The 232,354-nt window shown below is 46.9% G+C and overlaps 11 protein-coding genes and 3 non-coding genes across 42 annotated transcripts in view; 4 read left to right on the forward strand and 10 right to left on the reverse strand.

The window, feature by feature from the left end:
- The first annotated feature begins 3,413 nt into the window (after nucleotides 1–3,413).
- SLC16A5 (solute carrier family 16 member 5) lies at nucleotides 3,414–19,578 on the forward strand. Of its 9 annotated transcripts, none has more exons than XM_042966835.1 (6): nucleotides 4,763–4,845; nucleotides 8,247–8,505; nucleotides 10,890–11,033; nucleotides 15,937–16,553; nucleotides 16,647–16,746; nucleotides 17,979–19,578. In XM_042966835.1, the coding sequence occupies exons 2-6, from the start codon at nucleotides 8,307–8,309 to the stop codon at nucleotides 18,224–18,226; spliced, it is 1,308 nt and encodes a 435-aa protein (XP_042822769.1). In that variant the 5' UTR covers nucleotides 4,763–4,845; nucleotides 8,247–8,306; the 3' UTR covers nucleotides 18,227–19,578. The 9 variants fall into 9 exon arrangements, with proteins under 9 accessions (XP_042822768.1, XP_042822767.1, XP_042822771.1 ...); XM_042966830.1 differs by adding an exon at nucleotides 7,814–7,987 and having other exon boundaries at nucleotides 4,773–4,845; nucleotides 15,937–16,746; XM_042966831.1 differs by lacking the exon at nucleotides 4,763–4,845 and adding exons at nucleotides 6,515–7,089; nucleotides 7,814–7,987 and having other exon boundaries at nucleotides 15,937–16,746.
- Nucleotides 19,579–21,295: 1,717 nt separating this feature from the next.
- On the forward strand, nucleotides 21,296–59,800 carry ARMC7 (armadillo repeat containing 7). Of its 5 annotated transcripts, none has more exons than XR_001511247.2 (4): nucleotides 21,296–21,614; nucleotides 21,709–21,852; nucleotides 27,790–27,943; nucleotides 38,781–38,864. XR_001511247.2 is itself a non-coding variant. In XM_042966593.1 (4 exons), exons 1-4 carry the CDS (start codon nucleotides 21,524–21,526, stop codon nucleotides 59,411–59,413), a joined length of 354 nt encoding a protein of 117 aa, XP_042822527.1. In that variant the 5' UTR covers nucleotides 21,296–21,523; the 3' UTR covers nucleotides 59,414–59,800. The 5 variants fall into 5 exon arrangements, 4 of the variants coding, with proteins under 4 accessions (XP_042822527.1, XP_015397125.1, XP_007091300.1 ...); XM_042966593.1 differs by lacking the exons at nucleotides 27,790–27,943; nucleotides 38,781–38,864 and adding exons at nucleotides 57,293–57,391; nucleotides 59,394–59,800; XM_015541639.2 differs by lacking the exons at nucleotides 27,790–27,943; nucleotides 38,781–38,864 and adding exons at nucleotides 23,817–23,821; nucleotides 26,026–27,783.
- TRNAP-UGG lies at nucleotides 36,676–36,760 on the reverse strand. Its single transcript has one exon. It is a non-coding gene; the product is annotated as a tRNA-Pro (tRNA).
- Nucleotides 40,419–42,199, reverse strand: NT5C (5', 3'-nucleotidase, cytosolic). Its single transcript, XM_007091307.3, has 5 exons — nucleotides 41,999–42,199; nucleotides 41,506–41,606; nucleotides 41,362–41,422; nucleotides 40,907–41,021; nucleotides 40,419–40,789 (listed from the first exon to the last, which is right to left on the reverse strand). The coding sequence occupies exons 1-5, from the start codon at nucleotides 42,182–42,184 to the stop codon at nucleotides 40,635–40,637; spliced, it is 618 nt and encodes a 205-aa protein (XP_007091369.2). The 5' UTR covers nucleotides 42,185–42,199; the 3' UTR covers nucleotides 40,419–40,634.
- Nucleotides 45,069–61,575, reverse strand: JPT1 (Jupiter microtubule associated homolog 1). The gene is made up of 5 exons (XM_042966594.1): nucleotides 61,375–61,575; nucleotides 52,085–52,227; nucleotides 51,658–51,755; nucleotides 50,728–50,746; nucleotides 45,069–45,336 (listed from the first exon to the last, which is right to left on the reverse strand). Exons 1-5 carry the CDS (start codon nucleotides 61,428–61,430, stop codon nucleotides 45,188–45,190), a joined length of 465 nt encoding a protein of 154 aa, XP_042822528.1. The 5' UTR covers nucleotides 61,431–61,575; the 3' UTR covers nucleotides 45,069–45,187.
- NUP85 (nucleoporin 85) lies at nucleotides 61,353–131,838 on the forward strand. 4 transcript variants are annotated; one of them, XM_042966585.1, is made up of 21 exons: nucleotides 61,353–61,446; nucleotides 65,277–65,361; nucleotides 84,692–84,819; nucleotides 99,261–99,354; nucleotides 102,115–102,277; nucleotides 108,970–109,040; nucleotides 109,575–109,618; nucleotides 110,631–110,700; nucleotides 111,870–111,991; nucleotides 116,552–116,686; nucleotides 116,792–116,914; nucleotides 117,115–117,246; nucleotides 117,900–118,006; nucleotides 128,063–128,146; nucleotides 128,286–128,351; nucleotides 128,521–128,672; nucleotides 129,417–129,534; nucleotides 129,642–129,742; nucleotides 130,649–130,800; nucleotides 131,199–131,300; nucleotides 131,664–131,838. In XM_042966585.1, exons 4-21 carry the CDS (start codon nucleotides 99,294–99,296, stop codon nucleotides 131,760–131,762), a joined length of 1,902 nt encoding a protein of 633 aa, XP_042822519.1. In that variant the 5' UTR covers nucleotides 61,353–61,446; nucleotides 65,277–65,361; nucleotides 84,692–84,819; nucleotides 99,261–99,293; the 3' UTR covers nucleotides 131,763–131,838. The 4 variants fall into 4 exon arrangements, with proteins under 4 accessions (XP_042822519.1, XP_042822518.1, XP_007091314.1 ...); XM_042966584.1 differs by having other exon boundaries at nucleotides 84,695–84,819; XM_042966586.1 differs by lacking the exons at nucleotides 61,353–61,446; nucleotides 65,277–65,361; nucleotides 84,692–84,819 and adding exons at nucleotides 95,044–95,058; nucleotides 98,473–98,589.
- On the reverse strand, nucleotides 70,104–80,897 carry SUMO2 (small ubiquitin like modifier 2). Of its 2 annotated transcripts, none has more exons than XM_042966596.1 (4): nucleotides 80,721–80,897; nucleotides 78,975–79,106; nucleotides 73,271–73,342; nucleotides 70,104–70,760 (listed from the first exon to the last, which is right to left on the reverse strand). In XM_042966596.1, the coding sequence occupies exons 1-4, from the start codon at nucleotides 80,739–80,741 to the stop codon at nucleotides 70,698–70,700; spliced, it is 288 nt and encodes a 95-aa protein (XP_042822530.1). In that variant the 5' UTR covers nucleotides 80,742–80,897; the 3' UTR covers nucleotides 70,104–70,697. The 2 variants fall into 2 exon arrangements, with proteins under 2 accessions (XP_042822530.1, XP_007091307.1); XM_007091245.3 differs by lacking the exon at nucleotides 80,721–80,897 and adding an exon at nucleotides 80,000–80,338.
- On the reverse strand, nucleotides 100,970–101,075 carry LOC122233813. Its single transcript, XR_006211545.1, has one exon. It is a non-coding gene; the product is annotated as a U6 spliceosomal RNA (small nuclear RNA).
- LOC122233818 lies at nucleotides 106,915–107,020 on the reverse strand. Its single transcript, XR_006211550.1, has one exon. It is a non-coding gene; the product is annotated as a U6 spliceosomal RNA (small nuclear RNA).
- On the reverse strand, nucleotides 131,411–148,406 carry GGA3 (golgi associated, gamma adaptin ear containing, ARF binding protein 3). Of its 3 annotated transcripts, none has more exons than XM_042966581.1 (17): nucleotides 148,268–148,406; nucleotides 141,570–141,654; nucleotides 141,368–141,443; nucleotides 139,877–139,975; nucleotides 139,024–139,147; nucleotides 138,665–138,768; nucleotides 138,450–138,530; nucleotides 137,923–138,060; nucleotides 137,298–137,379; nucleotides 137,069–137,185; nucleotides 136,529–136,771; nucleotides 136,072–136,142; nucleotides 135,455–135,768; nucleotides 135,001–135,209; nucleotides 134,528–134,697; nucleotides 134,244–134,354; nucleotides 131,411–134,027 (listed from the first exon to the last, which is right to left on the reverse strand). In XM_042966581.1, exons 1-17 carry the CDS (start codon nucleotides 148,305–148,307, stop codon nucleotides 133,917–133,919), a joined length of 2,175 nt encoding a protein of 724 aa, XP_042822515.1. In that variant the 5' UTR covers nucleotides 148,308–148,406; the 3' UTR covers nucleotides 131,411–133,916. The 3 variants fall into 3 exon arrangements, with proteins under 3 accessions (XP_042822515.1, XP_042822517.1, XP_042822516.1); XM_042966583.1 differs by lacking the exon at nucleotides 148,268–148,406 and adding an exon at nucleotides 147,870–147,981; XM_042966582.1 differs by lacking the exons at nucleotides 139,877–139,975; nucleotides 141,368–141,443; nucleotides 141,570–141,654; nucleotides 148,268–148,406 and adding an exon at nucleotides 139,656–139,862.
- On the forward strand, nucleotides 148,351–151,857 carry MRPS7 (mitochondrial ribosomal protein S7). 2 transcript variants are annotated; one of them, XM_007091250.3, is made up of 5 exons: nucleotides 148,351–148,486; nucleotides 149,230–149,421; nucleotides 149,543–149,606; nucleotides 149,978–150,145; nucleotides 151,248–151,857. In XM_007091250.3, exons 1-5 carry the CDS (start codon nucleotides 148,440–148,442, stop codon nucleotides 151,467–151,469), a joined length of 693 nt encoding a protein of 230 aa, XP_007091312.1. In that variant the 5' UTR covers nucleotides 148,351–148,439; the 3' UTR covers nucleotides 151,470–151,857. The 2 variants fall into 2 exon arrangements, with proteins under 2 accessions (XP_007091312.1, XP_007091311.1); XM_007091249.3 differs by lacking the exon at nucleotides 148,351–148,486 and adding an exon at nucleotides 148,524–148,703.
- MIF4GD (MIF4G domain containing) lies at nucleotides 151,763–155,733 on the reverse strand. Of its 5 annotated transcripts, none has more exons than XM_042966588.1 (6): nucleotides 155,606–155,733; nucleotides 154,562–154,693; nucleotides 153,585–153,694; nucleotides 153,231–153,386; nucleotides 153,047–153,139; nucleotides 151,763–152,505 (listed from the first exon to the last, which is right to left on the reverse strand). In XM_042966588.1, the coding sequence occupies exons 2-6, from the start codon at nucleotides 154,647–154,649 to the stop codon at nucleotides 152,278–152,280; spliced, it is 675 nt and encodes a 224-aa protein (XP_042822522.1). In that variant the 5' UTR covers nucleotides 154,650–154,693; nucleotides 155,606–155,733; the 3' UTR covers nucleotides 151,763–152,277. The 5 variants fall into 5 exon arrangements, with proteins under 5 accessions (XP_042822522.1, XP_042822523.1, XP_042822521.1 ...); XM_042966589.1 differs by lacking the exon at nucleotides 155,606–155,733 and adding an exon at nucleotides 155,389–155,584; XM_042966587.1 differs by lacking the exon at nucleotides 155,606–155,733 and adding an exon at nucleotides 155,063–155,584.
- A 2,198-nt stretch (nucleotides 155,734–157,931) lies between these two features.
- On the reverse strand, nucleotides 157,932–170,964 carry SLC25A19 (solute carrier family 25 member 19). 6 transcript variants are annotated; one of them, XM_007091246.3, is made up of 8 exons: nucleotides 170,890–170,939; nucleotides 170,335–170,390; nucleotides 167,486–167,655; nucleotides 167,162–167,317; nucleotides 165,640–165,810; nucleotides 160,773–160,956; nucleotides 160,058–160,188; nucleotides 157,932–158,500 (listed from the first exon to the last, which is right to left on the reverse strand). In XM_007091246.3, exons 3-8 carry the CDS (start codon nucleotides 167,615–167,617, stop codon nucleotides 158,318–158,320), a joined length of 957 nt encoding a protein of 318 aa, XP_007091308.1. In that variant the 5' UTR covers nucleotides 167,618–167,655; nucleotides 170,335–170,390; nucleotides 170,890–170,939; the 3' UTR covers nucleotides 157,932–158,317. The 6 variants fall into 6 exon arrangements, with proteins under 6 accessions (XP_007091308.1, XP_015397121.1, XP_042822658.1 ...); XM_015541635.2 differs by having other exon boundaries at nucleotides 170,340–170,390; nucleotides 170,890–170,931; XM_042966724.1 differs by having other exon boundaries at nucleotides 170,298–170,390; nucleotides 170,890–170,926.
- Nucleotides 170,965–192,221: 21,257 nt separating this feature from the next.
- GRB2 (growth factor receptor bound protein 2) overlaps nucleotides 192,222–232,354 on the reverse strand; it is a 73,898-nt gene continuing 33,765 nt past the window's right edge. The window contains exons 3-6 of the mRNA XM_042966898.1: nucleotides 205,180–205,277; nucleotides 199,016–199,138; nucleotides 195,559–195,727; nucleotides 192,222–194,381 (exon numbers count right to left, since the gene is read on the reverse strand). Coding sequence (XP_042822832.1) covers nucleotides 194,196–194,381; nucleotides 195,559–195,727; nucleotides 199,016–199,138; nucleotides 205,180–205,277 — 576 coding nt within the window. The 3' untranslated portion in view covers nucleotides 192,222–194,195. The remainder of the gene's footprint in view (nucleotides 194,382–195,558; nucleotides 195,728–199,015; nucleotides 199,139–205,179; nucleotides 205,278–232,354) is intronic.

Genomic DNA, 232,354 nt, shown 5'->3' on the forward strand with positions numbered 1-232,354 from the left:
GTGGACATCCCTGTCTTGTTCCTGACCTTGGGGGGAAAGCTCTCAGTTTTTCCCTATTGAGGATGATATTACCATTGGGTCTTTCATATATGGCTTTTATGAGCTCAAGGTATGCTGCTTCTATCCCTATTTTCTTGAGGGTTTTTATCAAGAAAGGATGCTGCATTTTGTCAAATGCTTTCTCTGCATCTATTGAGAGGATCATGTGGTTCTTGTCCTTTCTTTTATTGATGTGATGAATCACTTTGATTGTTTTGCAGATATTGAACCAGCCCTCCATCCCAGGTATAAATCCCACTTGGTCGTGGTGAATAATTTTTTTAATGTATTGTTGGATGGAGGAAAGAGCTTCTAAGCTGACACTTAAAGACCAACCGGGAACCAATCAGTTAAAGACAAGGCTCCTTGAGACAGTGTTCCAGGGAGATTGAACAACCATGCACATGCAAAGATCTCAGGGGGTTTGGCCAACCAGCGACAAAATGTGGTGGTGGTTGCTATCATTACTGATATATGGCAGTGGTGCTATTAACTGATTACTTACTATTAATTCCTGAAGATTTATGATTTTGAGCAAGTGCTTCCCTCTCTCTTTGAGCAGGTGCCTCAGTTCCCTTATCTGTAGGATGATGACCCTTCCAACTCTGTCCTTGGTCACCCACTCCTTATTGACAGCTGTCATAGGCCCTAACAACACAGGACCTGAAACTAGGCTGTGCACTTAGACCAGCACTTAGGGGACAGTCACAGAGGAAGGCTGGGGAAGGTGTAGAGAATGTCTGAGAGCCCCAGACACTGGCTCTGAGCTCTGCAGCCACTGTGACCATGCCCCAGCCTGGAGGAAACCTCACCGTGGAAAGACACTCAGGATCCAGGGTGGTGGAAGGAGTGTGCCCACAGCTATATAAATTTTATCTTGATGAAGCAGAGGTCAAATGTAAGGGTGGAGGTCCCCAGAGGACAGTGAGATCCTGGGGCAAAGAGAGGGTAGGAGCTTCCAGGAAATCCCTGGGTATTGAGACCCTGGATCCCACCAGAGTACCCAGGAATGGGGTGGAGGGCTGTATCCTGCCTGTTCTGAGTACCCAGGGGCAGGAACTGCCACTGACAGGACTAAGCCAGGCTGAGATGAAGGGTGTTGAGATGGTGCAGACCCCTGAGTATGATCCCCTCAGTCTCCCACACCAGACCCCCCCAAGGCTTGAGACCATCCCTAGAGGACCAAGGATGCACTTTAATGGATCCCATCCCCTCCTCCCAGTGTTTGTATCTAAGGAAATTCAGGCTAAGCTAAATGACCCTTCATGTAAGAGTCAATTCCAGCACTGAGACCGCTGGCAAGAAATGAGACATAGGCACAGTGATGATATGTGTCCAAGATGTACCTTATAATTAATACAGGCATCTCCTACACAATTCACCCAGAAGTTAAGGCACCTTAGCGTGGGTGAAGTGGTATCTCATTGTGGTTTCGATTTGTGTTTCCTTGATGACTAATGCTGTTGAGCATCTTTTCATGTGCTTGTTGACCATTTGTATGTCTTCTTTGGAGAAATGTCTACTCAGACCTTTTATCCATTTTTTAATGAGGTTATTTGTCTTTTGGTTGTTATAGGTGTTCTTTGCATATTCTAGATACAAGTTCTTTCTCAGCTATATTATTGCAAATATTTTCTCCCATTCTGAGGGGTATCTTTTTACTTTCCTGATAGTGTTTTGGCACACAAAAGTGTTTAATTATTTTTTTAAGTTTGTTTATTTATTTATTTACTTATTTATTTTTGAGAGAAAGAGAGAAAGTTGGGGAGAGGCAGAGAGAGGGAGACCGAGGATCTGAAGCCGGCTCCAGGCTGACAGCCGAGAGCCCCACTGGAGGGCTCAAACTTGAGAACTGAGAAATCATGACCTAAGTCAGAGGCAGATGCTTAACCACTGAGTCACCCAGGCGCCCCGATGATCCTTTTTTAAAAATTATATGTGTATGTGTGTGTGTGTGTATATATATATATATATATACACACATATATATAAACATATATATATATATATATATACACACATATATATAAACATATATATATATATATACATATATATATATTTTTTTTTTTTTTTTTTAAGAGAGACAGATTGTGAGTGAGGGAGGAGCAGAGAGAAAGGGAGACACAGAATCCCAAGCAGGTTCCAGGCTCCCAGCTGTCAGCACAGAGCCCGATGCTGGGCTGGAACTCACCAACCATGAGATCATGACCTGAGCCAAAGTCCGAGGCTTTAACCAACTGAGCCACCCCACCCAGGAGTCCCTTATTTTTTATATATTTTAGAGAGAGAGACAGAGTGTGAGTGGGGGGAGGAACAGAGAGAGAGGAAGACACAGAATCCAAAGCAGGCTCCAGACTCTGAGCTGTCCGCACAGAGCCTGATTCGGGGCTCAAACTCACTAACGGAGAGTTCATGACCTGAGCCAAAGTCGGACGCTGAACCAAAGTTGGACGCTTAAACGACTGAGCCACCCAGGCGCTCTCCCCTCCCCCCCCCCCCCTTTTAAAATGGTGTGTGGTGAGAATCCGAGCTCATCTTTTTGCATGTGCATTTTCAGTTGTTCCAGCACCATTTGCCGAAAAGACCATTCTTTCCACACTGGGTTGTCTCAGCATCTTTGTGGAAAATCAGCTCATCAGAAATATGAGGGCTTATTCTCAATTCTCTTCTATTTGACCTATGTCAATCCTGACGCCCGCACCAAACTGTCTTGATTACCATAACTTTGTAGTAACTGAATAAGCTTTAAATAATACATATTAAGGGCTGGCTAGTGGGGAAGAAGATGGAAAAGAGCCCGCAGCTCTGAAGAGCGCATGCGGAAGTGGTGGGCGTCCTCTGATCTGCCTCCAAAGGTCTGAGGGTGGCCCTCTTCGCTCGACCGCGGGTATCTGCCTGCGTTCTCCTGGTGCGGCCCTCAAGCTCCAGGCTTTCAACGCAAGGACCACTGGGGAGCTAAAGCCGCCAAAGAACGCTCCACCCTGGCCTCCCACCCGACTCCCGCTGGGAGGTGGAGCCCCTTAATGGCACGCTTTCTCCCTCCCTCCCATTCCTGGAGGCTCTAGCGCGCAGAGGCAGCGGGAAAATCCACAAGTGGAAAAGAGTCTGCGACCTATGCAAATCACAAGCTAATGATATGCTAATCGTGTCGCGGAGCCGGCATCTCAAGCCCCGCCCGGCTACTGGAAGGTCCAGGCCACTCGGAGCACTGGGCCAGGCTGAGGTTGGAGGTGCAGGACCCAGTCACGCCCAGCCACGCCCCCCCACCACGAGGCCCCGCCTCCTTCCCCACTGGACGGGGACTCGGAGGTGGACCCGCCCACCGGCGCCCTGTGCCCGCCCCTCGAGGGCGCGGTTCTCCGCCTGTCGGCGTCCTGCCTCCTCCATCGCCCGCTGGCGGGGCCGCAGGAAGCCGGGCGCGGCGGGAGTGGAGCCGCTTTTCTGCCGGGCCGCGCGAGCCGGTGAGCGGGCCCCCCGGGACCCCCCTCCCCCGCACTGTCCCAAAGGTGCCCTCCCGCCGAGGTCCTCGTCAGCGCCGTCGCAGACCCGCCTCGCCGTGGGCGTCCCGGGCCCCTTCCCGCTTGTGACGGGCTCTGGGTTGAGGATCCAGGAAAGTCTTGTCCCATTCCTGAGCTGCCCCAGCCTGGGATGGCTGGGGACCCCCATGCCTGAGGGGTCTCTCCCAAGCCGTTCCCATCCTCCAGGGTCTAGGGGGCTGGGGGAGGCACCGGCACCGGCACCGGCACCGCGCAAGGCCTGGCCTGAAATCACGCGGGCGCTGCCTGGGCGTCCCAGACGCCCCACCCAGAGGAGATCCGTCCTGGGGAGGGTGGGAAAGCAGAATGGAAACGAGAGCCAGGACGGCAGGGACGGGGCCAGGCTGGGAAGAGCTCATGAAGTCCCTGTGGCCTACCTATCCCATCCCCCACCCAGGCTGAGGTCAGCCGGCCCCTGAATGTGGGGGAACCTTTGGAGGCAGAGAGAGGAGGAGGGTGACCTGCCCCAGTTCGAGGAGATCTGGAACGCCCTGTTCCTTCCATAGCCCCTGCCAAGTGCAGAGGTTTGAAGACTTGTCAGTCCCAACCTCAAGCTGGTTCTGGCAGCTCTTCTGTCCAGAGGAAGCCCTACCACTGCCACCCTGTGTCCTGGGCCCTGCCTCATATGGGGTCTGGGGAGGGAGGGATCTTCAGGGACTGCTCTGGGGCTGGTGGTTCTTCCTTTAACCCTCACCGTGGGAAAGGAGCCATCCCCTCCACTCAGCACACCAAGACCCTGCAAGAGAGCTTTGGCTCACTCCTGTGACCATGCCTGCAAGCTTAGCGGGGCAGAGAGGGGATTCTGAGGGCCTAGGGAGGGCTCTGGCATCAGATGGGAAGCCCTAAAAACAAACCAAGGTGTGTGTGCAATGTGTGAAGGACAAGAAATGCTATTTGAATTTGTGCCCTGCCCATAAACCCAGCTCCCTGCCACTTGGGCGTGAAGGTAGTCTCACTCTGGGCTGGGGTTCCTGAGGGCTGAGGTGGGCAGCTCCTGTGAAAAGCTGCTCACTTCCAGTCCCAGGAAGTGAGAGTGAAGTGTCTCTAGCCGCATTTCTTTCTTTGCCTCAACCACAAGCCAGGCAGTGATCATGATTCATGGTGCCCAGTACAAAGGAAAGACCACTTCCCTGCTGGGACAGAATTGGAGCCAAAGCACCCAGCCCCATCTCTGCTCTGCTCTGCTTGACTCTCCTGGAATGGACCTGTCGGCCAGGAAGCCAGATCACCCCTGGTCCTGGCCTTGCCTGCCTCCCAGGGAACACAGGTGGGTCACTCACATTGATATTATCTTTCGTGCTCACCCAAGGCTGGGTGGGGGTGTGTGGAGGTCCCTTCTCATAGCGTGCGGGGTGGGGGAAGGAGGGTCGACAACGATAAACAAGGGAATAATCCACTCCAATGTGGTGTGAAAAGTACTATTTAGGAGAGAAATAGGGGTACCTGGGTGGCTCAGTAGGCTAAGCCTCTGACTTTAGCTCAGGTCCTGATCTCACAGTTTGTGAGTCTGAGCTCTGAATCAGGCTCTGTGCTGATAGTGCAGAGACTGCTTTGGATTCTCTCTCTCTCCCTGTCTCTGACTCCCCCCTCTCTCACTTGCTCTCTCTAAAAAATGAATAAAATGAAACCTTTTTTTATATTTAAATTTTTTTGTTTATTTTTGAGAGAGAGACAGAGCGTGAGTGGGGGAGGGGCAGAGAAAGAGGGAGACACAGAATCTGAAACCAGCTCCAGACTCTGAGCTATCAGCACAGGGCCCAATGCAGGGCTCGAACTCACTAACCGGGAGATTGTGACCTGAACTGAAACCAAGAGTCAGATGCATAACCGACTGAGCCACCCAGGTGCCCCCAAAATAAAACACTTTTTCAAAAAAGGGGAACAGGGGTACCTGGGTGGCTCAGTCAGTTAAACATCAACTTTGGCTCAGGTCATGGTCTCACTGCTCATGGGTTCTAGCCCCGCATTGGGCTCTGCTGACAGCTCAAGAGCCTGGAGCCTGCTTTGGATTCTGTGTCTCCCTCCCTCTCTGCACCTCCCCACCTCAAAAATAAATAAAACATTAAAAAAAAAAAAAAAAAAGGAGAGAAATAGAGGAAGAAGGCCTAGCCCAGCCTGGGGTGGGGGCCAGGGGAGCTTCCCAGGAGTGCTGTCAGGACTGAATCTTGAAGGACCAACAGGATTCCCTCTGGCTAGGATTTTGGAATGTCCACAGCTTAGTTCTTGAGGAGGGCCCAGTTTATTGGACGAAGGGGCTGGAGGACCAAAAGGACCAAAAAGCTGTGACCTAGGAGTCACTGGGGGTATGGAAGAGGACGCCCCCTTGTGGCAGGCAGAGTTTACAAGGGAACTCCCAGAGGGAGGCCAGGGGTCCTCAGACCTGGGAGGCAGGGCTCCCAGCCGGCAAAGAAAGAGCAAAGGTGCTTGGGGTTTCCTGGGCTCTGACTGTCCCTGGAGGCCTGGAGGAAGGAGAAACTGGGAAGAGTCAGCCCCATTGAAAGATTCAGAGTAAAGGTCAGAATCCTGGACAAAGTCCCCAAAGGGCTGCCCAGAGAAGTGGCTGCTGAGAAGGGTACTATAGAAACTTCTCTGTAGAGGGGCAGGACAAGCAGGAACAAGAAAGGACCAGAACTGGGAAATGGGGAGGGGCTGGGCTGAGATCCAGCCTCCAGCACCCCCTCCCCCACATGTCTCCCCTGTCACCCACCTCCTCCCTGCCACCTTGGGGTCAGTGACAGTGTGCTACTCTGAAGGGAACCGGCAGGGTCCCAGGGCTCAGATGGGACAGGAGTAGAGCAGTGGGGACGGAAAGGGCAGGAGGAGGTGAAGGTTGTGGAGGAAGCCTGGGCGTCCTGGGAAGAAGAGGGGAGAGCAGCGGGTCCGGGAAGGCTGGGCAGGGGCGGGGGGGGGGGGCGGGTACAAACTGTGGCGACGGTGTGGAGGGGACATTTGGGCCAGCACGGACAGGATCAGGTGGCGCTGGTGGCCTTTCCATTTGCTGTGGATACAGAAATCCTAGAAGGGACTGTGTCTGAGGTTTGCCCGAGCCCGGAACTGGGCCAGGAGGATTGGGGCTGAGGGATCTCTAGGGCCAGTATCACATGCAGGAGCCAGGATGGCAGGACGCCAGCGCTTACAGCATACGCACGCACACTCTCACTCACCCTGAGGTTGGGCTGAATGGGCCACTTACTTTGGCAGGGCTCCTGGGGGTCCTCTGGGGAGGGAGCAGACTTTGTGTCCAGAGAAGAGAGAGATTGGAGCGTGTGAAGGAGGCAGTTTAGGGCGGTTCCCATAGGTGCTATTTTAAAGCACCTGAGCCTGGGGCAGAAGGTGTGGAGCGCTCGGCATGTTGGGAAGATGGGGTTGCATATTTCTGATAGTTTCCTGAGTTTCCATGGATCTTCCCAGGACCTGGGCTAAAAGGAAGAAAACTGTGGGAACCGGAGCTCAGGGGATCCATTGGCTTCACTGGGGTGAAGGCTGCCAGAGCCCAGAGCTCTGAGTGCGGGTGAGGTCTGAAGGCCACGGGGAACCAGGAAGCAGGAGGAGAGCCCAGAGAGAGGGGACTGGAAAAGCACTCTGCATTTGAGGAGGGGGCCTTGGGGCTTTGAGGTCTGATTACGGCAGCTTCTGTGATGGGAGGGCGGCCCCTGGATGGGCGGTGTCGGGGGGGGGGGGGGTGGGGGCGGGGAAGGCGAGAAACTGAGATAAGACTGAGCCAGATATGGGGGTGGTACGGTTTCATCTGCATGGTGTGTGACCCCATGTGCATGTGGTGTGCCTGTATATTTGTGTAGCATTTGTTTATCTCTGGGCTTGTCTGCATGTGTCCGTCTAGGTGTGTATTTGTACATGTGATGTCTGCATGTGTGACTGTGTGTGTGTCTGTGTCTCTAGATTTTTCTGTGTGAGCGTGTATCGGTGTAAGTGTATCTGCATGTTTGGGGGTGGGTGGAGGGGTTGCTCAGAGAAGCCCTGGCAGGTGGTGGGTCATTATCCAGCATCACTGTAGAACTTGACTCTGTCATGGGCTCCCTGTGAAAGGAGTAAGTGCCAAGGGCCTTTGGATGAGACCTGAGCCTTTTCCCAAAAGCTGCTGGTTTGGTGCCCTTGGAGGACTATTCTGTGTGTGCTCCTTTGACTACACACAGCACCGGCTCACCCACCTAGGCAGTCTCAACAGCAATGACGGTAGAGCCGGCAGCGTTGTGAAAGTCTGTGTTTGTGTGCAGGAAGCCTGCTTATGGATGTTTGAAAATACATCTGTGTGTGCCTGCGGGGGCATTGGGACTAGGCTGGCTCTAGAGGTCTGTTCCATTCTACAAGCGACTACTGAGTGCTTGCTGTGTGCGGGAGGGGACCCCAAGACTGGGCCAGGAAGTACCACCCGCTGACCACCAAACGATGTAAGTCTAGGAAGAGTTCCACCCACCTGCCCTGTTGCATTGTTGGCTCACCTACCCGCCTCTCCTGACAGGCTGGCTCTGGGAAGTGGGTGAAAGGAAATGCCAAGGCCAGCGTGTTTGCCTCTGGCCACCTCCTAGGGGGCGGTACACTTGGTGATACCTAGTGCTGGGGCAAGAGGAAGGAATGGTTTCAGCCACCCAGGGAAAGTGGCAGGTGAACACGGGGAGGGTCGGCAGCTCCATTCTGTCCCCTCCACAGGTGGCCCAGGCAGTGGCAGCCGTGACAGTGAGGCGGTGACAGCAGAATTTGTGGCAAAGGATGCCCCAGGTCCTGGAGCGTGCAGAGGGCTGCTGGGCCTGGGTAGTGCTGCTGGCCTCCCTGGTGACCCAGGGCCTCACCCTGGGCTTCCCCACATGCACTGGCATCTTCTTCACTGAACTGCAGCATGAGTTCCAGGCCAGCAACAGTGAGACCTCCTGGTTCCCCTCCATCCTGACAGCCATGCTCCACGCTGGGGGTGAGCAGCCTGGGGAGGGCCCAAGGGAGGGTTGAGAAAGAGCAGGGGGTGAGAGAGGAAGCCACAGTCTCCCTGGCCTCCTGGATCCCTCTCTCTGCGACCACAGGCTTTGTCTCATGGGGTGAATTCCTAAGATGTCACCTGATTTCAGCAGGGCCAGCCCCCCTGGCTGGAATCCCGTAGGTCTGGGCTGGGCAGGTCTGAGCTAGGCTGGGCTGGGGAAGGGGAGAGGGCTAGAGGCACCTGGGATACAAAGCCAATCCTCTCAGTGGCTGGGGGATCAATGCGGACTGTAGGAATGTCAGGCACTCAGCAGACTTGAGGAAGAGACACTTGAGTGATCTCTCTGAACCTGTTGCTTCCTCTGCAATATAGAGGTAATGCCCAGCACCCTACCCACCTCCTACATGGGATCATAGGGAAGATCACATGACTCCCCGGAAAGTAGTATTTGGAGGCCCTCGTTAGAGTCTTCAGTATGGGAAAGGGGGCTTGAGGTACACACCAGGTGCAAGATCGGGGCAGGGCAAGAGCCCCATCTCTCACCCTGAGGCAGAAGGGCTGGGGAGGTGGCCGGGAAGGCAGTGCCCCACCTCATTTCCTGTTTGGCTCCTCCAGGAATGTGACCCCCTCACCTTGTGAAGGGGGAAGGCCAGGGCTGCCTGCGAGGCTCTCTACAATAGACTTGGGCTCAGGGGCCTGCCCCTGGCTCCTGAGAGCTCTATCACGGAGACTCCATAGACAGTGACCTCCTCCCGGTGTCAGGGTGGGGGCCGGTCAACTGCAGCCAGATCTCCCAGTCCTCAGGACTCTCCCCATGGGTGTGCTTGCTTGCCTCAGGTGACCCCATCTCCCTACCAACCTCCTGCCACTCCCTCCACCTGGTACCAGCAGCCTCCTTGTTATTCCAGGTCCTTCCTTCCAATTGGGCAGGAGGTCAGACTGCGATAGATGCCCTCACTGAGGTGATCCCTGCACCTGCCGCCCCAGGGCATGGGCTCGGGCCCTGGGAAAGGCTGGGACTGGCCCAGACCGCATGACCTTTTCACCTACAAGGCTGGAGCAGAAGTGGGAACTTCAGGCAGTTCCTTCCATGCTTCCAGAGAGGGGTCTGCGTCAGGTACTGGGAAACCGGCACCCAGTGGGGACCCCCACTTCTCCACCAGCTTTAGACTTACCGCCCCCTGGCAGGCACACCAGCCCCTCAGTCGGCCTGGGATTCCTGTCTGTCTCACATACATACACCTTTAGCCCATACTCATTCAGAGTATTGTAGACATTTTAAACTTGAATGTGTCCTTGATCCCAGGCACTCCCTGCCCCACCCATCTTAGAGATGAAGAAAACAAGCAAGCACAGAGTATAGGGCATGCTCAGGGTAGCAGAGTGGGTTTGGGGAGCAGTGCCCCTGCAGAGGAAACCCCCTGCCTCCCGGCACCCTCAGCTGGCACAGGTCCCAGCCCTACCCCGAACTCCATGACTCAGGACTTTTCCAAAGTCAGGCCAGAATTTGGGGTGGGGAAGATGGCAGAAGTGTGGGACAGCAGTCATGTTCACTGCAGAGGCTTGCCTCTCTATAGCGGCCTCTGCTTGATTATCTCTGAGTATGGGCCACTCGCTTCCTCTGTCACTCCCATACTCATACTGGCTCACAACCCCCTCTACCCCAGAGGCACACATGCGCACGTGCACACACACACTTCCCTTGTCCCTTTGGCTGCGCTCTGGGAGAGTAACTCTGGAGAAACTCCATTATGTGTCCTTGAGGGCAGGGCACCTGGTGAATGAGGCCCTGCCAGGTGAGGAGAAGCAGCCAGCCAGGACTGGCTGCTTTCTGCCCTGGCTCTGGAGTCGTGAGAAAGTAGCTCAGGATGGGGGTGGGGTGGAAGAGAACAGGCCCTTCTCCACCAGAAGCCAAACATCTGAGTGCAAGACTTTGTGTTGGCTGGATGTGATGGGGGTAGGGGGAGAGGGCACCCCACCCAGTTTTCTCCAGGGTCCCAGGCTGCCCACCCTGGACGTGATGGAGCATAGTGGGAGGACTGTGGCCAGTCCTCTTGAGAATGGGAGGTAGGCAAGAGCCTGAACACTCGTGGGACCTCCCCTCGCAGCTGGTCAGATGTCATCCAGTGTGACCTCCTGTAGGGGAGGAAACTGAGGCACTGAGAGGGATTGCGTTTGCCCCAGCCCAGAGCCAGCCTGTGGCAGGGTGGCAATCAAAATCTAGGCTTACAGGCCTCAGGGCTGTGCCCTTTAAGCTGCCACACTAGTTCCTGCTGGAAGCACCTCCCGACCCCCCTGTCTGCCTCCCTGCAGATCTCCTCACTCAGCTGCCACCTGCTGGCTGCCTCCTCACCCCTGCCCTTCCCTGCTCCTCCTCACAGGACCCCTATGCAGCATCCTGGTGGGACGCTTTGGCTGCAGAGTGACGGTGATGCTGGGGGGCGCACTGGCCAGCCTCGGCATGGTGGCCAGCTCCTTCTGCCACACCCTTAGCCAGCTCTACCTCACGGCAGGATTCATCACAGGTGACTGTATTCCCATTTCTAGAATTTCTGGGTGCCTCCAAAAAAGTGCCAGACGTAAGTGCAGGCAGTGTGCCTTATCTTCTGGGGCTGCTTCTAGTCACACGAGGGAGAAGGACAACGAACAGATAAATAAAGAAGGATTGTTGCTGATCATGACAAGCACCTGAGAAGACAGGACAGCTGATATGATCGTGTCCTGGCTCGGGATGGGGGTGGGCAGAGATTCAACAAGCGAAGAGGTAAAATATCTAGAACACCCCATGCAGAAGGTAAAGCAAGGGCGGGAGAGGTTACTACTTTCAACAGGGCAGTGAGGGAAAGCCTTGCAGAGAAGGGGACATTTGGGCAGAGAACTAATGGGGAGGTGAGGGAATCTGCAACCAGGCCCTTGGGGAAAGAGCATTCCAACAGCAAGGGCAAAGGCCCAGAAGCGCCCAGCAGGCAGTGAGGTGGCCAGTAGGGTAGAAGCACACGAGTAAGGGGGTCAAAAGGTGGGGTGGCGGCTGGATGGGGGGTTCAGTAACATCATCCAACTGCCATTTGTAGAGCACCACTCTGGCTCCTGTATTGAGCACTGGGGGGGGGGGGGGGGTGCGGTGCACCAGGTTGGAGCAGGAGAACAGGTACAGACAGGAAGTGGCTATGCCTTCAACCAGGGCAATGTGATGGAGACGATAAGTGGTCAGGTTCAGGACTGCAGGTGAGGTGCAGAAAAGAATTGGCACCTCTGCAATTGGCGGGACTCGAACCCACAGACTGTGAGATCATGACCTGAGCCGAAGTCGGACGCTTAACCGACTCAGCCACCCAGGCACCCTGAGCATCCAATTCTTGATTTCAGCTCAGATTAGGATTCCAGGGTCGTGGACTCCTGGTCCAAGCTTCTAGGACCCAAGAAGGGTGACACCAAGGTTTTTGCCCCAAACCACCAGAAGGATGAAGTAGCCTTTAACTACAATGGGGAAACTAGGGGAGGAGCAGGTTTGTGGGCGCTTGGGAAGCTCAGGTGTGGACACATCCAATCTGAGCTGCAATAGGCAGTTAGGGATCAAGACATGGCTGGCATTCAGGTCTTGAGGCGAAGTATCATCCTGCTCTCCCTGAGGGAACAAGGGTGGGTGGCTGAGGAGGCCTGAACACTGAGTCCCAGGACGCTGCAGTGCCCAGCATTCTGGGTGGGAAGAAGTGACAGAGGCAGGAAGAGACACAGGAGAGCAGGATTTCTCATGAAAGCAAGCAAAGAACGTGCACAGGGTCGTGGCGGGAGTGAGGGCTGCTGTGGATCAGATGGAGGGGACCAGCCTTGATCTTTGGATTTGGCAATATGGAGGTTGGTGACGTTGATAAGAGCAATTCTGGAGCAGAGGTGAGAGTGAAAGTCTGATTGGAATAGATTCAAAAGAGAATAGGAAGACAGGAATTGGAGACAGCCAAGATAAACAGTATTTCCAGGAAGTTACAGTGAAGGGGAATGGAGAAATGGGCCAGTATCCAGAAGAGGCTGGGGTCAAGAGAGGGGTTTTTTTTTTGTTTTGCTTTGCTTTGTTTTGCCTTTTTTTTTTTTTTCTAGAGAGTGAGAGAGAACGTGCGCACACATGAATAGGGGAGGGGTAGAGGAAGAGAGAGAGAGAGAGATTGAATCTCAAGCAGGGTCCATGCTCAGTGCAGAGCCCAGAACAGGCTGGATCTCATGACCTGAGCTGAAATCAAGAGTTGGACACTCAAGGGACTGAGCCACCCGGGCGCCCTTTCCTCCCCGCCTTTTTTAGATTGTGTTGTTTGTTCGTTTGTTTGAGAGAGAGAGAGGGAGAGAGAGACGCACTCACACACAGAGGAAGAGACAGAATCTTAAGTAGGCTCCACACTCATCACAGAGCCCGATGCAGGGCTCGATTCCACGACCCTGGAATCCTAATCTGAGCTGAAATCAAGAATTGGATGCTCGGGGTGCCTGGGTGGCTGAGTCGGTTAAGCGTCCGACTTCGGCTCAGGTCATGATCTCACAGTTTGTGGGTTCGAGTCCCGCGTCGGGCTCCGTGTTCACAGCTTGGAGCCTGGAGCCTGCTTTGGATTCTGTGTCTGCCTCTCTCTCTCTGCCCCTCCCCCACTCACACTCTGTCTCTCTCTCTCAAAAACAAATAAACATTAACAAAAATTTTAAAAATAAAAAAAAATTGGATGCTCAAAGGGGCTCCTGGGTGGCTCAGTTAGTTAAGCATCAAACTTCAGCTCAGGTCATGATCTCGCAGTCCATGAGTTCAAGCCCCACGTCGGGCTGTGTGCTGACAGCTCAGAGCCTGGAGCCTGCTTCCAATTCTGTGTCTCCCTCTCTCTCTGCCCCTCCCTCACTTGCACTCTATCTCTCTCTGTGTCTCAAAAATAAACATTAAAAAAAAAAAAAAAGAATTGGATGCTCAACAGATTGAGCCATCCAGGTGCCCTATGTTTTTTTTTTTTTTTAAGTTTATTTATTTTGAGAGAAAGGATAGAAAGCACATGTTTGCACAAGTGGGGGAGGGGCAGAGAGAGAGAGGGAGAGACAATCCCAAGCAGGCTTTAAGCCATCAGTGCAGTGCCAGATGCTGGGTTCAATCTCACGAACAGTGAGATCATGACCTGAGCCGAAAGCAAGAGTCAGACGCTTAACCGACTGAGCCACCCAGGCGCCCCACCCCCCATTTTTTGCTTTTTTAAACTGCTTTATTAACTTCACAATATATAATGAGTATCGTTCCATGCAATAGAGTAAAACTCCCCTGCTGACAGAATCTTACTGACTGGGTCAAAATATAACATTAAAAGTGTGCCTGGCTGGCTGTCGGTAGAGCATGTGACTCTTGATCTCAGAGTCGTGAGTTCAAGCCCCATGTTGGGCATGGAGCCTACTTAAAACAAAAGCAAAACCCACATTCAATTAGAAGCTGGTTGGGGCACCTGGTTGGCTCAGTTGGTTAAGTGTCCGACTTCAGCTCAGGTCGAGTTCTGTTTGTGAGTTTGAGCCCCACATTGGTCTCTCTGCTGTCAGCATGGAGCCCACTTTGGATATTCTGTCTCCCTCTCTCTGCCCCTTACCTGCTCGCTCTCTCTTTCAAGAATAGGGGTGCCTGGGTGGCTCAGTCGGTTAAGCATCAACTTCAGCTCAGGTCATGATCTCACAGTTTGTGGGTTCAAGCCCCGTGCCAGGCTCTGTGCTGACAGCTCAGAGCCTGCTTTGGATTCTGTGTCTCCCTCTCTCTCTTTGCCCCTCCTTCGCTTGTGCTCTGTCTCTCTTTCTCAAAAATAAATAAACGTTAAAAATTAAAAAAAAAAACAAAAATAAACATTAAAAAAAAAAAGCTGATAACAGGAGCCCCACAAGAAACAGGTAACACCAAAAGGTTTACAATCAAGGTACATCGTGAACATGTAAGTTTAGGAAGCAGGTGTGTCTTCTTATGGACTTGAGGGAAAACATCAGGATTCAAGGCATAAGGCAAAACTCATCATGATGGTCACAGTGAGGAGTGAGGAGGGTCAGTGCTAACTGCTCGCAGGCCATAAGTGAGTTGCTTTGCCCTCTGATGTCTCACTGCCTCCTCAATCCTTCTCAAATTCTCTTCTCTTACCCTTGCCCGTGGCTCTCCAAGCCTCTGACTCCTGTCTCACCTATACTGCAGGATAGAATGGCCTATGATTTACTCTAGGCTCATGATACTCACCAGCTTCCAAAGGGAGGGCTGGGGACCCTCAGGGCCACCAGGAGCAGGTACTGAGAAGGGAGTGATGGCAGGGTTTCTGTTTCGGTTTGGTTTTAATGGGAGAAATAACGATAAAGGAGAATGATCTGGCAAAGAGGAGAAAACGGTTGGTGCAGGAGAGGGAAATTGCTGGAGGGATACAAGATGCAGGCACAAGTGGAGGACTGGTCTCAGCTGGCAGTCTGGACCGTCCAGTGTCACAAGTGGGAGGCAGGTGATCAGTTGGGAGTGAGGATGGGGAACGGGTGGGGATGCATGGAGAAGGACTGGTGATCTTCCAGAAGGGCATCGCAGGTGGCCCGAGGGCCGTGGTCATGGTGTAGTTGTGAGCTTTCCCTCTAACATGTTCAGCTGTGCAGGGCAGACGTGGATTGGGTCGCGGGTGGCATCTGAACCGAGCCAGGAGAGGGAGGTCTAAGGGAAGCGTACTCTAGGCAGTGGGAACGGCACCGGCAAATGTCCAGCGGTGAGGGGCAGCTTGGTGTCCAGAGGAGGAGAAAGAAGCTGATGTCGCTCAATCATGGTGAGTGACAGGGACAATGGCCTGAGATGATCAGGGCCAGACTTGTGCAGAGCCTTCCAGGGCATAGTAAATTCTGTGGCATTTTTTTTTTTCTAGATGTGATGGGAAGTCTTTGGAAGGCTAAGCGGGGAAGGAACTTACCCCAATTTAGTTTTGTTTTTTTTTTTAATGTTTATTTACTCTTTTTTGAGAGAGAGAGACAGAGCATGAGTGGGTGAGGGGCAGAGAGGGAGACAGAATCTGAACCAGGCTCCAGGCTCTGAGCTATCAGCACAGAGCCTGATGCAGGGCTTGAACTCATGAACTATGAGATCATGGCCTGAGCCGAAGTCGGACGCTCAACCGACTGAGCCACCGGGTGCCCCTCAATTTAGGTCTTTAAAGATCACTCTGGTGCTGTGCCAAGGGGAACAGGTGTGACCCCGGCAGTCCTGGGAAGGCAGATCTGAGGGCAGGGGTGGGACGCTTCTAAGGAGGTGGTGAGGCAGGCTGCTTCCATCTTAAATCCATCCCTGGGGACCTGGACGTGGGTCTGGGCTAGAGCGGAAGGAGGGCAGACATGGGACACGACCCCATGACCCCGCTCTGAGTGCTGGTGGGAGGCCCCCCCAATGCCCTTGAGCCGGTCTCTCTCCCCCTGCAGGCCTGGGCATGTGCTTCAGCTTCCAGTCGAGCATCACGGTGCTGGGCTTCTACTTCTCCCGCCACCGGGCACTGGCCAACGCACTGGCTTCAGTGGGCGTCTCCCTGGGCATCACGCTCTGGCCACTGCTCTCCCGCTACCTCCTGGAGAACCTGGGCTGGAGAGGCACTTTCCTCATCTTCGGCGGGGTCCTTCTCCACTGCTGCGTCTGCGGGGCCATCCTGAGGCCTGTGGCCACCAGCACGGCCCCTGAGACCAAAGAAGGCCCCCCTCCACCTTCCAAGACATCTGCACCTGGCTGCCTGGCAGCGTGCGGTGCGGCCATCCAGCGCCACCTGGCCTTCGACATCCTGCGGCACAACGCGGGCTACCGAGTGTTCACGCTGGGCGTTATGTGGATGATCCTGGGCTTCCCGCTGCCTCACGTCTTCCTGGTGCCATACGCCACGCGGCATGGGGTGGACGAGCACAAGGCGGCCCTGCTCATCTCCATCATCGGCTTCAGCAACATCTTCCTACGGCCCGTGGCTGGGCTGCTGGCAGGCCGGCGGGACTTTGCTGGCCACCGGAAGTACCTGTTCAGCCTGGCAGCCCTGCTCAATGGCCTCACCAACCTGGTGTGTGCAGCGTCGGCGGACTTCCGGGTGTTGGTGGTCTACTGCTTGGTGTACAGCGTGTCCATGAGTGGCATTGGTGCCCTCCTCTTCCAGGTGCTCATGGACATTGTGCCCATGGATCGGTTCTCCAGCGCCCTGGGCCTCTTCACCATCCTGGAGAGCATCTCCATCCTTACCTCCCCGCCACTGGCTGGTGAGGCCCCGGGAGGGAGGGAGGGAGGGCGGGCGGCCAGGCGTACATGGGCGGGACCTGGGTGGCGGGATATGGAGACAGGGAGGAGAGGAACAGTCTGGACAGATTCGGGTGCCATCCAGCATCTCCAGGGCTAGGAACCTGGAATCCGATTTTTCCCAAACACCTTAGGGGCCTGGCCGCAGACTGTTCCCCAGCTGGCACCCAGGGTGTAAATAGTTAAAAATAAGGATTTTCGTACCAGCTGTACTGGAGCCCTTCCCCTTCTTCTCTGTGCCTCTGTTTTCTTATCAGTAAAGTGGGGGCGATAAGAGAATCTACCTTGTAGGCTTGTGAGGATCACCGTTACATAGCAAAGAGCTTACCAGAAAGCCTGGCACGTAATAAGTGCCACGCACGCACATGTTTCCTGTTATTAACATCCTGGCTCTCCCACTTCCTGCCTGTGGGACCCAGGCACGTCATTTTCCTTCTCTGAGCCACAGTGTCATCTACAGAATGCAGACAAGAACACCTGCCCTCGCCACCGATCAGCCTGTGCCAGGCATTGGTGGGCACGGCTGAATACGGAGGCCTAGTCCCCACCTCTCAGGGCTGACTTTCTGGTGGGAGAGTCCGGAATTAAAGCAGAGAGACATGATTTGCTCAGCACAGTGATTTGTGCCGGGAGGGAAACAAACCGATGTGGGAGCAGAGACCCCCATGAGCAGACTTGCCAGGCAGCTGAGAGTGTGACATTCAAAGTGACAGCGAAGGTATGTGAAGCCCTTGCTGCTGGGGGACAGTCAGTACATGGCAGGGGTTAGTACTGTAGTGCAGTGATGATGGGGACTCTTCCCAAGTGTGGCACTGAAGTCCCAGTTTCCGAGGGAGTTCTACAAGCCAACAAGTGGAGACAGCTCACCCAGGAGGAAGTACAGGAGGGCCCAGGCGTGGCTGGGCAGATATCCCAGACTGCTAGCTTCCTGCTACCAAGGGTAAGGGAGACAGGCCCTTAGGTGCTTTTCTGGCCCAGAGGTTCTTCCTGCCCCTGGGAGAGCAGGTTTCCTGTTTCCTCTCGTTTCATTCAACAGATCTCTATTGAGTGCCTTCTAGATGCCAGCCACAATAGCTGATACTGGGGATACGGCAGAGCCAAAAATCAAATCCCTGCTCTCTGAGAGCACACGAGTTAGTGGGAAGGAGGCCTGGCATCCCTGGGACGGTGGCCTAATTTGCTCTCTGTCCCCCAGGGCTCCTCCTCGACACCACCAACAACTTTAGCTACGTTTTCTACATGTCAAGCTTCTTCCTCATATCAGCTGCCCTCTTCATGGGTGGCAGCTTCTGTGTCCTGCAGAAGAAGGAGAGGCAAGGCAGGCCGGCCGAGGCCGAAGGAGCCGTCACAGAAGTTGCCTCAGAGCGAGGCCTCACAGTGGAGGACCCACGTGGTTCCGAGAAGCAGCTGTACACCGAGATCACATATGTGACCAGCGTCTGAGCCCTGGGATCGTGTGTGTGACCAGCGGCTGAACCCCAGGGTCTTGTGTGTGACCGGTGGCTGAGCCCTGAGGTCAGTGAGTGACCACTGCCTCAGCCTAGGGATGTGATGTCCAGCTGCCAGAGGCTGGGGTGAAGGGCTCACCAGGAAGCCTGAACCAAAAGCCATCCAGGCTCTGTACGTTGGGACTCAGCCAGGAGCTGGGACCTTGGAGGCTGGCCTCCAAAGACTCAGGGTTCCTTCCAACCAGCAGAATCCAGGAGCGGGTCCTCCTGACTTTTCCCCTTGGGTACCGGAGTGAGTCTAAACCCTCCTCGGCTCAGCTGGCTGCCCAGTATTGCTGTTGCAAGTCAGCACACTAGACCCTCCAGTCTAGCTCAATGTCTCTGATGTGATCTCTTTGTCCTTCTCCGGCCTCCAGACAGTTCCAAAGACCCCACCCCACCTCTGAGGCCCTCCTGCCCCATTTCTTCTCAAGTGCCCCAGCCTTTGCCTTAGGGCTGCCCACAGCACAGGTTGCTGGGCCTCATGCTTACTGGAACCTTGGGAAGAAGAACCTCGTGTGAGAATGAGTTATGGCCAGTGATGGTGGAGGGCCAGGCTGAGGGGTTGGCCTGGACGCAGGCTACGGACAGATGAAATGTTGGGTAGAAGAGCCATCCTGGCGTCCGAGCCAAGAACTGGAGGGGAGCCCTTCCTTGGCTTGAGTCCTAGAATCAGTGTGAGGAGTCCCTGCACACTGAGCAGGGCCTGCTCTAGGGTCTGCCTCCCTCCCTTGCCCTCCCCTCCCCCTGCCCCCCAATCTTAGCCATGAACATTAGTGCTGGGGTAGATGGAAACCTGACATTTGACTGAGCAGGGTGGGGAAGGATTGCTAGGCAGAGCCCAAGGACCTCTGTGAAGACAGGGCCGCTTTTGCAACAGAAGCCCTTTTACTCCTCCCTCCTGTCCTGCTCTCTTTACTGTGTCACAGGTGTCCACCCTGCTCCCTGTTGGCCTGTGCCTGTGACATGGAGGTCAGTGCTCCCCACATGCATACTCTTTTTGCTGGTACCGTGGTCATCACTTGGGGGCTAGCTGTCATCAGCCCAAACTTGTCCCAGCAGGATACCAACTGAGGCAATGGAAAAAGAGTTTGTTTGAATTACACACAAAAATGTTCCTGCCGCAGGTTATAAACCTGGTGACCTAATGAAACCGGAAAACAGGCGTAAGTCCTGCCCCTCCCCCTTCAGTTCTCCCTGCTCAGCAGGGGTCCGCTCTGACCCAAGTCCTTGTTTGTTGATTCAGGCTCAACCAGGCTCCAACAAGAAAGCCTTATCGGGAAAATAAATTTTATTTTCGTGACCTGACTTCAGCCTTCCTTCTTTTCCTGCCCAGCTGGCGTGAGTAAGCATCCTTGGGGATGTTCAGTTTTTTCCAGGACCCTGCCATGAGTGCCCCCTTATGGTCAAGGAAAGTAGTGCAGAGGTGAAGCTAAGGGCTGTGGGCTGTCATAATTTGCTGTGTAATTTTGGGCACCATCACTGGGCCTTAAAAAAAGGAGGGGGCGCCTGGGTGGCTCAGTCAGTTAAGCGGCCGACTTTGGCTCAGGTCATGATTTTGCAGTCCATGAGTTCGAGCCCCGCGTCGGGCTCTGTGCTGACAGCTCAGCCTGGAGCCTGTTTCAGATTCTGTGCCTCCCTCTCTCTGACCCTCCCCCATTCATGCTCTGTCTCTCTCTGTCTCAAAAAAAATAAATAAATAAACGTTAAAAAAAATTAAAAAAAAAAAAAAGGAGGAGGTTGGCCTGGATGAACTGGATGAATCAGAGTCTCTTCTTGTTTGAAAAATCTGATCCTGAAGACCCCCATTGCCTTCCTGCTCCTCACCCAGTCCTGTGCTTGGCCACCATCTACAGCCTGTGGACTGAAGGGGAAATGCTTGGACACATTTTACCAGGTCCTGTCTCCTCCATCTTAACTGAGTGGAAAAGGAGAGAGTTGGGACTGGTGGGAAGATGGATGCTTTTGGTGCTAGTAGCCACCAGGCTTTGAAGTGTGCAAACCCTATTAGGCCCACTTCCTAGAAACAGATTTCTTTTAAGGAAAAAAAATACCAGTGAACATTCAGCAGAGGGAAATTCAACCTCATCTGCCCCCAGCCAAGAGTGGCAATAATCTCTGGGCAGAATGCTTTCCACAAATATTGAGCATTTACTCCGTGCCAGAGCTGGGCAGAGAAGAGTAAGTCTTGGTGCTGCCCTCAGCACAAAACCAAGGACTGAGAATTGTTCCCCAAGGAGGAAAGCCCCTGAGTCTCTCGGAGGAGACAAATGAGGAAGGGGGAAATGAAGGAAGGCGGCCCATCTGATTCCAGAATCCACACTTAGCTGTTTTCCTGGGAATTCTCTAGAGAGGGTCTGGAGCAGTTCCTGACCAGTGGAGAGTAGAGCTCACGTACATCCTGTCCCTAAGCTCTGCGCCCCTTAGCGCCCAGGACTTTGCTACTCTGTCCAGCCAGAGGCAGAGAAGCCCCTGGCCACCTTGGGATGAGATGTACTTCCCCAGGTTGTATCAGCTCCCCACAGAAGTTGAAGGGCTTGATGAGGGGTCTTGGGGCCACTGTCCTAAGTAGAGCCGCTAGGGTACCCAAGAACCCAGATTCTAGTCATAACTCCTGTCCCAAGGGATGTGCATAGGGCAGGGGCTGACTACAGGCACCATGGTCAAAAGACGCATGTTGGGGTGCAAGGAACTGACGCCCTCATTCCAGAGTCGTCCCTTGGTCTGGGAGGTTGGGGTGCGCCCCTCATCAAGTGCAAAGGGGGTTTTGAGGTCCTTCTGCTTCGACGTTCCCCCCACATGGGCGCCCTCCGACTCCTCTGGGTTCCCAAGGGCCCTTAGAGACACCCCTCGATGCAACCTCGACCCTTCACCACCCTTCCGGTCGCGCGTCGCCTCCAGCCAGGGGCTCAAGGCACAGAACGCGCCGCTCACGCGCGCCGAGCGCAGGAACGACCCGGCCCCTTGTTTGCCTAGGCCCGCCCCTTCCGCCCTCTGGGGTGGGGCTAAGTGAGGCTTCCGCCGGAAACCTGGAATCGAGCAGAAAACCAAGCTCGGAAGCTAGGCTCTGGGTGTTGCTAGTCCCTCGTCCTCGTCTCCTGCGTCCAAATTTAGGTTTTCACGCCCAGTTTTTACAAGGTCCTGAGGCCCCACATTCCAACTTCGGCAGAACCTGAGGCCAGGAAAGGAACCTATTTCCGGCCTCACCTCCCACTCTCCTGTCCTTCCCCGGTCCCCCTCTGCCCCCCTGACCATGGCCCAGAAGCCGAAGGTTGACCCCCACGTCGGGCGCCTGGGATACCTGCAGGCACTGGTCACGGAATTCCAAGAGACGGAGAGCCAAGGTGAGAAGGGCAGGGTGGGGGGCAGAAGACGGGGCAGTGGTCCGGCCGCCACAGCCGTTCCGAACCTGGCCCCAATGCCGCTTTTCTACCGCAGACGCCAAGGAGCAAGTACTGGCCAACCTCGCCAACTTCGCCTATGACCCCAGTAACTACCAGTATCTGCGGCAGCTGCAGGTCCTTGATTTATTCCTCGATTCGCTGTCGGAGGAGAATGAAAACCTGGTGGAGTTTGCTATTGGTAAGGATGGGGCAGATCTCCCAGATGCCTGATTTGACTTGGTGAGATAAGTGAGTTATTGGGAAAGGAATCTTTTAAGCAGTCCCTCTGCTGAGAAGGCAGGTCGTCTCATTGTCTGTACCAGCGATGTCTGTGCCACCTCCTCGGTTAACACATTGTCCCGGGTCACAGCTAGCTTGAGTCAGGTCCGCAACTAATGCCCAGGACTTCCTCTGCATGCGTGCTTTCCCTCCCACTTAGAGATGAGATAATAATTGAGGGAATGGATTGAAGCCACTTGAAGGGAAAAACGTTTATAGAATGCCGTTTTTAAACATCTCTATTAGAAAAAAAAATTTTTTTTAATGTTTATTTTTAAGAGAGAAAGCGTGCACATGGGGGAGAGGCAGAGAGAGGGAGACACAGAATCCGAGGCAGGCTCCAGGCTGTCAGCACAGAGCCTGTCGCGGGGCTCGAACTCAGGAACCAAGAGATCATGACTCTAGCAGAAGTTGGATGCTTAACCAGCTGAGCCACCCAGGTGCCCCATAAACATCTGTGTCCTAATGTATTAATATCAGGAGACGTAGAGGTGATTTGGAATGGCTATGACTTCTGTAGTTGTTATGGTCTAAAACCTATGAATTATTCAGTGGATATACTTATTGGGCATGTACTGTGTGAGGAAGTTACTGTTCTTGTTTTGTTTTTTTCTTTAAGTTTATTTTGAGAGAGGGAGAAGGGGCGGGACAGAGTCGGGGGGGGGGGGGGAGAGAATCCTAAGCAGGTTCCGCACTGTCAGTGCAGAGCCCGACGTGGGACTTGATCTCAGGATCCATAAGATCATGACCTGAGTTGAAATCAAGAGTCAGATGCTTAGCCGCCTGAGCCACCCAGGGGCCCCTGCTGTTCTAAATGCTGGAGATATGGGGAACAAGTTGGGGAAAGGTCTTTGCCCTCAAGGAACTTACATTCTAGTAGGGGGAGACAGATGGTGAGCAAACAAACAAAAAAGCTGAGGCTCTGAAAGAAGCGAACAGGGTGATGATGGAGAGCATAGGTGGGAGCTGCTTCATTTCTGCCATCATGGGAAGTCAGTGTAGAAAGAGGCCCAGCATGGTCAGGAACCCTAAAGCAGGAGGAGCCAGAAAGAAGGCTGATGTGGCAGGCTATGGTGAATGAAGCAGATTGGTACAAAATGGGTTACAGAGGTGGGCGGCACCAGAATTTATAGGGACTTAGATCTAGGCCATGGGAAAGAGTTTGGATTTATTCTGAGGACAAATGTTCATTTTTCAATATGCATCTTAAAAAATAACGTTTTTCTACACAGCCAAAGGAATCTTATTTACATAGAGAAAGAAACCTTTTATTTATTTATTAGGTTTATTTATTTATTTTGAAAGAGAGAGAAAACCCACACGCCTGCCAGTTGGGGAGGGGCAGAGAGAGAGAGAGAGAGAGAATATCACAAGCAGGCTCCGAGCTGTCAGTGCAGAGCCCCATGTGGGGCTCGGTCTCACGAATCGTGAGATCATGACCTGAGCTGAAATCAGGAATCAGATGGTTAACCAACTGAGCCACCCAGGCGCCCCGAGAAAAAAACATTTTATAATAAATCCATTATCACTTAATACCTACTTATGCAAATTTTTCTAATAGTTCCCAAAAGGACATTTTCCTGTTGGTTTGTATAAACCAGGAACCAATCCAGAATTCATGCATTTAATCTGGTTGTGATGTTCCTTAGCTCTCTTTCTCTCTTTCCGTCTTTCTCTCTTTTTAAATGAACTTCGTGTTTTATTTCTTTAATTTTTTAAATGTTTATTCATTTTTTGAGAGAGAGAGAGAGAGACAGAGTATGAGCAGGGGAGAAGCAGAGAGAGAGGGAAACACAGAATCCATAGCAGGCTGCAGGCTACGAGCTGTCAGCACAGAGCCCACTGTGGGGCTTGAACCCACAAGCTGTGAGATCGTGACCTGAGCCAAAGTTGGCTGCTTAACCGACTGCACAACCCAGGCACCCTAAAAAAAAAAAAAATTTTTTTTTTTTTAAGTAAGCTCTATGCCCAATGAAGGGCTTGAACTCATGACTCTGAGATCCAAGAGTTGCATGCTCTATGAGCCAGCTAGATGCCCCATGAACTTTGTATTTTACAACAGTTTTAGAAAAATTGCAAGAATAATACAGAATAATACAGAGAGTTCCCATATATGCCACATCCAGCTTTTCTATTATTAACATCCTACATTAGTATGGTACATTTGTTGCAATTAATAAACCCAGTATTGATACATTATTAACTAAGTCCACACTATTCACATTTCCTTAGTGTTTGCGTAATAGCCTTTTACTGTTCCAGGATCCCATCCAGGATACTATATTACTTTTAGTTGTCACATCTTAGGTTCCTTTGGACTTGCCAGTCTCTTAGACACTCCCTTTTTTTTTTTGATGGCATTGATGGTTTCAAGGATTGCCAGTCAGGTATTTTGTAAACTCTGCCTTAACTGGGATTTGTCTGATGCCTTTTTCTTGATTAGACTGGGTTATGGGTTTGGGGAAGGACAGCCACAGAGGTTAAGTGCCATTTTCATCACATCGCACCATGTCACGGGGCCGTGCTCTCAGCATGACTTCTCACTGTGGGTGACGGCTTTGATCACCTGGCTGAGGTGGTGTTGGTCAAGTTCCTCCACCGTAAAGTTACTCTTTTTTTCTCCTCTTTCCATGTACTCTTTGGAAGGAAGTTACTACATAAATTGTCTCTTTTTGGGGAGCCTGGCTGGCTCAGTCAGTGGAGCATCGAACTCTTGATCTTGGAGTTGTGAGTTTGGGTGTAGGGATTACTTAAAAAATAAAATCTTTAAAAAATAATAAATAAAAAATTAAAAAATAAGTTATCTCTTTTAATCATTAGTAGACTCTTCTTTTGTAACACTAAATATTAAAGGATCCAGACCAGTTCTGCAGAATTTCCCACCTTTCTAATTGTCTGGTTGCCTCTTTCTGGTGTCATTTAGTTTGTTCCTCTTTCCCCTTTATCTTCTGTAGCCTAGAAGTTAGGCTGTAGGCCTTGATAGAATTAACTAACACTTTTTTTTTTTTTGCGCTGAATACATCATTGGTAGGTGTGATTTAAAATTTTGAAAGACCATCCAGGTTGGCCCCTTCTATTTGGGGTACCTGGGGCCAGAGTACAAATGGGGGTCGTCCCTCCTCTTGTCACCACAGTAGGTCTCACATCCTTATGTGTGGACATCCTGGCTCTGTCCATACCTGCTCTGTGGCCACTCCTTCGGACTTAGGAGTGTCCACACAACAGGGGTTGCACACGCCATCAGTCGAGTCCAACCCCCTGGGAGTCAGGATCCAGGAAAGAGGCCCATACAGTTGTGGGAGCAGGTTCAGGGCCTAGAGCTCCAGGTATGGGGCAGAGGAGGATGGGCTCTGGGTGGACTCCCTGGACTCTTCAACCTGTGGAGAAGGCTCTTAGAGTGAGGCCCTCTGAAGCAGGGCCAGGAGCCCCAGTTGCCCAGGTGTACCAGTGGTGCCGGCTCGTGTCTCTGTCCCTCTGGAAGATTATTATGCTAAGTAAATATTCTAAACAATCGGTCACTTTAAGATTTTCTTCTGTGTACGTCCTCCAGCCCCTCCCTCTGCTCCACAGCTTCTGCCATCAGAATGGTGACAGTGGCCCCTGCGGAGCATGTGGCTACACCTCCACCTGGGAGCAGTAGAGCTCCTCCAGCTCAAGCTTTTGACTGGAGAAAACTTGCATGAAAGGAGCAGTCAACCAAAAAAAGTTTTTGCAGGATCAGGAAGTAACTTTCCCAAGGCAGGAGCTCTCTGAGCCCCTGGTGTGCTGGGCCTGGCCTGGATTCTTGCTCTCCTGGGCAGCTTCCCAGAGTGGGTGATCAAGCCCTGGACCTGGAATCCCCAGTCCCAGCTGTTCCACTTCCTAGCTGATTCTTGTGGCTGAGTTCCATCTGTCCCTTCTTTGAGACTCATTCCCTCACCTGTGTTTGCCTTACTCTGCAGGACTGTCGGGGGGAACAGACGCACGGTGCGTGTGTCTGTCTCCGTGAAGGTACTTTGTCTAGCTGGTTACTCTGTTAGTATCATTATCACCAAGCTTTTCCCTGCCACTTTTCCTCCTTATTTTCTCTTCCTCTCCTTCCCACCAGCGCAAGATCCCTAATCCCCAGAATAGTAGCTTTCCCAGCCTTGAATCCCTCCATGGGGTTATCGGCAGAGTAGATTTCTCTTGTATTTATTGTGCGTGACAGAGAGTCCCCGTCGTACTTAGGTGCACGTTTTGCTATTGCTGTCATTTCCTTTTCTCTTAATGTCGCTGGCCCTAAATGGCCAGCTGTCGGGTGCTTATTCCACTAACAGGCTCTGTGCTGTGCTTTGTAGCTTTGAGTCTTTCGTGTCTTGTGGCAGGCCTGACATTGTGATCTCCACGAGGACAGAGCCCAGCTTTGCCTATCTCTGGGGAAGGGGAGGGAAGGGCCCAGAAGGTGCAGAGCACTAACCATGACGTGTTGCTGCAGCCCTGAGTGGGGTTGGCTCTGGAATAACTGGCAGAGAGAAGAGGTGGGTTAGATTGCCTGTGGCCCACAGAACCAAAACCAGTGTCCGTTGGTTGGCAAGGAGTGTAGTGAGTTTGGTAAGAGCTGGGCTTTGGGGTCAGGCAGGCCTGGGTTCAAGTCCTGGCTCTCCCGCTTAACTCCTGGCCTGTGATTTGCCTTCTCTCATCATGTCGGGCGGGGCGGCACCAGTACCTGCCTCACAGAGTTGTTGAGAGAATCAAATGAGATCAAGTGTCTGCAGCTGCGGGATCCCCTAGGCCTCCACCCCAAGGGCCTGGTGTCCAGGGCCCCCTCTGAGGATAAACAGTTCCCTCATCTCCCAAAGAGGAGGTGGGATGGCATGCTGTCCTTCACGAGGGGAACCACTTGTCTGCCTCAGGGGTTCTTTCCTTCTGGAAAAACACTGAATAATAGAAAAAATAATGAAAGTCGATCGTTGGCCTCCCAGCGAGTGTCTGGGCAGCATTAGGCAAAAGGCGCCTGGCCCTAATGCATGTGTTGGCGCTGTACCCAGGCCCCCCCTAGCTACAGAGCTGGTGCTCTCGCACTTCGGAGGACGTGGAGTGGTAGCTGGCACCCAGGGAGCACCCTCTGTGTGCCAGGCGCTGCCTTCTGTGCTTTGTCGCCTCTGACCCTGAGACACTGAAAGTGGCGCTCATAACTTCCATTTTCCATAAGGAGTCTGAGGCTTAGGAAGGATCAGTGGGTTGGCCCAAGGTTTAAAGAGTGCCAGCCTGGGACAGAAACCAAGGCTGTCAGATTCTAGAAGAGGGCAGAGGAGTTCCCAGTTCCCGGGTCTGTGGAAGGTTGAAAGGCACTTCCTCCACACCCTTCATGTTACTGATGAGGAACCAGGCGTGGAGAGAGCACTGCCCCTCGGCTGGTTCATGGCAGGGCAGGGTCCGAATGCAGGCTTCCTTCCGCCTGCCCTTGCAGCCCACCACAGTGGCAGGCATGCTTCTGGGGTGGTGCTGATGCGCTCAGCGCTGAGATGAGACCTCCTGTCAAGTGGCTCTGCCCGCCCTGGGGGCTGAGGGCCTGACCGCCAGCACTTTGGTTCAGCTGCAGTTGTTTTGGTGGGCTGTGGTGGCAGGTCTGAAAGCTGCACTGTGGCGAGTTGGGGTCCCCGACCATTGACTTGCCGGGGGGCCATCTTCCTGTGACCTGTGAAATACCCTGGGGAGGATGACTACAGCCTTAAAGAAGAATCTGGTTCCGGTGGTTGCCTGTAGCCCGCAGGGATTTTTGAGTCTCTGTACCTTCCCCTTTCTTGGCCTTTTCTTTTGTGGATTTGCCCATTTAGAACAACTGTAGAACTGTTTTACCTTTTGGTTGTAGTCCTGGCTGCCTTTTTCCCCTCAGGGTGAAGGGCTCTGGTTGGGAGCTGTTAGGATAAAAGCTGCCTTTCTGGATGCCTACTGTCTGCCCACGGTGTGCCCACTACTTGCCAGCACATGCCCACCTTGTACCAGCACCGCCTGCAAGGTCTCTGAATGTGTCACCAGCCGCAAGGCAGGTAGGACTCAGCCCTCTTTATGTATGAGGAAACAGCTCTTCAGTGAAGTTAGGTCCATTGCCTGGGGCTCACACTGTTAGTGATGACTGGAGCCAGGAATTTACCCAGTCTCCCTGGATCCAAATTCCATGCCCAGGGGACCCAGCTGGCAGACCCAATGCTGAAACTACAGAGCATCGTCTTCCTTTGTTCTTTGTTTCCACTGCACCTTGCCATTTCCACGCTCTCCGTGCACAGCCCGGGGCCTTGCTTGATCGCCCACTAAGAGGAGCTGCCACTGGGAGACAGCAGTGGTTCGGGCCAGAGCTGCCCTTGTTTGGGATGGGAGGTGGGAGTGGGTGAATTACAGAGAGCCAGATAAAAAGCCTGGATCTCAGTAAATACTCAAATGAATGAAAGAATTTGGAGCTCTTGCTCCAAATGAAGCCTTTGGCATTAATTTGGGAATGTTTGCCCAAAGCACTATTGGCTGAGTCTCACGCGTTCTAGATGCAGTGTGTGTTCACCACTGCATCAGCCTAGATGCTGTATGGAGACACAAAGGAACCAGGAGAGGGCGCCTGGGCCACTCAGTCAGTTGAGCAAGCATCTGACTCTTGATTTCAACTCAGGTCATCATCTCATGGTTCATGAGTTCGAGCCCCGAGTGGGGCTGCACACACACAGTGCAGAGCCTGCTTGGGATTCTCTCTCTCTCTCTCTGCCCTTCTTGTGCTCGCTCACGCTGTATCTCTCTCTCTCAAAATAAATAAACTTAAAAAAGTGCCAGAAAACTTACAAGAAAAAAAAAGAGAGAGAGATGCCAGAAGATAATTCTCTGCCTCCAAGAAAACTGGTTGAATCTTAGGATATCACAGAATACTTGGCAGTTTTGTTACTAAATCAGGGTTCCGGGGAGCACCTAAGTGGCTGCATTGGTTAAGAGTCTGACTCTTGATCTTAGCTCACGTCTTGAGTTCAGCGCTGGACATGGAGCCTACTTAAAAAATACATAAAAATAAATAAAACGGGGTTCAAGTAAGTGGCTTCCCAGAATTCATGTTAAATTACTTTCCCGGTTTCTATTTCCTGCAATACATGTAGTTGCCACCAGATGGTGGTGGTGCTCAGAAAAAGACCAGTATTTAAAAAATAAAAAAAAAGAAAAGAAAAAGACCAGTAGATAAATCCTCAGCAATCTCTGGGGAAAAAGTTTTTTTAATACTTACTTACTTTGAGAGACAGCGCACACACATGGAAGAGGGGCAGAGAGAGAGGGAGACAGAGAATTCCAAGCAGGCTTCCATTAGTGCAAAGCCCAACATGGGGCTCGATCCCACAAACCGTGAGATCATGACCTGAGCTGAAACCAGGAATCAGACACTTAACCAGGTGAGCTACCCAGGCGCCCCCCTGGAAATACTACTTAATAAAATTGAAGGCAGGCACTCCCCATGACCCAGAATTGTATTCATAGGGTTAGGGTACATGCACATGCAGACACATGCAAAAATGTCACCAGCAGCATGATCTGTAACAGTTCCAAACTTGAAACAGTCAATAATAGAGTGGATGCTGACATTATGGGATATTCATACTGCTCGCTTAGCAAGGTAAATTAACAATCTGTAGCTACCTGTAGTAATCTTACCTGACGTTAAGCAAATGGTGCTCCACACATAATACATACAGTGTAACTATATTTCCGTAAAATCCAAAAATAGGCGGAAGTGAGTTACAGTATTAGTATAGCAGGGGTATATATAGTAAAATTATTTTTTATTAAAAATTTAAAAGTTCCTGCTTGTTAATTAGAAATTATTAAACTATTACAAGTCAGGAAGGTGTTCACCTCTGATGGGAGAGAATTGGATCAGGAAGGGACATGCAGAGGCTTTTGGGTTGCTGACTATTTTCCTTCTTGACCTTTGTGCTGGTTACATGGGCACGTGCATTCTCATTGTTAAACTCTACCTGTATGTGTCATTTCTTTCTGTACATGTGGGTTGAAGGTATGGCCCTGTGCCAGCCTCTGGGGCTATAAACAGGTGCATGCTTGGTCCACATGTACTGCGTGCTGGGTGGTGGGGGCAGTGGTGGTACTTGATCACATTCTTTGAATTATCTTGAGCCATTTTGCTGATGAAGAAACTGAGGCTTAGAGAAACTGAGTTGCTTGCTCTGGTCACCTAGGTCCTCAGTGGCAGTGCCAGGAATCTAACTAGATCTGCCCACCTTTGCTTCATCTTCCATATTCTGGGGCTTCACTATACCTCCTTCTCTCACTGATGAGTCAGGTAGGCCCCTGGGGTCATACAACTTTCTGCTTAAAAAGGAATTCCTCGGGGCACCTTCTGCCTCAATAGGTAGAGCATGCAACTCAACTCATGATCTCGGAGGTCATGAGTTCAAGCCTCACGGGCTTAGAGTTCACGTAAAATAAAATGAAACAAAACAAAAAACAAGGAAGGGGTGCCTGGGTGGCTAGTCAGGTAAGCACCCAACTTCAGCTCGGGTCATGATCTCATGGTTCGTGGGTTTGAGCCCCATGTCAGGCTGTCTACTGTCAGTGTGGAGCCCCACGTCCACCTCTCTCTCTGCCCCTCCCCTGTTCTCTTTCAAGCTCATGCTCTCTTTCTCGGTCTCAAAAATGAATAAACATTAAAAAAAGAATTCCTCAGCCATCCGTCTGTGGCAGGATTCCCCTTACAGAAAGGGGGTGACGTCAGTGTTCTCACCCCATTGCTTCCTTCCACACTAGCTGGACCAGGGCAGTCTCTGCCCTCCCTCCTGGACTTGCAGAGACCAGTTTCCCTTCCACTTAGTTCTGGACCCAAGCAAGGTGTGTGTGTGTGTTTGTGTGTGTGTGTTAATTTATGTGAATACATGATTGATTCACATGGTACAGAATTCAAAAGGATATGTCGTCAACAGTAACACCTTCTGTAGCCTCTTCTGGAAGCAGCCATTTACTAGTTTCTTTTATATCCTCCCAGAGATTATTTTCAGGATTTATGAACAAATATGTGTATTTACACTTACACCTTTTTGCAAGTTCTACGCTTGTGGCAGCATATGATATGTATGTTCTGCTTTTTCTTTCTTTTCTCTCTCTCTCTCTCTTTTTTTTTTTTTTAGCTTAGCATCATGTCTCAGTGCACCTGCAGTATCAGCCCCTAAGGAGCTGCCTCATTCTTTGTGAATGCTGCCTGCTATTCTGTGCAACGGAGGCAGGGGCACATTTAGGGGTGGCCATTCAGGTTGTCTCCACTTCGCCCTCACAGGTGGTGCTGCAGTGGAATACCTTATTTGTATGTCATTTCTCCCCTGTATGGGGTATGCCTGTAGAGTAAATTTCCAGAAGTGAAATATAGGTCAGAAGTACGAAAAGCCTTGTTTTTTCTTCTTTTGATGTAATTTGACGTTTGTTATTATGGGAAACATTCATGAGTTTAGGTCAAAACTACATGCAAGGCATTTTCAGAGAAGCCTATCTTCCATCTCTAAACCTGTCACCTTGTTCCCCTCCTTTTTACACATAATGGTAGCTTTCTCTACTTACTGTTCTGTCTCTCCACATTTAAATTTCAGAAAGAACTGTTTTCAAGATGCTAAAGTAAAACCCAAGAATAAATAGGCTCAGATGAAGACTTTTATCTGGGATGGGCTGCATCCAGCCCAGTGCCCTGAGGCGTCTGAGTCATCAGAGGGCATAAAGTCTTGGGCCACTCTCTCCTAGGGCATGACGTCATTTAATTCCCCAGAACAATCCTTAGACCTTCCTGTCGCAGCATCAGCGCCCTTCTTGCTGTGTGACCTGAGGTCCCCTACCTGACCTCTTTGAGCCTTCGGCTTTCTCATCTTTGGTTTTACTTGGGGTTTTTCTCTTTTGCCTCTCCTGGGGGTTTCTGTGGTTCCGTATGTCTAGAAGGGCCCTGCTTTTGCCTCTTGTTCTTTTTTTTGTCTTGTCTGGTTTGCCTGAAACACTTTCATCAGCCAGTCAGAACTTGGTCTCCCTTTTGTTTGGTAACCACGGTTTAAATGGCAGCACCATCAACATACAGTGACGTGCACATATCTTAAGTGTCAGTTTGACGAATTTTTTTTCTTGAACTTTTTCTTGTTTTTTTAAGGTTTTAAATTCTGGTTAGTTAAAATTCAGTGTAATATTAGTTTCAGGTGTATGATACAGTGATTCAGCATTTCCACACAACATCCAGTGCAGTTTATTGGATTATTAAATTCATTAAGGTATATGTATATCTATGTAACCACTAAAATCAAGACCTAGAATGTTTCCATCTCCCCAGAAAGGTCCCTTTCCCAGTTAGTGTCTTCCACCCCTCCCCAGGTAACCAATATTCTAACCCATGGGTTTTACCTGTCCGTCCGTCCGTCCGTCCGTCTGTCCTTCCTTCCTCCCTCCCTCCCTCCCTCCCTCCCTTCCTTGATTTGATTTGATTTGATTTGATTTATTTAATGTTTATTTATTCTTGAGACAGAGACAGAGCGTGAATAGGGGAGGGACAGAGAGAGAAGGAGACACAGAATCTGAAGCAGGCTCCAAGCTCTGAGCTGTCAGCACAGAGCCTGACACGGGGCTCGAACCCACGAACTGTGAGATCATGACCTGAGCCACAGTTGGACACTTAACCGACTGAGCCAGCCAGGTGCCCCATATTTTATTTATTTATTTTAATTCTTACTTACTTTTGAGACAGAAAGAGATAGACCATGAACAGGGAAGGGGCAGAGAGAGAGGGAGACAGAATCCGAAGCAGGCTCCAGGCTCGGAGCTGTCAGCACAGAGACCAATGTGGCCCAAACTCACGAACCATGAGATCATGACCTGAGCCAAAGTCGGATGCTTAACCAACTGAACCACCCAGGTGCCCCAAGATTTTATTTTTAAGTGATCTCCACACCCACCATGGGGCTGGAACTTACGACCCTGAGATCAAGAGTCACATGCTCCACCAACTGAGCCAGCCAGGTGCCCCTGTTTTGCCTGTTCTTGAACTCAATCTGCGTACAATCACACAGGATGTACTCCTGTGTCTGGTTTCTTTCACTCAGTGTTTTTGATATCCATCCAGATTGTTACAGTGTCCTTAGTTCATGTCTTTGTATGAATATGCCACAATTTGTTCATCTGTTCACCTGTTGATGGAGATTTGAATTGTTTCTAATTTAGAGCCTTTATGAAGAAAGCTGTTAGTTTGTACACAAGTTTTCTTGTATAGGTATGTACTCCTTTTTCTCAGAATTACGTAGAAGTGAAATTGCTGAGTCCTAGGGTAGGTGGATGTTTAACTTGTGAAGCTGCCAGATACTTTTCCACCTTCATTATGCGGTGTGAGACCCCCATACCCCTGTGTATGAGAATTCCAGCATCCCCACCTCCCACCAGCTCTTACTATTGTCGTTCTGCTTTGTTTTAGCCATGATAGGCGTGTGGAGGCATCTGATCCTGCCTCTGAGAAGTAGCTATGAGCACTGTGTCCTACACTGGCCCTATCGTGCAGAGTTATCCAAGTCTCTGTTCATTTTTTACATTGTGTTCATCTTTCATTGATAGTAATATACTTTAAATCTTTTTTGTTATGTTTATTCATTTTGAGAGAAAGAATAACACACACACACACACACACACACACACACACACGCTCAAGCCGGGGAGGGGCAGAGGAGAGAAGGAGAAAGAGAATCCAAAGCAGGCTCCGCACTGTCAGCACATAGCCTGATGTGTGGCTCAGTCCCACGAACTGTGAGATCATAACCTGAGCTGAAATCAAGAGTCAGTCAGCCGAAATCAAGACACTCAACCAGCTGAGCCACCCAGGCACCCCAGTAATATATATTCTTTATATGTTAAGTCTATTATTATATAATTCAATACTTAATATATATTAATAGACTTTATATATTAAGTCTATTAATTTTTTTAAATGGTGTCATTTGATGAGGTTTTTTTTTTTTTTTTTTTTTTGAGCAGCAAGCAAAAGTTTATTAGAATATAAGATTAGAAAGGAAGAATAGGAAAGCTCTCTTTACAGAGAGAGATAGAGCACATGTGGGGGAGGGGCAGAGAGAGGATCCCAAGTTCAACGCGGGGCTCAAACTCCCAAAACACGAGCTCATGACTTGAGCCGAAATCAAGAGTCAGATGGTTAACTGACTGAACCACCCACGTGCCCTGGCTTTTACTTTCTAGGTGAAATTCAGCTTTTTTTTTAGTTTTTTTTAAATCCTTTTCCTGGTTACAAAAAAAATTTTTTTTCATGGAGGAAAACTTGGAAAATAAAATAAAAATGACTCCTAATTTTGCTGCACAGAAATAAGTATTGTTAGCATTTTGCTGTGTTTCCAGCTTGTCTTTTTTTAATGTATCTGTTTACTGAGCATGTGTTATATGCCAGCCTGAGGCGACAGCATGGGACAAGACAAAGTTCCCACCCTTGTGGGATTTGTTGTCTAGTGGGGCAACCTTCAGTAAACATAATGACCAGTAACTAGGTGTGAAGGAAGGAAATGAAGGTGGGGAGGGGGCTGGTTAGGGCTGTCACAGAAGGCTCTCAGAAGAGGTGACATCTTATTGGGCTTGCTTTTTTTATTGCATTTTTATCATATATACAGTTTGATGACTTTCTTTCCTCCTCAACCTTATGTTGTAAGCATTTTCCCGTATTAAATATTCTTTGAAAACATGATTTTTAAGAACTGTATAATTTTCCATCAGATGGACGTACTGAACTTTTTCTAACCAGCCTGCTATTGTTGGGCGTTGTTTAGGAAGCTTCCGGTTTTTTGTGTTACCCTCTTCCTACAGCCCTCCTTAGTTCTTTAGGGCAGGGTCACAGAGGTAGACTCAGGAGGGAAAGCTCAAAGCACCCACGGCCTGGGCTTCTCCTGGGTCCTCTGGCTCCATTTTGGGTGCTCGTGTTGAGACTTCTTGCTCCCCCGAAGCCCCTCTCTTTCCAGACCTTCGTGTTCTCCCCTCCGAGGATCGCTGCCAGCAAGGCAGAGGGGCTTGGAGAAGTGCCTGTGGTTGGGCCCCAGGCAGTGGTGAGCTCTGGCAGGTGCAGGATCCACCCTTGGAGACTTCCTAGGTCTCCAGATAGGGAGCAGATTGGGCCAGCTGTCCTGAGGCCTCCTCCTGCCTTCACCGTCCAGCACGTACCATCTGATTATCCCCCAGCCTGGGTGGCAGTGTCCCGCCCAGGCACATCTGTGTGTGATGGTGACTCACTAGCTGAGAGTGACTCAGGATTCATCTTATCATACTTTACAGTGGAGATAAATCCTACCCTCTGCCCCCGGTCCATTAGACTATGGTGTGGGTAGGAGGCTGGTTCACCGCTTGTAGTTCAGAAGACGTGGTGTAGGTGAGTCCGGGAAGCCAGAGGCCTGCCAGAGCATTTCTACTTGTGCCATGAGAGTGGCATAGGGTTTCCATCCTTGGGACTCGGGGCAAGTTACTCAACAGCTCAGCTTCCACTGAAATAGGGGTGATAGCAACACTTCATGGGGTTCAGTCATGTTCCCAGCATGTGTCCGGTGAGAGTACCCCATTGCAGGTCCCTGGGTTGCGGAAGTAAACCAGAAAGCAGGGCCTTGCCTTATGGTGTCCAGTGACAGGGACAGACAGCAAGTACGGAAGGCAGTCAACAGGATGACCCCAGGATATGCTCAGGCCTATGAGTGTCCCATAGGGAGGGAGCTCCTCATCAGAGTGCCTTGTCTCCCTCACCTTGTGACTCTGAGAGCGCCACTAAGCTGCTTCCTTCCCTCGGGGGGGGTACTTTGAGCCACAGCTCGAATGCCAGCACTGCAGAAGTCTGGCGGGGGCAACACCTCAGGAAGCCGTCCCATCCCCCAGCCCGCGGCCATTCCACCCTTACTCCCCTGCCCCCACCTTACCCCTCCTCCCCCGGCTCACTGCTTTACAACCCCTGCAACAAATATTTGTGGAGCTCCTCTTGCGCCCAGCACCAAGGACTTGACCTCAAGGCACATACCTTCTGGTGGGGCTTGGCAGTTAGCAAGAAAACCAACCTGCTAAGATGGTTTCTGGGAGTACTAAGCGTATAAAGAAGACGTGCAGTGATGAGGCGAGTGCCATGGTCATGGTGGGGAGTGGCTAGTGGGTATTCCAGGGAAACCTTACTGGTGAGGGAGCAGTGAAGGGTTGATTCCCAGCATGAGGGAGGCAGCATGTGAAAATCTGGGGCCCAGAGGCCCTAAGGATGGGCTGAGGTCGTGGCTGTTGCGAGGGACAGGGACAGAGAGGACAGACTAGATGGTGCGGGGCTGTGAAGACCTCAAAGGGGAGTTCAGATTTTATTCCAAATACAGTGAGAAGTCCCTAGAGGGTAACTGGATAAAACCTTTAAAGACATTTCCCTAGGGGTACCTGGGTGACTCCATTGGTTAAGCATCTGACTTCAGGTCAAGATCTCCTGGTTTGTGGATTCAAGCCCAGAGCCCCATGTCAGGCTCTGTGCTGACAGCTCAGAGCCTGGAGCCTACTTTGGAATCTGTGTCTCCCTCTCTGTCTGCCCTTCCCCTGTTCATGCTCTGTTTCTCTGTCAAAAATAAATAAAATGTTAAAAAAAAATTTTTTTTTAATTTTTTTTTTTTTTAAACATTTTATTTATTTTTGAGACAGAGAGAGAACATGAACAGGGGAGGGTCAGAGAAAGAGGGAGACACAGACTCTGAAACAGGCTCCAGGCTCTGAGCTGTCAGCACAGAGCCCGACGCGGGGCTCGAACCCACGGACCACGAGATCATGACCTGAGCCCAAGTCAGATGCTTAACCGACTGAGCCACCCAGGCGCCCCCCCCCAAATTTTTTTTTTTTTTTTTTTTAACGTTTATCTATTTTTGAGACAGAGAGAGACAGAGCATGAACGGGGGAGGGGCAGAGAGAGAGAGGGAGACACAGAATCGGAAGCAGGCTCCAGGCTCTGAGCCATCAGCCCAGAGCCTGACGCGGGGCTCGAACTCACGGACCGCAAGATCGTGACCTGAGTTGAAGTCGGACGCTTAACTGACTGAGCCACCCAGGCACCCCCCCAAAAAATTTTTTTTTAATAAATAAATTGCACTGCATCCATAAGGTAGTCACTGCATGGCCATTAGATGGTGCCATGGTTGTAGATCTGTGGGCCTGGAAAGATGTTTACAAATATGTTGTGGGGCTTTTTGTTTTTTTTGTTTTTTTTGTTTTTTTTCAACATTTATTCACTTGAGAGAGCATGAATGAGGGAGGGGCAGAGAGAGAGAGGGAGACCCAGAATCCAAAGCAGGCTCCAGGCTCTGAGCTGACAGCACAGAGCCCGACGTGGGGCTTGAATTCATGGATTGTGAAATCATGACCTGAGCTGAAGTCAGACGCTTAACCGACTAAGCCACCCAGGCACCCCTACGTTGTTTTGTGTTTTAAAGTTTGTTTATTTTGAGAGAGAGAGTGCAGGGGAGGAGGAGAGGGAGAGAGAATCCCATGCATACTCTGTGCTGTCAGTGCAAAGCCCAGTGCAAGGCTCCATCTCATGAACCATAAGATCATGACCTGAGCTGCAGTCAAGATTTGGACACAACCCACTGAGCTACTCAGGCACCCTGTTTGTTTGTTTGTTTTGTTTGTTTGTTTGTTTTTAAAATAAGCTTATTTTGGGGCGCCTGGGTGGCGCAGTCGGTTAAGCGTCCGACTTCAGCCAGGTCACGATCTCGCGGTCCGTGGGTTCGAGCCCCGCGTCAGGCTCTGGGCTGATGGCTCAGAGCCAGGAGCCTGTTTCCGATTCTGTGTCTCCCTCTCTCTCTGCCCCTCCCCCGTTCATGCTCTGTCTCTCTCTGTCCCAAAAATAAATAAAAAAACGTTGAAAAAAAATTATAAAAAAAATAAATAAAAATAAAATAAGCTTACTTATTTTGTGAGAGAGCATACACACATGAGCAGGGTAGAGACAGAGAGAGAGAATCCCAAGTAGGCTCCACGCTGACTCAAGGCTTGATCCCACAAACCATGAGATCATGACCTGAGCTGAAACTAAGAGTTGGACGCTTAACCAACTGAGCCACCCAGGCGCCTGTATCACATTTTTATTGAATGTTTATATTTACTCACATATTTTGAAACTGAGGAATGAAAAGCGAATGTTAAATGGATGGTAGGATTACGGTGGCTTGTAATTTGGCTTCTAGTATTTATAACTGCTTTATTGAGATAGTATAAGCTGTACATCCTTAAAGGATATGATTTGATATGTTTTGACACGTATACACCTGTGAGACCATCACCTTACCTATGTTTTTTAATTCTGTAAAGTGATGTATTAGATTTTATTTTATTTTTTTGCTTTAATTTTTTTTTAATGTTTATTTTTAAGAGACACAGAGCATGAGTTGGGGAGTGGCAGAGAGAGAGGGAGACACAGAATCCAAAGCAGGCTCCAGGCTCTGAGCCGTCAGCACAGTGTCCGACGCAGGACTCAAACTCACAAGCCACAAGATCATGCCCTGAGCCAAAGTTGGACGCTTAACCGACTGAGCCGCCCAGGCGCCCCTGTGTTTTTGCTTTAAAAAAAAAAAAAGGAAAGCATATCAACCATTGAACTGGCTGAACCAAGCGGGGAAGGGATTGGTACCCACTTCCTGAAGGCTAGGCTGTGATGGGCAGGCGGGAATCTTGAAAGGAAGGGCTGGGTACCAGAATGGACTTTGGATCTCTTGTCCCTGGGCCACCTTCTCATAGGCCTGGGCCCTTTTTCAGGACAAAGTGGGCTGAGAGAAGCTGGGAGGGGCGGTGGGAGGATGCCCAGGCCTGAGCATCCAGTCTCCCTTTGCCCTTCCCCAGGAGGCCTCTGCAACCTGTGTCCAGACAGGGCCAACAAGGAGCACATCCTGCAGACAGGGGGCATCCCCCTCATCATCAACTGCCTGTCCAGTCCCAACGAGGAGACCGTGCTGTCCGCTGTCACCACAATCATGTACCTGAGCTCCCCAGGCTCTGCCTCCCACCCTGAGCTGACTGCCATGCCCGTGGTACAGTGCATGCTGCGCTTCTCTCTCTCGGCCAACACCAGGCTCCGGAACCTGGCCCAGATCTTCCTCGAAGACTTCTGTTCCCCAAGCCAGGTGGCGGAAGCCCGTAGCTGGCGGGCTCACTCTGCCCTGGGTATCCCACTGCCAAGGACTGAGGCCCTGCAGCAGCCCTGATCCAGGGAGATCTCATGGCCATTGACACCCTGACCGCTAGAGACGAGACCACAATCCCAGTGGGGACTCGGGGAGCGGGAGCAGCCTGGCTCCCACTGAGTGTGTTCTCCCCAAAAGGTGCCCTTTAAGGTATTTTAAAGGTGAGTTTTCTCAGTGTGACACATATTTACACTGTGATGAGAGGCATTAGATGAGTGAGGAAGCCAGACCTGGAGGCCCATGGAGGAGAGCAAAGGCCATTTCCATAGGTTGGCACCCTTAACCAGCTAGAAGTCAAGAGCCTGCCTCCTACCACCCCCCTCAACCCCCCGCTTGAGCCAGGCTCTCAGCCTAATGTGAGAGAGAAGCAGCTGGGACCCTAGATCCAGAGGCCTTGCAGAAGGGGGTTTTCATGAGGAGCAGCTGGGCCTGGGATTAGAATTGTTCATGCTTGAGGGAATAGGAATTCTCCTTTCACAGAAGTATCTGAAGTAATCTTGAGGAATACAAGTGAGAAGCCAGCTCTGGGAAGTTGGTCATGCCCACTCCAGGGCTATGGAAGCTGGGTACCTACACCACAAGATCTCCAGGCTGGGCACTGGGTATGGTGGACACCAGCCTGGAGAACTCTGTGGCCCGGGATCACCTGTTTATCCACACAGGCCTATCTGCCGGGCACCATGGGCTTCAAAGACGAAGGTGTGGTCTCTACTCTTGAGTGATGCAGTCCGCTGACTGTGAAGGTGGCCATCAGGTGTTAAGACCACGAGTATGAGGGTGAGGACACATCAGAATGAGGCACAGACCCTTGAAGCTTCATATTCTCCCCTCGCCACCCCATGGCCCTGGCCTGAACACCTTGGCCTTCCTCCTCTGCCATCAGGGTTGGGTTAGTGAGGGCAGGTCCCCGGCCCTGGAAGTCTCAGACTCAGGAGGGCTTTCGCAAATGCAAGAGTGGTGCTCAGGGAACACAGAGGACCTCCTGACAAAAATCTGTGGTTTAGAGTCCACAGTGTACGTTGACCAGCACAGGGGAAGCGGTGTGGGACGACCATGGGAAGTTGGGGTTCAGGAGCAATGGGGAGCTTCCTGGCCTCCCTTCTGCAGTCCCTTAAGGTTGACCTCCATGGCCACGATGAAAGATGGCAGATGCAAGAGACATGGTGTCCAGATGGGTGTGGAGGTGGGACTGAGGACAGGAGGAGGGACGAGAAAGCCTCCTCCTCAGCCTGCATTCCAGCTGCCCTCCCTAGGGCCCCTGTACCTCTACTTTCCCAAATAAAGGGCCTTTAAAGAGTGGTGAGCCAAAGTGTTTTATTAAAAAGGTTCCTGAGTAGTTTTCCCACCATGATTCCTTGCCAGCCGTCTTGTGGGGTTCCAGGTGGCTGCCTTGTGAGAACCGACGTTACTGTGTCTCCCTGCTCCACGGTGCTGGTGGCCACCGCCATGGCACTGCCCCGTCATCCAGCTCTGCTGGTGTTCCCTGATGGCCTGCCTTCCCTTCCTTCAGCTACTACCCACTGTCCCGGTCCCCCCGCTTGCTGTCTATGATCTCCCTCCAGTTGTCACTCCAGGAGAGCAGCCGTCTCCTTGTGGGGGGCAGGGCGAGGTGCTGGTTGTGGCAGCAGGTGAACAAAATGTGCTCCCAGCTTGGGGTCTCCTCTTGGCCTGGGACAGGATGCAAGAGAAAGGCAGGGAGATGCAGTCTATAATCTGGTTATTTTTACTCCCTCCCTAATCCAGCAGGCCAAATGCCTGGAAGGTTGCCAGGAAAACGGGTCTAACCTCGAATGGTGTCCTTGTCGTCAATGAGCAGGTCCCCCAAGACCACCGTCTTGTCCCTCGTCAGGATAATGCGCTCCACAAACTGTGGCCCCAGGTGATTCTCCACCCAGCGGTACTGTGGAGGGGGCACAGGTCGGTCAGCAGGGCCAGTGAGTAAGTAGGTGGGAGTGGGGTCTCCAGCCCTTGAGAGATGCTGCTCCCCTCCCCCCACACTTCCTGTGTTTCTGCCGGTTTATTTAAAAAAGGGGCTTTTTAATTATTTTGAGAGAGAGCACGAGCGAGAGAGCAGGAGAGGAGCAGAGAGAGAAGGAGAGAGAGAATCCCAAGTTAGCTAGGCACCTTCAGCACAGAGCCTGAGCCCTAAGCGACCGAGCCCCCGGGTGCCCCTCTGCTAGTTTACTTTAATCCTCAGGATTTAGGAAGCAGTTTGCTATCAAGCGCTGGGGCAGCCGCACCTTCTCGGCCACACAGTGTTCATACTTCGTCAGAGGGCTGGTGCAGATGAAGACTTCGGTGCTGCACGCAAGGGGCGCAGGTTAGACTTAGGGTGGTGCCCTCCCTTCTTCTCCACCGCCCCTCCCCTCTTTGCCCTTTCTCACTCCTGCATGTTGTTCATCTCCTGCAGGGCTTCCAAGGCTCCAGGGATAGGCTCCAAGTCTAGGAAAAAGCCTGGGGCTTCATACACACTGGCCACTTTGTCCTGAAAGATACCATGTTCTTGTCCCAGCTTCTGCCTCCAGCAGATCTAGCCCCAGTGAGGACTCTCAAAAGATTCCTGGGGGGTTTTGGTCTCCAAATCAAAGGCTCGGGGAGACAATTTTGCTTAGGGGGAAGCGCTCTGACAGACTTTCTCGTCCAGGGCGAACAATGGATTCTAAACGGAGGGTTTTGTTAAACAAAGGGGGAAGACAGTCTTGTCCACGGGGAGGGCTCCCATTCTTAGGTGCCGTGTGGGGTCGGGGCTCGGGCTCCCTTGCATCCTATGGGGTCCGGGCCCTTGCTCCCGGGTATCCTGCGGGGTCGGGACTCCTCGCTCCCGGGGACACTGCCCGCGGACACCCGGCGTTGCATTCCCGCCCTTTCCCTGCTTACCGCCAGGTCTGGCCGCAGGGCTCGGTACTGCTCGCGGGCGAGGAAGCCGCGGCGCTTTTCCAGCGCCACGTGCGGCTCCCCGGGGAACCGGCGGCGGAAGCCCCGCAGGAGGCCGGCCTCGAAGTCGGCCAGCACGCCATCCATGTCCACCAGCACCCGCACCGGCCGTGCGCGCCGCGCCGCCATCGCCGCAGAGGCCGGGCTGGGATTGGGGGGGGAGGGGGGGCGGGCAGGCGCGGGCCGCAGCTTCCGGAGGCGCGCGGTGGGCGGGCGCACCGGGCTCATTTGCATGGGCGCCGGTGAGCCGGCCTCGCGGGAGGGCGCGACTTTCCCCTGGAGGCGGCGCGGGGCGGCCCGAGAGCGCGCCCGCCTGCACGTGTACCTCCCCCAACTCCGCGGGGGAACGTACCCGCTCACCCCAAGCGGACCCGGGCGGGTCGTGGGCCGCTCGAGGGCGGATCTCAAATTCTGCGATGGGTGAATCCTGTGGGGCTGGCTCCGCCCTTAGAGTCGCGACCGCGAGTCCCGGGGCCACCGGCACAACTCTGCCCTCCCTGCTTGTGGGACAGGGCAGAGGATCACGCCGGATCCCGGGCCAGAACTCCCTGAGGCCCGAATCATGGGGGCTCCCAGTAACTTTGAAGTGAATGACTGCTGAAGACCCCTGACTCGTGTGAGTAGAGCTCCTAAGAGATGAACTCCTAAACCAGAGTTGGGAGCATCCGCTTTATGCATCCAGTCCCACCCGGAGGACACGATTTCCAACAAGCTCAGGTAATCGGGGAAGGTCCTTTCTGTGGAAGGGACACCGGTGTTCTAGCATTGGCAGTTACAGCCCCCTCTAGAAAATGCCTAACATGGCTAAGTTTTGTTGACGCTCCTTTGTAGATTTTTCTCAACTTCCTGACTACGTCCAAATACGTTTTCCTACAAACCATAAACTCAGATTTGATTAAGTGACCCATCTTCCTCTAGTTCCCCATCTGAGCACCCAATACGTCCAAACCAATGTTGAAACACATTACAAAGGGGAGACTAGCCTCTCCTTCTAAAGTGATCTGATTAAAAAACTCTCAAGAAGAGGTACAATCGCCCTAGGCAATAGTGAGTCCTCCAATGTTCCCCCTCCTTCCCATTCAAGTCACACAAACTGGGTTTATACCCAGGCCAAAGTGTCAACGAAATACTGATTGTTCTGCCATCATCATAAAATCATTCAACTCCACTTCGTAAACCCTAAGCTTTCTAAGTAGAAAATTTAACACCCTTAGCAAACATGTTACATAGAATTTCATAAAATCTGTTCTGATAGTATCTGAATGATTGGCAGAGCTGTCCCTCCCTCACAACACTTGAATTTTGATTAGGCACTTATCTTCAAAAAATAAAAACTTAAAGCCAAGGTACAAGTGTGACACAAATCAGGGACATCTCTTTTCCAGGATCCCCACCATTAGAGAAGGGTACAGACAGGTTCCCTGCCTCCAAAGAGGTTCCAATAGAAACCATAACTCAGGCTAGTATTTGCAGAGCTAACCTGTTTTCATCAAATCAGACGGATCCTCTATTAAAGCTGTTGATTCTCCATTTTGCAAATGCTTTCTTTGCACCTTAAGGGAGAAAAGCTTTACACCCCCTGAATCTATTCTTCCCAAAGAAATGTCCCAATAGTTCAAATGAAGCCAGTGGTTATGCTCGTCGTCTCAATGGTCTTACTTTTTAAGATAGGAAACTGGATCCAAGATGACAAGCCTAAAGAACACAGTTGAGTAGTAGTGCAGCTAGACCTAAAAGCCAAGTCTTAATGCCCAATTTGGACATTTAATATAAATATAGCATGTTGATCTGGAACCTTCTGCCTGAACGCAAAGAGCTTTCCTCTCTTCTGTCTGCTCAGATCCTCCTCCCCTTCCTTTGGAGTGCTCTTCTGTAGCCACCCACCATTGAGAAGCACCTTGATGGAGGAGAGGACTTAAAAACTTACATGTTACTGCCCAGCACAGAGAGTGGGTAGAAGAGTCTAAAATATATTACCTAATAAATATTTTATCATTTATCCGTATCCCTGTATTAGCACAGGTATCAGTTAACTATCTTTTTGGCATTTTGAACTCCTGCTATGACTGTAAACCTGTTCTCTTTTGAGAGAAGCCCACTTACTTCTCTGGGCCTTCCAATAGTCTTTTAACTTTAGTGACTCATCGGTTCTTGGGCAACAGGATTTATAGTAAAGAAAAAAGCAACTGAACAGGTAGAACAGTGAAACGATCTCAAAAAGATGACACAGGACACGATGTTCCAAATTTGCACATTGTTTACTTTGAGCAACAGTCCAGGATTGTGAAGTACAACACACATGTTAAGGATGAGACTTCAGTTCATGGTCAAGCACCAGCATCATGCACACGGCTTCAAGTTATCTAAGAAGAGCACTGCCCCCTTGGGGTCTGTTCATGACGAAGACCCACTTCTGTGTGGCCACCGCCCTCGCTTTACCACTCGGAAATTTGTCAGTGTGAGTGCACATCGAAGCCTTCCTCTGCAAGACAGCAGCAGGCTCAGCTCATCAGCTAGTTGAGTTAGTATCTGGCTTATTTCTTAAGGTTCAAAAATTAAAAAGGCAGTTTTTGTTTTTGTTTTTGTTTTTGCTTTGCAGGCAGCAAGGCATGAGGCACAGACCTCTACTGTTCCATATGGCACAGGAAGATGCTTTTAGCAAAGGGCACGGACAAGGTAGGGCTACAATGAGTAGGTTTGGCATAAAGACAACCCTGTGTTTGGGGGCCTGAAGGAACATGCCTGTGGACTGTTTACTGGTCTGCCCAATCAAGGCTTGGTAAACCCAAGTAAAGCTGACAAGAAAAGGGTTTTAAAAACCTCAGTACAAAAGATCCTCTAACACATTTGGAACCAGATTATTCTTAAAAACACCATACTAAGTGTCACAAAACTTTCCCTCCAATCTACTACTAGAAAACACTCATGCCATGGCCTACAGACCCGGAGGAATCAGGACAGATAAAGAGAAACCTGTTCTTAAAAAAAAAAAAAAAAAAAAGACAGCAGTACATAAAGTGCTTCTTTTTTAATGAAACAAATCCAAAAGATGTACAGTCAGGCTCAAGTTGTGCAGTTCACAAGCATGGAGAAAACAAACAAATAAAACGACAGAGTTCAAGAGAGTCAGAGCTAACCCAGGACGAGGCTGGACTTGCCGCCAGGGGGATTTCTTCGGGACGGCGCTGGGGCCGGGGCCACCGGGCTGGGCACGGGGGCAGCGGGCACGGGCTTCTCCTCGCTCTGCCCCAGGCTGGCCTGCAGATCTGTGTCCACGTTTTCTAGAAAAACAGAAGGAGGTTCAGGCTTACTAAGCAACTATTTCTAGGAAAGATGGAGAGTTTTAAGATTTTTTTTTTTTTTTTGGAGGATGGTTTAAATCATACCTAGAGATATATAAGACAAGAATCATTCACCCATGTTCCCGCAACCCAAAACTAACCACTTAGTGTTTTGCCTTATTTGTCCCCAGGCCTTTTTCTGTGTGTGCTCATTTCTAAATTGTACAAATATATGAAGATGTAGTATTTTAAATTAGAAGTCCACCTCCGTGTGGGTCTCTTCTTCTGACTCGGAATTGTGTCCATTCTAGCCCCTCTGTTATACTTACTTATAAGTGTACTTTATTCCCAACAGATAATATATACTTCTGGGTTTTGTTGTTGTTGTACTGATACCAACTTCCTTTTTTTATACGCAGAAATTTACCCATATTTATACACATGGTCATAATTTACCCTGTGTAACTCCTTTATAGTATTTTATCACATGATTCAATATATTTGATATAATACAGTACTGCATTAGCTGTACTAGTCATGAAAACTGGAACCGACCCAACCATTCCAAACAAAGTTGGAATGTATATAGACTGGCAAAGGTGCCCACGGGGAAACAAGGGCGACCATCTTCAATCTGAACAGACGCTATGCATCGCCCTCCCTAGAGGGGGCTGTGCCACGTTCCACCCCCAACCCGTGTCAGACTATGCTGTCCGTACACCTTTGCACATCCATCATTTGATAACCACCTCACTTTAAAATTTGCCAAACTGATGGGTGAAATATTATTTCGTTCCTGTTTCATGTTACATTTCCATGATTACTAGGTGAGCCTGATTTCTTTTTCTAACCACAAAGATAACCCATAGTACCAACATCATTTATTAGAGTCTACCTTTCCCCTACTGATTAGTAGTATCTCCATTAATTAGATCACTCCCATATATATTAACTAGGTACTTTCCATGATAAAGGCTTCAGAATTAGTGTACTATTACCCAGCATCCTAGAGACTGCTTGATGATTCACTAATCTGTGAAATTCCCAACAAATATATATTCTTAATGAGGCATTTTCCAAAATATGGAAGTCTTTGTTCAAAGTCCAAAGGGACAGTAAAATGCCAGGTCTCAATTCAGTTGCATAATCTCACACCTGCTTTAGAATAAAATCTCTTAGGGCATCTGGGTGGCTCAGTCGGTCGAGCATCTGATTTTGGCATAGGTCGTGATCTCACCGTTCCCAAGTTCAAGCCCCGCATTGCGCTCTGTGCTGACAGCTCAGAGCCTGGAGCCTGTTTCAGATTCTGTGTCTCCCTCTCTCTCTGCCCCTCCCCCAACTTGTGCTCTGTAGCTCTCAAAAATAAACATTTAAAAAAATTTTTAGAATAAAATTTCTTGGGGTGCCTGGGTGGCTCAGTTGGTTAAGTGCCCAACTCTTGATCTCTGCTCAGGTCATGATCTCACAGTTCATGAGATCGAGCCCCGAGATAGGCTCTGTCTGCCCTGACAGCGTGAAGCCTGCTTGGGATTCTCTCTCTCTGTCCCTCCCCTGCTTGGATGTATGCATGTACTCTCTCTCTCAAAATAAATGCTAAAAAAAAAAAAAAATAGAATAAAATCTTTTCTCCTCAATCTCTCTCTCTCTCACACACACACACAAAGGCAACTTTAGTGTAAGAAACCAAACACTAATTCATAAAACTTGGGAGAAAACTACCTTAAGGTTTAAAGACATTTATTCCCTCCTCCCCTAGATTAAGGTGTTCCAAAGCCCTGGAAGCAGTGAAACAAATACTGGTTATGATCTATACCATGTAAGAAATTCATATGGCCCTCATATTTGACACCGATGAAAAGTTCTAATTTTGAAAAAATGTACTTTAAGTTCCCCAAAGACTAACCATTAAAAGCTCATGTTCCTAAAAGCACCTGTACCAAGTTTTAGCGAACTGATACCGAGAAGTCCAAGGGGGAAGAAGTCTTCAATGAGAAACTCAACAAAATCTCAGAAATATGCTACTGCTGCTTTTGACATTTCCTTTTAAGAATTTTTATAACATTCTATAGAAGTAACAACACATATGATGTTCTATAGTATTGAACTACAAGTAAAAATCAGTATGGAGCTTTCCAGAATGACAGCCCTCATGATAATTAACTTAAAGCTTGGTGAGAAAGGGTCACGCCTTAATTTCCTGTTGCTACATTCTTGTTTGCACGGGAAGCAGGATTATAAATGCATCAACACTGAGAACCCAAGTCTTCTGATAAGTGTCCCGTGAATAACCTAGGAAAATATGTCCCATTTACCACAAATACAAACAAAACCCCAAAACCCATGATTTGAAACAATCCAAGATGGACAAATACGGGGCACAAGTTCCACTTGAGCCAGCCAGCCTATCAGTTCAAGCAATTTCATTGCGGCTACTAGGACTTGGCCTCACCGCTGCACAGGCTCTCACAGGTATCCATTGTCTGCCTGGATCAAGCAGTTAGGAGTACTTCTAAAGGACAAAACATTACCTTGCAGCTCTACCGTGATCATTTATTTCCTACTGATTTTTGGATAAATCAAGCTCACACCTACCATTCTTATATTTGTCTTTCATTATTTTTTTTAAAGTTTTTTTTGTTGTTATTGTTTTGTTTTGATTTTGAGAGAGAGCACGTGCATGATCAGGAGAGGGGAAGAGAGAGTGGGGGAGAGGGAGAGAATCCCAACCAGGCTCCACACTCGCAGTGCAGAGCCTGACGCGGGGCTTGATTTGACAAACCATGAGATCATGACTGGAGCCAACATCAAGAGTCTGATGCTTAACAGACTGAGCCATCCAGGTATCCCCCGTCTTTCATTATTAAAGGAACTGTTTTGTCTTCACCAAAAAAGAAAAAAAGCACATATGGAGGATACACAACAGTAGGCCTTAATTTAAATGCTCCTTTGTCAGGGCACGGGGGTGGCTCAGTCGGTTAAGCATCCAACTTTGGCTCAGGTCATGATCTCGCGGTTTTTGAGTTCAAGCCCCACATTGGGCTCTGTGCTGACAGCTCAGAGCCTGGAGCCTGCTTCAGATTCTGTATCCCCTTCTCTCTCTGCCCCTCCCCCACTCATGCTCTGTCTCTTTCAAAAATAAACATTAAAAAAATTTTTTTAATTAAAAAAAAAATAAATGCTCAAATTTGTCAGGGCACCTGGGTGGCTCAGTTGGTTAAGCTTTGGACTTCAGCTCAGATCATGAGTTCATGGTTTGTGAGTTCATGCCCTGCGTTGGGCTCTGCACTGACAGCTCAGAGCCTGCCTGGGATTCTTTCTCCCTCTCTCTCTGCCCCACACCCCCCCCCACCAATAAATAAACATTTTTAATAAATAAATGCTCCTTTGTCTAGTCAGAAATGCTCCAGCCAAAAAGAACAGAGGCTAGTCTGTTACTACGTCCCCTTAGTCTGTAATGAAGTAATAAGTACAGGAACTGAGAGGCTTTAGAAACTTATACAGGATTGACTGAGAAAGCTTTTGCTTGTTGAATCTAATGACTGAAAAACGGGACTTTAAACAAACACTTCACCATAATACACATCTAATATACTCCTGACTTGTCTTTCTTCTTTGGCAAATCAACAAGGCACTGAACAGATACCTACGTCAGGATAAATGATAAAGTGGTTCATTACGAGGGTGAAAGAATCAGAACAGCAAGAGATGCAGCAGACTAACTTGCCTAAAGGCAGGAAAGACTTGTACCTAAATTCTGTGGACCTACTCCCTCTGCTGCAGATTTCCCACTGCTCCCTTTAGCCATCCCTAGGTTTAATTCTCTAAGAGAGAACGGCAATCTTCCTTATATCCAAACCAAATCTATCTTAAACCAAGCAGAATAGCTTGGCTTCGAAGTAAATTTGGCAACAGAATCGGGGTTGACCTCTACTCCCCCAGATGGATCTTGAATCATTGTGCCCCTTGTCATTTCATGACAATTTCATGAGTGTGCTACTCACCTGAAGAATCTGAAAAAAAACCGAGCTGGGAGAGAATTACTAGTAGCACGTCAAGTGACACATTTTTTTTTTTTATAACTCCATCAAGGCCCTCTCATCCTTCTCCAGGCTTTCCAAATTCGTAACTATATCCATTGCCCAAAAGTAGTGACTAAGGATTAGCTAATTCTTGCTAAGTAAGGTCTCCTAGTGGAAGTATTTCAGAATATGAAAAGCACCAGAACTGAAAAGACTTCAAGATTTTTTTTTTTTTTTTTAACCTCCGGAAGAGTCTTTTCAGACAGAACACACTGGACATGAACAATAACTAATACATCTTCAATCCAGTGAGAAAGTGATTTGTTCACGGAGGAAGAACCCAGGTAACGCTCACAAAGGCCCAATAGACTCTCTTCCCACCGTGTCCGTCAAGAAACGCTGTCTGTGGGGCACCTGGGTGGCTCAGTCGGTTAAGCCTCAGACTTCGGCTCAGGTCATGATCTTGCAGTCTATGAGTTCGAGCCCCGTCCGTGTCGGGCTCTGTGCTGACAGCTCAGAGCCTGGAGCCTGCTTTGGATTCTGTGTCTCCCTCTCTCTCTGCCCCTCCCCCGTTCAGGCTCTGTCTCTGTCTCAAAAATAAACGTCAAAAAAAATTTTTTTTTTTAAAGAAAGAAACGCTGTGTAAGAGGGCAGAAGAGGAGTCTGGTTCCTCAACACTTGTTTCACGGGAAGACTGCCTCACAAAATGTAATGGTCTTCCTTCCGGACCAGAGGGCCTTCTGACTGCTGCATTTCACCGAGTCAACTTTCACCTGATTCCTGCTGCCCGACACACTTACGCCTTTCGTTACATGCAATAGTCATTCTCTGGCACTTGTTAAGGAAGTGCCAATAAATACTTCAAAGACTTAACATCATTAAAGAAATGATTATAGCTCATTTCCACATATAATTGGTAACATGGATGAAAATTTATATCTGCCTCCTAAATCATCAGCCACAAGATCACAGAGTTGCCGACGTCTTGCTGAATAAGCACCTCAGTGTAAAATCAAACAAAGTTTGTAAATTAAATGCTGTGTGCCAAGCTTGAAATGCCAGAGCCTTTTACTAAAAAGCTCTCATTAACAGGAACACCCACCAGCCCCACTACTGCACACATATCTGTGAAGGACTCTCCATTTTTCCTTTCTTGTGCATTCCCGGCCTTGCTCTCACTGCGGCGGACGCACACGTGGCCATGTTTGCTAACTTCCCAGTTTTGTGTTTCTTTGCTCTCCACCCAGGGTATGCTGTGCTGGCCCTTGGGGCAAAGCCAGGTTTCACTCCCCAAGACACTATTTCAAGAAAAATTCCGCTCTATTCTAAAACCATTTACAGAACCAGAAATGTGTACTTCAGAAGGACTCACCATGAATGTCGCCTTCTCTCTGGAAAAGAAAAGAAAATTTTACTTCAGATTTTAATTTTGTAACAAATAAAGCAGTCACAGTTCTGAGAGGCTACTATTTGAAACCAAACGTGGAAGTTCATTTTGATGCAGTCAAGTTCAGGGTCAGGCCACAACACAATTATATTACAACCTTTATACTTACTTTGGGACAATGCTATACAAAACTGCTGCATGACAAATTGCCCCGGTGCCAGCAATACCCGACACACCAAAAAAACCTTAACATTTACACCGATGGCCTAATATCAATTAGCATTTCAGAGGATCTTTTATCAGAATGTGAAACTGGTAAGTTTATTTTTCCATGCTCCCTTTCCTTTTTCCTTATCTAGCTGTTGAGGGGCCTCTATAAATTCCAAAGTCCGTTAAGAGGGTTCCACACTGGGACGGCTGACACCACTGTGTGCTCAGAGGGCCCTACTTAGGAGGCCACCCTACCAGGTTTCCAGACACCTGCCTGGGGACATTGGGATCATGTTCCTCTGCAGACAACTGATGATAACACCCAGGTTGCAGTCTCCTCGAGTTCAGCTCAGAACAACTGGGCAACGTTCGTCAGGTCTTTGACCTCACACACACTACTATACACCACTTAGGTAGGAAGTGTGATCCAGAAGTTCCCAAAATCGATAGTGAAAAGAGAGAGACTGATCCAACTGGTAGAAGAGGGATGTGAACCAACCCAGATCATGTCACTTCAGTTTTCTGACTTTTCTCTTTATGGATCTTCCAGCACCAGTATGGCCTCAGGCCCTTCCCTAGTCACCTCTATGTAAGGCTCTAGTGACAGAACTGAAGCTCTTATTACAATAGGAAGGAAGTCAGTTTCCAAACCGGATTAACCTCAAAGCCTTTCTTTCCCCCCCAACCCTGTGTTGTCACACTGACCTTCAGATCTAAGAAGTCTCCAGAGTTTGCTTCAGAAGAGTTCCTTCTCTGGGGTCCAGATGACTCAGAATCCTCTCTGCCACCACTAGACTTGGCACCTGAATTAAAACATACTTTCTTAAGGACTATGACAGAAAGACTGAAAGCAAAACACTTCTTTTGTGAATGATGTTCGTGTTAGTCTTGTATCAAAAAATGAGCAAACAGGTTAAGTGAGAGCTTAAAAATTCTACAGAGGAACCAAATAGCCCAATTTGACCTCAATCGCTATTCTGACCCCTCTCCCAGGCTTTCCTCCAGTGACAAGACTTAACTGTTGTTGATCTCATTATGGTTGGGCTAGATTTTGCTCCTCAGCACAAAACCAACTGTAGTTATTCGTGCTGGGTCTGTACCTTTGATCAGTGGTCACACATATAAGCAGTACCTGCTGACTTGGCCCATGAAGGGGGATTTTCCTCAGGTGTCCCAAAGATGCTAGAGGCCATTTTGTTCCTCCTCACGGGTTGTTCTGTTGGTTCATCAAAGCCTAATGAAAAATTGGATCCACCACCTGGAGGCCGCAAAACCCTTGGGAGTAATGGCAAAAAACATCCATTTCAGATCATGCCAAAACATTTCTCAGCATAAATGTTTTCAAACACCTTTCAAATTCATTTCCCTCACCCATTCATTCCTCCTACCCACCCACCCACCCCACCCCCTCCAAGAGAGAGCTGCTAATGGGAAAAGGGAACTGATTCTGTTGTGGTATAAAGTCAACACTGGATCACATCAGTCAGAATGCCTAGTAGCAGACAGACAAGAAGTAAGTGTTGACAAGGATGTGGAGAGAAAGGAACCCTTGTGCACTGCGGGTGGGAATGTAAACTGGTGCAGCCACTGTGGAAAACAGTATGGAGTTTCCTGAAAAAATTAATAATCGAAATCCCATATGATCCAGTAATGCTACTTTTGGATATTTACCCAAAGAAAACAAAAACACTAATTTGAAAAGATATATACACCCCTACATTTACTGCGGCCTTATTTACAATAGCCAAGATATGGAAGCAACCTACCTGTCAACCGATAGATGAATGGATAAAGAAAATGGATATTACTCAGCTCAGCCATAAAAAAGAATGAAACCCTGCCATTTCAGACAACATGGTCGGATGTACAGGGTATGATGCTAAATGAAATAAGACAGAAACAATCAAATACTACATGATTTCACTTATATGTGGAACCTAAAAAACCAAATGAACAAACAAAAAAAACAGAAATGGGGCGCCTGGGTGGCTTAGTCGGTTAAGTGTTGACTTCAGCTCAGGTCATGATCTCACGGTTTGTGAGTGTGAGCCCTGAATCGGGCTCTGCGCTGACAGCACAGAGCCTGCTTTGGCTTCTCCGTCTCCCTCTCTCTCTGCCCCTCCCCCACGTGCACGCACTCCCTCTCATTCTCTCTCTCTCTCTCAAAAATAAACAAAACATTTAAAAAAACAAAACCAGAAACAATCACAAACACAGAGAACAAACTGGTGGATGCCAGAAGGGAGACAGGTAGGAAGGTGGGTGAACCAGGTAAAGGGGATTAAGAAATACAGATTTCCAGTTATAAAATAAATACATCATGGGGCTGAAAAGTACAGCATGGGGAATACAGTCAAGAATATAATAAATTTGTATGAGGACTGCATTTATCGTGGTTAGCATTTCATAAATGTATAGAATTGTCGAATCACTATGTTGTACACCTGAGACTAATATATTATTCTCAATTAAAAAACTGAAAGTTTTTAAAAATTCAACACTGGATGTTAAGATACAAAATGCTGTTTTATAATATTTGTAGTAAGGACTTCCGACATGAAGACAGCTGAAAAAGCCTGAAAGTTATCACAAATAACAGCCTGGCTGACGTCCCCTTTTAGATAATGGCAAAAGACCTAACAGACCTTGCCTAATAGGATCAGCTGGATGTATTTGCAAAAAAGTTTAGAAGCATATCTTGTTATTTATTCAGAAAGCATTTCCATTTTTATTTTCAACAAAATTAAAAATGGAAGATTATACATATAAAAGTTAAGTTGACCAATTTAGAAGCCCATGGAGAGCGATACTAGTCTCTTCCTATCTAGGCATCGCCAGCGAGCCCCATTTATACACTTGCACCACAGTATTCTCACTAGTAAACATGAACAATTAGCCACAAGGAGGAAGTCCGTATGAGAAACTGGTGTTACGATTCACAGAATGTTCGATAACCAGGCACCTTTGGACTCTAGCTTTCGGTTCAGCAAGGAAACCCAGCACTTGTCCATTTCCAAAGCTTCCTGCTTGGCTTGACCAATGTGTCCCATCCCTGGAAGAACTCAATTTAACTTGTCCTGTCACTGCTCAAAACATAGAAAATGGAGATGGTTTTATGGAAGGAAAAATTTTCTAACTAAGGATTCAATTCTATTACTGGAGACAGGAGTAGTCTGGTTTTCTATTTCTTCTTAAGTCAGTTTGAAAAATATTTTTCTAGGAGGATGTCCATTTTATTCAAGTTTCCAAATAAAGAACAGTTGTCATTTGCAAACACAGCTCCTTATATTAGAAAAGAAAAGGAAACATATAGGAAGGGGGGGGGGGGGAAGAAAAGAGGGAAACAAACCACAAGAGACTCTTAGTGATAGAGAACTATGGGTTGACGGAGGTGGGTGGGACGATGGGCTACATGGATGCTGGGTACTAAGGGGGACACTTGTGATGAGCACTGGGTGTTGTATGTAAGTGCTGAATCAATGACTTCTGAAACCAATACCACACTGCATGTCAACTAAAATTTAAACTTTTTAAAACAGTGAAAAAGATAAAAATAAATTTTAAAAATAAGAAAAGGAAAAATTAAACACAGCATAAATGCCTTCCTAAGTGCCCCTTCTAAAGGCATCCCAAGTTTTGTTTTTTTAACTATTGTTCCACTCTAAATATTTTCTCCTTCCCATTATTTTCTTCTTTGACCCATACATCATTTAGAAGTACATGTATGTATCAGTTTCCAAACACAGGGGTCTTTCTGGTTTATTAATTTCTAGTTTTTAACTACAACACAGACAACAGTCTGTATGATACGAATCCTTTGAAATGTGATGAGATGTGATTTATGGCCTAATATGTACTCAATTCTATAAATCTATATATTCTTAAAAAGAATGTGTATTTGTTAATGTTCTATATGTCTACTAGGATCAAGCTTGCTAATGAGTTGTTCAAATCTGATTTTTAAGTATGTTAAAATTTTTTTTAACGTATTTTTGAGAGAAAGACAGCACGAGTGGGGAGGAGCAGAGAGAGGGAGACACAGAATCACAAACAGGCTCCAGGCTCTGAGCTGTGAGCAGAGCCCGACGCGGGGCTCGAACTCACAGACCTTAAGATCAAGACCTGAGCTGAAGTCAGACACTTAACCGACTGAGCCACCCAGGCTCCCCTAAGTATGTTTTATCACTTAATGAGTGAATCCATTAACAATTCCTACCACAATGAAGAGTTTGCCAGTTTCTCCTCAGAATTCTGTCAAGATAAGAGTTCTCTCTCAGAATGACTGCCACTGGAGTAAATGTTAGATCAGTGGGAAAAACTGCATTGGGCTGACTAATCATTTTGATAAAACAAAACATATCCCTCACTCATTTTATTTACCAAAGTAAGTTCCAGCTAGGCAAAATTATTTATTCAATTTATGTATTTTTTTTTAAAGTTTATTTATTTATTTTGAGAGAGAAGAGGGTAGGGGAGAGGAGGGGCAGAGAGAAAGGGAGAGAGAGAATCCCAAGTGGGCTCCGTGTGGTCATCACAGAGCCCCCACATGGGGCTTGAACCCACGAACCATGAGATCATGACCTGAGCTGAAATCAAGAGTCGGATGTCTAACTGACTGAGCCACCCAAGCACCCTCTTTTACTTATTTTTTGAGAGCATTTCATATACTAGTGATGTTATCCTTTGTTAATTATGTGTATTTTTGCCAAGTTTAATTCGTCCATCTTTTCAGTTTCTGGCTTTCATCTTGTACTTAGAAATAAAGCCCTTTTCTTCAAGACTAGGACCACATTTGTACAAACTTTTGTTTGTACAAAATTTTTTTTTAATATTTATTTTTGGCAGAGAGAGAGCATGCGAGCGAGCACGCACACTCACCAGTGGGAGAAGGGCAGAAGAGAGGGAGACAGAGGATCCCAAGCAGGATCTGCGCTGACAGCAGAGAGCCTGATTCGGGTTCCCATTCGCGAACCGTGAGATCATGACCTGAGCTGAAGTCAAGACGCTTAACAGACTGAGCCACCCGGGTGTCCCTGTACAAACTTTCTAAAGGACATTTTGATAATATGTGTCAACTGTTTGCTTTTTATATGAACCAGCATTTCTACTTCCAGAAATTGCCCTAATTAGATAACCAGATATATATACAAGGATTTATATCCTTGTATATAAATCCTTTAAAAATGTTCATCTACAAATAAATTTGGGAATACCCTAACTGTCCATTAGCAAAGGCTTAATTATCAAAGCATGTCCACACAACAGAAAGCTGTATACATTAGGGTGAGAGTTACCTTCATTAGTGGATATGAAAAGTTACCCAAAACACAGTGAATGAAAAACGCTGGAAGACAAACATAAGCCCAATGACGTGTTACATAAAATGACGTGTACAGAGATAAATTTATCTGGTTGTGTGATCTTAGATAAACTGCTTGACTTTTGTTCTGCTTTTCTCTTCTAATGTTCTTTTGTTTCTGTTTTTGTTTTAAAAGAGACAGCAGTTTTTTAGAGGAAAGGGGCAGAGAAAGAGGAAAAAAGAATCTTAAGCAGACTCCATGCTCAGCATGGAGCCTAACATGGACTTAATCCCATAACCCTAAGATCATGACCTGAGGTGAAATTGAGAGTCAGATGCTCAACCAACTGAGCCACCCAGTGGCCCCTGCTTTTATCTTCTACAAAAAGAGGTTAGTAGTAATTGCCTCATAAGACTATTCTAAGAATATCCAATATACTGTGCTTAGAAGGCAGCAGTCGTAGCTATTAGCATCACAACTAGACATAAAGGCCTGAGAAGTACCCACACCACAATGGCATCCAGGGTTTGTGCTCTCAGATAGGATTTCAGGTGAATTTCAATGTCCTTTTTTATACTTCATATTTTTCTGTATTGCCACTAATCTAAAATTCTTTCAAAGACTCCTTCTGGGTTCCGGAATTCCCTGACAATCTTTCTTTCTTTTTTTTAACTTTATTTTTTTAACATTTATTCATTTTTTTAAGCGAGAATGAGAGAGAGAGAGAGAGAGCGAGAGAGAGCGAGAGAGAGCGAGAGCGAGAGCGAGAGAGAGAGAGAGAGAGAGAGAGAGCGCGAGCATACAAGCTGGGGAGGGGCAGAGAGAGAAAGAGAGAGAGACAGAATCCGAAGCAGGCTCCAGGCTCTGAGCTGTCAGCACAGTGCCTGATGTGGGGCTCGAACCCACCAACCGTGAGATTGTGACCTGAGCCGAAGTCCAAGCTCCCCTCCCTGACAATCTTTCTTTCGACAGTACTAATTTTCCTACTGGCCACTGCATGTGATCATTTGTGGATATCCGTGTCCCCTTGGATCTTTCAGCAGAAATCGTGGCTCCTCTGCTGACACCCTGGCCTGGACTCCCTAACACTGCCTCTTCTTCCCGTGTGGCCGCTACCCACAAGCCAGCAGAGATGCAAGGTAACGTGACAAACTATCAACATGGCCTCTCAACCGTATCTAGTTCTTACCATCTTCTTCACCAATCCAGTCATTTTCTCACTGTTCCCCAGAACAGTTCTGGTTTATCTCCACTTTGGGGTATTTACTCCCATCTTTACTCCTGCCTAGAGCACTCTCCACCCTTTCCTCAAGCATCCCTCAAAACCGGGCCCATCTCTTAAACCTCAACCTCCTCCATAAAGCAGACTAGTAGAGCTCTCCATAGGCTCGAAGAATACCAGGTAGAACACGGAGGAAAGGATGGCTTCTGGTGTGAAGTGCCCAAGAGTAAATATTTTTGGCCTGTGGATCATGCAGTATTTTGTAACTATTGGGGTCTGTCATGTGGCACAGAGGCAGCCACAGACAACATGCAAACAAACGAGTGCAGCTATTTTCCAATAAAACTTTATTTACAGACACTGCAATCTGACTTTCCTATAATTTCCACAAGTCATGAAATGAATCTTTTTTTTGCAACCATTTATAAATGTAAAAATCAGGTACCCACTGCATTTAGCCCTTGGGTGATTGTTTGCTGGGCTCTGTTCTGTCTAGTTCAACAGCCTCATTTTAAAGAGCGCAAAGTCTGGGGCGCCTAGGTGGCTCAGTCGGTTGAGTGTCTGACTCCGACTCGGGTCATGATCTCATGATTGGTGGGTTTGAGCCCCACATCAGGCTGTGTGCTGACAGCTCAGAGCCTGGAGCCTGTTTCAGATTCTGTGTCTCCCTCTCTTTCTGTCCCTCCCCCACTCTCACTTTGTCTCACTCTGTCTCTCAAAAATAAATAAATGTAAAAAAAAAAAAAAAAAAAAAAAAATTTAAAGAGCACAAAGTCAAGCCTCGAGAGCCTCTGAAGAAATTGTCCAACATTAGTTAACTGACAGTGACGAGGACCAGAACCCAAATCCTCAGTCTCTGGCCAGCACAGAAGTGCTCAACGTGCTAAAATACAGGAGGCACAGAAGGCCATTTTCTCTTTCATTTTCCTACACACCTATGTACTGGTGCTTTGATTAGTTTCCATGTTTTCCAATCTTAGAGTGTCTTCTATTTCTTCTGTAGGTCCTCTAGCGTCTTCCCCTGGATCATAGATTTGTGTGTGTCCACAGTATAATTCAATACAGAAATTGCACTAAATAAAAATGTCATTATTTTCCCCCTCGGGCGGGGAGGTGGTGGGGGAGGGGAGGTTGGGGAGACCCATTGTGTTTTTGGTAACATGTAAAATATTTATAACTCTACTTTCTTTTTCAAGTTTTAGATATTAAATATCCACTTGGATTAATTTCATTATATGAATTAAGATAAGTGTATTCAGGCATACATTATATAAAGTTGATAATTTTAGGTTTGCTTAATTAAATGGTTTAAATCATAATTAAAGGTGTATTATAAATTCTTAATAGGCTTTCTCTCATGTTAAAGTTTGAAGCAACCAGGTTTTTTATCCCTTGTTTGTACCCAAATCAACAAAGAGTCAATAAAATCAAAATTCACTTGCTCCCTTGAGATTAGAATGATTTTTTTTTTTCTTTATCATCGTAATTAAACCCTCATGAATTAGCCAGATGAAAATCTCCAGAACCCTAATGGTCTGGGAAGTATTTTTTGGCCTTAAAAAAAGAAAAAAAGACACTAGTGCCCAAACACCGGCTTAAAAAGAAAGTCAAAGCTCTGCGCACCCAACTTTTTAAAGGTCTGTGTTCCTCTTGCAAGAGCAGGTAATACCTACTCCCTACTCCGATGACGTCAGTGTTGTAAAGCCCGTTTGTAACAGTGAGACATCCCCAAACAAAGGATTTGGATCATAAGACAGAAATTATTCCAATTTTATTTTTTAAGTTTCTCCTATTCTTTCTGAACCACACAGGGTAACTAAACCAGGATTACCTACTTGAGACTCACCAAAAATGGACCCATGTACCATGGATAACAATTAAAAAAAACAAAAATCACTTTTTCTTTCTTCTTTCTCTAGATGCCAGAGTTCCCATGTGATCTTTGCAGATCATCCCGTCCCAGACTAAATTTACAATGTGCTTATGGAGCCAGAAGAATGTTACTGCAGAAACAACTGAAGGAAAATTAGGTGAGATTACAGAGGAAGTAAAGGTAGGAAGTAAATAAAAGGACAAAGCTCCAGTCCTAGGATCACGATACTGGAGGGAAATTGATGACAAAAGGTGAATGAAAGCATTTATTCTGCAGAATCCAAAACCATTTGGTCTCACATTTCAAATATCCATATCAAAAAACTAGCATGAGGATTCCTTTGACCTGGTTACTGAAATTTTTTATGAGGCACTAAACTACACTCAACCCCAAAAGATGAAACCTGATTTTTTTTTACATAATGTATAAATTTTCACGTTCCAGTCACTACAGTTTCACCAGCAGAAAGTTGACCGCATGGCACAAAAAGAAAGGTTCGGCGTGTTCCAGTGTCCTCGGCAAAAAAAATGATCTCATTGCAAGAATGACAACAGAAGAGGGAGTGACCAGTATTTTTGTAGGTCTATCCTCCTCAAGGTCCCCAACCTTCCAGGACCCACTAATTTATTTTAAATCTTTCCCACTTTCCTACATTGTATAAGGGAAAGGAATGAGTTGAAAAGGGGTGTCATTTCCAACCTGCCGCCTAAGCCTCGCTGCTGAGGCCAGCTTTTTGTCCCCAAGTTCTCCAACCCCTATGAGGCACTGCTATTTCACGGCTGTCTTCTTAGCCCCACAAAATGGCTCCCTTTGTGCCACTTGCCCAGGACCCCCAGGCTGGCCGCACACGACTGCAGGTCGTGATCAATGAAGAATAGATGCCTAGAAAAAGTGGAACCTAAGCTTCCTACAAGCCCTGAGCAGGATCCCAGAGATGCCTGTATCCCGTCTTAAAAGAGAACAGTGTGCAATTAGCCGAGACAATGTGGACACCTTCCGCCGGTTCCAAACCCTTCCACCAAGTCAGGCAAGGGCTTGGAAAAGGATCCCAGTGCAAACACCCAGTGCCTTCATCCCCTAATGCAGTAGCGACTGTGGCCAGAAAGGCCCCGGCATCCCAGGTGCAGATAGTACGGAAGAGACAATGGATGTCTCCGGCCCCGCCCAAGAACAGGAAACCTCCTCCTGCTAGGGAACCCGGGCCAGGGAAGAACTCGTTTGACAAACGTCAAAAGGGGGAGGGAAAGAGGTGGGATGCAAAGGCCGAGGTCCGAAGGTTTGAGCGCAGAAAACCCACTCGGACAGGCTCTCCCCCCTTTCGCGTTCGGAGGTGGGCGCGGGAGGGGAAGGAGCAGGGGTCTTTCCTTTGTTAGCAGAGGAGAAGCACTTCGCAGAGGGCTGACGGTTGGGTCCCGGACGGGCGTGGGGGTCGCGATGACCAGCCCCGCCCGACCACAAATGCCACCTGCCGGGCGGGCCCCAGTGGATAAGCGCCCGCAAGACTCAATCGCTGCGGCCGAAGGGGGTGGCCGCCGGGGGGGGGGGGGGGGGGGAACCGCCACCTGCCCGGGGCCGGAGGCAAGAGCGTGTGGCCAGAGGTGGGACAATGGGGCCTGACCGGGACGCCCCGGGGGCTGCCCCGGCACGTGGGGGCCAAGACCACCGCCCTGGGGCCGGTCAGCCGCACCGCAAAGGGAAGGAAACGAACCCTGTCCGCTTGGCCTGACTACCGAAAGCCCGCAGCACTGCGAGGACCAGCGGCCCCGGCCCTCCCCGACCGACCCCTCGCTCCGGGGGAGGAATGAATGGGAGAGAAGCGGGAGTCGGGCGGGGCCGGCGCGACGGGCTCGCCCGACGGCACAAAGACGGAGCAGACCGCCGAGCCCCGCCGCCCGGCCGGGCACGAGCGCGACAGCCAGGGCACGTCACCGCCAACGACCCGCCGCCCTGCACCCGTGGCCCCGCCGGACGGCGGCCTTCCCTGCCCTCGAGCCCCGCGCCGAGCGGGGGCGTCCCCGCAGCCTCACCGGGAGCTATTCCTGCTGTTGGGGTCGACTCCCTTGAAGGTGGTGGTGGTGGTCATGGTGCCGAGGAGCGAGGTAGGCTGGCGTGGGAGCAGAGTGCTGAGGGTCGGGTCCGAGGGGCGCAGAGCAGCTCCGCACCGCAACGCCAGCAACCGCTGCAGGAGCCTCCGCCACCGCCTGCCTCACGGGCCGCAGCCTTTATAAGGCTCAAAAGAACCCGCCCCCACCGTGCCTGTATTGGCCAATTCAAATAGCTCTTTTCGTTCCTATTGGTTCCCTTAAGTGCCAAGCATCGGGCGGCACCCCGACGGGCTGCGGTGGCCCTGCTCGGCCTAAACCCGCCCCCTTCCTGGTCAGGGTGGGTCTATGGAAGTTCCCCCTCCCCCACCCCCAAATCTTGGTGATGATTGGACAAAGGACAAACCTGCCCAGCGTTGGGCACAAGTTGTGCTCACTGTCACTTAAAAAAGTTACCTGACTGAGGGAAAAGCTCGGTCAGCCCCCACCAAGCCCAGGGCAGATTTGTCTTGACCGTTTCACTTACTTGCCTTACTCATGGTGAGATAGTAAGGGCATGCTCCTTAAGGGATGAAAATTACTGCTACAAACTGACATTCATTGAATACCTACTGTGTGTCCCGTTTGGAAACATGACAGTCTCAAAGCAGCAGCACTATGAGTCAGCAACAGAAAGCAAGCCAAGACGATCCCTTTGAAAACGACTGGAAATTCTTCACATTTTAATGTTACTATTTAGCTGTCAGGGGTGGTGCATGTACTAGACCAAAATTACAGTCCTTCTGATTTGAGGGCCTGTTCCCAGGCTGGTTAATGCTCGGCGGTGGGGAATGGTCACATCCCTTGCTACCAAGACTATCGAGCAGGCCTGGCCTCTGCAGCTGTTTATAACCCTTAAGTCATGACTCTTCCACCTGTCTGGGTAAATCTATCCCTGCAACAAATGCAGACAACACTTGGAGGACTCAAGAATGGCTGTTTACAAGATCGTAATGGGAAAGTCTTGAGCAAACAAGAGTGGAGGCCTTCCCATGTCATGCATGTTTCCTCAAGGCAGACCCTTTTCACTATTTCCATAAAAACTGAACAACATTCCACTCTGTGTGGCCTCCCCCTTCTTGGCAGTTTGGAAGTTTATATTCTTGGTTAACCTCTCTCCTGGGTTTTCGTGAGAAGGTAGAGATAAGTTCACTCCTAAAAGGCATGGATCATGTCTTTATGTGCTGACCACTCATTTGAAATAAAATCTTCCTTTTTTTTTTTTTTTTGTAAGATTTTATTTTTAAATAAACTCCACACCCAACCTGGGGCTTGAAACACAACCCTGAGATCGAGAGTTGCCCCCCACCCCCCCACTGACCGAGACAGCCAGGCGCCCCTAAAATCTTCCCATTCTTAAAGACTGGGCCTAAATTTCTGGAACTTTTGAAAAAACAGAACACCTTTCAGACCAAGTTGGCCAGTGAGCACACATACCCTTCTAGTAAGTCATATAATTATCGACTAAGAGGTAGAGTATGGTCTCTCAGGCTCTCATAGGAGAAACCAGAGTTTGAATCTGAACTCTTACCTTTTCTGAGCACTAGTTTCCTCATTCGTAAAAATAAGGACAAAATAGTATTTCAACTCCAGACTTGTAAATGAAGTAATGGATAGAAAGTGTTTGGCTCCGCACGTAAGAAGTCATCAAAGTGATAGTAGCTATGCTTATTGTCAGATATACTTGGAAAGTAATTACAAACTTTTTAACAATCTGAAATTGTTTTTTATATATTAAATGAGGGGGTTGGACATATCTTCAGGTGGGTCCCTTTTGGTCTAAAGTTTTGAGTTCATACTTGACTTGCCCTATTTCCTCCATCCCCTGTAATGTAAAAGACAGATTGGTAGGGCAATACACCAGACTGGAAATTGAAAACCGTTAAGTTCTGATTCTGCTCCCTTAAAAAGACACTTCTCCCATAAAAGACACTTCTAGGTCATTTATGCTCTTGCTTCCTCATCTATAAATGGGGTTAACAGCACACCTATTCTACGTTGTTGTGAAGGGCTTGAAACGAGAGAATTTTAAGAACGTTGACTTGGTAAACTAAAGCTTTCTATGAGAGCTGCCCCATCCTGGCTGAACATGAGAATAACCTATGAGCTTTTAAGGAACAAAAATGAATGCCAGGCCCCCTCTGAGATCTCCTGAATTGGAATCTCCGGCGGGGGTGGGGGTGGGAGAGTGTAGGGGGGGTGTGGGGTAGGGGCTACTCATGGGTATCTTTAAGTTAAACAGATAGCTTTCACATGTGGCTTGGGCTGAGCATCTCTGCTTCAAAGGTAAGGGATCCGTCCCAGGGAACCCTTTTAACCTAATGATTTGTAAAGAAGAATAAAGTATATAAGACAGATAACTGATTAAGGCCATCTTAAGCAGGCCTGTTTGGTGCATTGTATTTTAAAGTAAAATTGTCAGGGGTGCCTGGCTGGCTCAGTCAGTATAGCATGTGACTCTTGAGCTCAAGGTCATTAGTTCAAATCCTGCATAGAGCTTACTTAAAAATAAATAAAAGAGATTCCTGCCTTAAATAATAAAGTAAAATTGCCAAAAATTTCCAGAATAACAAGCCCTCCTATTTACTTGTTCATGTCCTACAGCAGTTTTGACTAAAATCACTGTACTCCCCCTTTCTGCTACAAGATGGAGATGTGGGGTAAAACAGGTATGATACATAACTCGGCTATAATGACCTTTGCTCCAGATGACCAACTGAAAATGGGACATTAATGAAATTACATTCTATACAAAAGATCACAGATCAGATCAGGATCAAAAGATGCAAAAGGATGGCTGCTTTTATTTTTTTATAATATTTATTTATTTTTGAGAGACAGAGACAGAGCACAAGTGGGGGAAGGGCAGAGAGAGAGGGAGACACAGAATCCGAAGCAGGCTCCAGGCTCTGAGCTGTCAGCACAGAGCCCCGATGCAGGACTCGAACTCACAGACCACAAGATCATGACCTGAGCCCAAGTCTGATGCTTTTACCAACTGAGCCACTCAGGCATCCCAAGGATGGCTACTTTTAAAATCATAATGGCCCATATCACTGATTTTTTAAATATTTATAGTTGTTCCAAACCCTTAGGTTAACCTAAAAACCTAAAGAAATAGAAGACAAATGAAAGCTTATGACAAGGAATGGTCCAACAAGCTATTTCACGACTATAGCAATGTTTTCCAAACTTTTATGAAACAGAATCCAAATACATAACACAGATGAACAGGGCATCTGTGACTGAAACTGAGCAGAGGGTCCGAAATCCTGGCCCTTTCTGCTTCCCCACCCCTGGCTGGCCTTTCTCTCCACTGTCTTCTTTTGGTACACCCCATGGTTCTATGCAATTTCAAAATCACTGCCCTATATGTATGTTTCACTTCCACCTGCTTTTTAAATAAGGTGGAGGGAATGAGCAGTTATCCACACTCTGCATAACTTCTCATGCCTTTAAGCAGTTAAGTGCCCTTTGATTTCACTTAGTCCCATGCTGCCACTTCCCTGCTACAAAGTACCAGTTACTGGTGGCTGGGTGGCTCAGTCGGTTAAGCATATGACTTCAGCTAAAGTCATGGTCCCAAGGCTCATGAGTTTGAGCCCCGCGTCGATCTCTGTGCTGACAGCTCAGAGCCTGGAGCCTGCTTTGGATTCTGCGACTCCCTCTCTCTCTCTGCCCCTCCCGTGCTCATGCTCTGTCTCTCAAAAAATAAGTGTTAAAAATAAATAAATAAAAATAAACATTTAAAAAATTAAAAAATAAAAGATGTCAAAAATGTTTAAAAGCCCTAATAATTTTCCTTTAACATGGACAGAAATCCTAGTGGTTTTTTCATTTGTTTCTAGGTATGTGGAGTTTTATTTGAGAATGCAATGTACAATTTACTCAGAATAATCTGGAAGTCGCTCTTCACCTCTTGAGCCTACTAAGGTAAGTAATACCTCAATTTAAATGAAACACAAAAACATACTAACATTGTGTCTCCTAGCTCTCAAGCATCTGTTTTTGCATTGGATATTACCAACTTTGTTCTGAATCCCCCATAATTTCAACCTGCCCCGATTTATTCCAGCACCCTAGAAGAAATGGGCAAACTACAGGGCCTTATTATTGGTATTTACTCTGCCTAGATTATGCGATCGGGTTTGAACCAATTTCCTAGTTAATGTCTCTCCCTCTGATCCAAAACACACATATTAGGTTGAGCCCCTATGAAATAAATTGCAGACATTTAACTATTTTTGACCTACAAGAACAATAATTATTTATATTCACCCACAGTTTAATACATCTTTTCTTTTTTCTTTAAGTAATCTCTATACCCAGCATGGGGCTCAAACTCATGAGTCTGAGATCAAGAGTCACATGCTCTACCGACTGAGCCAGCAAGGTGCCCCAATACATTTTCTTAATATTTTCCATTCCTCCTATTATTAAAAGAAAATGCTGGTCTTATGCTTTTGAACTTCACTAAGTAACTGAATTAATGAATGACTCACTGACAAGTATTTCTAACAAGCTTTTGAACCCCAGGATTGCAGGGTGCCCATGTCACTTATGTGTGACTTAACCACACATATTTACACATACATTCTGTATCCATCACTCCTAAAGCCAAATTTAGTATGCATCTGTCCATTCTTTTCTTAGCTGCACGCATGCATGCACACACACACACACACACACACACACACACACACACGCACACACACACAAAGGCAGATCAATGCCACAGAAAGACAAGTGAAAGAATTCATTTTCTCTTGAAATTCATTCACCACAAAGCAAGTATGAGAGGTCTCAAATACGGAAAATGGCTGTCATGTTTTACCTTCACTGTCAAAGGTAAACAAAATGGCACATACACTCTACTAGGTCTGACACACCACTCTCACATCCTTTTAAATCACTGAATTGTGGAAGGAGAGCGTGATTCCTATTTTCCCATGATTTCCCCTTTCTATCAGACCAAGCTGAATAAAATGGTGTGGATTAAGTGTGTTCGCTTTTCCCAATCCCATGCTACTATTTCTGTATTTAATAAACAAGCAAAAAACTCCCCTCACCCATCTGTCCTGCTCTCCTAGAGATGAATTTGGCTTCCTTTGCTAAAATTACAAAACATCAAACAATTCAAAACAGCATGCCCTGGAAAATGTGAGAAAATTCTTAGTATTCCAAATTCTATAACTTGAGACAAGGTTAGCCACCTAAAATGCCTTAAAAATAGGAATTGCAAAGAAAGCAAACATTACATGACAATTCTGAGACTTTAAACTGTTTCATAAAGGCCCCAAGGGTATGGGAAATCCTAAAATGATCTCATATGTAGTCACATGTCACTGCTTACCGGGAAATAACACTCCACATTCCAAATAGATTAAATTCCTAACCTGTTTATATGCTCTATTCTAATTATGTTCCACTCTGAAGAACTCTTTATTAGCTAACCACTATACAGACTGAAATCTCACTATAAAACGTGTGTACGTCCTACAACACGGAAGACTACCCCTTAAATCATCACCTACAGAATCAGAATGTTGAAGCATGTTGTGGATGGGTCTTTTGGTTCTGAGAGTATCGGAGAATCATTAAAATCCTGAAGACTGTTTTTCTTTAAAGACTCATTAGGGCACAATTTAGCATTAAGCATTTATTAAAACACGTAACAAGACAAAGGTTGTATTCAGTTTTAAAAATGAACAGAAAAGCTTTGGCCTTTTTCATTGACATTAAGTGCAAGCCATCGGTACGGATTATAGTATTCTGCTGAAGCCTCGGCACCCTGACAGAGCCCTTACTGCAACGCAGAAGATACTTTTTTTAAAGGGTTCAGTACGTGGGAGGGACCATGTTAGGCAGCTAAAATATTTATTATCTCATGTAATCTTCACCATAAGGTGCTTAACTCTTAAGAGTTGTGAGAATGCCTCCCAGAATTGCTTCTCAATTTCATACCGCTTTGAAAATACATTTCTGGGGGTAGGGCCCCGGCATTGGTACATTTTTAAAAGCTCATCAGGGGATTCTGATGCAAAACCACAACCTAGAATCACTGTCATATTTAAAAGCAGCAGGATCTTAACTCAAAAATAATCCTCAGCAGCACAGCTGACCCTCTCCAATATACCATAAACTCTGCAAGGGCCTTGAGAAACTCTCCAACAGGCTTCCCTCACATCCTGGGTTTCCACCTTCTACTGACCTCCTACTGTCACAATGTCCCACAGAACTACAAACATCAAGCAAAACAAGGAAGCAAACAACTTGACACTTCTTCTGAAAAATTGCGAATACCTTTTGTTTTGGTTTTATTTTGGGTCAAGCAGCGTGTAGGAATAGTAGGGGTGCTTCGGAGCAGAAATTTTCTCATTTCTCTACACAGAACTGTGTTCACTTAGACAGAATTTGCTACTTGCAGGATATAAATATGTGGGATATCAACGAGACAGCAGCCAGAGTTTAGCTAAATTGTCCAAGCAATTAATCAAAATGGAAGTGTAACTCCCATCATTTGAACCTCCCCCCCCCCCCCCCGAAGCCAAAATAAAATGCCAAGATTACTTTCAGTATTTTCAACAATGTACTTATTTTCAAAGTGTTCTTTAAGAAGTGCTTCATAGCCAGGGGTGGGAGGAAGGGGGAAGGGGGTGCCCTGAGTGGCTCAGTAGGTTAAGCATCCAATTCTTGACTTCAGTCAGCTCAGGTCATTGTGAGATAAAGCCCCTTGTCGGGCTCCATGCTGTTTGGGATTCTCGCTCTCCCTCTGCCCCTACCCTGCTAGTGCTCTCTCTCAAAATAAAGGGGTGCCTGGCTGGCTCAGTCAGGAGAGCAGGGAACTCTAGATCTCAGGGTTGTTGAGTTCAAGCCCCATGGTGGGTGTAGAGATGACTTAGAAATAAAAGGTTAAAAAAAAAAGTGCTCCACATATTTTCCCATAGAATAGTTTTCTTGGTTACAACGTGACCTATGTGAAATAGGGGAATTCAATTATGAACAGTTCATTTAAGAACAGAAATAAGGTGAATCTTTAGTTATACACTGACCCAACTAATTAATAAGCCACAACACACTATATTATCTGTGTGCTTTTCATGCTTTACCCTCTGGCTTTTAAAATTCTATCAAGTATTTCCATGAAGTTTCATATTCCCCCCCAACATGGCAAAAGCACCCATGACATTAGTTAGTAAATTCCTAATTAAATAAGAACCCAGTTCAAATCCTTTCCATAATAAAGTTCTCTGGCGTGAATTTCAATCCAAATTTTTAATATTTAGGGCACCACCAAATTCCACCATTCAACAGTACCTAGTGCAACAAATCAAGAGACATGCACTTACCTGATCTAAGAATTCTTCGGGGCAGGCTTCCCACACAGTTGTACAATATAAATTGTAAAAATTGTTAACACTATACATATAAGAAAATAAAAGTTGTTGGTTCAAGATTAACTCCTATATATACAGAGTCAAAGTCAAAAACCTATGGAACAGGGGCACCAAGTTGGTTGAGCATGTGACTGTTGATCTCAGGGTCATGAGTTCAAGCTCCATATTGGATGTAGAGATTACATAAAATAAATAAAACTTAAAAAAAATCTATTGAACACGTATCTTTGGGGAAGCTCACTCACCATAAAAATGGATATATATGAAAAAAAGACCATATTACAGCAGTGGTAGGGTGAACTAAGTGAATGACAAGGCAGGAAAGGGAACAATGGGGACTTGACCCAAAAAGGCCACATTGGTGAGGAGGGGTGGGAATTGTTTGAGAACCAATATGGAAGAACACAATGAACAGGTATCAGACCTATTCTCTAGTCCTAGTTTCATAATCATCTCTGGACCTCTGCTTCCTCAGTTCTAAAACAGAGGTTACAATTAGGTAATCTAAATCTTTCCAGCTCTAATATTCTGTTCATTGGTTCTATAGCTGTATCCTTCCTCATATTTGAATTTAAAAACTGTGGTACCCTGCGTATTTAAAGCTTTAAGAGTGGATACATGTAAATACCTTCTGTCCCTCAACATTCTCAAGAACAAAGACTCTGTTTTGGGTTAGGGAATATTTACTCATCAGCATAAGAGTCAGAATGGTTAAGTGACTGGGGGAACCTGGGAGTGGCTCAGTCCTTTAAGCTTGATTTCAGCTCAAGGTTTGTGAGATCCAGCCTTACATCATCTGGCTCTACACAGACAGGGCAGAGCCCGCATGGGATTCTCTCTCTCCCTCCCTCCCTCTCTCAAAATAAACAAACATTAAAAAAAAAAAAAAAAAAAAGAAAAGAAAAGAAATGAAAAAGGGTAAACTGAGTGATTTATCAGCAGTTAGCAAAATCACGGTTTTTTCCTAGCTGCATGTACTAACCCATTCTGCCAGGTAGTGTCACACAGAACTCGACTTGGGAGTAAATCCACATCATGACCCGATTTTTGCTAGTAAAGTTGCAGATTTGGAACTAAGCTTACTAAACAAAGAGGCTGAAACATCAGTTGCTAGTCATTTACACACTTTGTTATTCTTTGTTTTGCACCTGTCTGTCAGGAATGCAGTGTAGCTTTAGTTCTTCCTTGAAATGTTACTTCTAGCAGGCCTACTCATTTCAGGGCTTTTTCTAAGCTTCAACTTTTCTACTTAATATTCTTCAGAATAAAGAAAACAGCTCATTTTAAACAAGAAGTTTATTTAAACAACGAGACGTTTGACTTGAAGGGAAAACTATCTAGGATTCATTTCTTTTAGAGTAATTTATCCCTACTTAAAGACAGATTGCCCTACATGTAACAGCTACGTACAAAAAAGTTATAAAATTGTCCTTGGTTTTACAATGATAAATGAAAAACATTAAAATTCTCCAATCGAACAAGGTATGCAAGGATTTTTATGTTGTTCTTTTTTTGTTAAACAGTGAGAGCAAAATAACTTACTGGAATATAAAGATAAGAGCTGAATGAGCATGCCACTAATGGAGAAAGGGGGTATTTTCACAGAACCAGTATTTTTCCCCATCCCATCTCCATTTGATGTCGGTCAAAACATACCATTGGCCATTTAGTTAAAAAAAAATGCAAAATGCTTGCGCACATACACAGTTACTTTATGTACAATAAAGGAATGGGGAAGGGGAAAATGAAAGAATAGAGAAAACTATACTGTAGTAGTCAGGATGTGGTGGAACCAAATTGCGGTTTTCTAATTGAGAATGTCTTCTTGGTCTGGAGGAACAGAGTTCTGGAGTAAAGTAGCAGGTTCCCTTTTTAGTAGACACCTCCTGTCTGCTGCTGGAACACATCAATTGTATCTTCATCCTCCATTTCCAACTAGCATGAAAGAGATAAAACAAAAATAAACACAAATGGAGGGTCACTGATTATCAGCTCTTAAATCTGTAACTATCAAACTTAAGTACCCTGAAAAACTGCACAAGTTCCACCCAATTCCAGTGTTCATTATTTTAAACGCCCCCTAGCTTAATGTAGCATCAGGCTTAGGTTTAAATTAATCTTTCACTTGGTCTTCTTTATTTCAGTATAGAAAACTTAGTTTTTAAGTGAAAAAGCTATGTCCAGGAGTTAAATCACCTCACTTGTAATTACTGAAAATTCAGGTCATGATCTCATGGTTTGTGGGATCAATCCCGCATCAGGCTCTGCTGCCAGTGCGGAGGGATGCTGCTTGGGATTCTCTCTTCCTCTCTGTCCTTCCCCTGCTTGCATGAGCACACTCTCTTTCAAAATAAATAAACAAACATTAGAAAAAAAAACTCAAAGAAATACAGTACACTCTTACATGAAAAGCACACAGTCGTTATTAAAAAATAGGTTTATATGTGTAGAAATGGAACTATTCCTAAGACCTAGTATTGCATTAAAAACAAATATAAAAAGTAAGCAGCAAAAGTGGTTACAGTATAATTATATTTGTTTTTAAAAGTGTGTGTCTGTGCGAGTGCGCATGAGTGCATACCACGAATATATATCCTCACATAGGCACAAAGCACAGTGGTTGTCTCTGTGCAGCAAGGGAAGGTTACGGCAAGAAAAAACGTACTAAAAAACTAATTTAAATTTTAAAATGCTATTCACAAACTAAGTTTTGTAAGGCTCACTACCCACCCACTGTACATAAAACAACCATGTTTAGAGTGGAAAGGTCTTGGTACCTATGGCAGTGCTGTAAAAGAAATAATCTTTGTTATTGGTTTACTATGCTGATTTTTTATTATTATTTCTAAAAACTGGTAATTTTGGAAATAGAACAAGAACCCTGGGTACATAAAGACAAGAAAGGGAATCATTTCTAACACAGTTCAAATATACTAAAAGTAAGGCTATAGCATTAAAATGTTAATGACTAAGCCTCAATCCCCTCTTTGTAAAGTGAAACAGCATTCAGTTGTTAAGAATTAAATCAGTCAAAGAAAGTTAAGTATTTAACAGAATAGTGGGCACATAATTATATTACTATTAAAACTGGTCATTAAGATGTTCTAATTTATCACAGTTCTGCTATTTAGTACTGGGAGAATAATTCTAAAGTGAATCAATTTCATTCTACAGTGAATTCAATCTCAAATACTACAATGAGTTCAATTCCAAATTCAATTTGAAGATTTTACAATGCAGTTGTGCAAAAATCCTCCTCACAGTTAATATTTGCAGCTAGCACTGTAGAAACAAGAACCTTTTTTACGGTGGTGGGCGAGAGCATCAAAAGACAGAAAATACATTCTCGACATCAGAGTTTAGCATAATGGGTTTTTATTCTTTTCAAACCATAAAAACATGTCTTCAGCCTATCCACTGAAATAAAACTCCTGGGATGTTAAATTTCATGGTGAAACTTGAAATGCCTTCAAAGGATAAAAGAGTTTTTCCTGTCTCTCATTCACCAACAGAATTCAGCTCCTCCTTGTGGCTACATATTATAATTGCTTCTTAGAGACTCCCCAAGGGAAATTACTTTAAGATATTCTTCCCTCAAGTACAACTTCGACATTTCAAATTTTTCAAGTTTATCAACAAAACCACAACCAGGGTGGGCTACGTCACTCATACCATATGTATTACTTGCTAGTGTTTATGGAGTGATAAAAACAAATTCAAAAGTAGAAGAGCTCCAACTTAAGTTTCTATCAAAATATTCTTTCCCCAAACTAGAAGCCTTAAGTAGAACCTCAGAGGGTAAAAGGAAACAAAGACAAAGAGCTTCTGCCACGGAAGACAGCCCAGCTGATCCCTGACAAAGCGAAAGAACTGAGGTGATATGTAAAGAGATTAAAGGATCAGACTGTGTCACCTTTTGCAGAAGGCTTTGGAAAGCCACTTATTATCAAGAACCCAACACTGGTCGAGCTAAGCCATCGAGAGACTTGCAGTTGGGAGCCCAAAGATGCCTTTAGTTGACAAGGACAGGTCAAAGAGAATTCAGCATGAGAAGTTAAAATGGCCAGGATTGACAGCCAACCAATCACCTGTGGGGGAGCCTGGAGAATCATCAAGAACTGCAGCAATGAAAACAACATTCTGAATTATTTGCTCAGAATAATGCTGGCAATAGGGAGGAATGGATTAAAGCAACCAAATGACCTATTAGTTTTACAAAACGATAATTGCATATTAAAAACCTCTGACATCTCCTGACAAAATACTAACATTAATATTCCTATTTTTTCCCTTCTGTGCCCCTTTGGTCATATTTTACATAGTTTTGAACTCTGGCGAAGAACTATACTGCAATGTCTCAAAGTTCACAAATTAACAAACAAGACTGTTGAGCAAATTACAAACCACACTGACTTTTCTAGCTAGCACAAAGAGATTTTTTTTACCTGTGCAGGTGTGTCTGTTTCATTGATTGGCTGCCCATCAAATCGGAATCTGATCTGCCTCATTGACAAACCCTACAAGAGAGTTTAAAGGCAGTAAGAATGCAAAGAAAACAGTAAAAACTGAAACCATACGCATATTTAGCCACAAATATATTAAAAGAGGGACCCAAATAAATAATCAATACATTAACATTTCTATGTGGGTAAAAAGATTTGGTAGGATTTTCACTTTCTTTGAACCATGTTTGGTTTTCTTTGGAAAAGTGATCTTTTTTTTAAAAAAGGTCTTTTTAAAAAAGCTGTTTTGCTTTTGAGATCCAAGCTTGGATAGATCATATAACTTGAGTCAAACAGTACATGTAAATGAGTTAGAAAGATATTGAAAAGAAATTTAAAGTTAACAGATACGGCAACATTCTTCCATCCATGTTAAAGAGCTCTCCAAATGGGGGGGAAAACACCCTTCATAATGAAAACTGGAATTCACCTAAGTAAGTGTAAAGATTAAGTTTGCCTTAAAGCCACTTTACCTTCATTTCTATCCAAACAGCTCCTATCGCTAAGCAAAAGTAACCTGTGTCCCAACCCAGCACCATGCTAGGGACACCACAGGAATTCAACAAGTTTTTACCCTCGGGCAGGCAGGACATTCCCACTAGAACTGTCCTAAAATCATTCATAAGCACACAAGCTTGGAACTATGGAATAGTTCAAAAGAAACACCTGCTTTGTAAATTCCATTTTAGTACTTACCCAGACCAACAATTACTATTTGTCAACCTCACTACCAAGTAAGCTCCAGGAGGGACAAGAACCTAAGACTGACTTGGTTATACTGTATTCCTCGCACATAGTTGGTACTCACGGGTATAAGTTACTGATGGAATAAAATGGATGAAATGCAATATCATGATTCGTTTTTACCATGATTCGTTTTATTTAAAAGTACACCTAAAACTAAGGAGTAGCTTCATTACAAAAAGAGAATTTAAGATTTATATTACTAGAGTTTAGCTTCAAGAAATTTTTATGTTTTTAAGGAGATAAATGAGTCTGAGCATGCCCCTTCTGCAAAGCAGATTCCGGTGTTGTACTCATCATTACCTACCTGACACAGGGGTAGGAAGAAGGGGAAAGGAGCAAAAGCAGCAAAGCTGTTGGGAACTGCAGCCAAATGAAGATAGGAAAATAAAGTATCTTTGGAGATATGTATGGAGATAATATGTGTATATATTAACTGGAAAAATAGCATAGGAAGCATCCTACAAAAAAAAAAATCACTCCTATATCATACTCAAATCACAAACTGTAATTATTGTTACACAGAACACTCTGCTTTAATTACTTAAGAAAAAACTAAACTGAATTCCTAGGACTAGAATACTGAAACAAAGTGCTCAATAAATACTTAGAGGACACTTGTATTCCTTTAACAAGGATTCACTAGATCTGTCTTTAAAACTACTTCTAACATGAAGATCATGTTACTTTCCTTTACAAACCCTGGTCTTTGACACTAACACTTTCAGACTAGCCTGTCTTAAGGAATACAAGCAATTCCCAGACCAGATAAGGGATATCCATAACCTTAATTCATTTCTCATGACATCCAAATTTAATTTGTGATTATGCAAAGCAACCAAGAATTAAATGCCAAGCCATTAAGTACTAATTACATATTTGCAAACACTCCATTGAAAACCTATTACTTTAATAAAATACTAAGCCATATGCTGGATCTTTCCTCTACTACATCTACTAGTACGGTCCTAGGTCAATGGCATGGCTGTTCAAAACAAGGGGGTGTTGGGGGGGAGCACAGTCCAGAACACACATCGTATTCCTTCATGCTTTTCCTTATCAATAAAAGCTTTTATTTCATCACAGATCAAAAACCAAAACCCAGGAAACTTGCCTTTCCAATTCCATAAATGACGTCAACTCAAACAATGAATTTGTTAAACCAGTATTTGAGTTCCACTTCTGAATAAATCGTATCTCTGAGCTTTGGCTTCAGAGATGTGCCACAAAAGAGCTGTGTGAGGTTATTTCTTTGGATCCCCATTCCTTCATTTCACAAAATGAACTGGAATAAACCAATGAATCAATCTATGCTCTCTGAAAGTCACAGTAAATGCACACTAGAATGAAGTAGTATGCTCTCAGCAGAAGGCTACATGGTGACAAGTGGACAAACTCTAATTCTACATGTGAATAGAAAACTTCTTCACAATCAACCTCTGGAGACAGTGTGAACGTCCTCTATCATTTTACAAGCATTTACTGAACACGTTCTATAAACCAGGTACTGGTCTAAGCTCTAAAGAAATAGTAAACAAAAAGACCCCATGCTCATGAAGCTTACATTTCAGTGCAGAGACAAATATACATCAATGCAAAAAACAGCTGAGAGGACCAAGTGATGGGAGCAGAGGCACTCTGAATTAATCAGAAATGTCTCCCAGGTTAGTGACTGAGCAAGAGTGGAATAAAATGGTTGAGGGCTTGGCACTATCCAACACAAACACAATGTGGCAGCTCTTTCTGCCCAAAAGGTCCTGTCCCTGTGCTTTAATTACAACCACCTTTTTGCACCGGGGGATATGGATGGATGGATGGATACATATGTATATGCGCCACATATGCAATTTTAAAATTCCCAATTGCCACATTAAAATCAGGTAAATATTGTTTTAACTCGACATACTCAAAATCTTACTATTTTAGCATGCAACTAACATTTGAAAAGGTGAGTACTTTACTTTTTTCTCCGCTATGAGTTTTCAAAATCTGACATATACTGTGCACTATACAACACATATTAATTTGGACTAGCCATGTTTCAGGTGGTAAAGTCACATGTGGCTTGTGACAGCACATTGTTGAGTTTTGAACAGCACAGGTTTCAGTAGAGAACAGAATTTGTTGGTGGATTTTATTATAGGAGTTATGAAGCATCATCAGGATGATCCCAAGTGTTTGACCTCCCACCTAGATAATGCTCAGTTTGAGATGCCTATTAGACATCTACTAGAACTCCTCCAAAGATCTGAGGCCAAATGAGTTCAGCAGAAAGTATGAGCATTCAATTAATCTGGATAAGAAATCCTTACTCAAGAATCCTCAACTGTCAAAAAACCAAACCAAACCAAAACAAAACCTTTAGCTATGCAAATTAGGTTGCATAAATATTTTAGACTTTTGAAAGGCTCTATCTACACTTAAAAAGCAAGTAATCAGAGGCACCTGGGTGGCTCAAAGTCAAAGCATCCCACTCTTGATTTCAGCTCAGGTCATGATCTCATGGTTCATGGGATCAAGCCCCTCCCATTCTCTCCTTCTCTCTGCCCCTCTCCCACCTGCTCATACTCTAAATAAATACATTAACTTAAAAAAAGAGAGGGGGGTAGAGAACCAGCCCAATTAGGTGATACTTCTTCAACTCCCTCCTTCTTAGAATGAGAGAAACAAACATTTGAAAAGTAAACAGGAATCTTGTTTCAGTCAAAACTCTGAGGTTATTCTCAACTTAAAAGGAAATTGAGAACAAATCTTTTCAAATTCTTCCTGGATCATATCTTTAAATCATATCTGCATTCTAAGTGATATGCAGTGGAATTATATTTTTTATGGATTACCAATGCTTCTTTTTCCCATACTGCAAACTGAGTGGCCCCAAGTTTAGTCAACTTAAACCTAACTGAAAAAATTCACAAAAAACTTTATTTACATGAGTAATACACTAAATTTAACATACCAGGAAAACCCAAAAGCTCTTGATTGACCAGCTAACTCAATCTCATAGATCTCTTATAAAGACAATCTGCAACGCAGGATGTGCTCTGTGTCTTTGTTTTTCTGGCACATAGTATAATGCCCTGGCACATGGTAAGTATCTGGTAAATATCAGGTAAGCAAAAAAACTCTTTTGAGGCCCTAACAGGAAATACAGGAAGTCTTAAATATGAACATTTTAGGATGAAGAATCAATAGATATGTATAATAAAATATTAATAGTTAAATCTAGGTGGTGAGCACATGAGCATTCAATGTATTTTCAACTGTGCACTACGTTTGAGTTTTCATATTAAGTGTTGGAAAATATGACCATCTAAAACCTAAAATTTATCGGGCATCTGGGTGGCTCAGCTAGGCCACTGACTTCGACTCGGGTCATGATCTCACGGTTCATGGGTTTGAGCCGCATAGGGCTCTCTGCTGTTGGCATGGAGCCACTTCAGATCCTCTGTGCCCCCCCTTCTGTGCCCCTCCCCCAGTTGTCCCCCCATAAATAATATAAAAAAAATAAAAATAAAACCTAAAATTTAGTAACGAGAGAAAATATGCAAAGAATTTTGTTGAAAACCACTAAATCTATGCATGCTTCTATTTTGCAAATGGTGTGCTACGTAAAAGTTCTACAAGACGATTACCTTTTAAAATCCCCCTCTAACCTGAGGGGGCACTAGTGTTCAAATATGTTAAGATGCTAGAGCAAAAATTCTTTAGCACAACTAGTAAGTACATATTTACTAGTTGTTTAAGTGGATTTCACCAAAATTCTTCAAACAAGAGTACACTAAAAACTCTTTGTCTTTCCAGGGAGCTGTAAAATTAATTTATATAGTGAAGATAAAGCATGATAAGCACATTCTCACTATAAATTATTATAAATACACCAGACATAAAATAAAGCTTCAATCTCAAAAAGAAGTTTATTTTCAGTTTCTTCCAAATACCCTTAGATCTCATGGAGGAAGTCCAACTATGAGCTCAAACTCAACCTCTCAACTTCTGTAGGTTTAAATCTTACTCTATTTTGAGCCTATTTTTAGGACAATTTGCAATGCTGACAACTGATTTTAGTGTAAAAGAATGATTTTCCCAACTTTTACATGTTATGTATTCAGGGTTGAATAAAAAAATACCTCTTCCAGGTTATTGTTGAATTAACTGATCTAGGTACCAGAGTTTTTGTTATACTTGCAAAAGTCATCTTTAAAGTTGCCTCTGTATTGTTACAGACTCAACCTCACTAAAGGAACCTTCTTTGTTTTAAACCCGGCATTCAACTCACAGCATCTATTCATTACTTCCTCTTTTTGCTGTCTATTTACTAATTCCTGAGTAAAATGCAAATGTCCCTATAACATAGGAATGTTTTTGTCTGACTCAGGAGGTTAACTTTCTTTCTTGACCTCTACTATTAAAAAAATATAACAATTTTATATGCTTCAGGAAAACTGCAATGTCGCTAAACTCACAATTTAACTTTACTTCCAAACTGGTATAAATGCTCAAAATAAATTGTTTTGACACCACACAAATTTTAAATAGACTTAAAAAAAAAAAAAAAAAAAAAAAGAGAAGAGAGCCTGACAAGAAATTTTATCAAGTTCATCCTTATTTTTTTTATAAAAGTAAAATCACATCCCCTCGGGAACTAATCGCATGTTATCATTATTTGATGCATTCTGGCACAGTACTAGAATCATAGAGCATATTAGCCAAACCATCCTAAGGATTTTCATGAAGCATCAACATACCAAGGGTATGATAAAATTGATATGCTAAGTATATAAGTGCATTCATTCAACCAAAGAAGTCTATTACAATATTATGCCAGTCTAGTGTCTACTCTCAAAAAAAAATAAGGTTTTTTTAAAAACACGTTTTATGGGAAGTGCATATGTCATTTCCTCACCTGTCGTTCACAATAGGCTTTCATTAGTTTACTAAGTGGTGTATGCCTCTTAATCTTAAACTGCACCACAGAACCATCCTGCCCCGCCACCTTCAAATTAATATGATCGTTGTTCTCAGTCTTGACTCCTTCCTGTTGAAAGAAAAATAAAAGTGTAATTTGGAAAATGTGAAAAACAAACACCTTTTAAAGTAGCAGCAGCCCAACTTGCTTCAGAAATCAACAGGTTTCTCATTCTGTATGATAAAAGAGCATACAGCTGTTTTCGGCCGCTGAAATCAATCTGAAAGATGAAAAATCCTGGAGCAACGACATTAAATAGCTGTCACAGAAACAGAAAAGAAGCCTTAACATGTAATACCATTAGCGATAACAATCGATTTTTAAAGATGGGTCCCACTCAATTTACTGTCAAGAACTCTTAAATCTGAATTTTCTAAAAGAGCGTATTTTGCATCTCTCTCAAAATATGTGTTTGCCCCGGAAAGATTAAAAATAAGTGTCTTTTCCCTTTATAAAGCGCTTTAAGTACAGAATGCAAGGATAAAAATCTAGAACTTGCAACTAATAACTCATTACAACTCTCCTGTTAAAAAGTTACAAACCCTGTTTAGGAACTTAAATCTCAACTACATTAAAAAAAACCTAATTGATGAATACCCGTCGGTTCTCTCTTCAAGCAGCGGTAATAACTTAGAACCACTATTAATGTTCGCCTCTATGAGCAGCCTCATTTTTGTTTATTTTCAGTTCAGAGCTCTTACTCTCCCCTCCCCTTTGTTGTCATGGGTCAAATGCAGTTTTCTTGCAACTCTTCCTTGTAAATTTCGACCCTACCTGAAGTTCACCAAAACCAAGAGTAGATGGAAATCTGTAGCCCCCAAATCACTTCAGAAAGGAAGGGGGAGGGGGTGTCACAAAACAAATCAAACGAAAGTGCCGTGTGCCAGGAAGAAGTGTGCCCTAGTCCTCACGGAAAGAACCTCCCGGTGCCTCAAAACCCGCGTTAAAAAGTTAAGCCCTACCAAGTCTTTCTGCTCGCACATCTGCCTCCCAACTTCTCGAAACCGCATGGTCTCCGCAGGTTAGGGGTTATCTGGCACGCAGGGAAGTGCCCCTGCCCTGACCCCCTGGGGACCCTGAGGCCATCAAAGTGGGAAACACTCCCCGGGAGTCCCCCAAACCCCGGCCACTCGCGACGGCCCGATGGGGAACCCATCGACAGCCCATTGATTCGCCCCGAGCCCTCACCAGGCCAGCGCGGCCCGGGGCAGGGGTCCCCAGACGCCGGCTACCCCCTCCCCTGAGGGGGAAGCCCCGGGCCGAGGGAACTCCCCGCCACCGCGAAGGCGGCAACACCCGCCGCGGCCCGGCGCGGGGTCCGCGGAGGGTGGGGACACCGCGCGCCCCAACGCCCCTCCGCACGCGCGCCCGGCCGGCCGGGCCCGACGAGCCCCGCTCGCGGCCGGTGGGCCCGCGGGCGTCCGCGATCCGCCCGCCCAACTCGCGCCCGGCGCGCACTCCGAGGCGGCCGGGGGCGGGGGAGGGCGGCGGGGCCTCCTCCGGCGCGGGAGGGAGGAAGAGGGGAGGGAGGAAAATGGCGCGGAGCGCCCGGGCCTGAGCCGCGGCCAGCCCCGTGGGGGGCCCAGGAAGGCGCGGGGAGCCCGTGGCGGGCTCGGGCCGGACCCTAGCCCGCGCCGTGACCCCGACCGCGCGGCGAGGCGAGGGGGCCGGCGCCGAGCTCACCTTGGGCTTTTCGTCGGCCATGGCGAGCGCCGGAGTCTCCTCAGCTGCCGCTTCACAAAAGAGGTACCAGGTCCGCACCGAACGAGCACACAAGCAGCACCAGGAGCGGCAGAAGAAGGAGGCGGCAGCGGTGGAGGAGGGAGAGGGCGCGCGCACGTCGTGCGCTCCCTCCCCCCACCCTGCGTGCGCGAGCACGAGCCGCCGGGGCTTCCCATTGGTTGCCAGCTCGCGGGAGCGCGCAACGCTTACATAACCACCCCCACCCCCCGCCTCGCACCGCCCCGGCCTGGGCCCGGCGCCCGCCAGGCCGGCGGGAAGAGGCGCGGACACGCGCACCCGGCCCGCCGCGGGGGCGCGCCTGGCTCTGGGCGGGGCTGTATTGTCCTCCTTCTGTGGTGGAGCTTAATCAAAATGGCTTCCAGCTGGTCCTCGGTGGGGACGAGGAGGCTTGAGGCCTAGACGTGAGACTCAGGCCGGGGAAGGCAGACTGACTAGAGGAGAAAGGGGGAGCCTAAGTCAAAGCCCTAGCATGAGGTTCTGGAAAAAACCCTCTTGTTTAGTGGCCTAAATGCAGCTTTCCACACGGTTGTGGGAACATCATGCTTAGCCTCTCATCCTTTGAATTTTAAAGCTTCAGCCTCAGCCCGCTTCCCACCAGTCTCCTGCCTCAGTGCGGTGCCTACTTGTGTCTTGCTGGGAAACCCGTCCTTCGCTAGCTGAGGAAAGATGTTCACCTTACAAACCCCTTACTCATGGCCTGGCTCCCAGCCTCCAAGAGCAAACAGGATCTGTCAGAGAACTACCCCATATCGAGCTTCCAAACCAATCAGTCAAGTTAAAAAAGAAGTAGGTCCCTCGTGTCTTAAGAACAAACAATCCAGACTCCAGTGCAGCGGATACCTCCCGCTCCTCTAGGTAGGCTTTATTGATTATTTCCTTGGTCCCTATGCTCTCTTGCGTTCCTCCCTTAGCATAGAAAAAGACTCTCCCTCGATTCTATTTCCTTCTTAAGTTACCACCAAATCTCGCTCCATTCTTGGCCAAACATCTTGAAAAACTGTCCATGCCAGCTGCCTCCACTCCCTCACCTCCCACTCACTCCTCAATCCACAGCAATCTGGTGCTGTCCCCGGAGCTCCACTGAAACTGCTCTCTGCAAGGTCACCACAGACTTCTGTGCTGAATCCAGTGTGCTTCCCAGTTTCTCACCCCTTTGAATTCCCTCCCTGTGACTTTGGGCTGTTGACTCTACCCTGTCCTTGATCCCACTGCCATTTTTTGTTTCCTCCTCAGACCTTCCCTTAAATGTTCCTTGCATCGTGCTTTAGATCCTTTTATCATTCCGTTGTCTCTTCTGGGATGATTTCACCTACTTCTATTACCATTGATTAGCTAATGATTCCCAAATAATGTGTTTCTAACCTAGATCTTGTTCTCAGCTTCCAACCTATAAATCCAATGGACCTCTGAACATCTCCACTTGGATGTCCCAGAGGCACCTCAAACTCAGCAAATCTCAATTAAAATTCCCCACTTCACCTTCCCTCTTTGAGTTCTTAGTTCACTGAATGGCACACCAATACAACTGTTGTTCCTCCAAGCCAGAAAGCCAGGGAGCCTCCTTGACTCCTGGCTCTTCTTCTCCCTGGCCCCTCCCCCTGCAATGGATCTCTGAGTCTTGTCGATTCCATTTTCCAAATGTCTAGCAAAGGTAGCTACTTCTCTTTAACCTATGTCTGGTCTCTGGGCTAGTCTACATTTGCTGAGCTTCCAGCTGATCCTCTGTGGGGAAGAAGAAGCTTAAGGCCCTACTAGACGTAAGACAGGCCAAGGAAGGCAGATTGATCAGGGGAAACAGGGGAAGCCCGAATTCAAATCAGCTTACGCCAAGGCGACTGCGATAGCCTCTTGTTTTTTTGCTGTTGTTACAGTAAGGTATGTCCCTCTTGTGTCTGAATATGTGAATGGATCAGAGTCACCTAGAGTACTGTTTTTTGTTTGTTGGTATTTTTGTTTTTAAGTAGGCTTCATGTCCAGTGCAGAACCCAATGCATGGCTTGAGGTCGCGACCCTGAGATCAAGACCTGAGCTGAGATCAAGAGTTGGACGCTTAACTGACTGAACCACCCAGGTGCCCCTTTTTTGTTTTTTGTTTTGTTTTGTTTTGTTTTGTTTTAAGCAAGCTCTATGCCCAACGTGGGGCTTGAACTCATGTCCCTGAGATCAAGAGTTGCATGCTCTCTAACAACTGAACCAGCCGGGTGCCCCTAGGGTACTGGTTTAATGCATTTTCTCAGAAAAATAAAATAAAATAAATGCATACTCTCAGGCAGTGTAGCTCTGGGACCCCCCCCCCCTTTTTTTTTGACAAGCTTCCCTGGTGATTCTTCACACACTGACCTGAGAACCACAAGCCATTCTAAAATAAAAACAAAATAAAATAAGTTTCTGCCACTCCTTGGTTCAGTGGCAATCCTCTGCCTTATGGTGTAAAGTCCAAAAGTCTTATAAGACCTACAAAGCCCTTTGAAAGCTAATCCATGCTGACCATTCTAGCTTTCTCATCATTTCCTCCCGGAAAGTCTCTGCTTCGGTCATATTGAATTACCCAGGGTTCCTAAATGTGCGCTCTCTACCAACTCTAATACCACTGTAGGTATTCAAAGACTCACTGAATGAGTAAATATATTAAAGCTATCACTATGTGTAGGGTCCTATGCTAGGCATTGGGAAAAGTCCCTCACTGAACTAACTTATAATCAGTCGGGGGGTGGGGGTGGGGGTGGGGGGGAGTTGGTGGTGGGTAGGAAATACACAAGAAGTGAAAGGGGAAGAGAATCAACTGCTGTGTGTTAGGCACTGAGGGGGGCTTTAATAATATTAGCTCATTTTCTCCTTACACACACTTACAAAAAAGGTGTGGTATTTATTTGCTACTGAGGGTCAAAGAGTTAGGTAACTTGCCCAATATCAGACAGTTGGCAAGTAGCGTTGATTGAGCTTCTATGGCATGCTTGGGAAAGAACATGCTGGGTGTTATGCCAAGTACTATAGAGAAAGAAAGAGAGATGCTGTCCTTGGTCTGCTGAACCCAGGTCTTCTGTTGCCATTACATACCTTCCCAACCTTGTAAAACTGCAGAACCATCAAAGAGGAATAGGTCATGTTAAACTTACCCTTATTAATATATGAGGGCCTCCAATAATCAAATGACTGTTTAGTCCTTAGCTTTTGGGCGACAGGTGTATCTTACCACATCCTTCTTTTCCAAAGTTACGCTAAATTACAAAATCACCTTCAGGCGAAGGAGGAGCTCCTTTAAAAAGTAGTTAAGCATATTCAAATGTGTGAGCAATATATATTCCAATGGCAGACTGGGATTGTGTGAGCTGAACCGAGGGGATCTACTGAAGTTATATACTGAGAATCTCTTTCCAATTTCCAAGGCGGGGGGTGGGGGGGAAGGAATGTGAAAAGATAGAAATTTCCCAAAATAAAGTTTCTCCCTTCTTCATGTTTATAGGGGTGGGAAGGAGATGGCTGTGCACTGGAAAAGGGTGCTTTAGAATAAGAAAGTAGAAGGGGTAGTAAATACAGAAAAGAAGAGCAATGGCAGATGTTAATGGAGTGATTATAACCTAGGGATTCTGTGCTAAGTTCTAGATTTTCAGGAAACCTCTATTATTATTATTATTATTATTATTATTATTATTATCCCCATTTTACAGATAAAGAAGAAAATGAGACGTAGAAAGTTTGGGCAGCTTGATCACCCAGCTTGAAGTGGTAGAGCCAGAATCCTTTTGAACTTGGGCTTTCTGGCTCAGAGCCCAGTGCATAGTTAATGCAGGACCATATAACAGATCCCTATAGAAGGAAGAGAAAAAAACATGCAGAAAAAAATCCTGGAGTAGTGCCAGGAGCACCAGTTAAGTTGTTTTGACTTAAATTTTTGTTTGGTTGTGTCCCAGCAGAATAAAATTTCCATGAAAGCAGAGACCTGTGTGCCTTGTTGGCAGTTTTATCCCCAACACCTTGCTTGCTCAGCTCCTGGGTCCTAAAGGATAAGAGAAGAAGAGAGGGAGGAGGAAGCTGTGTGGTGAGTGTTTTCACCATTAGTGGTTGAGTAGGAACTTGGTCAAGAAAGCCCTCTCCAGAAATCGAATTAAACATCAATAATTTGTGTAAGAGGGTAAGAAGAGGGTGACCTCAGGGTCAGCTGCCAAAGAAAAAGCACTATTCCTACAAGGGGTGGGAAAGCAAGAATCACAGAGAGTCTTGTTTGAGCTTTAAGTCTTTGCCAAAAACACCGAGAAACACATCACTGAATTTATAACAGACTACCAAAGTGTGTACTTTATACCATCAAATTTCCTTCACATTCTAACAAAGGTTAGTTGAGTACTTGAGCTATCTCTGTGAACACTGAATGTTTAATGCCTAAATACTGCAGGAAATCTGGAGGCAGAATGGTGATATTATAGAAAACTTCCAGCTTTCTATCTTTGCGTCATGGCAAAGATGGGACTCAAGATAGTGCCAACAGTCAAAGCCAAGAACCTGCTATATTACACTTTAAATGTGTCAGCTGGGGTATAACTGTAGGGAAATATTGTCCCACTTCATAATACCATACATCACTGTTTAGTAATGTACATATTACACAAACATAACTTAGAGGATGGCCCTATAAGCTTTTTGAGGGCACGTATCACTGCTGTTCAACTTTGTAATCTCAGCAAGTAACAAAGTCCTGATAGCCAGGGATCAATAAATATTTACTGACTTATTGATGCAATAGTAACGTAATACTTGTCATGAGAACACCAAAAATGCCTAAATTGGGCATCCTGAATGCAGCTTCTACACTGGAATTTCCTCTAATCCCATTAACACTCCAGTTCTACTTCTCTGTCCGTTACTGGATTCAAGCAGGGTCCAGTGACTTGAGGCTGTTTGTTTCATAAAATGAACAGAAACAAGGTGAACAAAGCTTGTATTTCACAGTCATGCCAAATATAGATAATTTGTGTACCCTTCAAGCTCCTGTTTGTGATTGATCACTCTCAGCCTGAGGTGGAGAAGATAACTGGAAGCTGGAAGGATGGTTCTCAAAGGGTGGTCCCCTGGGCGACAACATTACCTTCACTAGTGAATTTGGTAGAAATGCAAATACCTAGGGCCCACCCTAGACCTACTGAATTAGAAGCTCTGGAGATACAGCCCAGGAGTCAGTGGTTTAACAAGCTCTCTAGATAATTCTGAAGTTTGCTGAAGTTTGCTGAAGCTGTGGTTGAGAGCCACAGAGTCAGAGCAACTTACACTCCTCCAATATTAAATTTGTCACATTCGTAATTTTATTTCTCAACTTGAAGTCTTATGTGGCCTGATATACATTACTAGGGCTAGAAAGCAGGTGTTTTCATAAATATAGCCTTATTCATGTATTTGAATATAAACAGTATATGTATACATGTATGTATTTAAAAGATTTAAAAATTTTTTTTAAGTTGATTTATTTATTTTGAGATAGAGACAGAGAAAGAGAGAGAATGAGCAGGGGAGGGGCAGAGCCAGAGGGAGAGACAGGAATGCCAAGCAGGCTCTGCACTGACAGTGCAGAGCCCAATGCGGGGCTCGAACTCACAGACCCATGAGATTATGACCTGAGCTGAAATCAAGAGTCACATGTTCAACCAACTGAGCCACCCAGATGCCCCTTAAGATTTTATCTCTATTTTTTAATTTTTTATTTTATTTCATTTTTAATTATTATTTTTTCTTTTTTTGTAATTTAACTTTATTTTTTATTTTTTTTAATTTACATCCAAATTAGTTAGTATATATTGAAGGAATGATTTCAGGAGTAGATTCCTTAATGCCCCTTACCCATTTAGCCCATCCACCCTCCCACAACCCCTCCAGCAACCCTCAGTTTGTTCTCCATATTTATGAGTCTCTTTTGTTTTGTCCTTCTCCCTGTTTTTATGTTATTTTTGGTTCCCTTCCCTTATGTTCATCTGTTTTGTCTCTTAAAGTCCTCATATGAGTGAAGTCATATGATTTTTGTCTTTCTCTGACTAATTTCACTTAGCATAATACCCTCCAGTTCCATCCATGTAGTTGCAAATGGCAAGATTTCATTCTTTTTGATTGCCGAGTAATACTCCAGTGTGTGTGTGTGTGTGTGTGTGTGTGTGTGTGTGTGTGTGTGTGTGTCCATTCATCCATCTATGGACATTTGGGCTCTTTCCATACTTTGGCCATTGTTGTAATTATTATTTTTTTAATGTTTATTTATTTTTCAAAGACAGACAGAGTGTGAGCAGGGGAGGGGTAGAGAGAGAGGGAGACACAGAATTCAAAGCAGGCTCCAGGCTCCGAGCTGTCAGCCTAGAGCCCAATGTGGGGCTAGAACTCACAAACTGTAAGATCATGACCTGAGCCAAAGTCAGATGCTTAACTGACTGAGCCACTCCGGCGCCCCTATTTTTATTTTTTAAATGTTTATTTATCTTGAGAGAGAGAGAGAGAGAGAACAAGCAGGGGAGGGGCAGAGATAGACAGAGACAGAAAATCCCAAGCAAGGTCTGCACTGTCATCGCAGAGCCTGACACAGGGCTCAATCCCACAAACCATGAGATCATGACCTGAGCTGAAATCAAGAGTCAAATGCTTAGGGGCACCTGGGTGGCTAGGTCTGTAAGCATCTGACTTTGGCTCAGGTCATGATCTCACCGTTTATGAGTTCGAGCCCCACATCAGGCTCTGTGCTGACAACTGAGAGCCTGGAGTCTGCTTCGGATTCTGTATCTCCCTCTCTTTCTGCTTCTCTCCCACCTGTGCTTTCTCTCTCTCTCAAAAATAAATAAACATTAAAAGAATTAAAACAAGAGTCAAGTGCTTAACCAAATGAGCCACCCAGGTGCCTCAGGATTTTATTTTTAAATAATCTCTACATCCAACATGGGTCTCGAACTCATGACCCTGAGTTAAAGAGTCATGTGTTCCACTGACTGAGCCAGCCAGGACCCCTCTTTGCTAGTCTTTTTGTTTTCCTACATAAATATCGATAGATACTTTTACTTTTTTACAAAATTTTCCTGAGTTTTAGCTTAAAAAATTTTTGCTACAGTTACCTTTTAATGATTGCATAAGCTTTTTCATACTGTGAGACATTTAAATTACTTCCTTTTGGGGGGATCATTATTCAAAATGTACTTCTTGATTATTTCCTGGAATTACAATTATGGGTACAAAAAACGTGAACATTTTAAAATTCTTGACTTTTCCATGTTTTTCATAGTTCTTTGAAATAGCTGAATAATCCCATTGCTATTATATTTTCTTAGCTATTCCTCTATGTGTGAACATATATACCAGTAATTCATTGTTTTTAAAATTGTATTTATTTAAGTAATATCTACTCCCAACGAGGGGCTCAAACTCACAACCACAAGATGAAGAGTCGCATGCTCTTCCAATTGAGCCAGCCAGGCACCTCTACACCAGCAACCCTTAACAGAGGTGATTTTGTCCCCTAGGGGACATTGGGAATATAATATCTAGAGACATTTTCGGTCCTCACAATGGATGAGGGCTGTTATTGGCATCTAGTGGGTAGAAGCTGGGGATTCCGCTAAACATCCAGCAATGCAGAAGACAGCTCTCGCAACATAGATTTTGTGGCCCCAAATGTCAATAGCCTGGAGCTCGAGAAATCTTTGTTTTTGCATTATATATAGCACATACCAAAATTCATATACCTCTTTTGTTTTGGAATTATTTGAAATCAATTTTTAAGAGAGGACTTGCAGGGTCAAAGTGCACAAATACTGATAGGTCTCTTGATAATAGATGTCTACCTTGTTTTCCAAAATAGTTATGTCTCTTGAAATGATTATGTATTTCTTTCTCTGCAGGCTAGGGAGCATTATATGCCTCCGCTTAGTACTTTACTACATAGGTCACATCTCTAGCACAATTCTGGCTTGATCTGAGAATGATTCTTAGTTTGACTTTGGAGTGACTGAAAGTGATTTCTGGTTTGACTGTTGTGCAATATATATGTTTTGTTTTAGGAGGTTTTTATTTAATTCCAGAAATATTTTTATATATTTATTTACTTACTTATTTGAGAGGGAGAGAGAGAGAGAGAGAGAGAGAGAGCACATGTGAACACAGGGGAGAGGCAGAGAGAGAGAGAGGAAGAGAGAGAAAATCTTTTTTTTTAAATTTTTTTTGTTTTGTTTATTTATTTTTGACAGAGACAGAGACAGAGACAGAATGCGAGTGGGTTAGGGGCAGAGAGAGAGGGAGACACAGAAGCAGAAGCAGGCTCCAGGCTCTGAGCTGTCAGTACAGAGCCTGACGCAGGGCTCAAACTCACGAGCTGTGAGATCATGACCTGAGCCAAAGTCGGACGCTCAACTGACTGAGTCACCCAGGCGCCCCAAATCTTTTTTTTTTAATGTTTATTTATTTTTGAGACAGAGAGAGACAGGACATGAGCGGAGGAGGGGGAGAGAGAGAGGGAGACTCAGAATCTGAAGCAGGCTCCAGGCTCTGAGCTGTTGGCACAGAACCTGATGCGGGGCTTGAACTGACAAGCTGTGAGATCATGACCTGGGTCGAAGTCGGACGCTCAACCAACTGAACAATCCAGGCGCCCTGAGAGAGAAAATCTGAAGCAGGCTTCATATTCAGCATGGAGCCCAATGCAGGGCTTGATCTTATGACCATGAGATCATGACCTGAGTCAAAATCAAGAGGCAGACACTTAACAGACTGAGCCCCCCAGGCACCCCTGATTACAGAAATATTTTACTATCTTTCTCAGGGTCTGATATACCTCAGGTTGAAGTGTCTCTTGCATATTTCAAGACTCTTCAGAATAGATACAGGAATTCTAGAGTTCAACCAACCAGTATAGGGAGAGGAAGAGCCTATGGAGAGCAAAGAAGACAAAAAGATTTGCATGCTGGTTATTTAATTTGTTTTTCCAAAAGTATTCCTTTGGGATTATACGTAAGAAAAGGAGGATACATAAACTATGTAATTGAAACCTCATTCTTGGAAGTATACTGAGAAGGATTAGAAGGAAGAAAAAGGTCCATACATACAATAATAATAGCTCCATTGGCTGTAGTTTTCTTAGGGGGGAAAAAAGTAGGGGCACCTGGGTGGCACAGTCAGTCAAATGTCCAACTCTTGTTTTGGCTCAGGTCATGATCTCAGGATTTGTGAAATTGAGCCCCACTCTATGTGCTAACAGTGTGGAGCCTGCTTGGGATTCTCGCTCTCCCTCTCTCTCTCTCTGTCCCTCCCCCCCCCCCAAATAAATAAATAAACATTTTTTTAAAAAGTGGTTTTGAATGATTGTGTAAAGTTGCTGGTGCATAGTGCACTTAGACTAAAAAATGTTTCCAATACTTTTTCCCCGTATTATCTAGCCCTAGGTCAGACAATTTCACTACTTTTATTATCTTCAAATGACAGCCTTTCTTTTTGAGATTTTTTTATTTTTATTTTTAAGTAATCTCTACATCCAACATGGGGCTTGAACTTACAACTCTGAGGTCAAGAGTTGCATGCTCTACTGAGTGAGCCAGCCAGGTGCCTTTTCAAGTGACAGTCTTAAAATATCAAGAAACTGTAGTACTAAAATTCTCTAAGGTCTTTTGTCATTCAAATTATTTTTTTCCTCAGATCTCCTTTTGAAAGGGTTGATTTCCTTTTTGATCTTTCATCCTATTATTTTTTTTTTCTTCTGCTAATCCTGTTCCCCAGAATAATTTTCTCTGAAAGAAATTAGGCATCTGTGTTGGGTTTTGTGCTGACAGCTCAGAGCCTGGAGCCTGCTTTGGATTCTGTATCTCCCTCTCTCTCTGCGTCTCTGTTGCTTGTGCTCTCTCTCTCTCAAACATAAACATTTTTAAAAAAATGGGTGCACCTGGGTGGTTCAATTAGTTGAGGGTCCGACTTTGGCTCAGGTCATGATCTTGCAGTTTGTGGGTTTGAGCCCCGCATCGGGGTCTGTGCTGACAGCTCAGAGCCTGGAGCCTGCTTTGGATTCTGTGTCTCCCTGTCTCTCTGCCCCTCCCCAGCTTGTGCTCTGTCCCTCTCTCTCTCTCTGAAAATTAAACATTTTTTAAAAATTAAAAAAAAAGAAGGAAATTAGGCATGTTTTCTATCATTGTTTTACTAAGTGTGGCTTTAACTTCTGCTGCTGGAAGAATTTTGAATAGCCAGAGAAGATATAATAACCAGTTTTTAAAAACTGATCTGCTACTGAATGTTTAATTTTAAACATTACAATGTTTTTAATATTTATTTTTGAGAGAGAGAGAGGCAGGCAGAGAGATGGGGGGACAAAGGATGCAAAGAGGGCTCTGTGCTGACAGCAGAGAGTCTGATGCAGGGCTCGAACCCAGAACTGTGAAATCATGACCTGAGCTGAATTTGGATGCTTAACTAAGTCACCCAGATACCCCAAGTTTAGAAAAAAAAATTAAATGTTTTATTTATTAAAATTTTTTAAAGTTTATTTATTTTGGATGAGAGAGAGAGAGAGAGAAAGAGAGCGAGCGAGCAGGGGAGGGGTAGAGAGAGGTAGAAAGAGAATCCCAAGCAGTCTCTGCACTGATACAGTGCGTGAAATCACAAACCGTGAAATCACAAACCGTGAGATCATGAGCTGAGTTGAAATCAAGAGTTGGGTGCTAAACCGACTGAGCCACCCAGGTGCCCCACGATTTTTATTTTTAAGTATTCTATAACCCAGCATGGGGCTCAAACTTACAACCCCCAGATCAAGAGTCACATGCTCCCATGACTGAGCCAGCCATGCACCCCCATTTTTAATTTTTTAAAAAACTTTGTTTTAGGGGCACCTGGGTGGCTCATTCAGTTAAGCGACTCAGGTCATGATCTCACAGTTCATGGGATTGAGCCCTGCGTCCAGCTATGTGCTGACAGTGGAGAGCCTGATTGGGATTTGATTCTCTTCCTCTCTCTCTCTACCCCTGCTCCATACATGCGTTCTCTCTCTTTCTCTCTGTCAAAATAAATAAATAAACATTAAACAAGATTTTATTTTTCTTACTGTTTTTCTAGAGAGAGAGCACGCCCATGTGCATGCATGAGAATGGGAGAGGGTCAGAAGAAGAGGGAGAGGGAGAGAGAGACAGAGAGAGAGAGAGAGAGAGAGAGAGAGAGAAAATCCCAAGCAGGCTTCATGCCCAGCATGGAGCCCAATGGGACTTGATCCCACAACTGTGAGATTGTGACCTCAGCCCAAATTAAGAGTTGGACACTTAACCAACTGAGCCACCCAGGCACCTCTAAAATATTTTATTTATTTATTTATTTATTTAAAAATATTTATTTATTTTTAATGTTTATTTATTTTGAGAGAGGTAGAGAGACAGAGTGCAAGCGTGAAAGGGGCAGAGAGAGAGGGAGAGGGAGACACAGAATTTGAAGCATGCTGCAGGCTCTGAGCTGTCAGCACAGAGCCCGACACGGGGCTCAAACTCATGAACTGTGAGATCATGACCTGAGCTGAAGTCCAGTGCTTAACTGACTGAGCCACCCAGGCACCCCTAAAAGGTTTATTTGTTTTTGAGAGACAGAGAGAGAGAGAGAGAGAGAGAGAGAGGAAATGTGAGTGGAGGAGGGGCAGAGAGAGAGAGAGAGAGAGGGAGACACAGGATTTAAAGCTGGCTCCAGGCTCTGAGCTGTCAGCACAGAGCCCAACACAGGGCTCGAACTCACAGACTGTGAGATCATGATCTGAGCCTAAGTTGGACACTCAACCAACTGAGCCACCCAGGTGCCCCAGGAGATTTTTTTTTTAAGTAATCTCTACACTCAATGTGATCAAGGGTCGCATGCTCTCCTGAGTCAGCCAGGCAACCCCTGAATGTTTATTTTACTTTCAGAAAATATCAGCAGCCTCTTTTTACTCCCTGGAAAATGGACATGAATGCATTCCTCATACTTCATAGTCATACCACTGGTGTTAGAAACATCTCAGATGATTACCACTTCACACCTGTCAGAATGGCTAACATTAACAACTCAGGCAACAACAGATGTTGGCGAGGATGCGGAGAAAGAGGGACTCTTTCGCACTGCTGGTGGGAATGCAAGCTGGTGCAGCCACTCTGGAAAACAGTATGGAGGTTCCTCAAAAAATTAAAAATAGAACTACCCTATGATCCACCAATTGCATTGCTAGGTATTTATCCAAAGGATACAGGTGTGCTGTTTCAACGGGGAACATGCACCCCAATGTTTATAGCAGCACTATCAACAATAGCCAAAGCCTGGACGGAGCCCAAATACCCATCAACAGATGAATGGATAAAGAAGATGTGGTATATATATATACAATGGAGTATTAGTCGGCAATCAAAAATAATGAAATCTTGCCATTTACGACAACGTGGATGGAACTAGAGTGTATTGTGCTAAGTGAAATTAGAGAAAGACAAATATCACATGACTTCATTCATATGTGGAATTCAAGATGCAAAACAGATGAACAGAAGGGAAGTAAAAATGCTATAAAAACAGGGAGGGAGACAAAACATAAGAGACTCTTAAATATAGAGAACTGAGGGTTACTGGAGGGGTTGTGGGTGGGGGAATGGGCTAAATGGGCAGGTGGCATTAAGGAAGACACTTGGGATTAGCACTGAGGTTTGTATGTAGGGGATGAATCACTGGATTCTACTCCTTAAATCATTATTGCACTATATGCTAACTAACTTGGATGTAAATTAAAATAATAATAACCAAAAAAAGAAAAGAAACAGATCAGTGAAACTGAAACATTTGGAACATTGTAGGAAGACATAGTTGGTAGGACAGTGTGGAATTTTTTTGCAAAACTAAATTAAATTTCATCCTCTGGATGGCGGTCTTCAGAGACAAGGATCTGGATGAAATTTTTTTTTTTTATTTTTTTAACGTTTTTTATTTATTTTTGGGACAGAGAGAGACAGAGCATGAACAGGGGAGGGGCAGAGAGAGAGGGAGACACAGAATCGGAAACAGGCTCCAGGCTCCGAGCCATCAGCCCAGAGCCTGACGCGGGGCTCGAACTCACGGACCGCGAGATCGTGACCTGGCTGAAGTCGCCGCTTAACCGACTGCGCCACCCAGGCGCCCCAGGATCTGGATGAAATTTTGATAGCCCCGAGATTTTTCTTCCTTGCCCAACAGTCTGTATCTCAAAAGAACAAACTATTGGGGAGACGGGATTTTCCTAACCACTCCGTCGTCTTTTTTTTTTTTTTTTTTAAACCAATTCAGACAGGCCGTTCAGCACCTCAGGGAAAGGAGCATCTTGAAATTATGTCTTGTTTTCAGATCAAATTTCTTTTCTAAATAAAAGCAGCTACATTTGCAGGCAGAATTTCCTACGACTTATCTTTAAATTTCCAATTATCTTCAAGTTGCTCAAAAAGTTTATTTGGAAATTTAGAAGCATTCCTATTTTCTTCCCTGTACGTGTATGTACTTGTGAATATGACATTTACAACAAACGACTCCTTTAAATTATTGGAGCACTTTTGAGTTTTCCATAACAAATTCTGGGATTCCCTGATTTGAGTGTCCCTTCCTGCTTTTCTTTGGTGAGATAACAAACCAGTATTTGTATTTAATTAAGCAAGCCCAGCTGTCTCCATTTCACAGTTGTTCCCAGCTGCAACAATTCTGTCCACGTGCCTTTTGAGCGTTTCGCGGTGGGAGTGGTGGCGACCGCCTTCGTACACAGCCCAGAGGCCCGACGGGGCTTGGACACGGCCTGGACACCATTCAGCGAAGCAGTTGCGACTTGCAGACCCACAAGGGAGAGAACTGCCCGAGTCTGGAAACACCGCGCACTCGCTCGCTGGCTCCCAGACCAGGCCCTGCACGCGCCCCAGCCCGCGCACGCGCAGCCGCACTGCCACTGCTCCCGCCGTCTCGGGGGGGCCTTTTCCCTGCCCGGCGCGGGGCTGTCCGCGGCGGCGCCTGACCCGGCTGGAAGATAACTGGGTTGACAGGCTGCCCTTGCGCTGTTTTCCCTGACGTGTTGTCGCCGGCAAGGAAGGGACGACACGTTTAGAGTGCGGCAGAAGGAGGATCGTGGCGGAGAGGAGAGGCCCCTACCTGGGGGGTGGGGGGGTTGGGGCCTGTAGGCAGCGCAGGAGGCGCTCGGGAGGGGTCCTCTCTCGCAGCCGGTTGTGAGCGGGAGGCCTGAGCTGGGAGGTTTAGCGGCTGTGGAAATTCTTGGTGGCTGAAGCGGAGCGCTATGGAGGAACTCGACGGCGAGCCGACGGTCACTGTAAGGGCGCCTGCAGAAGTGTTGCCTTCGCTGTCCGAGGAGTGTGTCTGCTTCGTCACTGCAGGCTCCCTCGAGGCTCCTTTCCCCTTCCCTCAGCTCAGTTGCCACAATTCGGAGGTCCCATTAGCAAGGTGCTTGTGTTTGGGTCGTGGTGTTCGCTAGGTGTCTACTCTTTCGTGTACTCAGAAATGCCTGGCTCGGAGGGCCTCACTCCGTCCCTCACCCTGTCTTGTCTTCCTCGCCTTCCCATCCCATTTTTGCCTAGCTTCTCCCGTTGGGCTAGTGCTCTAGTGAGCGGGCTCGGACCAAGTAGAGCAGTTGGGGCTTCTTTTCGTCCGCCGAGCTCAGCTTCACATCGCGACACCGTGAGCTCGGCTTCTGCTTCGTGTGCCGTACTGGCCCGAGGTTTGCTGAAAGTACATATTCTCCCCGGAGACTTCTTGTCTTTATTGCCGTTTGCTTCCACTTCTGTCTGGACTTTGGCGAGAGCATATGTCGAATGTGAATGATCTATGATGTCCATGAAGAGATTCATGGGGTTTAGGTCGCAGACACCTACCGTTCCCTCTGCCTGGGATCCTCTCTTTTTCTCTATTAGGTTTCTCTGCATCCTCTTTCTCAGGAAAGCCTTCCCTTCCCTCCCTGGCTAGGTAAAATATGTTTGTCCGTCATTGGCTTGTTCTGCCCCTCTTAGCTGTTGGTAAGCTGTAAGCTTCACTAAACTGCGGGTTGCCTGATCTTGTATCTTTGCTTTTTATTTTTTTTAAATTTTTTTTTCAATGTTTTTTTATTTATTTTTGGGACAGAGAGAGACAGAGCATGAACGGGGGAGGGGCAGAGAGAGAGGGAGACACAGAATCGGAAACAGGCTCCAGGCTCCGAGCCATCAGCCCAGAGCCTGACGCGGGGCTCGAACTCACGGACCGCGAGATCGTGACCTGGCTGAAGTCGGACGCTTAACCGACTGCGCCACCCAGGCGCCCCTCTTTGCTTTTTAGAAAGTGGAAATGTGCTTCCAGTTTTGAGCTAAAGCCATCACATTGCAAAGCAGTGTCTGAGAAAACCGAAAATTAAAGATGGGGGTCATCTCAAAGCTAACTGGACAAAATGAGACCTGAGATCTTAAATAGCAGTTAACATGGGTTGTAACTCCAAAAAGTTTACTGCTGTAGAGTATTAAAATTTGAAGATCTATATAAAGTACTTGAAATATTTTGTATCTATCGGGAGGGACTATGTCAGTGTCCACAGGAAGAAAAATTAGAATATCAGAGTTGCTGAAACTTCTACTTTTTTTTTCCTCCCTCAATGGAACTTTTTCTTTCTTCCTTTCTTTCAGCTTTTTTTTTTTTTTTTAAGTTTATTTATTTATTTTGAGAGAGACAGAGTACAAGTGGGGGAGGAGCAGAGAGAGATGGAGACAGAGGATCCGAAGCGGGCTCTATGCTGACTGCAGAGAGCCTGATGCAGGGCTTGAAGTCATGAACCCAACCGTGAGATCATGACCTGAGCTGAAGTCGGATGCTTAACTGACTGAGCTGTCCAGGTGCCCCTCTTTCAACCTTTTTTTTTTTTTTTTTTTAATGTTTATTTAAGTTTGAGAGACAAAGAGCTTCAGCGTGAGTCGGGGAGAGGCAGAGAGCAAGGGAGGCAGAGGATCCAAAACAGGCTTTGCATTGACAGCAGAGAGCCTGATGCAGGGCTCGTACTTAGGAACCATGAGATCATGACCTGAGCTGGAATCAGATGCTTTAACTGATTGAGCTGCTTAGGCGCCTCTTTTCAGTTATTTTAGAGAGAGCAAGCAGGGGAGAGGGGGAGAGAGAGAAAGAGAATCTCAAACAGTCTCCACACTCAGTGTGGAACCCGATGTGGGCTCAGTCTCATGACCCCGGGATCATGACCTGAGCCGAAATCAAAAGTTGGATACTCAACCGACTCAGCCACCCAGGTGTCCCATTTACTTATCATTAAGGCCTGTGAAGGCCAGTTAGTAATCACATTTAAAGATGTTTATGTATAGATTCAAAGTAGAGGGTAGAATAATCTTTTGGTTCTTTTTCTAGACCAGTGGTTTTATCCTTTTGTTTCAAAGATACTTAAGAAATGTAAGTTTGGGTTTTTGTTGCCTTTTTTATTTTCTTCTAAGACAAATATCTAGAAGTAGAATTGCTGGGTTATAGGGTAGATTCATATTTAGCTAAAATAAACTCATTTCTTCAAATACCATTTTTGCACCAGCAACATGTGGGTTCCAGTTGTTCCACATCCTCATCAACTCTTTGTATGGTCAGTCTTTTTACTTATTTATTTGTTTCTTTGTTTATTTAAAAATTACATTTATTTTTGAGAGAGAGAAAGAGAGAGAGAGGGACAGAGCAAGAGCTGGGGAGGGGCAGAGAGACAGGGAGGCACAGAATCCGAAGCAGGCTCCAGGCTCTGAGCTGTCAGCAAAGAGCCCAATGTGGGGCTTGAACTCATAAACGATCATGACCTGAGCCAAAGTCGGATGTTTAATTGAGTACCCAGGCGCCCCTGTGTGGTCAATCTTTTTAAATTTTAGCCATTGCCATTCTGGTGGGTATATAGTGGGACCTCATGATTGCTTTGATTTGTATTTCCCTAATGATGACAGATATTGAGCATCTTTTTATATGCTTATATGTGAGTCATCTGTATATCTTCGGTGAAGTGGCAGTTAAAATTTTTTGCCCATTTTGTTATTGGGTTATTTTTATTAATGAATTGTAAGAGTTTTTTATATATTCTAGATATCAAATATGTGTTTTGCAAATATTTTCTCCCAGCCTGTGGCTCGTCTTTCCATTTTCTTAACAGTGTCTTTTGAGGAGCAAAAGTTTAATGTTGACGAAGCCCCAATTTATAAATTGTTTTGTAGTTTGTACTTTTTTGTCCTCTCTTTGCTTACTTTAAGATCAAAAGGTTTTCTACTGTGCTTTTCAGGTTTTACAGATTTTGCTCTACATTTGTTTCTAACTTTTATTTTGTCTATGATGTCAGGTTTATTTTCTCTGCATGTGGGTACCCATTTGCCTCAGCAGCACTGTGTATAACGTTTCCCCCTTGCTTTGCCCACTCATCCATTAAGAGTCTACTAAAACATCCTCTTTTGTGTTTTTCTCTGCTTTGGCATTTCTCCACTTTTTTTTTTTTTTTTACTGCCTGTTTATTGGACTTCCTCAGTAGTAGACTGCTAGCATTTGGAGGACAGAAATTGTATTACACATTGTATTCCTAGAGCCCAGTACAGAAAAAGGCTTACTAAACATTGCTTAGTTGTTGAATGACTGCATTACTTCTTCCTAAGAACTGAGTGCATTTGTCTTGATACCAAATTTATCGTCTGCCAAAAATATTTATGGAGTGCCAATTTTGTGCCACGTTCTCTTCTAGGCAGTGAATGAGAATCCCGGAGTCCTTTGCCCTTGTGAGCTTTTATCTATTTACAGGGAGAGGCAATAACCATGTAGGAGAGTCATTTCAGGCACTGAGAAATGCTGTTGCAGTCAGGTGAGAGTTGATGGTGGCTTGGATTAGACTGGTAGACGCGGTAAGTGGTTGGATTCAGGCTTCTTTAAGAGCAGAACAGGATTTACTGATAGATTGGACAAAGGCGGTAAGGGAAAGAGAAGAATCACAGATCAGTCCTAACAATTGGGGAAGGCTTTGCTCCAGTGGGGGGAGAATTGGAGATGAGCATCAAGAGTCCTTTATTGGTTCTTATGTTATGGATATAGCTCTATACCTAGGTTAGGTAACCTATAAAAGTGTGGATTAGGTAGTTGGATGTATGAAGCTGAGACTCAAAGGGATTGGTCTGAGTCAGAAAAATTGAGAGTCCTCATCTAAGAGATGGCACAGAAGCCATGGGATTGGAGGGCTCCTTTTAGTAACAAACACTTCAATTTCTTTATTTTTTTAAATCCCCTTTTTCTGAACTGCAGATCACTAAATTATAGTATAGTAATTGATTGTTAAGTGGCAGGCTGGGTTGAGGTGCCCGACAAAGCTCACTTGCTTATTCGGACTTTAACAGATTGGTTTGATCTCAGCCACACTCAGCTGTATACATAGAGTAGCACTTAACTTTCATGAACATTGATTTCTAGGGTTATACTTGCAAATCAGTTGAAAGCAAAGCTTTTAGTAAAAATAAGTTTCTTTGGCTTTTTTTTTACTAGTTGATTCCAGGAGTGAATTCCAAGAAGAAGCAAATGTGTTTTGACTGGGGTCCAGGAGAGATGCTGGTGTGTGAAACCTCCTTCAACAAAAAAGGTAGGTTTTTTTTTTTTCTTCCAGATTATCCATCTTGGCACATTTGGTTGTTTTCTTCTCTCAGATTTGACTGAGGCAAGAAACAGTTAAACTTATTTTGTACCATTTTCACTTTTGAAACTTTAGCTATTTAAGTTTTTCATTAACTTACGAGGCCTGGCAGATGTTGAGTCCAGGGAAAAAAATTAATCTTCCAGGTGTTAAAGGTTTCTCTTATTTATTATTATTATTATTATTTAATATATTTAAGTAATCTCTACAACATACGTGGGGCTTGAACTCAACCCTGAGATCAGAAGTAGCATGTTCTACCCACTGAGTCAGCCATGCACCCTGAAATGTTTCCTGTGTATTTAAAAACTTGAAGTTTTTTTTCCCCTTCTTGTCCAGAATCACTAAATTCCCTTTACAGCAGCCCCTTTATTGTGAAACTGCAGATTTATGAAGACTTTGAAGTCCTTACCTTTTATTATTGTGAACTTAATCGAATTCTGTAGGCTGTTGATAAAAGCACAAAGGATTTGGAGAGTGAAATGGCTCTTCCTTATTCTCTAAGTTCCATCAGGTTTTGGACATGGATCGATCGATCGATCTCTCTCTCTCTCTCTCTCTCTCTCTCTCTTTTTTTTTTTTTTTTTTCCTCCCTGAGAGAGCATGAGCCAGGAGGGGCAGAGAGAGAGGGAGACAGAGATGTCAAGCAGATTCAGCACCACCAGCGCAGAGCCCCACGTGGGGCTTGAACCCACGAACTATGAGATCATGACTTGAGCCAAGATCAGTTCAACACTCAACCAATTGAGCTACCCAGGCACCCTGGATCTTCTCTCTCTCTCTCTTTTTTTTTTTTTTGGATATTCTCTTTCTGATATAGACTTCTCTAGTAAGATAAAACTAAATTTTGACATTTGATTTTGCTTTCTTCTTTTCAAGGCGAGTCTTGGGAAATGCTGAAGATATTTTTGTGCAGATCTTTGACAGGTTATTCAAATGTGGAGGCTTTCTTTTATTATAGAGAGGAGATGGAGCTAATGAAAGTCTTAAAATTTTGGCAAATCATGTGCAGTTCATGCAGATTTATTTATTTATTTATTTATTTGTTTGTTTATTTAATTAATTTATGGGAGAGTTCGAGTGCGCAAGGGGAAGAGAGAGAGGGACAGAGAGAATGTGGAACCCAGCGCAGGGCACCAACTATGAGATCGTGCCCTGAGCTAAACTTGGATGCTTAACCAACTGAGCCAGCGAGGCACCCCGATTTTATTTATTTTTTAAGTTTATTTATTTATTTTGAGAAAGAGCACTTGCGTGCAAGCGGGGGAGGGGCAGAGAGCGAGGGGGACAGAGGATTTGAAGCGGTCTCTGTGCTAACAGAGAGCCTAATATGGGGCTCAAACTCGTGGACTGTGAGATCACGACTTATGCCAGAGTCGGGCACTTAACTGACTGAGCCACCCAGCACCCCTGGTTTGTTTGTTTTTTTTTTTTAAAGTAGGTTCCATGCTAAGTGTGGAGCTCAGTGTGGGGCTTGAACTCATGACTCTGAGATCAAGACCTGAGCTGACATCAAGAGTCAGACACTTAACTGACTGAGCCACCCAGGTGCTCTGGTTGTTTTTTTAATATGGAACCTTCACGAATTTGCATGTCATCCTTGCGCATGGGTCATGCTAATCTTCTCTGTATTGTTTGAACTTTAGTATATGTGCTGCTGAAGTGAGCACAGTTCGTGCAATTTTTAAGTGATGTAGTTTTTCTTGATTTTGTAGTTAAGAATTGTCCCTGATGTTGCTAACTATTTCTGGGATATTTTGGTATTAAAGATTTCAAGGTTGGCAGAGCTATAGAAGCTGCCAAAGGGACAGTTGCTCAGAGGAGAACCTTCTTTGAATATGTCTGTCCTCTTTTCATACTTAATGGGAAGGCTTGTCAACATTTGATAGTTTGTCCTCAATTGTTGAAAACGTGAGGTTGTTTACATCTCTTGCAATCTCATCAGAGATGAGCCATTGAACATCATCATAGCTTGTCTGAGAAGCTGTTGCATAAGAAATTTCCACAAATTGGTTGTTTATATTTTATCATTATAGAGCCTTTTTATCACTGTTGCAAAATAGTTCGGTTAACTTTTGATTCTTTGCTTTAGGAGTAATGGCAGTATAAAGTGATATAGAAATATTTACTTGAATTTGAGGTTATGTAAAATTTTGTCTGTAGATTTATCATATTTTTTGAGTTATATTTAGGCTAATATAAAGCGAGTTTAATTTTTTTAGTATATTTCAACTGATGGAGGCAAAAGTTAGTTCCAAAATAAGCCAGTGAGAGGGGACCTGGCTGGCTCAGTCAGTAGAGCATGTGACTCTCGATATCAGGGTTGTGAGTTCAAACCCCATTTTGGGCCTAGAGCTTACTTTATTTTTTTAAACATTTTATTTTTAAGTAATCTCCATACCCAGTATGGGGCTTGAACTCAGCCCCAAGATCAGGAGTTGCACGCTCCACTGACTGAGCCAGCCAGGCACTCCAGGCCTAGAAGTTACATTAACAAAATAAATAAGCCAGTCAGTTGAGGAGTAAAGTCTGAAAGTAAACATGTATATTAAATAATTGATGTGTGGATAATTGATAAATAATTCATACTTTAAAAAATGAAATCTAGCAAAGTAGCTGAAGCTGTTGTAATTAGATAACTCAATTTAAAAATTTTAGAGTCGTTATATGAGAGTAATGGTGATCGATGTTAAATTTTTCCTGTTTCAGAAAAATCAGAGACTGTGCCAGGCTGCCCCTTTATCTATATCATCCGAAAGGATATAGATGTTTACTCTCAGATCTTGAGAAAACTCTTCAATGAATCCCATGGAATCTTTGTGGGCCTCCAGAGAATTGAAGAAGAATTGACTGGAAAATCCAGAAAAGCTCAGTAAGTAGGCTGCTGGTAGGTACTGCATTCCACAACTAAAGCGTGAAAGCCAAATGAACTGCCTCATCCTTTTGCATGATGGATGGAGTGCCTGGAGAAATAAGGGGCTCCTGGTTCTATTTTGAGGCTTCTATCCTGGGCAGTGGAGGTAGGGAGGGATGAAATGTCTTTCAGGGACTGTGCAAATGGCTGTTGATCGATTTGGTGGCTTGATAAACTTTTTGTTTGTTTATATTCCTGTTTCATTTACCCTGCAAAGAAGAAAATTTAGGCCAAATAAGCACCTGAAAATCACTGAAAGAAGTCCCACTGTGGGAAGATTTTGGAATTATCTTACTATAAAAATGAGTTTAAAAAAGTAGTTTTGTTGTATCTTTAAAGAATTGTACTCAGGGCATTTTTGGTAAGAGACCAGAAAACTATTATACTGTATATAGACTAGGGTTGTTTGAAGTGTGGTTCATGAGATAACTGCATCAATATCAGATACTTGTTAATGGCAGATTTCTGGGCCCCACCTCAGATCATAAAAATTAAAGTTTCTTGGGGTGGATCCTCAAATCTGAAATCTCCAGGTGAGTCTTAAGCACCATGGAGTGTGAGAACCTTTATGTTAGTTTTTTATCAGTGTCCATAAATACAGTTAGAGCATGGGCAGTGTTGGTATTTGTATTGGGGGAAAAAAGTTTTTCCTTCCTGTTGTGTGTCTCCTTTGTTACACACTACTGCCATATTCATTTCTTTGTTTTGTTTGTTTGTTTGTTTGAGATGTTTATTTTAGAGAGAGTGCAGGCAAGTGGAGGAGGAGCAGAGAGAGAGGGAGACAGGATCTGAAATGGAGTCCTCGGTCCATTTGGACAGTAGAGAGCCTGATATATGGCTCGAACTCATGAACTGTGACGACATGACCTGAGCCAAAGTTGGACGCTGAACAGACTGAGCCACTCAGGCGCCCCTTGTTTGTTTATTTAAAAATTTTTAAATTTATTTTGAAAGAGAGAAGGCATGAGCGGGAGAGGGGCAGAGAGAAGGGGATAGACCGAATTCCAAGCAGAGTGGGGAGAGAGAGAGAATTCTAAGCAGGCTCTGCACTGTCAGTGAGATCATGACCTGAGCCAAAACCATGAGTTGGACACTGAGCTGACTGAGCCACCAGGCACCCCCATACTCACTTCTGATGCCAGATGTATGGCACCAGACAATTCTGTCACACCAGCTGGGTATCCTATAATTTTTTGTTTTGGTTTTTTGTTTTAAGTAAGCTGTATTTCCCAGTATGGGGCTTGAACTCACGACCGGAAGATAAAGAGTTGCATGCTTGGGGTGCCTGGGTGGCTCAGTTGGTTACTCATCTGACTCTTGGGATTCTGTCTCCCTCTTGCTCTGCCCCTCCCCAACTTGCTCTCTGTCTCTCTCTCAAAAATAAAAAGTCACATGCTTTACTGACAGCCTGCCAGGTCCCCTGGGTACCATATAATTTAACTCAATTTTGACCCTATCTACCTGGAGATCAGATTTCATAGGTTAAGGGCTTAGTCCCACAAGACTGTTCCCCGCTTCACATGTGAATTGCAGTTAGTGCATCCCCACGTTACTTAAAGTATTTGTCTGGCACAGCTACAGATTGGAGGTTCCCAAACCTTCTCATGTTCAATGAATTTGCTAGAGTGGCTCACAGAACTCAGGGAAACACTTAGCTTACCAATTTATTAAAGAATACGATAAAGGATACAAATGAACAGCTAGGTGAAGAGATAAATAGGACAAGGTTTGGGAGGGTTTGGAGTACAGGAACTTCTGTCCCTGTGGAGTTTGGGTGTGTCCCCCTCCCGGTACGTGGATTTATATACCCACCTGGAAATTCTCTGAACTCCATACTATTGGGATTTTTATGGAGGGAGGCATGATCAATTATTAACTCCATTTCTAGCCCCTCTCCCCTCTCCAGAGAGGTAGGGTACAGGGCTGAAAATTTCTATTTTAATTTAATTTAATTTTAATTTTATATTTTTAAATGTTTATTTTTGAGAGCACGAGCAGGAGAGGGGCGGAGTGAGACACAGATCTGAAGCAGGCTCCAGGCTCTAAGCTGTCAGCACAGAGCCCGACGCAGGGCTCGAACCCATGAACTGTGAGATTGTGGCCTGCGCTGAAGCTGGATGCTCAACCCACTGAGCCACCCAGGCACCTCTCTTTTTTTATTTTTATTTGGTTTTGAGAAAGTGAGAAAGTGTGTGATTGGGGAAGGGGCAGAGGGAGAGGGAGAGAGAGAATCGTAAGCAGGCTCCATGCTCAGTGCAGAGCCTGACATGGAGCTCTATCTCAACCAGGAGACCGTGACCTGAGCCTGTTGGGCTCTATCTCAGGAACCAGGAGATCTTGACCTGAGCCGAGATCATGAGCCAAGATCAAGAGCTGAGATCTAGACTGACTGAGCCACCCAGGCCACCCTAGCACAGCAGAAGATTTCGGTCTTCTGTTGATGGCTGAGTCGTTCTTTGACCAACCCCAATCCAGGAGCCCACCCAGAATGGCCTCAATAGAACGTAAGGTGCTCCTGATGCTCTCATCACTTAGGAATTCACAAGGATTATAGGAATCTTGTGTCAGGGACTAGGATAAAGACTAGATGTTTCTTTCTTTCTTTCTTTAAAAAAAAAAACAAAAACAACTTATTTTTGGGAGAGTGCAAGATGGGGAGAGGCAGAGAGAAGGGGACGGAGGATCCTTTTTTTTTTTTTTAAGAAAGATTTTTAAGGTGGTTTATTTTTAAGAGAGTGTCTGCACACAAGTGGGGGAGGGGCAGAGAGAGAAAGAGACACAATCTGAAGTAGGCTCCAGGCTCTGAGCCGTCAGCACAGAGCCTGACAAGGGGCTTGAACTTAATGAACTGCTAGATCAGACCTGAGCCAAAGTTGGCCGCTTAACCTATTTAACCTTCCAGGCTTCCCTGGTTTAAATTTTGTTTAATGTTTCTTTCTTTCTTTTTTTTTTTTTTAATGTTTATTCATTTTTGAAAGACAGGGAGAGACAGAGCACAAGCAGAGGGTAGGGCGGAGAGAGAGGGAGGAGCACAGAATCTGAAGCAGGCTCCAGGCTTTGAGCTGTCAGCACAGAGCCTGACACGGGCCTTGAACTCAAAAACTGTGAGATCATGACCTGAGCCGAAGTCGGATGTTCAACTGACTGAGCCACCCAGGTCCCCCAATGTTTGTTTATTTCTGAGAGAGAGTAAGAGCATGAGTAGGGGAGGGGCAGAGAGACAGGGAGACACAGAATTCAAAGTAGGCTCCAGGCTGTCCACACAGAGCCTGATATAGGGCTTGAACCTATGAACCATGAGATCATGACCTGAGCTGAAGTTGGTTGAAGACACTCAACCAACTGAGCCACCCAGGTGCCCCAGGGGGACAGAGGATCCTAAGTGGGCTCTGTGCTGACAGGTTGATAGTAGCGAGCCTGATTTGGGGGCTTGAACTCATGAACTGGGAGATCATGACCTGAGCCAAAGTTGGACACTCAACTGACTAAGTCACCCGGCTGCCCCGATGTTTATTTCTTATAAATCACAGTATCACAGTATTTTACTTCCTCGTAAAATTTTACAAATGACTCATTCTGGAGGATACCCTAGTCAGCTTCGGGGGGATGGCAGAGAGGGAGGGAAGGATAGAAGGGGAAATCACTGGTTTCAAGAGGCTCTGGTAACAGAATATTGGTGACTCAAACATCATTATTCTAAGAGAAAAACATGTCGAAGGTCCTGTAATTCCTGGAAGGCAGGGAACTTGTCTTATTTATGTGGGCCCTCTGTTCCCACATACCCTTGCACGTTTATAAAGTATGTGCTCTAAGGGCATCTGGGTGGCTCAGACAGAATCAAGAGTCAGCATTCAACTCTTGATTTCGGCTCAGGTCTTGATCTCATGGTATGTGAGATCAGTATGTGAGATTGAGCCCTGTGCTGTCAGCGCAGAGCCTGCTTGGGATTCTCTCTCTTCCTCTCTCTATGACCCTCCCCCTTGCTCTCTCTCAAAATAAGTAAACATAAGAAAATAAAATATATGCTCTAAAATGTTGAATGTGGGGCGCCTGGGTGGCTTGGTCGGTTAAGTGTCCGACTTCGGCTCAGGTCATGATCTCACGGTCCGTGAGTTCGAGCCCCGCGTCAGGCTCTGTGCTGACAGCTCAGAGCCTGGAGCCTGTTTCGGATTCTGTGTCTCCCTCTCTCTCTGCCCCTCCCCTGTTCATGCTCTGTCTCTCTCTGTCTCAAAAATAAATAAACGTTAAAAAAAATAAATAAATAAAATAAAATGTTGAATGAATGAATGAATGCCATCCTAATGGTGGGGTGATAGCTCCTGTTCTGTGTATCGGGGTTAGCATATCACCTTATTTTTTTGGCTGAATTATTTATCTGGACCTGAATCTTGGCAGTGAAAGGGGATGTAGGGTAGTGAGGATTGGGTGAGGGAATACGTGCAGATTGCTTTACCTCCTGCCAGTCTTGTTGTAGGTCATATGCAGAATGTTGCTATTCTTTTTTGATTTAATTCCAGGATAATTAACATACAGTGTTATGTTATTTTCAGGTGTGCAATATAGTGATTTAACAATTCTATATGTTAGTTCTAAAAAAAAATATGGAACACTTACAGATTTGAAAGTCATCCTTGCTCAGGGGCCATGCCAGTCTTCTCTATAGTGTTCCAATATTAGTATATGTGCTACTGAAGTAAGCATGCTGTTCATTTTTAAATGGAACGAATAGGTGGTCTTTAGGCTCTTCTTCTAGAACTGTTTTTGTTGCTAAGGACTGCATCTTGGTAACTAAACCAGTTACTTTCTTGTGGATGTTTGTTATGTTTTGTCATTTTCTTTCTTTTTTTTTTAATGTTTATTTATTTATTTTGAAAGAGCGTGCATGCATGTGTGCTCACAGGAAGGGCAGAGAGAGGGAGAGAGAGAATCCTAAGCAGGCTTGGTGCTGTCAGTATAGAGCCCAATGTGGGGCTGGATCTCATGAACCATGAGATCATGACCTGAGCTTAACCGAATGAGCCACCCAGGTGCCTTGTCACTTCCTTTTTTTTTTTTTTTTTTTTTTTTTTTTTTTAATTTTTTTTAACGTTTTATTTATTTTTGAGACAGAGAGAGACAGAGCATGAACGGGGGAGGGGCAGAGAGACAGGGAGACACAGAATCGGAAGCAGGCTCCAGGCTCTGAGCCATCAGCCCAGAGCCCGACGCGGGGCTCGAACTCACGGACCGTGAGATCGTGACCTGAGCTGAAGTCGGCCGCTTAACCGACTGAGCCACCCAGGCACCCCTGTCACTTCCTTTTTTAAAAAGACTTTATCTTGAAGTAATTTTGGACTTACAGAAAAGGTACAAGAATAATGGATTACTGCATATCCTTCATCTAGCTTTATAATGTTAATATCTATATGTTACCATATTACTGTCACTTAAACCAGGAAACTTAAACATCAATGCAGTATGCTTAAAGACTTCGTTTGAATTTCACCAGTTTTTACACTAATGTCCTTTTTTTCTCTTCTGTGACTGAGGTTGCATTTAACTTTTTTCCCATAGTCTTCTTTATGACTTTGACACTTTTGAAAAATATTGGCCAGTTATTATGGTGCTGTCCCTCCATTTGGGTTTGTCTGTTTTCTCATGATTGGACAAAGGTTATGCATCGTTTTTGAGATAATGCATTTTTAGTAAGAATACCACAGAACTGGTATGGTGTGTCTTCAGTACGTCATATTATGGGGTTTATCATGTTGAAGTTTTATTACTGAGTTTATTGACCTTCATCACTTGGTTAATGTGGTTTCTACTGGGTTTCTCCACTGTAAAATTACCATCTTTCCTTTGTAACTAATGGGTATTTGGAGGAGAAACTTTGAGATTATGCAAATTCTATTTCTCTTTAAATTTTCAACCATTATTTTTAGTGTCTATCAGTAGATCTCATTTGCAACAATTAATATCACTATGGATTCGGGGATATTTATTTATTTAAAAATTTTTTTTTATGTTTTTATTTTATTTTTGAGAGAGAGACACAGTGAAAGCAGGGGAGGGGCAGAGAGAGATGGAAATAGAATCTGAAGCAGGCTCCAGGCTCTGAGCTGTCAGCGCAGAGCTCAACGCGGGGCTCAAACTCCCGGACTGCAAGATCATGACCTGAGCTGAAATCGGACGCCTAACTGACTGAACCACCCAGGCGCCCCTCTGGGATATTTTTTGTACTCAATGGGTTATCTTATATGTTACTTATTTTGATGCTAAAGTTGTTCCAGCTTAGGCCGTTAGGAACTCCTTCAGGTTGGCTCCTGTATTTGAGCAAGCTCTTATCTTCTATTGCAGACTTTCTTGCTTTTTGTCACTACAAGATGCTCCATGTTGGGCACCTGGGTGGCTCAGTCGGTTAAGTGTCCGACTTCGGCTCAGGTCACGATCTTGCGGTCCGTGAGTTCGAGCCCCGCGTCGGGCTCTGTGCTGACAGCTCAGAGCCTGGAGCCTGTTTCAGATTCTGTGTCTCCCTCTCTCTGACCCTCCCCTGTTCATGCTCTGTCTCTCTCTGTCTCAAAAATAAATAAACGTCAAAAAAAATTTAAAAAAAAAAAAAAAAAAAAAAAAGATGCTCCATGTTCCTGTTGTATGTCATTTCATTTTTGTAGATTGGTCCGAGTGAGTAAGAACTACCGATCAGTCATAAGAGCCTGTATGGAGGAAATGCACCAGGCTGCAAGTAAGGATTTTGTGTGTGTACATGTTACAGTAATTGAAATGTTTGTCAATGCTGCAAGGTAAAGTCTATTTGACTTTACAGTTCAAAAATCTTACTTTCCCGTCTTACGTAACCTAATATTTTGGCAATCGTCTTGAGTACGTTTTTCAAGTTAGAACATATTGAGTTGACAGGTGTGAGACTAACGACCAAATTAAAGATCTTTGAAAATCATATTCCCAGTTCTTTTACTTTCACAGTTTAAAGTCACCATAACCTTGAGAGCCATGTGATTTCTGGGTGCTGAGTAAAGTCTTTTATAACATGATGGTCTCTGTTCTGTTGCAGTTGAAAGTGTTGCTTGTAACTTAAGGGCATTGGGTTTGCAAATCATTGATCTGCAACAAAGAGATATGAAGCACTTTTTAAAAACTTACAGTGAAAATTGGTAGTCATTAGAGGAAATAGGCACAAGCAAAGAACCTTTTATATGAAGCTATAACTATGAGACTAAAAGTTTCATTGCTTACTTCAAAATGTTTTGTGTTTTGTTAGTTGCTGCTAAAGATCCAGCCAGTGGTCGCCAGTTCAGCAGCCAGGTAGGGGGGCCGCCTGCCTTTGTTGTCCTGGCACCGTTCTGTCCTTCTGCATCCTCAGCACCCACCTGGGGTGGCTTTGCAGTCATTGTTATGTACAAGTCTTTCTTCTTACCAGGTAGACAGGCAACTCCTTGGGGGTGGTAAGGATCATCTTGAACTTCTTGGTGCCCCCTTCAAGGCATAATGCATTGGAACACAAGGGTGTGCCTGATAAGTACTTGTATGAATTTACAATTCTTATGGGGAAATATCAGTCCTAACCACATTGTGTCACCTGAGGTAGTGAACTGAGCTTTTGGAACCACTGCTTATTTTTATAAATTGGACTCAGCTCATGACCCAGCATTTTTACTGAGTTGTTTATTTTGTTGGAGCTGGAAGATGGCTGAAAGAATTCTCTTTCTTTGGTAGAATCTTGATAGTGTTCAAGCTCAGTAGTGAGTAGGGATTGGTGCAGCAAAGCATTTATTTTCTCTGAATAAGGTCGTCTGTGTTTTTGTATGAAAGGATGGTGGGGAAGGGGACTGAATATTTCCTAGGGCAGGGTCCATACCTGACTTATTTTTGGGTTTTATATTAGGTTTGCTTTTTAGTAGACTTTCTTAAACTTTAGTCCCTTGAATACCACCTTCATGATTTTTGGTATATCTGTAGAACTCTTAATATTATTTACTGAATAAATTTTTCTAAAAATCATCTTCCATTTTACTCAGAGCCTCTTTCTAAATCCTAATATTCATCAAGACTGTGGGCATGATGGGCTAATTATATTTTTCTATAACGCACATTAAACTAAAATGAGAACTATTAAAAAAAAAAAATGTTAGTCTGCCTACCATCCCCTAAAATTCTCTCACTGAATTCCCTGTGGGAAATCCTGTGGGATTTCCATAGGAATATTCAGTAAATGTTGGGTTAATAATGAATGACCATCATGTGCTTCATTCCTTTGTTCTGAGAGCAAATATCAGGAATGTTTTCAGTTACAACCTTGTCTCCATTTCTTCCTTAGGTCTCCATTTTGTCAGCAATGGAGCTTATTTGGAATCTTTGTGAGATTCTTTTTATTGAAGTAGCCCCAGGTGAGCATGGAATCATCCCTTCCCAACATCAAAGGTGTCTGCCTTTCCTGCATGTCATGATGAGAGTTTAATTGCCCAGAATGCTCTTTTCATCACTCTCCATCAATGTAACCATCAGAAAGTTGTACGTAACACCCAAAGAAGCCTGCCGTTTTGTCGCCTCTTAGAAAATGCCTCCTGAAAACCTAAAATGTTAGGCTGGTGGCCCCTGAAAAACACCAGTAAAACATGTTAAACTGCTGTATGACAGGGGTGGTCAGTATTTATGTTGTGGACTGGTCGAGCTTATGAAAGTTTTAGGAGAAGTCAGGGGAGGGGCATGGAATGGGTTCTCCCTCCGAGGCTCAGAAGGAGCCAACTCTGCTTACTCCTTGATCTCAGACTTCTGGCCTCCAGAAGTGTGAAATAATAAAGGCCTGTTGTTGAAAATTTTAAAAGAAAGAGAAACTTAAGGATGTGAGGGATTATATGGTGGGAGGCAAAATCACTTGGAGAATTCTGTCACCAGTGATTGGGGCAGGGGCAGCACTACACGTGAACTGTCCATTCTGAATTATTGCATGTTCTTGAACGAAACTGTGGGCGGTACGGTATCCTTGCTCTCTGTGGAGGTGCTGCAGGCGCTTTTTTTTTTTTTTTTTTTGTATCTCTTGATAGTTTATGTTTGCTGTTACCCATAAATGAGTGTTAGTAATCTCTGTAGTCATAGCTTTTTACTCCTGTTCCTGCTAAAGTCCTGAGCAACTTGAAATGAAAATTAGTTGTTTCTATGTTTACTTCCTCCAGTGTATCTTGAGGGCTGTTGCTGTGTTTCTATCATTGTTGCTCACCTAGCACCTAATCAGTACCAGTCCCTAAGTGGCTGTTCCTTACCTGGCCACTGCACACTGCATCGTTGTGAAGAATTGGGGGTGGTGCAAGTGGTGAGATTCAGCCCTATCAAAGATTCAGTGAAAGGTGGAGCTGCCTGGCTCAGAGGAAGTATTCCTAAAGGTCCATTTGTCAGCCCAGTCCTTTATTCAGGACCATATGTGTGCCCACCTACGAGGGATAAACCACTTCTCCATAGTTCTCTTCTCTGCCCTATACTTTCTGTCCGTACTGTGGGAAAGTGGAATTTGCTGCAGATGAAGCTGAGGTTTGTGTGTGACAAGAGTCTTTCCTCCTAGCCGGCCCTCTCCTCCTCCACCTCCTTGACTGGGTCCGACTGCATGTATGTGAGGTGGACAGTTTGTTGGCAGATGTCCTGGGCAGTGAGAATCCAAGCAAGCATGAGAGCTTCTGGAACTTGGTAAGGACCTCATGCAGGTTGGGCCTTCCTGACTTTCACCTCACAGTGTTTTCCCAGTACTCCTAGGCAGGCCTGAGGGCTGCCGGCCGAGCCTGCTCACACTCAGACTGGCTTTTGGGTCTGTGATTATGGAGCTGCTCTTAGATCTTTGCTTCCCTGATCCACAGAAGAGTTTAGAACTAAGTTGTCATGTGAAAAAAAGTAATGCTTTGTAGGCTTTCTGGTGAGCAGGGAAATTTAGTTTCTTTGTGAATCTAAGGAAGAGAAGAGAAGATGGGGTAATACAAAACTGATTGATAGGGGCTGGGGGTGGGAGCTTAATGTAAATAAGCATGAGGGGTTTTGAGGTGATAGAAATGTTATAAAACTGGATTGTAATGATGGTGCCCAACTCTGTAAACTTACTACTTAAATAGGTGAATGTTGGTGGTGTGTAAATTATAGGTCCATACAGCTATTAAAGATTGATGATCCTGAAGTCATTTTGGATTATCAGTTTGGAAGTCAACAGGTCTCAGGGGCGCCTGGGAGGCTCAGTTGGTTAAGTGTCCAACTTTGGCTCAGGTCATGATCTCGTGGTTCGTGAGTTCGAGCTCCATATTGGGCTCTGCACTGACAATACAGAGCCTGCTTGGAATTCTCTCTCTTCTCTATCTCTGCCTCTCACCCACTCACACTTTCTCTCTCTCTCAAGATAAATAAAAACTTAAAAAAAACAACAACCGTGAAGGAGGTCAGCATGTCTCTTGGTGTTGTGTGTGTGTATGTACGTATGTATGTATTCTGTGCCTATGAAAGCAATGCTTTTTTCCATTTACCTTTCCTGACTTGTGACCCATTTGGGAGGGCCTGGGGAGAAGATTGCAGTTGACCTGAATAATGGAAGGTTGATTTACTTATAAAATACGGAATTCAGGTAAAGAATTGTTGCCTTTGAGACAGGAAATCTTGGGCCCAGATTTTGAGTCTCTGATTCATTCACTGAGTATTTATCAAGCACTCCTGTTTGCAAGGCACTGGGGAAAACAACTATGACCAAAGTGGGCAAAGATTCCTGCTCTTCTGAGTCTTACATCTTGGGTGGGGAGACAGAAAATAAATACAGAAACAAGTAAAAGATGTAGCATGCCTCACAGTGAAGCCCAGTGGTATGGAGAGCAGGGGAGTCCGGGAAGGCCACCCTCATGAGGTGATATGGGAGGAGGGGCACTGGGCCAAAGGAGGGGAAAGAGCATTGCAGGCAGTGAGACCTGCAAGCGCTCTGACCCGGAGGCACAGTGGGACGAGGAGCAGAGGGAGCAAGAGCTGGAGTTGGGGAGGTAAGGGCAGAGAGCCAAAGGGTCAGATCATAGGGCCCCCTGGACTGTCCTAGGACTTTAGCTTTAAGAGAGGCTGTAGAGCAGAGTGGTAAGAACATGGTCTGTGGTGCCAAACTGCCTGGGTTAGCATCCCAGTTCTGCCTCTAACTAGCTGTGGGGTCTTGAATGAGTTATTTAACTGCCGTTAGTTTCTTCTGTGCAACAGGGATAGTGATCAGATCGTGTTTAAGATCATGTAATGAGGAAATTAAAGCACATAAATGTGTGTAAGCTGGTTGATAGACACAGAGCTCCTGTTTTACCTTGGAGTCAGATGGGGTGAGGGGGGCTTTGGAGAGCTGAGCAAAGGTACACCATGATCTGATGTAGGTTTTCAAGGCTCTCTGGCTGCCCTACTGAGGACGGAGCAAGGGCAGAAGCAGAGACCAGTCTAGAAGCTATGGTACTAAACCAGGCAAAGATGTTGGGAACTTGGACAAGTGTAGGAGCTGAGCAGAGGAGGTCGTGAGAATTGATTAGATTCTGGTGCAGCTTAGATACAGTTGGTGAGATTTGCTAATAGATTGGATGTGCGTGCGTGTGTGTGTGTAAGAAGAGAAGGTAGGACGATCAGGTTGGTGAGTTGGAGACATCTGGGTGTTTACTTTTAGACATGCTATGTTTGAGATGCCTATAAAATCCAAGTGGAGACACTGACTAAGGCTGTAAGATATACAAGTCTGGAATCCAGAGAAGGAAGTCCAGGTTAGAGAAATTGGGGATTTGTCAGCCTATATATCCTTGGCTTTTTTCAGCATGACTTAGTAAGGGAGAATGTTACTATGTATGTTTTATATTATACTTGTGTGTATATTACTGTTGATTGTCATTATTCATAATGGTTAGGGTCTGTAAAGTTGCCTGGAACATTGTATTACTGATTACTGTAATACAGGGTTCTTCTGGCCTCTGATCATGTTTTTGTCAGCTGATCAGTATGTAACCTTGTGTTATATATGTTTTTGTTTAAAGATACCTTATTAAATATATATTATTGATTCCTGGGGTGCCTAGGTGGCTCAGTCGGTTTAGCGTTCAACTTCGGCTCAGGTCACGATCTCACAGTTTGTGGGTTCGAGCCCTGCGTGAGGCTCTGTGCTGACAGCTCAGAGCCTGGAGCCTGCTGTGTCTCCCTCTCTCTGACCCTCACCCGCTTGCACTCTGTCTCTCAAAAATAAGTGGATATTAAAAGAAAATTTTAATATATATCACTGACTCCTTAACATTGAACTCATGGCTAAAAGCCTTGTAATGCATGCCTGAATGAAGCTTATCTGACATGTATTTTCTCCCTATCGGCCTTCATTAGCACTTAACACTGTATAGGGGCGCCTGGGTGGCTCAGTCGGTTGAGCGTCGGACTTCGACTCAGGTCACGATCTCGCAGTCCGCGAGTTCGAGCCCCGTGTCGGGCTCTGTGCTGACAGCTCGGAGCCTGGAGCCTGTTTCCGATTCTGTGTCTCCCTCTCTCTGCCCCTCCCCCGTTCATGCTCTGTCTCAAAAATAAATAAACGTTAAAAAAAATTAAAAAAATTAAATAAAAAAAATTAAAACACTGTATAGCACTTCAGCACTATGCTCAGGGGCTCAGGAAAAAGCACAGACATACAGGGGAGCCTGGGTGGCTCAGTCGTTAAGCATCCGACTCTTGGTTTCTGCTCAGGTCATGATCTTACTATGGTTCATGAGTTCGAGCCCCACATTGGGCTCTGCGCTCCCAGCACAGAGCCTGCTTAGGATTCATATTCTCTCTCTCTCTCTCTCTCTCTCTCTCTCTCTCTCTGCCCCTCCCGCACTCACACTCTCTCTCTTTCAAAATAAATAAACTTAAAAAAAAAAAAGACTGAAAAAAATATACAAAAAAAGTGGTACTAAATAGATCCTGGAAAAGATACTTGTTTAGTGTGAGTTGATACAAGAAGGTAGAGCACCACCTATTTAACCTCAGCTGCAAATGTGCATATCAAGTGACTCAAATTTTTTGCCATTCTACACATGTCCACAAGTAATGGTGAAAGTACATCATATAATGATTTGGGGGGTTACAAGGAGGCAAATTCAGAAACATGAAATCTATGAATAAACAGGATTGACTATATTGAGTGTATGCATCTGTGCATCTATTTGAACTGAAATTTATGAATCAATCTTATTTATACTCTGCCATTTTCTGTTTTATTCATTAAGTAAATTCTACGTCTAACGTGGGTCTTGAACTCGTGACTCTAAGATCAAGAATCACATGCTCTACTGACTGAGCCAGCTAGGCGCCCTTATTTCATTTTTTCATTTTTTTTTTTTCTTCAAAGTTTATTTATTTTGAGAGATAGCAGGGACAGGGGAGGGGGCAGAGAGAGAGGGAAAGAAAGAGAATCCCAAGCAGGCTCTGCACTGTCAGAGCGGATCCTGTCACGGAGCTTGATTCCCATGAACCACGAGATCATAACCTGAGCCAAAATCAAGAGTTGGGTGCTTAACCTACTGAGCCACCCAGGTGCCCCCCCCCCCCCCCCCCCGCCCCATCATTTATTTTTAAAATGTTGGTTGCAGTGGTGCCTGGATGGCTCAGTCAATTAAGCCTCTGACTTTGGTTCTGGTCATGATCTCACATTTTGTGAGTTCGATCCCTGCTTCTCGCTCTCTATTTCTGTCCCTCGCTCACTTGTGCCCTCTCGAAAAATAAAAATTAAATAAATATAAGATATAAAATAAATATTGTTTAAAAATTAAAAAAAGGGGGCGCCTGGGTGGCTCAGTTGGTTGAGCATCTGACTTCGGCTCAGGTCATGTTCTCACGGTTCGTGGGTTTGAGCCCCGCGTTGGGCTCTGTGCTGACAGCTCGGAGCCTGGAGCCTGCTTCAGATTCTGTGTCTCCCTCTCTATCTGTTCCTCCCCTGCGCATGCTCTGTCTTTTTGTCTCTCTCTCAAAAATGAATAAAGATTAAAAAAAAATTTTTTTTAAGATATAAAATAAACAATAAAATATATAATATATAAAAGTATGTTGGTTGCAATCTGTGATGGGTTACAACATGCGGTTTGAAAAGTATGGTTTAGGTTAAAACCATGAGACTAGATGAGCTAGATTACCTCTGGAGGAAAGGAACCATCATACTCCCCCAATGTAGGAAGTTAAAATGTGGATCGAGGAGACTGACTTCCAGGCCTTACTCGAATGCTTATGTTCTTGGTGTCCTCCCAGGTGACCATCTTGGTGCTACAGGGCCGGCTGGATGAGGCCCGGCAGATGCTCTCCAAAGAAGCCGACGTCAGCCCCACCTCTGCGGGCATGTGCCGAATTCTGGGGGACCTGATGAGGACAATGCCCGTTCTCAGTGTATGTGGGAGCAGACCTGCTCTGTTGGGCCATGAGATACGGGTTCGTTCACTAAGCACAAGGGGTTTCTGTGGCAATGGCATCTCACTGTGTCTTTCCCCTTAGCCTGGAAACACCCAGACGCTGACAGAGCTGGAGCTGAAGTGGCAGCACTGGCATGAGGAATGTGAGCGTCATCTCCAGGATGGCACGTTCGCCTCCAGTCCTCGCCTGGAGTCTCTCTGCAAGGTGTGTGGGAAGGAAGTTCAGGTTGGGGTCCAAGTTGGAGCTGTGGTTCCAGTGCAGCAATAGCAGGAACATGATGGACAGGGCTGTCCATCATCTCTGCCATGAAGGAGAGAGCTTTCAGACCAAATGCTCTACTTGAGATTAGGAGAGTTAATAGAGAAGTTGCCCCTGGAACTAAAGGAAAATGTCTCTCTCCTTAGATCATGCTGGGAGATGAAGCTGCCTTGTTGGAGCAAAAGGAACTTCTGAATAACTGGTATCATTTCCTAGTGACCCGGCTCCTGTACTCTCATCCCACAGTAAAACCCATTGACCTGCACTTCTATGCCCAGGTGAGCCTGAGCTTTAAGGAGTGGGAGGAGGGAGTAGGAATCACGGGGGTAGGTCATTTTCAGTGTGTGGCCTCTTTGAGTTGAACCTCCCTGGAGAACAGGAAAGGTCTTTCCTTTTGCACCCCCTTTTTTTTTTAAGTTTATCTTTCTTTAGTAATCTCTACATCCAACTTGGGGCTCAGACTCATGACCTCAGAGATCAAGAGTTGCGTGCTCTTCTGACTGAGCCAGCCAGCCTCAATCAATTAATTGAGCAAGAGACGGCATGTATGCGTGAGCAGGGTAGGGGCAGAGGGAGAGAGAGAATCTTAAGCAGGCTCCACGCTCAGTGCAGGGGCCAATGCAGGGCTCAATTCCAAGACCCTGACATCGTGACCTGAACCAAAATCAAGAGTTGAATGTTCAACCAACTGAGCCATCCAGGTGCCCCTCTTTATTTTTTAAGTCATCTGTCCCCAACATGGGGCTCAAAGCATGACCCCAGAGGTGAAGAGTTGCATGGTCTTCCAACTGAGCTAGCTCAGCATCCCCTACTTTGGCCCTTTTTGAGGGACCCATCATCCTTCTCCAGGGTTCCCTACACAGAAGCCCTACCTGCCCCCTTGAGTCTCTGCTTACATCTGGGAATTGAGTTGGTCACCACCTTTCCACAGTCCAGCCTTGACCTGTTTCTGGGAGGAGAGAGCAGCCCAGAACCCCTGGACAACATCTTGATGGCGGCCTTTGAGTTTGACATCCACCAAGTGATCAAGGAGTGCAGGTAGGACCTGCTACACCCCCACCATTCTGTCTTGAGGTGTGCAGTTCAGCGGCATTAAGTGTATTCCCAGTGTTGTGCAGCCATCACTACCATTCTTTTTTTAAGTTTCATTTTACTTTGACAGACCATGCGCAAGTGCACATGTGCACAGGAAAGCAGGGGAGAGGGAGGGAGAGAGAATCCTAAGCAGGCTCCGCACTATCAGTGCAGATCTCGATGCAGGGCTGGAACTCAAGAACTGTGAATCAGACACTTAACCGATGAGCCACCCAGGCGCCCCTCCACCATCCTTTTTTAGAATGTCTTGTTCCTTCTCACTGGTGTCTTAACTTTCTTCCCACAGACATGCTCTTCTCCTAGGCCACATGTAGGTAGATCCTGGCTTCTCTCTGGACAAGCTTGGGGACCTTCCTAAGGCTTGGGGGCTACTGTATTTACAGCAGTTTTCATTTCAGGGATGTTTACTTGAACAACATTGCAGTAAATTACTTTGGTATTTAAAATCCATAAAAAGCCAGCAGACCTATTTCTTGGAACCTGATGGATATGCATACCACCTTAAGGGACAGTACTTCTCATTAGTTTCCCTCTCTAGTGAGCCAAGGGCTACCACCCCAGCAAACTGCTGGTTGAGTCTGTTTAGAGCAGGGATTCTACACCACCCCTCTCCTCAAAAGGGTATCTTGTCATCGCATTGAACCTTCAGCAAGGCTGGAAAAGGAGTATCAGACATAATGAATCACAGGTAAAGCTTACTAGGAGTTTCCATACATAGGAAGTCAGACACAATTTATATTCCCTTCTTGTGCATCCTGGACAAGTGGGTTTTGAATTGAAGACTCCCGGAAGGGAGAGAGTTGGGAACTACAGCAGATGACCTTGCTCAACTATCAAATTCACTGATCTCGACTGGATAACTCTTAATAGATCTGGGCAGTGGGAAGGGATCCTTTCCTGCTATGCTCCTGTTGGAGCGAAAAGAGAACCAGGGCTTGAAGAAAATGGTGCTAGATTTGGAGAAAGAAAACCGAGTTTTATGTCTATATCCTTTTCACAGACCCGTAGTTGGAGCTGGAAGGTGACTCACAGAATCCAGCTGATGAGGGGCATCTGCACGGAACCGTTAGTGAGAATCACTTACAAAGGCACACACGTGTCATTATTTGGCTTTGTCATTGCCTCAGCCTATAATTCGGAGTAATAGGCATTCCCAAATCTACTGTCTGTTATAGTATTGGGTTATTTCCATTAAGGCTTCCTTCATAAACCACATCTGAATTTTTAGGAACAAATCAGATTTGAACAGAACCAGGAGGAAGGATAATGAAAAGGGAAAACACCCTGTTCTTTGCAGTGACAGAAGAAAAAGGGGAATGCCAGAGAAGAGGAGTGGCTTTCATGAATGCCCCAGAAAATAGCATCACCCTCCTCCCACTCACACATAGGGATCAGGCTCTCAGCCCCTCAGTCTGAGCACCTCTCTCTCCTGGCAAGCAGGAAAGAGTCTAAAGTATTTCTGTTTGCTATAAACTTTGGAGTGTGGGTTTTTCTAAAAAAATTTTTTAACATTTCTTTTTTTCTTTTTGAGACTGAGTGTGAGTGGGGGAGGGGCAGAGAGAGTGAGATACAGAATCCGAAGCAGGCTCCAGGTTCTGAGCTGTCATCAGAGAGCCTGACTTGGGGCTTGAACCCACAAACTGCGAGATCAAGACCTGAGCCAAAGTCGGACACTCAACCAACTGAACCGCCCAGGCGCCCTGGAGCTTGGGTTTTTCTGATCCGGGAGCTACTTCCTACTCTGTTCTGAAAGAGGCACCATAATGCAAGTCTTGAAACCTCATCCCAGAAACTGGAGGAAAGGCTGAAGTACCTTTAGAGAGAGTAGTAGAGCTTTAGGAATGTGCCCTCCTGGATGGGGAAGGATTGGATTTGGCATTTTACGAACACTTGGTTTCTCTTGGTTTGTACCAGTCAGACCCAAGCTTGGTTCCTGGGAAAGTGGGGAACGTCTGGTGTTGGGCCAGTGGGCTGGTGATGTAGGCAAGTCTCGCCGCTTTCTTTGGGTATGACGTCAACTGGGTTCATGACTACCCTGTAAAGGGGAATGAAGGGAATCCTTTCTAAAGGTGCTAAAAAGGAGATTTCTAAATGAGTATTCGATGATCCCCATGTTAGCCAGACCGTAAGAGGCACAAAGGGCAGTGAAGGGTGCTGAAGTGGAGCATAAAGGCCCTCAGAGGCCATAGTTCATCAGCCCTTGCTGGAGAGCTGCATGTCAGCCTATCATCCCCACAGCCAAAAGGAGAAGTTGGGAATCCTCCAAGTACTCATTTCCTCCTCTCTGGCTTACAGCTTCCTCTAAAAGCCGGTTCCTTGCTACCTGGCAAAAGGAAACAGGGAGCTGGCATGTACTTCACTGGGAGCTAGGCGGGACGGCAGCTTTGTGGTGCCCTTAAAGTCCTGTCACAATATTGAACTAGAAGGAAACAGGTCTTCCTTCAAAAATTAAGAAGAGGTCCAGTTTAATGTTTACCTTATCTAGAATCTTCTTGCTAGAACTTTGTCCCGGCCCATAACTTTGGCTGCAGATTATGGCGGTGTGCAGACCCTCACGCACCATTTACAGAAGAAGGTCCACAGCCGCCAGAGCTCAGTTAGGTAGTGGTTGCTGCAGAGGTGCCAAAACAAGATACAGGAGTTGGGGTAAGGGGGCAACAGTGGCCCAGTGCAGGGCAAACAGTCCCGTGGAGAGTTACACTTGTTTCCTCTGGGTAGGGCCTTCGCCATGGCTGGTCTTCCCAGCTCCACAATTTTCTCTTTTCTAGCAGAGGCCACTCCAGAGCTGTTGAGTCTTCCTCAAACATTTTTGAACAATGAGGCTGTTTGCTTGGTTTGTGTAGAGGTTGCCTTGGGAATTCTCCATCATTTGTGTGTGAAGCTCCAAAATCTGTTGTTGAGACTTGTCTGGCTTTGCAGGGAGGGTATGGCGGCCTTGTTCAACACTCCATCCTGTCTTGGTCACTCGAGCAGTGTCATTAGCACCCTGCCTTCAGTGGTCGCTGCCCTGTGGCCTTGGAGGCTGCTGTATCCCTTTGGGAGATGCTTGAGGGCTGCCAGACTAGGGCATGCTGTGGCTCCTCGGCCACCTCACTGGCTGTCTCACTAACTGTCACATCAGTCTGGGCAACAGCAGCTGTTCAGGAGGGCCGAGGTACCATCTCCCCTCACCCATCCTTTATGCCCCACACTGTGCCAAGCTTTGCGATTATAGCAGTTTTTCTTGTATTCCTGAATGTATTACCTAGGCCAGATGTTGTGGAACCCCTTAAGAGAGGACCCTATATCAGATTGTAAGGTGAGGAAAAGCTTCTCAAAGGAGGCTACACTCAAAGTGGAGTCCTGAAAAGTTCAGCCAAAAACATCATTTTGGGCAGAAACAAAAACATACGGAAAGACAGGAAAGAAAGAAGGCCTGTTACCTGCTGAAGGAACTGTAAACATCTCTTAGGACCAAAACACTTAAGTGAGGGGTTGAAATGACAGAGGTCAGAAAGGTGTCAGATTATCAAGGACCAGATACACTGTACCCAGTAGTTTTGATTGTATCCAAATGGGGAGCCACTGAGGATTTTAGCAAGATAGTGCTGTGAAATTTGTATTTGAGAAAGAACAGTCTGAAGAGTGTGGAGGACAGCAAGGCTGGCAGCTGGTAACTTAACAAAATTACTAAAATGGTTAGTAATTACAGTAATGTGATAATAGTTAAGATTTACTAGACTAAGTTTTAATGGATTATTTCAATTTATCTTGGAACAGACCTTTGAGATAGGTGCCTTTTTTTTTTTTTAAGTTTATTTACTTATTTTGGGGTGCCTGGGTGGCTCAGTCGGTTAAGCGTCTGACTCTGGATTTTAGTTCAGGTCATGGTCTCATGATTTGTGAGTTGGAGCCCTCCAATGGGCTCTGTGCTGGCAGTGTAGAGCCTGCTTGGAATTCTGTCTCTCCTCTCTCTGCGCCACAGCACAGAGCCCCACGTGGGGCATTGATCTCATGATCATGACCCAAGCCAAAATCAGAAGTTGGACACTTAACCGACAGCCATCCAGGTGCCCTGAGATAAAAAGTGCTGTTTTTTTCTTTTCTTCTTTAATTTTTTTTTTTTTAATGTTTATTCATTTTTGAGAGGGACAGAGCATGAGCAGGGCAGGGACAGAGAGAGGGAGACACAGAATCTGAAGCAGGCTCCAGGCTCTGAGCTGTCAGCACAGAGCCCAACGCAGGGCTCGAACTCACAGACTGTGAGATCACGACCTGAGCAGAAGTCGGACGCTCAACCGACTGAGCCACCCAGGCGCCCCAAAAGTGCTGTTTTTTCCAAGCCTATCTCACATATGAGGGAAGTGAGCCCTAGTAAAGTCACACTGCCAGCTAACAAGGGCCCTGTGGCTATTTGGCCCCAAAGCCACTTGCTAAAGCCCATACAGTTTGCTGAGCTTTTAAGCACTAATGAAGCCATCAAGAAGTTCTATTAACTCAACTTCAAAATTATCTCAACTGGTTACTTCTCGTTCCCTCCTCAGCTGCCACCTTAGCCCAGCCACCATTATCAACAGCCTGAACTATTGCAGGTTGACTGGCTTCACCACCGTCCCCATCTCTACATTGTCCATTTGGACACAACCGTTCGAGTACTCTTTTCAGTCTTTAAGTTTTTATTTAAATTCCCATTAGTTAACACACAGTATAGCACTAGTTTCAGGTGTACAGTATGGTGATTCATCACTTCCATACAACACCCGGCGCCCATCACAAGTGCACTCTTAATCCCCATCACCTATTTAACCCGTCTCTCCACCTCCTTCCCCTCTGGTAACTATCAGTTTGTTCTCTAGAGTTAAGAGTCTGTTTCTTGGATTGCCTCTTTTCTCGCTCTTTTTTATTCCCTCTTTGCTCATTTTAAGATTTTATTTTATTTTAAACGTTTATTTTTCTTTATTTATTTTGAGAGAGAGCATGGGGGAAGGGCAGAGAGGGAGAAAGGGGGAGAGAGAATCCCAAGCAGGCTCCACATGTTCAGTGCAGAGCCCAGTGCAGGGCTTGAACTCATGAACCATGAGATCATGACCTGAGCCAAAATCAGTTTGGACGCTTAACCGATTGAGCCACCCAGGAGCCCCTTTAAGATTTTTTAAAGTAATCTCTACACCCAAGGTGAGTGTCAAACTCACAACCCTGAGATCAAGAGTCCCATGCTTTGCTGACTGAGCCAGCCAGGCTTTTTAGTTTTTGTTTTTTAAGAGAGAGTGGGAAGGGCAGAGGGAGAGGGAAAGAGAGAAAGAATTCCAAGCAGGCTCTGCACTGTCAGTATGGAGCCCGATGTGGGGCTAGAACTCACAAACTGCAAGATCATGACCTGAGCCAAAATCAAGAGTTGGACACAACTGACTGAGCCACCCAGGTGCCCCAGGAAGCATTTCTTTAAAAATTGTTATTTATTTCAAGAGAGGGAGAGAGAATTCAAGCAGGCTCCACCCCTGAAGTGGGGCTCAAACTCATGAACTGTGAGATTGTGACCTAAGCTGAAGTCGGACACTAAAAAGACCAAGCCACCCAGGTGTCCCTGCCATAGCTTCTTTATCCATTCATAAGTCCATGGACTCTTGGGCTGTTGCCATAATTAGGCTATTGTAGATAGCGTTACAATAAACATAGGGGTGCATGTATCCTCTTGAATTAGTATTTTTGTATCTCTTGGGTTAATACTTAGAAGTACAATTGCTGGATAATAGGATAGTTCTATATTTATTATTTATTCATGTATTTATTTTTGAGAGAGCGCGCACACACACACCTGTGAGTGAGGTGGGGAGGGGCAAAGGGAGAGAAACCAAGAATCCCAAGCAACTTCCATGCTGAGCATGGAGCCTAATGCCCCATGGAGCCCATGACCCTGGCATCGTGACCTGAGTGGAAATCAAAAGAGATCTAGTGACCCAAGGTGGTTCTATCTTTAACTTTTTTTTTTTTTTTAAACTAAGCTCTACACCTAATGTGGGGCTTGAACTTATGACCCCTAGATCGAGAGTTGCATGCCTACTGACTGAGGTAGCCAAACATCCCCTCTATTTTTAACTTTTCGAGGAACCTCCATACTGTTTTCCAGAGTAGCTGTACCAGTGTGCCTCCCCAGCAACAATGCATGAGGGTTCCCTTTTCTGGGCATCCTTGCCAACACCTGTTGTTTCCTGTGTTGTTGGTTTTAGCCATTCTGACAGGGGTGAGGTGATATCTCATTGTAGTTTTGATTTGCTGCTTGTTTTCAGTGTTAAGCCATTTTTTCCTGCTTTCTGTCCCAGTGGCTTCCCATCACGAGGCACTAAGTGAGCTGGCCTTTGCCTGACTTCAAGTTTGAGTCATACGGGCTTCAGTCTGAAGTAGGAACGAGACTGACTTCCTGCTCCAGAGCCTTTACACTGACTGTTGCTCTATTTCAGGGCTGTTCCTTTCTCTTGTCTTCCTGTGGCAGGTTCTCCCTCCTCCTCCAGCCCTCTGTTCTAAGAACTAGTCCCTCGTCATTAATGTTCTCTATGGTCCTTATTCTAGGAGGGTGGACTGTGCCTGTAGTTGTGAGTAGGGGAGGCAACTTGTTTTTAGATCTTCTGGGTTAACATTTGCTCACCTTATTTAATATTCTTCCTTAAGACTGGCCACTTCTGATTTCATCTGTTACCCTTGAATTTTTTAGAACTTCAGTCTCTAAAGATAGCTTCAGAGTCTCAGAGAGCTGTACTGACCGTCATAATTCCTCCACTTTGGCAAAGAAGCTGAAGTTAAATAACTGGCCAGTCACTGAGTTAGCAGGACTGGATTTGAACCAATTTGCAGTGCTGCTAGAGCACATCCATGGTGGTCTCTAAGCAGTTTAGTAGGGCACTATTTATGTGTTAACCTCAAGCTTGGATTTACTGATTTTTGTATTTATAGAGCACTACTGAAAAGAATTTTTTAAAGATATTTTACATCCATTTTCCCATTTTTTTCTTTAAACAGTCCAGGTAGGCAAGAGATAAAATTACTTCCATTTTCCAGATGACAGGGACAGAGAGGTAAGGACTGACTGAAATGGTGGTCTCGAGTTCCATTTGTAGTATCTTTTCCACGAAAGCACTGTCTAGTTAACCCAATGACAGTGTTCAGTTGAATTACTGATACATAAGGACGTATGACGAAGTTAGAATAGTTAAGAGCAACAACTTATCTGATGAGTTGGGGTTTTGTTTAGGGGGCTGCCATAAACAGATATCTCATTTATTGGAATTCTTGTCTAGAAAGGACAAGGTCAGGAAGGAACATAACAGAATAACAAAATTAGTAAAGCCATAGCTAAGGAAAACATGGCCCAGGAGAGTACTCTTTTGTTTATTTGTTTGCTTATTAGTTTATTTGTTTTGAGAGGCAGGGAGGGGCAGAGAGAGAGGGAGAGAGAATCCCAGATCAAAGCCCATGGGCTTTGAACTCATGCACCATGAGATCATGAACTTGGATCAAGTCCAGTGCTCAACTGACTGAGCCACTCAGGTGCCCCAAGAGAGAACTCTGTAAAAACTTGAGCATGTTAGGACTTTGTGTAGCATGTAATGAATTTTTAGAACTTAGTATTGGAGGATGATAGAAATAGAGGAAAATCTTTGAAATTTGGCACAGATAATTTTTTTTTTTAATGTTTATTTTTGAGACGGAGGGAGGGGCAGAAAGAGATGGGGACAGAGTGGGCTTTGCCCTGACAGCAGAGAGTCTGAAATGGGGCGCACAAACCGTGAGCACATGACCTGAGCCAAAGTTGGATGCTGAACCAACTGAGCCACCCAGATGCCCCAGCATAGATCATTTTTTAAATGATCTCTGTGCCCAACATGGGGCTCAAACTCATGGCTCTGAAATCAAGAGTCTCATGCTCTACCGACTCAGCCAGCCAGGTACCCCAGCACACACAGTTTTTTGAATGAATAATACAGAGCTATTAATAAAGTTGGAAAATAGCTAATCTTCAAAATGAATGTTAGGAAGGCCAACAAGCATATTTATTCCCTAATGGTGGAATCCTGGAACAGATGGAGTCTCTGAGTATGTCCACATCTTTAAGAATGAGGCAGAAGTTTTAAACATTTGTCCAATAATTCAGTGTAAGCCAATCCCTATTTTTATATCACGAAAGCAGCATTTTTTACCTTAATGCATTATTACACCTCCGAGACTGTGTCTGCCTTGGTAGTCTGCTCCTTTCATTTGTGCTTGATTTTGTTACAGAAAGCAATCATTAAAGCTTCTTTTCCCTTTTCCCAAGATTTAGAAAATAGGCATCAGGTACAGAAGGCCTATGCCAAGTAACAAATGAATAACCTAACCCGAAATGATGGAGGCACACTGATAAGTGTGCTGGTACACTGTACAAAAGGATGCTAGGGAGCTTACAAACATTGATGATGTAAAACAGTGATTTCCAAGGAACTTAATCAGACCTTCAAAGGGCCTTAGAAACCTGCATTTTTCACAAGGGCCCTAGATGATTCTAGGCTTTGATTAAAAGTTTGATTTGGGTGGGGGGGGGGGGATGTGAAGTATAGTTTGGGGAAGGACTTAACCTTCATCCTGGTCAGACTATAAATACAATAAAATTACAAATCTTGTAACTGAACAAAAATTTCTTCATGCAAAGTATTAAACCTGAACACAAGATGGTTTTTAAACTGTCTTATGTATACAGTTGTATTCATAAAGTACGTTAATCAAAAGCTATACAATGAGAAACATTAACAGTGAATCCAAATGAAAATATGTTCCTCTGAATTCCATGTTTCCTGAAGCATCAGAAACCACTAATCTTTTAGTCTTTTTTTTTTTTTGAGAGAGAGCGCGTGCGCGCTCATGCAAGTGGGGGAGGGGCAGAGAAAGGGGGGAGAGAGAGAATCTCAGTCAGGCTCCACACTGGCACCACAGAGCTCAGAGCCTGATGCAGGGCTCAAACTCTCTAATTGTGAGATTATGACCTGAGCGGAAGTCAGATGCTCAACTGACTGAGCCACCCAGGTGCCCCAGTGTTTATTTTTGAGAAAGCGTGAGTGGGGGAGGGGCAGAGAGAGGACAGAGAATCTGAAGTGGGCTCTGCACTGACAGTAGCAAGCTGGACATGGGGCTTGAACTCATGAACCATGAGATCATGACCTGAGCCAAAATTGGACGTTCAACCAGCTGAGCCACCCAGGTGCCCTGATCTTTACTTTTTTATCTTTAAGTTTATTTATGAGAGAGCGAGCAAGAGCGAGAGAGCACGTAAGCAGGGTAGCGGGAAAGAGGGGGACAAAGAATCTGAAGTGGGCTCTGCACTGACAGTAAGAGAGCCCAGTGTGGGGCCTGAACTCACGAATCATGAGATCATAACCTGAGCCAAAGTCAGACACTTAACCTACAACCATCCCATCTTTTTTTTTAATTGAAGTATAGTTGATGTGTTAGTTTCAGGTTTGCAACATTGAACAATTCTGTACGTTACAAAATACTCCCCACCAGCAGTGTAATTACTATGTCATCACACAAAGATTATTATGTTCCCTGTGATGTACTTTTCATCCCCACGACTGACTTATTGACTTATTTTCTAACTAGAAGTTTGTACCTCTTCACCTAGTTCTCCCATCCTCCCACCCTCCTCCCCGCTGGCAACCACCAGTTCTGTTTTTATAAATCTGTTTCTTTTTGTTCTTACACATTATTCTGTATCCACATTGTCTGCATCTGATTGGATCCTTGAATTTTATTTTCACTGTGACATTCTCCATAGATACAGATTATTGGCTGCCACTTTGAGGGTTGACCTTCCTTCTGGGTATGCACTGTCAGTCCTCACACAACACAGAGAAATTTCTTCCAAACGGATTTCGGCTTGTCACTGTCCTACCTATCCTTTTATTCAAAGAACATGAGGGGTCCTGCTCATGCTCTGCTCATATGGATCCTACTCTCTGACCCCGACTCTCCTCCTTGGGTTTGAACCCACAGCATTGCCTTAAGCAACTGGTGGTTTGTGGCCCATCTGACAGACCTGTTGGATCACTGCAAGCTCCTCCAGTCACACAACCTCTAGTAAGTATGTGGCAGCCAGGCCAGCCCTTGGGACTTGGCGGGGGGAGGGGGGTCCACTGTAAGGAAGCATGGTTGGCTGTGGGAGGGCGCTGAATGGAGCAGGCCATGGGTTTTGGTCTCATGTTACATTTTATTCCAGCTTCGGATCCAACATGAGAGAGTTCCTCCTGCTGGAATATGCCTCCGGCCTGTTTGCTCATCATAGGTAGGAAGACCCCAACGGTGCTTTTCAGCATGCAAGATGGTGTTCTTTCCCATCTGGTTCCCTGAAGTCTACGGGGCGTGCGGGAGGAGCCATCTCAGTGCCAATCCTTGAGCTCCAGGGCAGCACCTGGGCTCTCCAGGCCCTCATGTCTGTCCTCGGACTGTTGCAGCCTCTGGCAGTTGGGAGTGGATTACTTCGACTACTGCCCTGAGCTGGGCCGAGTTTCCTTGGAGCTGCACATTGAGCGGATCCCTTTGAGCACTGAGCAGAAAGCCCTTAAGGTGCTGCGGATTTGCGAGCAGCGGCAGATGACTGAGCAAGGTGAGCCTGCCCTCTTCCCGGCATACTTTCTGCTCATGCCGTGCCAGCCACACTAGAGAGAGGCCGGGCAGCGCGTGCCAAGAGATAAGCCAAAACAGGAAAATTACTGAGGAAGGAAGGACAAGGAGCTGGGGATCCACCGAGACTTAGACAATGGAGCACATTACCTTTTAAAAAGATTCTTACTCACTTCTGTCTCCTGCCTACTCTAAGTTCAGGGTTGGGGTCAGCTTCTCCCAGGTGGGTTGCTGTTGCTAAGGCTGCTCAGTGGGGAAGAAGTAGGACCAGAGTCAGCTCAGGAGGAGCACAGAAAGGAAAGCAGTGTTATTTGTTCCTCCTCCCCTCACCGTTGAGTGCAAAAACTCAAGTTTTCTTTTCAAGGCATTTGCTTGCGTATGACCATCTCTGAAAGCACATGGCATTCAAGACCCAAAGGGTGTTTTTGACACCTGGACAGATAATGAAGGAGCTGACCTTTGGAGAGCAATAAAAATCTTTTTGCCATCCCTGAAATCAAACCCACTCACAAAGCCAGTCCTGCCAGGGTGGGTCATAGTGTGATCAGAGCCAGGAGACAATTTATAAACCCCAAAGTTCCCAGTGTTACCGACCAACTTGTATTTGGAGCCTGTGGACAGGCTGCAGAAAGCTCAGAGGAGTCGGGAAGCCTGTTTCTGTCTAGCAAGGGTTATGAATGGAGTGACTTGCAGGGTGAAAAGTTAACCTTTCTTTTTTCTTGCCAAGTTCGCAGCATTTGTAAGATCTTAGCCATGAAAGCTGTCCGCAACAATCGCCTGGGCTCTGCCCTGTCTTGGAGCATCCGAGCCAAGGATGCAGCCTTTGCCACGCTGGTGTCAGACAGGTGGGTTGTCAGTCCCTTTTGGCTTTCTGGGAGCTGTATGGGAAGTTGGGAGGTTGAGGAAGTGGGGCCTGGGACTGCCGCTCTGACCTCTGGGCCTGGCCTTGCAGGTTCCTCAGGGATTACTGTGAGCGAGGCTGCTTTTCCGATCTGGATCTCATTGACAACCTTGGGCCAGCCATGATGCTCAGTGATCGACTGACCTTCTTAGGTGAGTCTTTGGGCTCTGTCCCCTGGACCTTCGGCATGGTGGAGATGGGAGGTACCATCTAGACTTCTCCAGTGTTTCCTTCCTGTTAAGCCCAAATTCCAAACCACATAGAACCCTGTGTGCCAGACTCTGCAAAGCATACTTTCTGGTTAACATTTCCCAGTGATTTCAAAATTAAAGAGAAAGGTGCAAAAGTAGTTGCAGGAATAAGGAACTCCCATGTACACTTTATCTAGATTCACCATTTATATTTTGCCTCATTTATTTTATTAGGTTTTTAGGGAACAGTCTGAAAGTAAGTTGGAGACTTTGTTTCCCTTTCCTCATAAATACTTGAGCATGTATTTTCTAAGAACAAGAACATCCTCCGATATAACCAGTTACCAGAATGCACTGCTCTCCTCAAATCTGTAATCTACATTCTGATTACATCCGCTATCCCAGCAAGGTCTTTTATCAACTCCATGTTCACAAATTCAGTTGTCCTGTCTCTTTAGTGCCCCTGCCTTTCTTGGTGTTTCTTCACTGTGACATTTTTGAAGAATCTGTTCAGCTTTCTTATAGAACGTTCTCTATAATCTACGTGAATGGGGAGGGGCAGAGAGAGGGAGAGAGAATCCCAAGCAAGCTCCACACAGCCAGCACAGAGCCTGACTTAGGGCTTGAACTCATAAACTGCGATGTCATGACCTGAGCTGAAATCAAGAGGTGGACATTTGACCCACTGAGCCACCCAGGCACCCAAAACATGTTTTTGTTTTTGTTTTTTTAATCCTGTTGTTCTCATTGGTCCAGGACATTTGTTGTCAGTTCTGAAAGAATCTCTCTGCTTTCATGTGCCTGGTCTGGGGTTTCTCTTGGCTTGTTTAGGGCGAGAGGTGACCTAGTGTTCTCTCTTCACAATAGGAAAGTACCGCGAGTTCCACCGATTTTATGGGGAGAAGCGCTTTTTTGATGCGGCTTCTCTTCTCCTGTCATTGATGACTTCTCAGATTGCTCCACGATGTTTCTGGGTAACACTACTAACAGATGCCCTGCCCCTTTTGGAACAGAAACAGGTACAGTTTTAATCCACAGTGATTTTGTGTTTTATAGTCTTTGACAGAATGCTTCATTCTGTAGCTGTTGCACATCCACACATCATCTCCCAAGTAGAGCCCTGTGTGGGGGGCATTCTCTCGTAATGCCCTGCCTGGAAATAAGAGGATCTACGACGAGAAAAGCTACTTAATTTGAAATGAGGCAGCTGTCTACTAACAATACTCAGCCTAGTGCCCTGACGAGAAAGGCTGGGGGTGACAGTACGGGTGCTGTTCTTCCAGGGCTGCATATATGAAGCCTGCCCCTCCAAAGGGCATGCACGGAAGGCAATCTCTGAACCCGGGCACATGCCCAGATCAGCGCAGGCCTTGGTTGGGAAGCATCTAAGCAAAACAGCTTCTTTTTTCTCTTTTAGGTGATTTTTACAACAGAGCAAACATATGAGCTGATGAGATGTCTGGAGGACTTGGCCTCAGGAAGGCCAGTGCGGGGAGAGCCTGGTGCTCAGCGACTCCAGGTCATTTTAGCTTTTGGGTTGTTGATTCTATAATGGCGAGAAGAAAAGGCTCCCTCTATCTTGGACTCCCCTACTTCCCTCCTGAAACGCTGGCCCCTTACAAACTTGTCCTTCTTGGTTTGGCTCTTAACCTGTAATTGACACACCAGCTTGTTTTAGGAGAAAGTGGGGTGATCCTAGTGTTCTGGTCTCTCCTCGTCTGTTGGTCAGTCGCAGAGGTTCTTTGCATGCAGTTCCCTCAGATAAATCACTTGCTAGAAGCTATTAAGGGTTAAATGCCCTTGGTCTGCCTCCGGGTCACATAGAACCTTAAAGAAGGAACACTTCCTGCCATACCTTATGCTGGCCTTCTTTGCTTTTTAGGAGGACATAGAGAACACCAAGCTGGAAATGCTGAGACTTGCTCTTGCGCGAAATCTTGCCCGGGCCATTATAAAAGAAGGCTCACTGGAAGGCTCCTGAGGCTAGCCAAGAGCTGCTGTAGCCTGGCATCTTTGTATGACAATGTATATAAATTTTTGAAAGAATAAAAACATTTCTTCCCCCTCAAATAGAAGGCAAATTCTTAAAAGTTCAGCTAGGGGCTTTTTCCTACCTCTGCTGTGAACTTAAGGTGTTAGAAAGTACGCGTTCTGTTCTCCTTGGCATGGAACTTTTTTCCTGGTCTCCCAAAAGAAAAAGCCACTCCTGGAAGTTATGATGGTGAGTGCAGTGCCCTCTTTCCTATTTGAAAGTCAAACGAGAGCAGTCAGTGGTTTACACAGGCTTCTGAAATTGAGCCTCATTTTAGAATCAACTGGAACATTATGTTAATTGTTCTGTCCTTTAAAAAAGGAAAAGGTCCAGGAACCTGTACTTTCATCAACAAAAACCTCAGGTGATGCCAGCAGATGTGTCTACATTTGGAATTCATAAATGGTACTCTGTCCACTGTGGGGTGAATGGGTATTAGGATTCCAGCTACGGCAAAAATGATTTTATTTGACATGCAGCAGAACAAGGGCAGCAGAGTTGGGATATCGTATACAGCCATTTGTCACAAAGCAGTGACCTCAGTAGTAACACTCAATTTTAATGTCTAAAGCTTATTATAAAGGTGTATTTTCACACAGTAATCCCATAAACCTTCCCAGGGCTGCTAGCAGCTGGCTTTTGGAAAGCTCTTGGATTTACTCTATGTTGTGAATGGATTCACTTTTGACCTGTTCTAATCAAGCAGTGAATTCTGCTTGCTGAAGCTGGAAAGGAAGCAGGAGAGGACCTTCTGATACAGTAAGGAAACCTGGCAAAGTGCAGGGAGGGATCAGGGATTGTGGCATGTGCCACCTTTCCCCAGAGATGGCTTGGAGCCATCCGGCTAAGCCCAGATGAGCTGAGTGCTCTTTCCTCAGCTGGTGGTTGTCCCTTTCTTGCCCTGTGAGGCCTGGAGTCCCTGGCCCACTTGCATCTGGTAGAAGGAGCAACTCGGACAAGCGGTCGGAGGTTGAGCACTGCCGAAGCAATAGGGTCTGGTGACTCGATTCAAGCACGGTTCCTAATCTCACCACCTCCAGACCCCGTATCTTGCGGACATGCCCCTCAGCAGCTGGGGACAGTCAAGTCCTAGGCAACAGGTAAGAAGTCTAGTGCAATACGCCTGACCCTGAGGCTGCCTGTTCCCAAATACATGCCATACCACAGGCCAAATGGTGGGAAGAGGGGGAAGCCTAAGCAGGAGAATGCAGAGGATGATGGGAGTTGTCCTCTCCTTCAGAGACTCAAAGGGCAGGAGAGCAGTTTATTTCATGCCAAGCAAGAGGTAGTGAGTAGGATGGCCTATTCCCAAGGCAGGAGGCACACTTTTCCCAGAAAGCTTTGAGTACCTGCTTCCAGAGAAGGGGAGACACTGGTTCTCTTCCATTTTCTTTTGTATCCCTAGTTTTGGCTGCCACAAGGCCAAGTTCTGTTTCTAATAGGCTGAGTTTCATATCCCACTGCGATGTCCATAGGACACAGCCTGCAACCACCAGAGACGAGCACGCAACTCACCCAGCGGCCATTCCAGGATGCTGCTGCCCATGGAAGGCAGGGCTGGAGACTCGGTAGTACGTCAACTTCTCTATGCCCAGGGCCACTTGGGACCACTGGGCTTTGCCTACCTCCCAAGAGGAGCCTGCCAGCAGGGGAAGCACAAAGTAGTGATGAGGGAGCTGAGGCCTCCGGGGGGGGGGGGGGGGTGAGAACACGGTCCTTGAGGGAGGGTGCCAAGTCTCTTTAGAGCCCTCCCCCCTTATGGCATCAGGATGCCAGCATGGGAGGAAAAAACCTACTCCCCTGCCTTGGGTCCACGTTCCCAGGGCAATAGTGCAGAGTCTGGAGCCACTCCCCACCCCCGACGGCACATGGCCACTTCAAGTCACACAGGTAGACAAAAAAACCAGGTCCTTTTAGGGGGGCCAATGAGAGATCATCACGGCAGCAGCTTGGCTCCCAGCAGCAATGCCCAGGGCCCCTGTTCCGTATCAAAGCTCTAAGCACTGCAGTCAGGATGTGGAGAATGACTGGACCAGAGAGCCCTCCTGTCTTGTGGCAGCCTGCCTGAGCTTCAATGCGGAGGTGACACGGAGTCCTCTGGGGTCATAGGTTACCCCACTGTTCCACAGGAGGGAATTGGTCCACCTCGCCCACCTCTGTGCTCAGCTGCTCTCCCAGGGCGAAGGTCAGCCTATACCGAAGCCTCGCTTTCTCCTGTGACAAAGGGGCAAGCGTGTGAGACCTCCTCTTCTCCTCAAACCTTGGGGCCCTTTCTGTGCTCCCCTCGCCACCCCAGGCTCACTCAGCCACTGAACCAGGGTAGGGAAGGGACACGGTTAATGCTGCGGTATCACGGCACTTCAAACTGGGAGGCAGAGGTCCTAATCTGGGGCAGCTAGGGCTTCAGGATGGACCTCGGTTCCAGCTCACCTTCAGCGGATTGGCCAGCAGCATGACCTGGGTGATGGCTGCAGGCGGCTGGATGGGACTAAATGGAGACAGCTCTGTCCCAGAGGGTGGCTGTAACTTCACCTTCATTGACTGAAGAAAAAGAGAAGCTCCTTTGAAGAGAGATGGCAGGTGCCCCTAGGAGGGAGCCTACTGGAGTCACAATGGACACATGGCTGCTGCCTGCTGGCCTCAGGGCCCCTCAACCCAGTGGGTTCAAGATAAGGCTACTTCTGCCTCCAGAGGCCCCAGGAAGCCAGGGGTACCTTTGGCACTGCGGCCTGCAGCACGATGCTCTTGATGGGCAAGGGAGCTGTGTTCAGCATGGACACCACCACCACCAGCACGTCAGGCCGTCCAGGCGGACACTCCTTGGCAAAGTGGAAGAGGATGCGGAAGCCGTTTTTATCATAGGCTGTCACAGGAAGGGCGCTGCCTGTGAGGAGAGATCATGTGGGTGAAGGAGAAACCTCACAGAGCCCAGAGGGTGTTGGCCACAGCCAAGGGGGCAGGACCGGGCAACCCTGTGGCCAGCAGGCTCCTTGCAAGAATCTGGGAAAGAGCCTCTCAGAACCTCCCGAGAGTCCAGTGGCAACAAGGAGAGACCCAAGACAGCAGGGAAGCGGGTCATGTCTGGCTCTAAGGGCCCTGGGCAGACAGCCTGTGCCCGCCCCTCATTCCCTACGACCCCACAGGCTGGGCCCCACATCCCCTCCCGCCCCATGCTTCCGACACTTACTAGGCTTGATAGATTCCAGGGGCACATGGACACTGGCCAGGGAGAGCTCTGGCCCCTTCATGGGGCTGCCCTGGGGCTGGAAGAGAGGACTGCTGGGCCCAGGGGAGAAGGGGAGGAGAGGCCGAGCAGTGGTGCTGGCGGGGACCAGAGGGGAGGTGGTGGCCCCAGGGAAGAAGATGGAGGAGACGGGTTTCACCAGACCCGATGTCCTGAGAGGCAGGAAGGAGGACAAGGCAAGTCAGAGACCTGGGGAAGCTATAGGGCCAACCCCTCAAAGCACATCTCCCCTTCCCGCCAGGCAGAGCGGTTCTTACCACCCCACCTCCCACCGTTTCCAGATTCCCACCTGCCTCAGTAGGCCAAAAGGGCACATCCCCAGACCCTCTGGAGCTGCCCCTGGTTCTGCCAAACCCAGGTCCAGCCCTCCCCAACCCAGCTCTCCCCCACTCATTACGCTCTGGTCTCTTCAAGAAGATGATCAAGGGCATCCAGCTGGTGCAGGGTGCTATCGCCCAAGGCTGAGCCGTGGTACCCGAGGGCTGTGGGCTCAGCCTTGAGGGCTGGGGCCGGTCCAGTTGGGAACAAGAAGGAGCCTGGTCTGGGGGCGGGAACACTGGCTGGGACCGCAGGAGCCGGGAAGGAGGGCGGCAGCGGAGCCTGGGAGCTGCCCGCGGACGGTGCCGAGGGCGGGACGAGAGGCCCATCCGAGGGGCTGGCGGCAGCACTCCCGGGCTCAGGGCCGCCAAAGTCCAGGTCCAGCTGCTCGTTCTGTCAGGGATGGAAAGTGCATGAGCAAAGGCTGTGGAGGGGTCTGGCGCAGACGGCAGGTTTCGGGTCTCCAACTCTGGCCCCCTTCCCTGGGGGCCCTGTGACCCCACCACTGGACGAGCAGCTTCCTGAGGCCAAGGCCAGCCCCTGGATGTGATCCACGTTCCCAAATGCACGCAGGGCAGTGACCCAAGGAGTAAGGACAGTCGCCGCAGTTGGCTGCAGCCAACTGGGGCTGAGGATGAGTCGGGAAAGAGAAGTGAAGCTCGTCGAGCATTTTAGTGATGTCCCCTGTGTCCCTACCTGGAACAGGGGCCATTGGCTGTTTCCAGCTGACTCTGTGGAAGGGGCGGTGGGGGCTGGATCAGCAAGGCCTGAAAACAGAAGATGATGGTGAGAAGGGGCTCTGCCTCGGGCAGTCCCACCTCACCCAGGGAAGGTCACGTGACAAAATGAGCATCAAGGGGTGACAGGTGGGGAGGTTTTCCCCCAGGCAGCCTCCAGGGGGAGACGGATCCTCTTCAGTCCTTATGTTCCGTATGTGGTGGGGGGCGGGGGGCGCAGAGGTGGGGAGCAGAGCAAGACAGTCCACTGCGTCCATGCTGGAGCCTGGGTGCAGACTGCCCTGAAGGCCACTGAACCTGACTCTATCCCTCCACCTGGAGCCCCCTTCCCCACCTCTGCTAAGTACACAGCCACCCCTCAGCCCTCCTCCCGATTCCACACGCCTTTTTGCTCTGCTGGCCCCTCCGGGACACACCCAAGCAGAGCAGCTCCTCGTCCAGCAGGCAGAGGGCATTGCTTGTGCTGTTGGGTCCCAGGGCGGCCTCGGCATGACTGGATGGGTGGCTGCGCCCAGGGCCCGAGGTCTGGGGGGGTGGAGGGAGGATAGGGATGCCGGAGGACGGTGGGGCAGGGGCCGGGGCCGACACTGAGGATGAGCTGCTTGGTGTGTCCAACTCAGCAAGGTCGATGAGAGTGCCTTGGTCCCTGGAGTGGTTTCCTGGATGGGCGAATGGAGGGGGACGGGACTGATTAGGGGCCACTCTAGTGGCCGCACAGAAAGAAGCAGAACCCTGAGCGCGGCCTCCAGCCTGGGCAACGCTGAAAAGAAGCAAGCAAAGAAAACCCTATCCACAGCTCCTGGCCTCTGGGAAGCTGGAGGACCACTTGGAGTGGCTCAGAATCCCCTCGGGCCCTGCAGGATGGCTTGTGGGTCAAGCACTCGGGGCTCATGGCTCGGTGGTGGGGCCCGGGGCTGGTCTGGACGGGTCCAGAATGGAGAACTGGGACACTTTACCTTCAGAGTCTGGAATGGCTGAGGTGGCTACCTCACCATTGACCACCTGCCCTTCAACGACCGTTTTGTAAGAGCTGATGACCCGGGAGAGGTTGTCACTGGCCTGGAGGATGTCCCCTAGAGCAGAAAAGAGGTACTTCTCACTCCAGGCCATGACACTCCCCCGCTCCACGCCTCCGGGCCAAACCCACATTCCTGGGTCATCCTTGCCAACTACTCTTGAACTCACCCAAACTATTGTCATTGTCCTCTGTCTCACTGGCTAGTTTGAATAATGTCCGCCTCTTATTCTCACACCGATCAAACAGCTCCTGCAAGAGTCCCAGACCTAAAAATGAGAGCTACAAAGTCCCTTGGAAATCCTCCGGTGCGGTGTTCACGTCCAGGCCCTCAGGGGGCTCCTCTAGTGCCATGGTCAGTTACCGGCAGAACTGGGCTCAGAGCACACATCTTCCTGCTCCCAGCTTTCACCACGGTGGATCACCCGAAAGGTCTGCTTAGGACCAGTGGGAGTGTGTCCCCTCCTGTCCCCGAGGTGAGCACATGCCTCAGAATTCAGAGTATCTATGTGACCAAGGACTAAGGTGCAGCAGCGTCAGGGGCACAGGGTGGGTCTCTCTACCCAAATGTCCCTGAGCCAGAGAGAAGTGAGCCCTGATGGTGGGTCCGCGGGGTCGCACAGACTTGGGCGTACACACAGCTCTTCTAGCCTGAGTTAGCCACAGCTCGTGTAAAATGGGGGTGTCACTGCTCCCACCGCCACCCGGCTGCTGTGCTGATTAATGAGGAATGGCAGGTACTGAGCAAAGGCTGACCCCCGTTCCCAGAGCCCAGCCCCCCGGAGATGCGCCTACCTTCATGAGCTCTTTATCTGCCTCTGAAGAATCCTCTTTGCTGTAATGAAGCAGCATCTCGTTGAGCAGCTTTACGTTGTTGTTAACCTCCTCTAAAGTGTGCAGACGCTTGGTCACCTTCTGGATCCGTGCCTCGTCCTGTATCGAAGATGATCAAGGAGAAGAAGCTCACCTAGACTCATCCCACAGCCCCTGATGCCCCACAGCAAGGACTGCACCAGAGGACACGCGCAGAGGCCAGTCCCAGTGGAGGCTCCTCTTCATGCACGGTTCTTGGGAAACACGAATCCCAGTCCTGACGCACTTTTTCTTTTAAAATAACGGCCCACCCTGCCCCCCAGGCTGGCCCCATCCAGGCTTGCTCCTCTAGTCCATTCTCCCCCCAGAAGCTCCAGTGTGCCTCCCGCTCTCTGGCCTCTCCAGGTGAGGGCTGGGGGCAAGGGCAAGCAGCAGGCCTCACGCCAGGGGAAGGGACTATTGTTCTGTGGTCAAGAGTTCCTCCGCCCCAAGGCCCAGGGCCCACTCACTTCCTTCACCATGGACTTGATGAGCTTGTTGGCCTCTTGTAGGTCATCTGGGTTTTTGCTTTTCAACAACTTGGCTAAAAGCTGGAAGAGGAGGTACCGAAGGTAAAGGGAAAGGTAACACCCCACCCGGGGGACCGCAGAGGAACTGGAGCTCCCGTGGCACTGAGTGAGCCCACGCCTCATCTGAGGACGCCGTCGGCTGGGATGCGCTTTACCTTGGATTTCTCCTCATCATCAAAAACAGGGTTTTTGGGACGAGGTGGTGGAGAGGGGATCAGTGTCCTGTCCACGGGGATCAGTGGGTCAGACTGCACGATGCCTGAAAGGGAACATAAGGGGGCGGAGTGTCTGCTCAGGCTGGGGTCACCTCGTTGCCGTTCCTCACACAACGAGGGCGGGCACAGCCCTGTGACCGGGACCCGCAAGGGGTGAGGACCATCTCAACCTATCGAACCGCAGCTGAGCCCTTCCCAGGATCTTCCCTTCAGGAGGGGGTGGCAGACAGCCCCTCATTCTTCCTGGCCTCAACCAGCCTCTGGGGCTGCTCGGAGGCCGAGGGAAGGTGAGCACGTACCCTGTCTCTTCAACATGTGATACGCATCCTTGATCTTTGTTTCTTCTGGCAGGGCCAATGTCCAGCTGTAAAGCAGCTCGATCACCTTGGTCTTCACTTTCTCAGACACCCTGTCCCCCAGGTACTAAGAGGCAAAAGGAAATAGGGAAGAACCTCGTAACTGGTGTCAGAGGCAGAGACCACGGGAAAGCTCTCTTCACGGCAAGGACAGATGGCCGGTTGGCCCCAGTCTTCGGGCCTGTCCCAGAGCGGCAGGCGTGCGGTGTGTGTGACATAGAAGGACACCGCCGTGGCCGAGCAGGATCTATCAGGGCTACAGTCTGTGCTCGGGCAGGGAGTCGGCAGCTCACTGCGCTTCCACGCACAATCTCCCAGAAACAATGGCAATTTATCTCAGAGGAATTAATGAGAATGTCTGAAGTATGAAAAATTGCTCCCCGCGCTTTAAGCGGTGCCTAGAGCTGAAGCAACACCAGCGAGCAACAGAAGCTGAGCGCCTGAGTGATGAGAAGAGTAACTCCTCAGACCTCCGGAAGACGGACCAAAGAAAAGTGACCGCGGTCCCAGGAGCCCCCCTCCCCCCCCCCCCCGCCCCCAGCCAGGGTGCGCGTTAACGCCTGCTGCCACGTCACCTGTCACATTAAGGCCAGGAGTCCATCAGAGGGCTGCCTGTCCCTGTGGCCTCACGGTCACCCGGCTCCACTCAGGGCCTAGCTCTCTAAGGACAAGATGTGGACAGCTCTCTAAAGACAGCTCTGTGGAGATGCCGGCTGCAAGGTGAAGCCAGTAAGACGGGAGAGGGGGAGGGACACGAAAGCAGTTCCTAGAAATGAGAAAACCGCCACTGACTGACCTTCGGAGAGACGACTTTGATTAATTCATTCAAAAACCGGAACTTTCCTACTTCATTATGAAATCTCCTGCCACAGTTCTTCATACACGCCTCCAGCACCTACAGCCACACGGAGGGGAGGTGCTCAGTGCGGGTGAGGGTCGGAGCTGGCACTCAGCCAGGACCCTGCACGTAGATCACAGTGACTAGACCTTCACGAGGAAGAAACCGATCAGGAAGTTTGTGTGCACTGCCCCCCTCCCCCTTCACGCCCCCCCCCCCCCCCGGAGCATCAGGGCAACAGGATCACGGACACCTTGGGCCCCTTAAACCTCTTCTGGGGAAGCCGAATAGGGACTAAAGAACAGAGCACTGGGACCCAGATACCAAGACAGTTGAATGTCTGTCGTAGAAAGTGCCTGCTTACAAGATTCCGCCCTCATCATTTCGATGAGAAGACTGAGGCCCAGAGACAGAAAGTTTCTCCGACTCTGGGTCCAGGGCTCTTGCTATAAGCTGATCGATGTTTGGGGAAGATGGAAGATAATATTTAAACAGTTTTCTTTTTCAAAGACATATTTTCCCTCCCTGCTCCCATCGATTTTCCTTCCGAGGCACATAAACTACCTTAAGTTTTCGGTGCTTCCTGGGGCCCTGGGGCCTGCGGTTTATGCCCAGGAGAGCTCCACCCCAGTGTTCCCTTTTTTGGCTTCTGACTTTGTAAAGCAGGGGTTTTCCAGCATATCGCTACTGACGTTCTGGGCCATTCTTTGTTGTGGAAGCCCGTCCTGTACATTGTAAGATGTTCAGCAACATCCCTGGCCTCTAGTCACTAGATACTAGTAATGCCCCATGACACGTGACACCCAAAAGTGCTTCTAGACACTGCCACATGTCTCCTGGAGAGGAAACCCACTCCAGGTTGAGAAGCATTGTTTTGTAAGGCCTTCTCTCTGCAGTGAACGCAACAGAGGTGTGCACGTGAGCCGTCTGAGCGCCCTTCCCGTGCATGACCCGGCTGACGTCGGGGAGAACCTAGGAATCCTGTGAGCTCAGCCACCTCTGGCTCAGTGCCGCACTTGTCCCCTCTGAATAAACACTAAGCTCCACCTGTCGGTGGTGCCTTCAGCAGGAGCTAGCATCACTTTTAGCTACAGAACTTTTTACTTGCCTCATTTTCCTTTAGTTCGCTAACTCTTAACTGGCAACACAGCTGTTAGCATCTCTTCAAGAAGCCGCCTCTGGGCTCCACCCTGGGCTCAGGGCTCCTGCCTCTGGCTCCTTCCCTTAGCCACTCAGCTTCTCCCACAAGACCGGTGGCCATGGTGCAGGGACTGCACTTCAGTCATACGCATTCGTGGGGCAGTTTACGGAACGCGCTCCAGATAGATCTAGTATCAGGGACTTCCAGCTGCCTTAGGACGTGAGCCATGAAAACCCCAGAGAACCCAGTGGGCGCATGAGGAAAGGCCTGGGCTCACTGAAATCCACCACTGCAATGAAACCACATACCGTCAGGGCCTGGACTGCCTCCCATTCCTGTGGAGACTGGATCTTATGGGCCAGCAGTCGGACAGCGATCTGTGGCCTGGGAGACAAGCAGACCCCGCTTTCAGGCACTGACCCTGGGACCACGTGACTGGCCCTCTTTGGCCAGTTTTTACTTCTACAGTCAGCTCTCTCCCACTTGCCTCCCGACAGCTTTGAGACTCACCCTTCAAGCTCTTTGTTGATCTGATCACAGAAGCCAATTATGTATTCCCAGTCCTCCTGGCGGTTGGAAGGATTGGTGGCTTTATCTTGGGACAGAGCAAAGCGGAGGACAATTGAGGACACAATGGAAAGTGTTCCAACAATTTTTAGGCATTGATGTGAAGCTAAGTTTGTTTCCACATTTCTTTTCTGATAAGAGAATCCTCAACAGGTCAGTCCAGTATTTTGGAAGTCACAGATGAAAGGGAAAACAAATTCTCAGCCTTGCAAAGCATAGAGTTGACCACGGTCAATAGTACAGATGAATAATTATAAACACAAATGATAAAAATCTTCAAACTGATATCCGCAAAAATGTTTAATGTAACAAATAAGTATAAATAATTCTAGTTACATAAAAATAAGCTATTAAGCAAGTAGGAGTTATCAAGAAGTGTTTCCTGGAGAAATTAAAGTCAGGTGATACTTGATAAAAAAATATATATATATACTTAGGAAATGTATTTCCTATGTACCCTTCAAACGTTTTTTCAAGACCTAACTTTCCTTAACGCTTTAAATGTTTTTTAAATTGTACACAATGTCATCCTTTAAAAAAATAATTTTTTTTTAATCTTTTTATTCATTTTTGAGACAAAGAGAGACAGAGCATGAACAGGGGAGGGGCAGAGAGAGGGGGAGACACAGAATCTGAAGCAGGCTCCAGGCTCTGAGCTGTCAGCAAAGAGCCCGAGCAGGGCTCGAACTCACAGAGTGTGAGATCATGACCTGAGCTGAAGTCGGACGCTTAACCGACTGAGCCACCCAGGCACCCCCACAATGTCATCCTTTTAAGTTAAACTAATATTTAATGAGCCCCTACTGAGCACCAATCATCGTGCTCCGTTCCCAGGACCGCAGATACAGACCGCCCCTACAGTTTAAATGACCTTCTATGGGGCACCTGGGTGGCTCTGTTAGTTAAGCATCAAATTCTTGATTTCAGCTCAGGTCATGATCTCTCGGTTTGTGAGTTAGAGCCCCACATCTGGCTCTGTGCAAACAGTGAGGAGCCTGCTTGGGATTCTCTCTCTCTGCCCCTTCCCTGCTCGCTCTCGCTCTCTCTCTTTCAAAATAAAGAAATAAACTTGAAAACATTTTTTTGAAAATAATAAAAGAATAAAAAAATAAGTGGTCTCCTATGATTAAGGACAAAGACAAGTGTTGGAGAGTTCTCAGAGGGATCACTGAGGGTTTAAAATCCACGTGCTAAATGTCAAGTCTCCTAATATTTGGTGGGGTCCCCTCTCCCCTGTGATCCCCCAGAACCTTGCTAGGGGTGGTTAAGGGTGTTCCCACCTCTGATTCAGATCTTGGAGTCTGCCTCTTCCAGAAAGCACTCTCAAGCTGTTTGCTAAATTTAGGACTTCAGGTTCAGAAGAGGAATGGAAGGCTGAAGGCGTAAATCGTTTTTGAATCCCCATACTCCCACACGTTTCCACAAGTGCCAAAAGCAGAGCAAGAGAACCTTGAAAAAGCCCCTCCACACAAGGGGTGTTGTCAGAAGTTCTTGAATTCTGGTTTCTCGTGACTGTGTTTTCTTAACTTCCTGTTTCCTAATATCAAAAATCACTTGCTCCGTGACCAAATCCTAACAAGGCCTCCCAGCATCTCCCCACCCCCACCCTGCCCCAAAGAGGGCTCTGAGGTACAAGAAGTCAGCAGACGCCACCCGGAGGCGGAGGGAAGGCGCGCAGGACCCACAGACGCAGCGCGCGTGCCTGGCAGTGTTTCTGCTCTGATCGCAAGAAGATTCTGATGCTTTGAGCTCCTATTTGGAGGAAAAGAAAAATGTCTGTCCTCAATCATGAAGAGAGAATTAGCAGGCCCTTTAAAATGTGAAGCTAGAAAGGAAGCAAATTAATTTAATTCCGTCAAGAGTGGCTATTTATTGCCACGGTGACCTACAAGCTGTCACCGTCCAGAAGCCCATGTTTCTCCCATCAGTTGCCTGATATCTTCTCAGGTGTTAGCATGGCTGTGTTACTAATCCCCATCATTTGAGATGCTTAAAGTTCTCACGTGACATCAAGAAGCTGAAGGATGCAAAAATAAGGCGGTCTGAGAAGCCATACCCCTCCCATCGCTGCTATTATCATTTTGAGAAGAGTCACGTACTTCATGGCGTAAGAAAGACTAACGCATTCATTTGCACCGTTCACAACTGGAAAAGGACGGCGGGGAGTGCTGCATGGATGCTCCCCTGCCCCCACACGTGCATGAGCAATGGACCGTCCCCACACGTGTTCTCCCCAGGCCTCCTGTAATTCTTGTAGCACTTCTGCTTCCAAGTACACGCCCACTCCCTTCTCACTTGGGTTCAACTTCTCCAGAATCCCACTTCCTTTCATCTGGACAGACCTTTCCGCTGCAACTCTGCAGGGAGCGCTCTGCCTGCATGTGGGCACAAACAGCCCCTGTTCAGCAATGGTCAGTCCTGGTTCTGAGTATCTGCTCCAGCTCTCCAGCCTACTCAGGAAGCCGACCACAGCACCCTTAGGAACTGGAAGAAAACTCGGGATACTTCTGGGTGACTCGATCTCTCCATTTGCCCGCTGCCTCCCTCCAGCAGATGCACACAACTTTCCACCCACAAAACAAGCTCTATTACCTGGCACAGAGGTGACACTACAGCCTCACCTGTCGACCCCACCCTCTAGAACTAGCCCTGGACTCTACTTTGACTCAAGGTTTCTATTTTCAGGTCTTTCTTGAAAGCCTTATTCTCTTGTGTGTCTGTGCATCTAGATTTTCTGCTCTCATTTTTCAGCTTAGTTCCAACACTAGTTTTGACTGTTGTGGGGCCTCAAGAGTCAAGTGGGGACGGTTCAAGTAGGGGCAACACTGGCTACCCAATCCCAACACAGCTCAAACATTTCACAGATGACAAATTCTATGTAACATATTACTTAGAGATTAAGAGAGTCAAGAATACAGGATGGAAAAGCAATCAAGAGTCAGCCTTCAGTGCTAGGGTCTTGAATCAAGAGGGCCTTAGTCACCAAGTCTTTGTTAAGTGCTCACAGAAAATTAAGTACACAGATCAAGTGTATTGTACTATATTATTCAATCAATCAATAACGTAACTAAAGGAAAACTAAGTACAGAGCATTTGGCCATAGAGGGACTACAGAAAAAGTCCAAGACTCAGAGCCTAGCCTTGAGGAGGTTATACTCTGTTGGTGCAACACGTGCAAAATAACCAGAGCAAAAAATTAGAGTATATGATTTGTTACAGAAACAAGTTTTAAAACAAGCTCATTACTTCTCCTTCCTGACTTCCCTATTTCTATAAATGGTGCCATCATGGGGTGTCTGGGTGGCTCAGTTGGTTGAGCATCCGACTCGGTTTCTGCTCGGGTCATGATCACACGGTTCATGAGTTCGAGCCCCACACTGGGCTCACTGCTGTCAGCACGGAGTTCACTTTGGATCCTCTGTCCCCCTCTCACACTGTCTCTCTCTCAAAAATAAATAAAACATTAAAAAAAAATTAAAGAAAAATGGTGCCATCATTCAAAAACTCCTTTTGCCCCCACATCCAGGCATCCGGATTTGAACCCCCATTGCTGACTCCTTCCCTCTTACCCATTTCCATCAACCTAGGGTCCCTTCCTTCTCAAGGTCTATTTATTTATCCAGCAAGCACAAGCACGGAATGGGCAGACAGAGAGAATCCCAAGCAGGCTCTATGCTGTCACCACAGAGCCCGACATCGGGTTTGATTTCACAGTGAGCCAAAATCAAAAGTCAGACGCTTAACCGACTAAGCCACCCAGGTGTCCCCCCTCAAAATCTTTTTAAATCTCTCCTTCCTTTCTTACCTCTGCCCCTACCCCAACCCCTTCTTCACCTGCTTCTTGAATTTCTCCTGGCCATCCTATATAAAACCCCTATACTAACCCTTGTAAAACACTGATTTCACGAGAGATGGTAAGAACGGGGACCTGATAACTGTCGAAATTTAAGCTTTTTGAGCTGGAATTCCAGCTTTTCCAGAATTTGGTTCTAACTTCCCAGGTTTCTCTCCCACCACACTCCTACTGGAACTACCTGCCTGAACCAGCCAAAAACCTGTTCCTATATGGTTTCTCTATTTACATCACCGTCCAGTGTTTTCTTAGCCAGTTTTCCCCAGTCTTTAAGGCCTGGATCAAATGCTACCTCCTCACTGACAGAATCATGTTTCCATTCCACTTCTCCCCAATTTCCTGAAGAAACTGCCTGCATTTTAGCATTTACAGTTCTTGCCTTGTACCTGTATCTTTTTAGTAATGCTTTATCCACTCCAGGATCACCTTTACCGAACTTAAGGCAAAGACAGATTGAACTTAATTAATTTTCATAATACCTCACATAACAGGTATTTCTTAAAAATCTTTTTATGTTTACTTATTTTTGAGACAGAAACAGAGCATGAGCAGATGAGGGGCAGAGGGAGAGGGAGACACAGAACCCGAAGCAGGCTTCAGGCTCTGAGCTGTCAACACAGAGTCTGATGGGGGGCCTGAACCCACCAACTGTGAGATCATGACCTGAGCTGAAGTCGGATGCTTAACTGACTGAGCCACCCGGGCGTCCCACATAACAGGTATTTCTTATGGACTGATTATAGTAATGACAGGAATTCACAAAAGGCTGAAGTCATCAAGAGACAGTCCGTGGACAAGGAGAATCTGGGATGGGTTTTAAAGCATTTAGTTAGGCAAAGGAGAACAGGGTTTCCAGGGAAGGAGAGCAATGTGTACTGATGGGACAAGAACATATCTGACTTAGCAAAGCAAGAAGACGCTCAGGAAGCCACCAAGAGGCGGCATGAGGCGTGCGACAGTGGGACGACCTGATTCCACAGAAGTGCTCTTCTAGGAGCAGAATGCCAAGTGGACAGAAGGGACGTGGGGAGACACCTGAAGCACTGGGCCCAGTAGAGGCTTCTATAATAATTCTGGCAATCCACAGAGTGACAAGGACCTAGACTAAAATAGTGCTAAACCCCAAGCACTGGTTCGTTCACCTGGCCAAGTTCACACCAATAAGTCACAAGAACTGTGAAGGTGAATGATGGAGAAGAATGGAAGGAATCTGAACACTGCCCCTAATGTCACTCTAATGGGAAAAATCAAAGGCCAGTATCAGCTCTAAAGTCTACAGACACCATTGTCCTTCCCCCACTCACAATCTCTACTCTCCCTCAAAAACAGGTCTGTCCCTCTCCTATTTCAAAATATAACTCTAAATCTAGTCTATTAAACTCAGCTTAAGTCAAATTACTTCAACGTCCCTATTCATATTCATGAATCAAACAAATTTCAGGGACCCATGGGTGGCTCTGTCAGTTGGGCATCTGACTCTTGATTTCAGCTCGGGTCATGTTATCACGGTTCGTGGGATTGAGCCCTGGGATGGGCTCTGCACTGACAGCACAGAGCCTACTTGGGATTCTCTCTCTCTCTCTCTCTCTCTCTCTCTCTCTCTCAAAATAAATAAACTTAAAAAACAACAACAACATCCAATTCCAGTGTAGTTATATCTATATCGGTTAGATGTCTCTGGACAAGTGGTTTGATTAGAGTCAGGGTGTCCTCTTTTTGTGAAATGGTGCATTAGTACCTGCTTCACTAGGATACTTGATAAATGAATTAAATGAGTGTCTCTGGAGTGCTTTGAGCTCCTCAGAGAACAGTTCCATATATACAGAAGACTGTGACCTGCCTGCAACTGCAGATTTTGCAAATGTAACCTGGGTTCAACAACCTGAAGGGGGGTAGCTCAGGCCATTGGAGGAAACAGCCTGGAGGCTCCAGTACATAAGAGGTCTCTGCGCAAGGCAATCTCTAGGCATCCTACCTGTCACCATCCTGCCCAATGTGTGTTCACTTAAAGAGGCCTCCAAGGGCCTCTTCTAGCCCATAGGAAAGTTAACTTATTAACCCTTCAGCAGAGTACTACCTGCTAACAAGGTTAACCTGTATTTCCTTAACAGAAATACGATTTAGCAATTAGAGCGAAGGCCGCTCTAACTACAGCACTAGGCTGTGTTCCTCAGCTTTGCTCAGAGTACGCTATGGACGATGACTCGTTAAGGGGTTCAAGTGTGTGTGTCTCCCAACACAGACATAACCAAGCTTTGGCCGCTGCAGGAAAATAGAGCTCTGTTCTTTACCCTACTTTGGATTATTCTCACTTCAAACATTCTGCCTCAGCGAAGCGGCCACTTCTCAAATACATGGTCGCAATTCTGAAGCAGTATGTGTATACTCACTGGTGCCCACCGCTCGCGAAGTTTCAGCCCCAATCCGCGGCTTTTCCCTCGGTCTGGGACTGAGGCACGGGGGTCTGAGAAGCGGGGCCCCACCACAATGTCCCCAAATCGCCGATGCATGTCAGCCGGGAGCACTTAGCTGACGCTTCTCCGCAGCCCGCGGGGCCGGGACAGTACGCAGCTCCCGCCGCCGCGCGCAGCAGTGGGAGGAGGCGCCGGGAGGGGGACCCGGCGCCCTGCTGGGGAAGGGGCGTGATCGCTGACAGCTTGCGGCGAGGGCAAGCCGAAGCGCGAGCTGCTAGGAGACGCGGCCACTGGACCCTGGGAGGAGGTGTAGGGGGGGCAGCGGGGGCGGCGAGGGGGCTCGAGGACAGACAGAAGCGGCCGCGGCTACTCACTCAGCCAGGACTCCAGGCTCTCCCCTTCCGCCTCCGCCATATTGCAGCCGCCCGGGCCGGCCCTGCGGCCTCAAACCTCGCGAGAACTTGCAAGAGATGAGCCGGGGCGGGGCGTGCATGGGGCCTGAGAGGAGAGAGCCCCGCCGCCGACGGTCGAATCGGACTGCGACGGATGAGAAGCCGAATGTTTCCTTTCGATTCTTCCCTTTGGACCTCGGAGTGAGAGACTCTTAACGCCCGGACTAATAGGGTGACGCACAGATTTAGGACCCTGTGGAGCTTTTTCCCCGCCTGCCGTCCCTCGCTCAGGCACGCCGAGGACGGCCCTGTTGGGGTCCTTGTGGCCAGCCAAGATGGCTGCGCCCGCGGTGAAAGCTGCGCGAGGGTGGCCGGTTCTGGCGCTGGGCGTACGGAATCGTCTCCTGCGGTTTCCAGGGTAGGAGGGCGGCGGGAAGCCGGGGGGCCGCTTGGGTCTTCACGGAGAGACCTGCAGGGAAGGAAAGGACCACGAGCGGACCGTGCGGGGACCTGGAGAGAGCCTGCGGGCCAGGACACCTGGGTCCAAGACTCTGAATTAGCTGCGTGACTTTGGGCCAGTGTGAAGGTTTCCCGGCGATGGGGTTCTGATTGGAAGCTGAAAGCACGGTCTTACGGAAGAGCTCAGCGCTGGGATTTGCTGTGTTGGGAGAGGTGGGGGGAGAGCTGCCTAGGCGGGGCGCCTATCCTGTGACTTCAGGAGGCTCTCCTTACCGTTGGCACTTGACAGGGGGAGACTTTCCTGGCCTTTTTGGGGGGAGTTTACTTACCTCTTGGGACAAGAGCCAGAATTACTGCGTTCAGGTTTGCCTAACGCTCTCCCTGCCTCTCTCCTCGACGGGTTGGCAAACATGCCTATTGTTAAGTAAGGCCTTTTCTCTTGTGGGGTCAACTTTTGCCCGCCTCTTCCTCTTCCCCCCTCTTAGGCTAACCCAGGTGAGGGGGAGCCGCTATGGTCCTGAATACAAGGATCCACAGGTTGACAAAGAATATTACCGTAAGCCATTGGCAGAGCTGACGGAGGAGGAGAAGTATGAGCGGGAACTCAGGAAGACTCAGCATATCAAAGCTGCCCCAGCGTCGAAAACAAGCTCTGTGTTTGAAGACCCAGTGATCAGGTCAGATGGAAGCAAATACTTCTGTTCCACAGACTGGGACTATACCAGGGAGGGTCTGCAGTTAGGATTCTGTGGAATCCTAGGCCTTGGAAACCTAAACGTGTTGCTTTTCTTCTTGAAGTAAATTCACCAACATGATAATGAAAGGAGGAAACAAAGTCCTGGCCAGATCCCTCATGGCGCAGGTAAGCAGCTCGTCTCCCGTCTGCTTTCTTACAGCTTTGTGTGTGGCTTTCACTTTAGCATAAAAAAGTACAAATTCACATACCTGCCATTAGAATGACCTTCCTATGTATGGGTGGAGGTGGTGACTTTAATACATCCTGCAGGAGTCGGCCACCACCATTCACTCCCCCAATCACAAATCTTGGCCTGTTTGCCTGGTCCTCGCTCAGAAAGAGGGAGGCACTTAGGAACTTTGCCTTTGAAGTTCTGAGAGAGGAGCTGCACTGTTGTAGGAGAGCAGGATGGGAGGAGTAAAGGGCAAGGTACTAGCTCAACTGGGAAAACCCTTTAGGGAGGCTGGTGCGGTGTCTTTCAACGTATGCCTTTGCAGACTCTGGAAGCTGTGAAAAGGAAGCAGTTTGAGAAGTACCACGCTGCCTCTGCAGAGGAACGGGCATCCATCGAACGCAACCCCTATACCATCTTCCACCAAGCACTGAAAAACTGTGAGCCTGTGATTGGGCTGGTACCCATCCTCAGAGGCGGCCATTTCTACCAAGTGAGTGGTCAGGGCCGGAACGCAGGGCTGCCCACCCATGAAACAAGATGGTTGGGGGGGGTGCTTGCGAGGGGGAGGGTCCAGAGCAAGGCCAAGATTGATAGTTTTATAGGGACTAGGTTCTGTCAGAATCTGCTCGTCGGAGTCCTAGTGTAAAACTCACAGGCCGAAGATGGGAGGGGAAGAGAGCAAAGAATCATCCGAATTACTTTTTCTGGAAGCCCACCCCACCCCCATTCTGTCCACTGTGCCCTGTTCTAAATTGTAAGCTTCTTGCAGTGAGGGACTGTGTTTATAACTCCTCTTCATCTCCCGGTGCCTAGAGTAGCGCTTGACCCGTAACTGATGCTTCATCACCATTTCCTGAACTGAATGAGGGGTCTGTTACTGCACTTAATTATACATCATTGTTATAAGCCAGTGTTCTCATCTTTTTCTTTTTTAATTTGTTTTATTTTTGAAAGACAGAGAGCATGAGTGGGGGAGGGGCAGAGAGGAAGAGACACAGAATCTGAAGCAGGCTCCAGGCTCTGAGTTGTCAGCACAGAGCCCGATGCGGGGCTTGAACTTACAAACCGTGAGATCATGACCTGAGCCGAAGTCGGACGCTTAACCGACTGAGCCACCCAGGCACCCATCATCTGCTTTTGTAACATAAACTTCACAAGGGAAGAGACTCTCGTTAATGACTGTGTCCCTGGGGTCTTGTGTGGTACCTGGTATATAGTGGTGGTCTAGCAGATAATTTTTGGACAAGAGGATTGTGTTTATAGGCACCTGTGATCTGAGTTAGCTGAGTCACCCCAGCTCGATGGGGCTTTTCCCAGTTGATGTGTATATCACCTTGGCTAAGGTTCCATTTAGAGGTGAAAGAGGTCTGTGCTTAATGAGCGTTTGCTCAATGAACGCCTTTGTGTCTGCTACACTGAGGTCACTCGGGTGTGGGTAACTCACAAGAGGAGAAGCGAGGCCCTTCTTCTCAGGAGCGTTGCCAGGGCTGGGTCAGAGGGAACCTGTGGCTACCCCTTACAGCTTAGGGAGGAAGGAGGCTGCAGGCCTGGCAAGTTCTTGGACTAACTTGCCCACGTCTTGTCTCCTTCAGGTCCCCGTGCCACTAGCCGACCGGCGCCGTCGCTTCCTGGCCATGAAGTGGATGATTACGGAGTGCCGGGAGAAGAAGCACCGGCGGGTGCTGATGCCGGAGAAGTTGTCCCATGAGCTGCTGGAGGCTTTTCACAACCAGGGCCCTGTGATCAAGAAGAAGCATGACATGCACAAGATGGCCGAGGCCAACCGTGCGCTGGCTCACTACCGCTGGTGGTAGAGGGAGGGTAGGGGCCCCGGGAGGAGCCCGGGGCTCTTTGCTGCAAGAAGTAATGAAACACTTAAGGGTTAAGGATGTCGTTCCTTTTTCAGGGCAGGCAGGCCTCATAAGGGTGGAGCAACATATGTATTGCTTGTTAGTCCGTCCTTTCGGGCCTAGAACTTGCTCTTCCTATCCCATCTCCTTACAATGAAGGAACATACCACTTTAGATTTCCTGCAGGAAACTTAGGGCCCATCCAGTCTCTCCCCTCAATTCGGGGGTAGAACTTAGGATGATATGAAAGGAAGCAGTTTTAATGTTAGAAAAGCTTTATTAGAAAACTGTCACCCTGAACTGGTGTAGCATGTGACGGGGTGCTGCCATTTACTAAAACCGACTAGAAATATGTTTGTTTCCGAAGTGGTCCTTGTACAAAATGTAAAAAGCACTCTCTGGTGGGACTTGTGCTCTGCCCCTTGATATCCCAAAGTATCCCACCAGTAGCTATGGGTACCCATTTTACAGATGGGGAAACTGAGGCACCAAGATGGCTGTTGCACCAGTGGCTTCACAACGCAGTGGTTCTCAGAAGCTGCATTTCTCTGCCTGGCCCAGGTTGGAGGTGATGGGACAGTGGGGGGCAAGTCTGTTTGGTGTTTTCCCCAGTTCCCGAATCCAGGAGGGAAGGTGCTCGGGGCAGGACCACAGCATAAGTGGGAAACCGCTCAGGAGCTGTTGAAAGTCTGGAAGGACAGTCTTTGGGAGAGGCAGGAAGTCGGGTAGGTGAGAGGCCGGTGCTTCAGGTGCGGCAGCCTGACTGGGAGGCCTAGTCGGAGACCTCGCTGTAGTAATACTTGTGGGCAGCCGGGGTCGTCTTCCAGCCGGCTGCCCGAAATTCGATGATCTCCAGCAGCAGCAGCTGGGCCAGGGAGCTGAGGCCACTTGGGAGCAGGAAGCCATCCCGGATCAGGACAAAGAGCTCATCCATGCGCTGTCGGTTCATCTTCTCCAGCTGCTCCCCCACCCGATGCAGCTGGAGCACCAGGCAGTCCACCTGTGGGGGAGGGCAGTGGGAGGTGACCCCCAAGGCAGTGCCAGCCCATCACCGAGCAGCCGTGAACGGAGCGCTTGCAGGGTTCCGTGCTTGGCCCCATATGCTCATTTTCTCCTGTCTTCCTCACACCACCTGGTGGGTATGAGCCACACTTTACGTGAAAGACCAGTTCAGGACTTACCTAAGGTCTCTTGGGCCAGGCTGGGTGCAGGCCCTCTCTGTAAGCTGCCACTTAACCCAACCTCTCTACCCCTCTCCTCACCTGCCTAACTGATGGGTTTCTGGGCCATGTGTATCCAACAGCTGGATTCCTATCACAGGTTAGCTTTCCTACTGGGGACAAAGCCTCTGAGCCTGTAGGTTTTGGCTGCTCTGTTCTGGATAAATTCCAGGCCTGGCAGCTTATCCTGGAACTGAGGCAGGCCTCGCATGTCCCCACCAGGCTCCTACCCTAAGAAGTGATGCTCTCGGCTGCCTCCATGGACAACAGGCATCTGAGACTGCCCCCCCCCCTCCACAGCTGTCCGAACGGGTCACCCACCTCCTCCTCCTTGTTCAGACTGTCAGGCTGGGCCAGCCGGAAGAGGCAGTCATAGACGGGGTTCACCAGGGCCATCATGGGCATGTTGTTCACCTGTGGGGGGAGAGTGGGGACCGGAGCACTGGTTTAGTGGCTGAAGGAGACAGGCTGTCTCTGCTGCACAGGGTGACTACCGGGGCCTCACCCTCAGGTAATCAAAGATGTTGCAGATAAAGGTGACATAGCAGACCCAGCCCTGCAGGGACCGGGCTCGCAGCTGCTCCCGAGCCTGGTACTCCTGCTGCAGCCGGTTCAGGAGTCCCCGTCGGAAGACACTCTGGCCTGCTTGCTTGCTCTCGGCCTGTGAGCCAGGGAAAGGATGGTGAGCAGAGGGCGGTGCCATGGCAACCCTCACCCAAGCTTCGGTGACAGAGGACCCTCCTGTCCATCTCTCTCCACCCGAGGGGAGCCCTGTGCATCTCTGCCCTGCTGGCCAGGCTTTCTGCCCTGTGCTGAGGTCTTTCTCAAAGCATCTTCCGCTTTACCAGTCCCGGCCAACCTGAATGATGGCATAGCACATGCGCCCTGCTTCTTTACTGAAGACGCAGTCCTGCAGAGAATGGTCCACAATCACATTGGCCACCTTCTCCAAGTCCACAGCACCTGGATCTGGGGTAGAGACAGGTGGGAATCCAGAGCTGCTGAATTACCACATTTGCCTCTACTTGCTTCTACAGGGATGGGAGATACTTACAAAAGAGCACTCCCATTATAAACCTGACGTGTAAAGAGACCAGAAGATACATGGAGAAGTAACCACACACAGGAGCAGCCCTCCCGTGAGCCTGGTGGCCCACTCGGAGGAAACCAGAAGGGTTATGTGGCCACTACAGACTGATCAAAGAATGCCAGTTTTTTTAGGGCACACATCATTTCCTGGCACTAGGCTGAGGAAGGAGCACTGAACGGCGATGTACTTGACAGCAATTTCACGGAAGAAAGTGTTCTTAACAATACACAGTGTTCTTGTAATACATGAACCCTGACAAGAGCGGTCCAGGCAGGGCCTCCCCAACAGGCTTAGCTTGGCATGTGATGGGCATTACTAATTGTTAGCTGAGTCAAACTTCTGGGTGCTGCAGAAGGCACAGATCCAGGCCAATTACTACATCTCTGCCAAGCACAACGCTCCATCCTCTGTCCCAAGTCAGCCAGCTCTGCACATTCAAGACAGCCTCCTGTGGCTGAAGCCTGGTCCAATGTCAGGGCTCAGGAGACGACTCTCTTCTCTGTGCTCCAGCCCCTTTCATGGGTACTTGAACTTTAAAAAATGGCTTTACTGCCTGAGAGGTGACTCTATGATTCACACTTTGAAATGCTGGTCTAAATGTAGCTTGTCCTCCAGTCCAAGAGTGACTTACTCACTCCTGCTCTCAGAAAGCAAAGGGACAGCTGGGCATTCTGGGCTGAGACTCAGGTCTCCAGGCCTGACACTTTGGACCATTCTGTACAGCTCAGGGGGGCGCCCATGCTCACCTTTGAGTGCTGTCTTCAGCAGCTGCTGAGTCTCTGCGTCAAAAGACTGGATTTTATACTCCTCTCTACCAGGCTCCCCCATGACCATTCAGCCCCAGCAGCTCTTTACTGGGGTGGGACTAACGACAGCACCTAGGGAGGAGGAGAGGGGCAAGGGAGAGGCCTCAGGTGTGCACTGTGGGGCCAGGTTCCGATCCTGCACGCCCCGGGCAGGGCTGGCCGGCACACTGAGACAGGTCCTCCCAGCCAGTCCGTTGCATTGGGCGGTTGGCTGAACGCCCACCAAGTTTGGCTTCTGGTGGAGACTGGGCACCAGCCAGGCACCTGCTGCTCAGTTTAAGAACCCCAGTAGCTTCTGGGATTACACAAGCGTAAAGAGGTGAAGGTGAACGTGCCTACCCTCTTGTCTCCACAGGAGGTAGGGTTATTCTCAGCTCATACCAATGTTGGGGTGGGGTGCGCAGCGCTGGGGGTGTGGATGGGGGCATATCAGACACTTGCCCTGTCTATATAAGCCAGCCTGGAAGCTGCTGGCCCAGCAGACTTCGGCGAATGACCGGGCTGGGGACACCGGGCAGCTGTCTCAGCAGGGTTCCAAGCCCCGTCTCCGACCCCTCCTTCGGCTTTAATCAGAGTCCCTCTCAGTCCCCAAACCCGCCCTTCCAGCCCTCGGCCTGGCCTGTGTGGGCGGGTGCGGGAGCCCGAACTGCCGCCGTCCCGGCCAACTTCTCCCAGGGACGGACTGGTTAAACTCGCCCCCCGAGCGGCCGAAACCCGGCCCTGCCCACTCAGGACTCCCAATTCCTGAGCTCCATTCTGGACCGTTCCTCTTAAAGAAGAGAGGAGCGGGATGACGCGTCTCCCGGCGGCGGTCCCTGTGGGAGTCCCCTCTCCGGACGCGGTGCCTCCCCGCTGGTCAAAGGAGACGACCTTGGGGTCTCCAGAGCCAGGCAGCTTCTCCAAACCCGGAACACCCTGCCCGGCGGCGCAGGGTCGCCGTCCGGAGTCCCGCGGGCGAGAGGCGGCACGAGCGTCGGAACCCACCTGCCGGGCCGGCGCCGCGCCCGCGTGCCCGGAGGCTGCTCGGAGAGCATGGTGCGCGCGACCCCGGCCGCCGCGCAGCAGCAGCTGGAGTGGCTGGTCGGGCCTCGAAGCCGCTTAGGTCATTTCCGAGCGCGGCGCCGGGGCGGAGCCCGGCGTGGATGGGGCGGGGCCCGGCCCGGCTCGGGAGGGGCGGGGCGGGAGCAGTCTCGCCAGCGCCACCTGCCGGAGTCCCGGGGACGCTGTCCTCACCGCTCGTCCCTCGGAGGTCAGTGGCGGTACCACGCACGGGGAACATCCGCGACGCTGTCCCCACCCTGTCCTCACTCGACTCGCCCGCGCCGGGCGAGACCTACTCCTCGGCCCACAGGAAGCCATTGGTAGCAAGTGGTGGCGCCCTACCCCGTCCCAACGCCTGGGGCTCGGGCTAAAACGGGTTCCAAAGAGGAGACTTAAAGAGACCCTGTGGAGGTAGGGCAGTGATGGCTGGAGGGGGCAGGAACTTACAGGTGGTGGCCTCTTGCCCCCGACGCGAGAAGGCAGGGGTGCCTGTAACGGCTGGATCACTGCTCCCCTTTCCTTCTCTCCTACTCCAAGTACAAACAGTACTGGTAAAATAAGTTGAAAACCAGTGGACCAGCCCAAGAACCCCATCCCCCTGCTAGCCTGTGACCCGCGAAGTTCTGGGGGTGACCCCGAAGTGGGTTAAGCTCCTAGCTTGGTCTTGGCTAGGGCTGGGAAAGAGGCATAGGCCTAGCAGCTTAGGGCCCTCCCTGAGGTCGGCCCTGGGTTGCAGAAGGGCAACCAGAAGGGGCTGGAAGAGAATTGCCTCTTTTCATGGTGTGGACAAGAAGTGTCCATGGCGACTTCCTGTTGCCAGAGTTCTCTCCTCTGATTAAAACAGCTGGCGGGGCGCCTGGGTGGCGCAGTCGGTTAAGCGTCCGACTTCAGCCAGGTCACGATCTCGCGGTCCGTGAGTTCGAGCCCGGCGTCAGGCTCTGGGCTGATGGCTCGGAGCCTGGAGCCTGTTTCCGATTCTGTGTCTCCCTCTCTCTCTGCCCCTCCCCCGTTCATGCTCTGTCTCTCTCTGTCCCAAAAAAAAAAAAAAAAAAAAAAAAAAAACGTTGAAAAAAATAAAACAGCTGGCGGGAGTGGTCACCAGAAAAATGAGGAAGGACGGCTGCAGCAAAAGAAAGTAATGAGTAGAAGAGATGAAAAGAATAAAGTGTACTTTATTCCACTCAAGTGGAATTTCTTTAAAAATACATTCAGGCAGCTGCCTTCCTGCAGCTCCAACCCAGGCCTCCAGTGCCCCAAACCCTACCCACAGCCTAGATCTTCAGAATTAGCAGCCAAGAGCAGGGAAGCTTCAGGAGTCGGGGTCCCAAACATACCACAAAGCCCCAGGTCAGAGCCCAAACAGTTCTTATGACAGGAGTCCGAGGGCCACGACACCCACGCAGGCTTGCTCCCAGCCTGTGCCTTCATCCTGAGTCATTGCAAAGGCTGGAGCCAGCTCCCAGTCTCAGAGCAGGGTAAAGTCCTGCAGGGGACTCCTGTGCTTCTCCATGCTGGCCTCCCCTGCACAGCCAACCCTGCAGGCTGGGCTGCCCTGGGTGGGTACGTAGGGGGGCAGAACTGGGTGGAAAGGGTGGTGCTTGTGTTCTGTAAATTCCCTCTCACCCCCGTCCCCCTAAGTGCAGTGTCTCCTCTGTGCACAGAGGAGTAGATGTGAATTCTTGTGCGGACACCCCCGCCCCCACTTGTGCCCTCAGCAGGCTGTCTGTCCAACCCTTTCCTTCTACCATCTGCTCACACGGCTGCTTCAGAGCTGTGGCCCTTCAGGGATGACAGAGGATGCACACAGCACCTTGGGGCACCCTGAGAGGGCAGCTGATGCCAACTGGCTCAGCTGCAAGCTTCCCCCCACCCCACGGAAGAGGAGTGATCCCAGGTAGACTAGGGAGAAGGGCCCCCATCTTCACCCACAGTCCTTCCCATCAGCACAACCCCCCACTGCCTTCAGGCTGCTGGGACCTGCCTACCACCCCCCCCCCCTGCCGCCCCCAGAGGCCCTCAGCTGTGCTCCGTTGTCCAGGGGAGAGAACAGCCTGAGTGGAAATTGAGACATGAAGATCTGGGCATGGGGTGCGGGCGGGGGGGCGGTTATAAAGTGACCAGTTCTTCCCCCAGAACTAGAAGCAAAGTTGTGTGAGGAATGCAACTACTTAGAAAAATGGCATCTGAGGAAGGCAACGGTCCCCTCCCTCACACTTTGTGAGGAGGGATGATGAGGAAGGGAAGATGGGAATGAGATTAAGGAATGTGCTTGTAGCTTCAATGTGTATTAAATTAGTTGGTGGGAGTAAGAGCCTACACGTGAGGACCGGGCCTCTGCCAAGGGCCCAATCCCAGCCTTCGTGCTCGGGCCACGGCCCCACCCAGAGCAGGGACAGTTCTCTGGGTGGAAGGGGCTAAGAACACAGGGTAGCAGCTGCTGCCTTTCCTGTGAGCACGGGCTACAGAGGAACCACCGCAAACTCCTCGGACCAGCGTGGCCGTGTCCCCACAGACCAAGTCCCGTGTGCTCTCCTTGCCCTTCTGGTGACAGACACGCTGGCTGGCAGGGATGGAGCGGGCGGCAGCTCTCAGTGCAACACAAGGTCGTAGATGAGCCTGCCTTCCTTCGGGAGGTTGCCCTTCCTGCCCTCGGGCCTAGCTGTCCGCCTTCTTCATGTGGTGGAAGAGGTTACAGAAGAGCTCATACCAGAAGAACACGAAGCCGGTGGAGAGAGCAGCCTTCAGCAGGCTGGGGGACAGGCCCTTGAAGAAGCCCCTTGGGCCTTCCTCTCGAAGCACCTGCCGGGCACAATCCAGGAGGCCCTTGTAGCTGCGAACCTGGGGAGAGGAACAGGGAGGGTACTTGGTGGAGGGCAGAAGAAGAGCTCAACACGTGGGTGTTGGCTCTACTCTTTTGTCAGCCCGGCACCCGGCACATCAAGCTCCCAATAAACACTTGCTGGACAAAGAGATGACAAGGCAAAAAGGACAGAAAGGTAGACCTTTTCTTTCTCTTCCAAGTGGACTAATAATTCAGACTGAACAGATGTACCTAGAAATCAGCACTGGACAGAGCTCCTACTGACTGCGCCTCTTAAGGACCCTCTTCCCAAAGGCGCCTCCAACCCTTTATCCCATCCCACCTGGTTCCCTTTGGGTGGTTGATCTGAATCTAGCCCTTGTTAGCTTTAGCCTCCAGTCTGGCCTTCTCAGTTGACCACATATTGCTGCCAGACTCGCGTCCCCAAGACACAGCTCCCTCCAAATCTCCAGTAACTCCCCGTGGTGTTGGCAGTGGTATTATAAAGAACCAAGGGGTGCCTGGCTGGCTCAGTTGGTAAAGTATGCAACTCTTAATCTCAGGGTTGTGAGTTCAAGCCCCACGTGAAGTGAAGAAAGACGAAGGAAAGAAAGAAAGAAAGAAAGAAAGAAAGAAAGAAAGAAAGAAAGAAAAGAAAGAAAGAAAGAAAGAAAGAAAGAAAGAAAGAAAGAAAGAGAAAAGAAGGAAAGAAAGAAAAAGAGAAGAGGAAAGGGGAAGGGGAAGGAAGGGAAGGGATCAAGTCCACACTCCGTGGCCTGTATTCAGAGTGTTGCTCCATTTGGCCTCAACTTCCCTCCCTGATCTGTCGTCATCCACCACCGGTCCTCCCACAAAACCAGCCACACAGTCTGTTAGAAGCAGGGCCTAGCTCCTCTGCCCTGGGCTCTCGCCAACTGTCCAAACTCAAACCGTCCTTTCAGGACAAGGAGGAAAAAGGAGGTTATAAAAACCTTGTGAACAGCTCCATATTTGTTAAAATGTATACACGTATGTTTATGCAAAGAAACAAACCTAGAGCCAAAGATTCTGCATGATTGCTACCTGTGGGCAGGTGGCGTTGGGAGTTATGTGTGATTTTAATCTTTCCGTCTAGCAGACTTCTCTGAATTTCCTACAAAGATATATTACAACTAACTCCATTCTTTCCCTTCCCTCAAGTAAGAAATGCTCCCGCCCTTCCCTGACTCCCAATCCATCCCACCCCTCTCTTCTGGGTGAAGAATGAATCCATGTATGAGTCGATCAGATTTAATTCATTCCTCTCCAGGAACCACTACAGAATAAAGCAAACAACTCTATGTGCCGGTGGGAGTCTCCTTCTCCGTGTTCTTTAGTATTTTGGGGACCTTTCTCTGGCCCAAACTGAATCGAACACTTTTTAAGAGCAAACACCGAGTTCTCCTTCACCTGGATCGTCCCACAGTGCCCAACATGCACGGGGCTTTGTGTGTGGCTTTCCCGCATTTCTGGGGGTCCCCAGGGACAGGTCGGGGATGACAGAGCTGTGGGGCCTAATGCTGCCCAATGGGCAGGTGAGGGACAAGACTCAGAGCTCTCTGAGGGGGACGGCTCACCTGGCCAAAGGAGGCTCGGGCCTGCTCAAACCCTCCGACCTGCAGCCGTTTCTTGAAGAGGTCCAGGGGGTACGTGAGGGCCTTGCTGATGACTCCGGCTCCACCGCCACAGAGCAGGTTTTTGAGGTTCTCTGAATCAAAGTGGGATTGAGGGGGATAAAGGAGAGAAGTGTTATCGGGGGCAGACAAGTTCAAGGTCAAGAGCCTAGCCCTCCACCATGAAACAAAGACCCACCAGCACCCTGAGTCTCTGAGGAGAACCACACACAGCCATGTTGGGGAAGAGTGACAATGAGAATGGAACAGAAGTGAGGGCTTGCTGTCTGCCGTGTGACTCGGTTCAAGGCTCGGGAGGGACCAGGACGCCCACCGCTCTTCCCATCCTCCTCAAACAAGAACCAAACAAAAGACACAACCAAAACCAGGCTGCGTGTAAGTGGGACCTCAGGCAAAAATGAAAACCATGACCAAAGTCAGAAATAAATTTTGACGGTGCCACCGATGGGGTGGCAAGATCCGAAAGCGAGGGGGGGTCTACAAGCAGCGAGACTGGTTTGGTTGGCTGGGTGTATTACAGAGCAAGGTCTGGAGAGCGGGATGTCTTAGCTTCTGACAGGAAGCCCTTCTTTCCCAGGTGGTTCAGAAGGAGATGTTCTGGCTGGGGGGAGGGGGTGCAGCGGAGACCCAGCTTCCCTTCGTGTGAGGGCTGTCTCACCGTTTTTCCTTCCCTCAGCAGGCATGACCCACTCATGAACGTGCTTCAGGGCGTTATAAAAGGAGAACTGGAAGCCGGCGTAGGGGAAGATGGCGATCAAGGTGGGGTTCAAGCCTTTGTAGAAGACCAAGGGGCCTTCGGTCCTGTACATGGTCACCACGGCGTCTCGAAGGGTTTTATACACCTGGACAGACATGTGCAGCTCGAGTGAGCGTGGGTGCCGGTTTAGCCCTAGAACACCGCCCATCACATGCATCTCCCCTCATCGAAAATCCCAGCTGCCAGGAGCATTACTTGTCCTGCCAAGAGGACAGAGAAAATATTGGACAAAAACTTCAACGGTGGGGTTTTCCAGCAACAACCTTTCTAGCTCTTTACAAAACTCGTCTGTCTGCACAAGTGCACACAAGAATGTGCCCAAAGACAGCTGCCACAGTGTCCCGCACAAGAGCAAAGACGCAATGTCCACCCCTGGGCACAGGACGTCAAAAGAACACAGAGCAGCTGTTAAAACGCCATCTATGCGGCTGATAAGGGATCATCCCCCAAGTAGACAGCTAAATGAGCACAGCGGGATGCAGAACAGGTATGGTGCTTGTGGAGGAAAAAAACTATGCAGAGATTATCCTGCACAAAGATCCACAGGAAGCAAGGAAGGGCGAGCATTACCTCCATGCGGGGAAAGGTGGGGGCAGGGGAAGAGGGAGATTCACCATTTTAGATTCTCTGGGTGTTTGCCAGGTGCATATATTTAACCTTTCGTGAACTGTCAGCAGGCCATCTCCACGTAGGAAGACAACAGGACACGGATTTTCCTTCTACTCAACATATACTCTCTGCAGTGGACCAGAGGGGGTTGTGGGCGCAGCGAGGCACGGCCCAGACAGGGCAGCTGAGGGAGTCACTCTGCACAGAGAAGGGAGGACCCTGGCCGCCTCCTCACCACTTGGCTCCCAGACGCTGGCAGCCACACTGAAGGATTTCGCCCCGGGGGATGTCCACGAAAGGGCCAGGACTCAGAGGAAGGCCATGAGGCAACAAGCCTGCCATGCACCCACAGTCTCACTCTGCTTCCCTGTGCCCCCTTTAACACCAGGCTGGCAGCCAAGGGACACACACATCTGAGGAAAGCCTTCATAAACAACGGAGACCAGGGGCACCTGGCTGGCTCAGTCAGTAGAGTGTGCGACTCTTGATTTCAGGGTCATGAGTTGGAGACCCACGTTGGGCATAAAGATGACTTAAAAAAAACAAAAAAAAACAAAAATAAAAAACCCAGAAAACATAATGATCGATGGGAGGCACAGAAATCATCTGGAAGGAAGAAACAGTATAGACAAAAGAAGAAAACTAAGGGAAATGGAAACCAACCACAGAATTGGAAGTGATATTCTCAGGCCACAGAGAAGGGATCACCTCTGTGATATTTTTAAAAGAGGTAAGGGGAACGCCTGGGTGGCTCAGTCGGTTAAGCGTCCGACTTTGGCTTAGGTCATGATCTTGCGGTTTGTGAGTTTGAGCCCCTCATCGGACTGTCTGGTGTCAGTGTGGAGCCCACTTTGGATCCTCTGTCCCCCCCCCCCCCACCCCTCCCCAGCTTTCGTGCTCTCTCTCTTTCAAAAATAAATAAGCATTAAAAAAAAAAAAAAAAGGTAAGCTTCAGAGAACAAGACAAGCTCTTGAGAGAAAAATCTTTGTGAGTTTGAATTGGGCAAAGATTTCTTAGATAAAATACCCAAAGCAAAATCCATAAAAGAACAAATTGATAAACTGGACCTTACCAAATTAAAAGCATCTTCAAAAGAGACTATAAGAGACAGGGGCACCTGGGTGGCTCAGTTGGTTGAGCATCTGACTGCGGGTCAGGTCATGGTCTCATGGTCTGTGGGTTCGAGTCCTGCGTCGGGCTCGCTGCAAAGCCCGCTTCAGATCCTCTGTCCAGTGTGTCCAGGAAAAAGGTCTGGACTAAAGGGTCCAGGAAGTACCCAACACAACAAATGACAGAGGGACCAGTGCACGTCACTGGTAAACTTCTAGAATGCCAGGAATCAGGAAGGGATCCTGAAAGCTCCCAAGGCAGGAAGGGTGATAGTTTCATATAAAGGGTCATTAATCAGAGTGATTCTGGACTTCTCCCCAGCAACACTGAGAGCTACCTAGAATTCTATACCCAAATCATGAGTCAAGTGTAAGTAAGGGTCAAATTAAGGCATTTTCTATCAAGGCTTCTCTAAAGAAGCCATATCTCATGTTGTGCTCCACCAAAATGAGGGATTAATCAAGAGAAGACACAGGACCCAGCAAGAGAATTTCTAACAGAACAGCTGGCAACAGTCCTGGGACAAAGAGTCCACACTGAAGCCAGAGGGTGAAGGCTGCCAGAGTGGAGGACTCCAGAAGAGGCTCTGTAATAAAGTGGGACAGATGGCCACAGGCTGACCCTATCAAGAGGATAACTTCGTGATGAGCATGCAGAAAGCTAAACAAATAAAATACAAGGCAATCACTAACTTCAGGCAAGACAAAAATATAAAAGAAAATGTAATCATAATGTATTTCAAGGCTCAGCAATAACATTTACATAATCATATCTGCAAGACACTGATATTGATCTAGCCAAAATCTAGAAATCAGGTATACTGTAATCAGACAAAGGAGGAAACACAAGCACACGAGGGTGATGGTAAAGAGGTAAACTCTCATCTTCCACAGTAGCCATCAAGAGTTACTGTCTGTAATTTAAAAATTAGAAAGAAAAAGAGACAGGGCGCCTGGGTGGCTCAGTCAGTTGAGTGACCGACTTTGGCTCAGGTCACGATCTTACAGTTTGTGAGTTCGAGCCCCGCGTCGGGCTCTGTGCTGATGGCTTAGAGCCTGAAGCCTGCCTCAGATTCTATGTCTCCCTCTCTCTGCCCCTTCCCTGCTCATGCTCTGTCTCTCCGTCTCTCAAAAATGAATAAACGTTAAAAAAATTTTTTTAAATAAAATAAAAAAAGAAAGAAAAAGAGACAGAGATGTAGAAGGTTAAGCATGCTATGAAGAATTAGGAAGTAAATAATGGAAGAAGAGGCACGAGTATTAAAGTGGTTGCCTCTTGGGGACTGGAATCAGGGTGGCTGGTGTTTTCTTTATAATTCATGCAGAACCACCAGACTTTTTAACCTATATTGCTGATTAAGAAACATTTTAGGGGTGCCTGGGTGGCTCAGTCGGTTAAGCATCTGACTTCAGCTCAGGTCATGATCTCGTGGTCTGTGATTCAAGCCCCACCTCAGGCTCTGTGGTGACAGCTCAGAGCCTGGAGCCTATTTCAGACTCTACGTCTCCCTTTCTCTGTCCCTCCCCTGCTCGTGCCCTGTCTCTCTCTCTCTCTCCTTCAAAAATAAGATAAAAACATTAAAAAAAAGATGTTACCAAAAAAACCAGAAACATTTTAAAGTTGAGGATTTACACCATGGCCACTACTGATCTGCAGCTTTTTAAAAAAAATTTTTTTAGTGTTTTATTTATTTTTGAGAGAGAGAGAGAGAGAGAGACAGACAGAGCATGAGCAGGGCAGGGGCAGAGAGAGAGGGGGACACAGAATCTGAAACAGGCTCCAGGCTCTGAGCTGTCAGCACAGAGCCCGACATAGGGCTCGAACCCACGGACCGCGAGATCATGACCTGAGCCAAAGTTGGACCCTCAACTGACCTAGCCACCCAGGCGCCCCTGATCTGCAGCTCTTAAACAGATCTTTTCCATTCACTTTTGCACACAGATGATTTCCTGATCATTCCAGAATCTAGAATCCGCATCTCAATCACCTTAGCTAGAGGTAATAAGCTGTTCTTTCTCTTATTTTTTCCTTCTCACAGACTTCTTTTAATTTATTACTGAAGTATAATTGACATACAATGGTATATTAGTTTCAAGGTGCACCTTCTCATAGATTTTTTTTTTTCCCCTAAAGGCTGGGCAGTCACGGAAGAGGACTCTAGCATCCCAGAGCAGGGAAGGTGATGGAGTGTCATCCCTCGTTTTTCCTCATCCCCGCAGCCACCATGTTGCTGAGGTCTGTCTGTCTTTTCCATCTACAAACACCTTTCATCCCCATCTCTCTGCTCAGTGCCTAGGGCCCCTCATCTCATTTCCCCATTAGGAGAAACCTCTATTTCCCACTGAAGTGCCATACAGAGGGATCTAGTTCTCATGCTCCATTCATGAGCTCGCAGGTTGTTCCCAGGGCACTTTGCCCTTCTGAACCACAAAAGTCATCAGGATGTCTCTTGAACAAAAGGGCTTCACCAACCCAGCATCTCCAGCCCAGGCAACACCAAGAACCAGCAGAACTGAAACCACAGTTATTCTTAAGCAGAGCGTCATTCCCCACCCTAAAGCAGAAGGGAGACGGAAAAATTCTTCCGTTGAGAAGAATCGGGTTGAGCATGGGCACACGCGCACATACACGTGCACGCACACGTACTGCTGTTCTTATGTAAGTCCAGGAAACAGAGATTACGGTGGGGGGCTCTATTTCAGGATTTAATCCCTCCCTTTCACTCAGTAAGTTCTTCCTGGAATCTGACTCAAACTTTCGGCGTAAACCAAAAACAACTCTCACAATAACCCAGCAATACGATCTCAAGTCTCACTCTCCCGGACGCCCTCACCGTCCAGCCTGCTGTTCAGGATTTGTTCTGTCTCCCACGTGAGGCTGTGAGCACCCTGCACGGGGCTCAGCACAGTTACGGGTGTCACAGATGGACCAGCGGAGGGGACGCACTCCCTCCGGGTGCTCCCACTTTGTTTCCTCTAAGGAAAAGAGCCCCACCTCCTGGACCACCTTCGGCGACTCATTCCCGCCTCCTCTGGCCCGGCCACTCACCTTGGGCTCACCCTGAGCTGCAAAGCGGGTGCGCAGGACGTCCACAGGGTGCACGGCGAGGGTGGCCGTGCTGGCAGACAGGCCTCCGCACACAAAGTGCACTGAGAAGTCGCGGGCATCGTACTTGCTGGCTCTGTGCACCAGCTCGGTCAGCAGTTCAAACGACAGAAACTGCAAAGAGCACGTGACAAAGTTACTGACAACCCCGCCACCCGAAACGCCACCATGATCCGCGCGCGGCCCGGTTCTACAGGCGAGGAAATATTCTTAGGCAGCGACGGGACACGATAAATATCTGATTTTGTTCAGAGCACAAATGCCATTTTCTATTCACATTTTCTACTGTGAGGAGAGCCAGATATCCAAAGGGTTAAGAAAATATATGAGAAAAAATTTTACATCAGAAAGTTCTACTCCTCAACTGAGTTTCCTCAGAACCAGGCAAGCAAGGCCCTTATTTGATTCTCGGTGGGCAACCCTGGGGCTCACCTGGCGGGGGCACCGTTTGACAGACGTTCTGCCCTGGAGCAGAAATTCTCTTGGGAGAATTCCACATGTTCCATATTCTATGGCGTAAACCCGCTTTGCTCAGATCTTCCCCAGCCAACTCAGATGGGCCAGGGTCCCGAGAGCACGCTGCTGTATTTACTCATCACGCTGCGGTACCTGAGTGCCAGCCGCTGAGGCTGAAAGGCACGGGCGCGTCAACTCATGAGCTCCCGACCCGAGCCATCGCTGTGATGTCATAGGAAAAGCAGGCAGGGACTGCTCGGGCCCCAGCTGCCCAGGTGGGCATCCCGGCTCGGCTGCCTTTCCAGCTAGTGACTTTGGTTGGGGTCATTACCTAAGCTCTCTCTGCCTGGTCTTCCGTCTATAACACAGGAGTGACCACAGAACACCCCTCAAAGCGCTTAAAGCAGAGCCTGGCTCACCATTAGCACCACACGCAGGCAGCCTACTACCACCACTCCGACCGTACGGCTGCAAGCCATCCGCCACGAAATCAACCGGCACCAGCCGCACGAATGTGTGAACAAAAGTCAAGGAGCCTGAATTCTCATCCTGGCCCCACCACTTCCAGGCTGTGTGGCCTCTGGCGGCTCGCTGACCCTCTCTGTGATCCACGTAACGTCTATTCTACCTTCCTCACAATGCTGCTGGGAAGTCTAAAGGAAGCACAGATGTGAAAATGCTATTTTGAAAAAATGCAAAGATTTGTATCGCCCTTTGCCAAGCATGGCGTCAAGACAGTCTCCTAGGGGCAACATCTAATATTCAGTCGGTGCAAAGTGCCCGCGGTGGGGAGGAGGTGCGCAAGGGAATACCCGTGGTATAACTCAGTCTGACTGTCTTCAATTTCAGACTTCAAACTTCAGGTAGTTTCGCAGTTAAGACAAGTAAGAAGTGTGGTGACCGCTCCTGCTGCCCTACCCAGACAGGGTCCCTGCAGGCCCCACCCTCCCTGTGTTCCTCTATTGAACAACTCCAACCCAGGGGCCTGGCCCGTTCCCCTGCCACCTACTTGGACAGCTCCATAGCCTATAGAGAGAAGCTGGGCTGGGATGTGTCCTTTCCAGAATGCTGTCGGGCCTTCCTCCAGCAAAATCTGTCTCGCAGCCTGGAGGATCCCGTGGTATTTTGCACCGGGATCACTGCGAGACAGGCGCTCAATCTGAAGCTAGGGATCAAAATTGAAAAAGTCAGGACAACAGGAGCAGGTGTGGGGTGAGAAGGAGAACTTTCAGAAAAGGTTAACAAAGGCAGCTAAGTGCTTCTCTTTGACAAAACTCCAAGAAGAGAGAACTTGCCCTCTAGCCCATTATGTGCAATGAGGGGAAAAAGGTACCTGGAAACGGATCTTGATGACATCCAAGGGGCTGATCATCACCCGCGTGACAAGTCCAGACACAGACCCAGCCACCGCCACCTCGGAACTGGAGATATTCCTGCCATCAGCTTGGGGGTCATAGCCAACCATCCCTGCCCCTGGCCCATACAACGTCCATCAGTTTCAGGCTGCAAGCAAGAGACGTGGAGTAAACACCAGAGCAAGTCTTAGGGTCTCTGCTCATATGCCACCTCCTCAGAGCAGTCCTCCCGGACCATTCCATCTAAAACAGCACCTACATGCCCTCTTGTCCCCTCGCCCTGCTTTAGTTTTCTTTATGGCATTAGCACACTGGATGTTTATTCTGCACGCTTCTTGTCACCCTCCCCCTCTGGAATGTGAGCCCGTGAAAATGTGGCCTGGCTTCCATTTGCCCATCCCTGTATTTCCAGTGCCTGGAACAGAGCCCAGCATGGTGAGTGGTCATATTTGTTAACTGAATGAACAAACAGGCTTGGGCGGAAATCATTCACTTCCAGAGATCAGCTTGCTTTCCAAGACACCTGGCTTTATGGCCAACTCCCATCTAAGGTAAAGTCCCAGGCTGAGCCAGCATGACAGCAGATGAGCATGGAGGGAGACGTCAGACACGCAGGCCCCAGGAGCGGCCCATGGGACTCTCCAACAAGCCAACGTGATCCCAAGGAAGAGCCCAGAGACTTCTTAGCTTTCTCCATTGCCTCCCCAGCTGCAGCAATGGGGGGGGGGGGCTGCTAGGCTTTGAAATGATACTTCCCGGCCCACCCAATCCCTACCGACCTCGACCTCACCCTGGACCTCTCTTCAGCCACTGCAATCAGGGTGGGCTCCGCTCCGGACAAGTTTCTGGAAAACACTGCTTGAGTTCCTACTGCCAGCCTTCCCTCTGCATCTACTGTCCCCCATGTCTGAAACACAGTGGCTCTTCCCCACCTCATATGCCCCCACTCACTCTTCCCCCGTAGCTCCTCCCCCTGCACCAGGGCTCAGCTAAAGAGCATCCCCGCCACGGACCGGACTCACGTCCTCTCTAGCATTCACAGCACTCGCTCTGGTTGAGAACCACTGTTCTCAAGAAACACTAGCAATGGTGTATAAAATGGCATGCATTACATCACTCTTTGTAAAACTGGATGCATAAATACACTAAGTCACATCCAAGCAATGGACTCGTACGTCGCCATGAAGAAGAACGAGCCAGAGTGATACGCACACTTGAAAAGATGTCCATAATACACTGAAACGTGAGGCAAAAAAAAAAAGCAGGTTTCAAAACAGCATGTCTAGCAAAACCCCATTTTTGCAAAAGTAAACCAGCAAGACCTATGACACTGTGTATGGTAGTAGACAGCACCGGGTAAAGTCTGGAACAGTGCACCCGCCAACAGGCTGGTTAAGATTACCTTTACGGGAAGGGTTGGGAAAGGAAGACAGAAAATACATCTCTCCCTTTCTCTTTCTTTTTTTTAATGTTTCTTTTACTTCTGGGAGAGAGAGAGGAGAGAGAGTGTGTGCGTGCACGTGCGTGAGCAGGGGAGGGACAGAGAGAGAGGGAGACAGAGGTTCTGCAGTGGGCTCCGGACAGCAGACAGCCCAATGTGGGGCTCGAACTCACAAAACATGAGACCATGACCTGAGCCATAGTCAGACGCTTAACCGACTGAGCCACCCAGGCACTCCTCTCCCTTTTTGTTTACACAATTCTATATCATACGAATTTGTTACAAAACTAAATATAAATGATTTTAGAAGGGACCACAGAACCAACCTAGTTTTTGAATACCAACAGTTACAATAAAGTCAGTGCCCACAGAGAGACAAGGTCCACCCCACCACTGATTCTTTTTCTCCTCTGGAACTCTGAGAGCCCCAAACTCACGCTTCTGAAAGTAGGAAAGTAGTGCTCCAATCCATCCTTAAAATTAACAAGGCATTTCCACGGGGCTCTCTCAGCAAAGTATTCTAAAATATTTTATTACAAGTCTAATGGTATGGGAGCACCTGGGTGACTCCAGTCAGTAGAGCATCCAACTCTTAATCTCAGGGTCATGAAGTCAATCCTCGCACTGGGCGCGGAGCCTACTTAAAAAGAAAAAAGTCTCAGGGCACCTGGGTGGCTCAGTCGTTTAAGCATCTGACTCTTGATTTCGGCTCAGGTCATGATCTCACAGTTCATGGGATCAAGCCCTGCATCAGAGTCTGCCCTGACAGTGTGGAACCTGTTTGGGATTCTCTATCTCCCTCTCTCCCTGTCCCTCCCCTCTCCCCCGCCCCTCTCAAAATAAATAAACATATATTAAAACAAAAACAAAAACAAAAAAAGCCTCATGATGTGAAACTGCCACCCCTCCAGGAATGTGTCCATTTCTCGGCACTTTCTTCCCCACACTCTCAAAGGAGGAGGGAGATCTGGTCTTGCCCACCAACTTCTGAGACGTTAATTCAAGCTGCTTCTCTCCAGGCACCTGTGAGAAACAGATGATTGACAGGCAAAACCTCGACTGCTGAGGTCTCACTGGGCAGGGTGAGCTCTCTGCCATCAGGAAGGGAATGAGGTATTTCTACAAATAAGCTGCTGTGCATAGCTGGACATAACATTAAATCTCATATCAATAAACTTGAGTTTAAGTTCTGCCTCCCTAGTACCCCCAGAGGCTTATTTAACCTGGGTTCCCATCCCTCTCCTGGAAAATGAGAATGATGTCCGCCCTGCCCAGCCCAGACTGGTGGGAGGATCATGCATGATAACATATGTGGTAAAGTTTTGTAAAAAAAGGTAAAAGTTTTATACACGTGAAAGGGCTGGTTAAATACAGTTCAGTAGTGACCTCACGTTTCCCGCTTGCTGGATTTCCTTCTTGTACCAGTAAGCCTTGATATTTATCTAGAGACAAAATAAAAATGAAATAGAGCTATACGCATGATATATAGACTAGAGCACCCAGAGGATGGGGGGCCGCTGGAGTGAGTGGCAGGGTGGATGGGGTGCGTGAGAGTTTGCCTTGGCCAGGCCATCCCCCTTCTCTTACTGCGGAAGCCCCTGAGATCGGATATGAATGGTGAGCTCGGGTGCCCGTGTGCCCAAGTGTTCAACGCGGGGGATGGGGGGATGTCCTCGCAGGTGTCCCCGCGTGTGGACGCAGGTGTCCAGGAGTGGCTCGGAGCGTCTTCTCCCCGAGTCCGAGAAGATGCCAGCCAAACAGGCACCCACGTGTATGGGTGTCCCGCGTGTGTGCGGTTTTGCCTCCTGCGCCGCTGAAGATGCTTCTTAGGTCAGGCGTGACACGAGTGCGTACAGACCCTGCTCCCTCGTGAGTGCTGGCGCGCGTGTGCGACCCCCGGGTCCCCAAACGCACGGTGAGGAAGAAGTAGAGGCCACTCACCCGGCACGAAGGGCGCGGCCCGGCTCCGCGCGCTTCTCTTCCTATCTACTCCAGCAGTCTCACAGCAACCCTAACTGAACTCGGCAGTAACTGACGGGCTCCGGGGCCAATCACTGCGCAGCTTCCGACATACGCCGGACCAATAGTTGCACAGTCGTAGAACCGCAACACCTCTCGCAAGGTGTAGCTGGGTAATGTAGTCCGCCGCTACGAAGGCGGGTCCCCGTGCAAGAAGTAGAGCTTTCTGGGAGATGTAGTCTCGCCGCGCGCGTGGCGCGTCCCCAAGTCAGGCTGCGCCCTTGGAGGTGTCGGCGCCAAGTGGTGTGTGGCTTTCGTCGTCCAACCGGCAGGTGGAAGCTTGGGGTGCGCTGAACTTGACCCGTTTTTCTCAAAACCCTCGTAGTCTCAGAACCCGGACAATCTAAACTTGGGAGAGATGGCGGGAAGTTTAGCTAAAACCTGGAGGATTTAGGAGTGAGACTAGATGGGTTTTTGAAACTAGGAAGAAGACGGCAGAAATGTAGAGGTTTTGTTTTCCCCTAGAGTTTATTATGCATAATTTCTCATTATAAAAATGATATAGAAATACATTACAGACCCTACAGAAAATGTAGAAACGAAGGGAGGAAGTGAGTCATACTACCACTCAAGCCAAGTAGCATCAGCGTTTTTTGCAGGACCGTATTCCCGATTTTTAAATTGCATTTTCCACATTAGTGCAATCACTTTGACGCACACTTTTAAACCATTTTCATTGCACAAGTTAAAACATTCATTCATATACAAAAGTAAAATAGCCTAATGAACACCATACAATCATTACTCAACTTTAACAATGAACCAATTCAAGGTCAATTTTGTGTCCCTTAATCCCTGCACCTATGTCGCCCCCTAACATTATTTTGAAGTAAATACCAGACAACATACGATTTCACCAGTTAACATTTCAGAATGTATCTTTAAAAGACAAGCACTCCCCTTTTAAAGCATATCCCCCAAACTTACCATCCCCACCCCCCCAAAAATTAACTATAATTTTTCTAATATTATCAAATCTCAAATTAGTGTTTACATTTCCCTGATTGACCTATCATTTTTAATGACATTTTAAAATGTCATTTTTTTTAAAAGTTGGGCTAATTGCTATCCAGGCTATACACTGGAACTGGTTAGTATGTCTCAAGTCTTTTCAAATCTATGGTTTCCCTCTTCTCTGATTTTTGCTTGCAATTTCTTTCATGTTCTTCTCATTTCTTTTCCTTTCTTTCTCGATTTGTTTTATAAGAACCTAGGTGGTTTATCCCGTAGCGTTTTCCCCAGTCCGGATCTGGCTTGTGGCATCCGCATGGCATTGTTTTAACATCTTTCTCTGCCTCCTGTGTTGTTTGCTAGGAGGTCTGATCGGATCAGGTTTGATTTTTTATTTTACAAGATTACTTATGCGGTATTGCGGACTTCTATAAGGAGAATCACAGTGCCTGCGTGTCTCTCATTTTGTGATGTTTGCAGTCATTAATATCACCACACTGCTTGGGGGTTGTAAATAGTGACATCATTTCAGCATTTATTAGCTGGACTATCTGTAAGAGGAATATCCCTTCATTGGTTAATTGATTATATGAAGTACACTTCATAGAAGAAAGGCAGGATAAATGCGTGACTCTTTATTTTTAGCAGTTTTCAAAATAATTAACTGGTTCCCTAGTATCTTTCAAAGGTGATTGATCAATGAGATTTTTTATTGTTATTATCATTATGACCACAAAACATGTTTTATTTACATTTTTATTTGTTTTTTAACTAAGCTCTACCCCCAACATGAGGCTTTAATTCACGATCCTGAGATCACGAGTCACATACTCTACCGACTGAGCCACCCAGGCGCCCCCACATAGGACATATTTTATATCTATCATTTGAACATATGGATTTAAACAGATTTGTCCTCGGGGCACCTGGCTGGCTCAGTTGGTAGAGCATGTGACTCTTGATCTCGGGGTTGTGAGTTCAAGCCCCATCTTGGGTGTAGAATTCACTTAAAAAATAAAATAAAATAAAGAACCATATTTGGCTAGTGGGTGCCTATTCAAGTTGCCTCTGAATCCTTTTGGCAAAATGTCTAGCTTCCTACTTTCTGATGTAACAGGCTTTCTGGTGTTCTAGGCTCATCACAAGTTTTAAACAGTTTTATTGGAGTATAACTGACATTATGTGTCTTTTAAAAATGTTTATTATATATATTATATATGTGTGTGTATATATATATATATATTTTTTTTTTAATGTTTATTTTTGAGAGAGAGTATGAGCAGGGGAGGGGCAGAGAAAGAAAGAGTCACAGAATCCGAAGCAGGCTCCAGGGTCTGAGCTGTCAGCACAGAGCCCGATGCGGGGCTTAAACTCACGAGGCCTTGAGATCATGACCTGTAAAATGTTTATTATAGTTTTGAGAAAGAGAGCACAAGTAGGGGTGGGGCAGAGAGAGAGGGAGACAGAGGACCCAAAGCAGGCTCTGTGCTGACCACAGAGAGCCCAATGCAGGGCTCGAAATCACAAACCGTGTGATCATGACCTCAGCTGAAGTCAGACGCGCAACTGACTGAGCCACCCAGGCGCCCCAACAATTTTATGTTCTGACGTGTGGTGTATATCGCGACAAAAATAGCGAACATATGTCTGTGACTCCAAAAGATTACTTGTGCTCCCTCACTATCCCACCCTCTTCTCCCTCCCTCTTCCCCAGGCACTCTCTGATCTGCTTTCTGTCATCATAGGTTAGTTTGCAGTTCATAGAATTTTCTATAAATGGAATTATATATGATGTCCTTTTTGTCTGGCTCCTTTGCCTCAGCATAATTATCTTGAGATTGATCCACATTGTGTGTATCATGAGTTGATTCCTTTTTCTTGCTGAGTAGTATTCCACTGTATGGATATACAACACTTTGATCATCCAGTCACCTGTTGATGAATATGTGGGTTACTTCCAGTTTGGGGCAATTACAAATAAAGCTGCGATAAATATTCACATATAAGTCTTTGTATTGACATCTGCATTCATTTCTCTTGGGTGCAAATCTCAGAGTGGAATGGCTGGATCATAGAGTCGGTGTATATTTAACTTCGTAAGAAACTGCCAAAGTGTTTTCCAAAGTAGTTGTACCATTTTACTTCCCCACCCCCACCCCAGCAGGATGACATTTCTAGTTCCTCTACCTCCTTGGTAAGGTGATTCTTTATGAATCTATCCATTTTAACAGGTATGTAGTAGTATCTCATTGTGGTTTTAATTTGCATTTCCCTAGTGCCATATCTTTTGAATATCTTTTTGTATGCTTACTTGCTATCCTTACATCCCCTTGGTGCTCAAATCTTTTGTCCATTTTTTAAGCTTTTTTTTTTAATGTTTATTTATTTTGAGAGAGAGAGAGAGAGAGAGAGAGAGAGACAGAGCGTGAGCAAGGGAGGGGCAGAGAGAGGGGGAGACACAGAATCTGAAGCAGGCTCCAGACTCTGAGCTGTCAGCCCAGAGCCTGATGCGGGGCTCGAACTCACGAACTACAAGATCATGACCTGAGCCAAAGTCAGATGCTTAACTGACTGAGCCACCCAGGCACCACTCTGTTGCCTATTTTTAATTGGATTGCCTTTTTTTTTTTTTTAAAGGGGAGAGAGCAGGAGAGAGGGAAAAAGGGAGAGAGAGAGAGAGATAGGGAGAGGGAGAGAATCTCAAGCAGGCTCCATGCCCAGTGCCAAGTCCAACACAGGGCTCAATCCCATAACTCTGGGATCGTGACCTTAACCAAAATCAAGAGTCGGACACTCAACCGACTGAGCAACCCAGGTGCCCATGGATTGCTTTGTTTCTTAGTGTCGAATTTTGAGAGTTCTTCTGTTTTCTGGATATAAGCCCCTTATCATAATATATGTAGCTTCTCATGAGCTATGTGGCTTGTCTTTTCACTCATGTCTTTCAAAGAGCCCAAGTTCTTAATTTTAATAAAGTCAAGTTTATTGATTCTTTTCCTCTTTTACGGATCATGCTTTTGATATCATATCTAAGAGTTCCTTGCCTAGCCAAAAAAAAACCAAAACATTTTTCTTCTACATTTTCCAATAGAAATTTTATAGCTTTAGGTTTTACATCTAGGTCTCTGATCCCTTTTGGTGTTTGTTTGCTTGTTTGTTTAAGGAAGCTCTAGGCCCAGCCTAGGGCTTGAACTCACAACCGCAAGTCACATGCAGGATGCTTGGTTGCAGGAAGAGCATATGATTCTTGATCTAGAGGTCATGGGTTTGAACCCTACACTGGGTCTAGAGATTACTAAAAAAAAATAAATAAACTTAAAAAAAAAAAAGAGTCACATGCTCTACTGACTGAGTCAGCCAAGCAGCCCTGGGTTCATTTTTGTGTATGACATGAGATATGGACAGAAGTTCTTCCTCCTTTTTTTTTTTTTTTTTTTTGGATAGTTCATTGTTTCAGCACTGGAAATCACTGTGGTTTTTGTTGTCGTTGTCGTTGTTGTTGTCGAAAAGTCTATTCTTTTCCCATTGAATTACCTTTTGTAACTTGGTTGAAACTCAGTTGCTCTGGGGCGCCTGGGTGGCTCAGGTTGAGCGCCTGACCTTGGCTCAGGTCATGACCGCACTGTTTGTGAGTTTGAGCCCCGCATCGGACTCGCTGCTGTCAGTGCAGGGCCTGCTTCGGATCCTCTGTTCCCCTCTCTCTCTGCCCCTCCCCTGCACATGCTCTCTCTCTTTCACAAATAAACATTTTAAAACATCAGTTGTTCATATATACGCAGAATTTTGACTTCTGCTTTCCTTTGACAAGCATTGTCCACATGGGAAGTGGATGGTTATAAATGTTATGGTGGCCCACAGTGGGCAAAACCAGGTACAGAAATTTGACATTTTGTCCTTCATGAAAATGTTCTCCACTTTGCCCTTCAGGGCACCCCCTCACCCCCACCCCCGGTCCTCACTCACCTCCTCTGTCTCTTTGCTTAGATTGCCTTATTTTGCCATGAAAGCCCAGCCTCTGTTATATCTCTGTTTTCATCAGTTTTGTGGACTGACTGGCTACCTCTCCCACATAATCTCTTCAGCTATGGAGATCTTTGGTTCTATTTTGTTCTGGACTAGAACAAGCCCACATTTTAGAACAGGTCTCCCAACGGTCACTCAATAGGTAAGGCAGCAGGACTTTGGCTACTGGCTAGTTGTAGGGTGAGTTAGACTCAGGGAACTACAGACCGCAAGAACCGGAAAGACTCATGGAAATCACGTAGTCCAGCCAGGGCCCAGAGGGGCTAGGTGGTGTGCCCAAGGTCCTTCAAAGGCAGATGGCAAATTCGCGGCCCAGCGGAAATGAGATCACTGGCAGGTGCCAGCCTTCCTGGGCTCACACCTTGGCTCCGGCTTTTGCATATTTAAAATCTGGTCATCTCATTTTAAGTTAAATATACTAAGTATATCCTATCGTGCGGAAAGAGAAACCGGAGAAAAGCGGTTCCCGTCAGCTTGGGGAAGTGAATCCTTCTGTGACCTCATCAAAATTTACCCTAAAGAGACCTATTAAAAGCTTCTTTGGATTTCCCCTGCCTTCTCAGAGGAAGTAAATACCTCCTTGGCCTTGACCACATAGGGTTGGTATTTATCAACTCCTCCACCAATGATCTGTCCAATCACAGGCAAAAGAATCTCTTATTGCCCGAGCCGTCAGCTGTGCCACCAAGAAGAGTCCTGAGAGCCAGGAGGTAATTTGCTGTGGCTCTGTAGCCAGGCACGCCTTCCTTTGGGCCACAGTTTCTCTACCTATGAAGATGGAAGTGTTAGGGGCACCTGGGTGGCTCAGTCGGTGAAGTGTCCGACTTCGCACAGGTTATGATCTCGCTGTTCACGGGTTCGAGCCCCGCGTCGGGCTCTGCTGTCAGCTCAGAGCCTGCTTCAGATCCTCTGTCCACCCCCCCCCATCCTCCCCTGCATGCGCTCTCTCTCTCTCTCTCTCTCTCTCAAAAATAAATAAACATTAAAAAAAGAGGGAGAGATGGAAGTGTTGGACTACAGGGTGTCCAAGCTTTGCTGCCTCTGTGCTTCCAAAGGTATAAAAATATCTGCATTTTTAGTAGGCATCCCAAGGGTTCTCAACTTCAGCTGATGCCAGAATCATCTGGGGTGCTTATTTAAAAATACGGGTACGCCTCCTTAGGGATACTCATTCTGATCAAGCAGGTCTAGCATGTGGCCCAGGAATAAGCATTTTGGTTGGTGGCCCATGTTTGGAGGAAGATTGAATTAAGGGGTACACATCTTAGTGGATCATCCCAGGCTCTCCTTATTTCTTTCTCCTTTCTTATGACTCTGGGTGAGATGAAGGGCCTCTATTCCCCATCATTTTTTTCCATCAAATATTTATTGAGGGTCTGCCTAGCCAGACACCGTTAAAAAAATTTTTTTTTTATGTTTGTTTATTTTGGAGAGAGAGGGAGAGAGACAGAGTGTGAGTGGGGGAGGGACAGAAAGAGGGGGAGACAGAGAATCTGAAGCAGGTTCAAGGCTCTGAGCTGTCAGCACAGAGCCTGACGCGGGGCTCGAACCCACGAACCATGAGATCGTGACCTGAGCTGAAGTTGAAGTTGGGACGCCCAACGGACTGAGCCACCCAGGCGCCCCCAGACACTGTTTTTAGATGCTGGAGATATAGCAATGAGCAAATCAGAATTTCTTCCCTTCTGGGGCTTTCTTTCACTTAGTAATACGTACCTGAGTTTCCTCCATATCTCTCTGTGGTGTGATAGCTTACTTCTTTTTAGAACCAATAGTTCACTGTCTGGATGCATCACACATTCACATACTGAAGCACATCTTGGTTGCTTCCACATTTTATTTACCTTTTTAAAGTTTATTTATTTTTGAGAAAGACAGAGACAGCATGGGTGGGAGGGGGCAGAGAGAGAGGGAGAGAGAGTGAATCCCAAGCAGGCTCTTTACCGCCAGCTGCAGAGCTCAATGTGGGGCTCGAACTCACGAACCATGAGATCGTGACCTGAGCTGAAACCAAGAGGTGGACGCTTAATTGACCGAGCCACCCAGGTGCCCTGCTTCCACGTTTTAGTGATTATGAATAAAGCTTCTGTAAACATCTGGGTGTAGGTTTTTGTGTGCATGTAACTTTCCATCATTGCCATTTACTTATTTTTTAAACTTTGGGGCTGTAAGTTTGAGAAAATCATCAAAGACCAACAACTGTAGGAGGGTTCTGGAGGAAGCTTGGGGCAGCTTGCAAGGGGCCAAAGATAGGGGCATGTTTGACCAAGTTCCCTTTTCTGTCCTTTCAGATTCAGTAAATGATTCAAACACCAGCGTACTAACCAAAGGGCGGGAAAACACACACACACACACACACACACACACACGAAAGAAAGAGGATTCACTGACCAGTAGCTTTCAAGAGCTGATTTCTTATGCATTTCAACTTTCTTCTGCTCTTGTCAGCAGAGCCAAACATCAAGAAGCTATCAGGAATGTCAATGTCAGCCCCAGGAGAAAGCTTTCCAAGTCTGCTGGAGGGGTCTCTGGGCTTCCAGCTTTCTGTGGTTTCCAGCATTTGGTTCTCTCTGACAAGATCATCCGCCTTCGTGGGTGACAACACCTCACCCATTACTCATTTCTGAGCTTCCCTGAGAAGGCGTTTCCTGCTGTGTCTGTGGGAAGCCCGTCGTCAGTCACCGCGTAACGCGCAGAGGAAGAGTGGGTGCGGTTCCATCACAGACGAAAGGCTGCTGTGCCCCAGGTCAACTGCAGACCACGTCTTCTTCCTCCACGACTTCTGATCTCACCAGACTCAAGAATGACTACTTCTGGGAACCTCAAACTTGGACGTAAAGTTGACAGTAAAAAAGACGAACGACCCAATAAACAAATTAGGCAAGAGAGCTGAACAGACATTTCACAAAGAAAGATACAAATGGGTAATAAGCAAAGCACAAAAGCACCCGACAGCATAAGCCCAAAGGAAGTGCAAATTTGAAATGGCAATAAGGCACCACTGCACATCCACCGCAGTGGCTAAAGGTGTAAAAGACGGATGACACCAAACGTTAGCAAAGCTGTGGGGCAACCGGAACTCCGGCCCAGAGATGATTTTTAAGTAATCTCTACCCCTAACATGGGGCTCAAATCCAAAACCCTGAGATCAAGAGTCCTGTGCTCCACCAACTGAGCCAGCCAGGCACCCCATTTTCAACTATTTTTTAAACGTTTATTTCTTTTTGAGAGAGAGAGAGAGAGAGAGAGAGAGAGAGACAGAGGATCTGAAGCAGGCTCTGTGCTTTCAGCACAGAGCCTGATGCAGGGCTCGAACTCACAAACTGCGAGATCATGACCCAAACCAAAACCAAGAGATGAACACTTAACCAACTGAGCCACCCAGGCGTCCCTCAACCATTTTTAAGTGTCCAATTTTGTGGCATTCACTCCATTTGCAATGTTGTGCAACCATCACCACTCTTTCTAAAATGTTTTTCTCACTCCAAACAGAAACCCTGTATCCATGACACAATAATTCCCCATTCCCCTCCTCTCCTGGCCCCTGGGAATCTTTTTTTTTTAATTATTATTTTTATTTTTTAAAATTTACATCCAAATTAGTTAGCATATCGTGCAACAATGATTTCAGGTGTAGATTCCTTAGTGCCCCTTACCCATTTAGCCCATCCCCCTCCCACCACCCTTCCCGTAACCCTCAGTTTGTTCTCCATATTTACGAGTCTCTTCTGTTTGGTCCCCCTCCCTGTTTTTATATTATTTTTGTTCCCCTTCCCTTATGTTCATCTGTTTTGTCTCTTAATTTTTTTTTAAATTTTTAAATGTTTTTATTATTGAGAGAGCATGAGCAGGGGAGAGGCAGAGAGAGAGAGGGAGACCCAGAATCCGAAGCAGGCTCCAGCCTCTGAGCTGTCAGCACAGAGCCCGATGCAGGGCTCAAACCCATGAACCATGAGATCATGACCTGAGCTGAAGTTGGACGCTTAACTGGCTGAGCCACCCAGGTGCCCCTGTTTTGTCTCTTAAAGTCCTCATATGAGTGAAGTCATATGATATTTTTCTTTCTATAATTTCACTTAGCATAATAGCCTCCAGTTCCATCCACGTAGTTGCCAATGGCAAGATTTCATTCTTTTTGATCGCCGAGTAATACTCCATTGTGTGTATGTGTGTGTGTGTATATATATATATATATATATATATATATATATATACACATCTTTATCCATTCATCCATTGATGGACATTTGGGCTCTTTCCATACTTTGGCTATTGTTGATAGGGCTGCTATAAACATGGGGGTGCACGCGTCCCTTCGAAACAGCACACCTGTATCCCGTGGATAAATGCAGAGTAGTGCAATTGCTGGGTCGTAGGGTAGTTCTATTTTTAGTTTTTTGAGGAACCTCCATACTGTTTTCCAGAGTGGCTGCACCAGCTTGCATTCCCATGGGAATCTTTAATCTACTTTCCAGGTCTATGGATTTACCTCTTTTAGATATTGCATGTAAGTGGAACCATACAATATTTGTCCTTTTGTGTCTGGTTTCTTTCATTTAACATAATGTTTTCAAGGTTCATCTACATTGTAGCACGAATCAGAATTTCATTCTTTTTTCTTTTACGTTTATTTATTCATTTTGGGAGGGGGAAGGGGCAGAGAGAGAAGGAGAGAGAAAGAATCCCAAGCAGGTTCTGCACCGTCAGTGTGGAGCCAGACGAGAGGCTTGAACACACGAACCACGAGATCATGACCTGAGCTGAAATCAAGAGTCAGGTGCTTAATGGACTGAGCCACCCAGGCACCCCAGAACTTCATTTTTCTATGTGGCTGAACAATATTCCATTTGCACGCATACACCTCATTTTGTTCATGCATTCGTCTTTTGATGGGTATTTGAATAGTTTGGCAATTGTGGACAATCCTGCAACAAACATTGGCTTGCAAGTATCTGAATCCTTATTTTCAATTCTTTCATCGGGTCCGTGCCTAGAGGTGGAATTGTTGAGTTATATCGTAATTCTATGTTTAGTTTTGTTTGTTTGTTTGTTTGTTTTTAGGAATCACCAAACTGGTTTCCATAGCAATTTCACATCTGCACCAGCAATGTATGAGGGTTCCAACGTCTCCACATGCTTGTTAATACTTCTTTTCTATTTGCCTGATGCCACGTGCTTTTGCATACACAATTTTCTCTTCTTTCCCCCAGCGTCTCTCTGAAGCCCTTCCTGACCCCATCTGAGTCTGTGTTTCACCCCCCCCCCCCCCGCTTCCCCTATACCCTATCCCTGTCCTGAGACAGATCACTGGTCAGCTTCCTCCCTACGTTTTGAGCTCCCTGAAGGCTGGCGTTTGCCAACCTTCCCACTCTTCTGTCTCCAGCACCTAGCACAGATCCATGTTCAAAATGCTCAACACTTGGGGCACCCGGATTGCTCAGTCGGTAAAGCTACGGGGGAGCTTTCTACACGGAGGAGAGTTGAATGGAGAAAGACCGCGGGGCCTCTTTGGACGTCTTTTTTTGCGCCCCTTTGGGGTGGGGATACACCTGCTTCTGAGGCCCCTTGAGCTCTGGAGAAAAAGAGGTGTCCGAGAATGTGGAGGATGAACGCTTGGTAGACATGCATGAATGGTAGGGTTTCAGGATTAGATTCAGCCATGACAGTGACGGGGCCCTACAGTAACAGCGGTTAAATCCATCAAAGGGCAGGGGACACTGTCCAGGGCTGGTTAGGCCACTGTCTTCACGAATGTCCCACGGGCACAGAGGCCTAGTTCATCATGCCACCATCCCAGGCGTGGCTCTCACTGTCTGACCCCAGGCAGCGGCTGGAATTCCAGCAACAGGATGGAGGAAGGATTCGGAGGAGAAAGGGGTTCTGGGAGGGCTACGTGGAGCTCCCCCATGAGACTTTCACTTGAATCCTATTGGTGAGCATTCAGTCACAGGGCCACACCTAAAAGCTGGAGTGGCTGAGGGGCACCTGGGTGGCTCAGTCGGTTGAGCGTCTGACTTCAGCTCAGGTCATGATCTTGTGATTGGTGAGTTCAAGCCCCACATCCGGCTCTGTGCTGACGGCTCGGAGCCTGGGGCCTGCTTCGGATTCTGTGTCTCCGTCTCTCCCTGCCCCTCCCTCATTCCCACTCTGTTTCTTTCGCAAAAATAAATAAACATTAAAAAAAATTAAATAAGTGTTAAAAATTTTTTTTAAAAAAAGTCGTGTACAGGCTACAAATTGAGTGTTCCATTACTCTAGAAGAGGAGGGAAGGTGGGGGGAGGAAATGGCAGCCCATGGCTCAAACCATGAGATCATGACCTGAGCCGAAGTCAGATTAATGACTGAGCCACCCAGGCGCCCCATGGACAGTCTTATTTTCTTATTTATTTATTTATTTTTAATTAAAAAAAAATTTTTTTTAACGTTTATTTATTTTTGAGACAGAGAGAGACAAAGCATGAACGGGGGAGGGGCAGAGAGAGAGGGAGACACAGAATCTGAAACAGGCTCCAGGCTCTGAGCACTCAGCACAGAGCCCGACGCGGGGCTCGAACTCACGGACCGCGAGATCGTGACCTGAGCCGAAGTCGGACGCTCAACCGACTGAGCCACCCAGGCGCCCCATTATTTTCTTATTTTTAAATATCCCACCCCCTTGTCAGCTGGATCCAGAACTCGGGCTGGGAAAGCAGGTCACCGTAGCTCTCCTGAGTCTGATAGGCCTCCCGAATGACAACTGGTGTGTTCGAATGACAACTGGTGTGTTCGCTCTGAGCTCATGTAAGTGCCCCGAAGCGTAATGGGTGCAAACTTGGCCCTTGCCCTCACTCCTCCCCCGGTCCTGTCCTGCACTTGGGAATCGAAGGGCACCGGGTGCCCCCTCATCTGTTCACTCCCGTTCGGGCCCGTTGAGCACTCCTGGCAGCGATTTCCGTGGTCGACCTGGTTCCTGGGGTGTGTGGCCTTCTGACTCTGGAACTGGCGGCACCTGTCGCTCTAGCTAGAGGCTGAGGGGAGCCCATTTACACCCCTCCCCGAGACCATCCGCCGCTCCTTTCCGCTCTGCTCTCGGTCAGCCCGAACCTGGAAACTCCCCCACTTCGGGGCGTCTGTGTGTGACACCAGTGCGATCTTCGTAGTGACTCCCCTGTTGATATGCAAGCCAGCGCGTGAGAGGATTTCACGGTCTGTGCGTGGTGGGCGGTGGGGGGCAGATGGGACGTGGGCCAGCTCCTGCAGGAGGCTGTCTCGGGCCCCCACCAGGGACGAGCGGGCCCTCCCCGAAGCAGCAGGAGGTGCAGTGTTAGGAGAGGTGGGGGCTGGGACGCTGCTCGAGAGGAACCCGGACAGCCTCCTGCAAGGCGGAGAGACTCCCGGTGGGTCTTCCCGGCCTCTAACACAGACGGAGCAACAGCCACCTCGCAGCAGACGCCGAGGGTCCCACCGGTCTTGTAGATGAGCGGCATGAGGCAGGGTGAGTTTGGGAGGACAAGCACCGGTGCCCAGAACCAATCAGGATCACGTGGAAGGGGCTGATGGGGCCAGGGCAGTTCAAGGGCGTGAAGAGTTGGCACAGCCCAGCCGGGTCCTCATGCCTTCGGGTCAGTCTCATGCCTTCACAGTCAGCTGGACTGTGTGCGTTCCGGTTCTGTGTGGCCACGTGACGTTGCGCTGGAACGTGATATGCGCCACTTCTACGCTTGGCTGGCCCATGAGGCCCCCCACGTTCTCTCCTCCCCGCCGCTGGCTGGATGCACTTGACATGCTGTACCACTGAGGTCGGGGGCGACGAGCTAAATGAGCAGCAAGAGAGCGACGCTGCCGCCGCCCCGAGACCAGCACCTTGCAGTCCTCCAGTCGCCTCCGCCAGTTCCCTGGGGCCTCGCCCCCCTCCCCAGGCTCGCGGCTCAGGAGGGCACGGCTGGCCGGTTCTCTCGTAATTGTTCTGACCCTACCTCTTGTGCCCTTGGTCAGTCACTGGGCGCATGTTTGTGGAGATCGTCCTGTGGTTCGTTCAGGCCTCTGCTCAAATAGGAGTCCTCTCTCGGAGAAGCCCTCCCGAAATACAAATAGTAATCCCCTCGATTCCAGCACTTTCTCTTCCTGACAGCACTGTTTTTCTATATAGCTCCTGGGTCTCTCTCTCTTTTTTTTTAAATGTGTATTTATTTTTGAGAGAGAAAGAGACAGAGTGTGAGCAGGGGAGGGGCAGAGAGAGAGGGAGACACAGAATCCAAAGCAGGCTCCAGGTTCCGAGCTGTCAGCACAGGGCCTGACACAGGGCTCAAACCCACAAACTGCGAGATCATGACCTGAGCCGAAGCCGGAAGATTAACCAACTGGGCCACCCAGGCGCCCCAAGATCTTTAAAACAAAAGAGCCTCAGGGGCGCCTGGGTGGCTCAGTTGGTTAAGTGTCTGACCTCCTGAGTGGTCATGATCTTGCGGTTTGTGAGTTCGAGCCCTGCATCGGGCTCTCTGCTGTCAGCACAGAGCCTGCTTCAGATCCTCTCTCTCTCTCTCTCTCTCTCTGTCTCTCTCTGCCCCTCTCCCCCAAAATAAATAAACGGTAAAAAAAAAAAAAAAAAAAAAAAAAATTCAAAGGAGCCTCAGCGCTGGGAAGCAGCAGGCTTTTCATCTCTCCTTGGCCCTGGGGCTAGAGCTGTGCTATTCCAGATAGCCTTGGGAAGCAGATCGGCAAGCAAATCTTAAGTCAGGCACTTGCATTACAAGAGAGGAAACTTGTTGGGGCTTACAAGGACCCTTGGGACCCCTAGGCTGCTGCTGATTGAGTTGGGTAACCCTGGGGTAGGGAGGGCAGGGGAGCAGAGCGGGGGGGGGGGGGGGGGGGGCGGGGAGGATGTTGGGCTAGTGGAAGTTGAGGTGCTTGTGGGCAAATGTCTAGGAGCAGCATGGCCTCCTCCCCTGTAGCTCAGGACATAAATCTGAACAGGGGACCCAGGAAGAGAGGTTGTGGGCGTGGAGGCGGCCCTGAAGCCATGGCCCCGGCTGAGACCCCACACTTGCCACTCTTGGTGAGGAAACAGGGCCGAATTCTGCTGAGCCTGAGGAAGGCCAGGCCCTGAAGGCTGGACAAGGGGAGAGGAGGAAGCAACAGAGGCGGCGGCAGAAGGGGCAGGAGGCAAACCAGCGCTGGAGGTGCTCAGGCAGCCCGTTTGTGCTGTGAGGACCCTCCCCGAGGCTATCCTTAGCCAGCCCCTCAGCCTCCACCCCACCCAGACTGTGGCCCCCCCTGCCCTGCCACACTTTCCCTCCTCTGCTGAGAAACCTTCCCAGATTCCAGGACCAAGTGCAGACTCCTGACCCTCAGGAAGGTGTGATGTAGGGGGAAGCGGGGAGGCCCAGGGCTTTATTCCAGGCTGTGTGACCTTGGGCAGGGCCTTAAACTCCAATTCCCTTGTCCATCTGTTTAAAAAAAAAAAAAAAAAGCCAATGTCGCCGCCAGGTTGGCCTGAGGACCCATGATTGTGTGTAGGTGTTTTCAAACTTTTTTTTTTTTAATTTTTAAAGCTTATTTATTTATTTTGAGAAAGAGAGAGACCATGAGCAGGGGAGGGGCAGAAAGAGAGCAAGAGAGAGAATCCCAAGCAGGCTCCACGCTATCAGCACCGAACCCGATGCAGGGCTTGAACCCACTGAACCGTGAGATCATGAGCTGAGCCGAAACCACGAGCTGGATGCTTAACCGACGGAGCCCCCCAGACACCCTGGTGTTTTCAAACTATGAAGTGCAATGGAACCGGTACTGATTACGATCTTGGCTTTCAAGGCCTTTTACAGTCTGAGCCTGGTTCTCTGGGCCAATTCCTCAACTCTTTGGCCCCCTAAGTTCCTTCTGAGTGTCCCTGGCTGTAGCCAGCATCCACTTTTCTCTCTGATCTGAGGCCAAGGGCTCTCTTCCTCTCTGCTTGTCTACTTATCCTCAGCCTGACGCCACAACTGACCCACGCCCCCCCTCCCTCCCCCGAGGAGCCTTTCCTGACCAGCTTCCCGTGAGCTCTTGCTCTGCCACAGCCTCAAAACCCCACATGCCTGCCTTCGCTCCAATTGATGTCGCTGGTCTCTTCGTCCAACTGAGGAGCTGCTCCCTGAAGCCAGGACCCCTCCTTGACCTGCCTGTGGCCCTGCCCTCTGGCCACCACCACCAAGCCCAGCACCCCGTTTCAATAGCCACCTGCTGGCGGGGCTCATCTGCAGTCAGGAGCCGCAGAGCAGTGGTTAGGACCCAGACTCTGGGTGACCTTGGACAGTTTGCCTCCTATGCTTTGGGAGTAACCAGGAGGTGACCTTGTACAAGCTACCTTTCTCAGCCTCAAGAAAGTTTGAAAAGCTATGTGAGGGTTGCCCAGGATACTGTGGGCTCCTCGATGCCAGCTCCCACACCTGGGAATCCATGCATGCATGCCAGCCCACTTCCGGTCAGCCCTGTGCCCACCCACGGCTTCTGTTCTTGTTGAGGGCAAAGAAATTCATCCATAGTTTCCCTCTTTTGTGTTTCAACCTTTGACCCATTTGAAGGCTACCCTGGTGATCGTTGTGAGGTTCGACCCAGCTGTCTTTTTTTCAGAAGGGTACCCGTTGTCCAGATTATATTTATTAAAAGGTCCATTGTTGGGGTGCCTGGGTGACTCAGTCGGATGAGCGTCTGACTCTTGATTTTGGTTCAGGCGAGGATCTCATGGTTCGTGAGTTCAAGCCCCACTTCAGGCTCTGCTGACAGGGCAGAACCTGCTTGGGGTTCCCCCCCCCCTCAAATGAACATTAAAAAAAACAAGAAAGGTCCCTCTTCAGCTCTGAGATTTGAGAGGATGCATTTTACACTCTGAATTTCCATATGCTGGGGGCCTGTTTCTGGGCTTTCCGTTCTGTTGCTGTTAGTGGCCCTGCTGGGCATGGCCGCCAGGCTCATTCCTGAGTCTTCCCAAGAGGTGGGGGTGTCCGATGCGCCACCCCTCTCCCACTGCTCTCCCTTCTCAAGTTCTCCTGGCTCTTCTACTTGTTCATGTTTTCAATGTAAACTTCAGATAGTTCCAGGAAAAAAGCCTCTGGGTGTTTTTATTTGGATCGTGTTCAATTTATAAACTACCTTTGGAAGAATTGACATCTTTATGACGTTGGGTTTTCCTCGCCAAGAACACAGCTTCGCCTTTTCAATTTCATGTCCTTTGGGAATGTCTCCGAGTTTTCCTCGGGGAGGTTTTGCACGTTTCTTGTGATGTTTATTTCCAGATATTTTATCTGTTTTGTTGACATTGGAGATCAGACCTTCTCTTCCAACACGCCATCTCACTGGTGGGTGTTTACACGTAGGAAGGTATCGATTTCTCCATACGGGTTTTTATCTCACTTTCCTCCTGAATTCCTGGACTGTTTGAAGTGGTCTGGCAGTTGATGTCATACAGATAAAATTGTTTTTAAATCTCAAGTTTAAACCCCACAACTAGGTGAGCTCTAAGAAGGCTCTTCCACTGCTTCTAGATCTCCCTGCACCGGGATCCCACAGAATGAGTTTAATGAGCAAATGACAGACTGAGAGATAGGGGGCTTAAATGGGATGCTTGATGACTCCTTGTCATGAAATCGCCTTAAATCTGTGCCAACATCTTATTTGCACAAAATTCTTTTTTTTTTCACTAAAAAAAAAAAATTTTTTTTTTTTACATTTTATTTATTTTTGAGAAACAGAGTGAGACAAAGCTTGAGCGGGGGAGGGGCAGAGAGAGAAGGAGACAGAATCTGAAGCGGGCTCCAGGCTCTGAGCAAGCAGTCAGCACAGAGCCTGATGCGGGGCTCGAACCCACAAACTGTGAGATCATGACCTGAGCCAAAGTCGGACGCTCAGCCGACTGAGCCACCCAGGCGCCCCACAAAATTCTTTTTTTTAAATATTTATTTTTGAGAGAGAGACACACAGAGCATGTGTGGGGGAGGGGCAGAGAGAGAGGGAGACACAGAATCCAAAGCAGATTCCAGGCTCTCAGCTGTCAGCACAGAGCCCGACGCGGGGCTCGAACTCACGAACTGCGAGATCATGACCTGAGCTGAAGTCAGATGCTTAACCGAGTCACCCAGGTGCCCCTCTTTTTTTTTTTTTTATTCAAAACATTTTGTTCTAAGGGAGACAAGTTCTTTTACAAATGCTTTCTGCCCATAAAATTTCAATCACTTTTGTAGCCTGAGTAAAGTAACCTGTGAGGAGAGATTACCTTTTTCCGAACAAAATGCCAGATCTGTCAGGATGACTACTGTCAGGCTAAAAAATAAATTAATTTAAAAAGGGCAAAACAACACGTGTTGGCAAGGATGTGGAGAAATAGGAACCCCCATGTCCTGATGGTGGGAATGTAAATTGGTGCAGCCACTGCAGAAAACAGTATGGAGTTTCCCCCAAAACATTACAAATAGGCCTACCTAATGATCCAGTAATCCTACTTCTGGGTATTTATCCAAAATAATTGAACTCAGGATCTCAAAGAGATATCAGCACTCCCGTGTTCACTGCAAGGCTAGTCATAGTAGCCAAGACTTAGAAACAACCTAAATGTCCTTCAACAGACGAGTGGATAAAGAACGCGTCACACGCACACACAACGGAATACTACTCCTCCTTAATAAAAGGAAATTCTGCAATATGGGACAACAGGGATGAACACTGAGGACACTGTGCTAAGTGAAACAAGCCAGTCATGGGAGGACAAATAGTGGATGCTTCCACTTACATGAGTCTAAAATATCAAATTCATAGAATCAAAGACTAAAATGGTTAATCAGCAGGCGTTAGGTTTCAGTTAAGCAAGATGAGTAAGTTCTAGAGATCTGCTATGCAACACGGTACCTATCGGTCAATGATAACGTATTGTACACATGAACATTTAAGAGGGGAGCGGCGCCCTGGGTGGCTCAGTCGGTTGAGGTTCCTGACTTTGGCTCAGGTCACGATCCTGCAGTTTGTGGGTTTGAGCCCTGCGTCGGGCTGTGTGCTGACAGCTCAGAGCCTGGAGCCTGCTTTGGATTCTAGGTCTCCCTCTCATTCCTCTCTCCCCGACTTGTGCTCTGTCTCTCTCTCAAAAATAATAAACATTAAGAAAAAAGAAAATTTAAGAGGGGAGATCTTGTGCTAAGTTTTCTTATCACAATAAAAAAAGAAACAAACGTTGTTGGCTAAAATAGCTGGTTCTGGAAGCTCATGGAAGAGGGGAAGTGGGAAATACACATTTAAGGGAAAACAATTCTTTGCAAAGCTCCCGGAGGATTCTACTGCAGGATGAGACTGGCTCTAGCCCATCCTCCTCCTTTGATAGGATGGGCCAGGGGTCAGACGCCCAGAGGCAGTAATGAGGGTCTTGTCCAAGCCCCTAGAGCCTCACTTCCTTGTGGAGTCATCCTGTTTCAGTGCTAGTAGGTATAGACCAGAGAGAACACGGTCTTCCTACTCTCCAGCTGCACCCCTTACCCTAAGAGGTGAAAACAAGGGGCAGATGCATTTAAAAAACATTACTAATTGGTTTTCCTCCAAATCCTTGCTGCCTTTTCTGGCCTGGCAGGCAGGTCTGAACTTCAGAAAAAGATGGCTGGACTTCCCCCCAACCTTCCACCCTTGAAGACTCCTAAAGCAGCTGGATGTGGTGGGGGAAAGCTTTGAAGTCTGTCTCCGTCAGCTCAGGCTGCTAGAGCAAAATACCAGAGACTGGCGAGTCTGAGATCACAGTGCTGGCAGATTCAGTTCTTGGTGAGGGCTCTCTTCCAGGCTTGAGACGCTGCGGCCTCGCTGTTGTCTCACAAGGTGGAGAGAGAAAGCTCTGGTTATAAAGGCTCTAACCCAACATGAGGACCCCACCCCCATGACCTCACCTAATCTAATTCCCTCCCAAAGGGCCTGCCTCCTCATACCATCACACTGGGGGTTAGGGCTTCAATATTTGGATGGGGGGGGGGGGAGGGGACACCCACATTCAGTCCATGGCAAAGTTCGTAGTCCTAGCTCCGGATCCTACGAGTTGTGTAACCTTGGGCGAGTTACCCAACGCCTCAGACCTTATTTCCTCATCAATATGATGGAATACAAAGTCTGCCTCCTAGGGTTTTGGGAGAAGTGAGTAATACATAAGATGTCAAGCACGATACCAGAAATAGGGTATTTGCTCAATACAGGTTTCTCCTCTCTGTCCATCTGCGGCAGAGGCTGGCTGTCATCTTCTCCTCTCACATTTCTCATCTCACAGTTTGTGAGTTCAAGCTCTGAGTTAGGTTCTGCACTGACAGTTCGCTCTCTCCCTAGCCCCCTGCCCCTCCGCCACTCATGCTCCCACTCTCTCTCAAAATAAACTAAAAACAAAACCACCAAATGAACACACGCTTCAAGAGCATATACGGCGTCTCCCTGTTCTTTAGTGTAAAACAGGGCTCAGGCCTGGAGAATGTGCATTTCATGGAAACATGGTGTCTTGGGGAATGAAAGCATTTCTAAGGCACCAGATACCATTCCATGTTCATTCTTCCCAGTTATCCAGGCGCTCTGGTAAAGCAGAGCTCCATCCACACATCGCCGAGTGTAAGCAGGTCAAGGGGGCAAGACGAGGAAAGGCAGACTTCCTGTGCCCCTGGCCTTCTCTCTTTCCATGACGTCAGCGTCTGTGCCCTCAAGCACCATCTTGGAGTACCTGAAGGTGGGGTCTGGTGCTGCAGAGACTGCCTTGAAGCCCTCGATGGGAGCTGTCAGCACTGCTCCCTCCGCGATCCTGTTTGAAAATGAGCCTGTTACCAGTGAGCCAGGGCGTACTGGACCTCCTGCTGCTGCAGGGCCACCGCAGTGAGTGCAGTAGGAGGAAGTCTCAAGGCCACCTGTCCGCCTAACTCGCCTAACTCGTAGGCATCAAAGGCAGCTGAGCTGTCCATGGTGCATGCCTCCCCAGGAATTACACATTCATGGTGGAAGGGGATCCAAACACCAAGAAACCTGTGACCAAACTCTGCAAAAGCATCACCGTTCCCATTAATTCCAGTGCTGTTCTGACGCAATGAGTCAAACAGAGCAAAAAGCCACAAGGAGGGTGATGGGCAGGGCCTTAAGTTCTCACTAAAATGGCCCCACTTTGGGAACAACTGCTCAGCTTCGGAGTAGCCAGCACAGGCGGTCCAGGAGACCAGCGGTCCAGTATCCACTGAGGTCATCGAAGAAATGCGAATTGAAAACTACTGCACAAGTAGGGCAGCCACAAATGAGGTAGTGTGCTGAACTGTATTTAAGAACTAGACCACGAACACGGGGCCCCTGGGTGGCTGAGTCGGTTAAGCGTCCTACTCTTGGTTTTGGCTTAGGTCATGATCTCATGGTACATGAGTTTGAACCCGGCACGGGGCTCTGCATGGACAGTGTGGAGCCTGCTTGGGATTCTCTCTCTCCCTCTGCCCCTCCCGCACTCTCTCACTCTCAAAATAAATAACTTAAAAAAAAAAAAAAAAAAAAAGATTCTGTCTCCCTCCTTCTTCCTCTCCCCCACTGGCACAGTCTCCCTATCTCTTGCTCTCAAAAACAAAACACAACAACAACAAACATAAAACACACACAACACAGACCAAGAAATTCCTTGGGTTCAATTTCCATCAGGCTCTCCCCAAACAACACTTGTTTGGTCTAGGACAGCCAGCATGATGTGGTCAGACACTCCTGGTCTCACCTTGCAACAGCCAGCTGAACAGACTCTTTTTTTAGCTACTTAGCACATGGAGACTGCTTCAACACACAGCATTCTGTGCCTCTGTCCTTTATTTAAGGGAGGGAGAGAGGGGATGAGAACCAAAGAAGCCATGCTCTTTTGGTTAAGCATCTGACTTGGGCTCAGGTCATGATCTCACAGTTCGCAGGCTCAAGCCCCACATCGGGCTCTCTGCTGTCAGCAAGGAGCCTGCTTCAGATCCTCTGTTCCCCCTAATCTCTCTGCCCCTTCCCCTGCTCACGCGCTCTCAAACATAAACGTTAAAAAAAAAACCCAAAACACCAGGCATGCCTGGCTGTGCCCTCAAGCATCTCGGAGCACCCAAGGGTGGGGTCCAGGCATCCACATTGTGAACAAGCCCCCCAGGGACCCTGATGAACAGCTGAGTATGGGCATCCCTAATTCAGCGGCCCAGCAAAACCCACATGCTCCCCAAGGGGTTAGGTGAGTCAGAAAACAGGACACAGGAGTCCTGACATCGGACGTAGCTTTTAGGTTTTTACTTTAAGACGAAAGGGGGAAAAAAAGAGAAAAGATACAGAGTGAAGAATTCATTGTATGTTTATTATTCACAGTTAATCACTACCTACCAAATGCTATCCGCAGAGTTAAAGGATTAAGTACATAAGTCTTTTTATTTAAACACTGATTTTTTTTTTAAATATATACACACAAAACTTAGTTTAGCAAGGCTTCATGATATACACCAATTCCAAAATAAAACAATCAAATGGTCCAGGTGTAGAATGCCAGAGATTCCTCTTATCATCACCAAGGAAAGGAGAAGCTACCAGAAAGGGCGTGAGGTGGCAGATGCTCCATCCAGAAGAGCAGCCGCCTCTGGGGCCTCTGAGTACTCCGGGCCGAGTCCCGCTCCATAACCAAAGTCCAGGGAAGACTCCAACCTCCAACCAATTGGAGACTTCAGAATCCAAAGGCCGTCACCAACTCCGGGCAGCCCCATTTTTTGTTGCAGGAATGGGATCAGGTGGAGAAAGTTCACAGGCACATCACTATGAGGGGCAAGCAGCTGACAAGGCGTGCAGAGAGAGCTCTGCCATGGACACGGCCTTCCTACATTTCCCACTTGTCCTTCCCCAAACAGTCCCTGCCTCACGGAGACACTTCCTTGGGGGGGGGGGGGGGAGCAGCTATAAACACAGCCCACTGGGAACAGAGACACGAAAACCCAGCCACTTCATCAACGCTGCCCCAGTGCTCGCCTGGGCAGGTTAGGGAGGCAGCACAAACGAAGAAAGCCACGAACAGACACCTCTGTTTCAGAGCAAGAAAAATGGAAGCTCTCATTTTCTACCCCAGTGCTGGAACACAGTACAACCTGGGACAGTCACAGAGGGACGTTTTAATTTCCTTGGGCTTTCCTGTTTGGAACTTGCTGGCTCTAGGGTTTTGTGTCTGGAGGGGGTGGGGGGAGGGACGGTGGGCACTCTGGAGTTGAGGAGGGGCAGACAACAGCCTAGATCACAAGGTCAAGGACTCTGACCCCCCTCCTCCCTAGGTTAGATCCAGTCCCATGTGGGAGAAGCTGTAACCTCTCCTCCTTCCCCGGCAGCAGGCGCCACTGCAGACCCCAGAGGGCTGACAAATATTAAAGCTGAACCTTCCAGGCTCGTGGCTGCGGACAGGCAGAAATGCCCACACCCTCCACCTGCGCTGGCCTCCTCTCCTCTACCCCACTTCCTCTCTCCCTCCCCCTACCCAGGGAGGATGATGTACACAGAGTAGGAGACAAATTGGCTGAAAAGCTCTGGACTGTCTTTAACTTATTTTAAAACAAATAAAAAAAAAAAAAAAACACCACTCATAAGCAACTCTTGAAATAAGGAAAAAGGCACTATGAAAAATCAACGTGCTTAATGATACCATGTGGAGAGAAAACAACATAGAAAAGAGACAAAGGTTTTCAGGTTGACTTTTCTCGGGAAGCCGTGAGGGGCCAACAGTCCTTCCTTTTGCCCTGCTCCATTTCCAACTGTGTCACAAGATGCTGGGGCTGGGGGCCGCCCCTCTGGCAGAAGGTGACCAGCAGGGGCTGCCACCCACTGCCCTCTCCTCTGTGCATCGACGAGGAGCACAACGACGGCTGTTCTTTCTTTCTTCTGTCATTCCGACTACGACAGACAGTTTGCATAGAGAAAATACCAGCCTGCTTGGTTTCTTTTCTTTTATTATTGGCATCAGCTAGGACTATATGTGGTATTAGACGTCATGCACTGATGGACAGAAGAGGAAAAGGATGAAAAAGAGGAGAAAGGAGCAGCGGTGAAAATTTGTAATAAAAACTCTTTTCTTAATTTATAGGTAAGTTTTGGCATTTTTATATCCAACACCCCCTCCCGCCCCCCCAAAGTTCCAACCAAAGTGAGAGGGTCACCAGGTGACCCAGCCAGGTGTTCTGAGCTCCCTCACGGGCTGCTGTTAAGGCAGCTCGTGGGTTTAAATCTTTTGTATGTGTTTTAAATTTTTCACTTTCTTTAAATAATCTCTTCTTGATTCTTAGACGTTCCGGTTCACAGGGGTGACGTAATTGCGGGGAAACATGCCGGTCTGCCCGTGGCAGGCCCCTTTCCACCAGTTGGGATCTGAGTTATCCATGACGTGGATAAAGTCTCCCCGACGGAATCCCAGCTCTCCATCCTCCTGGGGATCAAAGTCAAAGAGGGCCTGGACGTATGTTGGTTGCTGCAGAAGAGGGGCAGGGAAAGAGCACATGCTGGGTCTCTGCTCACAGCCAGCCCCCTGCTAGGTGGGGCTGGTCACAAGGGCGCAACAGATGTGTGTGACTCTTTATGTCTCCTGAGATGACCTCCCATTTCTCCTCCCCCTCCATTTATCCTTATAGGTCCTACATCTACTCTCGTGGGTACAGAGTACTTTCACCAAAGCCCACAACACGCCAGAACACGCTGGAGTCTATTCCACCACGGCGGCCAGGGCACCACACCATCGAAGCAAGTACTGCTTTCTCAGGGAAGGAACTTGGGAAACAGCAATCAGGCTTTGGTTTACAACTCCAGGCTTTGACAAGGCTTTACTTCCCATCACTTTATTGCTTATGAAGTCCTTAAGGTTTTACAGAGTCAATAGCTTAAATAAAGTAAGGTGGAGGGCCACCTGGGTGGCTCAGTCGGTTAAGTGTCCGACTCTTAATTTCTGCTTAGGTCAGTTCGAGCTCCACATCGGGCTCTGTGCTGTCCGTGCCTGGCATTCTCTCTCTGCCCCTCCCCCCCCACTCACGCTCTTCAGAATAAAAACTTTAAATAAATAAATAAAACAAACAGGGGCGCCTGGGCGGCTCAGTCGGTTAAGCGTCTGACTTCAGCTCAGGTCATGATCTCATGGTTCGTGAGTTCGAGCCCGGTGTCGGGCTCTGTGCTGACAGCTTGGAGCCCGGAGCCTGCTTCGGATTCTGTGTCTCCCTCTCTCCCTGCCCCTCCCCTGCTCATGCTCTGTCTCTGTCTCAAAAATAAATAAAAACATTAAAAAAATTTGTTTTAAACAAACAAAAGTGGAGCTCCCCGTAACATAGGAATACAGGAATGAGCGTGGACTCCACTCCCTCAACAAGCGAGGTTTCCCTCCTAACTTGCTTCCAGCGATACAATATTGGACAGTGTTAAAGACCGTTTCCCTAGAGAGACATAGGTGGTAACCAGCAACGCACTGCCTCAGCCGAGGGAGCCTCTGGAAAAGGCAAAGCTATTTTGTTTCAACCACAAACCTTTAACATGAGCTAAAGGTAGTATTTTGAACAGTGAGCACAGAAGCCCTGGCGGTAACCCTCTGAGAAGGTACTGGCCTGCCCGAGGAGCTACTCTGAATCGCTCAAAGTGATCCCAGTCTCTCTGGTGAGGCTTACCTGCGGCACCTGTTCTATGTCCCGGAGGAATATCTGCTGGTTTCTGGACACGGATGTAGATCTGTGGTAATCTACCAGCTCATTCAAAGAGTTGAATTTCACCACCCAGAGGAAGTACTTCCCAGCTCCATCTCGGAGCACCTTGAAGTGCTGCACGTCATTCCCAAACCTGGGGGCGCAGAGAACAGGTCAGAGGGCTCTGTCCTGGCTCCCTGGGGGTCACCGGCCCATCAGATCAAGGAGGGGTCTCGTGAGGACTAGCATTCTGGCAACACTCCTCACAGGCTGAGGCACAAGAAGACTCCCTCGCTGGAGAGTTAGGACACCAAGTGCTCCTGAGAAGCCTCTAGGGGACTGATGCTTACCAGTGATGACAGGAAGTACCCTGGCCAGATAGGGAAACCCTGTCCATCAGGTCAATTCTGAAGATGTTTGTAAAACAGAAGAGAATGGCCTAACCTATGGCAGGCCTCTGCGTGCCCTGCACTGTACCACATCAAACAGAACCTCATTCAAGGCAAAGAATGTGACTTCGTTAACTTTTCAAGCAAAAAAATAATTCAAACCTTATGTGAGATTTCAAGATGACAAAAGGTGGGACAGGAAGGAGAGAGAGAGGAGGGACTGGACATACTTTCAACAACTTTCCCGGAACTGGGACAGTTTAGTCATGATTCCTGCGTAGGGATTTTAGTTCTACTCACGGGAGAAAAGCATCAGAACAAAAGAACGTAGCAGAACAGTAAGTCCAAGAGGCTTGCCTATCACCCTCTTCCATCAGCCCACAGAAGTGGGACCGCGACTGGGTGCTGACCGCCCCTGACCACAGTGCTACGTGGCTGGGAGCAGCAGCTCAGCAAGGCTCTGCCTGTCCTGCTCACTGCTGGGTCCTCAGCCCTCACCAGGCACTTGATGAACATCTGTAAATGAAGGACAGCGTCTCTTCTCTCCTTCAGTCTCAAAGGGGGAAAGAAATGGAAAAACTTCTTAAAAACCACCCAGCAGGTGGCAGCACTGGGCCTCAAGCAGGGGATTCCATGAGTTCAGAAACCGTGTTGCTATTTCATGGGAATCCCTGTGTGCCGCGAGGAAGGAGGCCACATTCAAGAGACACTTCTGACTCCACAGAAGCCACAGAAGCCTACCCCCACCGGTGTGAGGCAGACAGTTTCTAAAAGGTGTACTGGGACCCAGACAGTGAGCTGTTACCTGCCACAGTGTTTTCCATCACTGACTCACATCTTGACAACAGAGAAACGTCTCAGAGACTGTGGATTCTTGAATCTCCTTTGAGAAGGTTTTTTTTTTCCTCAGTGTTTATTTATTCTGAGAGAGAGAGAGGGAGGGGCAGAGAGAGACGGAGAGAGAGAATCTCAAGCAGGCTCTGCACTTGCGGCACAGAGACCAATGTGGGGCTTGATCCTCTGAACCGTCAGACCATGGCCCTGCGTATCTTGAGGTGCAATTACTACCTTGATGTTTCTTGTTATCCTGTGTTTCATCATCTGTTTCCTTACGTTTTATGCTGATCTGAGTAGAAATCAAACCCTATCAAACGAGGAGGACAGGTAGTTACTCGTGGGTTAGTTCTGAGTGACGGCCACCACCATGGCAGGTGGTATGAGGTTGGAGGCCTTGATTACCAGTAAGTACTGTGCATGCTCATGCGGTAGCCACTGGCAATCTCCTGAAACCATTCCGTTTTATCAAATAAAACTTTAGGGGCGCCTGGGTGGCTCAGTCGGTTAAGCGTCCGACTTCAGCTCAGGTCACTATCTCGCGGTCCGTGAGTTCGAGCCCCCATGTCCGGCTCTGGGCTGATGGCTCAGAGCCTGGAGCCTGCTTCCGATTCTGTGTCTCCCTCTCTCTCTGCCCCTCCCCCGTTCATGCTCTCTCTCTGTCTCAAAAATAAATAAACGTTAAAAAAATTAAAAAAAAACCAAACTTTAAAGAGCCCATGCATTTACTGTTTCAAAAATAAAATTTGAAACAGATGTTATTACTACCTTCAACAACACAAACACCTAGGGGGCACCTGGGTGGCTCAGTGGGTTAAGCATCTGACTCTTGATTTCGGCTCAGGTCATGATCCCAGGGTCGTGGGATGCAGCCCCACATTGAGCTCTCAGCTGACAGCCGGAGCCTGCTTGGGATTTTCTCTGCCTCTCTCTCTCTCAAATAAATGAAACTTAAAAAAAAAAAAAAAAAAAAAAAGGCATTGGTAGAAGAGGAAAATTCTGATGATAATAATTAGACCCGGTTTGACTTTTTCATGTTGGGACTAAAAAAACTCACTCTATAGGACACTGATCTGTGAAGTACTGTATCACAAAAAACTGCCTCCCATACCTTCAGTGAGGAAAGGAACACAAAAATTCAGTTTAAATCTACATTTCCAAAAATCGTACTGGTTCCTAAAATGAAACAAGATATTCAGTTGATTCTGGAAACTGAAATATCTACATTCTGTGCAAATGGCAAATAAATCGTCTTATGGGCTTCGCTTAAAACTAATCAATGTAGGGGTGCCTGGGTGGCTCAGTTGGTTAAGCATCTGACTTAAGTTCAGGTCATGATCTCATGGTTTGTGAATTCAAGTCCCATGTCGGGTTCTGTGCTGACAGCTAATAGCCTGGAGCCTGAAGGCTTAGGATTCTGTGTCTCCCTCCCTGTCTATCCCTACCCTGTTCATGCTCTGTCTCTCTCTCTCAAAAATAAATACACATTAAAAAAATTAACTTTCAAGTTTTTATTTAAATTCTAGTTAGTTAACATATAGTGTAATATTAGTTTCAGGAGAATTTAATGACTCATCACTTACATACAACACCCAGTGATCTGGGTCTGTATGTAACCTAATCACACTGTCGTATAAATGATGTATAAGTGATGTGTAAGATTCCCAGGGCAGGGGTGCCTATGATAATACATTAAATGGAAAAAGATGGAGTCAAAACACATATGGAAATGACAGTTTGATTAAAAATCCTTATTTCACAGATGAGAAGCGATTTGCTCTGAATCCTCAAGGTTCCAACTTCTAGCCTCCATGATTCCTTGAGTGGTAAAATTCCCACCTTCCCCATTCGTTCCCTGCTTTCCAGTTCCCCTTCACATTTATATCTACCACAGGGGAAAGCAAAACACCCTCAAACCCTTGTGTTAACCTTTTAAAGGTAAAGTGAGAGGCCCAGGACGGTGTAGACTCAAGCTAGGCATCACCAACTGAACACTAGAGTCACGGGGCTCTAAACTCAGTGCTGGTAGAACTAATTTTTAAGAGGAGCCAGAAATTACTATTTTAATGTAAAACTTTCTGATTCGGTAAAACACAGTTTAGGCCTATCCTTTACCAGTTGCCAACCTTTGGTGTGTGTAGCCAGACACCCGGCCTGTGGCTTCACAATTCAGATCATCAGAGAGAGGACTCCAGGAGACCAGAGCGGGAAGTACTTACTTGACGGAGAGGGAGAAGTCCCCAGGGGCACTCTCACTCTCTCGGATAAGAAAGGCCCCATCATGCCGCTGTTTGCTAAGCATTTCTTCTGCTTTGGCTCTGGGGATTTTGCCAAAAAACCACCTAAGGAAGGAAGACAAGCCAGTCAACATCTGCTTCCCCACAAAGAAACGGGATATCCAGCCTCCGAAATGTGAGTAACAGAACACTCCTTGCCAAAGGAAGGGGCCTCCCTCTTTACCCTCTAGTGTCAACATGCCCCACAAAGCCATTCAAGTCAGCTACTCCCTTGAGAGATGGACCATCTCCCTTCAAATGACTGTTCCCTACCCTACTCTCCAGAAAGTGACTCATAAGGCATGATCGTGGGCCACTCTTCCTATAGAGGAAGACACTTAAAGATGGGCCTCCCGGGCCAAAGCCCACTGGGCTCCCTACTGACTCATCAGCAGGGCACTGGGGAAAGCCCGGGTCTGTCAATATGAAGCACGGAAGAACCACATAAGGAGAGACAGGCCTCTACTTGCAGCCATTTGCCAAGGTCACGGTTTTGCTACAGTGGGATTAAGGGAAATGGAGGTAGGAAACCGGAAGGCCCAGAAACTCGAGACAGGGCTACTTCTTGTAATGGCCCAAGGCAAAGAGAGTCAGGCTCTGAGAGAGCAGCCTCTGCTATCACAAAGGCTGGCACTCCTCTTGAGGCCCCGCTCTCTGCCATCACTGCTCAGAGTTGGCCTCTAGGAACCATCAGGAACATTATAATTTATCCTATGCAGAGGCACCTAGTGGCAAAATTCAGCTTTTCATTTGGAGGTTACAGATTCTTCTGCTCTCAATGCTAATTCACCTTGGCCACAAGAAAAAGTGGGTGAATTCATGCAAAACTATGGGAGTATCTGGCCTGTGGAGGAGGAGGAGGAGGAGGAGGAGGAGGAGGAGGAGGAGGAGGAGGAGGAGGAGGAGGACGACCACCACCACCACCACCACCACCGGTGAAAAGAGCTTAAAGTCATAGCTGCCTATTTCACACAAAAACCATTACTAATTAGGATGAGTGAACTGTGAAAACAATACTCTCTTTTCAAATTTGTCTTTAACGTGTTATTATTTTAAAAAGCAATGATAGGGGGGCCTGGGTGGCTCAATCAGTTAAGTATCCAACTCCTGATTCCGGCTAAGGTCATGGATCTCACAGTTTGGGAGATCAAGCGCCATGCTGACGGTGTGGAGGTGTGGAGCCTACTTGGGATATTCTCTCTCTCTCTCTGCCCCTCCCTGGCAGAAAGCGATTTCTCTCTCAAAATAAACAAACACACATTTAAAAAAATAAAAAGCAATGGTATTACTTAGAGCTAATAAAGATCTATCTGCTTCATCAGACTCTTTACATGGTACTTTGGAAGTCTGTTTATATATACAAGCTGTAATAACAAAGGTACCAAAAAGTCCGTTAAACTAATAAATCTAACTTCTACCTTACAAGTACGGAATCTCTAAAGTAACAGACTAAAAAAATTTTTTTAATGTTTTTATTTATTTTTGAGACAGAGAGGGACAGAGCATGAGCAGGGGAGGGGCAGAGAGAGAGGAAGACACAGAACCTGAAGCAGGCTCCAGGCTCTGAGCTGTCAGCACAGAGCCTGACACGGGGCTCAAACTCACGGACTGTGAGAACATGACCCGAGCTGAAGTCAGACGCTTAACCGACTGAGCCACCCAGGCGCCCCTCTAAAGTAACATACTATACTGATATTCAAACAGAGTGAGCTGCTAGGGAAGATATGTTCAGAAGCTGCTATTAGCTGGATTCACCTTTAAACACTCCTAAACCTACCTTCCTGTGTCTTCCTCATGTTGAGTACTATAATGCCAGGTTGCTGAGGAGCTGCTACGAGCTAGCTTCTGGCTCCTACAAGTAACTCAAGGGTAAGTCCTCCAGGCCTGGAAGTCAGGCCGCACGAGAGACGTCACATATTAATACAACAGAATGATCTCCAACTATGAAAGGGCAGCTGACTGTACTGAGACCATTAACACATTTTCTATTTCAATCTCTAGTGCTTTCAAATGTGGGATGCACTTGCAGGCAGTAAGCATCTGACTTGGGGCTGGGGGGGGTCACTCAACAGCCGCTCTCTCTTCCTCCTAATCCCCCACATCTTCCCACCAAGCAGATATTGTCCCTTCTCCTCCCGTTTTAAAGTATAAATAATATGAATTTTAAATAGCATAGATATTCGTCGAGTAAAAATAAAAAGCAAGACTTCCCTCAAAGTCCCCACAGCAGCAACTGTCAGCAGTTATGGGGGGTCGATTTTAGACCCTTGCTTCCGACGCACAAATTCGTAGATCTGGCCAGTGTTTTCCTGCCCCAGCTTAAAACTAACTCAGTTTTGTTTTCAGTTAAAAAAGATAAACTTGGGCCACCTGGGTGGCTCAGTCGGTTGAGCGTCCAACTTCAGCTCAGGTCATGATCTCGTAGTTGACGAGTTCGAGCCCCACATCAGGCTCTGTGCTGACAGCTCAGAGCCTGGAGCCTGTTTCAGATTCTGTGTCTCCTTCTCTCTCTGACCCTCCCCCATTCATGCTCTGTCTCTGTCTCAAAAACAAATAAACGGGGGCACCTGGATGGCTCAGTTGGTTAAGCGTCCGACTTCAGCTCAGGTCACGATCTCGCGGTCCGTGAGTTCGAGCCCCGCGTTGGGCTCTGGGCTGATGGCTCGGAGCCTGGAGCCTGCTTCCAATTCTGTGTCTCCCTCTCTCTCTACCCCTCCCCTGTTCATGCTCTGTCTCTCTGTCTCTCTCTCTCTGTCTGTCTCTCTCTCTCTCAAAAATAAATAAATGTTAAAAAAAAAATAATTTTAAAAAAAGGATAAACTGTAGTGAAATAAAGTACTCTGTATTGGGATTTTTACAAAGTAAACACACTCATTATAAGCACCCAGATGGAAAAACAGAAAATTAGCTGGAGACCATTTTACACTTCTTTTGTATCTGCTTCCGTTTTTACTAAACTAACTCTCTCTCTCTGTCTCTGTCTCCCCAGTTAACGACATTTAAATAGTGACACGTATATGTAACAACATGACTACGGTCACAATCTTTTAAATCTTTCAAAGTTGGGTTTATACTCTGACACAAATAGCAAAGGAGAAAGCTAACAAGAGGAAGTGGCTCATGTCCAATTTAATTCTTTACTATACCCCACAGGCTCCCATCCACATGCACTCAGTGTGAAAAGCACGGATCTGGATCCACCCCCAGTATGTACACAACCCGTGTTGCAACACTTCTGCCACCAATCACTTGGTAGTCTGTTTAACTTGTTAACCTGAATGCTGTATTAGAACGTACTCCATTTGAAACTTCCCTCCTCCTAACAAAAACTAAAGGTAGGGGGACAACAGGAAGGAGGGGAGAGGGAAGGGGGGCTTAATCCCCTGTGCTCTCCCACAGCTATGGGAGTGACGTGGACCCTGTACCTATGGATGACCAGTCAGAGCAGTCCTGAACAGAATACGTGTCCATGAGGCCAACTGCTGCAAAGACCCATGGCCACAGTCTGTTCAGCAATATGGTTTCCTTGTTCTGAGCCTGCAGTGGAGAAGCACTGCCCGCATTTCAGCCAGAGGCTGCAAAGACCACAACCATGGAGGCTGTCCTGGATGCTTCCCGACAGATTATTATTCCAGAGTTCTTTAGGGTCCTTGAAAAGGGACAAGGCAGGATAGGGACTCTTCCTCAAGGGCTAAACCATCAACTGCGCAATGGGGCAGTAACTTGTACCTTCTGAGGAAGGAGGCCTTTCTTGTGTTTTCCCAACAGTTGGATTCTAAACGCCTACATTACCTCCAACAATTTGAAGAAAAACAAGGATTTAGAGCCACTGGCATTTTATTTAATATAAAAGTTGCAGTATGATATTCTGCTGAATTCCCTTTCAGCACGGAAATATGGAAATGAAAAGGAACTGAAGTTTACTTTGTTATGATTGGATTGAATGCAGGAGCCAGCAAATTAAAATTATGGCCCTCAGCCCAAATATGCCCAGTTTTTATATGGCCCACAATCTAAGACTTTGACAAATTTTTAAAGGGTTATTTAAAAAAAATTCGAAATATGTGACATGGCAGATATCGCAAATAGTTCTCAAAGTCTACAATATTTATCATCTGGTCCTTTACACAGAGTTTAGCCAACCTTTGATCTATTTTGAGGATAACTGAAAGAACAGATGTGTACAGACTACCTGGCTTATACGGACCGAGGGAGCTCCCACTGTGTGATCTAAGGAGTCCCCCCCACTCCTGGTAACCACTACCCAACTGCTTTTCCCCATGGAGTGCATCCCATGATGCTGTCCATGGAAAGTTCACACAGCCCCCAAAGCAAATACTGACACTAAATGGTTACAAGGATGCAAAGCTGTCCTTAGTATACTTTCCAGGACATCTGTACTAGTCTTGTGTTCATCTTCTGGAGTTTTTTGGTTACCATTTGTGCCTATGTTTTAGTGACCTGGGCATGGCTGTTCGTAAACCCCTGATCTAATATTATGGGGACTTCAAATAAGGAGTATTAGTAATCCACTGACAGGGGTCCAGGAATCTCTTTCACAGACACCTTTGGAAGTATTTTTTTTTTTTTAATGCCTACTCAAAAAAAAAAAAGATAGCATTTGGCTCTTATTTATTTGAGACAGAGACAGAGAGAGGAAGTGCACGTGTGGAAGGGCCAGAGAGAGAGAGAGAGAGAGAGAGAGAGAGAGAGAGAAGTGAGGTTCACCTGGGGCTTGTGTTTTTACCCAGAGCAGGGCACAAAGCTCACCCGATGTGGGACTCAAACTCACCAACTGTGAGATCATGACCTGAGCCAAAGTCAGATGCTTAAAGACTGAGCCACCCAGGCGCCCAGCATTTGGCTTGTACTTGACTGCCAGTGGTGGTCACCTCTGAAAGGGGTATGTGTGTAGAGAGAAACTCATGTACTCTAGAGTTTCCTACAATGTCTTTTATAATAAGAACTAAATTTATAAGTTACTGAAATTATAGCAGTGAAATAAAAATAGCTTCCCTAATTTCTAGGATAAAGAGAAATGAACTAGATGATCTTAAGGGTCCCTTCGGGCTCTGTGACACCGAGCCGGGTGTGTGATTAGATGGGGTAAGATCTTCGCTCTAGTGCTTGGGAGAGGAAAGAAATGACGGGCACCCATGAGAGCAGTGACAGTGAAGGAGAGGGACAGTTGGGCTGCTATTCAAGGTGGGTCAAGTCATCTAAAGGGCTTCTTATCATTCTGTGTTAACCGAAGTAGACACAACCGACTCCTCCCTCGTGTCTCAATGGCACGCTAGTCTGAGTACGAAGCCTCAATTCCCACCGATGTACAAGGAATGGAAGAGACTGCTTCTGAGGGAGGAGCAGGGCCAGTGAAGGAGATGGTGGGTGAGGGTGGGAAGGCTGTGGTCTATATGGGCTCCCAGGGTCCCACCATGTCACCTACCAGTATAAACTGGGTGGGGGAGGGGAGGTTCCTAGGGAGAAAAAGAGAAAAAAATTCACTGCTCTCAAGAGCCTGGAGTAGGGAGATTATTTTGTTTTCTCTAACGCAGGAACACTGAGTGGTAGGCAAGGGTAGTGATACTAAGCATTTTCTGAAAACCTATTATACTGCCAAGCATTGTGCTCTGGGGATACAAAGATTATTAAGATAAAGTCCTATAGGGTAATCAAATGTATCAACAAGACCCTGTGGTAAGTACCCTTTCTAAAACTCAAAACATGTAGAATTATGAAACACTTCTGGCCCCAGGGGTTTTGTGAAAAAGAATCCTGGAGTGGCATTACTGTTGTTTTATTATTTGAAGATCACAGACAGTATCAATCCAAAATGTGTACTATTATTATGTAATAGTATATAAACTACTGTTTCAAAAATGAAACAATTGCTTCATTAAAGATAACCAGCAACTATTATCAGTCTAAAACATACTACTATTGAGTATTATCATTACATACTATTAACATGCAAAATCAACATGCTTTGTTAATTTTCTGGGAAGATAAAAAATACGACTATTATCTCTAGGATCTCAATTTTAAAAACATTCTTTGAAATGAGCAGATGGGTCTGACCCTTGGAAGACTAGCAGAGCCCAACTTACGGATGTGGTTTCATTTCTATGTAATTCTTGGGAATGAAGCCATCTTTCCCATTGAGCTCTGCCTTGTACCAGTTCTGATCACATTCTTCATTTAAAACCTGAAAAGAAAGAAAACAAGGGGGAAAAAAAATCAATCATTTCCTTTTCTTTTTTTTTTTCCTCCTTATCATTCTTAAAAAGGCAGCCACTAAGACAATGCATGTTGCCATTTAGGTTTGTTTGTATAAGGTGTTATTTGAAGTATGATCAGTTACATGGACGTAAAACTTCACGTAAATTCAGAAAACCAACGTTATTGCCACTTCTTATATATTCTAGTTAAAAAAAAAAAAAAGAAACGGTCTCTGAAAATGAGAGTCTGGGGCCCCCAAACATCTAGCATTAACCCCTAGATGCAGATGGGAGAATGAGAGGGGAAAGTACCAGTTTGGGAAAGGAGATTCTGGACAACAGCAGGCATTGATGCTGGAGAATGAAGGGAGCCCTACAGGGATGCTCTCTAGGAAAGCAGGCAGAACAGCAGAATGGAGAAGCAGCAGCAAAGAACTTCAAGACTTCTCTAGAACCCATCTCCAGAATCACAGATCCAATCCCAGGTCAGCCACCAAACAGGTGTGTCATGTACGTACATCCTTGTGTCCTCATACGTGAATCGTTTTTTAATGAAAAAGCACAGCAAATCCCACTTCACTCACCCTCAAGGCCACAATGCATTTGAGTTAGAAAATGCTGGAAGCACACCACCCAGCCCAATTCAGGGGGAAGATCCAGAGCCCATAAAACCGAAACACGGCATTTAGAGAATGACTGAAAACATCCTCTACAAATGTGACATGACTACCCAAGGTTATGAGCTAGTGAATCACACATTGATTTTCAGATCCCAAACTGTTCCTTGAGAGTTTACATGGATAGGCTGGACCATGATACTGCATGACAGTATAAGGAGCAGAAGAGAACAGATAGAGTAGAAAAGCCACCTCTGAATTCTAGATTTCTAACAAAAGGTAAAGAGCAGAAGGCATTTTAATGACTTAAAAGAGAAAATAGAAACATGAACCCAACTCCAAAATGCTGAACACAAGAAAAGGTAGATGGACCAGCAGAGTGGCAGTTAGTCTATACTATACAACAAAGTTCTGTAAAGAAATTTTTTTTAATTAAAAAAATGTTTTTTAAAGTTTATTTTTTCTTTAAGTAATCTCTACATCCAATGTGGGGTTTTAACTCGTAACTGCAAGATCAAGAGTCACATGCTCTTTTTAAAAAAAAAAAAAAAAAATTTTTTTAACATTTATTTTTGAGACAGAGAGAGACAGAGCATGAACGGGGGAGGGTCAGAGAGAGAGGGAGACACAGAATCTGAAACAGGCTCCAGGCTCTCAGCTGTCAGCACAGAGCCCGATGCGGGGCTCGAACTCACGGACCGTGAGATCATGATCTGAGCTGAAGTCGGCCGCCCAACCGACTGGGCCACCCAGGCGCCCAAGAAAGCTGGTAAAATTCTTTACAAAATGATTTATTCAAGGGGTGCCTGGGTGGCTCAGTCGGTTGAACATCCGACTCTTGATTTCGGCTCAGGTCATGATCCCAGGGTTGTAGGACTGAACCCCGTGTTAAGGCTCTGCGCTGAGCACGGAGCCTGCTTTAAGATATTCTCATTCTTATTCCCTCTGTCTCCTCTCTCACTCCCTCTGCTGCTCTCTCACACTCTTTCTCTAAAAATAAAATAAATCTTAAAAAAAAAAAAAGATTCTCTCTCTGCCCCCTCCCTTGCTCGTGCATGCTCTCTCTAAAAAATAAAAACCACAACCAAAACACCAAATGATTTATTCAAGATGCTGAACGATGCTGTACTCATTATCAAATTAGAACTTAGACTGCTCAGAGTGCATGATGTGTAGGTACAGATGGTCCCTGACCTATAATGGTTCGACTGATGAATTTTTGGCATTACGATGGTGTGAAAGTGACACATTCAGGAAAAAACTGTACTTCAAATTTTGAATTGTGATAGTTTCCTGGGCTAGCAATACATGGTCCTATTCTCTTTTGTGATGTGCAGCAGCTGAAGCTCCCAGTCAGCCATGCAAGCCTGAGGGTCACTAATTAATGCACTGACAGCCATTCTGTACCCATTCAGCCACTCTGGTTTTCAAGTTTTGTTTTTGTTTTTATTGAAGTAATCTCTACACCCCACGTGTGACTCGAACGCAACAACCCTGAGATCAAGAGTAGCACGTTCTTCTGAATGAGCCAGCCAGACACACCCAGCCATTGTTTCTCACTCTCAGTACGGTTTGCAATAAATGATGTGAAACGATCTGCACTTTATTATGGAAATAGGCTTTGTGTTACATGATTTTGCCCAAGTAGAGGTTAGTGTTTCGAGCACAATGAAAGTAGTCTGGATGAAGCTATGATGTTTTCGTAGGTGAGGGGTATATTAAAGGCATTTTTGATTTGTGATAGTTGTAAGTTGAGGAAGACGGGACTGACATTCCAAAGTAAGACACAACTTTAGACAGGTCAGCTACCCAACAAACAGCCAAGCTGCATCAGCAACAGCTCTAAGCAAATTCACTCCTGAACAGAAGTTACAACCTGACGCGTTCTACAGACGCTCGCCAAGTCTGGCTCTAGGTGTCAGATAGTTTCAGCGGGCAGGCTAAGAGGGCAAATCCCGCAAGAGTTAATGAATGTGAATAGCTCTAAAAAACCAGCTACTGGTAAATCCCAGCAGTTTCAGCGATGAAAACTTTTGATTACTGTTTTCCCTTTTAAACCAATCATTAAGTTTTATTAAATACTGCAACGTTACAAACCAATACATGTAAAATACATTCATAATTTTGAAATCTGCATTTTAAAGACCATGAACTGTGGCAGCAGCCAGCAGTTATTCTGTTGCTATCCCCGTCACACAGCCCATACTGAGGATAAGTGTTCCCAAGGTGCTCCCTGCCATGATAGCGCTGGCATCCCTGAACAGTGAGGTCACTCTACCAGTGTCACCCAAGATGCGGTGACCTCGGGTGGAAGCCCATAACATGCCGGTGTCACAGAAGATTCAACAGCATGAGGGTGAAGGAGCGATTTCAGAAGTTGCTTAAGGGAGCGCCTGGGTGCCTCAGTGGGTTAAACGTCCAACGGACTCTTGATTTCGGCTCAGGTCATGATCTCACAGTTCATGAGATCGAGCCCCATAACGGGCTCTGCGCTGACAGCGTGGAGCCTGCCTGGGATTCTCTCTCTCCCGCCCTCTCTGCCCTTACCCTGCTCACATGTGCACTCTCTCTTACTCAAAATAAACACTAAAAAAAAAAAAAAAAAAAAAAAAAAAAAAAAGAAGGCAGTATTCTGTTATCTACCAAAAAGAAGAGCTTATAGAAAAATGTGGCCCAGTAATTACCTAATTAATAATATCAGTAATAAACCTGTAGGCCTATGAATAAGAATTTTTCAAAATGTCTTTAAAATTCCTGAAATGATGCATTCTCTACCTTAAAGATTTCTTGGAAAAAGAGGAGAATCAGGCTGACAAGGAGGGGGCTCTGGCCCATTTGGGCATCAAAACAGAATAAGGTAATCTGCCAGAAAAGGACCAGTTTTAATTTGTGACCAATAACCTCGCAGAAGAGGATAACTATGTTACACACCAGTTCATATAGCTGCACATTCTTATCACCTTTACTAAGGGCAACCCCCCTGAAGGATGCTCCCCCCTAACAAAAGAATTTATGGGACAACTCTCAGACTTGGCAGCAATTTAGAACTACGGTTTTTTCTGCAAAACAAAATTATTACTTAGTGTTTAGTATGATTTTCTCCCCAGGAAGGCAGGGAAATATGGAATTGATGCACTTAGATTATTTTTAATGTATGTGAATAGTTAAAATTTTTGGTTTTCTGGAACATTCTATCACCTTGAATATCACTTTACCAGAAAGTCAAAATGTTGCTGTGCATGCCTCTAAACTTCTCTACTCTAGAACTTAGAAGACTGGTTTCTAAGTGCCTGGAGGCACAGCTCAGGAGAAACAGTGTATCTGCCAGCCCGGGTCACCCTGGGAGGCACGGACCAGGTCTTCCCACCCAGCGGCTTCACTGGTACCTCAGCACGACAGGCAAGCCTGCAGCTGGGATGATGGAACACATATTTACAAACTAAGTTTTATTTACACATCTAAATGCTTAAAACAGCAAAGGACACAAAATATAACTGAAGTGAGTCCACAGTGGAGCAGACAAGGGGACCAGAACCATATGGGGAGGAGTCTGCACCTGTAAAGACTGGGTTTAACTTCCTAAGGATTTACATGAACACTCGCATCCTTCGCTAGCAATTTAAAAGGCCTGATCAGAGTTCTGAGAATGAGGAAGCGCCCCTCTCACCACTCGCCACGATGGAAGGCAAGCGCATTCACTCGTTCCCTCTTAAAGAAAATAGATGGTGGAGTTCAACAACCAAATCTTCAATCAGTCTTGAACATTCCAAGGAATATTTTCAGCTTTTACCTCACAGCTGCAGGTTCTATTAACTCTCATAATCCCTCAGATTATGACTCTGCAGCCACACAAAACCCTCTAGTTTAACAGAAGCAAACTGATCGAGAGAGGAGATTACAAAAGGAGGAAGTGACAAGTTTCAGTGACTTTTCTTCTTCTTTTTCTTCTTTTTTTTGGCACAAAGATTGAAAATAATGTCAGAACGAAATCAGAAAGACACCTAAAAGATGAGGAATGATGTGAGGTTTATACAGGACACCTAAAACCATTCCAGTCCACGGAAGGGGACATAACAGGGGCTTTCGAGGTGTCGTTAATGTTCTGTTTCTTGACTGTATGCTGGCTACCTGGGTATGTTTGGTTTGTGAGAATTCACTCAACTGGGTACTTAGGACATATGAACTTTTCTGTGTGCATATCATACTTCAACTAAAAGAAATACTCGGTGTCTGACTGGCTCACTCAGTACAGCATGGGAGACTCTTGACACTGGGGTCATCGGATTGAGCCCCATGTGGCGGGTAGAGTTCACTTAATTAAGAAAAAATAGTGAGAAATCTTTCAGTCAAGAGAACAGAGTCCTATTCTGGTCCAATTCACACATCAGAAAATCACACCAGGGCTTCCTCATACACTTTGGGCACAAACTTCTCACCCCCAAAATACACAGGGAAGCAGAAAACAACACAGCGAGACTCCAGAAACTCCCACAATCATAGCTTACTATCACTACTCTATGAAAAAAATTTTCTCAGAAATACAGCTTTCTTCACCACGTGGTTCTACGTTTCTCCATTATGTGATTTTGATACTATTCATTGCTGCCCTCACCCCCAATCTGACACCATTCTTAAAGCAATGCAAATTTCCATTTATACCAAGTCAAAGCTTTCCAAGTGGAAGGAGGAGGTGGAGGGATGGGGAGAGAGGGCAAAGGGAAAGGGAGGTCAGGTCAAAAATTTCAGTCTCAGGCCTCTTAGGATCCACCTGATCTGGATTCAAGGGGCTGAACACATGAGTTCAAATTCCAGTCTCACCAGTGAACTATGTGGTCTTGGGCAAATGACCTGTTCTCTAATTTTGGTTTCCCCACCTGTAAAGTGGTGGTAACACCTACACCTCCCGGGGTTACTGAGGTGATTCATGAGAAAATGTGATAAACAGTGTAGCAATCAGTACAGAGCTACATTTCAGCTGTCTTAGTGGACAAATTTCACAACAGTTAACTCTGCCTTACACATGAGCAGCATCAGATCATAGAAAAGGTGGCAATCCTGGGGGGACTGAATTTTGTCTCTACTAAATTTCATGTAATGCTGTTCGTGGGCACCAGCAGGACACATATTAACAGAGCGCAGGGATTCTTGTTTTATTCTGAAAACACACAAATACAAGACTCTGGGCTTACTTCAAAAAGGATTTTAAATGCGGAGTTCAAGGGTTACAATAACAGCTAATTCTTTTCCCCCATCTCTTCTATACCAATATTGGAAGACAAGAACTGTACTCAACTTTCTATACAAATTATGGAAAAAGGTATCTTTTAGGAAAATAATAGATAAGTATTTTGTTTATAGACTGCTAGTTTAGATTGTAATTTGAAATATGGGGCTATTCTCCTGCCTGAACATATTCAGTTTTTTGTAAATAAACAACAAAAAACATGATTTTTAAAAAATAGGTATGTAGTGCAGTTATGGAACAGTAGGCCAATCCAGAGTTGTATCAATTCACAGAGCAACTTATGTAAGAGCACTTGTGCATGAAAGACAGGAACAATTGCATATTTAGGCTCTTACACATAAGGTCCCCAAAATACCACTTCTATATGATCCTTGCATCATGGAAATTCAACAAAAGCCAGTGAGTTTCCTCTGCTCTTCAAAGGTCAATCAATGCTACAGGAACAATACTAAAAAACTGCCATGATGTGAAGACAGATTTCAAGAATCTGGTCATCATATTAACCTGAAGTTCTTAGAAAAGGGAGAACACACACACACACACACACACACGATGCACATACACGCTTTTAAAAGGCTTGAACCCCTAAAAAATTTGACAGGGTCCTGGCTAGGGTAACTGCATTGGGACAGCCACTTAAAAATCAGTTGTGTTCAGGGGCTCCTGGGTGGCTCAGTCGGTTAAGTGTCCAACTTTGGCTCAGGTCACGATCTCATGGTTCATGGGTTCGAGCCCCGTGTGGGGCTCTGTGCTGACAGCTCAGAGCCTGCACCCTGCTTCAGGTTCTGTCTCCGGCTCTCTGCCCCTCCCCCACTCGTGCTCTGTCTCTAAAATAAACGTTAAAAAAGAATTTTGTTTTTAAATCAGTTGTCTTCAGCTGTCTGTTGAGTATTTTATTGGAAACTCCTAGAATGCTCTTCAACTTTAGACTCCCATTGCATGGATTATGGATTCGGTCTCAGACTTGCACTGATTCACTGCTAACACTTGAGATAAGTGCTTTGCAATCACCGCTCCGTCTGTTACGGGTTTTGTCAATGTGAAAACATCTCAGTTAGGCTGGCTGCTCTACTGTGCCAAATCACGAAAAACACCCACACTGTAGATAAGCTATTCAGCTTTTAATGATGAGATGACCAACTTAAAGGCAGTTTAATAATTAAGGTTCCTGGTCCCACAGAAATCTTCAATTGTTTACCCAAGCACACTCAGAGCAACAGTTCTCCAAGTTCAGCCACCAGGTCGGTCTCCAGGCTGAAGGACTACAGCTCCTTTCAACACTTGCCGGGGAACCTATGGCCCAGTCAAGACACTTGACAGGCAGTCGGCCTTTAGAGACCAGAAAGTTGAGAAAAAACGAAATGCATTTATGAAGTTTTGTGTGTAAACATCAAACTATACCGTTTTATTTATTAAATGGTTGAAAGAGGGGTCCCTGTCTGCCTCAGTCAGCAGAGTCTGCAACTCTGGATCTCAGGGTCATGAGTTCAAGCCCTACATGGGGCGTAGAGCTTACTTAAAAATAAATAAATAAATGGTTTAAAGAAAGCCTATTCAGGGGCACCTGGGTGTCTCAGTGAAGCATCTGACGTCCGTCGGGTCAGGTCACGATCTCACATTTTGTGAGTTCGAGCCCAGTGTCGGGCTTGCTGCTGTCAGTGCAGAGCCTGCTTCGAATCCTCTATCCCCCTTTCTCTCTGCCCCCCTCCGACTCTAGTGTTCTCTCTCTCTCTCTCTCTCTCTCTCTCTCTCTCTCTCAAAAATAAACATTTAAAAAAAAGGCCTATTCATTAAAAAAAGTATTCACATAAAGATACCAAGAGAAGAGGTATTTTACCTTACGGTGAGGACCTCTCTCAGCAAAAGTATAACATTTGTGCCAAGAAAAGCTGTTTTTAGTTCTCTTTGAGAAGGATATTTCTAGAAGATTCATTTCTTTGGGGATCCAGGAGTCTGAAATCTTTGACTTTTTTATGTTATTTTCTTTTAAGAGAGGATTGCATTTATCAAAGTAAAGAAATCCAATGGGCATTTGTTAGTTGAGCCTACCGTCTGACCACTAGGGACACACGGTGAAAGGGGCTCCGTTTTGCCCTTTAAACAATTGAGAGAGAATGAGGAAGGGAGGGAAGGAGGAAAAAAACACTCAAACTCCCAAATTTTCCACTGGTAAAAATCATTCATCGCTTTTACACTGCCATTTGAATATGAACCAGTTGTACCCCAGAAATAGTATCTTCTTCCCTGTTGCTCAAGCTCGATTTCTGTACCCTCTCTAAACAGCTGCTACCAACGGAGATCAGTTTGAAAGGGGAACAGTGGTGAATCAGGAGGCTGAGGCGTACCAAAGGCCCAAGCATTAAAGCTGCCTTAGTTTGACCTCAATGTATTGAATGCTCCAAATCAGTTGAAACACCACTGTTTTTCTCTTTAAAAAGTACCGAGTAGCCTTCCACAGATTCAAGTTATCCTTAGTTTGGCATTCCAGTTTTCATAACTTGGCCATCACCCACTTAACTGCCTTTCTACCCACTTAGTTCTCTAAATGAACCCTTCAGTTCAGTCAAGCAAGTCAACTCATCAACCTCTAAACACACCGTACTTCCCTTTGGTTAGACTGTTCTCTTCCTTATCTATTTGATAAGCTCTAAAGATTCAGTTCAGAGCTTACAACCACCTTGGTCAACTTTTCTCTGTTTTACTTTTATAGTAGTCAAGGGAGGATCATGCTCAACAGTAACATAATCGCTTATAACATCTTATCTACCACTATACTTTGTACTGTGTACGGGTGTGCTTTGGCCCTCTCCTAAAATAAACTGCAAATACCCTGAAGCTGGCTCTGTGCCCAATTCTCCATCTGTGGTCCTCATAGTGCTTAGAATGGTGTCTAGCATATTTTGAGGAACTGACTTGTATATGGGGGCTGTGTTATAATTAACGCATACCATAACCCAGAGCTAGCTCGTCTAAGGAGAAGCACAGATGATACACCACCGTCAAATTCCTTGATGAAAAACAACAGCCTCTTAAACAGACCCTAGTAAGAAGCCTGACCATCACAAGTCTGTTTCCCCAAGGACGGAGAGGCAAAGTAAAGCAAGTAATAGAATCATCAGGCAGTCAGTCTTGCCGTCCTACTTGGGCACCGCTGCCCAAAGACTTCCATGTGAAGATCTCAAAGGGGGTATGCTAAATCCTTTCCACAGGACTATCTGCTGTTACTTTCCCCAAGATAAAAAGATATAAGGCAGGTATATAGGAATGGGTGGGTAGGGAAGAGAAATTTCAGTATGGAATGGAGAAAAGGAGTGATGACTGGATGGAACAGGGATAGAGGAAGTGTAGAGGCTACACTGTCCAGACTAATACCTTTCAGCAAGGGAGCACTTCCTGAAATGCTGACATGCCTGCTTCAGTCTGCATGTCTGACTTGTGACAGACTTTTGCAGGGTATTGTTTTATAGCTACAACCCTTCCAGAAAAATTTTTATACGAGACAGTCCAGAAGACCTCGGACTTAACTATTCTTCCGCTGAATGGCAGCTAGATTGATGTGGAGAGAAAAATGATTAGACATACACACACACACACACACACATATTATATTAAGAGTTCATGCATTTTTTTTACATGTTAAGACTTCCTTTATGTTTATATATATAAGAAAATGAACAATCAAGAAGGCTAACCAAATTATATTTCTCTTTCTCTGAGCAACGGTTAAGTACTCAAAAAACAAATCAGACACTTTCTTCAACCCCTTAAGGTTCAGTTGTCATTAAAAGCTGCTTGTGACATTTCAACAAAACAGGAAGGTAGTTCACACTTTACGTGCTATTACTCCACCCAGATAAACCTGGAGGCAGTGAAACCTAAGTGCACAGGCAATACCCCAAAATAAACTCTTTCTACCAAAAGGGTACCAAGAGTTTCCACTCAAAATAATTGTCTTTTGTGTTCTGTGATTCATGGAAGCTGTATTACACTGGCGTAGCTGACTGCTCAACAGAAAAGTAAACTGCTCTCAGAACGTCAGAATTTCAACGGCAGGGTGTTGGGAGAGACGGGGGAGGGAGAGGGACAGCGATAGATACCAGAGAGTTTCAAGAGAGAAAATTTTGCGCATTTGAAAAGTTCAGCAATGACGGTCTGCTCTAGGCAGGTACAATGCACAGGAGTGCCAGGCCATGAGCTAGGGGAGCGAAGGAGACAGTGCATACCCCTCCCCAGGAGCTCGGAGTTTGGTACCTGCTAGTGCAACACAGGGAGCCAGACGCCGGGAGAGGAGGTAGTAATGGGTACTACCTACAGCAAGGACCAACTCAACAGAAAATATGAGTTCCCAACACTGAAGAGAAAGACCCAAGTCCAGTTTAGAAGACACAGGAAAACTTCCTGGATCAAGTGTGAACTAGGTTATACTCTGCATCTTTAGTTCTCCTCAGCCCATGCAGAACTGTGAGTGGAAGGAACACACTTCCCAACTTGCTGTCAAACAAACAGGGGATGGATTATTCTCTTGGCCACACTTGGCTGCCATTAACTAAAAATGACAGGTTAAGTTTCCTTAAGTTGAAAGTAAAACCTTACTAGCCGTACCAGAACTCCCAACTGGAAATAACCAAAATAATCTCTAACTATAGCTCATTATTTAACAATAATATATTTGTAAAAGATACTGTCTTGGGTCACCTGGGTGGCTCAGTCGGTTAAGCATCCGGCTCTTGACTTTGGCTCAGGTCATGATCTCACGTGATGAGCTGTGCTGAGAGCAGAGCCCTCTCTCTCTCTCCACCCCTCCCCAGTGCACATGCACCCCCCTCCCCCAAATAAATAACAATAACAACAACAACAAGAAAGATACTGTCTTTTCCATATTGTTTACTAACAACAGAACGTTTTCAATTTTAGGTCAATTTCTACAACCCTCCCCTCAAAGAACCAAACAAAATAAAAAACAAAGCCAGCCAAGCCAGAGCAGCAGGAGTTACTGTTTTCTGAGGATGAGCAAACCTGCGCCCATTCACCAATTCCAGTGTCTAAGACCTACTCGCTCCTCACTGCTTCAGTGTCATGAACCCAACAGGGACAGGCGCTACCAAGAAATTCCCCTGCCTCCAAAAAACTAATGACAATAGAGTTTATTAAATTTCAATTAAGGCTTAACTGATTCAAGATGTGAACTAAGATCTATTGATTTACATTGTTACCTGAGAGCTACCTCAGAAAATGTAACTGAAAGAAAAACAAAACAAAACACAAAAACACCAAAACCAATAGCCACTGAGCTACTTACCGACAGCCACATAAGGATCTAGGTCTCTTAAAAACTCAAGGCCAGGGGTCCTTACACCTAGCATGTTAACATTCTGAGCTAAAAAAGCCAGTTGCAAATGCATTTCCACTTCCAAAGCAGTGAATCTGGCTCTAAATCAGACCAGTGTGTAACACAAGACAGACACAGAGGTACTGGACAGAGTGGTGAATCCCTACTCCCTACTCCCATGGTGGAGGTGAGTGCAGGAAGTCAGGCAGGTAATTACAATACTAAGGTGAAAATGTGGATTACTGCTAAGTATAATCCGAGGGAGGAAACAAACACAGGAACTATCTAGTCTGCCATTAGGGGAGGTGATCAGAGTGGCATTTGGGGGGAGAGCCAAAGGGTCTTTCTGCAGATGCTGTGGGCAGAGAGCTACTGTGTGCAAATCAGGGAATGAGAAGTGGTAGCTAGGGATGACAATAAGGTACTGAAAAGTGACACTTTGCTGGCTGCATTGTGCAGGGAAGACAGGTGGCAAGACAGGTGATGACACTATAGTTGTGGGGACCCATGACACAGGCAGGGGCAGCGCAGTAGAGGGAAGAAGTCATATTCAAGACATTTTTTGGAGGTGGAATCAAAAGGGCTTGGTAATGAAACTTTTCTTTTTAATGTTTATTTTTAAGACAGAGAGAGAGAGGGAGGGAGGGCGGGAGGGGGGAGGGAGGAGAGAGGGAGGGAGGAGAGAGGGAGGGAGGGGGAGGGAGGGAGGAGAGAGGGAGGGAGGAGAGAGGGAGGGAGGAGAGAGGGAGGGAGGAGAGAGGGAGGGAGGAGAGAGGGAGGGAGGAGAGAGGGAGGGAGGAGAGAGGGAGGGAGGGAGGAGAGAGGGAGGGAGGAGAGAGGGAGGGAGGAGAGAGGGAGGGAGGAGAGAGGGAGGGAGGAGAGAGGGAGGGAGGAGGGAGGGAGGGAGGGAGGAGGGAGGGAGGGAGGGAGGGGGGAGGGAGGGAAGGAGGAAAAGGAGGGGGGGAGAGAAAATGAACGAGCAGGGGAGGAGCAGAGAGAAAGGAAGACAGAATCCTAAGCAGGCTCCAGGCTCTGAGCTGTCAGCACAGAGCCCGACACAGGGATCCAACTCACAAATTGTGAGATCATGACCTGAACTGAAGTTGGATGCTTAACTGACTGAGCCACCCAGGTTCCCCAAAAGCCTTGGTATTTAGATGTGGTTCAGTGGTGTCTCGGCCACTGATTTTTTTTCTGAAAAGCATTTTAGAAAAACACCTATGTGGAACTGCATAGGGCAAATTTCTTTTAAAGACACCATGAGTAAAAATAATAATTTTATTTTAAGTTTTTATTTATTTATTTTGAGAGACAGAGAAAGTGCAAGTCGGGGAGGGGCAGACAGGGGGAGAATCTCAAACAGGCTCAGCACTGTTTTCAAGAGCCCGATGCGGGGCTCGAACTCATTAACTTTAAGATCATGACCTGAGCCAAAATCAACAGTCGGACGCTTAACTGACTGAGCACCCAGGTGCCCAAGAATAATTTTAAAAGGTAGATGGTACCCCTGTACTGGTACCTTCCACCTGCCTCTCCAGATCCAGCTGACACCCTTCTCTTTTCGTCCCTGGACCTGTGTGGACCCCATCAACAGGCTCTCACGCTCTCAGTGGTCTCTTGCAATTTGGGGGTTTCTGTGGACAATCTTGAACCCTCAACTGTGGTCTTAGCCCCTCTGACACAATCTTTTTCTCCCCCAGGTAACTGGTAACTTCCCTCACTTCCTTTGCCCCACTCTCTGCAGGCCTCTGATGGCAACCCAGTTCCTTGCTCTGACATGGCACCATCCCCTGTGGTTCCCAGAGAAGCCCTGTCTACACCTTGTAAACAGTCTCATTATTAAAGGTGCCTGGGTGGCTCGGCTGAGTGTCCAACTCGATTTTGGCTCATGTCATGATCCCAGGGTTGTGGGATCGAGCCCCCACGTCGGGCTCTGTGCTGAGTGTGGAGCCTGCTTGGGATTTTCTCTCTCTCACTCTGCCTCTCTCCCTGCCCGTGAACTAAAATAAAAAAAATAATAATAAATGAAGTCTCCTCCAATTAGCTGGATTAAGGGTGTCATGTGTTTCCTCCCAGGACTGTGATTGAAATTACTCTCAAGATCAGTTGTATGTATCCTTTGGAACTCATTAAAAAGATATTTTGTTATACAGAGTGATATTTGTTGTGTGGCAATGAAAATACAAGTATCCAATTTCTACCAACTAACCTGGGAGTAGAAAATTATTAAAGAGCCTTGCTTTAGGAGGACCTTATTCTTAAGCAGCCAAATGATTGTTCTATTTACTATCCAAATAGTTCTTGGGAACTTTTGAGAAAGAGGGTGAAGGTATGAAAATCCAGAGCCTGTTACCTGGTCATTACTAGATGGTCATAATAACTGACAGTAGCTGTCCACTTTGAATTGCACTTTAGTGAATGTTTATGTGTCCTAATTACACTGAAAGCATTATGCTAGGAAGCTAAAATGGGAATTAAAAAAAAAAAAAAAAAAAAAAAGACAGACATGGTCCTTGCCCTCAGAAACAATTATGAACTAAGGGAGCTGTATATGTAAATAATGAGGGAGTAAGTAAAATGTGGGACAAGGGAAATTGCTGAGTTTGTATTGAATATGGAACCCACAGCTATCGGTTTCCAAATCAGTCGCATGGCTGATGTATAAAATTCAGTTCCTGTCTGGGAACTATAAAAAGGACAACTTCAAAGAGTCCAGGAATAGAGCAAGAACCTAAAGGTACAGCAACTCAGTATGTCAGAGGATATGGTAAACAAACGAATCTCCCCTCTTATATTTAGAAGCAGGGGCCACTGTTATCTTATCACATTTTGCCTGTGACCCTCTGCCAGGTTACGAGTTATCCTCCGGGGATGAAGCGGTCACGTGTCTAAATGACAAATGGGAATTACAGACACCGGATAGCTGGATGTGGCTCCATCGGGCAGAGCCACCTCTTGCAGGTAACCACTCTGGCGGTCAGGGAAACTACCGCCTAACAGGCAAGTCGAGCTGTCCTCTCCGCTGCTGCCTCCACCTGGCGAAAGGGCCAAAGAGTCCTAAAGCCCAGAAATCTTCGAGGACTTCAAGGATTTCGTGCAGGCGTGCCTGGGATAACCAGATCCAGCGGCTCACTCCCAGTCTTCTGTTTCTGTCACTCATTTGACAGACCACCCTTTATCTCCCCTCCCTGTGGATGATCATGTTGGCAAAGATGAAAAAGTTACCGGTTGGAGTAGGAAAAAAGGTGTTATGGTTTTATGAAAAGGAACCTGGCCATACGTATCAAAGATCTGAATTTTCATACCTAGTAACCCAGTAATACCATTCTTAGGGTCCTATCCTAGTAAAATAATCAGGGAGCAGACAAGTATGCAGCGAGTGCCCACTTTGAGTCAGATGCTGTGCCAGGGACACAACAAAGAACTGATCCTTACTTGCAAGGAACAGACAGTGGGGAAGGCAAGGGAATCATAACTTCAGGTAGGATAAATTATATGATGAAAAGTTTAGGGCACTTTGTAGGAGAGCACATCTCAGGGAGAAATGATCTAATCCTGCGCAGAGACGAGTGTCAAGGAAAGCTTCTGTGGGCAGTAACACTTCAACCGAAACCTAAGCATGAGGAGGTCTTAGCTAGGCGGGGAGTGGGGTGAAGACACAGGTAAGAGTGAGGAAGGGATATTCTAAGCAGAGGGAAGAGTATGAGTGGAGGTTCCTGGGGGTTAGCCTAGAATTCAGACACTGAATCCCAGGGAGGATGTCCAAAGCAGAGGTGCTGGAGGTCACGGAGAGAGACCTGGGCAGGCCTTCAGAGAGAACGACTCTGGCTTTTGTGGGGACAAAACTGGCAGCAGGAAGAAGCTACTGCAGCAAGCCAGGCAGGAGGAGATGGAAATTTAGAGTAGGGTAGGGGGATTTTGAAGGTTTTGAAAAGCTCTAAAATAAATATCTGAAAGTCCATACACATTATTTTAAGAATGTACTCCTCCACGTGCAAAATCCCCATTTGCAGGGATAGGGAACATAGTACAGTATAAGGTGTGATAGAAAACTTGGCATCCTATCATGGGCTTCTCAGGGTGACCTAATTTAAAAGCTAAAGTATTTTCCACCATAAGTTTAAAAAAAAAAAAAAAAAAGAAAGAAAATCTATAAAACGGTAAAAGGGATAATCCCTCAGTTCTTTGAGAACACAGGTCATATTTTATTGCTATACAATTAAAAATCGACAGGGGCGCCTGGGTGGCTCAGTCGGTTGAGCGTCCGGCTTCGGCTCAGGTCACGATCTCACTGTTCGTGAGGTCGAGCCCCGCGTCAGGCTCTGGGCTGATGGCTCAGAGCCTGGAGCCTGCTTCCGATTCTGTGTCTCCCTCTCTCTCTGCCCCTCCCCCATTCATGCTCTGTCTCTCTCTGTCTCAAAAATAAATAAACATTAAAAAAATTAAAAAAAAAAAAATCGACAAAACTGACATTACTTTTTCAGACAACCAATTCAAACAGGTATAACGTGAAGACAAACTTTAGAATCTATGAAAATACTCCATTTTAACGAGTACACCCTGACCCACGCTTAGTCACTTACTTACTAAGCTTTCTCTAACTTCCAGAAGTGACATTACAAGTCTTAAAAGACCTCAAATTGGACACTTTCATGAAGAAAACGGACACGAGAGTCCAGGATGGGACAACTTTCTCTAAGCACCTCTAATGCAACTGAAGACAAACGGCCACCGTTAACAGACAGGCTAAACTGACTACCCCTCCTTTTGCTGATGGAGCACAGGCCTCCCTCTCTAGTAATTAACTAGCTCTGTGGCCTCTTTCAGGCACCTGCACCGCTAGAAAGAGCAGGCTGGCAGGGAGGGCTGGGGGGCGGTGCCACTGGGGAACGACCAAGCTGCTGCTGGGGACCATCAGAGATGACAATTCCAGCCTTGCTCTCCTGTTAGTTTTCTTTCTCTAAGCACCTACACACTGTTCTGTGTGGAAAATCATCATTTTCGTCCCACGGAAATGTCACAACCTGCAGAGAATACAGGGACTGAGGACTAAGTAATAGGATGTATTAATGCGAACGATGGCTTCGTCAGACCCTCAATTCCAGACTACAAGAACAACTTCCTGCTTGTATGTGGCATTTAAGGCGGGAAACTGTGTGCCCCCAACCCCCCCGATTCTGGCCTAGCCACAGAACCAACTGAGTGCAGAAGTAATCCGTGCTGCCTGGAAATGCAAGAGGGAAGCAGCCATACGGGATTCCCTCCCTCGTCAACAATAACAAGTAGTTTCCCCCCAAATGACCTGACATATTGCCATCAACTCAGGTATGACTCCTGTTTGCAGCTGCAGGATGCTCTGGTTAGGCCTTTATAACCCCCTCCATGCAGTAAAAGGGTTTTAATGTCACAACTGGTTGCACACAACAGACCTGTAGTGATTAAGCTGTCAAATCTGAACTGACTAGAACCAAAATGCTATGTTCTACAGTTGAATTTTCATTGTCAAGGTCATAGTTTGCACCTCTGGGAAAGTTAAGCTAGTTAAAAAAAAAAAAAAAAAATTACAGTTCCTTTACTGGGTGGCCTTCTGCTTTTCCTAGAGTTCAAGTGGGCCTTAAAACAATTTTTTTTTCCTGGCTTCATTTCACTTTTAAGTTATTACAACTTTTCAAGAATGCTATAAAATATCTGGGATACCCACTCCCCTCTTCAACAGGCCTATCATTCTGGGGTTTTCCTCCAATACCTTTCTCAGCTGGATGTATCGATTTCTAGATTTCATGTCTTCCCCATTCTTGGTTTTAACTGTAGTGCGCTCTAAGTACTCTTACAAGAAAGGGTGCTTGGGAAGTAAACCTTCTGAGTCCTGGCATGCCTGAAAATGCCTTGATTCTATGCTTCTACCTGAAGCCCTGTCCGACTAGGCACACAACTCCACAGAATTCTCCGCTGAACAGCGCTTCCCCTCAGAACGTGAAGGACACTGTTTTTCGGTATTTGGAGCTGTTCATGCGGAGTTTATTTACCGGCAGTCTGATTATCAGTTCTTTATACAGACTTGTTTCTTCTAGATGCTCTTGGAACTTTTTCTTTTTCACTGCCACTTTGAAATTTCCCAACAATGTATCCGAGTGTGGATCTGGTTTTTTTCATCACGCTGGGTGCCTGGTGGGTAGGCCCTTCCGTCTGAAAATTCACATCTATCAGCTGTGAGAAGTTCCTTCTTTTTTTAAAACTTCGATCATGTCTTTCCTTCCATTTGCACCATTCTCCTTCTGAATCTTTAACTGTGTGTCAGTTATCAGACCTTATGAAAACCCGCAAGGGGGCTCTCATTACATTCACCCTTTCCCAGAGGGAAAGTCTCCTTTCCTCCTAAGTCTCAGCAGTGAGTCCACCATCCTTCCCACTTCACTGACAAAACAGAAGCTAAAAGAAGACACCTTAATAAGCTCCTGCCACACCTATACAATTATCTGTATCTACAGTCTTATCCTGGGGCGCTTGGTTGGCTCAGTCAGTTAAGCGTCCGACTTCAGGATCTGGTGGTTCGTGAGTTCGAGCCCCGTGTCGGGCTCTGGGCTAACGGCTCGGAGCCTGGAGCCTGCTTCAGATTCTGTGTCTCCCTGTCTGCCCCTCCGCTGCTTGCACTCTGTCTCTCACATTGTCTCAAAAATAAACAAACATTATAGTCTTCTCCTCTGCCTCCTATTATTCTTGCCCATGCTGGTACTTCTGTGCCACATCTCGTCTCTTCTGACCCTCCTCCGGGACGCTCATCCAGTAATATTTGTTTCTTTCTGTACCACCAATTTTTTTCTGTCTCTACTGGATCTCTGCTATCAGTAAATAAAAATGCCATTATTTCTCCCCTCTTTGGGACTGGGGTAAAAAACAGATTTCTTTTGATTCGACTACCTCCTATCTTTCCTTCCCTTTACATCAAAACTCCCCGGAATAGTTGTCTCTATTCCCAATTTCTTTTCTCCTGTTCCCTCCCCCACCCCCAGCGTTTTCTTTTTTTTCCTTAATTCTCAAGTTAGTTAACATACAGTGTAGTCTTGGCTTCAGGAGTAGAATCCAGTGATTCATCATTTAATGTATAGCACCCAGTGCTCATCCCATCAAGTGCCCTCCTTAAAGCTCATCACCCATTTTTCCTATCCCCACCCCCTCTTAAAAAAAAAAAAATCACTTATTTATCTTGAGAGGGCGGAGGAGAGGCAAAGACAGAGAGGGGGAGAGCTAGAATCCCAAGCAGGCTGTGCCGCACTATCAGTGCAGAGCCAGACGCAGAGCCAGAGCCACGTGCGGGGCATGGGGCTTGATCCCACGAACTGTAGGATCATGACCTAAGGTGAGATCAAGAGTCGTACAGTTAACCGAATGAGCCACCAGGCGTCCCTATTAAAGTTTTCAAACGTAGAACAAAGTTAAAATAATTTTACAAAGAACACACATTTACCTACCCACCTAATTTATATCATTAACAATATGTGTTTTATGGGGCGCCTGGGTGGCTCAGTCAGTTAAGCATCCAACTTCATCTCAAGTCATGATCTCACGGTTCGTGGATTCTAGCCCTGCGTCAGGCTCTGCTGACAGCTCAGAGCCTGGGTCCTGCTTCACATTCTGTCTCGCACTCTCTGTGCCTCTCCCCCACCTGCACTCCATCTCTGTCTCTCAAAAATGAATAAATGTTAAAAAAATTAAAAACAATATGTGCTTTATCACATATTGATCCATCAATACATTCTTCCACTATCTATCCTGTTTTCTGACACATTTCAAAGTTGCAGACAGACATCAGTACACTTTCTCCTAAATACGTCTGCACACAATTACTGACTACATTTAAGTACCAGTTCGCAGTGTTTTCTTTTGGTGTAAAGTTTACATAATCACTGCCACTCCCTAGCAAGTTTCCTCATGCCCCTTTCCCCGGGCCCACCCTTCTCTCTGAACCCACTCCAAGCCTACATTTGCTCTCACTACTCCACTCTAACTATCCAGAGAGGTCACTGATGATCTCCTATTGCTGAATCCAAAGGTCAGTTCCCATCCCTATCTGACCTGGGTTATGAGCAGCACATAACTGGGGTGACCACTTCCTTTACCTTGAGATACTTCCTTGGCCTCCAGGACGTGACACTTGCTAGGTTCTCTTTCTGTCCAACTGGCCACTCTGGTTCAATCTCTTTTGCTAGCTTTTTTTCCTTTTCATTAACTTTTAAATGTTATAGCCATCTCTAACCTACTTTCTGCTCTATCTGCACTCACTGCCTTAATCTTCTCATCCTGTCTCATGGCTTTTACAAATCAGAATGTTCTCTTCACTTCTACTGCTATCACTCTATCATTCCAACTGGCATTACCTCTGCTTGGTTATTACAGTGACTTCTTAACCGGTCCTGTTGACTTTTGTTCTGCCCCCTTTCAGAATGTTGTCAATTCTGCAAACCAGAGTAACATTGGTAAAATGTAAACCAGCTCAGTCAGTGGAGGAATCCAGGCAAACATGACGACTAAAGGTAATGTGGACCTGGAAGGGGCTCTGGGACACAAAAAGGACATTAGGGAAAAAAAAAAAAAAAAAAAAAAAAACTAAGGAAATTTAAATAAAGTGTGGACTTCAGTTAATAATAACGTGACAATATTCGTTCACTAATCGTAGAAAAAAAATACACCATACTACCATAAGATATTAGTTCTAGAGGAGATTTGGTGTAAGGTGTACTTGAGCTTTTGTACAACTTTTTAGTAAATCTAAAACGTGCTGAAAATAGTTTTTTGTTTTTTTTTTAAGCTAGACTGTCATTCTGTTTAAGATACTTCAGTGGTTTCCCATTCCTCTAAGGTCCGGTCTTCCCTAGCTGCGTGTTCACATCTTAAGCTGAGACAATACAAAAGCCTCCTCTGGAAGTGGGTGAGGCTGGACAACGTAAGCCTTTGCTTCAGAAGGAGTGAGCAGGGGTGTAGCTAGGACTCTTCGTTAGGAAGACTGGCTGAGTACCATTTCCAATGCACGAGAGTTTTTGGAGACAATTTAGCAAAAGCGGCGTTGTCTGTTTTTCTCAATGACAGTTCTACCTTTGTTGATAAATCCTCTCATCACATTGTGACCTCCCTTTAAATTACAGATCCTGTTCACTGTTCTTTGTATTTTCTACTGAACACGCAACGAGCACTGAAAGGGAACGGGGAATGAGTGTGTCCACAGATGAACAAGGAAGAAGGGCTACCACACAGCTTAAATTGGGATTAAAAACCAGCAACACAGCAATGTAGGAGACACTTGGTCAAATATGTTAGAGCTTCAAAATTCTCATCAAAATGTTGAATGTAAGGACTTTTCCCCTACCGATGTAGGTAAAATCTAATTTGGAATCGTTCATCTTAACAGGCCCATGACCACATTCTTAGTTTAAATATTTACTTACTTATAAAAAGCTATAGGCAGGGAATCTGATAACTCAAGTGAAAAGCTGGGGATCAAGTTCAGGGAGCTGGCCTTTAACTGGCATAGCAAACACTACCAATCATTTGGTACAAGCTCCCAGTGCTTCCAGACTGCTATCAAGGGCACAGCTCCTCCCTATCAGGCCCCCGCCTGGCTCTCCAGTCTTGGCGGCTGTTACTTCCTGCCTTGAGCTCCAAGTTCCAACAAATACTAAAGCTACAAGTGCTTCCCAACTGCCAGGATGTTTTATGATTTTCAGACTTGGTATATGCTGTTTCCTCTACTTAAAATGGCAAACTCAAGGCTCAACTTCAGAATCACTTCCTCTTTGCTACCGCTGATCTTTGCATTATCTCAGCTCTACGTCATACAGTCTCAATGTATTTTAACGATCTGTCTTCTCTAGTAGACTGCGCTACTTGTGGGCAGGTCCCTCAACTATAAATCTTGGTATCCCTCAAGGGCACTCAGTGATGGTTTGATGGTTTGTCTTACAAGGAAAAACCTAAAACCTTTGTTGGAGAAACAGCGTGCTACAGAAATATTCTAGTTCTTTCTCTCTTAAAAGAAATGACAACCTATCTCCCAAATGTAAATGAGAAAATGTGATTATTGCATAATGAATTTTTATGGCTGGTTTTCTTTTTACTCATAATAAGCAAATGCCTCAATAGCTTAAGTCTCAAAAATATGGTTTCAACAGATTGCAGGCATTTAGTGTGTGCATGTGTCTCTCTCTCCCCCACCTCGTTCATGCACACTCTTCCCCCACCCCCATCTTCCACCCACCCACATCTTAAAAAGACAACTCTGGACAACAGGGACTGGTTTTCTATGTGTTTGGAATAATTCCTGGTAATTGTAAGCCCTTCACACATAAAAATCAAAGGACCAGATGGGCTTTTAGGAGATCTTCCAATCCATTTTCCTATTATAAAGCCTAGTAAATGAAGTCACAAATATGGACAAAGTAATTATCCTATTTTAGGAGGCTTCCACAGAACTATCCTTAGGAATCCACACAAATGTAATCACTGCCAATGCAATGTAGGTCTCAATCGGCATTAGCTCACACACAGCCCTCACCATTACCACGTGTGTCCGCCCGGAAAGGAATGGTGTTACAGAAAAGAAAGGTGCAGCGGAGCCGGAAGAACCAGAGCCAGTGGCATCCATGCTGTCCCTCCCTCTAACCTTGCTCCAGTCCCTTGACTCGTCTGGGCCTCACACAAATTCCTCATAAAATAAGAGTGCTGGACTGGAGCTGCCCAATGCTAGCGGTCACTGCTGCCTTTTTTTTTTTTTTTTTTTAACTTTTTAACAGTATATTGTGTGTCTGTTACATAACCTTTCTATGTATATGAGAAACAACTCTTCCCAGAGAGGGTATTTTTATTTTATAGATGAACAAAGCAGGGCTCAAAGAGGTTCACTGACCACAAACACAGTTGACAAACAATGAAACTGCCCCTCAAATTTACGTCTCTCTTGTTCTACAATACATTTTGCTCATCTGTCTCCTGGAAAAGGGGGGAAACCCAAAACTACACAGTGGCAAAGATACAAATAAGTGTTTTCCTTCAGGCAGTGTAAGGGCAGAAAAATAGGTCAGGACAGTGTACCAGGCCATGGGAAGGGATAGGGAAATAGAAGAAAAATGGGCCGAAACACTGGGCTCTTTTAAAATGTCATTATAAATATGTTATTTCTTTACCAGTCGCTTCACTTATTGGGAAATACCACCTTACTAGTCTCACAGATCTACCTGCAAAATACTACCTCCTGAATGAAGGCAGAGGTTAATACCTCAAACACGGCGAGGAACCATCCTCAATATCATAGTTGGAGGAGGGCAGGGAGAGAGTGCAGAACAAGAAACTCCTCACCAAACTGGAAAACAAAAAATTCCCAATTTAGTAGTTTTTACCATCCCTGAAAACATTAAGATGTCATGAGCAAAATGTATTATGCCAATTAGACGTCTGTTGCTAACTGAACAATTCCACTCATACAGATCATTAGTATCATAAATTATAACGTCGGAAATATTTTAGGACTCATGTTTTCCCACTCTTGGTATTTTTTTCTGATTTTCTCATGTTTAAACCAACCTCAAAGTTCCTTGATGTAGGTGAACTATACAAATCAACCTTTTTGAATCCTTACATATACAGTGTTAGAATCACATAAGTCCTCAAAGCACCCATAGGCATTCTGGAAACACTTCAGATTATTCAGAGTTTATCACCTCAGACCAGTTTTAGAGATGAGAAAAATAAAGACGGTGCATTAACACCCTCACAGACACAGGGACTCAGAGCATGACAGGCACTGGAATGGGGTAGCCCAGTGACCCACAGCCTTAAAAAAAAAAAAAAAAAATCACCCCCCCATGAAACTTTTGTTACCAAAAATATACTATGTCTATTTATGTAATATATGCATAAAAAGAGTAAGATTTGTTTCATCCTCCAACTACCAAATTTCACCCCCTGAGGGAAGAAGTCATCCCTGATGAGAATGCAGGATCCAGCTCATTTCCTCCACTAAATTACTCAGAATGCATACACGTCAGCAAGTATTAACAATCTGGGAGCCAGCAGATATTTTTTAATATGTTGATTTTTTTAAGCAATAAGCAATACATACAGGTACTGAATAATTTTCACTTTATTTCTGTTCCTAGTATTTTAAATTGCTGGATGAAGAAAAACAGAAATAAAAGTTCTGTCTGTTGTTAAGTTTATCCTCTGGCCCCATTAGGTGCATGGGGCTTTGTCTTGCCTTTAAAAATTCTAAAACTATACATGCTCCCACTCACAGTATCATGCTTTTTGCATTCAAAATCCAGCCGGCTTGCCTCTGCTCCTGTGTGGGCATCTGAGCACAATGGTGTGTGGGCCAACCTTAAAAAGGGCAGAACAGCCCCCCACCTCCAGCCAAGATCACCCAATTACTAATGTGACAGATACAGACAGCCAAATAAAGCACTACAGTTAAAAACTAAAGGCTTCCTCATCTTTGAGTATAAGAAAGAAGAAGAGTGGGGCGCCTGGGTGGCTCAGTCAGTTGAGCGTCTGACTTCGGCTCAGGTCATGATCTCACGGTTCGTGGGTTCGAGCCCTGCGTTGGGCTCTGTGCTGGCAGCTCGGAGCCTGGAGCCTGCTTTGGATTCTGTGTCTCCCTCTCTCTCTGCCCCTCCCCCATTCATGCCCTGTCTGTCTGTCTCACAAATAAATAAACATTAAAAATTTTTGGAAAAAAAAAAAAGGAAGAATAGTAAGTCTAAAGGATAGACGGGAAAAAAAATGAGAATCGTTCGAGTTGGGTCATTTGAAGAAGGAAGGAACAAATGAAAACAGAGGTGCCCAGCTGACGGCTTGCTCCGGACACCATACTTTGTAATCTACTCCTGTCACAAAGTATGTATGTCCTATTTGTTTTGGGGGGAAAGATTATTTTCTATCACAAAGGTCTCCTGGTTTCTAACATCAAGAATCAAGACAAACTCTCTTAAAGGGTCTGAATACCTAAATTATCTTCTTTGGTCTACCTGTGTCCCAACACCCACCCACTACTAAGTACCTGCCAGATCTTCCACTTTGCGAACCTCTAAAATCAGCTCCAGGGGGTAGGCTACTATCATTTCCACTCTGGGTAGCACCTTCGGCTTCTAAGCTTTCTCTATGGAGGATCTTTTCCACTTTGGAAAACTATGTGGCTTGTATAGAAGAAGACAGTGATATTTCGTTTGATCATTTATCTCCGGAATCCAAAAGTTCAGTGGACACAAAGAATGCTGTATCTGCAAAATGCTCTACACAGAGTCTCATTCTTAAGAAATCACAACTCTGGGGGCACTTGGGTGGCTCAGTCGGTTAAGCGACCGACTTTGGCTCAGATCATGATCTCACGGTTCGTGGAGTTCGAGCCCCACATCAGGCTTGCTGCTGTCAGCCTGTCAGAGCAGAGCCGCCTTCGGATCCTCTGCACCCCCCACATGCGTTCTCACCCCCCAAAATAATATTAAGAATGAAAGAAAAAGGAAGGAAGGAAGGAAGGAAGGAAGGAAGGAAGGAAGGAAAGAAAGAAAGAAAGAAAGAAAGAAAGAAAGAAAGAAAGAAAGAAAAAGAAATCACAACTCTGAATTTGTTAAGCTTGCCCTAAGAGCGAATCAGCTAAAGAACGGAGAGCTGACGTGGTGTATACCAGAAAGTCAACATACTGACCGCACACCGAAAATCCACCTAAGATGTTGCCAGTACAGTTTTACAACGGCCTCTTTCGGTTTCAGGCGGCAGGAGTGCTTCCCCCCCGCGCTTGTGCCAACTCCCCTTCAGATGTCTAACACTCCCCCAGCTTCTCTTCTTGGTACTAGTCTAACCTTACAGTTTCACTTTAGAAAAAGCTCACCTCTGCACAAACTCTCATTAGTGCCTCCATTCTACTTGGATATGCACAAATCTCTTTAGCCCAGACCAACCTATTTAACTGTCCAATAAATCTCTTTTCTTGGATGTCTCACAAGCACCTTAATCATAACCAAATGGAGCTCAGGATGTTCCAAAAAATATTCTATCTCCCATATTACCTTTCCCAATGAATAGCACCCAGGCACCAAGCTGCTTTAATCAGACTTCTTCCTGACCCGCCCCTCAGTCTACTTCTATCTAAATAGGCATCCTCCTCAACAGAAACACCCACCATCTCTACACAGTGGAATGTCCTCACTGATTTCCCTTTACCACTCAGCTACAACTTCTTTCTTAAAATGAAACTCTGACGTTATTTCCATGCTTAACATCCTCCAATTACTTCCTGCTCTTAAAGAATCAAGTTCAACATGAACTCCCTAATTATATAGTTTCTGCCCACTTCTCCAACTACCCCTGCCATTTCCCCACAAAGACCCTGCTGCATTTTTTTTAAAGTTTATTTATTTTGAGAGAGAGAGAGGGAGCGAGCAGGGGAGGGGCGGACAACAGAGAATCCCAAGCAGGCTGCAAGCTGTCAGCACAGAGCCCAACAGGGCGCTTGAACTCACAAACCATGAAATCAAGACCTGAGCAAAACCAAGAGTCAGATGCGTTTTAACCGACTGAGCCACCCAGGCACCCCGACCCTGCTGCATTTTGACAACAGCAGAATCACCTGCGGTTCCCCAACCTTCCATGGTTTTTCATGTCTCTGCTCTCTGCCTGAAATGCCCTTACCTCCATATTTATTTACCTAATCTACTCTCAATCTTCAAAATGTAGCTGAATGGTCCATCTGTAAAATCTATCAGGGCCACTCTCCTTTCTAGGTGTGTACCTTGTACACATCTCCACTAATGAAATGAAACTAACTATACTCCACTACTGCAGAGCATATACTCCTACGTCCTGCAGAGTCCAGTCTTTGGTTTCATCACATTCCTGTATACAGGAGACACTCAACACCTGTTAGTGGGAAGAGTTAATCCCTCCTTTAATGAATAACTGAAATAACACAGCTTACTGTTATTAAGCAATTATTATATGCCAGAATTCAAGATATACTGGGCCATTTCATCCTCCTAACAACTCTGTAAGATGGGTAGGTGTTATTCTATTTTAAAAGTGAAGAAGCTAAGGTCCACTCAAAGAGGCCAGAAAACTTGCCCAAGGAGACAAAGCTTGTAAATGGAAAAGGAAGGACTGGAACTCAGGTCTGACCAATTCCAGAGTCCATGCTTGTAGCCATTATGTATATTTCCCATCATGTGTTGTTTTCCACTTTCTTTAACAGACATCCCCAAAAGTCCTATCCTGCTACTTTTTATTTATTTGTTTTAAATGTTTATTTTTGAGAGAGAAAGAGAGAGAGCGCGTGCATGCAGAGGAGGAGCAGAGAGGGAGACACAGAATCCAAAGCAGGCTCCGGGCTCTGAGCTGTCAGCATAGAGCCCGACGTGGGGCTCTTGAACTCATGAACTGTGAGATCGTGACCTGAGCCGAAGTCGGGCGCTCAACTGACTGAGACATCCAGGTGCCACCATCCATGCTATTTTTGACCAGTACTTCACAGAATTATCTAGTTAGGTTTCTATTAGGGTCTTATACTTTCTGTATCTTAGGGAATAGATTTATTTCAGCTTAAGAATGCTATGGACAGTGAGCTCAGAATAATAGGATTACTATAAATGGCCTTGCATGCAAGTATCTGGTACCCAATCTAATCTTTCCATTGTAACCAAACAGAAAAACCCAGCCACCTGGAAAGGTAGCTTTTTGAGGTCCACATGGGGGGGGGAGGAGGAGGGGGAGGGGGAGGAGGGGGAGGAGGAGGAGGGGGAGGAGGGGGAGGAGGAGTGGGAGGAGGAGGGGGAGGAGGAGTGGGAGGAGGAGGGGGAGGAGGAGTGGGAGGAGGGGGAGGAGGAGTGGGAGGAGGGG

The sequence above is a fragment of the Panthera tigris genome, chromosome E1 (assembly GCF_018350195.1).
Source record: "Panthera tigris isolate Pti1 chromosome E1, P.tigris_Pti1_mat1.1, whole genome shotgun sequence".
In the NCBI taxonomy this organism is placed as follows: domain Eukaryota; kingdom Metazoa; phylum Chordata; class Mammalia; order Carnivora; family Felidae; genus Panthera; species Panthera tigris.

Bases quoted from the DNA above. Each gene is read 5' to 3' on its own strand.
- NT5C (XM_007091307.3), bottom strand. From the start codon at position 42,184: ATGGCGGCGCGGCGCGCACGGCCGGTGCGGGTGCTGGTGGACATGGAT. The intron at 41,607-41,998 runs GTAAGCAGGGAA...GGTATCTTTCAG, and splicing joins CCCTGCGGCCAGACCTGGCG to GACAAAGTGGCCAGTGTGTA. The intron at 41,423-41,505 runs GTGAGAAAGGGC...CCTTGCGTGCAG, and splicing joins GAGATGAACAACATGCAGGA to CACCGAAGTCTTCATCTGCA.
- NUP85 (XM_007091252.3), top strand. From the start codon at position 95,026: ATGGAGGAACTCGACGGCGAGCCGACGGTCACT. The intron at 109,619-110,630 runs GTAGGGGGGCCG...TTTCTTCCTTAG, and splicing joins GTCGCCAGTTCAGCAGCCAG to GTCTCCATTTTGTCAGCAAT. The intron at 131,301-131,663 runs GTCATTTTAGCT...TTTGCTTTTTAG, and splicing joins CTGGTGCTCAGCGACTCCAG to GAGGACATAGAGAACACCAA.
- ARMC7 (XM_007091238.2), top strand. From the start codon at position 21,524: ATGGCCCAGAAGCCGAAGGTTGACCCCCACGTCGGGCGCCTGGGATAC. The intron at 21,615-21,708 runs GTGAGAAGGGCA...TTTCTACCGCAG, and splicing joins CCAAGAGACGGAGAGCCAAG to ACGCCAAGGAGCAAGTACTG. The intron at 21,853-38,780 runs GTAAGGATGGGG...GCCCTTCCCCAG, and splicing joins CCTGGTGGAGTTTGCTATTG to GAGGCCTCTGCAACCTGTGT.
- MIF4GD (XM_042966588.1), bottom strand. From the start codon at position 154,649: ATGGTCATGGGGGAGCCTGGTAGAGAGGAGTATAAAATCCAGTCTTTT. The intron at 153,695-154,561 runs GTGAGCATGGGC...TCTCTACCCCAG, and splicing joins GCTGAAGACAGCACTCAAAG to ATCCAGGTGCTGTGGACTTG. The intron at 153,387-153,584 runs GTTGGCCGGGAC...CCTGGCTCACAG, and splicing joins TGTGCTATGCCATCATTCAG to GCCGAGAGCAAGCAAGCAGG.
- SLC25A19 (XM_007091247.3), bottom strand. From the start codon at position 167,617: ATGGTTGGCTATGACCCCCAAGCTGATGGCAGGAATATCTCCAGTTCC. The intron at 167,318-167,485 runs GTACCTTTTTCC...TTTGATCCCTAG, and splicing joins TCATCAAGATCCGTTTCCAG to CTTCAGATTGAGCGCCTGTC. The intron at 165,811-167,161 runs GTAGGTGGCAGG...TGCTCTTTGCAG, and splicing joins TAGGCTATGGAGCTGTCCAA to TTTCTGTCGTTTGAACTGCT.
- SLC16A5 (XM_042966829.1), top strand. From the start codon at position 8,307: ATGCCCCAGGTCCTGGAGCGTGCAGAGGGCTGCTGGGCCTGGGTAGTG. The intron at 8,506-10,889 runs GTGAGCAGCCTG...TCCTCCTCACAG, and splicing joins AGCCATGCTCCACGCTGGGG to GACCCCTATGCAGCATCCTG. The intron at 11,034-15,936 runs GTGACTGTATTC...CTCCCCCTGCAG, and splicing joins CACGGCAGGATTCATCACAG to GCCTGGGCATGTGCTTCAGC.
- JPT1 (XM_042966594.1), bottom strand. From the start codon at position 61,430: ATGACCACCACCACCACCTTCAAGGGAGTCGACCCCAACAGCAGGAAT. The intron at 52,228-61,374 runs GTGAGGCTGCGG...ATTACTCCCAAG, and splicing joins AACAGCAGGAATAGCTCCCG to GGTTTTGCGGCCTCCAGGTG. The intron at 51,756-52,084 runs GTACTGCTTATA...GTTTTAATTCAG, and splicing joins TTCATGGGCCAAGTCAGCAG to GTGCCAAGTCTAGTGGTGGC.
- MRPS7 (XM_007091249.3), top strand. From the start codon at position 148,621: ATGGCTGCGCCCGCGGTGAAAGCTGCGCGAGGGTGGCCGGTTCTGGCG. The intron at 149,422-149,542 runs GTCAGATGGAAG...TTCTTCTTGAAG, and splicing joins TTTGAAGACCCAGTGATCAG to TAAATTCACCAACATGATAA. The intron at 149,607-149,977 runs GTAAGCAGCTCG...ATGCCTTTGCAG, and splicing joins CCAGATCCCTCATGGCGCAG to ACTCTGGAAGCTGTGAAAAG.
- GGA3 (XM_042966581.1), bottom strand. From the start codon at position 148,307: ATGGCGGAGGCGGAAGGGGAGAGCCTGGAGTCCTGGCTGA. The intron at 141,655-148,267 runs GTGAGTAGCCGC...CTCTGTCCCAAG, and splicing joins GAGCCTGGAGTCCTGGCTGA to ATAAAGCCACCAATCCTTCC. The intron at 141,444-141,569 runs GTGAGTCTCAAA...CTTGTCTCCCAG, and splicing joins ATCAACAAAGAGCTTGAAGG to GCCACAGATCGCTGTCCGAC.
- SUMO2 (XM_007091245.3), bottom strand. From the start codon at position 80,047: ATGCGGTTTCGAGAAGTTGGGAGGCAGATGTGCGAGCAGAAAGACTTG. The intron at 79,107-79,999 runs GTAGGGCTTAAC...TTCTTTCAACAG, and splicing joins TGTGCGAGCAGAAAGACTTG to GAAGGAGTCAAGACTGAGAA. The intron at 73,343-78,974 runs GTGAGGAAATGA...ACTCTCTTGTAG, and splicing joins AAGCCTATTGTGAACGACAG to GGTTTGTCAATGAGGCAGAT.